Source organism: Mauremys mutica, chromosome 3 (assembly GCF_020497125.1).
Source record: "Mauremys mutica isolate MM-2020 ecotype Southern chromosome 3, ASM2049712v1, whole genome shotgun sequence".
Lineage (NCBI taxonomy): Eukaryota > Metazoa > Chordata > Testudines > Geoemydidae > Mauremys > Mauremys mutica.
The window spans coordinates 81,628,010-81,916,367 of NC_059074.1; the positions used below are offsets into that span (position 1 = coordinate 81,628,010).

Below are 288,358 nucleotides of genomic sequence, written 5' to 3' on the forward strand. Positions count from 1 at the left end.
AAGTGCTCTGACAGCAGCACAGCCGTATCGGTACATCTGTGATGCTGTAAATGGTCTTAGTAATGCCACGTGGGCCTATGACTTTTAACAGAACTTGAGTAGGGTCAGGGCTGGTCAGTGTTTGGATGGGAAACTCTGTGAACTTCAGGAAGTGATGTTCATTTGGTAAGAGCATAAGAACGGCCATACTGGGTCAGACCAAAGGTCCATCTAGCCCAGTATCCTGTCTGCCAACAGTGGCCAATGCCAGGTTCCCCAGAGGGAATGAACAGAACAGATATCATCAAGTGATCCATTCCTTGTTGCCTATTCCCAGCTTCTGGCAAACAGAGGCAAGGGACCCCATCCCTGCCCATCCTGGTTAATAACCATTGATGGACCTATCCTCCATGAACTTATCTAGTTCTTTTTTGAAACCTGTTATAGTCTTGGCCTTCACCACATCCTCTGGCAAGAAGTTCCACAGGTTGACTGTGCGTTGTGTGAAAAAATACTTCCTTTTGTGTGTTTTAAACCTTCTGCCTATTAATTTCATTTGGTGGCCCCTAGTTCTCATGTTCTGAGAAGGAGTAAATAACACTTCCTTATTTACTTTCTCCATTCCAGTCATGATTTTATAGACCTCTATGATATCCGCCCTTAGTCGACTTTTTTTCCAAGCGGAAAAGTCCCAGACTTATTAATCCTCATATGGCAGCCGTTTCATTTTTGTTGCACTTTTCTGTACCTTTTCCAATTCCAATATATCTTTTTTGAGATGGGGTGACCACATCTGCATGCAGTATTCACTGGTAGATACAGTACCTCACTGCCCACTAAATTAAAGCCCTAGGTTGGTGTTTTGGTCGCTGTGCTGTTGAAGGTTCTGTCTGTCAAATCAAGCTCCTGACCACTTGGGATCATAACTATGCAAGACCTGTGGCACTTGCTTCAGGAGTAGAGCTGTTACTCCCAGGGTTCTGGCCAAATTCCAGTGTCTGTAATTCTGCCTCCTTAAGTACCTGCCTGTAATTTTTCAATTGGATACACCATTCTTCTTCACTTCCTTTCCTAAACTGTTTTGTTTTGAGGATCAAGGTGATTATGTCCGGACTGGCCGTTTTTTACATGGAAGCTGTTGTGTTGCAACTTCACACTTGTGGTAGGAGTCTTTGCCTCTAGGACAGACGCAGGAAGACCTCAAGAAAGGAGCACAGTCTCTCTTCCCCTCATTTTTTTGTCGGACTTGGGAAGATACTTGGGATTCCAGGCCACCTAACTAGGTGTGACCAAATAACCATACCTAAGGAAGCCAAACCAGTATGACTTCCTTATTGTGCAATGAGTAGAAAAGGCATCCCACTATGGAATCTGAATCCAGGCCTCTGTGTCTTTTTCCATTAGTTGTGAATAGCCTTGCTTAGTTTCCTCATCCAAGTACTGAGTGAGATTCCTTACAGCATTCCAACCCATTAGTGGCTACAGGGCTGGGAATTAGCTGTAGCAATGGGACACGAGGTTTAGAAATAGTTAGAGCATAAAATGTAGCTAGGAAAGGTTATGCCTTTAATCTTTGCAGTATGCAGTGCATTTGCCAGATCTGATGATGTATTTAAGTATACCGAAACCTTGCTTAAATGAGCATTCAAGGGACTAACAGAAAGCAGTTTCTTAGCAGAGAGAAGGTGGTGGTTAAGGCTGTGCACCGGACTCTAGAGAGCTGGGTTCAGTTCCCAACTTTACCACAGACTTTCTGTATGACTTTAAGCAAGTCACCAAAGCATTCTGTGCCTCGATTCCCCAGCTTTAAAATAGGGAGAATACTTGTTGTCTCCTGCCCTCTGCCTGTCTTGTGGACTTAGACTATACGCTCTTTGGGACAGATTCTCTCTCTCACTCTGTGTGTTCACAGGGACTAGTATAAAGGGGCCCCAACCTCAGTCGGGGCCTTCAGGCGCCAACCATAATACAATTAATAATCATCACTAGAGATGGACCTTTAGTAAAAAGTAAGATTTCTGTTCATTGTGTTCTGGGTACATTGGGGGAAGTCACTTAACGCAGGGGGCTTCTTAATGATGGTGGTGTTTTTCTTTTTTTTTGCATTTGATGATGATAAAAAAAAAAAGTTAGACATTTTGTGGAAAGTGTAACCAGGTGTGAAAGGGGCACAGATACATGAAAAGTGAAAATTCGTCTTTTAACTAAGCTGTTAAAATTAGTTGAGTGTTCAAGAGGGAAAAAGCGCATGGGCTTCAAGTCATTTAGAGAAATCTTTTTGTTCATGGGACCCACGAGCTGCAGAATGAGACTCCTCATCTAACCTATATTGCAACAATTAGTGCACGTCTGTAGCTGTGGGTGTTATGTATTTTCTACTTTACTGGTAAGTTTCAATTTGATTCTCTTTCAGAAAGATGTGGGGGCATTTTGCACTTGTCTTATCACTTCGGAACACAAATAGCATGACTTCATAACGTACCCGGCCTACTGACACTGCAAAACAGATACAACGCTCTTTAAACATAAAAGTGACCCAAGTAACAACCAAACTGTTTCTCTTCCCTCCGCCTCCCCCACCCAGGGGATCAGAAATTATAACTTACACTTACCAATACTTAAAGAGATCTTCCCTCCGATTTCTCCGCTCAGGACCTGAAAGATCCTTCTGTCTTCATCAATGACATTTCAGTTCTACTTTACATCCCCACAGGAAGCCTCACAATGTGCTATGTGTACATCTGAGGAGAAGAGCCACCTAAACATAAAAGATAGGTCAGCATCGCTGCACTGGGAGGAAAGAGCTCCAGGAAGAGCAGAGAAAAGGAGCCATCAAGGGAAAGCAGGGCAGCAGTGACCTATGCTTTAACTCCCCACCACCATTCCCCTGGAGCCAGAATTGGTCTTTTCTCCCTTCAGATAACGGAATTAGAAATGCATTACTGCTGCTTCTCAGCGTGATTCTCCTGGGCTGGTGCTATGCATCATGAGGTGGGATCTGAGACACTGTACATTCAAACCCAAACCACAGCAAACAGTTGGAAGGCACCAGGCCAAGTGTAGACATACCCTCTGTGTTTGGCCTGCTGCCTTCCAATTGTTTGCTGTGGTTTGGATTTGAATGTGTCTCAGATCCCAACTCATGACACATAGCACAGCAGTTTGCTAAATTCAAACACAAGAGAGGAAAGAGGACACCAGCCCCACCTCCTCCTGAGCTATTTTTTCCCCAGCAGTGGGGGCTGTGGTAGTGGATCTGTGGTCTGTTGAGCATTTTAGCCCCAGCCAGTTAGGATGTGGATCCACAGAGAAATAGGATCTTTGTTTGGACTGCCACTGCTAGGTGGGGTTTGTGGGCCTCCCAAGAAATTTCCCTGCAGGCCACTCTAAGCCAACAGCAAGGGAAACCAGATACTTTCCTGTCATGAATCCCCAGACCAATTAAGGGATAAATTGTGGCTTTAAGCCATAGCTTTGCATGGGTGCAACGGGTTCTCCAGGAGACATTAGTCCTGAGGAGCTCAAGTGCCGTGCCATTTGCAAGGAGAGGAAACCCTGTAGACCAGAACAAGAGGAGGAAGGCTCATGCATCTCCTCACCCCCTTGTGAGAGAGTCGCTACACCTTGGGGTGCTAGCCTGGAGCAGTTCTGGCACTTGGGAGATTACAGGAACTGAAATGATATCTGGCCCATGTGGGGAATGTCAGGTGAGGGGGAGATGGGCTTTTGCACACACTTCCACTCCCTTCAGGGCCTGGCACAATCTGTCTCCAGGGGGTTCATTATCCCAAACGTTAACTCCCTGCTTATATATTTGTATCCAAAATAAACTACATTTTTAAAATATAGCACTAGAGGTATGCATGGTGCTTTATACTAATACTAATCTCTTCTGTGTAAACTAGTATACCACCCTCATCACAGAGTACCTTCCACCAGTGCATTATGTGGTGTGATTAGCATCTATCAAAAGCGGTTCATTCTCTCACACTCTCTCCAGGGGCAGAACTCTGTGTGTAGTGGAATGTTTTGTTATGTTAGGGTTTGGGGGGGGTTAATGTACATGCTTCTCTATGTTTAGGTTAGAGAAGGCAAGGAGGAAGACACACGTCTTGCACTTGGAGCAGAAGGTGGTGAGGTTTGGTTTAGTCCTTGGTTCCTGTGGGACTTGGTTCCAGTCACCCTTGAGAAAGCTCTGTCTCCTGCATATATATATGAGCTTGACTCTTGAAATGAAAGGTCCCTACCCTGAAGTGTTTACAGTAAAAGAGCTCGAGACTGGAAACCATTACTTCCATCTGTAGTCCCATTAACTTTCATGGGAAGTAAGTGCCATATTGAAGGAGGTCCCAGAGCACTTTTATGTAGGGATGATGGAAATCTGCAAGGAATTTCCTCCACCATCTGTAGCAGACTAAGGGGATTTAACCAAAAATCTATGGGGTTTTTCCTCCCATATTCTACCTGACTTTACTTTAGGTCTTTAATGCCAGATATTGTAATACATCAGGAGGCTCACTAATAAAATGTGTTATTTCTCAAGTAAAAATGCACACTTCATAGAAATAAAAATCAACAGCAATATTTAGATAGAGTATCTCTGTCCATATTGGTTGATGTTCCCCAAACCTGCTGCCCAAAAAAAAAAAAAAAAAAAAGAGTCAGAACTGACTATATGATTTGCTGAACAATCGCTTTTGTTGCTTGTGCTTACTGGAGAATTGTATCGAGCATTCAGATATTGTGAGAGCCCTTTCCCCCCAATGAACACAGTGGACTCTCTCAGTATACCATCTGAGCTCTTCAGATATAGAAATGAATTTACCCTCACAACACCCTTGTTAAGTAGGGGACAAATCTCCCCAACTTTGCAGAGGAGGAACTCAGGCAGAGGTTAAGGCTGGGATTTTGAGAAAAGCCCATGGAGTTTGATGCCCAAACCACATTCAGATTCACAGATACCCAGCCACTTAACACCTTTTCAGCTCCTTTGAAAATACCAGCCTAAATCACTTGCCTGAATTCACACACGAAATCTGTGGTAAAGCCTCCAGTTAAATATAGCTGTCCCAAGTCCTACTTTGATACCTTGTTAACAGGATCTACCTGCCTCCCACACACTCACACTTTGTAAAAGGTTCTAAACATTAAAAAGGGAACATCTCAAACATGTGAGAACTTTAAATCCATAAACACTAGTAGGCACAGCCCCAAGCCTCAAAGGTCATATCCAGATCTGAATTTCTCCAAAGCTTAGAGAGTTCAGATCTGGGATTTTCAGTCAGTGCTATCTCTAGTTCACATCTCCACTGAACCTAAACATTTATGCAGTAATTTACTGGTTACATTTGAGCATACCTGTAGTCCAAATATGTACAATATTGTGGACTTATAGGCTTAAATATTTTAATGGAAAATTCAATAATTAGAGGAAAGACAGGGGTCAGGAGGAAACTGTCATGATTGCTAGGTTCTATCATCAGCAACACCATTAACTTGCGGTGTGGCCTTGAACAAGTCAGTTAATCTCCCTGTGCATTATTGTTCTCCTCTGTAGCATGGGTATAAAGACTCATGCAAATTCTAGTGTGAGGCTAAACTAACCAGACTTTGAGATCCTCTGATGTAACATGCCACGTAATTGCAAATATTTTTACTATTCCTAGCAAAAATAGGGTACTGAAAAATCCATTGGCTGGGTGCAGAGCTTAAATATCAATTTTCTCTCCTCACAGTCCCAAAAAGTAATTATGTAAGAGATAACACTTCCATTTGCAAAGGATAGTCAGATCTTGCCTGATGAATTAATTGTACTGGCCTGCAGTTTTGAAACATAGGAGGGACATAAATCCAGTTCATGGAGATTAATTTAAATTTCAAACAAATACTTACAGGACTTTATTTATTTTGGTGGTGGTATTTGCCCATATCTATTTAGGACTCAGGTTGATGGTGTGGGAAGCTGAAGAGATATCTTTGCTTTTGCAGAAACTAATAAGTTGTGGAGAGCTGTTTCCTTTTCTGCAGCTCAAACAACATTTACCACTTAGGCTGCATGCAAATAACTTCTGCAGGATCTTAACTAATCTACCACTTAAATACAGATAGAAGGTTAGAAACGGCAGTTCAGTTTTTATCTTTTTATAAAAACAATGAAACCTTTTAAATACAGTCTCCTGTTAGAGGATGATAGTAACAAACATTACAAGAGATGTATAGTTTTATGGGACTGGACTGATAGTATAGTGTTCATCTTCTTTGGTCTGATCTACATGTGGGTTCCAGGCAAAAACTGACATTATATAAAGAAAAGCATTCAATATCTTTTCATATAAACTACAGCTGGTCAACAGCTAATCCCAGCTTTAAACATAATATATTATCTCTCATCTGTTGCCAGAAATATTATACACTATTGAAAGGCTGGGCCACCATAAAATGTGCTAAAACCGAGTGGTACGTCACTTCACTTAGCTCAGAAGTAAACTGACACTGGAAAAGATGTTCCTCTCTAGATATCTAGTGCAGAGAGCAAAAATTACACACACACACACACACACACACACACACTTAAAAGAACATAAGGTTGAAGAATCAAGCACTCAATAATCAGAAAATGCCAGAGTTAAGGTTGCCTGTGCATATGCATTATGATAGAGTCTTTAATTATATGAAGAAATACTATTCCCCCGCCCCTCCCCAGGGTCCTTGCTTCATTCACACAGAACAGAGGGAGATCACTTAATGAGAAGCTATTCAATTTTTTTATCCTCATTGTTCAATGTTTGGCCTTAAGGCTTATTTACAGCACACTATTTAAACCCTTTTTGAAGACAGAATTATTCATTTCCTCTTGAGCTTTTCTATGGCCCATTCATCACTATAGTATCTGAATGCAGGATGGATAAATATAGATAAAAAGAATGTTGGCTTTTAAAAAATATTTATATCACTTTTTTAAAATCTAAATTGAATTTTTAATATTTCAATTAATCACAGGTTTATTTAAAACAAATTAAATTTGAAATTATGACAACCTAAGTCCTAAATTTATTATCTATTAAAATCATTTGACTTAAATAAAAAAAATAACGTTAAGCACTACATGTTTGCTGCCAAGTTTAAAGAAAATTGAAACCACTCACCCAGTGGAAGTCACTGGCTAAGCACCTGGAACCAGAGTTGGCTGAAATGCTAAATCAGCTTTGGATAGTAATAGCTTTTTCTGAAGGTGCAGAGAGAGATTTTCTTCATTTGAGTTTATTCAACTAGTTCAGTTCAATGACTAGTTCATTCAAAGTTAAGAAGCCAATGGGAGTTGAAAAAGCAAAAAAAGCTTGTTTTTCTCTTCCAATTGCAGAATAAAAATTAGGTGTGAGAGAGCAAGATCTACTAGTTCTAAAATCTTGAAGGACATGGTAACCAGAAACAACCAGTTCAATTCACTAACTACCGATAATACTTCCTCTATTTAATAAATCTGTGAGTTTTAAATGCAATACATGTTGTAATAAACTTTCAGATAATTTTTCTCTTATGTATCCAGCATAGTTAAATAAAACCTAATAAAAACATCTTAACTATTTTAATGTGATGGTTTTGTGCATTTTTAACTAAATTTGAATTTTCATCTACAAAGACCTTGACACAAATCAGAAGAAAAAAATTTAATCTAGTAAATAAGAAATGCATAATTCATTTTCTAACAATAAAAATATAAAAAGATTAGGAATCTGAATATACGTAAATTAAGATATATAATAATTGCTAAAATAAATGAATAGATATATAGGATATCCTCCTGGCTAGCAAAAAGACTAACCAAACAATGTAAAAGTTACATTTAGTTGCAAACCAACATGTTTTAACAGTCACTGACCGATGACAATCAACCTTTCTTTAGGAAAAGAACTAAAAAATACAAACCCACAACCAGGTAAAAATCAATTATTTAAATCAATGTTTCCTTCTTGCCAATTTAAATCATGATTAAAATTGGTGATTAAAATCAATCCACCTTGCCTGAATGCTTCATAGACATGAATTAATTTATTTTCCCAACACCCCCATGGGATGAAGTGGCGGTATTATCCGCATTTTACATTTGGGGAACTGAAGTGCAGAGATTAAGAATAAATATTTATTATTATGCAGCACTTTATATGCTCAAAGCACAGTTCCCGCTGACTTCAGTTACAGGTGCTCAACTGGTGCAAATCAGACCCCCCACACACACTCCCCGCATCTTAACTCAGGCATCCAGAAAATTAGCAAACACCTATGAAAAGTTTGGTTTAAGTAACTTTCAGATCATCACATAGGAACTCTTCAACAGAAGCAGGGACAGAATCCAATCCTCCAGGACAGCTTAACCATAAGACCCAGCTTTTTACTTCCTATAATTCTCTTCCCTGACATCTGTGACTCTGTTGCCAAGACTTCTTTGTTGCTCCTAACTATTCACCTGCATCTGGCCTGCTAAGCTGCCTGCCTCCACCCACCCACCTGGAGATTGCAGCTGCATTCTACCACAAGTGCATGTGGATGCATATGCCCCATGGCTTTCCTTCCTCTTCCCCTCAGTTTGCATTGGACTGGTAGACCTCCTTCCCTTGCAGTTTGCTGCCCCTCACAGCTTTGCATGGTCCCCCTCTCCCTTACAGTTCACAACTCCTAACCCCCCATCTTGCATGGTCTGCCTCTCTTTTGCAGTTCACTGCTTCCCCCATTTCATGTGGTCCCCTCATTATCCTCATTCCTATACTTTGTTACCTGCTCCCCTTGCTGCAGCGGAGCTTCCCCCTTGTTGTTTGTTACCTGCCTCCTCTGCCCCTCCCAGGGACCCTTGCCTTTGTATTTGTTGCCTGCCTTGCCTCCTCTGCCTGCCCTCCTCATTGTTCATTGCCTGAGATTCCCCTGCCCTCCCCCTGGCTGTTTGTTGCCTGCATCTCCTGCCCAGTCAGGGCCTCCCTCCCCTTCACTGCTTGTTGTTTGCCTCCTCTGCCCTGCCTGGCCCCATTTGCCCTGTGCACCTGCGTACTGCTTGCACTTTTGATCCCGCCATTTCATCTGATCCACCATTTAGTGCACCTCCCCCCCAACACACACTTATATCCGTCCCTCAATCCCAGTGCAAGTTCCCTGCTAGATGTAATGGGGTCGAACATTTCATTCTGGAGATCATTGGCCGTCTCCCAGACATGGAGATGGTAATCAATGTGCGAGATTACCCCCAGGTCCCCAAGTGGATGAAGTCAGTCATCCCAGTATTCTCCTTCAGCAAGGTGAGAGTCTGCAGGTACCTTTGTGATAGTGGGGGACACTGTGACCTGCATTTCATCCTCTAGTTCATTGCAGTCACAAGAGTAAGAAGCGATAAATTCCTTTCCTCATGGGACACAGGAATTTTTAAGTGAGTGGGGGTTCTACCACAATGTAATTTCTTTTTCCAGTGCCCAAAGGCTCTGAGTCAAAATGACCCTTTTCTTTCAGATACAAAACCTGGAGTTGTTTGCTCTTCATATTTATAGACTTTCTCCTTCCAGCTCTCCAGTCAGGGCCGACCCCAGGGCGCCAAGCGCACGCTTGGGGCGGCATTTTGCCGGCAGGGCGGCAGCCAGCTCCGGCGGACCTTCCGCAGTCATGCCTGCGGGAGGTCCACCGGAGCCGCAGGATCAGTGGACCTCCCACAGGCATGACTGCAGAGGGTCCACTGGTACCACGGCTTCGGTGGACCTCCCGCAGGCATGACTGCGGAGGGTTCGCTGGTCCCACGGCTCGGGTGGACCTCCCGCAGACATGCCAGCGGATGCTCCACCGGAGCCGCGGGACCAGCGGAACCTCCGCAGGCATGTCTGCAAGAGGTCCCCCGGAGCCGCGGGACCGGCGACCGCCAGAGCGCGCCCCGCGGTGCGCCGCCCTGCTTGGGGCGGCGGGATTCCTAGAGCCGCCCCTGTCTCCAGTGCAAAGAATTAGAAATTTGTTGAAGGGAATGACCCCCTCACAAGCTCATGCTCCAGATAAGTGTCTCATCTGTCCAACAGTGGGGTGATGCATACTGCCGCTGGATTTAGTGCCATTCTCCCTGTGGTTCATTATCAGCTTTAGATCTTTGATAAAGTTATAGTTTGATTTTAACATCACTGTTAAGGGAGCGAGCTTGTGGCCTCACTAAAAACTCAGTTGACCATCATATACTTGCTTTGAGTTAAGTTGCATATTATAATCCTCTTGGTTGATAGTCCAGAAAAGTAACGGTAACTTTTTCTCATAGCTATGAGGTCACACCAGTGAACTGTAGCTTCAGGATTACATCACAGCTGTTAAAAATTATGGGAGTTTATTGAATTTCCTTCTTTATTTCAAGTGGAAGGAGGTGATTTCCCCCAAAACACTGCCTCCTGTGTCTCCCCACCTTTCTTTACTCGCTCCATTAATCCTCCTCAGTTTCTGTTTGTACCCTCTTCCCCCCTACACACACAGCCCAGAAGGTAAGAATAGTTAGCCTCTGTTTTTCCCCTACCCCCACCCCTTTATCATTTCTGTCCCCTACACCCAGCTCCTCTGGTGGCTGTTCCCATCACCAGCCCTCAATGGCAGACCCCCAACCCAGCCACTTGCTAAGCTTCTTCTCCAGCAGCTTTTCCCATGAGGAAAAGGGAAGGGACACTGAGGGAGAAGGCTCTCCAGCCACTGTCGTCACCCCGCCTCAGCTTTCTCCCTCATCCGTCTCCATAGCTACCAACACCTCTGCCGGCAGCTCAGCACCCCACTAGGGTGGTAGCAAAAGGCACAGGTAGGGACTCTGCTGCCAAGTCTCCTACCACTGTCAATGTACCCCCCTCAGTCAACAAAAAGGGCCAAGGCAGGAAAAAGGGCAAGAGCCCTGGCCATAAGGCTCCTTCTGCTGTCCCTGCCACAAGCTCTGCAGGGTGCCTGCATGTCAGTCCCCAGGGCATGTGGCCACAGCTCTACCTGCTTCCCCTTCACCATCTGCTGTGGCCCCTCCAGCCACTGCCTCCTCCTGAGACCTCTTCCCCACCCTGACCAGAGACATGATGTCCATTGCCTCCTGGTAGCCACCCAGGGTTGCCAATTTTCTAATCATACAAAACCAAACACCCATGCCCCTTCCTATGCCCCACCCCTTCTCTGAGGCCCCACCCATATTCCCACTCCTTTGCCAGGGCCCTGCCCCTGCTTGCTCCATCTCCCCTCCCTCCATCACTCACTCTTCCCCACTGTCACTCACTTTGACTGGGTGGGGGCGCGGGGTTGGGCAGCGGGAGGGGCTATGCACTCTGGGCCGGGCATGCTGGCTCTGGGGTGGGGCTGGCCAGCGATGAGGGGTTTGGGGTGCAGGAGGGAGCTCTGGGCTGGTGTTGAGGGGTTTTGAGTGCAATAAGGGGTGTGGGCTCTGGTGTGGTGTTGAGGATGAGGGGTTTGGGATGCATGAGGGGACTCCAGACTGGAGCAGGGGGTTGGGGTGCGGAGTCCTTGTGGCGCTTACTGCAGCTCCAAGGAAGCAGCTGCCAGGTCCCGGCAGCCAGGAGGCTCTGCGTGGTGCACGCTGCCTTCGCACCCGCAGGTGCCGCCCTCCGCAGTTCCCATTGGTCGCAGTTCCTGACCAACAGAAGCTGCGGAGCTAGCACTAGGGTGGGGGTGGAGGGCAGCACGCGGAGCCTTCCAGTCCCTGGCCACCCCAAGGGGCTGCAGGGACCTGGTGACTGCTTCTGGGAGCAGTTCAGAGCCAGGGCAAGTAGGGAGCCTACCTTAGCCCCAGGCCCCCACTGCTCTGCTGACCAGACTTTTAACAGCCTGGTCGGCAGTGCCGACCAGAGCTGCCAAGGTCTCTTTTCAACCAGGCATTGTGGCTGAAAACTGGACACATGGCAACCCTATAGCCACCTTGCCCCAATATAAAACTACACCCAGGTGTTGGTGTGGGTAGTGGTGCCCTCCAAGATGTATGGGAAATTTGTCATCCTCCTGGGTAGTGGCCTCCAATGCCAGGAAGAAGTGGAGAAGGGTATCTCAGGACGCGGGGGGGGGGGGGCTCTTTCTCCCCCTCAACTTCCTGGAGGACTTGGGCCTATGTGTGGTACTTATCTCTGTCTTACACTTCCTCCCTTACACTGCCCTGCTGCTTCCCCGGTCCAGCTTGGAGAAACTGGCCTCCACCTTCAGCCGTAAAGACCCCTTCGTCATGTCATGTCCTCTCACTCCACCAGCAAGTCACCAACCAGCTGCCACCAGCGGTGTGTGGCGGGAGGACTATCGAGGGGTATCTATCAGGGCTCCCTCTACTGAGTGCCTTACTCATCCGGAGAGGCTCAGTGCTTCCTCCGCTGGGCTTTGGGGTATGTCCAGGAGGACTGTCCCTCATCCCAGCAAGGAGGGATGTAAGGTACCCCTGAGAGACAGGAGCGTGTCAGCCCTGACATTGCCTGCAACCTTACCCACCTGCTCCCTGCCCGCCCATGCCAGCTGACAACCTCACTCATGTCCCAGGGATGGCTGCCTCCCATCATGCCCAGCCAAGTAGGTGGACCCCACTGTTGCTAATCATGTGGCAGGGTCCCCGGAGGAGGGGGTTGTGGCAACATCAGGGAGCCTAGGAGAGGGCCCATATCAGGGGGAGACCACACCTCTTTCTCTTGCCCTATTCCTGATTCCCCTTGAGCCCACCTTTGCTGGCCTGTCCTCAGACATCACTAATGAGGGTTAAGTATTGGTATCAGGGGATAAGTCACAGGCCCAGAATCTCCCTCTTGACTCAGAAGAGGAGGAAGCCTCCTGTCTGTCACCTGGGGAGACTACTGCTGGGCCTACTCCCATGCCCCCGATAAGGTCAGTGAGTAGAGCTGGTGGAAGGGGTTCTGGTAGCAGGGGGGGGGTGATGCTGACCCCTCTCCTGGAGTCCCTTCTGGTGGAGACTTTGGAGGGAGCCCTTTTTGCCCTTCCAAAATCTGTCCCCCACGACTGGCGACAAGTTGGAACTCACCTCAGTTGTCGATGGAGACTGAGGCCCTGAGACTGATCCCTGTAGCCCAGGGGAGAATGATGCTTTGCCAATCCATCACAGCTCCCCCTCTTCCTCATTCCCTTTCCCAGCATACTGCCTGGGATGCTGCTGCTGCTCTTAATTCTGGGGTGCCCATGCCCTTTCCACTTCCCCAGCTGTGGATGGTGCTGAGTTCAAAGGTGCTGAGTCCATTGAGGTGAAGGTCATCTCCGAGCATCTGGGCTCAAAGCCTTTCTGGGGTGCTCCCATCTGTAATGGAGCTGTAGATCCTGGAGCTGTTTGGGGCCCCCCGTGCCGTCAATGTTCTAGCCGATTTCAAGGCTGAGTGTGCTGAGCCCAATGTGGTGCCCAAGTCCAGCATTACTGAGAGGCCCTCTGCCCATTCGACCCATAAGATAGTGCTACACCTTAGCAGCTCAGTCACTGTGGATGCTAATACCACTCCCAACCCCTCTTTTCCCCCTTCCATGCTACCACTGGGGCTGTCACGCTCCCTTCCTGACGGGGTGACTCTCAGGAGGTGGTATTTGTTTCCCTTCCCTGCTCCACCGGGGACTGCTGTGCTCCTTCTGCCACTCACTCCTCTATTGGGGAAAAGGTGAACAACGTCGGTCGTGCTGCACCAGGGTTCTGGCACCATTGAGAGAGAGGAAACCACACCCCTGACCAAAGGCCATGGGGATGCTGATGGGAGCCAGCTGGAGGACTCCTGGGAGTCTGTGGGCTCATTCAAGTCTACAGCCCTTTAGACCCCAACTGCACTGTGGGACGAGCTGTGCCAGTTCCTGGATGACTCGCAAGGCTTTAGAAGGAAGGTGCAACTCGCTCTCCAGCATCTCATCCTCCAGGGTGGGAGGACTTTTTTGGGGAACGGAAAAGGGACCCAAGGATAGTGCTCCACAGCCTAGCAATGGGCTTGCAGCTTCCACAATTCCCTTGTTAACTTTGGGACTGACCATGGGTTGCTGGGGTGAGTGGCGCTGTCACCAGCTGTGAGGATCATCAAACTCCCCAGTGAGACCTACCACCAGCACATCTCAAAACATCAGCAGCTTTAAAGTGTCTCTCTGCAGATGCCAGGTACTCTCCTTTCTTAGGGTATGTCTACACTACAGGAGTAGTTCGATTTAACTTAGGTCGAATTTGTGGATTCGACCTGATGAATTCGAACTTGTGTATCCACACCAAGGACACTAATTCGAATTTGTGAGTCCACACTAACGGGGCAAGCGTCGACATTGGAAGCGGTGCATTCTGGGCAGCTATCCCACAGTTCCCGCAGTCCCCGCTTCCCATTGGAATGCTGGGTAGAGCCCCCAATGCCTTCTGGGGGAAAAATGTGTCGAGGGTGGTTTTGGGTAACTGTCATCATTCAACCGTCACTCCCGCCCTCTCTCCTTGAAAGCGCCGGCGGGAACTCTGTTCGCGCACTTTTCTGGTCAGTGACAGCACGGACGCCACAGCACTGCGAGCATGGAGCCCGCTGCGATCATCGCTGCACTTATGGCCGTTGTCAACTCCTCGCACCTTATCGAACACCTCTTCCAAAGTCAGCTGCTGAGAAATCGGGCGAGGAGGCTCCGGCAGCGCGGTGAGGACGTGAAGTGTCAGAGTGGCAGAGACCTCTCACAAAGCACGGTACGCCGCGCTGTGGAGATCATGGTGGCAATGGGTCACGTTCATGCTATGGGACGGCGATTCTGGGCCCGGGAAACAAGCACGGACTGGTGGGACCGCATAGTGCTGCAGGTCTGGGATGAATCACAGTGGCTGCGAAACTTCAGGATGCATAAGGGCACTTTCCTTGAACTGTGTGACTTGCTGGCCCCTGCCCTGAAGCGCCAGGACACCCGTATGCGAGCAGCCCTGAGTGTGCAGAAGCGAGTGGCCATAGCCCTCTGGAAACTTGCAACGCCAGACAGCTACCGGTCAGTAGCGAACCACTTTGGCGTGGGCAAATCTACCGTGGGGGTTGCTGTGATGCAAGTAGCCTACGCAATCATTGACCTACTGCTCTCAAAGGTGGTGACCTTGGGAAACGTCCAGGTCGTCATAGATGGCTTCGCTGCGATGGGATTCCCAAACTGCGGTGGGGCTATAGATGGCACTCACATCCCTATCCTGGGACCGGCCCACCAGGCCAGCCAGTATATTAACCGAAAGGGCTATTTTTCAATGGTGCTGCAAGCACTGGTGGACCATAAGGGACGTTTTACCAACATCTACGTCGGGTTGCCGGGCAAGGTTCATGACGCACGTGTGTTCAGGAACTCTGGTCTGTTTAGACGCCTGCAGGAAGGTAGTTTCTTCCCGGACCACAAAGTAAGTGTTGGGGATGTGGAGATGCCTACAGTGATCCTCGGGGACCCAGCCTACCCGCTAATGCCCTGGCTCATGAAGGCGCCCTGGACAGTGACAAGGAGCTCTTCAACTACCGGCTGAGCAAGTGCAGAATGGTGGTGGAGTGTGCTTTCGGACGTCTCAAGGGGAGATGGAGGAGCTTACTCACTCGCTCGGATCTCAGCGAAACCAATATCCCCATTGTTATTGCAGCTTGCTGTGTGCTCCACAATCTCTGTGAGAGCAAGGGGGAGACCTTTATGGCGGGATGGGAGGTTGAGGCAAATCGCATGGCTGCTGATTACGCTCAGCCAGACACCCGTGCGATTAGAAGAGCCCAGCGGGAAGCGCTGTGCATCCGGGAGGCTTTGAAAGCTAGGTTCCTCAGAGAGCAGGGTAACCTATGACTGTCCAGTCTCTTTACAGAGAAGCTGAACCTGCCCCTGTTTCAGTTCCTATTGTCTTTTTTCAGCGGTTACATACCCCGTTCACCAGGTTTCCCCCCTTCCAACAGACGTTTAAAAATAAAGTTATTGGAACATTTTTAATTAACAAAGTTTTCTTTACTAACGAATTCTCGTTCAAGGGTTACAACAGGGACGCAGACTGTGGTGGGTATGGTGTGCAGTGATGTACATACCGCTTCTACACTCGAGGACTGACAGGCTCCTGCTCCTACAGCGGTCTTTGGGGGGAGGACGGTTACCGGAGGGTGTGCAGGAAGGGGTGGGTTTGCAGGAAGGGGTGAGGGGTGTGTGGGAAGGGTGAGTAGGTGTGGGTGGATGATGGCTCTGGCTGGGGCTCAGGGCATCGGAGAGGTTCATGGCTAGAGTGGAAGGGCATGGTAAGGGCAGCCTGCCTTGCCATTTGTGGATGCCAGGCGCTCGGACCCTGGGGCAACATACACCTCCCAGACTGACCTGGGGCAGCAGACACCTCGCACAGTGACCCGGGTGCCTAGTGACTGCACTCTGTGTGTGACCTGCTGTTGATCCTGCCCCCATGTCTGTACCCTGTTAATGGTGGCTGTCCTATGCAATTAACAAACCCCTCCCCCACCCTTCACACAAAGTCTTCTGCAAAGAAACATGACGGAAACAGTAATGAACAGCAAACTATTTTTAATACTCAACTACACAGTTGGGGGATGAAACTGGGATTTGGGATCGGGTGAGCCAGGAAGGGAAGCAATTCTCATACTTTAGGGAATGAGAGCTGTTTGGTACATGAGCGCTCTGCTGGGGTGGAGTGACAGTTTTCACGGCCCCTAGCGCCCCTCCTTCTTGTGATTTTGGGTGAGGGGGGGACAGGACTTTGTGGCGGGGGAGGGCGGTTGCAGATACAGTTCAGGGGGGCTCTCTGCTCCTGCCTGCGGTCCTGCAGAACATCCACAAGGCGCCGGAGCGTGTCCGTTTGCTCCCTCATTAGTCCAAGCAGCATTTGAGTCGCCTGCTGGTCTTCCTGCCGCCACCTGTCCTCCCGTTCGCTGTGTGAGCGCTGCTGCTGAGAGAGGGTCTCCCTCCACTGGCTCTGCTGTGCTGCCTCGGCTCTGGAGATGGCCATCAGTTCAGAGAACATCTCGTCCCGAGTCTTTTTCTTTCGCCGCCTAATCTGCGCCAGCCTCTGTGAGGGGGATGCCGGGGCAGTTCGGGAAAGAGCCGCAGCTGTGTGATGGGAAAAAGGAAGTGATTTCCTTCCAAAGATACATGTTTGCGAACACTGAACACAGTCTACTCAGTTTCTGTGAACAAGACCATACAGGGCACCTAATCTCATGTGCTCTCAGGACAAGTTCGAATTTTCGGCATTCGCTTTCATTGCCTGGGGTCTTGCACTGGAGATCGGACAAGCGGGGCAGGACAGCAGAATCCGTGTAGCAGCCAGGCCTGGTAAGCCGGAAACTTTAGGCTGCTTAACAGTTAATGGATAGCAGGGCCCTCCTGCTGCAGGCAATCTGGAAAGCATAAAGTCTGACCCTGTTCCAGCCCCTCGCGGCTGTCCCCGGGAAAGATCCCTGTATGCTTTTCCTCTGCAGCCTACAACACGTGGCTGTTAAACGACGGTCATTGTTATGCAAAGGAAAAGTCAAGCATTCACAACAGTAACATTAAAGTAATTCCCCTAATTAGATGCAGCAATCGCCGAGCGAGATCACCCTGAGGCAGGTCTCCAGGATAAACAGAGAGCGAATGCTGCGTGAATCCCTGCACAGACCAGGGCCCTATGCTGCCATGCTGGTCAAGGCGATGCTCCCATTATACCTCCTGATGGCCTGGCGCGGAAGAGTGTGCTTCCACGGAGCACCCAACAAGGCACCTCTCCCCAGGAACCTCCTAAGGAGGCTTTTCGAGTACCTCTCAGAGAGCTTCGTTGAACTGTCCCAAGAGGATTTTTATTCGATCCCTATATGCATTGACCTTCTTTTTATATAGTTTTTATTCCTGTTTTGTTAAGAAATAAATGTTTACATGTTTATAGTACTTACCGACTGATCCTTCCCCTGATTCGGAGTCCGGGTTAACGGCCGGGGAGGGTTGGTAGGGGATCTCTGTGAGGGTGATGAAGAGATCCTGGCTGTCGGGGAAAGCAGTATTGTAACCACTGTTGCCTGCCTCGTCCTCCACAAACCCTTCCTCATCTTCCCCATCGGCGAACATCGCCGAGAAACTGCCCCTCGACACTATCCCATCCTCAGAGTCCACGGTCACTGGTGGGGCAGTGGTGGCAGACCCACCGAGAATGGCATGCAGTGCCTCGTAGAAGCGGCATGTCTGGGGCTGGGCTCCGGAGCGTCCGTTTGCCGCTTTGATTTTTTGGTAGCCTTGTCTCAGGTCCTTGATTTTCACGCGGCACTGCGTAGCATCCCGGCTGTATCCTCTGAGTGCCATGGCTTTGGAGACCTTCTCATAGGTCTTTGCATTCCGTTTTTTGGAGCGCAGCTCCGAAAGCACAGACTCATCGCCCCACACAGCGATCAGATCCAAGACTTCCCGGTCAGTCCATGCTGGGGCCCTCTTTCTACTCTGAGATTGCATGGACTCCTCTGCTGGAGAGCTCTGCATCGCTGCCAGTGCTGCTGAGCTCGCCACGACGTCCACACAGGAAATGAGATTCAAACTGGCCAGACAGGAAAAGGAATTCAAATTTTCCCGGGGCTTTTCCTGTATGGCTGATCAGAACATCCGAGCTCGGACTGCTGTCCAGAGCGTCAACACAGTGGTGCACTGTGGGATAGCTCCCGGAGCTAGTAAGTTCGATTTGCATCCATACCTAGCCTAATTCGACATAGCCATGTCAAATTTAGCGCTACTCCCCTCGTCGGGGTGGAGTACCGAATTCGAACTAAAGAGCCCTCTAAGTCGAATTAAATGGCTTCCTGGTGTGGATGGGTGCACGGTTAATTCGAATTAACGCTGCTAAATTCGAATTAAAGTCCTAGTGTGGACCAGGCCTTAGGGTGGAGGGATACTCTGTGATCTTCCTGCAGAAGACACTCTCCAATCCAAGCCACTGAAGCCAGCTGGTGGCTGGAGTGGGGGCATTGGGTGTACTTCAGCAACGTCACTGAGTTCTTGGGCAGAGTGGCGACCTTGTTCTCCCTGGACCTATGGCCCGAAGTACTGGGGGTTGCTGAGCTTGTGCCTGGTCACTGGCTGCACCGCTAGATCTGTGTGGACAGGCTGATCCTTTACCCTTTTAACATCTATGTCCCAATACCAGACCCAGAGCATACGCCTTCCTCAGCATCTTGGATCCTCGCAAGTGCCTGGTCCTGTGCAGTGACTTAAACACCATGCTGAACATGCAGGATGGCATTGAGAGAGAGAAGTGACAGGCTGCTGCAGACATCTTCAGGGAGATCACTGGACCATCACTCCCTGGTGAACATCTGGCATGCCACCCCCAACTGCCACCTTTATTTATGTCCAGGTGGAGGACACTCGGTCATGCCACTCTCAGCGTTTCTCAATTTAGCATTTTGCTGGTGCACTCCTCCAACATCAGCCCATACCCATTATCTAACCACAACCTGGTGACCACAACAGTCTCATTGATGCCAGTGGGCCAGCCCTGGCCGCTCAGACATTTTAACAACAGCCGATTGGAGGGTATGGGCTTTGTGGTGTCTTTCCAAGAGTTCTGGCTGACCTGGCACATGCAGAGAAAAAGAAGGGTGCCAAAAAGCATATCACCTGCTTCGGGGAAGCAGATGGCACCCCTCTTACGGAACCAGTGGCACTGTGTGAAAGGGCCAAGGCTTTCTACTCTAGCCTCTTCTCTCCAGGCCTGACTGATACCGAAGCAGGCAAAGTCCTGTGGGATGAACTCCGTAAGGTCAGCGTGGTTGTCTGGGCTGAGTTCTCACTCAGGCTGAGTTCTTGGTTGCCTTCCATCTGATGCCCACCAACAAATCTCTGGGGATAAACAGGCTGACCATGGAGTTCTACTGCACATTCTGGGACATCCTTCATCCAGACCTTGCCACTATATGGACCTAGTCCTTTTGGAATGGAATACTACCTCTGTTGTGCAGGTGGGCTGAGCTTGCCCTGCTGTGTTCTGAGGAATTACACCCAGTATTGCTCCTCAGCACATAGTGCTGGCCATCTCAGTCATACAGAAAGCCAACTAGCTGCAGCTGAAGTCAGTGCTGGTGGACATCATCCACACTGACCAAACCTATATCATCCCAGTCCAAAATATCTTGATAATCTCTGTTTGGTCTGGAACCTTCTCCAGCTAGCATATAGGGATGGTCTGTCACTCACTCTCCTGTTCCTCGACTAGGAGAAGATGTTCAACAAGGTGGATCATGGGTATCTCCTGGGCACTCTGCAGGCATTCGGCTTGGGTTCCCACTTTGTAGGGTTTCTTCAGATGCTGTAACCTGTGCAGAGTGTTTGATGAAAAGATCTGTGACTAGGGGGGTTTTTATTTCAAAAGGGATAACTTTAAAGAATTAAGGAAATTAGTTAGGGAAGTGGATTGGACTGAAGAACTTGGGGATCTAAAGGTGGAGGAAGCCTGGAATTACTTCAAGTCAAAGTTGCAGAAACTATTAGAAGCCTGCATCCCAAGAAAGGGGAAAAAATTCATAGGCAGGAGTTGTAGACCAAGCTGGATGAGCAAGCATCTCAGAGAGGTGATTAAGAAAAAGCAAAAAGCCTACAAGGAATGGAAGATGGGAATGATCAGCAAGGAAAGCTACCTTATTGAGGTCAGAACATGTAGGGATAAAGTTAGAAAGGCCAAAAGCCATTTAAAGTTGGACCTTGCAAAGGGAATTAAAACCAGTAGTAAAAGGTTCTATAGCCATATAAATAAGAAGAAAACAAAGAAAGAAGTGGGACCACTAAACACTGAGGATGGAGTGGAGGTTAAGGATAATCTAGGCATGGCCCAATAGCTAAACAAATACTTTGCCTCAGTCTTTAATTAGGCTAATGAGGAGCTTAGGGATAATGGAAGGATGACAAATAGGAATGAGGATATGGAGGTAGATCGGGGTTGGCAACCTTTCAGAGGTGGTGTGCCGAGTCTTCATTTATTCACTCTAATTTAAGGTTTCGCGTGCCAGTAATACATTTTAAGGTTTTTAGAAGGTCTCTTTCTATATGTCTATAATATATAATTAAACTATTGTATGTAAAGTAAATAAGGTTTTAAAAATGTTTAAGAAGCTTCATTTAAAATTAAATTAAAATGCAGAGCCCCTCGGACCGGTGGCCAGGACCTGGGCAGTGTGAGTGCCACTGAAAATCAGCTAGCGTGCTGCCTTTGGCGCCCATGCCATAGGTTGCCTACCCCTGAGGTAGATATTACCACATCCAAGGTAGATGCCAAACTCGAACAGCTTAATGGGATGAAATCAGGGGGCCCAGATAATCTTCATCCAAGAATATTAAAGGAACTGGCACATGAAATTGCAAGCCCATTAGCAAGAATTTTTAATGAATCTGTAAACTCAGGGGCTGTACGGTATGACTGGAGAATTACTAACATAGTTCCTATCTTTAAGAAAGGGGAAAAAGGTGATCTGGGCAACTAAAGGCCTGTCAGTTTGAGATCTGTAGTATGCAAGGTCTTGGAAAAAATTTTGAAGGAAAAAGTAGTCAAGGACATTGAGGCTAATGGTAATTGGGACAAAATACAACATAGTTTTACAAAAGGTAGATCGTGCCAAACCAACCTGATCTCCTTCTTTGAGAAGGCAACAGATTTTTTAGACAAAGGAAGTGCAGTGGATCTAATTTACCTCGATTTCAGTAAGGCATGGGGAATTATTAGCTACATTGGAAAAGATGGGGATCAATATGAAAATTGAAAGGTGGATAAGGAACTGGTTAAAGGGGAGACTACAATGGGCTGTACTGAAAGGTGAATTGTCAGGCCAGATGGAGGTTACTAGTGGAGTTCTTCAGGGATCGGTTTTGGGACCAATCTTATTTAATCTTTTTATTACTGACCTTGGCACAAAAAGTGGGAATGTGCTAATAAAGTTTTCAGATGACACAAATCTGGGAGGTATTGCCAATACAGAGAAGGACCTGAATGACCTTGTAAACTGGAGTAATAATAATAGGATGGAATTTAATAGTGAAAATTGCAAGGTCATGCATTTAGGGATTAATACCAAGAACTATTGTTATAAGCTGGGAAGGCATCAGTTGGAAGTAACAGAGGAGAAGAAGGACCTCGGAGTATTGGTTGGTCACAGGATGACTATGAGCCGCCAATGTGATATGGCTGTGAAAAAAGCTAATGCAGTCTTGGGATGTATCAGGCGAGGTATTTCCAGTAGAGATAAGGAGGTGTTAGTACCTTTATACAAGGCACTGGTGAGACCGCATCTGGAATACTGTGTTTAAGAAGGATGAATTCAAACTGGAACAGGTTCAGAGAAGGCCTACTAGGATGATCCGAGGAATGGAAAACCTGTCATATGAAAGGAGCTCAAAGAGCTTGGTTTGTTTACCTAACCAACAGAAGGCTGAGGGGAGATATGATTGCTCTCTATAAATATATCAGAGGAATAAATACCAGGGAGGGAGAGGAATTATTTAAGCTCAATACCAATGTGGACACAAGAACAAATGGATATAAACTAGCTATCAGGAAGTTTAGACTTGAAATTAGACAAAGGTTTCAAACCATCAGAGGAGTGAAGTTCTGGAATAGCGTTCCTAGGGGAGTAGTGGGGGCAAAAGACATATCTGGCTTCAAGACTAAGCTCGATAAGTTTATGGAGGGGATGGTATGATGGGATAGCCTAATTTTAGCAATTAATTCATCTTTGACTACTAGCGGTAAATATGTCCAGTGGCTTGTGATGGGATGTTAGATGGGGTGGGATCTGAGTTACTACAGAGAATTCTTTCCTGGGTGTTTGGCTGGTGAGTCTTGCCCTCATGCTCAGGGTTTAGCTGATCGCCATATTTGGGTTCGGGAAGGAATTTTCTTCCAGGGCAGATTGGCAGAAGCCCTGTGGGGGTTTCGCTTTCCTCTGCAGCATGGGACACGGGTCACTTGCTGAAAGATTCTCTGCACCTTGAAGTATTTAAACCATGATTTGAGGACTTCAATGGCTCAGACACAGGTTTGATACAGGAGTGGATGGATGAGATTCTGTGGCCTGCATTGTGCAGGAGGTCAGACTAGATGATCATAATGGTCCCTTATGACCTTAAAGTTATGATTCTATGAAGCTCAACTGGACCTTGACTGAATCTATCACCTTCATTTGGGGGGTACATCAGGGATGCTCACTGTACAGCCACCTATATGCCATCACCATCAAGCCCTTCCTCCATCTCCTGTAAGAGGTTGATAGGGTTGGTGCTTCAAGACCTGGATTTGTGGATGATCCCTGTCAGCATACCTGGGGTGGCCAAACTTACTGACTCTCCGAGCCACATAAAATAATCTTCAGAAGTTCAAGAGCCACAAGACACGCACAACCTGCCCTGCGGTGTGGCACCTGCTGGGGCACAGGGCTTCTGCCCCACCCTCTGCCCCCACGGGGCTAAGGCCCTTAGATTCCCCTCCCTGCAGTGCAGAAGGGCAGAAGCCCCAAGTCCCATCACAATGCCACAGGGCAGAAGCCCGAGCTCCCTGCACTGCCCGCTGAGTCTGGTAGGTGGAGAATGGGGGTTGGGTTTTGGGGGTGGGGGCAGCAAGCCACATTTTAACTGTAAAAGAGCTGCACATGGCTCACGAGCCACAGTTTGGCCACACTTGGCATATAAAATGATGTGCTCCTTGTGGCTCTGGACCCAGGAGACCTGATGTGGATGGAGACTTGCCAAGCTTTCTATACAGCAGCCTCCTCTGCCCAGGTCAACTGGGTCAAGAGATCTGGCCTGATCAGGGTGGGTGGAATGTGGGGTCCCCCTCCCACCCATGTTCAGTGCCTTCTGGTGGGGCACAGTTCCTCTGCTCTATCTTGGCATGTACCCTTTTGCTACTGATCCTTCCCCTCTGGAGAACTGGATTAAGTTGGAGGCCAGGGTGTCTGACTAGATGTGGAGGTGGATGGGGTTGCTCTGGTGACTTTGTGGGAGGGTGCTGCTGATCAACCAGCTACTCCAGTCCATGCTTTGGCACCAGTTCAACATCATGAGCCTACATCAGAGGACACTGTCCAAACTCCAGAAGAAGATCCTGGCCTTTTTCTGGTCAGGGGTGCCATGGGTCTTCTAGGGTGTCCTTAGACTCCCCCTGGGAGATGGCAGACAGCGCCTGGTCTGTAACTGCAGCCAGATCCACATGTTCCACCTACAGAGACTCCTTTATAGTGGTCTTAATCCAGCATAAAGCATGCTGATGTATGCCTTCCTCCGCCACCTCCAAGAGATCCAGTGGTCATAGTGGCAGCTCTTTTATCTTCATTAGAATGGTCTCCCCAAGACCTCTCTGAGCTATTGGTCTTCTACCAGGATCTCCTCAGGACATGGAAGCTACTTTCAGCCACCAGGTCTGCAGCAGCCACTGAGGGGGAAGATCTCCTCACAGAACCCATGATATGCAATCCACACCTTTGTGTGCAGGTGCTGGAGTCCCCACTGGTGCACCAGAAGGGTCCTGGTTGGTGCCACCAGATTTCCTCAACTATGATCAGAGGCACATGGTGGATCTAGCTTCACTCAGCCAGCGCATGGGGCTGTCCACCCTGTGTGACTCCATTGTGGACTCCAGGAAGTGAGGCCTTGCCCACTTCTTCGCTTGCTTTTCTTGAGGGAGTCCTGCAGGAAGGCATTCACCCCTCTTGGCCCTCTGCAGCTTATCTTCAGGCCCCTTCCCTGTGAGCCTCCCCAGCCATGCCATCCAGCTGGTCCATCTCTAATTCACACCCCAAGAACATCTGTACATACCTGTGCTCGTTACCATCTGCTTCCTCATCCACATATCCCATCCCCGAGTGGTGGGACCTGCTACCACCTCCAGAGGGCAGGGAGCCCTGGTGGGCCAAATTGTATTCTACTTTGGTCCCACAGCCTGCTGGGGATATTAGTTGGTGGCTCCTCCCTGGAGCCATTAGCACAGGAGCAGATCTGGCATGATTCACAGAGTTCCCTGACACCTGTCCCTTCTGCAGTGAGAGGGAGACCCTGGCACATGTCCACATAGAGGACACTAGCCTGCAGTCCCTCTTCCAGCTCCTTCAGAACCTCCTACTGAGGTTCTGGCTGCACCTTCCCCCACATCTCCTGATCCTGGTACACCCCATCCTTGGCCCCTCAGTCACGAGATCGCCTCATCAACCTCCTTCTGGTCATCCATCACACCAGCAAGAGGAATCTGTATGGTGGGGGTTGGTCTGCAACTGTAAGGCCTATTTCCAGTCCCTTGTTAAATTATGCCTCTGAGCAGAGATCCTCTTGGCCATGTCCACTGACGCCTCAGACATCTCTGAGGAGCAGGGAGTGCTGTCAGGGTTCTCTGCTCAGTGTCCCCTTCTGGTTCTCTTATCTTCAGCTTTTGACCCATTCTGTTTTTTTTTTCATTTGTTGTCCCAAGACTTGATTTGTGGCCTGGGTTCAGTGGTTCCTCCCCCTCGATTAAGATGGTGGGTCTAGGCCCACCCATCCCAGTACCTGCAGTAGGTACACACCTTCCAACTTCTGCCACAAATGAGATAGGGTCCTACAGACAAGTCTCCATCACTACACAACCATTCTGCAAAAACTTAGCCTGCAGGCTTGTCTACACTGGCACTTTACAGCACTGCAACTTTCTCACTCAGGGGTGTGAAAAAGCACCCCCCTGAGCGCTGCAAGTTTCAGCACTGTAAAGTGCCAGTGTAGACAGTGCACCAGCCCTGGGAGCTATTCCCCTCGTGGAGGTGGAATAGCTATGGAGGTGACTATACGAGCTCCCTTCAGAACTTAAAATGTGTTGATCTGTGAGCTCTCCTAATAATTTTGATTCTTCTTGTAAGGTGCTGGCTTGTCTCCAGCCACTGAAGGACTCACACACCCAGAGACTTTTCCAGGCACAGTTTTATTTTCCAAACATAGGTGCGTGCACACCAACCCACCCACACCCATAGCCACCCTCCACAGGCCATCCTGGGCTACAGCTTTCATGGGATTTTCCCTTTTGCCTCTCTCAGTCCCTCCTGCTTCAAAGCTTACTGCAAGATTCTTCCTTGTTCGTTTAGCTGAGTCCTGGCTCCAATGGCATTCTGCTCAGCAGGTTCCCCCTCCCAGAATACTCTAGCAGCCTCTTCCTGAACACACCCTGCTACCCCTTCCTTACTGACAGCTTGCTCCTCTATAGGGAACACCCATCCCCTCCTCCGCTGCAACTTTGATGAATAGGGTGGGCTGGCCTTTCAAATATTCACGCCTAATATTGTTAGCTTTTTAGGGTTAATTTTCAGGTACTTAACATTTTATTTGATCATTCCCATTTATTCACCATCCTTTTCCCCTCCATCTTTATTGTATACAAGATCTTGATTAATTTTGGCATTGATGTTATGGTACATAATAGCATGTTTACTTTGGATCTTGTTTCAGAAATTCTGATTGAAATGATTAAAACAGCCAAAGATGGGGGAGAAAACTCCACAGTTGACAAGACTTTTAGTCCTAGTACATATGCAAATTAAACCTACCCTTTTGCCTCCTCCTCAAACCACAAAAAGGTGGAATTAATATTGGGAGTGAATCTTCTGTTTAGTCCCCTTGCTGCTTTTAAATCATGGTGAGTAAATGATAAACCTGCTTTTCATCTTCTTTTGGAACCTCAGTTAAGATTCTATTTGTAATAAGTGAAATTAAACTGGTTGTTGCAGTTTAGCTTCTCTGTGCCATTTCCTCACATGAACTAATCACTCCGTAGTAATACTTAAAAGATAGATGAGAAGGAAGGGTGAGTACTCTCACCCAACCAGCCCAATAAATGTGTCATACCCCTAAAATAGAGTTGTCCCTCCAGTTCTGCCTGTTCCCTAGCACAGCTCTGACAGTTTGAACAGTGTTGGCAATATTTGAGCAATTCCAGGGGGAGGGTCAATATGTATTAACCTCAAACTCAGGGTGTGTTTTGCCTTGTACCAACAGCCACCCATGATGTGTGATTATTACACAATAACCATGAACTCTGGAATTTCTTCTTTCAATTAGAACATGACCTGTTTTGTTTTAATTTAGCAAAGGACACTGATATCATTAAATCCCATGATGAGTCTGACGTCTTCAAATGGAACCTCTCCTATCAAGACAGTAAGGAGATTACAATGAGAGAAACTTCTACAATTATCACTTTCATAAATATTAAGGGATATCTCCTGCCTTTGGCTTGCTGGTGCATAAGCAGGGAGAAGGTGGTGTCAGCCCCAAACTGTGTGCAAGCAGAAGAGCCTGAAAAACAGGTACATTTTTCATGAAAATTTTCACAAATAATTTGTCCCTTTTTTTGTTTCAAACATTTTGACCAGTTCAAGCAAGCAGTCTGGGCTGCAAATTGAGTGACCCATCATAATCTAGTCATGGTGCTCAAGACAGCAATAAACTAAGCTAAAAAAGACATCTGGTTAAAATACACGGGATTGGGATTGGGATTGACAAGGAGAGGGGCAAAGCTATCTCCAAAGCCAGAATGCACCTAAAATGATGCCCTCAGGAACAAGCTGTTTGCCAATGAGCTGTGAGCAACTGAAACCTGCTAAAAGCAACAGCTAAAGAGTGCCCTGATAAAGCAGTGAGTAAGGCTGCTGTGTGAAACACTACCCTGCAGCAGCAGGATTTCTTGGAAAGTGGATGCACTAACCAGCACGTCCGCTCCCCTGCACAGTGCAGATGTTTGGTTGCATAAATAGGATTTGGCCCTAACCCAGCAGAAATATTAAAAGAAAAAAGGGAGGGCTATACTGTAAATGGTGCTTCAAGTAGATGCATGTAGGGTTTTGTTTGGTTGATTGTTATTTTGTTTTACAAAAGGACATGCACAAAATTGGAAGGTGAGATTTAGGTTCAAGACATCCTGCTCTCTCTCAGACTTCCTGGGTCCTTGGACAAGTCACCTACAGCCAAATTAAAGTGGCCAGTCCTTAGGGGCCCAATGTGAAACACTTAGATCCACAAAGGTATTCAAAACCAATGCAAATTAGGAGCCTAATACATCTTTATGGATCTGGGCACTAGTGACTGACTTCAGAGATGCTGAATACTCTCACTGACTTCAGTTAATGTTGTGTGTACTCAGAACTTCTGAAATCAGTCTCTAGGGGTCTCATGTTGGGCACAAAGTATTGGTAGACATGTATGAAAATTTGGGCCTAACTTCTCCCCCTCAGTGAAATGGGATAAGACTTCCTCCCTCACTAGGGTGTAATGATGCTTCAGTTATTGACATTTGTTGTACATTTTGAGATCCTTTGGTGGGGAGCACTATTTAAGTGCTAGATTATTATTGCTATTAACAGAATTGCTATTGTAAAAGCAGTTCACTAGCTCCGGTGTGTACATTCAGATGTGCACTCTATAGCATAATATCAGCTCTGATCTCCAAAGTGCCTTCCTCTCTGACCCAGAAAAAGTAGACCATGAAATTAAGGCTAGTGACATGGGACTACATCCTCATATGGTGTCTCATTACACATCTACTGGGTTTCACTATATATTTTACACTATGTAATATACATTTCGCTATGCACCACAAGTATTTCAATATGTGATATTCAGAAAGTGGCAGTTTACACTTAAAGTTTCAGTATGTGGTGGGATATTTCAATACTACACACACAATTTCTCCTTTCAAATGTTATGTACTGTATAGGATAGTTAGAAATGCTTTACCATATGTGTGTGTTTTTCAGAATATGATTTAATGCTTCATTAGTCTATTTATTTTACTATACATATCAATGTGTCATACACTCTGAAGTGAGAATGTACTAAACATACACTACAAGCCTCATTTATGTTTCTTAGGTTAATTTATCTTTAACTAAAACTAATTATACTACATTTAAATTATTCTGATATTTTAATGTTTACGACAGAAAATTGTTAATATAGTGACTCCACTCAAAATAATACATGTAAATAAACCTCTTAACAATAAAGAATTTCCCAAAGCAAACCAATAACTTACACTGAAGTGCTTTTAAATGAATAAATAATCAAATAAATTATCTTGTTAAATGAGACTCTAGAAAACAGGCCTCTTAGAACATACATTCATCTATATACTAAATCAAAATAAAATTACTTAGAACTCAAAAACCTCCTAAGAATCAATTGTTAAAGCAACAATTTTGGTGCAGAGCAAGGTTATCTTCATGTAACTGCTCTTTTCAGTACATTGTTTATATCATCATCACTTAAAATACAAAAGCAGGAGAAATAGCTGAAGAAATTAAGACACAAAATAATCTTCACTTAAGCAATGGGCAGATTAGAATTGTTTTGAGTTCAGCCAGTCACACTATACATTTTCTATTACCATGTTATAACAACTCAATAGTCCTCATGTTGACAAAACCTTCACTATGTGTTAACAAAAGGGTATTTCACTGCAATGCTGCTATGGTAGCAAGCTGCAGGTGTGTTCATAAATTAAAGTTAGTGGGTCAATCCATTTTTTCACAGGAGTTTCTCCAGCTATAGATCACAGAACACATTTTAAAGATATTAATCAAAAAGCAAGTGCATGGTACCTCAAAAGTGATTAAATGACAAAGTAGGTCATGCATCCGACAAAGTGGGTATTCACCCACGAAAGCTCATGCTCTAATACGTCTGTTAGTCTATAAGGTGCCACAGGACTCTTTGCTGCTTTTACAAAGTAGGCCAAGTGAGTACAGCCCTGCAAATCTGTGGATATCCGGACGCTGATATCCACAGACCATATTTGTGGATCGCGGACTGGATGCAGATACAAATTTTGTCCCTACAAGTGAGTCCCCATTGAAAGTACCAACTCCAGTGATTTCTGTCAAAGCTGCTATGCTAACCCTTCCACACAGAAGTAGCACAGTAGCCACCACACTGCCCAATGGATATGGTGGCAATTGGGGGAAAAAGTAGTGGGATAATGAAGGTTTGACTTTTCTTCCTCTCTCTCTCTCTCTCTCTCTTTCATGCAAGCCCACATGAAGCTGAGGCTTTTTAAAGGGATGCACTTTATTCAGGGAGTGGCCTGAGAAAAGGCTGTTGGAAAATAGCACACTTCTACCCTACCACAATGTCCATTAAAAACTCCCACACAGTTAGGCACTTCTATAACACCCATCATAGAGGATTTCAAAGTGTTGTACAAGGATAGTAAGTTGAGCTTTAGTACCCATGAGGCTGGTAAAGTATTATCCCCCTTTAGCCGAAGAAGTAAGCAGAGTGAAGTCGTAGACTATGAGCAAGTCACCTAGTTATTGAGCGAGCTGGGATTAGTTACAGCCTAGGACTTCTGACCTGATTCCTTGTCCCATGCTCTGACCAGCAGATCTCACTGGCTCTTTGCCAAATAGTTTAAGCACCTATTAGCCGAGAAACAAAATAAAGAGCTTGGAATGCAGTGTGTCAGATTTAAGTGTGATTGTTTTAAGTCTTCTAACCCACACTAGTAGTTTATCTATATTCTGGGGCCCAAGACACTGACTTTCCACTGACCTAGCAGGAAGACTCAAGTTTACTAGCATAAGAATAGCTTTATTAATTGAAGTGAATAATTTAGATCTTAATATACTGAACGAGTCATCAATTTCTGATCTTCAGAACAAAAATAGGCAAGAAGTGTGACAAATTCAGACAATGCCACAGTGGTTACGCTGAGCTTGCTTTCAGTTCTCTTGTAAAAATGCAACTCGGTTTTTAAGCAAGCTCTCGTTTTTAAAAATGTTTATTTTCGATAGTGCAGCACATAACCATGAGTGTTTCCGCAGCTAAAAGGGAATTGAAGGCAGGAGGCCTTTCCCTTCTGAAGTAAGGATTTAAGATATTAAACTCAGTCATCTGGAGCCTCCATATTGTCTCCCACCCTTATATTCTGGATTACTGTTATTCCTTACTTACAGACTATAAAAGTGGTATAGAAAAGATCACCTGGTCTGGTGATACTTTAGAGAAAAGCCCATTAGCTGTCAGGTGTTGTTCACTGACATAACTGAAATGAACAGGCCAGATTAGGCCCAGTTGCTGTGTGGATGCTTAAGGAAGGTAGTGAGCATTTCCCTCCCTTGTACCCTACACAGGCACAATGGCTGTCATTAGACTCAGGGCCTCCCTCAGACCTCTGGTAGAGCTGATCAGGCATCAATGTGTGGTGAGGCTGCTCCCTCTTCAAGGTAGCAGAGCAGTCACCCTACTCTGTAGTCCCTGGGAGCATCAGAACCTCCGTAACAAGGAGCTGTAACATGACACAGTCCAACCTACCACCCAACTCTTGCATTTAAGATGTGTTTTCTAAAAACTCCATAGTCTTGCTTAGTTCCTGCTTAAATATCTTATCCCCCTTCCTCAAAAGGGTCTCAGGGATTTTTTGAAGAAAAACAGAACAAGGGAAAATAGAACTTTAATCATTGGTTTTTTTTCCCTGCTAGTAAACATTTAAGGGGGCTGCTTATTTTGTCATCAACTGAGCAGCTGACATCTTGCTTTTAGATTTGATTTGGAGAATTCTTCATGATCATCTTCCTAAATGGAGTGAGACAATTGTCCTATTGTCTGTCAGGGAGACACTACTTGCACATTCACTAAAATATGGCCATCTACTGATTTTCATTTGTAAAAAATGAAAAAAAAATTGTAAAAAAATGGTATTTGTAAAAAACTATAAAGATAACATTTTAAAAGTATATTTTGGGCTTTTAAAGGTGCTGGAAACTGAGATCCTCTCTTTCTTGACAAAAAGCAGCACAGACAACGAGTCTAAACTTTCCCAACGGTGTGTTTCAACCCAGATTTAGAGGGACTAATTCTAAGTGTAAAAAGTTAAATGTTTATGTCCATCCCCATCCTTGGTTTCACTGACGATACTGCCAATAAAGGTATGAATTATGATGATGTTTTTTGTGACCAGGTTGCTAGTCCAACTATGTATTAAAGAGATCAATTTACTGCAAATATTACCTAGATCCCCTTCCCAAACAGCTTGGTCAGAATGTAACTTTAGTCACCATTCTTATTATTATTAATCCAGCTGAACTTGTGGCCTAGTGTAGAATCATGATTCTTTAACCATCAGCTCTCCCAGTAAAAGTATATTAATTAAATTCACTGCATGATTGACTTTGGCCAAGTCTACCCAAGGATTTCCCCTTTCCCTCCCACAAAACACACTTATACTTGAGTTAAATCCTGCTCATCATAGTCCTTCTCCTGGTTTGGATTATGTTTTCTCTACCTCTGCAAGTCTGCGAGTGAAGAAGTGCTTCAGAAGCACCCTCCTAATTCCACAGGAATCTTAGAATTAATATCCAGGAATACAGAATTGTTGCATGTCAGAAAGTATTAGGAACATTTCTTATTTCTTCAAGCTCATTTTTAATAAGTCCTAAATTATAATATCCTATTTTCCTCTGATTTAGCATAGAGGTACTGCAGTATCATTCAGTATTCAAATATCCTTTCAAAATGACACTTTGCAGAGATGGAAAAGGGAAACATAGCAAAAAGAATACCTTGCCATATTTTTTAAAGTTTGTGCTCATTTCATAAGTAGGTCTGTACATTTCTTTCTATGGATTTCTTTAAAGATGACCTTAAAAAGAGAGAAAAGACGGTTACTCACCGTAGTAACTGTTGTTCTTCGAGATGTGTTGCTCCTATCCCATTCCAGTTAGGTGTGCGCACCGCGCGTGCACGGCTCTTCAGAACATTTTTACCCTAGCAACTCCGGCGGGCCGGCTGGGCGCCCCCTGGAGTGGCGCCGCCATGGCGCCAGATATATACCCCAGCCGGCCCGTCCGCTCCTCAGTTCCTTCTTGCCGGCTACTCCGACAGTGGGGAAGGAGGGCGGGTCTGGAATGGATAGGAGCAACACATCTCGAAGAACAACAGTTACTACGGTGAGTAACCATCTTTTCTTCTTCGAGTGATTGCTCCTATGCATTCCAGTTAGGTGATTCCCAAGCCTTACCCAGGCGGTGGGGTCGGAGTGAGACATGGCAGAGTGTAAGACTGCTGAGCCGAAGGCTGCATCGTCTCGAGATTGCTGCACCAACGCGTAGTGGGAAGCGAAGGTGTGGACAGAAGACCATGTGGCCACTCTACAGATGTCCTGGATGGGGACATGGGCCAGGAAGGCGGCAGATGAGGCCTGCGCTCTCGTCGAGTGAGCAGTGAGGCGGCATGCAGGCACGCGAGCAAGCTCGTAGCATGTCCGGATACATGCCGTCACCCAGGAGGAAATCCTTTGAGAGGAGACTGGCTCGCCTTTCATGCGATCGGCAACCACTACGAACAGCTGGGTCGAACGCCGGAAGGGCTTCGTCCACTCAATATAAAAAGCGAGAGCCCTGCGGACGTCCAGGGTATGAAGCTGTTGCTCCCGAGGGGAGGCGTGTGGCTTCGGGAAGAAGACCGGAAGGAAGATCTCCTGGTTGAGGTGGAAGGCCGACACCACCTTAGGGAGGAAGGCCAGGTGTGGTCGAAGCTGCACCTTGTCTGTGTGGAAGACAGTATACGGCGGACCAACCGTGAGGGCACGGAGCTCGGACACCCGTCTTGCCGATGTAATTGCGACTAGGAAGGCTGTCTTCCAGGAGAGGTAGAGCAGAGAGCACATGGCCAGAGGCTCGAAGGGCGGTCCCATAAGCCTGGCGAGCACGAGATTTAAATCCCAGGTCGGGGTAGAACGCCGCACCGGCGGGTACAAGCGGTCCAGGCCTTTAAGGAAGCGGGAAACCATCTGGTTGGAGAAGATGGTCTGACCTGCCATGGGTGGACGAAAGGCGGACACTGCTGCCAGGTGCACCTTCAAGGAGGAGACCGCAAGACCTTGCTCCTTAAGGTACCAGAGGTAGTCCAGGATGGTAGGGATAGGGACTACGAAGGGATTGAGGCCTCGTTGATCACACCAGAGCGCGAAACGCTTCCATTTCGCAAGGTAGGTGGAGCGAGTGGAAGGCTTTCTGCTCTCTAGCAGGACTTGCTCCACTGCTGCCGAACAGTCCCTCTCTGCGTGGGTCAGCCACACAGGTACCAAGCTGTAAGATGGAGGGACTGTAGGTCCGGGTGGCGGAGTCTGCCGAAGTCCTGCGTGATGAGGTCCGGCCATAAAGGAAGGGGAATGGGATCCCGAACGGAGAGCTCGAGCAGCAGGGTGTACCAGTGCTGCCTCGGCTAGGCCGGAGTGACGAGTATGACGTGGGCCCTGTCCCTCCAAAGCTTCAGTAGCACTCGGTATACGAGCAGGAACGGAGGGAAGGCGTAGAGGAGGTGATCCGTCCAGGAGCAGAGGAATGCGTCCGACAGGGAGCCTGGGGAGCAACCCTGGTATGAACAAAACAGATGGCACTTCCTGTTCTCCTTGGAGGCAAACAGGTCTATCTGGGGAAAGCCCCACCTCCGGAAAATTGTGTGCACCACATCCGGACGAAGAGACCACTCGTGGGAGAGGAACGACCTGCTGAGATGGTCGGCCAGCGTGTTCTGCACTCCTGGAAGAAATGACGCTTCCAGGTGAATGGAGTGGGTCACGCAGAAGTCCCACAGGAGCATCCGTGCAGAGGAGGGAGGAGCGGGCTCCGCCCTGCTTGTTCACGTAGAACATTGCCGTCGTGTTGTCCGTGAAGACTGCCACGCAGCGGCCTTGCAGACGGGCGCGGAAGGTGTGACACGCCAGGCGGATCGCTCGCAGCTCCCGGACGTTGATGTGGAGAGCGAGCTCTTGGGGTGACCAGAGCCCTGGGTGTGAAGGTCGCCCAGGTGAGCCCCCCATCCCAACGCCGAGGCATCCGTGGTCAGGGTGACGGATGGGCGAGGAGGGCGGAACAGGACTTCTGCACACACGACCTCTGGGTTCAGCCACCAGCTGAGCGAAGCGAGTGTCGGTTTTGTGACGGTGACTACCATGTCTATCGAGTCGCAGTGCGGGCGGTATACCGACGCCAGCCAAGATTGAAAAGGGTGAAGGCGGAGCCTCGCGTACGCGGTGACGAATGTACAGGACGCCATGTGGCCCAGGAGGCGAAGGCAGGACTGAACCGTTGTTGTGGGAAAGGCGAGAAGGTCCTGGATGATGGAGACCATTGTCTGGTGCCGAGAGCGAGGGAGGCAGGCCCTGGCCAAACTGGAGTCGAGGACCGCTCCGATGAACTCCACCCGCTGCGATGGAGCTAGAGTGGACTTCTCGGCATTGATGAGAAGGCCGAGGAACTGAAACAGGGATAGTATCTCTGACATCTGGTCCTTTACCAGCTGTCGGGATGTCCCGCGAACCAGCCAGTCATCGAGATACGGGTATACGTGTATGCGACGACGGCGGAGGGCTGCGGCAACCACTGCCATGCACTTGGTAAAGACCCTCGGCGCGGTGGACAGGCCGAATGGCAGCACTGCAAACTGGTAGTGTGCGTTGTTGACTACGAACCGCAGGTAGCATCGATGGGGAGGGTAAATCGCGATATGGAAGTACACGTCCTTCATATCGAGGGCGGCAAACCAGTCTCCCGGATCCAGGGAGGGAATGATGGTCCCCAGGGTGACCATGCGAAACTTGAGCTTGAGCAGGTACCTGTTGAGCTCCCGGAGGTCCAGTATAGGACGTAGACCTCCCTTCGCCTTGGGGATGAGAAAATATCGGGAATAGAATCCCCTGCCCCGCATGTCGTGAGGCACCTCCTCTATGGCACCCAAGCTCAACAGAGTCTCGACCTCCTGTAGGAGGAATTGCTCGTGAGAGGGGTCCCTGAAGAGGGACGGGGAAGACGGGTGGGAAGGAGGGGGCGAAACAAATTGAAGGCGGTAACCGGACTTGTACGAAGCACCCAGTTGTCCGTTGTTATTTGGGACCACGCCGGAAGGAAGTGGGAAAGGCGGTTGTAAAATAATCGGGAAGGATCCGGTACAGAGTCTGATGGGCCGTCCTCGGGCGTCCCATCAAAAGGCCTGTTTGGGCCCTTGAGGGGCCTTGGAAGACGCCTGGGTCTGGTTGCGCCTGTTGCCCGACGGTCTACGGCGATTCAGGCCGGGTCGTCGGCCATTATAGGGTCGCGACCTGGGCTGATTAAAGGGCCAGTAGGGTTGCTGCCGGAATGACCTTCGCTGGGTAGCCAGTGTGTGCATACCCAGAGTGCGAATGGCAATTCGACCGTCCTTTAGGGTCTGAATTCTGGAATCCGTCTTTTCCGAAAACAGACCCTGAGTGTCGAAGGGGAGGTCCTGTAAAATATACTGCACCTCCGGTGGCAGGGTGGAGGACTGCAGCCAGGAGATGCGCCTCATGGTCACTCCTGAGGCCAAGGTTCTGGCACCCGAGTCCGCAGAGTCCAGAGCGGCCTGGATGGAGGACCTGGAGGATTTCTTGCCCTCTTCCAGGAGGGCCGAGAATTCCTGGCGTGAGGCTGACGGTATCAGCTCCGAGAATTTCGCCAGGGACACCATGATGTCGAAGGTGTATCGGGCGAGGAGGGCCATCTGGTTGGCGATCCGGAGCTGGAGACCCCCTGCTGAGTAGACCTTTCGGCCCAACAGATCCATGCGCCTAGCTTCCTTCGATTTCGGCGCTGGAGCTGGCTGGCCATGTCTCTCCCTGTCGTTGACCGACTGGACCACGAGCGAGTCTGGTGCAGGATGGGTATACAAGTACTCGTACCCCATGGGGGGAACGGAGTACTTCCTTTCTACCCCGCGGGCGGTGGGAGGGACGGACGCCGGTGACTGCCAGATGGTAGTGGCGTTCTTTTGAATGGTGCGTATGAATGGTAAGGCCATGCGCACTGGGGCCTCAGTCCCAATTACATTAGTCACCGGGTCCTCATCCTCCACGACCTCCGCCACGGGGAGGTCGACAGCCTTTGCCACCCGGCGAAGAAGGTCTTGGTGGGCCCGCAAGTCAATAGGCGGAGGGTCCGCCGTAGATGCTCCCGCCACCGCCTCATCTGGCGAGGATGACGAGGACCGACCTTGGACCACAACCTCCGAAGGTGGTTCCTCCATGGGGTGGGCAGCTGTCTTGGAGCGCGGATGCTCCGCAGGACCAGGAGGTGACTGGGCTTCACCTGGTGGTGATGGGGGCGGCCTGCTTACTGTGGCCTCCGGCACCCTGCGTTCGGAGGCTGGGGTCCGCGGGGGGCAAGGGAGCCCGTGAGCTTCATACTGGGCCCAGGGGACCCAAAAGCCCCACTGCTGCGCACCGTGGACTTGTCCCTGCGGGGCAGTTTGAAGATGGCTATAGCTGTCTGCCCGCGAAGCGACCGAAGAGTGATGAGACGGTCACGGAGGAGCGGAGGCACTCACGGACTGCGCCGTCGATGCTGGCAATCCATCCCCGTACGGTGCCGAGGATCGGTGCCGGTCGTCGCAGTGCCGAGACGGAGAGCGGGACCATCGACTGCCGCGGTGCCGGGAGCTCGACCAGTGCTGGGAGCTCGACCGGGATCTCGACCGCCGGTGCCGGGAGCGGCTTCGGGAGTCACGGTGCCGAGAACGGTGCCGGGAATCGGACCTCCTGCGGTGCCGACGGGCTGGCGACTGGGACCGGGAGCGTCTCCAGGAGTGCGACCGGTACCGCGATGTTGAGCGGTACCGGGACTGTGACCGGCGCCGAGAGGGCCAACGGTACCGCGATGGTGAGTGGTGCCGAGACCTGGATCGGCGTGACGGTGACCGTCTTCGGGACCGGGATCGAGACCAAGACCTGGAGCGCCGTCTATCCCGTCCGTCAGGGGAAGGAGGCCGTATCATAGCCGGCTTACCCGCTGACTTAACAGCCCGCACCGGCGGTGCCGGGGGCCGGAGGCTCGGTGCCTCTGTGAGCTCGATGAGCTCTCTCGCCGTCGAGAACGTCTCGGGCGTGGACGGGAGCTGTAGCTCGACCGCGGTTGGCACCGGGGAGCATGGTGGTACCGGACTCAACGGCCCTTGCGGCGCCGGAGTCAACGGTACCGTGCACGGTTTGTGCCCCGCCACAGCCGGTACCGGAGGCGTCGGTGGTGGCTGGGTTAAAGGTCCCGGAGGATGTGGTTTCGAGGTCGTCTTCACCGGCTTACGTTTCCTCGTTGGGGAGAGGGAACGGTGCCGGGTCGCCGGTGCCGGGTCGCCGGTGCCGGTTGCAGAGGTTGAGGAGCCTCGGTACCAGGGGCGGCTCTAGGCACCAGCTAAACAAGCAGGTGCCTAGGGCGGCGAAATTTAGGGGGCGGCGAAATGACGGGCGTGTATGTGCCCGCTTACCGGAAGAGTGGCGGGAGCTCTTCCCCGGCTGCAGAGGACAGGCCGCTCCTCGGCTTGTCCCCGCGGGTGCACACCAAGAAGCGGCCCCTCCTCTGCAGCTGGGGAAGGGCCGCGCTACCGGCTCCCACCTTTCTGCGGTAAGCAAACCCCCCCAGGCGGAGCTGGTAGCGCGGCCCTGCCCGGGCTGCAGAGGAGGGGCCGCTTCTCCGAGTGCACCGGCGGGGACAAGCGGAGGAGAAGCGGCCCCTCCTCTGCAGCCCGGGCAGGGCCGCGCTACCAGCTCCGCCTGGGGGGGGTTGCTTACCGCGGAAAGGCGGGAGCCGGTAGCGCAGCCCTGCCCGGGCTGCAGAGGCGGGGCCGCTTCTCCTCCGCTTGTCCCCGCCGGTGCACTCCGAGAAGCGGCCCCTCCTCTGCAGCTGGGGAAGGGCCGCGCTACCAGCTCCCGCCGCTCTTCCGCAGTAAGGGCCCCCCCCCCAGGCGGAGTTGATAGCGCAGCCCTGCCCCAGCTGCAGAGGAGGGGCCGCTCCTCAGCTTGTTCGCGCTGCTCTCCTGCGGGCAGCGGCCACCCCCCACCCTCCAGACGAACCGGTAGCCAGCTGCGGGCCGCCTCCCTGGGGGGGGGCAAGGGCGGCGCTGCGCTGCTCGGGGGGGCGGGGGCTCGGGCTGCGGTCGGCGCCGCTCGGGGGGGGCGGCGCTCTTCTTTTCTGCCTGGGGCGGCAGAAAAGCTAGAGCCGGCCCTGCTCGGTACCGGAGCGGCTCGGGGCCGCCGGTGCGCTGCGCGCCGATGACGACTTCGGCACCGCCGGGGTCGGTGCGGGAGGTTGGAGCGTTGCCTCCATAAGGAGCTGCTTTAAACGACTGTCCCACTCCTTTCTTGTTCTAGGCTTAAAGGCCGTGCAGATAGGGCACTTATCTGGACGGTGGGTTTCCCCAAGGCAGCGCAGGCAAGAGTCGTGCGGGTCCCCGACAGGCATGTGCCGCTGGCAATTCGCACAGGGCTTAAACCCCGGTGCCTTGGGCATGAGCCCGCACCAGTTGCGGAAGAAGAGGGGTAAACCCCCCTTATTCCCTTATCTTATACTATAACTAACTAAACTTATTCAACTAAACTAACAACTAAGTAAACTAAACAACTATTTACACTCAAGAGTAGAGAAACACTAGGGCTGTGGAGGAAAGGGAGCACTCCACTGTTCCAACTGGCCGTCACGGGCGGTAAGAAGGAACTGAGGAGCGGACGGGCCGGCTGGGGTATATATCCAGCGCCACGGCGGCGCCACTCCAGGGGGCGCCCAGCCGGCCCGCCGGAGTTGCTAGGGTAAAAATGTTCCAAAGAGCCGTGCACGCACGGCGCGCACACCTAACTGGAATGCATAGGAGCAATCACTCGAAGAAGAAAAATTCTCTGCCTCTTTACTAATTTATGATATATAAAGACTGAACGTTCATTTCCACTCCAATGTTTTTTCCCTTCTTGTTTCTTATCTTATAAATATCTTACCTATTTTTGATCTTAGAATTCTTCCCCACACTCCTAAACAAGCACTACTCTCTTATATACCAAGTGAGTTCCAGCTGGAATGTCCACAGTGATTGAAAATGTGGTAGTATTGTACAGAAAGATCCAGTTTGGATTTTGAAGTTAAATGCTAGAGATCCCCAAAGTGTATGTAGGCCAATAACATATCACTGGAAGTATTCTGTTATTTTTGAAAAAGCAAAAGGTTAGGCTAGGCCCAATCTCTCCATTCACCCATGGCTGAAATAGGTTATGTTTCTACGCCAGGGAATGGCAACCTTTGGCACGTGGCTCACCAGGGTAAGCAACCTGGTGGGCCGGGCTGGTTTGTTTACCTGCCGCGTCCGTAGGTTCGGCCGATCACGGCTTACACTGGCCGCAGTTTGCCGCTCCGGGCCAATGGGGGCTGCGGGAAGTGGCGCGGGCCAAGGGATGTGCTCAGTGATGAGCTGCCAAAATCTTAACAACCGGTTCCCTATAAAAAGTTCTGATTTAAGGGGGAGCGGGGGAGGGGCCGAGGGAGAGATCCTCTTGGGGCCGGAGGCCCCTGCAGGGCCTGGACCAATTGCCCCACTTGCCCCCTCCCCTCCCCTCTGGCCAGCCCTGGAGCTTGCAGCAGCCCCCACACACACACACCTTGCTGGGCCATTCAAAAAGCGGCAGCAGGATGACTCCAGAGCTCAGTTGAGCTGCCCAGCTGGTGCCGGCGGCTGGCCCCGCTGCAGCTGGGGGGAAGCGGGGGAAAGGCTGGAGGAGCCTCAGCCTCCCCAGCTGGGAATCCTGGGAGCAACAGGATGGTCCGACCTGCGGACCAGAGTTCTTTGCCCACCCCCTGGCCCTTTAACAACCGGTTCTCCACGGAGGTCTAATTTTAGCAACCGGTTCTTGAGAACCTGTGGGAACCTGCTCCAGCTCACCACTGGGTGTGCTGGCCACCGCTTCCCGTGCCAAAGGTTGCCGATCCTTGTTCTACATGATCTTTTTAGTAGACGAAGGCACAGAAATACATATTCTTAAGGTTGCCTAAGTGTTTCTATTGAAAGGGGCCTTTTCTAGATACTCACAGTATAGCTTGCTTGCTAGAAGATCCACAGTAACGGCTGAACTCAGAACCTGTTGGATTTTTTCCTAGGTGGATATGGAAACTTCTTTTCAGTTCTGTAATCAAAGATTGTTATATTTGTAATAATGATATAGCCTCTATTTACATTCTTACATCCCCAAAGTGCTTTATAAATTTAAACCCCGATGTATAAATGACACACAACAGGCAGTTTTGTGACCAATCAGCAGTATCATAAGATAGATGGCCAAATGGCAGCAAATAATTATGGTTACTTGGCACGCATGAAAATTTTTAAAATCTGAAAGATCTGGATCTTCTACAGGAATGCCTCCTTCTTACATAATAGCATTTTACTTTCTGGGACAACATATACCTCTCTCTCTATGGCAAAAAATAGCTTTTTGTCAGTTTTTTTCTAAAGTATTTTATATTTGCTGTTTCCCTTCTTCATGAGATCATAAGACAACAATATGAGAAAGCCAAATTCCGCTTTGTGACACACATAATCAAGTAGAATTTCATCCAGAGTCTTTCCAAATACAAGGAGAAATAAAGGCAGATCTTAATGTTAAAATATGAAAATTATTTTAAAATGCCTTTTATCCAAACACACACAGACATACAGAATTACAATGTTTTATAAGTGCTTTTCAAAAAATGTTCCTGATTGTAATTCTAGCTAGGTACTATTTTGCGCCCCCATAACCATAAAATTCAAGCACCTCTATTGTATTTATGGATTTATCCTCCCAATATCCCTGTGGCGGAAAGAAGTATCCATCCTTAAAAAAAATACAGATGGGGAACTGAATACAAGGAGGTGACTTGTCAAAAGTCAGATAGGAAACCTGTAGCAGAGGTGGGAATTTAACCCAGATTTCTTGCATTGGACTGGAATTCCTTAACTACAAGTCCATCCTTCCATCTGTCTTCCTTTTTGCTGTGAGAGGGGACATGCCCTTGTCCTTCTCCAATGGAACTTTAGTTTCTCCCTATTCATTCATTCTTAAATTCTGTCCATAGTTCGGTAATTTCTAACAATTTGAAGTAGTACAGTTGAACCCTGTTATGTCGCCGGCCTAGGGGTTTGCCAAAAATAGTCTAGATAACCGATGATCGAGATAAACCCCTATCCACCCCCCCCACCCCTGAACTCCCCTGCCCTCTCTCCAACACCCCCTCCCTGCCCCCTTACCGCGGTGCCTGCACGTGGCTGGATCCGGCAAAGCGGGACGGGGAAGCGGGGACGGGCGGCCGTGGATGGGGACCCGGAGCCGGGCAGCCAAAGAAGCGGGACCCGGTAAGCGGGCCGGGTGGCAGGCGAAGCGGGACCGGGTAAGCGGGGCCGGGCGGCAGGCGAAGCGGGGACCGGGTAAGCGGGGCCGGGCGGCAGGCGAAGCGGGGACCGGGTAAGCGGGGCCGGGCGGCAGGCGAAGCGGGGACCGGGTAAGCGGGGCCGGGCCGGCGGGCGGCAGGCGAAGCGGGGACTGGCGAAGCAGGGCCGGACGGACGGGTGGGCGGCGAAACGGGGACCAGGTATGCGGGGCCGGACGGACGGACGGGCGGGCGGCGAAACGGGGACCGGCGAAGCGGGGCCGGGCGGGCGGCGAAGCGGGGACCGGGTATGCGGGGCCGAGCGGGCGGGCGGGGACGGGCAGGGACCGGGTATGCAGGGCCGGGCGGGCGGCGAAGCGGAGCCGGGCGGACGGGCGGGCGGCGAAGCGGGGACCGGCGAAGCGGAGCCCGGCCGGGGGGCGGCACGCGACGCCGCACCAGGCACGCGGGGACGGGCGGGCGGGCGGGGACGGGCAGGGACCGGGTATGCGGGGCCGGGCGGGCGGCGAAGCGGAGCCGGGCGGGCGGCGAAGCGGGGACCGGCGAAGCGGAGCCGGGCGGGCGGGCGGCAGGCGAAGCGGGGACCAGGTATGCGGGGACGGGCGGGGACGGGCAGGGACCGGGTATGCGGGGCCGGGCGGCTGGGGACACGGTGGGTCGGGGACGCGGGGAGCCGGGCGGCTGGGGACGCGGGGAGCGGGCGGCTGGGGAACCGCGCGGCTGGAGAGCCGGGGAGCGGGCAGCTGGGGACACGGTGGGTCGGGGACGCGGGGAGCCGGGCGGCTGGGGACGCGGGGAGCGGGCGGCTGGGGAACCGCGCGGCTGGAGAGCCGGGGAGCGGGCGGCTGGGGACACGGTGGGTCAGGGACGCGGGGAGCCGGGCTCGAGATATTAGGGTTCGGGGAATCGACATAAGGGATGAGAAACCCATAAGACAAAGAGGGAGTTTGGCGGTTCCACTTGTAAAACGTCGACTTAATAGGGTTGGCAAGTTAACCGAGGTCGAGATAAATGGGTTCGACTGTACATAGAGAATCCAAACCAACAAGAACAGAAATAAGAACAGTAGCATAGTACTGGCTTCCATGTTCCTATTTCCAATGCACAAAATTAATCCGAATCCCTCACTAAAATAAATTCTGCCCTTGGCATTCACATGTAATAGGACATTTCCAATGGAGAGGATGTAAATTGTATTCCCTCTAATTATACTTTACAAAGACCCATGTAAGGAGAAAAATAGGTAGTAAAATTTTTTTTTTTAGTTCAGGTAGCAATACCAGAAAGTGTATTAAAAATAACAATTTCCAGCTATCTTGTGAGCTGCAAAGCTGACATCTCTCTGCTAGGAGAAGTTATAATTCACAACTGACCAAAAGCAGCCTATTAACTTTCTTCATGACTGATCACAATATACCTGAAGCCTTCACAGTTGAATTCCATTTATAATTCTGGACTTGGCTAATAATTCATTAATGATCTCCAGACTGCTCAGTATATTAAATGGTAGGTAGACAAAGAACAGGAGGGCAGGGACCCTTGGTTTATTGCATGAGTTACAATTCATCCCATGTGAAATGAATAAAAGTTGCACCGGTCAGGAGAATGTTTCTGTAGGGAGCCAGGGTGGCCCCCTACCGAGCAGGGCCAGGACGCGCCACGGCCCCCGCCAACGGAGGCGGGGCCCCGGCACATCCGCTCCGCTCCCAACAGCGGAGCGGCCCGGGACACGCCGCGGCTTCCGCGAGAGGGGGCGGGGCCGCGGCAAACTCACTCCGTCCCCAGCTGCGGGAGGGGCGGAGTAAGCCGGGACGCACCGCACGTCCCGCAGGAGGAGGCAGGGCCAGGGGAGTTTCGCCCCGTCCCCAGCTGTGGGAGGGGCGGGGCAGGGCGTACAAAGGGCAGGGCCCTTTGCTCCAGGGCGGCGGCGCCTTGGGAGGAGGTAGAGGCTGACGCCGGACTGCTTCCCCCCGCTCCAGCTGCTGACCCCGGGGAATCGGAGGACCCCGAACCCCTTGACGAGCCGGAGCTACCCGCTGCCGTCTACCCGACCGAGTCGGAGGTTTGTGCATCCGGACCCCCGCCCGCGGCCCCCTTCCAGAAGGGGCCCGCTAGAGACTTTTGCCGGCGTTCCCCTGCCTGGGGCACGCCGTAGACCATTGCCCGCGGTCCCCTGTCACAAGGGGCCCGCTAGAGACCTTTGCCGGCGTTCCCCCTGCCTGGGGCGCGCCGCGAACCACTGCCCGCGGCCCCCTGCCACAAGGGGCCCGCTAAAGACTTTTGCCGGCGTTCCCCCTGCCTGGGGCGCGCCGCGAACCACTGCCCGCTAAAGACTTTTGCCGGCGTTCCCCCTGCCTGGGGCGCGCCGTGAACCACTGCCCGCGGTCCCCTGCCACAAGGGGCCCGCTAAAGACTTTTGCCGGCGTTCCCCCTGCCTGGGGCGCGCCGTGAACCCCTGCCTGCGGTCCCCTGCCACATAGGGGTCCGCTAGAGACTTTTGCCGGCGTTCCCCCTGCCTGGGGCGCGCCGTGAACCACTGCCCGCGGTCCCCTGCCTCAAAGGGGCCCGCTAGAGACTTTTTGCCGGCGCCCCCCCTGCCTGGGGCGCGCCGTGAGTCACTGCCCGCGGCCCCCCGCACAAGGGGCTCGCCAGAGGCTTCTCCCGGCCTCCCCGGCCTGAGGGCGCTCTGGGGACAATTGCTGGCCTGCCCGTCTTAGAAGGGCGTGGGCCGGGCTCCTCGCCCCGCCCCCTCCGCAAGCGGAGGTAGCGACGGCCGCCCCGCTTACAGTGGCACCTGACCAGGGACCTCGACCCATCCCTGCCGGAAGGGATCCGAACCAGGGTGCCGGGGCCGCCCTGGGTCGGCCATGGAGGTAGAGGCCCTGATCAAACTCCTGGCCGAGAGCCAGCAGCAGCAGCAGCAGCAGCTCGTGCAGCAGCTGGGAGCCCACCAGCAGCAGCTGCTCCAGACCTTGGGGGTCCAACATCGAGAGCAGCAGGCCCAATGCCTTCAGCAGCTCGCCACCCTGTGGCCGAGTCCCGGCGGCGCCGCACCCGGGGGGGCTGCGTCCCCCGCCGCTCCCGCCCCACCGATCCGTCTGGCCAAGATGGGGCCCGACGACGATCCCGAGGCATATCTCGTCACCTTCGAACGGGTGGCGACGGTAGCTGGGTGGGCCCCGGAGCAGTGGGCGACCCTCCTGGCCCCCTATTTGACGGGGCCGGCGCAGAAGGCGTACCGGGGACTCCCGGACGACGAGGCTCGGGTGTACGCGCGCGTGAAGGCCGCTATCCTGGACGCTCTCGATATTACCCCCGAGACCTTTCGGCGGCGGTTCCGGGGAAAGCGATATCCTCCCGGCGCCCGGCCCCGAGCCGTAGCCCAGGAACTACAGGACGCGGCCAGCAGGTGGCTCCAGCCGGAACATAGGACTGCCAAGGAAGTAATAGAACAGATCGTTATCGAACAGTTCACCCACATCCTCCCGACCCCCGGACGGGCATGGGTGCTGCGGCACCGACCCCAAACCTTGCGGGCGGCCGTAACCCTCATGGAGGACTTCCTAGAAGCGGAGGCCCCTCTAGGGCCAGCAGCCCGCGGCCACCCGGCCGGACCAGGCGCCCAGAGGCCAGAGCGGGCCCCCAGCTCCAAGCCGGGAACCCCGCCCCGGGCTCGGCGCCCGGAAGGCGGGGGAACCTCTTTCTCCCGACCCCCTGAGCCGCCACCACGTACCGGCTCCGGGCGCTGGATCCAACCCCCAGGACCGGGCCAACCCCGCGGGACCCCGAGCGCCCCCACCCGGCCCGCGCGCTCAGAGCTGGGCCCCTGCTTCCGGTGTGGCGAGAGCGGTCACCTGCAACGCGACTGCACCGCCATGGAGTGTGACTTCGGGCACGTGGAGACAGGGGAACGACGGGCTCGTCCGCCCTCAGCGGCCAAGTTGACGGCTCCCATGGAGGTCGCCGGGAACCCCGTGGTGGGTCTGATCGACTCCGGTTGCGGACAGACTCTTGTTCGACGGGCACTCCTTCCGGAGGGGCAGAAAACCACGGGGGAGATTCGGATTCAATGCATCCATGGGGACGTGAAGGCGTATCCCACCGCTCAGCTCGCGCTCACGATAGGCGGGGCAACCCAGCTGCTCAGCGTGGCCGTGGCCCCGTCCTTGGCCTATCCGGTCATTTTAGGCCGAGACTGGCCCGGGTTTGTCGACGTGCTCCGGTCCGTCGGCTCCGCCGAAGCATTCGAGGGCGCGTCCTCTGAGCCCGATACCAGCCCTCGTATCCAGGCCGACCTGGACGACGTCTCTCCCGCGGACACCGCAGACGGCACCTCGGACTTTAGTCGGGATCAGCGAGAAGACCCTACGCTCAGGTTCGCATACGAACAACTAGCCCGAGTCGAGGGAGAGGTCGCGGACCCCCGCCGAATCACCCACTGGCCTAGGTTCGAGCTCCGCCGCGACCGCCTCTACCGTCTTGAGCGAGACCCCCGAACCAAGGAGGTTCGGACCCAACTTGTGGTTCCCCGCATCCATCGGCGGGCTGTCTTAAAGCTAGCCCACGACATCCCCGCCGCGGGCCACTTGGGGCCAGAGAAGACCGCAGCCAGGGTCCTCGCCCGGTTTTTCTGGCCCGGAATTCACCGCGAGGTGAAGGACTATTGTAACTCCTGCCCGGACTGCCAACACGCTGCCCCCGCGGGGGTCCGGAAGGCCCCACTGGTCCCCTTGCCAGTCGTAGGGGTACCATTTGAGCGGGTGGCAATGGACCTCGTTGGGCCCTTCCCCAAAAGCCAGGCGGGGTATCAGTACATTCTGGTGGTGATGGATTATGCCACCCGCTTCCCGGAGGCCGTACCCTTACGCAGTATCACCGCGCGTGCTATTGCCGCCGAGCTTCTGAAAATCTTTGCCCGGGTAGGCCTCCCGCGCGAGGTTCTCACCGACCAGGGGACCAGCTTCACATCCAAGCTGTTCCGGCAAGTATGTGCCCTCCTGGGGATCCAGAAGTTACAAACCTCCGTATACCACCCCCAGACCGACGGACTCGTCGAGCGGTTCAACCGCACCCTGAAGGGGATGCTACGACGCTTCCCCACCCAGGACCTCCGCCAGTGGGACCAACTACTTCCTCCGTTGTTACTGGCAATCCGGGAAGTCCCGCAAGCCTCTACGAAATTCTCGCCCTTCGAGCTCCTCTATGGACGACGACCCCGCGGCGTGTTGGACCTCCTGAGGGAGACGTGGGAACACACCCCGTCTGCGGCGCAAGGGCTCCTGCAGTACGTCCTAAGGCTGCAAGGGCGTCTCGCCCGGGTAGGTGAGCTCGCTAGGGAAAACCTGAGCATCGCCCAGAGAGCCCAGGAGAGGCAATATAATCAGGGCGCGCAAGCCCGGGCGTTTGCGCCGGGGGACCGGGTCCTTCTCTTACTCCCCTCGGAGGAGTCAAAGCTTTTCGCCCGCTGGCAGGGCCCCTACGAGGTGCTTCGACGAGTGGGCCCGGTTACTTATGAAATTCGACAGCCCGGCCACCGGAAGGAAAAGCAGGTCTATCACATAAACTTGTTAAAACCGTGGAGGGAACCAGAAGGGCTACTGATTGCCCCCTACCCCCCTGAGCCAGACCTGGGCCCGGAGCCCCCGGAGATCCCTGAAACCAGCCGGCCCCAGCTCGCCGAGACCCTCACCCCCGAGCAGCAGGACCAAGCTAGCCGCTTGATAGACGCCTTCCCCACGACCTTCACCTCAAGGCCCGGAAGGACTACCCTGGCCCAACATGTGATCCAAACCGACCCCGGGGTGGTAGTCCGGGGGACGACGCGGCCCTTGCCTCGGCGAATGCAGGGGGCCGTGGAAGACGAAGTCCGAGCAATGTTAGAGCTCGGGGTTATTGAGCGTTCCCAGAGCGAGTGGCGGAGCCCTGTCGTCCTTGTCCCCAAGCCCGACGGGAGCCGCCGATTCTGTATCGACTTTCGGAAGGTCAACGCCATTTCCAAGTTCGATGCGTATCCCATGCCTCGCATCGACGAGCTCCTGGAGCGGCTCGGGGACGCCCGATATATTACCACCCTAGACCTTACAAAGGGATATTGGCAGATCCCCTTGGAGCCGCTATCTAAGGAGAAGACTGCCTTCGCCACTCCCTCTGGACTTTATCATTTCACTCGAATGCCGTTCGGCCTCCATGGGGCCCCCGCAACCTTTCAGCGATTGATGGATCGGGTTTTGCGACCCCATACGACCTACGCGGCGGCTTACCTTGATGATGTAGTCATCTACGGCAGCGACTGGGAGGACCACCTCAATCAGGTAGCCGCTGTCCTCCGCGACCTTCGCGCCGCCGGACTTACGGCCAACCCCAAAAAGTGCCAAATCGGTCGAGAGGAAACGACGTACCTGGGCTACACCTTGGGCCGAGGACTGGTGCGGCCCCTCATAGGGAAGGTTCAAGCTCTCCAAGCGTGTCAGCCGCCGACTACCAAACGACAGGTACGGCAGTTCCTGGGTCTCGCCGGCTATTACCGACGGTTCATACCCCATTTTGCAACCCTGACAGCCCCTTTGACCGACCTCCTGACGAAGGATAGCCCCCGTCGAGTGCGGTGGTCAGCCGACTGTGCCGCGGCCTTTCTGGCGGTCAAGGCCCGGCTGTGTAGCGAGCCGGTGCTTTTCAGTCCGGACTTTCACCGCGACTTCGTCGTGCAGACCGACGCCTCCGCCGTCGGGCTTGGCGCCGTCCTCTCGCAGGAGGTCGATGGGGAGGAACACCCGGTTGTTTACCTAAGTCGAAAGCTGTTCCCTCGGGAACGGAACTACTCCGTGCTGGAGAAAGAGGCCCTGGCGGTTAAGTGGGCAGTAGACGCCCTCCGCTATTATCTCCTGGGTGCCCCCTTTACGCTTGTTACGGACCACGCCCCTCTGAAGTGGCTCAACGATATGAAGGATACAAACCCCCGGCTGCAACGGTGGTACCTCGTTGCAGCCCTACGCCTTTACGGTGCAGCACCGGGCGGGGCGTGAGCACACTAATGCGGATTTCCTGTCCCGCCTCGGTGAGGCTGAGGACGCCAGCTCCGGTGCTCGGGAGCTGGACTTGAGGGGTGGGGTATGTAGGGAGCCAGGGTGGCCCCCTACCGAGCAGGGCCAGGACGCGCCACGGCCCCCGCCAACGGAGGCGGGGCCCCGGCACATCCGCTCCGCTCCCAACAGCGGAGCGGCCCGGGACACGCCGCGGCTTCCGCGAGAGGGGGCGGGGCCGCGGCAAACTCACGTCCCCAGCTGCGGGAGGGGCGGAGTAAGCCGGGACGCACCGCACGTCCCGCAGGAGGAGGCAGGGCCAGGGGAGTTTCGCCCCGTCCCCAGCTGTGGGAGGGGCGGGGCAGGGCGTACAAAGGGCCGGGCCCTTTGCTCCAGGGCGGCGCCTTGGGAGGAGGTAGAGGCTGACGCCGGACTGCTTCCCCCCGCTCCAGCTGCTGACCCCGGGGAATCGGAGGACCCCGAACCCCTTGACGAGCCGGAGCTACCCGCTGCCGTCTACCCGACCGAGTCGGAGGTTTGTGCATCCGGACCCCCGCCCGCGGCCCCCTTCCAGAAGGGGCCCGCTAGAGACTTTTGCCGGCGTTCCCCTGCCTGGGGCACGCCGTAGACCATTGCCCGCGGTCCCCTGTCACAAGGGGCCCGCTAGAGACCTTTGCCGGCGTTCCCCCTGCCTGGGGCGCGCCGCGAACCACTGCCCGCGGCCCCCTGCCACAAGGGGCCCGCTAAAGACTTTTGCCGGCGTTCCCCCTGCCTGGGGCGCGCCGCGAACCACTGCCCGCTAAAGACTTTTGCCGGCGTTCCCCCTGCCTGGGGCGCGCCGTGAACCACTGCCCGCGGTCCCCTGCCACAAGGGGCCCGCTAAAGACTTTTGCCGGCGTTCCCCCTGCCTGGGGCGCGCCGTGAACCCCTGCCTGCGGTCCCCTGCCACATAGGGGTCCGCTAGAGACTTTTGCCGGCGTTCCCCCTGCCTGGGGCGCGCCGTGAACCACTGCCCGCGGTCCCCTGCCTCAAAGGGGCCCGCTAGAGACTTTTTGCCGGCGCCCCCCCTGCCTGGGGCGCGCCGTGAGTCACTGCCCGCGGCCCCCCGCACAAGGGGCTCGCCAGAGGCTTCTCCCGGCCTCCCCGGCCTGAGGGCGCTCTGGGGACAATTGCTGGCCTGCCCGTCTTAGAAGGGCGTGGGCCGGGCTCCTCGCCCCGCCCCCTCCGCAAGCGGAGGTAGCGACGGCCGCCCCGCTTACAGTTTCCCTTTTGAGAAAGAACTGCGAACAGAGTTGATAACTCTGAGTCTTTCTGTGCATTCTTAATGCAAAATAAGTAAGCAATTAATGTAGAGAGGAAGGGGGGTGGGTCTCGTGGTTAAGGCATTGCAGTGGGCTTCAAGACACTTGTGTTCCATTCCAAGCTCTGCCACAGATTTCCTATATGACCTTGAATAAGTCACTTGATCTCTCTGCACCTCAATTTCCCATCTGTGATGTGGGGATGATACTTTGTCTTGTAAACTCTTCAGTGCAACGACTGTCTCTTACTATATCTACATACCAGAGGGGTAGCCGTGTTAGTCTGGATCTGTAAAAGCAGCAAAGAGTCCTGTGGCACCTTATAGACTAATAGATGTTTTGGAGCATGAGCATCCGACGAAGTGGGTATTCACCCACGAAAGCTCATGCTCCAAAACGTCTGTTAGTCTATAAGGTGCCACAGGACTCTTTGCTGCATATATCTACATACGGTGCCTAGCAAATACAAATAATAAATACATTAAGTAAAAAAACAATCTGGCTAGTTTGTTAATATATGGCCACCAGCCATAGCAGCTTATGTTGTAATTTTATCAGATCTCATAAATTAAGGAGAACTGGGCTTGTAAGAAAGACAAGAGACGTCATGGGCTCCTATCTCAGTTCCCAACAATTTCTGAATGTTTAGCCTTTGGGATAAAGCATGTATCCCCACAGGCTCTATAACACAAGTTTCGCACATGAGGGGAGCTGTCAGCAACATTTCTGCAGCCATTCACTGTTGCTGACCCCAAAGTACTTGTAAAAAAAACAACAGAGCAGGACTAGTCCAACCCCGCAACGACCAAGTCATATGAAATACTCAAAAGATGCTATCTGAAGGAACAGCCTAACTGCAGAAAGGGAAATTTCCTTCTCAGCTACAACTATGGGGTCAAATCTTATTCTCCAACTTCAATGGATTGGTCTATAGTAATGAATGTCATACTATGATCATGAACAATGATAACTCAAATCCCTAGCAACTGCCCTAGCTAGGATACCAACCAATCTAAGGGTACGTCTACACTACAAGACTATTTCGATTCATCTTAATTGAATTTCTGGAATCGACCTAATGAAGTCGAAGTTGTGTATCCACAATAAATACACTAATTCGACTGTGTGAGTCCACAGTAATGGGCGAAGCGTCGACTTTTGAAGCGGTGCACTGTGGGAAGCTATCCCACAGTTCCCGCACTCCCCGCCGCCCATTGGAATGCTGGGATTTCCCACCAATGCATGCTGGGGGGGGGGAAATTGTGTGGAGGGTGGTTTTGGGTAACTGTCATCATTGAACCGTCAATCACGCCCAGCATCCCTCCCTGAAAGCGCCAGCTGGCAATCTGTTCGTGCACTTTTCTTCTCAGTGACAGCGCGGGCGCCACAGCACTGCGAGCACGGATCCCGCTGCAGTTGTGGCCGCTGTCAGCTCCTCGCAACTTATCGTCCACCTCTTCCACAGTCAGCTGCTGAGAAATTTGGCTAATTTTCAATGGTGCTGCGAGCAGTGGTGAACCATGGGGGACGTTTTACCAACATCAACGTCGGGTGGCCAGGCAAAGTTCATGACGCGCGTGTTTTCAGGAACTCTGGTCTGCTTAGACGCCTGCAGGAAGGTAGTTTCTTCCCGGACCACAAAATAACGCTTGGGATGTGCAGATGCCCATACTGATCTTAGGGGACCCAGCCTACCCACTAATGCCCTGGCTCGTCACGCCCTATGCAGGCACCTTGCACAGCGACAAGGAAGTCTTCAAGTACCAGCGAGCAGCGAGCAGCGTGAACTGTGACTGTTCAGTTTCTTCACAGAGAAGCTGAACCTGCCCGTTTCTTTACCAAGTTACTGTTGACTAGCCTCTGCAGTTACATACCCCGTCCACCCCGCTTCCCCAACTTCTAACACACATTTAAAAATTAAAGTACGTGCTCCACTGTAGCTTTACAACGGTGTCTTTATTGATGACTTTGCGTTAAAGGGTTGAAACTGGGACGCACACTGTGCTGGGTAGGGTGTGTGGTCATGTAAAGACCGCCTCTAAAGTCGAGGTTTGACATGCTCCCGCTCCCAGACCGGTCAGCAGTGCCGGACTGGTTGTTTCAACGGATCCTGCCATCCCTCCATTTTTGGACTCTGTGTGCGGGGGCTATGTGGCCTTGTTGCGGGGGAGGACGGATACAGATTCCTCTGCTGCGTGGCTCTGCGGTCCATTACAGGGACCATTGCATGACATCTGTAACCCCCCTCCCCCGCTACAAATGCACGTACCACCCCCAACGACAGAAAACCTGCAAACCACCTCCCATACCAGCTAACCGCCTACTGACTGCACTGTGTGTGTGACATGCTGCTGATCCAGCCCCCGTCTCTGTACCCTGCTAAAGGTGACTGTCCTATGCATTACACTACCCCCTCAACCACCCAACGACCCACCCAAGACATCTAACACAGCGTTGTGTAAAAAACCATGACGGAAAAAGTAAGTAACAGAAAACTACTTTTAATAATCAAGAACACAGTAAGGGAAGGACTTTTCAAAATGTAGTGACTGATAGCTTTTGGGTAATTTAACACTGTCCTGTGGTGCAGTGACAGTTTTTACGGCCCCTGGTGACCCTTCTTCTTGTTATTTTTGATGAGGGGGGGATTGGAGTTTGAGGCGGGGGTGGGCGGTTGCAGATACAATGCAGGGCGGCTCTGTCTTCCTGCCTGCGGTTCTGCAGAACATCGACAAGGCGCCTGAGCGTGTCCGTTTGCTCCCTCATTAGTCCAAGCAGCGTTTGAGTCGCCTGCTGGTCCTCCTGACGCCACCTGTCCTCCCGTTCGCAGAGTGAGCGGTGCTGCTGAGTGAGGTTCTCCCTCCATTGGCTCTGCTGGTCCGCCTTGGCTCTGGAGCAGCCCATAAGTTCAGCAAACATCTCGTCCCTTGTCTTTTTCTTACGCCTTCTAGTTTGCGCCATCATCTGTGAGGGGCATGGTGGATCAGGTCGTGATACAGTTGCACCTGTGTGATGTCAAAAAGGTAGTGAATTTCTTACAATGATACATTTTTTAAACAAAGAAACATAGTCTACTCGGTGTCTGTGAACAAGAGTATGCACAGTACCTGTCTCATGCGCACTCACTAATGGAAAGTTCGAGTTCTCTGAATGTGCTTTCATTGCCTGGGGTATTGGGCTGCAGATCAGAGAACCTTTGCAGGAAAGAAGAATTCGTGTAGCAGCAAGGCATGGTAAGCCAAACACTTTTGGATTCATAGAAGTGAATGTACAGCTTTGTCCTCTTGATGCAGGCAATCCTGAAAGCATAAACTCGGCCCCTGTTGCACCCCCTCGTGGCTGTTCACTGGGAAAGATCCCTGTATGCTGCCACTCTGTAGACTGCAGCACGTGGCTGTTAAGTGAGGCTTCTTGTTATGCAAAGGAACAGTTAAGCGCTCCCATTAGTAATAGTACCCCAATTACTCTAATTTCATGCAGGAGTGTGCGAGAGAGATCACCCTGAGGAGAGTCTCACGGGCAGAGAGAGCGCGCATGCTTGAAGAAAGCCACCACAACCCAGGGGCCTACTCTGCCATGCTCGTGAGGGCAATGGTCCCAGAGTTCCAGCTCATAGCATGGCACGGCAAAGTGTGCTACCTCGGGGCACACGATAAGCTAGCTCTGCCAAGGAACCTCCTGCATAGACTTTCAGATTACCTCCAGGAGAGTTTCCTGGAGATCTCTTATGAAGATAAAAGTTCCATCCCCCTGTATGTAGACCTTCTGTTCTCCTAATGTCTCTCCCTGTTTAGTTACTAAAAAAATGTTAACTCGTTGGTCTTAGCTGCTTTTAATAAATAAATGTTAACTTGTTTAAAGCACTTACGGACTGATCCTTCTCCCGATTCAGGGTCTGTGGTAACGGCTGGGGAGGGTTGGTAGGGGATCTCAGTGAGGGTGAGGAAGAGATCCTGGCTGTCGGGGAAAGCACCGTCGACTGCCTCGTCCTCCTCATCTTCCCCATCCGCGAACATCTCCGAGGAACAGTCCGTCGACACTATCCCATCCTCAGAGTCCACGCACACTGGTGGGGCAGTGGTGGCAGACCCACCGAGAATGGCATGCAGTGCCTCGTAGAAGCGGCATGTCTGGGGCTGGGCTCCGGAGCGTCCGTTTGCCGCTCTGAGTTTCTGGTAGCCTTGTCTCAGCTCCTTGACTTTCACGCGGCACTGCGTTGTATCCCCGCTGTATCCTCCGTCTCTCATGGCTTTGGAGACCTTCTCGAAGGTCTTTGCATTCCATTTGCTGGAGCGCAGCTCCGAAAGCACAGACACATCGCCCCACACAGCAATCAGATCTGAGACTTCCCGGTCAGTCCATGCTGGGGACCTCTTTCTAGTCTGAGATTGCCTGGACTCCTCTGCTGGAGAGCTCTGCATCGTTGCCGGTGCTGCTGAGCTCGCCCCGATGAGCAACCAGGAAATGGGATTCAAACTGTCCAGACAGGAAAAGGAATTCAAATTTTCCCGGGGCATTTCCTGTGTGGCTGGTCAGAGCATCCAAGCTCCGACTGGCGTCCAGAGCGTCAACAGAGTGTTGCACTGTGGGATAGCTCCCGGAGCTACTAAGATCGATTAGCATCCACACCTAGCCTAATTCGACATAGCAATAGCCATAGAATTTAGCGCTACTCCCCTTGTCGAGGTGGAGTACCGAAGTCGAACTAAGGAGCACACCTTAAATGGCTTCCTGGTGTGGACGGGTGCATGCTTAATTCGATTTAACGCTGCTAAATTCGATTTAAAGAGCTAGTGTGGACCAGCCCTAAAACTGCTGGTAAACAAACACGACAAATATCTTTGATCCTACATCAATATAACCTGTGTCTGCTTCCTGACTTTCTATACCTGAATATAGACCAAAGCAGCTAATCTAATGGACTGGCAGCATCTAAATGGTCAATCACCAGGCCACAGAACTATGGGAGCCAGTCATTCAATAGTAGAGCAGGCCATATGCCATAGTGCCATTTTACCAATCACAGCGAATAACCTTTGCAAGTATAGGTGGCAGAAATATAGGCAAACAATGCTGTTTCACTGGTCATAAAAGATATGCTGACTGGTGAAAAACATACAAAGCTATTACACTTGTCACATTTATGCCACAATATTTCAGAGTACACAAAAATTCCACACTTGCTAGAATACACAAGAGAACAGATACACAGACAACAGCTCTATTTGTTAGAAATAATTAAGATGTTTTAAGATTCTCAGTTAACACAAGGTAACACTTTGCAGTGGTCTGGTCTTGTTTAAATTCTTTTGATACTATATTATAAAAGAATGTAAGTCTAGGACCTTTAAATGACAAAATGTGCAGTAACTGTATATGTCTCCATGATGAAGTCTCATGTAATCATACTTGTGAAAGCTGTTCTTCTTCTTTGATGTTGTAATCTCAGACTGTGCAATATTCATCCTCTCCTTTTATTTACTGAAAACTGCACTCTCCAGCCACAACATTTTGCCAGTACTGTGTGTGGGAGAATTAGATTTCCAATCCAATCAACATTCTGACAATTACATTTCTCCCCCACTGCGCCTCAACCTCAGCCTTGTTGGAATTGAGCCTGATAATCTGGAAATGTTGGGTTACACTGTTTCAAATGCAAATAGTCTTTTATAAGACTTTTGAAAGATCTCTTATTTATGAGATGTGAAAAAGTTGCCTCATACCTTCTAGACACAGCACTAAAGATACAATGTGAAAGAGGTATTGTTTTATTATTCGTGTGTGCATGCTTTTAGTAGACTAACTTCACTTAGCTTTCTAGTTAACTTTGAGCTGGCACAGCATTTTTTGTTTCAAACAAAGCCAGAAAAAGAACAGATAAATTTAAACTGAACCAATTTAAGAGAAAGCTGTGGGCACACTTAAAATGAATTAAAAAACTCCAATCTTTGCACTGTCGTGCCCACTTGTGCTGTATCTAAATAATCCATAAATCCAGATGCAAGCTGCAACAAAAACTTCTTTGGAGAGCGTGGGAAGCTAGAAGTCTGTGTTTCCTATTAATTAATAATTATTTTCAGCTGTTTTGGCAAGTGATTAAAACAAATTGTCTGCCTTTAATGTTATAATATAAAGTTTTTCTCTTTAACATCTTAAGAATCAAGTGGGAATTGCCTCATTTGTAGAAAGGTGTCTCTTGACTGGACAGTATTTTTCTGAACAAAATGTACAAATATGATACTTCATTTTGGATTGATAGCTAAATGATTCATTGATAATAGGAGTTGAGATAGCAACATAACACGAGCTAATTAAAACTATATTTAATGTCTTAATTGAACATGCATACTCTTCAGATTATTCTATATATTGTACATCTGTATATCATCTATAGCAATATTATGTTACTCTGTTAAATTAATCTCTGATGAAACTTTAACTATGGTCTCATGATCATTCAATCATAATTTATTATAGCATTTTTCACTCCAAGCCACTTTACAAACTAATAGTCTAACCAAAAGGTACTACTAACTCACCTACATGACACAGCAGAAGCAGATGGCCCAGCACTACAATGACTCCAATCATGCATCTCAGCAGAACTCAGAGCGGTGATGGGTAACTGCTTCTCCTTTCCCAAGGCCCTTACCTGTGAGGCTCCACAAAAAATCAGACAGTCCCTTCTTCTCTTCAGTATCTACATGAGATAACTGTGAGAGATAGACACACTCTATGGATTCAATATTTCAGGGTAACTGGCATAACGCTAGCAACTGAACCCACAGAGCATGTCTCTCTCTCACAGTTCTCTCATATAATTCTCAACTGATGCAAACATTGCCACTACTAAAATGTCAGGATGCTGCCTATGGGAAATTAGCTCTTGTATGAAGATCATCTAGCTCAAACAACCCAGGTAAGACTAAAGTGAAACTGAAGATCTGGCTAATATGTTGTCTCCACCGTCTATTGAAGGTATATAGCCTCCATTCATCAAAGCTGTGCGAAGCTTTGGGGTACTGTTTAACTCCTCTCTAAGCTTGGATGACCAGGTAGTATCAATTTCCAAAAATGCTTTCTTTCACTTCCAGCTTGCTAGCAAGCTTCATCCATCCCAGATGGGGACCACAGTAATCCAGGCATTTGTCACTTCCAAGCTGAATTACTGTAACTCACAGCATCTGAAGCTCAATATGAAGACAATGCACAGACTACAGCTGGTACAGAATGTGGCTGCTCACTTTTTTCTGTGGCTCAAGACACTATGAGATCAGACCTGTGCTCAAATCCCTCCACTGGCTCCCAGTCAATTTCCAATGCCAGTTTAAGGTCTTGATCATAATTTTCGAAGCAATTAATGGATCAATCCCTAGCTTCAAAGACCAAATTTTGATCTATGAATTCCCACGACACCTGTGCTTCTCTGCAATAATGCAGATCACAAAGCTCAGGCCAAAGAGCTTACAAGCTGTGAATAGAACATCCTGTTGAGGGGATCCAACTATGAAACAAAACTTCCAGAGGTGGTCAGATGAATCCACAGCTTATCTTTAGGAAATGATGTAAACCTTCCTATTTAAAAAAAGCCTTTCCACCATAAGTAATATTCACAATTCAAACACCCTTTTAGCCCCAAACCTCTACCCCTCCTCCCACAAAACACCTAAAAACAAACACTATTTATCCAAGAAAAGCTTTGACCTCAAAAGAGAGAGAAATGCCAGACTCCATGAAGTCCATTAGGGATTTTGCTATTGATATTGATTTTACCTGGAAGACTCTCAGATACTAGTGATGGGTAGCAGTATAAAACACTAAGAGAGAGAACACAGACATACATATATACAGACACATAACCCGTTTGTGCCCTCAAACATTAATGCAACACTATGGCTGAGAAATTTCTATTCCCTTCTGCTATCCTAAGAATCTTCATCTGGGGACAAGGCTTTGATTTTGTTTTTTTTACCTCAGGAACATGTAGGGGGTTGTTGGCAGCTTCCTCTAGCTGTTGGCTTTTGTCCTTTGTCCTAAGGGTGGATGCTCTTGAATCTCAGAAGCACTGGAAGAAATGCAACTGTAGCCTCTGAAGTTAGTGTATGCTGACCCCTGAATGTGAACAGGGGTGTGTAACATTTTGTATAGAATCTCTAAGATTAAAAAGTTGTTGGAATCATACAGAATAAATTGCTGCATAAAATGGGATTCTGTACCAAGGATATTGTGTCATAACATTGCACAACAGGAAGTCAGATATGTTAAACATAATCCAGAGGATCTCATTGGGGTGTTGGTATTGAAAAGTACGACAAAGCCAGAAATTCTAGCCAACCATGAATATTGCCATAGACAATAAATGGTCTTCAGATGGGAAATCTGTAATAAACAGAAAATAAAATGCAAAAACCATGTTGACATCAGGTACAATTCCTGAACACGCTTAGTCCAAGGCTGACACAGATCTATCTGAACAACAGGAAAGATTGTGTCTTATTAGTAAATTACACAAAATGTGTGTAAGTTGAGATACTGGACAATACAAGTATCAGTGTAATAAAATACTGCACATCACAGTTTGTTTGCCATAGATGAGTGATTAACAAAATGTCCGTCAATTCATGAATGGCTTATTTTGACCATTTAAAATATATCTGTTCAAACACACCACATCACACAGTGAAATGAGATATAAGTAAAATCAGTGGAATTTTTAAAAGCATCTTACTGACTTGGGAGCACAAGCTTCATAAAAGTCTAAAGTTCTGTACCTAAGTCACTCAAGTACTTTTGAAGCTCCTACTGAATGTAAGTAAATAAATAAGCAGTTAGGGAGAAACTTAGGTGTCAACAGTAATCTTTTCCTCCCTCCATTGATAGGTCCCTAATCCATTTTAGTGTAGCACTTCACATCTCGTAGGTCCCTATATTCAAAACAGAACACCTAAATCTCATTAGGAGTTGTACTTTCCGTAAAGGAGAGTGAATTTTGTATTGATCCAAAACATGTGGTAAATACTACATTTAAGTTTAAGAAGGGGTTTCTATTCCATGTAGACAAAACTTTATGGACACTACTTTTGGGATAGTGGGTTTAAATCAGGGGTAGGCAACCTACGGCACGTGTGCCAAAGGCAGCAAGCGAGCTGATTTTCAGTGGCACTCTCACTGCCTGGGTCCTGGCCACCTGTCTGGGGGGCTCTGCATTTTAATTTAATTTTAAATGAAGCTTCTTAAACAGTTAAAAAACTTTATTTACTTTACATACAACAATAGTTTAGTTATATATTATAGACTTATAGAAAGAGACCTTCTAAAAATGTTAAAATGTATTACTGGCACGTGATACCTTAAATTAGAGTGAATAAATGAAGACTCAGCACACCACTTCTGAAAGGTTGCTGACCTCTGGTTTAAATACTAGTGCTGTAAACTGGATGCCATTGACAAGAACTAAATTAATTTTTAAAATGGCAGTACACATTCATCATCAAAAACAGCTGAAATGATCAAACTCATGCAATTCCAGATCTAACCAAATGACATGTTGAAGAAAAGACGGTTACCTTTCGTAACTATTGTTCTTCAAGAGAGGGAGCCGGCAGTGCCCCTTATACTGGCGCATATGCACGCCACCCCAGAGGGCGCCAGAACCGGTTCCCTATGGATACCACTGAGGGAAAAACTTCTGGCACCGGTGCATATGGCGAGCACACAAACTTACAATGGAATGGACATGAGCAAGCATTCAAAGAACATTTATGCTTTTTTAAAGTAAATTACTTACCACAACCAAAAGCAGAGATGGAATGGGAGATGGGAGAGTTATGTAGTAGTATGGTTCACCTCTCCAAGCTACAAAATTTAAGCTTTCCAAAAAAAAGTAAGGGTAGTCTACACAAAAACTTTCAGTGAAATAAGAGGTGTGAACGAAACCCAGTACAGGCCTGTATGTGTACATTCATAGGGTTGCGCTGAAATAATTAAATAGGTTCTAGTTCATCCCTCTTGCAATGTCAGTGTAAGCTTGTGTGAAGACCAGCCCTAAATCTCTGTTATGTTGTGAAGAAAAGCCCAACCAAATTGAGTGTAACCAAATTCTGAGTCTGTCTGGGGTTAACTCAGATGACCAGTCATGATACACTAAATATCACCTATTTTACTGTTCAAGACATGTAATAAAGGAGAGAGACAATCATGTTATAAAGATCTGCACACTCTGTGAGACATCTACTTTCAGAGGCACAAGTGGGTGGGCTTGGGAGGATACAGACACTTATTTTTTTCCCCCAAGTCAAAAAGGATCTAAGCGGCAGTGGGGGGGGCCCTTCAGTTGCTCCGTGTCTTCAGCAGCCCTGAAGGGCCCCTGCCGCCGAAATGCTGCCGAAGACCCAGAGCGACTGAAGGGCCCCCCGCCGCTGAAGATCCGGAGTGACTGAAGGGCCCCCCGACGCCAAAATGCCTCCAAAGACCCAGACCGCCGCCAGGCCAGGGCTCGCGGGGCCCCTGTGGAGCCCAGGGCAAATTGCCCCACTTGCCCCCCCTGGGCAGCCCTGGAACCCATGAGTGTGATCAAACCCCACTTAGTGAGAGATGAAATCAAGGAGCCCAGTCCACTATCATGTTCTGAAAACACACATACACACTCTCTCTAAGGAAATAACAAGCAAGCATAGCTTGGAATAGTGCCACTGAGTTCCCCCACCTTTATTTGATCCCTGAGCAGAATTGGGAAATCACCACTTTCACTTAGACCAGTGACACATGGTTTCTTAATTAAAGGACATTTGAGAAATACAGTGGGTACAACTTTTCTTATTGCAGTTACAGCTACTCATCTAGTGCTCTACTTGAGAACAACAGTTCTGTATGTAATAAAACAATATTTTACAGATTCCATAATGTGTAAAGTCCCTACAATTGGCTGGATTAGTCAGCAAAACAAACCAATACATCAGCAGAGAGGAGGAAGCCATTGCATATTGTTTTATTCCCCCTAAAGGTGCCAAGCTGTGGAGAGCTGCAGAGCAAAGGTAGAAAACTCATATATATTAAATGTTCTCTTTTTTTAGCCCATGAAACCTGATTCAGAAGATTTGTTTAAATCTTCTTTCATTGCATTACATAGTCCTGGAAGGACCAGAAAATCTCTTTTCTAAGAGCAACACCTATCAGATTGAGGAATTGTTTCCCAAAGTAGCAGAAGCCCCATTGTTTCAATTATTTTAAAATTAGTGTTGGCAAAACACATCAGAATTTAGTGTGGTGAAGAAGATATATGAGCTGACCTAACAGTTCTCCAGTTCTAACTACTTTGACTCCACTGTACAACAGGCGCTTGGTGATCTCTCTTCAAAGTGTTTGGTTTTTAAATTTTAAAAATAACCCCAAAATATAAATTATCGTGTGGCCATCCCTTTATAACTCTTTTCTGGCCAGAAATGTATTTTTGTTAACCACTGTGAATAGTAAAGGAGTGCACAAATGAAGATCTCGGAAGCAGCATAGGAGCATACATGTCTAGTTTGTTTTCATAGTACTAGCTAGGGTAGAGCCAATAGGACAATCATCTACAAATGTTTGCTACCTGCATGTAAAAAGAGTATTGGAACTGTTATATATTACCAGGGACACCACTCATCAGCAACTCACACAGGGCTTGTCTACATGAACATTCAGTTCACGGCACGCTGGAGGTTAAATATACTCCGCACTAGCCTGCCTCGCACTGCCTGTGTGGACCCTGTTGACATGCATTAACAATTCCTTAAACTGGTGTAAATTAAAGAGCCCTAGGGACTTAGCAGGATTCACACATACACTGCAATTTAACACCCATGGCTGGCCTATGTCAGCTGACTTGGGCTGCAGGGCTGTAAATCTGCAATGTAGACATTCAGGCTCTGGGACCCCCCGACCCCTGCCCCCCAGTGTCCAGGTTCCAACCTGAACCTGAACATCTATATAACAATTTTACAGCTCCGTGAACCCAAGTCAGCTGACTCGGGCCAGCTGCAGGTGTTTGACTGCAGTGTAGACAAACCTTTAGTGCGTGGCAGACTAGTGCAGGGTAGTTACACACCCTAGTTTGCCACAAAGTAAATGTTTATGTAGAGAAAACCATACAGTTAATGAAGGTGGATAGTAGATTATTAATCATTCCTCTCAGAATAGTTTTACAAAGCACTACACCCAACTGTGGCTGCTTAACCCAGAATTCACAAATAAAAAAAGTTCCAATGGTACTGATAATGCACCTAATACTTACTCGCAATTATAACCAAAGACTAGCCCGAGAAAGAAAGTTTTTAATGTTTCTTATACGTTGTCTGAACTTTATTCTGTTATAATAATGTATGCAATGTTCATAAAATTACAATAAAATGTTCATAATAAAAGAAACCAATTGACTTCCACAACGCAGAAGGTTCCAGTATGTTAATCCATAACTTACTGTATAGTTGAGCATAAATAGGATGATTCAGCCCTTTAAAAGACACAAAATATGTAGGGAAGTAACAAAAAAAAAATGGTCCTGTAAACCACATTTAGGTTTTGCTGACAGAACCCCCCCAGGACTGGCAATTAATTAAGCCATCAGTCTGGGATCCATGGCAGAGAGGCAAAGGATACCTACTACCACAAAAAAATTTCTAAAACTGATACTATATTATAGCTACATTATACTAAAGCCTCTTTAGCAATGAGCATAATATAGCCAGGGGAAAAAAAGAGGTACTGACCCTTATAATGAAGAACATGAAAGAATAAAGAATGTAGTCAGACACCACACATAAAAGGGCAGTATCAGTCTGATGTAAAATCAGAAAAGTAAAACACTTAATGGAAGCTAGAGGACTGAGTAAACAGGAAAGCTTAGTGAGATAAAAAAGTTGACTCCGTCATTTTACTCCCCACTAGTTACTTTTCTCTCACACCCCACATTCACTGTTTGTTCTTGTTTATCTGTCTCCTCCTCCACATCTGCTTCTTTCATTGTTTTCCTATAGGGCTACTCAGTTTGTGGTAACAGCAGAAAGAAACTAACTTATGTCTCAAATGCTGAAGAAACAGCACAGAACAGAGTCATGGAGTGCTTTAGAGATCAGGATTTTAGTCACTTTCATTCTACAGTTACTGCTACTATTAAGTGCACAAAGGAAAAAAAATGAACAAAAAGCAGAGGTGGGTTTCAAACCGGTTGAGGGAATGAAGTGAGTAAAAGATGAAAAATAAATGAAAGAGTTCATGAGAGGGAGCAAGCAAAACTTGCAACATTATTTTCATTGTGTGCCTAGTAATAAACGACAAAAGAAACCCATATCACTTTCTAGAGCGTGCCAAGTGCATAATGTCTGACTTTCTTGGGTTACTCCCATTAATTGATCCTCACCCATGATTTGTCTCATACAGACTTCTTCAGAACTTGTAATTTGCCAAAGCCCTTACTATTTATTATTTTATTTAGATTTCTGAAAATGCTAAAAAGGGCACACCTATTCATATGTTCTAGACGCTCTTGATGGAATTTAAAAAAATATCCTAAGTTTTGATTTATCTTCACTAGCATTGGTAGTATGGGGCTGCTATATAAGACCTGAGTTTCAATCCTGCTTTAACAGTTGTTGAATAGTCAAAAATCAGATAGTTTGAATAAACAATTTTCCTTCTGAACCAATATTAAAGCCAGGTGAATTTCTTGTTTCTATTTGACTCCCATGCTGAAAGTGTTACAAACTGTCATTTTTATAGTATTTTGGACACTACCAGCACTAGGCCCAAGAATGCCTATTGAAATTAATAATATATTATAAGTATCTCCATATGGTGGTTTTCATCTGCTTTATATAATATTATTCAAAATGAAACAAAACAAAAAGAAAATCTAAACAAAATGAGAAAGCCTAAACAAATACTCCATTTTACTTCTGAATTTTCACCTTTTTTTTTTAATCAAAAGAGACACTCTCCTACAAAATATTTAGCATTTGATGAAACAGCATTTTCCAACAGAAAACTGTTACATCAGGTTTTTTTAAACCAGTTCTAGTTTTAAGGGTCTATATTTTTCTTTCTTAAAACATAAAAAATGTTTGGCATTTGTCAAACTTACAATAAAGAAACCTCAAAATCAGTCTAATATTTTAAAGGAGGTGCAAAACATGTAGCACAGAATGTTTTGTTTTTGTCAGCTTCACTCTTCTCACTGCTGGCAACTGATGTCATGCCAGATGAGAAAATGTTGATTAATGATTAGTTCATACATTTGTCCCCGGAACAACTTATTATTTCACTTCATTATACTCACTGACCTGCCTTACAGAGGTAATCCAAGGATGAATTAACTGTTTACAAAATACTTTGATAATGGAAACTACTATATAAAATGTTGCGTTACAGTAGAATCTAGTAGATTAAAATCAAGCTTCCCCATTCAAACTTCCTCTTCTAAGGGCTAGTCTACACTTACCAGCCGGGTCGAGGCAGTGAGTTCGACTTCTCGGAGTTCGAACTATCGCGTCTAATCTGGACGCGATAGTTCGAACTCCGGAAGCGCCGCGGTTGACTCCGGTACTCCACCACTGCAAAAGGCGGTGGCGGAGTCGACCTTGGAGCCGCGGACTTCGATTCTGCGGCGTCTGGACGGGTGAGTAGTTCGAACTAGGGTACTTCGAATTCAGCTACGCTATTCACGTAGCTGAACTTGCGTACCCTAGTTCGACCCCCGCCCTTAGTGTAGACCTGCCCTAACATATTGCCTTCCTCTTCTATTGTCTTCATCTTATCCAAATTGCCATTACCAAATATATCTGTTACCCCAAGCAATTTGGAAAATCTGGATGACACCGTATTAAACAAATTACTATTAAAATCCATAAAACTGGTGTTTGATCACTGGTTCATATAATTGTAACTCAAAAAAGTCACTATTTTACTCTCTTTAGTGATCTTTTATCGAAGTGAAACTTTAGGTTTTCAAAGCACAGTTAGAAAAACGTAAAATACTAAAATATCAGAGACAACACATAAGGGAATAATACATACACTTATCATATGATATCTTTAAAATCCTCTTGCTTTTCCGTAGATTGTAATGCGGCATTCACTCACAGCGATGGAAATCCAAAATTCACATCTGTGCATTTGACTTTTCACATCCTTGTGCATCTCCCTAAAAAAGTTTAGTCCATAATTTCAAAATATCAGTGACACTGTTTCAAAAGCAAAATTCTTCACTCATTTAAAGGGCACCTAACATACTTGTCTTCATTCAGAAATATGTACATGACAAGCACAAAGTTTTAAAATCTTTTTCATATACATTTTCTGGACTTGGATAACTTCACCATTATTTGCGAATAATATCTTTTCTACTCTAAATAACCATGAGTCAGTAACTCAATAGCTGGAAGGAGTTGAGAAGATTTTCCAAAATTTTCATTTCTAGCTTGCAAATATCATGAGACATTTCAATCCAAAATATATTTGAGAAAGTTATACTGTTAAAAATTTTTTTGCAAGAAATGTGCTATTGCATCTTGAATTGCAGCTTTGCTACTTAAAGACTATAATTTCTCCTTGATGCAAACATTTAATACCAAATTAAATTTACAAAAAGAGAGGAAGATAAAAAAAAAGTGGTGGTACACTACAGTTTTCCACTCACAACCCACATTTCAACTACTTGTAACACCAAAACAAGATGTCATTCATGGTGGATCGCACAATTGTCATAATACAATTGTCCCTCTTTCTTGCATACTTTGATCATAACTAACATAGTTAACAATACTAACATTTAACTATGAAAACCTAATTATAATAAATAACCCATTGAGATGAACAGGAGCAATTCATACTTCAGTTATTTTCCAAGCTGCACTTGTTTTCCTAGAGACAGAGTGAAATGTTGAAGCCAACAACAAAACTCTATTTGACTTTAATGGACCCAGTATTTAATCTTAAAAAAAAAAATTAAAAAATGAAAGCTTAGGTTCTGGAGCACATGGGTCAATCAGTTACTGGGGAAGAATCATTTATGAAGCTACAACAAAATGATCTCCTTTTAACAATGGGGGGAAACCCAATTTTCTCTCCCCCATACTGGAGAAATAAAATGGTAGGCACTGAAAAGTCAAAACTGATATATGAACTACTGCAGTCTCTCTCAATACTTATGAGTGGAAAATAATTGTGATCTCTTGGATACCAGTGTGTGGTAACTACTGATAAATGCAACTTTAAGTATAGTATTACAAATGGTGTAAACTTGTCTTCACTCAAACCTTATAGTGCTCAGAATCAATTAATATTAGGCTCTGATCCTGCAAATACCAAAACACATGAGTAAGTGTTTACAGGATCAGGGCCTTCATTTGTACTCAGATAGGGAGAGATAGGTATTACTGATATTAAAAAAAAACTAGACCCAATAATCAAGTCTGCTCTGTTAAGTTACGGGCAAATTTCATCCTTGTTACTGCTAATTCTGTATGTATTTCAACAGTACTAATCAAGGTTATGTGCTGTAGTCTACAGCACAATTAAAATAATGTAGACTCGTACAAATATCTTAATAGCTTCTGTAAAAGTTACTTTTATTTAAATAAGCACTCATCTTGAGGTTATTGCTAAATTTACTTTAAACTTTTAAGCCTGCATTTTAGACCAATGTTAACTGCTTTAATGTTTGTTGTGTTTAAATAATTCTTGCATATTATTTCAGAAAGTATCTGAGACAATATTCACAAAAGCATTCTTTAGTCTTTTTATTGTTAGTCCTCTTATTCAGTGTGTATATTCATGGACACACAGGCTGTTTTACACCAAATGCTATTTTTTGTGGGATAAATTTGTTTTATAACTCAGGGTTGAATTTTTAGCTTTAGTAAGTGTCTATAAATGAGAGTGTTGTCAAACAGATATACATTTGCACAACTTGAGGTTTATTTTCCTAATTATGAAAATGACAGGCCTGCAGAATGAAAATTATTCTCATTGCTTTCACACCAAAAGATATGCACAGAAGGAAGTTTAAGACTATCTTAATGGCATACAGTCTATAAAACACCACAGTGAGTAGTGATCAAGTGTATTTACCTACTGATGGCTGTTTGGCAGCTAGAGTGAAATACACTGTCTAGGTCTTAGTGGACAGGCATTCACATTACAACTGGGGCTCTGGTTGAGAGTCTCAAGCAAGTTGCTGAAGATTAAATAGCTATTGAGAATGAACTTTTTTCAACATCCGCAAAGGTTGTGGCCTCTGCAGAACAGGATTGAAGTACAATGCATGTATGAAACAGTGCCCAGTACTCTTTAATATGCTTTACCTGTTCTATGGATACATTATTGCTAAATCGGCACCATTGCAATCGATGCCGCGGTGTCAATATAGTGCAGGGGTCGGCAACCTTTCAGAAGTGCTGTGCCGAGTCTTCATTTATTCACTCTAATTTTGGTTTTGCGTGCCAGTAATACATTTTAATGTTTTTAGAAGGTCTCTTTCTATAAGTCTATAATCTATAACTAAACTATTGTTGTATGTAAAATAAATAAGGTTTTTAAAATGTTTAAGAAGCTTCATTTAAAATTAAATTAAAATGCAGAGCCCCCGCAGGCCAGTGGCCAGGACCCAGGCAGTGTGAGTGCCACTGAAAATCAGCTCGTGTGCCGCCTTCGGCACGCGTGCCATAGGTTGCCTACCCCTGATTTAGCGGGTCTGGTGAAGACACGCTACATCAATGGGAGAGTGCTCTCTCATCAACATCTGTACTCCACCTCCCCAAGAGACGGAAGCTACGTCTACAGGAAAGCATGTCCCGTTGACACAGCACGGTGTAGACACTGCTGTTCGTCGACTTCAGTTACGTAACTTATGTACCTGAACTAGGGTAACTTAGATTGACTTACAGTGTAGACCAGCGCTCAAGTTTCCAGGGGTGTCTGTGGAAATGGCACCTTCCACGAGCTCTAAGAATTCATATTGTAAATAGACTACATTCATCATGTAGAACAACAGAAATACTACTTTTGATTTTGACTAGTTTAGAGTGAGTTTGTTTTCTCAAGAGTTATATCATTTCAATCTTAAAAGTAACACTTAAATTAGACCTCAATATATTTTCTATTCATATCAGATCTGACAACATTCATACATAAATGCAGTAAAAATAAAACTATTCTGAAATGCAGAAAGAAACACCCCTGTGATTAAACTCAGATTAAGTAAGCACCTCATTTCATTCTTGTGATGTAGGTCTTTTGTTTAGATACGTAACTTCACCAGTTCTATATGTAAATTAGACAATTAAACCACATTTGCTATACTTTAAATATCTTTCCCCCTTAGTCACCACATATCACAAAACGTTTTTAGTGCCATTATGCTTATTATTTTTACTGAAAAATAAAGAGACTCAAACTTTATTTTATTTTTTAATAAACCGTAAGGTTGAAATAGTTAAAATAAAAAGAAACAATATATCAAAGCCAAGCATTACATTTTTGTCTTTGTTCCATATCAGGCTTTAGAGACTTGACTCACTACTGAGAAAGGGCCTTGAGAAGAGACCCAGATATTTAAAATGCTGGTGTCATACAAACAGAGCATGTGTAAAGACTGGCAATGGCTTAATACCATTTATTTTTAAACAGATGAAATAGTCTTCATAGCTCATTTAATGTGCTGCCTCCCTTGAAGTTTTTTATTTTGCCTCACTAATAGAAAAAAATATATTATATCAGTGCCTACAAGCCTTCCTTTTATATGAATGCTCTACAGAATATTTGTTCTCCCCTTTGAATTTCTCCAGGATATTTAGACACCTTCGCTTGAGAAAATTTGAAAGAAATCAGTCAAAATATTGTGGAGGAAACTCCAAACATAAATGGAAACTAGAATCCTTCAACAATATCGTCCAGCCGTAACTGAACTATATATCCATTCTGAATAAAACAGAGGTCAACATATTTTTCAGTTTTTTAATCCCTACAAATCCACAGATTAAGATGTAGCTATTTCACTATTCCTTTCCCCCCTTGACTTTCCTTAATTATATTTCCTCATTTACATACACTGTTAAAAAAATCCTTTTGTTTCGAATTTACTTGGTCATACTGTCTTTTCCTTTAGGGTTTTATGTTTTTTTCTGTCCTCATCTTCACTTTATGTCAATGCTGTTTCTCTCATTTCTTTGTGTATGAGGGTTTTTTTTTAATCAAATACAGGTAAGTGCTCCTAAAAAGGGGACTGGGAGGGAGTGGGGGCAGAGAGCAGTGTGAGCTATAAGGATATTTGCAAGTCAAAATTTCAGTAATAACTGCAAATGTTTTCTCTCTTTTTTTTGTGTGGAGAAAATAACATGTTCCTTTAAGAAAACATTTACATGACAATATGCTTACAACATACCCCTGTCTGCAGCAACCAAGAATAAGCAGACAGAGTAATATGGCTCATGACAAGATGAATGCAATAAAAAATAAAATAAAAGAAAAGGTAGGATCGCTGTAGCAACTGCAATGATGTAATAAAAATTTACAAAAATTGGAGCATGAGTTCCAGTAACCTATAAATATATTTGGTAAATGAAGCAAAATCTATTGCAATGAGATTATAAAATGTTGATACTTCATGTGCCGATTGCCATGGGACCACATTAGGAAACTGAACTCACAATGAGAACTAGCTCAGAAAAGGCTCAATTTTCCAATATTCAAAATTGTTCAAAAACAGTACATCTGTTTATCATATTGTCATGTGACCAATTTCTAATCTATAGGAATAAATAGAATGGTATGATAATCTGCAACATTCTTTTACATTTTTATTGATTAAAGAAAAAATTATCTCAGAAGACATTTTAAATTATCAGAAGAATGCCACAACAGCTTCTGAGCAAATTATCCTACACCATTCCACTGAAAACTAGTTTGAATGATAAACTTACACCAGAGTATATTCAGTGACAAACTGCATATAAATCAAAAACACTTGCGACTAAGTTGTGCATGTTCTTAAATGACAAAATATATGTTCAGAGGTTTTATTTAAAAATTTCTCACTGCTTGTTATCAAAGTTAAAGACAGTTTTCATACCAATTGACATACTGTAAACATATGAAATTCCTATTAAGGAAATCTGGGTTTACTGTAACTTGATCTTTTACAAAAAGTTACTAGAAGTTATTGTTAACATAATTTCTCTTGGTGTCTAATTTTCTAGAAAATTAAACCAATGTTTCCACTCTAACCAAAGCTGAAATATTGTCACATTAGGAAAAACCCTTCTTTATTTGTTAATCAGAAATACAAATCAAGTGGCACATATTTCCATTTGCTCTTCAGGCTAATAGTTTCAGCTTCATTATATTTTACAAGAAAACAGCAGACTTTCAATGGTCCTGTAAAGTCTTTCATGTCACAACTGAGGTTTAATGACGGCAGTGGAGAAAAGCAGTGGTGATGCAAACTAAGACCAGCCCAATTGTCCTTATCTAGTGATGGGATCTTTTTTCCTGTTTGGCTTGCAGCAGTGAGGTTTTTCTGGTCAGGTTGCCTCCACCAAGCCTGACATAAGTAAAAGGTTGACATGCCCTGGTAAATCCAGCCTGAGGATAATCCTTATATCTGATACAGCTGATTCTTCAATCTGTAGGTTGGGGAATAATACTAATGTGAAGAAAATTATCAGGATAGCTCATATGTTCACTTAGCCACTGTACTGGTGTCTCAAGCATCGGCTCAATTCCATGAACCATCACTTGATTCTTCTTTTCTCCATCTAATGCAAAGAAAAATAAAGACCACTTATCAATTCACAGTTCAAAACAGCTTTAAGTTTAATTTACTGTATGCTGAAAGTCATTGCAGTGATAAAGTGATTAATGGCTTGCTACTACACATTTAACTGAACGAAGAGCAGGAAACATTGACATGGAGAAAGTTGAAACTGCAGTTTGCATCATCTAAAACAGAAACTGAGTTAAAATGAATTCTGAGAAATTCTGTTACAGTGAAATAATGAAAGTGTCCATTACTTACAGTTCTCTCCGACAGTAATGATTTGTTCTTAATAAAATTATAAAGACACCTCCACCTTCCCCAGCTACAGATATCACACTTAAAAATCTGCTCAAATGACGTGTCTTGCTTTAGTTAAGAAAAATATAGCTGTCAAAACTAAAGAACATGAACCCCCAAGCTTAATAGTTAATTTTCATGCTTTTATAGGGGTTCTACTGAAACAGAAGTAACACACAAAATAAGACACTATATCTATTTCAAATAACTGGAATATTTCTGGAGTACACTTGTTTTAATAAGAATTACTAAATTTAAAGACTATGGCAGCATTATCAAGAGTTACTCAGAAAGTTAACTGAATTAGTCCAATTTCTCACTTAGTTTCATCTATTGGGATAACTATGCTAGCAAGTGATTCCTAGTTCAAGAGGGATACAAGCTAAGAATATTTCAATTCTCTTTACTTATACTTGTCCTGAAGGATGAAAAAGCTCCGATCCTTAAATTTAAAGGATGGGAACCAGCTAAAATCGTGACCTGATGGCCACATGCTGAGTCAAAACTAGCTTTAAAAAAGCTTGACAGATTGAGTCTTGAAATGAGAAGTAAGGTAATTTGAGATCTGCTTCAAAAGGTGGTTAAAGAAAAGAAACCAGTGACCTTTTAATGTTTAGATGCCAAATTCAGACATCCTTATACTATAGGAATCTACCATAGAGAAATCTGTACACAGTGCGCACAAATGTCACTGCCTTCCCTATACCATCACTTACAAACCTCCCATTTTCCCAACAGAATTGGCTACAGAAAGAATGATTGTGCCACCACAAAATTTATGTATCAGAGGGGTAGCCGTGTTAGTCTGGTTCTGTAGAAGCAGCAAAGAATCCTGTGGCACCTTATAGACTAACAGACGTTTTGCAGCATGAGCTTTCGTGGGTGAATACCCACTTCTTCAGATGCAAGTGGTGGAAATTTCCTGGGGCAGGTATATATAAGCAAGCAAGAAGCAAGCTAGAGATAACGAGGTTAGATCAATCAGGGTGGATGAGGCCCTGTTCCAGCAGCTGAGGTGTGAAAACCAAGGGAGGAGAAACTGGTTCTGTAGTTGGCAAGCCATTCACAGTCTTTGTTTAGTCCTGAGCTGATGGTGTCAAATTTGCAGATGAACTGGAGCTCAGCAGTTTCTCTTTGAAGTCTGGTCCTAAAGTTTTTTTGCTGTAGGATGGCCACCTTAAGATCTGCTATTGTGTGGCCAGGGAGGTTGAAGTGTTCTCCTACAGGTTTTTGTATATTGCCATTCCTAATGTCTGATTTGTGTCCATTTATCCTTTTCCTTAGAGATTGTCCAGTTTGGCCGATGTACATAGCAGAGGGGCATTGCTGGCATATGATGGCATATCTTACATTGGTGGAAGTGCAGGTGAATGAACCGGTGATGTTGTGGCTGATCTGGTTTGGTCCTGTGATGGTGTTGCTGGTGTAGATATGTGGGCAGAGTTGGCATCGAGGTTTGTTGCATGGATTGGTTCCTGAGCTAGAGTTACTATGGTGCGGTGTGCAGTTGCTGGTGATAATATGATTCAGGTTGGCAGGTTGTCTGTGGGCGAGAACTGGTCTGCCACCCAAGGCCTGTGAAAGTGTGGGATCATTGTCCAGGATGGGTTGTAGATCCCTGATGATGCGTTGTAGGGGTTTTAGCTGGGGACTGTATGTGATGGCCAGTGGAGTCCTGTTGGTTTCTTTCTTGGGTTTGTCTTCCAGTAGGAGGCTTCTGGGTACACGTCTGGCTCTGTTGATCTGTTTCCTTATTTCCTCGTGTGGGTACTGTAGTCTTGAGAATGCTTGGTGGAGATTTTCTAGGTGTTGGTCTCTGTCTGCAGGGTTAGAGCAGATACGGTTGTACCTCAGTGCTTGGCTGTAGACAATGGATCTTGTGGTGTGTCCGGGATGGAAGCTGGAGGCATGAAGGTAGGCATAGCGGTCGGTAGGTTTTCGGTATAGGGTGGTGTTGATGTGACCATCACTTATTTGCACCGTGGTGTCTAGGAAGTGGACCTCCCGTGTAGATTGGTCCAGGCTGAGGTTGATGGAGGGGTGGAAGCTGTTGAAATCGTGGTGGAATTTTTCCAGAGTCTCCTTCCCATGGGTCCAGATGATGAAGATGTCATCGATGTAGCGTAGGTAGAGAAGGGGCGTGAGTGGACGGGAGCTGAGGAAGCGTTGTTCCAGGTCGGCCATAAAAATATTGGCATATTGTGGGGCCATACGGGTGCCCATAGCGGTGCCACTGATCTGGAGATATATATTGTCAGCAAATTTGAAATAGTTGTGTGTGAGGATAAAGCCACAGAGCTCAGCAACCAGGTGTGCTGTGGCATCATCAGGGATACTGTTCCTGACAGCTTGTATTCCATCAGTATGTGGGATGTTTGTGTAGAGAGCCTCTACATCCATGGTGGCCAGGATGGTGTTTTCTGGAAGGTCACCAATGCATTGTAGTTTCCTCAGGAAATCAGTGGTGTCACGGAGATAGCTGGGAGTGCTGGTAGCATAGGGTCTGAGTAGAGAGTCTACATATCCAGACAGTCCTTCAGTGAGAGTTCCAATGCCCGAGATGATGGGGCGTCCAGGATTTCCGGGTTTGTGGATCTTGGGTAGTAGATAGAATAACCCTGGTCGGGGCTCTAAGGGTATGTTGATTAGTTCTGGTGTTAGTGTAGGGAGTGTCCTGAGTAGATGGTGCAGTTTCTTAGTGTATTCCTCAGTGGGATCTGAGGAAAGTAGCCTGTAAAATTTAGTATTGGAGAGTTGTCTGGCGGCCTCCTTTTGGTAGTCAGACCTGTTCATGATGACAACAGCACCTCCTTTATCAGCCTCTTTGATTATAATGTCAGGATGGTTTCTGAGGCTGTGGATGGCATTGCGTTCTGCACGACTTAGGTTGTGAGGCAAGCGATGTTGTTTTTCCACAATTTCTGCCTGTGCACGTCGGCGGAAGCATTCAATGTATAGGTCCAGACTGTCATTTCGACCCTCAGGAGGAGTCCATGTGGAGTTCATATATGCCATCATATGCCAGCAATGCCCCTCTGCTATGTACATCGGCCAAACTGGACAATCTCTAAGGAAAAGGATAAATGGACACAAATCAGACATTAGGAATGGCAATATACAAAAACCTGTAGGAGAACACTTCAACCTCCCTGGCCACACAATAGCAGATCTTAAGGTGGCCATCCTACAGCAAAAAAACTTTAGGACCAGACTTCAAAGAGAAACTGCTGAGCTCCAGTTCATCTGCAAATTTGACACCATCAGCTCAGGACTAAACAAAGACTGTGAATGGCTTGCCAACTACAGAACCAGTTTCTCCTCCCTTGGTTTTCACACCTCAGCTGCTGGAACAGGGTCTCATCCACCCTGATTGATCTAACCTCGTTATCTCTAGCTTGCTTCTTGCTTGCTTATATATACCTGCCCCAGGAAATTTCCACCACTTGCATCTGAAGAAGTGGGTATTCACCCACGAAAGCTCATGCTGCAAAACGTCTGTTAGTCTATAAGGTGCCACAGGATTCTTTGCACAAAATTTATGTAAGATAGCAGAATCTAGGAAATGAAGGCAAACTTGCTGGCTCTGTCAGGCAAAGGGCTGGTTATAACATGGTTCCTAATACATAGCATAGATAGGATCTTAACTGTGTTTTGTAACCAGGATAAAGCCTTGCCAACCCTGTCATAACATGTTCTGATAGCTGGTCTGCATGGGTATCTGTGTCCTCACTACAGTTCAAATAATGCTAGCAACAGCTATGCTTGAACCTGGTTGTTGCTAGCATGAAATTGGTTTCATAAAGCTACTAGACAGGGATTCTTGCCCAAAGTACTGCATTATAGATTACCTACAGGGTATTATATATTCCATTTTGGTTAAAATAGTTCAGTGTTTAAAAAAATAAAAACCATGTCCACATACAAAGAAACCATCCCACAAAATCCTTGATTAAACACATTACTTATTAGTTTGGTTTAACCTTAGGCCTTGGTTCTACAAATGCATGTCTGCAAGTACTCCCACTCAATTCAGTGGAACTACCTATTTGCATAAATGTTTGCAGGTGTGGACAGCGCATAAAATGGGAGTGCTGCCATTTTAAAATAAGATACGATAATTCAGACTAACAGACATTTTGCTGGGTTTGAAACATTATCTGTCAAGCTGTCATCAATATACAGGGCCAATGGTACATAAGAAATGATAGCTTGCACTAACCATGTGTTTACCATGGGAAGGTGGGATGCTTTTAATATGGTTAAAATAAACATTTCTTACCAAATATTGCAATATTTTTTACAGCTTTCAAAATGCAGCTTCATTATAATATCCTTTTGGCTCGTTACCTTTGCTATAAAATAATTTCTTCAGCAAATTATTTATTTTTAGGAAACAATTCCACCTTATTCTATATTAAGTGTTATTTATCCAAGGAGGTTTTTCTGGAGTGACTATTACTTCTGGACTTTGATGCACTGGTACAGTGTGACCAATCCACATAACTTGAGGAGCAAATGCATTTGGCTTGAGTGAAAAATGAATAATGGGAGCATGACGTTTCATTCCACAAACCAGTAACCTATATTGTTCCAAGATATTTGGTCATGGTAACATTTCACTGTCATCAAAATAAATCATATAATTTAAATATTGCAAGACTCACTGTTACAGTGTTTTTATTACAAAAATGTTCGGTTGAATATTCAAAGGAGACCTATAATATTAGTGTTATTTTAAATATACTTTATGCTTAAGGTCAATCATTGTTTATAAGATTAAGTTTTCTTTCCCCCTTTTTTCAGGCAAACATAAATAAGGGCTACCATTTCATGTTTTCCTCTATTTAATCAAATGATAACACAATTTGTAATGCTCAAATTTAAACAACATGTTTTATTGCAGAATCAAGAAGTATGATAGTGAGGAAAATGGTTTTGACAGGTTTTCAATAGTAAAAGGGAAATGCCAGAAAATATGGTCAAAGCAAACTGATTTTTCATACAAATTCTCTATGATACAGTGCAAATATCTTCAAGTACTTAATATATTGACAAAATGTCTCCACAACTAGATATCTTCAAAACAATAATTCATAACTACAACATGTATTTATATAGCTGTCAGTCCTATTATTTTTGCATGTCTATGATTCTAGTGAGGATGAAATTGTAGATTAATGTGACTGGATTGAGCCAAGAAAAATTAGGGCAGGTAAACAGACACACAGCTCTACCTCTTGGCTCACATCTGCTAAAACTCATAACATTTATAATACACATTCTCCAGTCTTCAGTGCTTTAATAAATAAAGATTAAGAAAAAAGAAACAGTTTAAGGATGTTCCACAAACTAAGAAAATATGTGCAATCAGACAGGTAAATTAGGACTGACATGGCTTATCTGAACTCACCTATTGTAAACTGCCAGTGGCTAATGACATTACAGCTGCAATTTATAAGCTAAATCACCCTTAATGAATGAACTATTTTCAATTTCTTATTGTCAGACATCACAGTCCAAAAAACCAGAGATGAATAGAAAGAGCACTTAAATCATAGCTACATCAAAAAGTCTCTTTTAAAGGAGAACTCCAGTAGTTTTAAACACTTAGATAAGCAAATATTTTTATATTATTACAGGCAACATTGTTGGGGAGGGCCTTAACTATAGGAGTTTACATTATAAGCCTCTATTTTCAATGACTTATAACTTTATCAAACTCTATTTGATCAGATAGTTTCAGATAGAAATTTTCCATGCATGGTCTCTGCCTCAGGCTGATTTTTTTTTCCAATTCTTTTTGAGACTGTGGTTAAGGAAAAATACGTAATTTTGTAAATGTTACAACATTTTTTCTAATAATTTATTTGAAGATCTTTAGTACCTCCACAGTTTTGAATAGGGACTTAAAATTGGCAGGGTGATTGTCCTTGGATCAGGGAAGTCTTTTACTGTCCCTATGAAAATCCACAAATCTAGATCTGGCTGAGACATAAACCTCTAACCATCTCTTTGCTAGAGACTTGCTGTTCAGAACATTATATTTGCATCAAACATACTACCAAGCCACATCCTGCTCTCTAAGGGTATGTCTATACTACACGTGAAGTTATGATTGTAGCATGGATAGACAAACCTGGATAGCTCTAGTTTAGATAAAACGGGTAACAGCAGTAGTGTAGACGTGGTGACATGGGCTTCAGCATGGGCTGGCAACCAAAATACAAGCCTAGTGGAAACCCTGGGTACAATCTGGTTGCTAACCTATGCTGAAGTCCATGCTGTCACATCTATACTACTATTGTTACAACTTCACTTGCAGTGTAGACATATTCTAAAGGCTTTGGAAAACAGACAAAACAGCAGCTGCAAAATACTCTTTTGGCCTAAGGGAAAGTGAGCTGGGCTAGGAGCCAGAAGACGACCATGAGTTCTAGTCTCTGCTCCTCTACTGACTACTATTCATATGTTTGTATACTTCACAGTCCTCATTATTGAGGAAAGCTTCATATTCCTATCTTACAAGGCAGGCCAGGCAGTCTCCCTCCTCCTTCCTGACCCCGTCTTACAGATGGTGTAGCATACAAATAAATTACTTCAGAGACTATTAAGTTTACACAGTCAAGCACTGTACAACAGGAAATTCCAGAATTAAAGTTTCTCATGTAACTTTAATATGTGTATGTATATAGAGTAGAATAAAGTAATCACATACTATTTATCCTACTGGACTGCTGTCCTATTTAGTGCACAGGATGAACAGTTAATTAGATCGAGGACTGAAATGGCTAGAAAGGTGAATCCATTAACCCTGTCAGAACAATAAATAGATCCCAAGAAAGGTGACAGATCTCTGATTGGGAGGTATATCTTCATAAGGCCCTTTAGGAATCCAGCTACTGTAGGTGTGTAAATATGGAATACCCCTGAACTGGAGGGTGCAAAACAGAGACGACTGCTATGTGAGCCCTCAGGGAGCTCACTGACAGTCCAGAGTTCTTTGAAGTATTAAGTATGTCTGATATCTGTGCCAGATAATTGCACCCAAAGCACAAATCTATTCCATTTAACAGCATAAATATTCCTCTCAGAGCCTTTTCTATACTGTGACTTATCATGTTTTGTACGTCAGATGCACAGATTTCCTCCATAGAAGTCAGCCAGCAAATATCCATGTCATGAGATGCAGGAAACATGGATTCAGATGGAGGATTTGATCACATCTGTGATATCACATCTGGTAGGAGAAGCAACTATATTGGAGGTTGCATGTAGAGATTCTTCAGTACTTGGACCTAAATTGTCCCAGCCACATTGGAGGTACTATGATAATTTTGGCAAAGTCCTGCCTGAACTTTCTGAAAATGCTTGGGATTAATGGAATTGGAGGGTGAAAATACATCAGGCCTGAGGACCATGTTATCATAATGGCATTGGATAGGGATTACCTGACTTTGTCCCACTCTGGAGCAAAATTTTCAACACTTCTTGTTTTCTCTGGCAGCAAAGGGGTATTTGGATGGATAACACCACTTCAGAAACACATATTGTATTCTGTTGTCATTTATCAGCTACTCATGGTCGCTTGAAAATTGTCTACTGAGGTGATCTACCAGCATATTCTGTAATCCTTGCAAGTGGTACTGCTCTCAGGGTAGTTTTCTGGTGGATACAAAAGTTCCACAGACTTGCAGCCTTCTGGCAGAGTGGATATTGCTATCCCTGGCTTTTTTATATAAACCTGGCTGTAGGGTTGTCTTTCACAATATGACTTGTCAGTCATTTTAGAAGCTGGAGAAAAGCTGAGCACCCAACAAATGGCTCTTAGCTCCAAGACATTTATATGAAGTCCTGCTCCCACAAAACTTGTGTTTTAGTGTTGTTTACATGGGCTATCCATCCTAGTGTGGTGGCATCTGTTACCACAGTCTTTGATGGTAATGGAGGGGGTAAAGACATTCCTTTGCAGACTTTCTACAAATGTAATGACAAGCCTTCTGGTGGAATGTGTACTAATATATCTAGGTAATATCTGCTTGGCTAATATATAGACTTCAGCCATACTTCCATGCATATAAGGTAAGGTCTGGCGTGCTGAGTTGTGCATATCCGGAGGCCATGCAGGAGGTTCTCACCGATGTTCTGGGGTGAGTTTCTAGGTGGATGAATACATCTAGTATAGCTTGAAGTCTTTCCTGTGGTAGATAAAGCCACTGCTGATGTGGAGTCCAGCATAGTTCTTATAAACTCTATCCTTTTGATGGAGTCAGTATTGGGCTTTTCTCCATTTACTTTCAGGCCTAGAGAGGCAAAATGATGCAGAGTCCTTTGATCAGAGTCTGTTACTCGTTGATGCAATGTTCCATGAATGAGACGCTGATCCAAATATGGGAACAACTGGCCTCTTTGTTTCCCGAGGTAATCTGCCACTACCAATAGGCATTTCCTAAATTCCCATGGTGCTGTTGATAAGCCAAATGGTAGCACCCTATACTGATAGTGGGAACTGCCCACCTGAAACCTCAAATACCTTCTCTGGGTAGGGTGAACTGCTATATGAAAGTAGCCTGGAGTTTGAGAGCTGTACACCTTGAGTTTGGATCTATGGTTGGAATTATTGAGGCAATAGTCACCATTCCGAACTTGAAGGTGTTCATTTGTCTCTGATCACTATAGGGCACCAGCAGTCTTTTTGGAAATCAAAGTAACAAGAATCAAACCCTTTCCCTGTGTTCTTGAGAGACTTTATCCACTTCTTTGAGATTTAGAAGTGATTGCACCTACTGACATAGGATGCTCTCAGGAGACAAAGTTCCAGAAACAGGATGGGGAAGGCGGGTGGGAGGGGATCTCAAACTAAATGGAAAAGCCTACCTCCTGATTTACAGGATCCAGTGGTTCACAGTGATGGTGCTCCAGAACCCACTGAAATTAAAAATGATTCCCAAATTGAGGGGATATAACTAGAAGATACAAATGAATTTGCATGCCATTCCCAATCAAGAAATCAAATCTGTTGCCGTGATGCAAACTAATAAAGCTCCCTTGTGAGGTGGAGAAGGGGATTTAGCTCTGGACTGGGAAGCAAACATTGGTCTTCTGGTGTGGTACATTCCCCACATAGCTCAAAAAGACCAAGGATATGGATAGGTGTAAGGGGAAGGTGACCAAAGGGGAGGATAACTGCCTCCTCTAGCATCAGCGGTACTAACCAAAAGAAACTCAGGGGGATTCTACTAAGTCCAAAAAAACCCCACCTCAGCTTTTGACTCCCCTTGAGCCTCAGAGGAAAAGAGTAGCACAAGGCCCAAAAAGGGTCCTTCTAGCACTAAGTAGTGCTGCAGGACCACCTTTCTCAGCATCCCTTAAATCAACTGGTACCAGCCTCTTGGCACTGAGGCCCCCAATACTGATATCTCTGGTACTATCTACTTTGGTATAAATGCCATCTACTCACCTATCCTTGGCAACAAAATATTTGTGACTAAATTCCTATATGTTGTTGAAAGACCTATTGTGTCTCTTCGGTACTGGACTCCTCATTATTAGGAGTGATCAAACTGCCTCCTCTAGCATCAGCGGTACTAACCAAAGCACAGTCTAATGGAGATTCCTGCACACCAGCTGATACAGCTCCTCCTCTGGGTGAGGACTATTCATTTACCTCCTCCGGCTCTAAGGGGAAGTAGGAAGGCTTGTTAAGAGTGCTTTAACTTTTTCTTTATTCCTGTGTGTTTAATAAAATATTTTTAGTAGTGCTTGCTACCATGGGAGTTAACCACCTATAATAATGCAAAACCCAAACCAAACTGAACTGTTTAAAGTTTTAGAAATTAAATAAGTGTTTTAGAATGCCTTATACCTGGTTGGGCTCACTACACCACCCCTACCAACACAACAGTCAGCCACACAACTTCATGCACGTATCATTTAAAAAAAAAATTTTTTTTTCACAACAATCTTTTCTTGTATTCCTTCTCTCACAAGTATGGAATTGCTCCCCTAACCGTATGCTGCCTTAGCTATTAGTCCTGGATCAATGACAGAATTAGAAGTTCAGCAGTTTGTAAAACATCAGGACCAGAAATGGAAGCTTTATACCCTAGATACTCAGGAATCTCCCCCAAACTATTGCAGTGGGAAAAAAGCACTTGTTTCTAGCCTGAATAGAACATACTTTAAACACACCTTAACTACTACATCATTCTTGCCAAAAAAAAAAAGTTTAGATTTTTTAGAGGTTTCATAAATTTATAAAAACAATTTATCTTCACCTCTGAATCCTGTACAGCTGACTTCATGGATCTAGGTCAACCTGAATACAAAGCTAGGGAGCTAAATATACCATGTATCCATTTCTTTAAACTAAAATATTTTCAAAAACAATTTTTGAATAAATGCTAGTATAGATAGAACAAATGCTGAGATTACATGGTAAGGTTTTATTAGCAATAGTTTGCAAGGACATATATAGCTTCATCATTTTCAACAATATGGGTTATCCCAAAAACTCAAAGCAATAAAACCTCCCACACCATCATGCCATCAAATATTCTTTATGAATATGTATACAAAAACACACATACCTCCCCCGCACATACATTCTCTCTCTCTCTCTCTCTCTCTCACACACACACACTTCAAGAATGCTGGCAAGGACTTTATTCTTAACCACAATTATTTTTTTGCTTAATATTTGTTAAGCTACCATGTTTAAAATCATGGATACAATCATGCTTTAATTCTAATGTGTGTATTTTTGATGTACTTTTCAGCTAATCAAGTAACGATGACCATTTGTAAGATGGAAAACTGGATGGATGGATTACTTGTATTGCCAGCTAAGTGAAAATACAGCAAATGGTAACAGGGGCTTACTTATTTTCATCAAAGCAGAATAACTGTCTAGTTTATCTTCAAGGGTTAATAAAGTCCTCAGAGTAGGACATTCAAAAGTAATTATAGTAATAGGTTAAAAACATTTGCCTGCAAGGTGATGGGAAATTTATACAGAACAAAAGCTTAATGGTTACCATGTCATGTTTATACCATTTCATATTTAACTAGAGAAAAAAAGAAGCTGATTTGCCATTTTTGCTACATTATTTTACATATAATACTGTTCTACGTTCTTTAATAAGTTCTTAAATTGACAAGCAAAGTAGAACAACAAATGGAGATGAGCTACTCAATTAACCTAAGAGAGTCTGGTGAGTTTTGTTCTGTGTCTGACAAATTCTTTAACCTTTGTAAAAATTCAGCTAATTGAATCCATAGATGTGAAAACCACAGGCTGAAGTCTGTACTGCATACATCATGCTGAAGGATTTCTGCCTCAGCCATGGCGGTAATAGTCAGTGAGGTCAGGTCAAAGAGGGTTAAACCAAGTCAGGATATAGCCAAAGGAATACATCAAACACGGATTTTAAAAGGGCAATTAATCTTAGACAGAAATGCTTCCTGGGGAATGAGATCTCAATCTTAAGAGCACACTACATGATGTAGCAGTAAAAATGTACATATACAAGCTTAGAGAGCTTTCATCCTGTGATCACAAACAGAAGGGGAGTGCTGTTTATCAGAGAAATACAAACCCTTTCTAAAATACTTACATTAACTTCTTCCGGGCCTGAACTTATTGAGAAATAAAGGCCTTAATGAATGCATAATATAGTTTGCACACACACATCAAGTATCATTTTCTGTATATGGACTGCAAGTATTTTTGCACTGCTACTGCCTGAAAATGTTTACTGAACTCTGCAATGGCAAAACTGTTCCAGTTATTCCTGAGAATTTAAGGAAGGGTGGGTGGAGAGGTATAAGGTAGTTGCATTATAGATCAGTGGTAGCTGCTCCATAGTTAAGATTCCAAATGAGTTTTCATTTATAAATCTTACTTTGGTCCTTATGCTCCTTTTAAATCTCCTAAAAAATCAGCTTCAGTTAGTAGATGCCAGACTTGAACTGAATCAGATAAATGATTAAACTTAGTTCACTGAACTCTTGTAAGCAGACATTTACGTTTGCAAAAGGTAACAGGATTTACAAAGCAAATCTAAAAGTTAATATTTTTAATTAGTAATGTTAGGACTCATTAGCTCTAGGAAGCTTAATAATATCAAATGACTGCTTGAGACCTTAGCTTTGATGTAAAGAGAAGTGTCTAGCCTTTTTTTCACAGAAATACACTTCAGAATGCCAGCCAGTCATGGGAGAGGCCTGTTAAGGAAAGGAGGAGAATTTTTCCACAAAAATGAAGTTAATCAGATAAACTATTAGTAAACTGAGACACTTAAGACGGTGGTGGTGATCAGAGTTAGAAGATTCTGCTACATCCTAGCTTTAGAACAGAGTGAGAGACAATAAAAGCTATGTTTAGTGGATTGATCTATTCCATGGTAGTGATGAGGCTGTTACCTGCTCTTCCCACCTATAGGGAGCCAGGGTGGCTTCCCTCCAAACTTGAGGGTAAAGAGCCACTCTCTCAGCCTGAGTGGGTGGGGCCAGGCCAAGCTTACTCCACCCCCCCGGAAGGGGAGGGGTGGAACAGGAAGTACAAGGGGCGGGGCCCTACCACCAGCTGTTCCCTCCAGACCTTGCTGCCACGCCAGGGGAGGCCCTGGACCAGGAGGAATGACTGGGGCTACCAGGGCTGTCCGCCACTGAGTACTCGGAGGAACTGGAGGAGCCTGACGCGGAGTGGGAGCTGGAGCTGCCAGCAGCTGAGTACCAGGATGAGCTGGAGGGACTCGCTCAAGCAACTGGGTAGGAAGTAGCCCAGGGACAGAATTGCACAGTGCAGTGAGTCTATTTCAGGGTTTCTCAAACAGGGGTCCCCACTTGTGTAGGGAAAGCCCCTGGTGGGCCGGGCCGGTGTGTTTACCTGCCCCATCTGCAGGTCCGGCCAATTGTGGCTCCCACTGGCCCAGAACAGCAATCCACAGCCAGTGGGAGCTGCGATCGGCCGGACCTGCGGACAGGGCAGGTAAACACACTGGCCCGGCCCACCAGGGGCTTTCCCTACACAAGCGGTGACCCCTGTTTGAGAAACCCTGGTCTATTTGGTCAGCGTGTTGCAGAAGGAACCCCGCCACTGTCAGGGCCTTGGGCCGGAACGCAGTGGAGTTGGGTGGGCCTGCATTCCCCTACCCCGGCCAGCCCGTCTTGGGGAGCAGAATCCCAACAACGCTACAGACCTTTGCCAGTGCTCCTCCCTCCGATAATTCCCCAGTGACAGAGGCATGACCCAGGCCGGCCAGTGAGGCAGTAGCTCCCCACCGCCCCCTAGCACTCCGGTGGGCCAACAGACACAGATCACCCCACCATTTCCCCTGAGCTCCTCTTTTTCCAGGACTCTTGCTTCTTTTGTTGATTTCTTACCATAAGGGGCTAACTTCCTACGACGTTTAGGGGGTCTGCAGGATATGTAGATGTAGAAGGAGCAGTGGGAAAAGGAGAAAGAGGAGGATTGCAAAAAGGGAGCATGAGGCTCAACATCAAGGGGTGCATTGCACTCTATAGACACATTAAGGGGGCCTATCAGATTCGCTCCCCAAAACAGTGTTGGGGCCACAATTCCCATATCATGCTCTAAGCATTGGCATCTTTTCTGGAGGCCCCACCCCCTGCAAACCTTATAGGATTGTTGCCTTCTCCCAAAAACTTCAGTAGGTTCATTGGGGAATCCCTCACAATCACCTCTCCCCAACTGTCAGTCTGTGAGGCCCAATGCAGGGTTTTCAAACTTTTCATGGTAGTGACACCTCATTCAAAGTAAAAAATTGTCAACCCCCTTTATATTTTGTATTCTCATAGCAAATATATCAGTGATAACAATGCTAAACCTACATAATTTATTAACGTGTTTTGAGAGATTGACAGAGAATATTTAGTCTTGACAGGTAAGGGTGTACAGGGAGTAGGAGAGAGAGGATTTTCTTTGCTTTACATTGCCATACGATTTTCAACACCTCACAACCACTCTGATTGACTTTCATGACCCTGTTGAAGGTCACAAACCACCAGTTGAGAAACATCTGCCTAACAGATAGGACACTAGGCTGTTAGGAGACCTGGGTTGTATTTCAGGCTTTGCCTACCCGCTGTGTAACCTCTGACAGGCCACGGCTGTGCTTCCATTTCCCCTCCTTCCTTTGTCTATCTTGTCTATTTTAACTGTAAACTATTTAGGACAGGGATTGCATGTCTGTACAATGCCTAGCACAAAACCGTCCCAATCTTGGTTGGGGCTTCCAAAAACTACTATAACAGACAAATAATAATTAGCAAGGAGTCTTGTGGCACCTTATAGACTAACAGACGTTTGGGAGCATGAGCTTTCATGGGTGAATACCCACTTCGTTGGATGCATCTGACGAAGTGGGTATTCACCCACGAAAGCTCATGCTCCCAAACATCTGTTAGTCTATAAGGTGCCACAAGACTCTTTGCTGCTTTTACAGATCCAGACTAACACAGCTACCCCTCTGATAAATAATAATTAGTGCTTGTCAGAAAAACCTCTGAAACAGGTTTGTAGGAAATTGTAAAACTCAAAATGTTCCGCCAAGACAGTCTGATTTCAATAAAGTTCCTTTGGAAACCAAGGTGTCCAGGCTCTGTAGCTCCTGGCCAGTTACCAGGCAGATTCCCCCAAAGAGAAGGCTCCATCCCCTTTTCACAGAAAATTTTAAAGTTTTTGATTTTTATTCCAGTTTGGAATTAAATTAAATTAAGAAATAGCTAAATCTTCTGTGAAATGGAATACGTATCTTCACCCAGCTCTAATAATATGAGGTTTGGCAGATCTTGCTGTGCCTGAAGAGAGTCATTGGCCCTCTGACAAGCTTAAACAGAATAAGCTTGAGACTGACAATAAGAAAACATATTGGCTGGCTGACTATACAGTTTAGCTCAGGGTTGAACACGTTTCTTAAGACCGCTCAAGGGACTGCTCTGAGGCCCCCTATCCTAAGCTTCTCATCTCTCCATTTCTCCATTGTCTTGTGCACAAGCACATACCTCTGAAATACTCCTAAATTCTATAGACCTTAGCAAAACTGCTGGATGAAAGAGGAAAGTTCAGGAAGGGGGCTGGGGTTCACAGAAAGGAAGAACTCCCCAGTAATGTTTGTCATCCTCATTAACCTTAGTCTCACTGGTAATTCACCATTCGCTATATTTTAAACAAGTTTTTGTAGTCTCATTAGAAGCCTAATATGCCTGCTTTGGCAAAATTGACTGTCTGGCCCCTGAGTCTAATTTTGTCTTAGAAGCCTATTAAGACTGTGAAGGAGCCCTCAAAGAATCTACTAAGGTTCACAGCAGGGATGGATTGAATACCTCAGAGTCCCTAAGGCTCAGAGGGAAAGCTTATGAGCCTTTTAAGCTGACAATGAGGGCTCATGAGCTTTAAGTCTCACAGTGAGTCTCTGTTATGATATGCCTCCAACTGCTTGTAGAGGATGTAGTGTGGAAAGGACCGTAACCATCCTCAGAAGGCTCATAAAGAGAGTAGGATGAAGGCCCCTTGATGATCCACCTAAGGCTTGTGGGCTGCCATTTTCCCAGAGATCACTGGAGACCCCTCCAACCTCCAAAAGGGTGTAAAAATTGGTAGGCTCCTGGCATGGCTCAGAAGGCTTGGCAGGCAGTCAATGGACTTACCCCTGTTTTACTTAAGGTCCCAATGAGATGTGCTCCCCCTGTTAAGGAGGTTGGATTAGCTAGGCAATTCAGAAAGTCGGGAAGGAAAAAGTAATGTGCCTTGTATAAAAGCCTCCTTTTTAAAGTCCTATGACAGAAACGCTAACTCAAAACAGATTTAGAAAGGTTGCAGGCACATCTCAATGGTTAGAGTATAAATCATCTTTCAGTGACAGTTTTAAAAAAGCAAATGCATATATAATGGATTATGTATATATTATAAGTGTATAAATTATAGAAACCCAGAAAATTAGTGTGAAACTTAAAAATAATGCAATCTTTTGAAAGCGTGAACATACACAATTAAAATAGCCATACTACCCTAACTTTACCCCCACAGAAATGTCAGCCTACCATCTTCTCCATCTTTAAATGTAGAATATTGGGCTCTATTATTCAGATATTTAGGCCCTATGATTCCATGAGGCAAGTAGTTATCCAAGTGTCATAGCAGTGTCTCCATATACATATCCCATATACCCAGATCATGAAATCATAACACTTACACAAAAAGTGCAAGAGTTAAAGTAGTTACAAGTTACCACATTTATTATTAGAGACATTATTATAGAAAAAGTCTAGAACTAATGATGTGGGGTGCACATTTTTAAATATGCTACATCTCTAGAAGGGAAAATAACTCTGCCCCAAAGAGATGTTAAGATAGTTTTCAAGAATGAGAGTTAAATGTTAGAAACACAAAACAGAGAGAGAAAGTTATACTTAGAAGTATTTCTATACTTCAAAATGTTTGGGTCTCTTCTAAGTTTACTCTCAACTCTGAATTTTCTGGATTTCTATAATTTGTTTTTGCTTTTTTAAATGTAATGGTACTATAGGTAATATGAAGGTAATAGAATACAACTAACATAAAGGTAATAGAAACCACTAACATAAAACTTAAAAACATTGGGTAAAATTTACAAAAGGCCAAAAGTTACTTAGGAGTCTTAAGTCCCATTTTCAAAAGTGATTGGTTAGGCACATAGGTGCCGGCTTCCTCCTTTCCTGGGGGTGCTAAAATCCCCATTCAGACTCAGGCCCAACCCCCACTCTACCCCTTCCCCCTAAAGCCCCCCCCCCACCTCTTCCCACCCAGTTCCACCCCCTTCCCGTCTCTGCTCCTTCCCCTTCCTCCGAGCACCTCCTCCATCCCTTGGAACAGCTAACCATTGCCAGCAGGAGGAGCTGGGAGGGAGCAGGAGGAGTTGATTAGCAAGGCCCCTGGCAAGCAGGAGACATTGAAGGGGAGGGGGACAGCTGGCTACTGGTGGGTGCAAAGTACCTGCTAATTTTTCCCTTGGGTGCTCTAGCCCTGGAGCACTCATGGAGTCGGCACGTATGGTTAGACACTAAGGGTACGTCCATACTACCCGCCCGGGTTGGCGGGTAGCGATCGACTTCTCGGAGTTCAATATATCGCGTCTCATCTAGATGCGATATATCGAACTCCGAACGCGCTCCCGTCGATTCCGGAACTCCACCACCGCAAACGGCGGTGGCGGAGTCGACGGGGGAGCCGCGGACTTCGATCCCGCGCCGTGAGGACGGGTAAGTAACTCGAACTAAGGTACTTCGAGTTCAGCTACGCTATTCGCGTAGCTGAACTTGCGTACCTTAGTTCGAACCCCTCCCCCCCAGTGTAGACCAGGCCTTAGGAGCCTAAGGAACTTAAGTCTCATTGAAAGTCAATGGGACTGAGACTTAACCCATACTTCAAATTTTACCCCTCATCATACAGTTTTGACTAAGAATTTCTTCTTTACAAAGGCTATTTTACCACTAAATATAACACATTCAAATATTTCCTGTAAGTTACATTTCTAAAGGATGACTGGTGTAAATGAAGGAATCAAAAAAGAGAAGATTTCCTTTAAGATGAAAAAAATCATCTTATTACCAGGACTTTTCCCTTATAACACTGGAAGTAGATTATTAGCTGTGCAAATGCCACTATTCTCTATTTCTGGAAATTGTTACAGCCCACTTGATGCATGTAATTGCATTAGAATTACTGTACCGTGAGGAAGAGTGAGTAACTTGAAGGAATCTTCTGGCCCTTTCCCGTAATCTTGCTATCTTTGTTAATATAAGGCATTTGGAAGAATCATTGCATCATTTCTTGTTAGTAGTAGCTTTTAGAAAAGACAAATGCCCTCAGATTAGAATTATGACAGTCCACATTGGCAAGATTACCTTTGTGTTATACTTGGATATTTTTCGGTAGACAGGAAGGTAGGTAGAGTGTTTTAGGCCAAACAGAAAGAAGTTACCAGGAAAGTGAAATTTGCATTTTAAATACAGTACTTAACTTTTTGCCACTCATCCATGCTTACTGACAAGACATGTAGAAAGAACATGCAGCTATCCAACTATCCACTGAAAATAATAATCTGTTCTTAATTTAAATGTAATTTCAGTCTGTTCCTCTGCCAAATATTTCACTTCTTTTATTATACCAATGAACGGATTTGTCTTTCCTGCTGCTTTCAGTTTGAAACTCTAAAATGGAAGTTCTGATAAAGCCACAAACTCAGCTCTGACGAAGTGGGTATTCACCCACGAAAGCTTATGCTCCAATACATCTGTTAGTCTATAAGGTGCCACAGGACTCTGTCGCTTATAGGCATTTATAAGAACAAAAAAAACCTATATCTTAACGGGTGTCTTTCACACTGGAGAAAACTATCATATCAGTCAAAATTGGAATCCATTTATCTTTCAAATGTTTCCCATGCCTTTTCTTAGCATGTTTATTAGTTATCATTGCTAGGTGTTTAAATCCTAGGTTTGCACTGTCAACACATTATCTCTACTTGATTCTGCAGAAATGCCATAACTTCAAGTTTATAGCTGCATTTATTTTCATTAACAAACTGATACCACAAAGACATGAGTATGATTTTACTGCACAATCAATCTCAATGAGGTGCTGGGACAGAAAAATGATGTCCTAACCAAAAATACCAATATCTTCAATAGCAATAAGGATACACACAAACATTGCTATTTCAAAGGCCCTCATTCTGCAAAACACTTACTCCTGAGTGTACTATGCCCCAACTCGACTAGCTCTACTAGTGCAGTGGGAAAATGTATAGTAATATGTGCTAGTCGTAGTGTTCACAGAATCAGGTTCCAAGTTTATCCCAGAATAAAATGCTCCCTTTAAACTGTGAGTTTTTTGTACAAAAACAGAAATCAAGATTTTTTTAAACACCTATATATAAGTTACTGTTTCAAACATTTTATTGTATTCAGACTGTATAAATAAGATTAAAAAATAGGGTTTGTAATAATGATCCTTCCATATCACACTAGTCCTGCTGCGCTAATATTGAGACTTACTGCTAAGTGTTGTTTCTTAATACAGATCTATAAGCATTAACAGAAAACTAAGGGCAAGATTCTGCCCTGACATACTCCTTATGCTAATCCATTAAAGTACATGGATTTCTACAAAGCAAAAATCAATTCAGAAAATGGTCCTATATACTTATGCTTTGCTGTAGAGGCAAATCAGGATTTTTCCACATTTAATTAAAATTGAGAATAAACTTGAATAAACAAAAATCCCAAACTTCAGAAACAACAACAAAAATACATGGCAATTTGCTCCAGGGATGACTACAGCCATTAATAGAGACCCTTGACCAAATAATAATTTTGTATGGACACACAATGGGCAACAATCTCATAAATAATAAATCATTAGAAGAAAATAATAAATTCTACTGTAAATGCAGTTTACTATACCATGGTATGCAGTTGGTACTTTTTTGTTTCAATTTAAAGATCATTAAGTCAATACATAGACAAGTCAATTTATATTTACAACAAAGAAAATGCCTACCAAATTGTTACCTCCGTAAGTGCTATCCCACTCCAAAGAGGTAACACTTCATCAAGTTACCAGAGCGTTTTGATAACAGAAAATAATAAGAGTCCTAAGTTTATCAATACTGGATAATAGTGATTCAATATCAATTTTTTTAAGTGTCTGATAAGGAGTAAACACCTTTTCTAGATATTATTTAATACTTTTATCTGATATTTTACCAAATTTAAGGTAATAACAAAGGGGTTTTGTGTGTAAGCAGACTTTGTTTGGGGCACTTTATTATTCTGGCTGATAGGGTCTGCATCCTTCATTTATCAGACCTGAGAGATGAGATTTTGTGCATGGACCTCAGTTTCAGGGGTAGTAAGCACCCACTGGATGGTCAGTGTACCTGAAAAATAAAGCCTTTTTCTAGATTCTTCTTAAAATAATGGAGCAAAGAAAAGAATTGTATCTTTCATCCTGAGGTTGAAACCAGTTGGAAAGAAATTTAAATGCTTTCATCTTTGTAAACTTTTTATTTCTTATACAAAACTACTTCCCATGACTGTGGACAACTATTTTTAAAGGAGTAAATAATTTAACAAAGACAAACGACACAAAATCTGTTTCTGAACTGGCTGTAGACTTGCCTGCAAATGTTAAAGTGGAATCCTTTTCAGGACATGAATATCACATTGGCATACTTACTACATGTTTGGGGCCTCTTTGCATTGCTGGAGTACAAATAAACTATAGAAACACTATTTTAATTGATCGTTGTAAGCAGGAACTTTGGTCTTTTTATTTTTTATTATATGCTTAAGCTGGGCTATCCAGAGGAGAATGTTTTTTCATGTATGAATATAAACAAGTAATTTCTCATGACTTTTTTGTGTGTGATGGACTTGTTTCTCTTTCTACTTTCTGATGCATGTACAGAAATCTAGACTTGTTACTAGCCTCTCCCTCCCACCATGATCTAGTACTTCATTTTATAAAATTGTTGGAAAAAATGTGAATTTGGGAGAAAACATTTAAGAGGGGATAATCTGAAGACTATTTCAATATGCATTTCTAAAAAGAGAACAAAATTCAACACTGAAACTTGTGCTGTTCAGTCTCTCTGTTGCGATCTTCAAAAGTCCCTTCTGAAATTCCACTTGCCTTACAGAGCTCATTGCAGTAGGTTCAAATACGATTTTCTTAAGGCAGTACTTGCAGTAAAGCTATTAAAAAGATTCTGTGCTGATAGTTGAGCACGCTTATAAATCTCCAATTTAATATAAACAAAAATAATTGGTCATTAGGAATAAAGTTGCTTTTAAAATGCAAATATCTTTAATGAATTTATATTTCAGGACCTGCCGGAAATAATGCAAGTACACATAATTTTCTAGTACAGAACCAGTGAGACAGCTGTGAGTAATTAGGTACCAGTGAACAGAAGACTGAAAGTGAGGCCCAGTTACAGCAGTTTTGGTCTTCAAATTTTGCCAACTTCAGGGCTCTTTCAATTACTTACAGTTTACTTTCCACTTCTTTGAAAGTTAACTATCACCACACCCAACATCTCCTCCTACATCATAAGGAAGCAAAGGACTACACCCTTTTGTTTCCTTACATTTTATTATGTTCCCTTAAAATATATAAACACTAATTATCCTTTTGTATCTGATCTGTTGTTCCTTGCTGGGGAAGTGGAGTACAATATTCCACTTTAGTTGTGCTACCATCACTTGGTAGAAAAATGAATGTAACGTGTAAATGTAGTAATCATTTTATGTAGTCTTCCCAGTGTTGCATGTGAGGGAAACAAGGGGGCAGAAACATTTCGCCTTATGCACCTTGCTCTTAAGTATAGGTTTTATTTACATACTGATTTGGTGTTATGAATAATACATCTAAAATTGCAGAAAATGAAAGTAAACAGTGCAAGCATGTTTGTTTTCATTTTCTACTGAGCGGTGGCAAAAGGAAATAGAATTATTTTTTTGCCAAAAATACTTGAGTAAATGGGACATTAACTACAGGGCAACAAAACAAATCAATGCGTTTTTAAAAAAGGGGCTCCAGAGGTGATCCCGGCAATTACAGGCCTGTAAACCTGACTTCAGTACTGGGCAAACTGGTTGAAACTATAATAAAGAACAATATTGTCAGACATATAAATGAACATAATTTGTTGAGGAAGAGTCAACATGGTTTCAGTGAAGTGAAAACATGCCTCAACAATCTACTAGAATTTTTTGAGGGGGTTGACAAGCATGTGGACCAAGGGGATCCAGTGTACTTAAATTTTCAGAAAGCCTTAGACAAGGTCCCTCATTAAAGGCTCTTACACAAAGTATGCTGCCACGGGATAAGAGGGAAGGTGCTCTCATGGATTGGTAACTGGTTAAAAGATAGGAAACAAAGGATAGGGATAAATGGTCAGTTTTCAGAATGGAGAGAGGTAAATAGTGGTGTCCCCTAGGGGTCTGTTCTGGGACCAGTCATAGAGTCATAGATTATTAGGGTTGGAAGGGACCTCAGGAGATCATCTAGTCCAACCCCCTGTTCAAAGCAGGACCAATCCCTAAATAGTCCCCTCAAGGATTGAACTCACAACCCTGGGTTTAGCAGGCCAATGCTCAAACCACTGAGCTATCACCACCCCCCATCCTATTCAACAGATTCATAAATGATCTGGAAAAAGGGGTAAAAAGTGAGGTGGCAACATTTGCAGATGATACAAAGTTACTAAAGATGGTTAAGATCCAGGCAGACTGTGAAGAGCTACAAAAGAATCTTTCAAAACTGGGTGATTGGGCAACAAAATGGCAGATGAAATTTAATGTTGATAAATGCAAAATAGTGCACATTGGAAAACATAATCCCAACTATACATATAAAATGATGGAGTCTAAATTAGCTGTTACCACTCAAGAAGGAGATCTTGGGAGTCATTGTGGATAGGGTTATGGAACGGCTTCCGTATGAGGCGAGGTTAATAAAACTGGGAATTTTCAGCTTGAGAAAGAGATGGCTAAGGGGAGATATGATTGAGGTCTATAAAATCATGACTGGTGTAGAGAAAGTAGATAAGGAAGTGTTGTTTACTACTTCTCATAACACAAGAATTAGGGGTCACCAAATGAAATTAATAGGCAGCAGACTTAAAACAAATAAAAGGAAGTATTTCTTCACACAATGAACAGTCAACCTGTGGAACTTCTTGCCAGAGGATTTTGTGAAGGCCAAGACTATAAGAGGGTTCAAAAAAGAACTAGATAAATTCATGGAGGATAGGTCCATCAATGGCTATTAGCCAAGATGGGCAGGAATGGTGTCCCTAGCCTCTGTTTGCCAGAAGCTGGGAATGAGCGACAGGGGATGGATCACTTGATGATTACCTGTTCTGTTCATTCCCTCTAGGACACCTGGCACTGGCCACTGTTGGAAGACAGGATACTGGGCTAGATAGACCTTTGGTCTGACCCAGTAGGGCCATTCTTATGTTTTTATGTACTGCTATACCCCTGTGCCAAAGGCTAAACCATTTATAGATTGTTAGAAAATGGGGAAACTGAATATTATTTGTCACCAGGTGGAACTCAACTATAGTACAAGGAAGGGTGCAATAAACTTCATCTCCCCTACCTTTCATCCCATTTTTAACCCAAATCATTTGTGTGTCATAAAATAGTTACTATTCTAATTCTATTACTGTTGCTGGTGTAATGTAATTTTGGAGAATCAGGACGGGAATAACACAGATACTTACAGAGAGCATAACGTTGGTTTCGGCCAGACAGCACAACATATAAAGAGACCATACACAGAGATTTGATTAAAGTACGAACTGCAACTTTTATTCAGTAAAAACAGGGGAGGAACAGACAGGTGGCTCCTCCCCACACAAACTATCTGGATAGGTAAGTGTAGTGCAGTTCCTAAACATCTCCACAGGCACAGCAATCCTTAAGAGGCAGCTATTAAGCCCCCTCCTGTGAAATTCACCTGGGATTCAAACCAAGGACTCCAGATCCTCCCTTACAGGTTTGGGATTTTTTTTGTTTGTCTGTTTGTTTTTGGGGAGGGGGGAAGGGAGGAATGCGAGTTTAACCAAGGAATGACTTTCTGCAACAGATAAAGAAGCTCTCCCTTCGCCATGCAATGTGCAGTAAAGGGTTAATCAAATACTATCCAGCCAAAGACTGGATCTGCTGCAGCAACTCTGGCTCCCTGCTACCTCAGTTAACCTGCACTAGACACAGACTACACAGTTATGACAAGTGACTTATCAATATTACACTAGCACCTCATGTGCTCAGAAGAAGGCAAACCCCCACACCTTTAGCTGCCAGTTAAAGGCCCTTTAAAGTGCTCTGGGTTTTGGCTAGTGCCAAGTGGGAAATCTAGCAGGGAGAAATGGAGGCAGAGGCTGTGTGTGGAGGGGAGGGGAGGTACTCAGTGAAAGGAAGTCCAAGAGACAGGCCGAGTGGGACAAAGAAAACAGACACAAATGGCATCAATGCTGGAGAAGAGCAATGTAAGTTGCCTCTCCTTCCACACTAAGGGTGCCATCAAGCCAATGAGATGTGCATGCAGGGCATGAATAAGCCAATTGGACAGTGGGACTTGGGGCCTCCAAACTTTGCCTAAGTTCTATTCATTTACAAGGCCATTGAGGGGTAATGATGGGGCAGTGCTGCTCTTTCCCAGACTGGCCAGGACCCCATGGATGTGCCCTTCTTCCACTGATCCAGTTAACCCTGCCCTGGACAAGTGGGGATGAGGAGGTGGGCAGCTACATTCACTTCCCATCTAGAATTGTTCAACAACTTATATTCCGAACGCAATACAGCACTTATCACTTGGGACAAGAGAGACTAGGAGGCAAATATCATTAAAATACAATTTTCTACCTGAATAATTTACTGTAAATGACTGCTTAGAAAACTGAGGGAGAACAACAAAACAATTAACATGTAGTCTTTAATAGAACTTATTGATAAAAGCTGAAAGTTATTTTAAAACAGTTGACCTCTAAGGAACACTAATTGTATGACATCACTCAGTACAGCATATCAAAAACCTACTAAAAAGAAAAATTCTAAGTCTTTTTTCATCCTGTTTTAATTTTTAAAAGCACTAATGACATTTCTGTAGAATGAGGTCAATTCACAGATTTTCTGAATGAACAACAATCCTGTGAAAATTGGGATTGCTGGATAGCCTAATGTTTGCTTCATCACACCCAAATGTTTACCATTTGAGTCCTCAAAGCAGTACGAGACAAAAATGAAAACAAGTTTTACAAAGACTTCAACAATACTAGTAAATTAAAAATGCACACAGAATTATTTAGTTATGGTAGCTGTGGAGGAAAAGTCTCTTTCTACATGATATTCAGTTTTTTTAAGTGGGAAAAATAAATCTCAAGACACTCCAAAGAGAGTGAGTTTTTCCTTAAAAGATAAAATTCTGTATTTTACTTCATTTTAACCACCTTCTACCGTCATCAAAATGTACTATTGAATACATTGGTGTGTCTGCTTGGATGCTTCTTACTGTAGTTAAAGCAAGAGCATGTTGTACATATATGTACTGACTAGCACTAAATAAGGATGGGACACTTTGCCAGTGGGTTTCACAGATATTTGCAGACAGCAGAGGAATGGAGACACTCAGGAATCCAGGGTTCCATTCCTCTGGAGAGGAGCGTTCCCTAGTGGGCACAGACTTCTGCCCATTCTTCCTCAAGTGTGACCTGTTCTTGCCAAATCCCCTCCAATATATCTTTGTTCCAGTCCTATCTCTTCACTACTTTGGCTCCTCATCCCAGTCCCATTCTCCTCACCTAGCCAGTCTCAGCCTCTACTCTTTAGATTTCTTATCCCAGTCTCCTTGCCCAGTAAGTCCTAATTTTGCCCCCTCCTGGCTCCTCATCTGATCTGTCTCTCTCCCTCACTCTAGCCTCCAGCTGCCACAACTTCACCCCCACTAACTCCCAGTCCCAGTCTTCCTCCCTTCTTCTCCCCTCCCAGGCTCCCTGTTCCAGTCTCTTTGCCCAGACAGTCCCAGTTCCCCCCTGCATTACATCAGATCTATCTCCCTGCATCTCTCATTGGTCCTCAATCCAAGTCTCCTTGTGCAGCCAGGCCTAGTCTCCCTGAGCTCTTCATCTGATTTCAGTCTCACCCATACCTACTGGCTCCCAGCTGCTCCCAGTAACAGTCTCCCTGCCCAGCCAGTCCCACTCTCCCCCAGGCTACTCGTACCAATTAATTTCACCAGTCTCCCACAGGTCCAGCTCTTGTCTCATCTGCATTCAAATCAGGCAGCTTCCTCTTACACCTGTCAGAGTCCAGCAGGAGGCTCACTGAGAACACAGGCGATCACCCCCCTGCTTTTAGTTCAGTTGGCTGGACCTGGGACAGACTGCAGCAGTCTAAATTTGCAATTTCAGGAAAAATCCTGCTCAGCCCCAGGCTGGAGTACATATGTCCAGTGCAGCACTGGGGACTTCAGATACTAAAATCTAAAGAGTCGCTAGTTGTGTAAACTGCATGTGTAGACTGATTTTTCAACATTTTATAACTTGACCAAATTTGGGCAGATTTTCATGGGGACACAAAAACGACCCCTTTGCCAAATTTCAAGTTCAAAGCATGGAGATGTTAGCTCATTTCAAAGAAAAGGCAATTAGAATTTTTTAACATGGGCAAAACAACGTATTTTTCCCTAGCTTGTTATCGAAAATGGCTGCACTGTTTTGGCTTTAATTGCCAAATCTGCAATGAAAGTGTTCTTAAATCAGACAACATATGCTGGGTCATCATCCGAGACTGTCATACCACAAAGTATATGGCAGAATGTGTGTAAAACTATGGAGCAAGAGACATACAATTTTCCCCCAAGGAGTGTAGTCACAAATTTAATTAACGCATTTTTTTTTTAACAAGCGTCATCAGCATGGAAGCATGTCCTCTGAAATGGTGGTTGAAGCATGAAGGCACATACGAATGTTTAGCATATATGGCATGTAAATACCTTGCAACGCTGGCGACAAAAGTGTCAAGTGAACGCCTGTTCTCACTTTCAGGTGACATTGTAAATAAGAAGCGGGTAGCATTATCTCCCGCAAACGTAAACAAACTTGTTTGTCTTAGCGATTGGCTGAACAAGAAGTAGACTGAGTGGACTTGTAGGCGCTACGTTTTACATTGTTTTGGTTTTGAGTGCAGTTATGTAACAAAAAAAACCTACATATGTAAATTTCACTTTCATGATAAAGAGATTACACCACCGTACTTGTATGAGGTGAACTGAAAAATACTATTGCTTTTGTTTATTATTTTTTTACAGTGCAAATATTTGCAATAAAAAGAATTATATAAAGTGAACACAGTACACGTTGTATTGTGTTGTAACTGAAATCAATATATTTGAAAATGTAGAAAAATATCCAAAAATATTTATAATACATTTGAATTGGTATTCTATTATTGTTTAACAGTGAAAATAAAAAAGACGGTTACTCACCGTAGTAACTGTTGTTCTTCGAGATGTGTTGCTCCTATCCATTCCAGTTAGGTGTGCGCGCCGCGCGTGCACGGCTCTCCGGAACATTTTTACCCTAGCAACTCCGGCGGGCCGGCTGGGCGCCCCCTGGAGTGGCGCCGCTATGGCGCCCGTTATATACCCCAGCCGGCCCGTCCGCTCCTCAGTTCCTTCTTGCCGGCTACTCCGACAGTGGGGAAGGAGGGCGGGTCTGGAATAGATAGGAGCAACACATCTCGAAGAACAACAGTTACTACGGTGAGTAACCGTCTTTTCTTCTTCGAGTGATTGCTCCTATGCATTCCAGTTAGGTGATTCCCAAGCCTTACCTAGGCGGTGGGGTCGGAGTGAGACGTGGCAGAGTGTAAGACTGCGAAGCCGAAGGCTGCATCGTCTCTTGATTGCTGCACCAACGCGTAATGGGAGGCGAAGGTGTGGACAGAAGACCAGGTGGCCGCTCTACAGATGTCCTGGATGGGGACATGGGCCAGGAAGGCGGCCGACGAGGCGTGCGCTCTCGTCGAGTGAGCAGTGAGGCGGCATGGTGGCACGCGAGCAAGCTCGTAGCATGTCCGAATACATGCCGTTACCCAGGAGGAAATCCGCTGGGAGGAGACCGGCTCGCCCTTCATGCGGTCGGCGACTGCTATAAACAGCTGGGTCGAACGCCAGAAGGGCTTCGTCCGCTCGATGTAAAAGGCAAGGGCCCTGCGGACGTCCAGGGTGTGAAGCTGTTGCTCCCGAAGGGAGGCGTGCGGCTTCGGGAAGAAGACCGGGAGGAAGATCTCCTGGTTGAGGTGGAAGGCCGACACCACCTTAGGGAGGAAGGCCGGGTGTGGTCGAAGCTGCACCTTGTCTCCGTGGAAGACGGTGTATGGTGGACCAACCGTTAGAGCACGGAGCTCAGAGACTCATCTCGCTGATGTAATTGCAACGAGGAAGGCTGTCTTCCAGGAGAGGTAGAGCAGAGAGCACGTGGCTAGAGGCTCGAAGGGTGGTTCCATAAGTTTGGCTAGAACAAGGTTCAAATCCCAGGTTGGGGCAGGGCGCCGCACGGGCGGGTACAAGTGGTCCAGGCCTTTAAGGAAGCGGGAAACCATCTGGTTGGAGAAGACGGACCGACCTCCCGTAGGTGGATGAAAGGCGGACACTGCTGCCAGGTGTACCCTCAAGGAGGCGACCGCCAGACCTTGCTCCTTAAGGTACCAGAGGTAGTCCAGGATGGTAGGGACAGGGACTACGAAGGGATTGAGGCCTCGTTGGTCACACCAGAGCGCGAACCGCTTCCATTTCGCAAGGTAGGTGGAGCGAGTGGAAGGCTTTCTACTCTCTAGCAGGACTTGCTGTACCGCCGCCGAACAGTCCCTCTCCGCGGGGGTCAACCACGCAGGTACCAAGCTGTAAGATGGAGGGACTGCAGGTTCGGATGGTGGAGTCTGCCAAAGTCCTGCGTGAGGAGGTCCGGCCACAACGGAAGGGGGATGGGATCCCGAACGGAGAGCTCGAGCAGCAGGGAGTACCAGTGCTGTCTCGGCCAGGCCGGAGCGACGAGGATGACGTGGGCTCTGTCCCTCCGAAGTTTCTGTAGCACTCGGTGTACGAGTGGGAACGGAGGGAAGGCGTAGAGGAGGTGATCCTTCCAGGAGTAGAGGAAGGCGTCCGACAGGGAGCCTGGCGAGTGGCCCCGGAACGAGCAAAACAGGTGGCACTTCCTGTTCTCCTTGGAGGCAAATAGGTCTATTTGGGGAAACCCCCACCTCCGGAAGATTGTGTGCACGACATCTGGACGGAGGGACCACTCGTGGGAGAGGAACGACCTGCTGAGATGGTTGGCCAGCGTGTTCTGCACTCCCGGAAGAAAGGACGCTTCCAGGTGAATTGAGTGGGTCACGCAGAAGTCCCACAGGAGCAGCGCTTCCCTGCAGAGGAGGGAGGAGCGGGCTCCGCCCTGCTTGTTCACATAGAACATCGCTGTCGTGTTGTCCGTGAACACTGTCACGCAGCGGCCCTGCAGGCGGTTGCGGAAGGTGTGACACGCCAAACGGATCGCTCGCAGATGTTGATGTGCAGAGCGAGCTCTTGGGGTGACCAAAGACCTTGGGTGTGAAGGTCGCCCAAGTGAGCCCCCCAGCCGAGTGCTGAGGCATCCGTGGTCAGAGTGGCGGATGGGCGAGGAGGGTGAAACGGGACTCCCGCACACACGACGTCTGGGTCTAGCCACCAGTTGAGGGACTCGAGGGTTGGCTTGGTGACCGTGACCACCATGTCGATCGGGTCTCGATGCGGGCGGTACACCGACGCTAGCCAGGACTGGAACGGGCAAAGGTGGAGCCGTGCATATGCGGTGACATACGTACAGGATGCCATGTGGCCCAGGAGGCGGAGGCAGGATCGCACCGTCGTGGTAGGAAAGGTGACGAGGTCTCGAATGATAGAGACCAGTGTCTGGTGCCGAGAGCGCGGTAGGCAGGCCCTGGCCAACTTGGAGTCGAGAACCGCTCCAATGAACTCCACCCGCTGCGCCGGAATTAAGGAGAACTTCTCGGCATTGATGAGAAGACCGAGCCGTTGAAATAGAGACAGGATTTCTGTCATCTGGTCCGTTACCAGCCGCCGAGACGTTCCGCGAACCAGCCAGTCGTCGAGATACGGGTAGACGTGTATCTGACGACGGCGGAGGGCTGCAGCAACCACTGCCATGCATTTGGTAAACACCCTCGGTGCGGTGGATAGGCCGAATGGCAACACTGTGAACTGGTAGTGTGCGTTGTTCACCACGAAACGTAGGTAGCGTCGATGGGGAGGGTAGATCGCGACATGGAAGTACGCGTCCTTCATGTCGAGGGCGGCAAACCAGTCTCCCGGATCCAGAGAGGGAATGATGGTCCCCAGGGTGACCATGTGAAACTTGGGCTTGAGCAGATATTTGTTCAGCTCTCGAAGGTCCAGGATAGGACGTAGCCCTCCTTTCGCTTTGGGGATGAGAAAATAACGGGAATAGAATCTCCTGCCCCGCCTGTCTTGAGGCACTGCCTCTATGGCACCCACGCTCAACTGAGTCTGGACCTCTTGTAAGAGGAGTTGCTCATGAGAGGGGTCCCTGAAGAGGGACAGGGAGGGTGGGTGGGAAGGGGGGGGGTGAAACAAACTGAAGGCGATATCCCGACTGGACTGTTTGAAGCACCCAGTTGTCCGTTATTTGGGACCACGCCGAAAAGAAATGGGAAAGGCGGTTGTAAAACAAAAGGGCAGGATCCGGTAGGGAGAGTGATGGGCCGTCCTCGGGCGTCCCATCAAAAGGCCTGTTTGGACCCTGGAGGGGCCTTGGAAGGAGCCTGGGCCTGGTTGCGTCTGTTGCCGGATGGTCGACGGCGATTTTGGCCAGGCCGCCTGCTGTTGTAGGGACGGTACCGTGGCTGAGTGAAAGGCCGGGAAGGTTGCTGCCTGAAGGACCTGCACTGTGTTGCCGGTGTATGCATCCCGAGAGTGCGGATGGCTATGCGACTGTCCTTCAGGGTCTGGATCCGGGAATCAGTTTTTTCTGAGAACAGACTCTGAGTATCAAAAGGCAGGTCCTGCAGCATGTACTGGACCTCCGGTGGTAGGGTGCAGGACTGCAGCCAGGAGATGCGCCTCATAGTCACTCCCGAGGCCAGGGTCCTTGCTCCCAAGTCCGCGGAGTCAAGTGCGGCCTGGATGGAGGACCTGGAAGATTTTTTCCCCTCGTCCAACAGCGCGGAAAACTCCTGGCGGGAGGTTGTTGGGAGTAGTTCTGTAAACTTCGCCAGGGACACCATGATGTCATAGGCGTACCTGGCGAGGAGAGCCATCTGATTGGCGATCCGAAGCTGCAGACCGCCAGCAGAGTAGACCTTGCGGCCCAACAGATCCATCCGCCTCGCCTCCTTAGACTTCGGCGCTGGGGCGGGCTGACCATGTCTCTCCCTGTCGTTGACCGACTGTACGACCAACGAGTCTGGGGCCGGGTGAGTATACAGATACTCATATCCCGTGGGGGGGACGGAGTACTTTCGCTCGACCCCGCGGGCAGTAGGAGGGACGGACGCCGGTGACTGCCAGATTGTCGTGGCATTCTTTTGGATCGTACGGATGAACGGTAAAGGCCACCCGTACTGGAGCTTCCGCTCCAATGACGTTCGTCACTGGGTCCTCGTCCTCCTGGACCTCTGCCACGGGGAGATCAATGGCCTTTGCCACGCGGCGGAGCAGGTCTTGGTGGGCCCTCAAGTCTATTGGTGGAGGATCTGTGGCAGATGCTCCGGCCACCGCCTCATCCGGTGACGACGACGAGGATAAGCCCTGGACCACAGCCTCCGTAGATGGATCTTCCAACGGTTGGTCGGCTGGCTCGGGCTGAGGATGCCTCTGGGGGTCAGGCGGTATCGAAACCGAAGCCGGTGGCGAAGGGGGCGGTCGACTTACGGTGGTCTCTGGTACCCTGCGCTCGGAGGCAGGGGCCCTTGGAGGGAAAGGCACCCCCTGAGTCTCGTATTGGGCCCAGGGGACCCAGAAGCCCCACTGCTGTGCACCTTGAGGTTGACCATGCGGAGCAGGGGGAAGGTGCCCGTTGCTGCCTGCCCCGGAAGCGACCGACGCGGGGCGAGATGGCCATGGGGGTGCTGATGGACTGCGCCGTCGAAAGCGGCAGCCTGTCCCCGGACGGTGCCGAGGATCGGTGCCGGTCATCACGGTACCGGGATGGTGACCGAGACCAACGTCCGCCGCGGTGCTGGGAGCTCGACCGGTGCCGGGAGCTCGACCGGGATCTGGACCGGCGGTGCCGGGAGCGGCTGCGAGAGTCACGGTGCCGGGATCTGTACCGGGAAGCAGACCTCCGTCGGTGCCGACGCGAAGGCGATCGGGACCTGGAGCGACGCCGGGAGTGCGACCGGTACCGCGATGTTGAACGGTACCGGGACTGCGACCGGCGTCGAGACGGCGACCGGTACCGCGATGGTGAGCGGTGCCAGGATCTTGAGCGGCGAGACGGTGACCTTCGTCGGGACCGGGGACGAGATCGGGACCGGGAGCGCCGTCTGTGCCGTCCGTCCGGAGAAGGGGGTCGAATCATCGCCGGCTTTCCCGCCGATACAACAGCCCGCACCGGCGGTGCCGGGGGCCGGAGGCTCGGTGCCTCTGTGAGCTCTATGAGCTCCCGCGCCGTTGAGAAAGTCTCAGGCGTGGATGGCAGCTGCAGCTCAACCGCGGTCGGCGCCGGGGAGCATGGCGGTGCCGGACTCGACGGCCCTTGGGGTGCCGGAGGCAACGGCACGGTGTACGTCCTGTGCACGGCCACAGCCGGTACCGTAGCTGGTGGTATTGGCTGGGCTGCTTGACCCTGAGTGTGGGTCTGTGCGGCTGCCTTCGCCGGCTTACGCTTCCTGGATGGCAATAGGGAGCGGTGCCGGGTCGCCGGTGCTGCTGGCTGAGGTCGAGGAGCCTCGGTGCCGGAGCGGCTCGGGGCCGCCGGTGCGCTACGCGCCAATGACGCCCTCGGTGCCGGAGCGGTCGGTGCCGGGGGCTGGAGCGATGCCTCCATCAGGAGCTGCTTCAGTCGAATGTCCCGCTCCTTACGCGTCCGGGGCTTAAATGCCGAACAGATAGGGCACTTATCTGTCCTGTGACTCTCTCCGAGGCAACGGAGACAGGAGTAGTGCGGGTCCCCGACCGGCATATGCCGCTGGCAAGATGCACAGGGCTTAAAGCCCGGTGCCTTGGGCATGAGCCCACACCGGTAGAGGAAAAGGGGGGAAAAACCCCCTTATCCTTATCCTAAAACTATCTAACTGAACGAACTATCTACACTACGTAATGAAAGAACTATGTACAGAAAAAGTAGCGAGAGCTAGGGTTGTGGAGGACAGAGAGCACTCCACAGTTCCAACTGGCCGTCACGGGCGGTAAGAAGGAACTGAGGAGCGGACGGGCCGGCTGGGGTATATAACGGGCGCCATAGCGGCGCCACTCCAGGGGGCGCCCAGCCGGCCCGCCGGAGTTGCTAGGGTAAAAATGTTCCGGAGAGCCGTGCATGCACGGCGCGCACACCTAACTGGAATGCACAGGAGCAATCACTTGAAGAAGAACTGCAATTAATTTTTTTTGAGTTAATCTGTTTTGAGTTAATCATTTGAGTTAACTGAGATTGACAGTCTTACTTTTTATGTTAACTAACTAGCATGATCTGATAAAAATATTTATATTAATGTGTAAAAGCAGCAAAGAGTCCTGTGGCACCTTATAGACTAACAAACGTTTTGGAGCATGAGCTTTCGTGGGTGAATATCCACTTCGTCGGATGCATGCATCCGACAAAGTGGGTATTCACCCACAAAAGCTCATGCTCCAAAACGTCTGTTAGTCTATAAGGTGCCACAGGACTCTTTGCTGCTTTTACAGATCCAGACTAACACGGCTACCCCTCTGATATATTAACGTGTGCACACACACACAGACACCCACAAACTACCCCTCATGTTTTTCTAGAAGAGATGAGGAATGAGTCACAACTGGGGATAACGAAAGACAGGAAAGGAAGTGATGACATTGTGAAAAGGAACAAGAAAAGTGTTCGCTACTGTCAGTTAGCTTTCGGTCAAAAGATTGCACTCTCCTCTGGTAAATCCTTTGCAAGCCATTCTCTGTAATAGCAAAAATATACTTCTCAAAATATCATTGTTACTTAAGGAGAGGTTAGCTGTTTAAAGATACTAGTAAGATGGTGGCAAATATAAGAGAAAAATGAAATACGGTAGAAAAAGCCAAGGCTGCAGTTTGCCAAAAAAAATCTTTATGTTCATCTCACTTAATATGTACATCCAACAACCGTTTCAATAAACTGTAATCTTTCCTGGATTAAGTTCAAAACCAGAGAATTGGAGCTGCCTGTGTAGCTACTTACCAATACAATGCAATTTGTGAAATAACAGGATACTACACCCATGGATTTACTCTGTCATACAAGTGTGCTGTTAGAAACTATATGGAATCTGTTAGATAATTTTAAATAACTAGACAGTGATTATAGGTTGACTCCTATCTGAAATTTATCTAGTAGAATTACAAGAACAGCACATCTTTTCTTTTAAGTATGTGTATTTTTAAAATTCATTAATTTTCCCCTTGCATGTAGTCTGGGCCACCACAAGTTCTGTAAGAAAATCAAAGTTTCTGAAAGAAGCTTCAACTTCAAGCCTTACAGAAGTTTGACATATAAGATAAAGTTTAGGTAATATAAAGTTACAGATTAACTAATTCCAAGATATCCAAATTAAGAGAACTCTTCTTCTGATTGCTATAAAGTAAAACTACAGAAAGCAAAAATCTACAAAGGTAAATTAGTAAAGGACAATGTTCATTGTGGAAGAAAGAATTCTGGTTTTCTGAATAATAAATACCAAAGAAAGATGTGGCAGGCACTTGATCACCCAAAAAACCTGAAAACTAAGATTCTCTCCTTAATCCTCCTTTTAACATTTGTGAAAGGATACTCAGGGATTAAATCAAATTTAGGAAAAAGCTTTCAATGTAATATACATACCATTATATACAAAAAACAGTTAAAACTAAATGTAGACTGCAAGGTCAAGCACTCAAAAGTTATGAAATACCAGATTTAGGTTGCGCATGCAAACTTAATTCTGTCTTGAGTGTCCATCCTTGGACACTGAATACAGCCATGGCCCTGTAGAAAAAAAGTGTTTTTAATTGCATGATCGTGTGCTGTCACCTACGTAAACGCACAAGAAAACAGAATTAATGTTGCACATGCAACTATAAATTTGGCATTTCCTAACTCTCAAGTACTTGATTTTGCACTGAGAATAGCATTCTTTTGACAGAGTATTTTAAATTATTTTTTTTGTTTCTTTAAGGAAGATGGTAAAAAGTAAAATTTTGAAAGTGCCCAAATAACTAAGACGACTTAGGCTCCTAAATCACTTCCAAAAATGGGGCTTAAGCTCCTAATTCATTTGGGAACTTCTAAAAATGTGAGTCCAAAACATGTTGTATTATGTACGTTAGCCCTTAAAAACACTCCTTACTCCTATGGGAATTCTGTGTCACTGAGTGCATATCCCCCGCAGATTTCTTTCCTTCCCTGCAGAAAAATGACTTCTGATGGGGAAGCAAAGGGAAGCCACAAGAGCTGCCACACGCCCCTCCCCAACAGCACAGGGGTGCCCGGAGCAGCTGGTAGAGACATAAATTGCCACACCAGGGGGCGGCGCTGGACAGTCGTGCATGTGACAGCTAGCGAGCGAGTGACTCTGTTCCTGTTGTTCGCTATTGCGGCATGCTCAGCATGAAGGGGTAGGGCTTTAGGATGTTTCTGAGCAGGTAGGCCTGTGGCAGGCTCTGTCCTCTCAGGCAGAGCAGAATGTAGCAGCCTGCCTGCTTAGTGAATTGTTCCAATTGTCTTTGTGAACTCCCTCAGGAGTATAAAACAGGTATAAAAGTTTTAAGGCTCCTTTACATTGCCAGGGTGGTGTAAAGGACTTATAAATGCTTATGATGCTTCAGTGATTAGAACTGCTGTAAATTTTTGTACTGAAAAAATTTCCTATCAAAATGTACTCCACAAACTGTTTGCTACTGACCTTTCTGGAGATTGTTAGTACTCAACATAAATTATGAGTTTGATTCCCCAGCTTTCACTTGCTCTTCAGTGGCCGATGAGGTACCACTGCATGGCTGCATATATTTGTTGCCTAATAACTAGAAATAAAGGATCAAACCTAGCTACATTACTATTATGCAAGGGGATTTGGGGATTTCTTTCAATGCTCCCCGCTTCCATTCTCCATCCATTGTATTGTAGTTTAAATAAATTACCTAAATATTTGAAACCAGCATGATTATATTGCATTATTTTGACAAATAAACATGCAGAATTTTGCAGAATTTTAAAATATTGTGGCAGAATTTTTAATTTTTTGGTGCAGAATTCCCCCAGGAGTAACTCCTCCCCACCTCTGCTGCCATAATATATCATCAGCAAGTACGAATCCTGAACCTTCAGCATCATAGCTCATACTTCTACTACACTTCAGGTACATAAATAATGCTAACTGTTTATAAAGTACCTTCAGGAGTAATTGCAGCAGGACAAACTTCTTTTAGGAGATCTCCCAGCGTATTTAGCTGCCCATTTGTAGCAACCGGACGAAATAACTTCTGTATAAAAGGTCGTTCCGTTGTTACCTGTTTTTAATACAAAAAAGTTAGTAAAACCGCAGTAATTTAAGCTCTAAAAAAGTGAATTAATCATACCACTTTGGGGGGGGGCCTAATGTTTGGCATTTTAACCCCTTACACATTTTTGCCTCTGTTTTCCATCAGATACAGAGTGCTACAACCTAGTAGGACACAGCTTTTAGCAGTTTTATATATGTTGACACACTTATCTTCCTTCATAGGGGAATGGATCATGGATATACTTTTGAAGATTCCTCCCCACCGTACCCCTGGATTATGTCGCTCAACAACCCTTCTCACAAGAAATGGAATGCCATGAAACAATGACACAAAATGAAGTTTGAAAAATCAGCTTTATATCTTAATAATGGTCAGATGTTAGGTATGGCAGTCAAAAACACTTGTGTTCTATCATGTCTAAAAAAGTGGGTTACAAAAAATAAAGGGATCCTTAATTATGTAAAGAATTTAGTACACTAACATAATTCTGTAAAAATTAAAATTGATTACTAGTATTTGCCCAATGTGTTCACTATTTCCCCCCATGTGACTGTGCTACATGAATTAATAGAAAAGATTCTATCCTCCAATATAATATTTAAGGAAGTTATGGGATACTTTTTCAGAAGTGTCTCAGTCACTTCGGAGCCTAAGCCACATTTTCAGAAGTGCTTTAGGCACTTAGAATCTAAGTTAATTTTGAAATGGATCTTAGGCATTTGAAAATTTTATACTTAGGTTTTTCAAACTGTAAAATTGACTAATACAAATCTAGCTTGTCGACAACTTTCTAACATGTTATTTAAGAAAGCACTGCAATATGCATGAGCCAGTTACCAGTATGAGACAATACTAATATTGTACAGGTTACAACATTACATTACTTAATCATAAAATGCAAAGCGGTATTGTTACTAATACAACATAAAGAAATACATTTAAGTATAACCGTAGTGTTATTTCACCTGACCAATGTGAATATGATATTAACGACATTAACTTTAGCTGTTGTTATGGATTTTATTTTTATGTGTACAGTATTTAGCACAATGGGGACCAACCTGGATGCTTTTAATATTACCACATAAATGTTAAATAAAAAAAATAAATCTCAACCTAAGCAGATCTTGACTTGGTTAGTATTCATATGGAAGAGACCTCCTATTAGAGCCCAAATGCAGAAGAAAATAGTGGCCTCTCTTTTCATAAATTAATATTGTGCCTGTGCTTCTGGACATCCTTCCACTTGTGGTCATTACTTTCTGCTTACCAAATTCTTCCTACAGTTTCTACTAGATACAGTATTTTTCCCTTCTTAATCCACCACAATATTTAGTGTTGGACTGCACTGTTCAGTAAATCAGCAGCTGGCAAAGTTAATCCTATATAGAAAATCAAAAATACCCTCAGGTGCATGAGCATGGCTCCTGAGGAAAGAAATTGGTTCACAGTTTGCAGACACTTTGCACTGAAATTGACAATAAAATAATTTTCAACTTCTGCAAATATTCAACTGTTGGTCAATATATTTTTCTAGGAATTTTAAATGATTTATTGCTATTAAATATAATAGTATTAAATAAGATCTATATAGCACCATAAATGTGCACTGCACTTCAGAGGATAAATGAAGACTGAGCCCCATTTCAAGAAGCCCATACAATGTGAGCAATGATTTAAAAAAAATATAAGGAGATAAGTAGGGACAGCATCGGGAAGGGGTAGGATGAAGCCATGGATAGTAAGACCACATGGTCATGTGGGAGCCTAGCATATGCTTTCTGAGTTGCATTCACATTGCAAAATGACAGGGTTTGGATCAGAGTCACAGTGGGACTCAGGCTGTGACCCTATCCCCAAGCAGGATCCTAGGAGCTAGGTCCTGAGTGCTTGCTGACCTAAGTTGGACTCATTTGTGTGTGGATGAAAGCAGAAGATTAGGCTCGAACCTGGGCTAAGTGTGCAGGGTAGACATACCCTTAGTGATTGCATTTTTGTATATGCATTTTATTAGAGTATAGTTTATAAGTAACTCTGAAGATTAACTGCATTTTGAACTGATAGGTTGGAGAAGAAAAATGGTCCACTGATGAACCTGGATCTCCTAGGCTAGTGTCATTAATTCCCTACCTTCCTTGCGACCTTGTATAAGTCATTTAGTCTCTCAATCCTTCCGTTCTCCATGTGTAAGATGGGGATAACAAAGATTGGCAGGTGCTCAGATATTTGGTATGGAAATGGAGGTCATAATACATAAAACAGACTAAGAAGGGAGCTGAATTGAGGGGACTGTATAATTATATATTAAGTTAGCAATGAAAAGCTCATTTAGTTTTGCACCACAATCATATAATCTAAAAAAGTCACTCCTGCTTCCCTGGTTCTTTCTGGCATCAACAGCACATCAAATACTGCATAAAATCCACAATTTGATTAGCCAGACATTTTATTCAGGATGCAGCTTAAACGAAAAAGCATAACCCACAGATTGTTGGTTTTTAATCTCAAAAACCATAGAGTAACCAGACTTTCCATCTAAATTAAAGTCTTGGGTTTCCTAACTAAATATTCTGCTGTTACCCTAATTGTACTTCAACCACTGCAAATTACCTTACATTCTGAACCCACACTAGAAACATCCTTAAAATTCCCATATGTGAACAGTTTGGCAACATGAAAATGTAAAACTTTAGTCTTTCCTGCATACTTCATTATACTTTCAGCAACATGCCAAAAATCACATTCTGCAGAACTTTTGTAATGATCATTGTACTTTAAAACAATTAAAGTGTTTCTGATAGAGCAATAATTAATCATTACTTTTAAACAAGTGTAAACTTAACCACAAAGCTTTAAAATGAGCAGTTGGAGGTCACATAATGATTTAAGTTTCCCATACATAGGACAGTACAGGAACATTTAACTACTCTCAAAAAATGAAATATATTATACTTATTTTACATAACTGTACCAAATGTTATGTTATTATCCAGTAAAAAGTATATTTTTCCATGAAATTTTCCTAAAAAAATGTCTTTGGCTTTGCATAAATGCTTTCAATTTAAAAATCCTAATACAATGAAAAAGTGTTTAAGTTACAGGTGATAGAAGATAGCTTATAACCAACAATAGTGTCTGACCAAAAGTATTACAATACTGCATTCTTACATTATATTTTTAGCAGAGGAAAGGTAAGGCATAACTCACTTTGGTGGGAAAAAAAACAGACACACTTTGGACCATAGCCTTCATCTACACCCTTCAATGTCAAGAGGAGCTGTGTACATTCTCACTGAGAAGACAATACAGTCCAAAGTTTCAAAGGTCAAGCTTCTCATCCTCACCTTCAGTTTGAGGACTCAGCTTCACCTCTCTCTCCCTATTTCACTCTCTTACTTTGTTCACTGCACCAGCATGTCCCATCTTGGAGTTCTTTTTCGCTGTTTACACTATTGAATTATTGGTAAACGAACAGATGAGCCACCAATATAAGAACCAACTTCACAGCGTGTCCACAATACCCAGTGCTATTTTGTCCAACATCCACATTTGTGCTTTACTAGGAAGTTGTAGTTATTGCCCTCTGAGTATCTCAGTTCCCAGCAGAGTTCTCTGAAGCAAGGGTTAAGAAGGCCTTTGGAGATTTCCAAGAACCAAATGAATTGTGGAAGAAGAGGTCTAACTCACATAAGTCCCTCGGTGCCAGTGCCATTTCTTAAATCTTTCCTCAAATGGAGGCCAGCCTGAATGTTCAATTTTCACTCCTTGCGCAAGAAGGAGTTTTTGAAAAGCAGTCAGGAGGGCCTCCACAGAGCCCGATACTCCAATGAACTAGAGATTGTATTATTCAACGGTGATACAAACCTCAGTGAATTATCATAGCAATTTAGGTCTGTCATAGGTCTTCTCCCCCACTTGGAGCTTTTGGGTTCCAAGATGGGGACCTGCATGGACTCCTCTAAACTAAAATCCTAGTTAGATCTGGTTTTTGCTGCCACCAGTCAGTTTTCTAAGTGTCTGACACACTGCCTGTTCCCCCAAAAACTTCCCCTGGGGAACACAGATTCAAACCCTTTGAATCTCACCAGAGAGAGAGAAACAGCCAGTTCCCCTCCCCCCCCCTTCTCTCTCTCCAGCCTGCTCCGGAGAGATTACACACCGAGTCAAATCCTTGACTCAACACAAAGAGGGACTCACCTCCCCCTCCCCTTCCCTTGAAAATGCAAACAAGAGAAGAATCAATCAAGTCCTAAAAAGAAAAGAGTTTATTAAAGGAACAAAAGAAAGTACACTATCTCTGTAATACCAGGATGGAAAAATATTACAGGGTCTGACTTATACCCTCCTCCCTCCTCCTCAGAATAATCAAAGTAACAGCAACAGAAATAAAGAATTCTTCCAGCAAACACACAAGTGCAAATATAGAAAGCAACTTAAAAGACTAATCCGCCTTCTAAACTAATACTTACTATACTGGATAGTAGGAAATACTTCAGGAGAACTTGGAGACATGTCTGGCCTCTTTTAGATCCAAAAAGAGCACACACTTAAACAAAGAACACAGACAAAGCCTTCCCTCCACAGAGATTTGAAATTATCCTGTCCCTTGATTGGTCCTTTGGTCAGGTGTTCCTCAGGTTACTGAGCTTGTTAACCCTTTACAGGTAAAAGAGACTTTAACCCTTAACTATCTGTTTATGACAGTCAGGAGGGCCTCCACAGAGCCCGATACTCCAATGAACTAGAGATTGTATTATTCAACGGTGATACAAACCTCAGTGAATTATCATAGCAATTTAGGTCACACAGAGTGGTCAGGCAAGGCACTTCTCCTTGCACTCAAGATGGAAAGGACATAATAAAGTAATGCTAGATCAGTGCAATAATAGAATGAAGGGAAGGCAAGTATGTGGTGGTCATATAACTGGACTAACAAAAGTTACTTATTACAGATTAACAGGATGATCAAAAATCTGTTTGCAGAGGGTCCCACCAAGGAAAAAAGGGCAAATTTTAAGAGAACATGGGAAAGGCTGTTAAGTTTTCAGTAGCACAATTCCTGGTTAGTGGAAGAAGAACGAAGATCTGAGTTTCAAGTCATGATAGGCAAATATACATTGCCCCAAAATGTGATTGCAAAGCTAGAAGGCTTGCTTTATTCATGTACTTTGGTCCTACGGGTTAAGATAAGAAGTGCTAAGATTAACGAGTATCTTCATGAGATTTATAGAACTTTATTTCCTATCCAATATCAGTAAAGGACAGGCAATGTAATTATTTCCTTAACGCTCATAGCCTACATTATTTGTACATTTATTTTACATATTGTCAGCAAAATATGCTAATAATTGTTTATTATACATTAAACAAGACAGCTTGAAAGCTGACTGCAGATAGGCAAAAACAGCCAGCGAAGTGTGAAGAGGGAAGCGAAGACTGGTGAGGCAGGAGGAAACGTGAACACTTTTGCTCTTAAGTGACACTTCATCTGCATGTTTACAAGCACTACTTATGAAGTTCATAAGATTCCCAACAACACTCTTCCCCTAGTTCCCAAGCCTGCAAAATCATTGTACATTGGTGCATGTTACCACAAAACACATTAGATTGTGATATCCTTGTCCTCCTCCTACCAAACATAGTTAAGCCATCATCCTCTAGATCCTGAATCCATACAGATTCTGACAAAATGTCCAGCAACCACAAGACTGTCTTTCTGGTCTACCGTCCTCAGTCCCCATGTGCCTTTCTGAGATACAACGTAGCATCTCAGTCCTATCCAAAAATGGTGCTTGCTCTGTGAAAAGGCAAGTCATGAGGATCTGGTCCAGCGGAGAATATTTTCGACCCTGGCCCAGACCTACTGTTATTCATCCAGGTCTTACTGCGAGGTTATAAAGGATCTTCAACACCCTTTCTGCTAACAGATGAAGCACAAGATGGGGTATTAGTTCTGCTACAGACCACCAAATCACACTAGGAAACAGGATGACTGTGCCTTTTATACACCTATCTACAATGTGTATGGAAAAAAACTGTCTGATCCTGGGGCACTTCATTTGAGTGACATACGCTGGAGGTCTCATGCTGCCAGTACTAAAACATCCTTGGGGTTTCTAAAATGTATAGATGACAATTTCCTAACAAAAAATGTCACAGCCAACACAGGATTTTATTTATTATTAGACCTAGTCCTAACAGATAAAGAGCTTCTAATCACAGACAGCACTGACACAGAAATTGAATACAGGATCCGCTGTGCTAGCACATATTTTAGATAACTACTCAAATGAGTCTTCAATGATAGGGATCTACAAAGAGGTACCAAGATCTTGGTTTACAAGGCAGTTGTCATCCCTACCCCTCTCTATGGGTGTGAGACCTGGGTAACCTACAGATGACAGCTCAAGTGTTTGGAGTGGTTCCAGCAGTGCTGCCTCAGGAGGATTCTCAGGATCAGCTGGGAAGACTGACGCACTAACATCAGCCTTCACTCTGCAGCCAACATCAGCAGTATAGAAAAACAAGTCATGAAATATCCATTCCCCTGATCTGGCCACTGTGTACCTATGCCTGACACTCGAAGCAAGTACTCTTCTATCAATTAAGACAGGGAAGAAGGGCTTGTGGAGGCAGCAGAAGCATTTCAAAGACATAATGAAAGTACATTTGAAAAAGGGAGGCATCAACCCAATAAACTGGGAGGACCTGGCGTGGAAAAGAACACAGTGGCGCCACACCATACACCAAGCCACAGCTCACTTTGAGGAGAACAGATGTGCTCATGAGACAGAGAAGTGACAAAGGAGGAAAGAAAGAGCACAACAGTCCAGCCAACAACTATGTCTCCTCCAAGATTACATCTGTCACTTCTGTGGGAAAATCTGCAGGGCAAGAATTGGGCTCCTCAGCCACTTAAAAACCCATCAATGAACCCCCTTGGCAGACATCATCCTCACATGGAGGGATAGCTGAAGAAGAAGCTAATTACAGAACTGAACATTAATTGCGACATAGGTACAAGTGATCAACACTTGATCTCATTTATAGTGAACAAGCAGAATGAAGTCCAGACCAGTTTTTATTTATTTATTTATATACACACACACACACACACACACACACACACACACACACGGTGCTTTAACACAGGGCCAGTTTCACAAAGCTGAAAACAATTACGAGCCAAATCAGCTGGGAGGAACGATTTAATCAGAAAAATGTGAATGACAATCAGGAATAATTTAAGAATACCTTACTAGATGCCCAAAAAGCCACAATCCCACAACTGAGGAAGAAGGCCATGCTGGTTAAAAAACCGGCCTGGTTTAGAAGGGAAGTGAAGGAAGCTATAGGAAACTAAAAAACAACATAACTGGAAGAAAGAGGGAGTTGATAGTAATGAATATTAATCAGACGTTAGGAATTGTAGAAAATTGATAAAGGAAGCAAATGGACACAAGGAGAAATCTATGGCCAGCAGAGTTAAATGGGGGGCGGGGAGAAGGGGGAAGGAAAGAAAAGAAAGGGGGAGTGGGGGAGGATTTTTAAAGTTTTTTAGGAACAAAAAGAATCCTGACAACAGTACTGGTCCATTACCAGATGGAAATGCAAGAATTATCAATAATAATACAAAAAAGGCAGATGTGTTCAATAAATATTTCTGTTCTGTATTTGGGAAACATAGATCATAGAATCATAGATTTTAAGGTCAGAAGGGACCATTATGATCATCTAGTCTGACCTCCTGCACAACGCAGGCCACAAAATCTCACCCACCCACTCCTGTATCAAACCTGTGTCTCAGCCATTGAAGTCCTCAAATCATGGTTTAAAGACTTCAAGGTGCAGAGAATCTTCCAGTAAGTGACCTGTGCCCCATGCTGCAGAAGGCGAAAAACCCCCAGGGCTTCTGCCAATCTGTCCTGGAAGAACATTCCTTCCCGAACCCAAATATGGCGATCAGCTAAACCCTGAGCATGTGGGCAAGACTCACCAGCCAGACACCCAGGAAAGAATTCTCTGTAGTAACACAGATCCCACCCCATTTAGCATCCTATCACAAGCCACTGGGCGTATTTACTGCTAGTAGTCAAAGATGAATTAACTGCCAAAATTAGGCTATCCTATTATACCATCCCCTCCATAAATTTATCAAGCTTAGTCTTGAAGCAAGATATGTCTTTTGTCCCCACTACTCCCCTTGGAAGGCTGTTCAAGAGCTTCACTCCTTTGATGGTTAGAAACCTTCACCTAATTTCAAGTCTAAACTTCCTGATGGCTAGTTTATATCCATTTGTTCTTGTGTCCAAATTGGTATTGAGCTTAAATAATTCCTCTCCCTTCCTGGTATTTATTCCTCTGATATATTTATAGAGAGCAATCATATCTCCCCTCAGCCTTCTTTTGGTTAGGCTAAACAAGCCAAGTTCTTTGAGTCTCCTTTCATATGACAGGTTTTCTATTCCTCAGATCATTCTAGTAGCCAGTTTGAATTCATCCTTCTTAAACATGGGAGACTGTTTAAGAAGTGCACACAGTATTCCAGATAAGGTCTCAACAGTGCTTTGTATAATGGTACTAACACCTCCTTATCTCTACTGGAAATACCTTGCCTGATGCATCCCCAGACCGCATTAGCTTTTTTCACAGCCATATCACATTGGTGGCTCATAGTCATCCTGTGACCAACCAATACTCCGAGGTCCTTCTCCTCCTCTGTTACTTCCAACTGATGCCTCCCCAGCTTATAACAATAGTTCTTGGTATTAATCCCTAAATGCATGACCTTGCACTTTTCACTATTAAATTCCATCCTGTTATTACTACTCCAGTTTACAAGGTCATCCAGATCTTCCTGCATGATATCCCGGTCCTTCTCTGTGTTAGCAATACCTCCTAGCTTTGTGTCATCTGAAAACTTTATTAGCACATTCCCACTTTTTGTGCCAAGGTCAGTAATAAAAAGATTAAATAAGATTGGTCCCAAAACCGATCCCTGAGGAACTCCACTAGTAACCTCCCTCCGGCCTGACAATTCACCTTTCAGTACAACCCTTTGTAGTCTCCCCTTTAACCAGTTCCTTATCCACTTTTCAAGTTTCATATTGACCCCCATCTTTTCCAATTTAACTAATAATTCCCCATGTGGAACCGTATCAAATGCCTTACTGAAATCGAGGTAAATTAGATCCACTGCATTTCCTTTCTCTAAAAAAATCTGTTACCTTCTCAAAGTCAACATGGTTTCTCTAAAGGGAAATTGTGTCTTACTAATCTATTAGAGTTCTTTGAAGGGGTCAACAAACATGTGGACAAGGGGGATTCAGTGGACATAGTGTACTTAGATTTCCAGAAAGCCTTTGACAAGGTCCCTCATCAAAGGCTGTTACGTAAATTAAGTTGTCATGGGATAAAAGGGAAGGTCCTTTCATGGATTGAGAACTAGTTAAAAGACAGGGAACAAAGGGTAGGAATTAATGGTCAATTCTCAGAATGGAGAGGGGTAACTAGTGGTGTTCCCCAAGGGTCAGTCCTAGGACCAATCCTATTCAACTTATTCATAAATGATCTGGAGAAAGGGGTAAAAAGTGAGGTGGCAAAGTTTGCAGATGATACTAAACTGCTCAAGATAGTTAAGACCAAAGCAGACTGTGAAGAACTTCAAAAAGATCTCACAAAACTAAGTGATTGGGCAACAAAATGGCAAATGAAATTTAATGTGGACAAATGTAAAGTAATGCACATTGGAAAAAATAACCCCAACTATACCTACAATATGATGCGGGCTAATTTAGCTACAACAAATCAGGAAAAAGATCTTGGAGTCATCGTGGATAGTTCTCTGAAGATGTCCATGCAGTGTGCAGAGGCGGTCAAAAAAGCAAACAGGATGTTAGGAATCATTAAAAAGGGGATAGAGAATATGATGGAGAATATATTATTGCCCTTATATAAATCCATGGTACGCCCACATCTCGAATACTGCGTACAGATGTGGTCTCCTCACCTCAAAAAAGATATACTGGCACTAGAAAAGGTTCAGAGAAGGGCAACTAAAATGATTAGGGGTTTGGAGAGGGTCCCATATGAGGAGAGATTAAAGAGGCTAGTTCTTTTCAGCTTGGAAAAGAGGAGACTAAGGGGGGGGATATGATAGAGGTATATAAAATGATGAGTGATGTGGAGAAAGTGGATAAGGAAAAGTTATTTACTTATTCCCATAATACAAGAACTAGGGGTCACCAAATGAAATTAATAGGCAGCAGGTTTAAAACAAATAAAAGGAAGAAGTTCTTCACATAGAGCAAAGTCAACTTGCGGAACTCCTTACCTGAGGAGGTTGTGAAGGCTAGGGCTATAACAGCATTTAAAAGAGAACTGGATAAATTCATGGAGGTTAAGTCCATTAATGGCTATTAGCCATTAATGGACTTAAGGAATGATGTCCCTAGACTCTGTCAGAAGGTGGAGATGGATGGCAGGAGAGAGATCACTTGATCATTAACTGTTAGGTTCACTCCCTCTGGGGCACCTGGCATTGGCCACTGTTGGTAGACAGGTACTGGGCTAGATGGACCTTAGGTCTGACCCAGTACGGCCATTCTTATGTTCTTAGTCACCATCTACCTCTTGAATCTCCATGGTGTTCAGCCAGCCAACATCCATGCTGTCAGCTGCAGTAACTTTGGATCTGGATGCAATATTTAGCCCTGATCTTGTGACACCAGGTCCAGGAAGCCTGGAATCCTGATTCATGGTTGCATGGACATCTACAGCAAGCCGAATAGGCAGAATTGCCTTGGCCAACAGGGAGCTATGAGGATGAATCTCGCCTGATCTCATCTGGCTTTAGCTATTGTCTAGGATTTAGTGGGAATGATAGAAAGGCATAAAGAAGGAAGGCACTGTAGAAGGAATAAGTCCAGTAAAGACGCTGGATTCATGCTGCCTCCTCCTCCGGCACAGAAGTTTGGTACTTGGTGCTGTCCTGGGTCATGAACAAGTCTATGACTAAGTTTCCACACTGGTGGAATATCAAGTTGGTAGTGGATTTCAACAATCATCACTCATGGCTGGTGATGGATTGCCTGCTTAGGAAGTCCATCAGGTTGACTTCATCATCTGGAAGGTGCAGGGCTATTGGGATGTAAGGAACACACTGATCACTTTCTTGAGGGGAGGAGGAGAAGGGATGGAGAGTGCCCTCTCCCTTGTTTATATCGTACATTGCACATGTATTTTACTATCTGCATTCCTGAGTGTCATAGGACCAGGAAGAATACCATGCATGCCAGTCTGATGGCTCTGAGCTCTAAAAAGTTTGTGTAGTTTCATTTCTTCAGGGCCCAAGTCCCTTGTACTTGGGATGCAACTATAACTGACTTACTCATCTCATGCTTTGCAGGGAAATAGACTGATCTGAGTCAGAGATGTAAGGGTCACAGGAAAAGTCTGATGTATGTACATGAGGATAAAAGCCAAACATAAGGCTACTACTGTTGATGGATGTTAAAATCAGTTTTCCGTAATGTCCAGAGTGAGGAATCTATCCAGAGGTAAGTGAGCCCTTGCCATGTTAGAATCTACCATGGCTCCTATGAACTTTATCTTCTGTTATGAGATAAGACAATTTCTACAATGGGATGAGAGAGAATCTCTCATAGTTCACCAGGAGGCCCAGCCTGGCAAACAGAGGGAGAGAGCACTATTACACCAGTGGTCCCCAACCTTTTCCGGGTGGAGGGCGCCAGACAACGAGCCACCGAGGACCGTGGCCAGCGGACAAGCATCCGCTGAAATGCCGCCAAGATGCAGTCTTATCCAGGCAGTGACACATCAAGACATGTCACTGCCAAAATGCCGCCGAATATCAGCGGCAGTTCAGCGGCGACACCTCTTGATGACACCGCTTCTCGGCAGCATTTCAGTGAATGCTTGTCTGCCAGCCAGTACGCGGGTGCACATAGATGCCCCGGCAGGCGCCATGGCGCCCGCGGGCACTGCATTGGGGACCACTGGATTACACCTTTCAGAGCTTCCTGATGTGACCTGCCTCTGATCAACCAGATAGACACCACTGCCCTTATTCTTAGGGTACTCTGCCATTATGGCTAAGCATTTTATAAAGACTATCAGTGTCACAGAGAGTCTGAATGGCAGCACCTTCAGGTACTTTCTGAGAATTGAACGGATAGTGATGTCCTGTTAGTCGAGGTCCACAAACTAGCTGTGAACATGTAGGAATGGAACAATGGAGGCAAATATTACCATCCCGAATCTGAGGCAGATGTATTTGTTTAGTTTCCTCAGTCTCCTCCTAGGACAGGATGAAGACTCCCCTTTCTTTTTCAAAATGCAAGTATCGGGAGTAGAAACATCTTCCCCTGTAATCGTATGGATCCTCTTCTATAGCTCCTACACAAAGTAACAAGACCACTTTTGTTTGAAAATGTTCTCATCAGAAGGATCCTTGAAGAGGGACAGAGAAGTGGAGATGGTAGGGGATAGGGAAGTGAATTGCCATAGGCAACAACGTTCAATACCCATTTGTTGGGCTGTAACGTCCATCCACGTCAGGTTGAAAGGGACAAGGTAGTTTCCAGAGGTCAGTTCCAGGGTGGTCTTGGCGTGGCTCTAAACTGTCTCATCAAATCTGCTGCCTTTGGGAAGAAGGTTGGTGTGAGATGGAGGAGGAAGATAATGGGCACCTCCACATATATGGAGTCACTTACTGAGTGGATACTCAGGATGGAGACAGAAAAAGATAGTGTTTCTCAGTCTCTGAGGTGGCTGGTACTGGAAGGGCTTGCAGTACACTCTTCTTCTCCTTCCTGTTTCCCAGCTAGCTGGGGCTGGGTCACCGGCTCAGTCTTATCCAGGCTTCCTGGGCCAATGCTCACTCCATATCCTCTCTGTCCTCCCACACAGAATCTATCCTCTGTTTTCTTGTCCGTCTTCTTGTTCTCTGCCCAAGAACTCTAATCTCAAATGCCTCCCTAACAGGATTTCCTTCATCCATCCTTCACACATGCACATACCATCACAACCTCCTCTCTTGCAGCTTCTCTCTGATACCACGGATGTTGGTCTCACTCTTGGTTACATCATTCTGCATGTGATCCAACAATGTCACTGCTCTTGCTGCCCTCAAACAACTAATTACAATGGCTTCAAGTCTTCTCAAGTGCCTCTCTTTGGTTGCCCAGGTCCCTGGTCTGTACAGAACAGCTGGTCTATCACGGTTTGATACAGTTGTCCCTTAAGTAGTCTGGGCATCGGTTTATCATAAGTCACGCCACTATCTTGCACCAGACGTCCCATGTGCTCAGCAGCTTTTCTTACAATTCTCTGTTGGTTTCTCCATTGGCCACTAACCAGCCCCAAGGTACTTAAATGCAGAAAGATGATTTAGGTGCTGGCTCTCAATGTTAATCATTTGTCTTGGGTCCACATGAGTCACCCATACAACTTCAGTCTCCTCTTTACTGATTTTGAGGCCACCGCTTGTTAATATCCTGTTCAAGAAACAACTGTCGGGACCAAATAGTACTCACTACTGGCCATTAACACAGTATTGTCTGCATAGATCAACTTCAAACCATTTGGATTTGCTTACTTATGAAATCCAACACAATTATGAACAGTAATGGGCTAAGTGCTGATTCCTAGTGGTGCCCAACCTTCCTTTCAAAACCCTCCATTACAACCAAAAACCATCCACACCTTTGTCATACAAACCCATCACCACCTGGACAAGGTCCTCCTGTACCCCACAGAATTGTAGCAGAGGCACCAGCCGAAGTACTTTCTCAAATGCCTTCTCCAAACTGAGGAAAGCCCATCCATGCTTGATGTTTCCTTCCAGCTTCTTTTCCAACAACCATCTAATGGTAAATGTACCATCTATCATCTCATTTCCTTTTCCAAGACTAAACTGCTTCTTTCCTAAAATGGGCTCCAATATTCGCCAAATGTGAATATCTATGATTCTCTCTAACAGTTTCTTGCTGTAGAACAGCAACTTAATTCCATGATATTTGGAGCAGTCTTGTATGTAACCTTTATACACTGGTACCAGTATGGACTTTCTCCATTCTTTTGGAATTTTCTTCTCTTTCCAAACTGCATGCAGAATGCACAAGCCAACATAAACCAAGCTCTCTCAAGATTCTGATAATTTCCGCTGTGACTTTACCCAAACCTGCTACTTTTCCAGGTGCCATCTTCAGCAGTACAGCCTTAATGTCTGCCTCCAAGGTCAATGACATCTGTGATTATCAGGCAGCTGACTGTACTGGAACTAGCCAGACTGTGGGTGGCCCATCCACTGCCAGTCCTTCACTGGGACTTGATACCACATGCCTTCAGGGTATTTTGGGTATCATTCTTTCCTCTTGGGCAATGGCTTCCTGCTCGAAGCAAGGGAGGAGTGGCCCGGTGACAGGGAGAAGTATCTCTCTGGAAATGGTGCTGTTGATGGGTATGAATCCAGCACTAATGTTAATGGAGTCAGTGCCAGTATCTGTGTTGATGCCAGGTCTCATGCTGGCAGGAGCTGTAAGGAGATTTAAAGGCATATCTCAGTACCAGAGTGGATGCTGGGGTTGATGTTGGTTCTGATGAACTTGTCTCCTTGTCTGATCTAGTCACTGATGTCTTTGTGCTATCCCTCATCAATACTGAGGATTTTGAGGGGATTCTTTATGTCTTGAATCCTCTTTGCAGGTTGATCATGTTGACTGTTCCAAGCTGTGTTTGTGCTTGGTGTGGGACTACATTTCTGTTTTGGAGGATAGAGCTGGTCTCTGTCCTGGAGTTGGTGTTGAAGTTGACATAGTTGGAGTTGAGGCTGTTGGCACCAGCAGTGATGGGTTTTGGTGCTTTTTTTGCCTTCTTTTCCCAGCTGAAACGAGGGTGTGGTGCCTGCTAGCTGGGGAACTCGCCAAAGACAATTTCCTTGGTTTTAGTAGGGAGAACATCTCCGCTCCTGGATCCAAAGCTATCTTCCTGGATTGCTCCAAGAGGTGCAGTTTGAGTCTTGTGATTTCCAGGTGTGGGATAAAAAGAATGGCAGATAGAACACATGTCAAGGACATGACTCTCCCCAAGGCAAAACAGGAATCTATAACAAGTATTAAGATATCGCAGGAAGGACAGAGTTTAAACCCAGTGGGTTTTGAGTACACCACAGCTAACAACTGGCATGAAGTGCCTCACCCAGCTGTATTTGGGAGGGTGGTCTCTCGCCACTCTCCTAACTGCTTTCTATTTCTTGTGTGTATGCTCAGGAGCACAGGTGAAATGCCCAACAAAAAAGTCTAAAACAAAGGAACTAATAAAAGAAGCAAAGAAGAAATAGAGTTATGAAAATCATAAGCAAATAGAGCACAGTCCACGTTATATCTCACTGCCCTGGGTCAGAAGAGGTAACTGAGGGAGGGGCATGGCCACACTACCCTTTATGCCCTCACACAGGAGCAGAAGGCAGAAGAGGGTGCATGAATAGGTTTACTGAACACTGCTATCCAAAAGACTGAGCTTGTATGAGTGAGATGAAGTGCATGTATATCTACACTGGGATCCACACTAACACATACTTGAACAAACATTTCACCGCTTTTCTACAATAAGTATTTTTGTTAGAGAAATAGTCCTGCAGTGATTCTCGGAGAGACACTAAAGACTCCAAGCAGGCTGTCTTAAACAGTTAAAGATAGCAATACTTTTCCAATACCTTTATTATTAATCTAATTTCACATTCCTTGAAACGTGAAAATTTCTATTTTAAATTTAACTGTCAAAATATTAACATAAAATATAATACTAATGCACAAAAAGCACGGCCCAGAAAAAGAATTCAACATATGTACTTGAATATATAAGGAACATTTTTAAGTGTCAGCATATTGTAAATATAACAAGAAACAAATAGCTAGATATTTAGCCAAATGAATTAAAATTTTGAAAAATGTATACTCAGCAATATATCCAACCGACATCAGCTGAACATGTGGCAAGGAATTAGCCAGCTAAGAACTTCAACTAATTCCTGCAGTTCGGTATTAGAACACTTTCAGACATTTCTTATATTTGTTAATTCAGACCATATTCCTAGACTGTGGTGTCATATTCTCTCCCCGTTTTTTGTTTTTGTTTTGTACCATGTACACAAATTTATTTTCAGACTGCCTGAAAATATCTATTGGTCTTTTCCAACAGACTTGGAACAGTGTATACCTTCGCCTACCTTGACTTTTCAGTTTGCTTCTCAAATTTAACATGAATCTTTTTTATTTCAATCTAAAAAAAGGAAATTAAGAACTCTGAAAATTAAGCAAAATATTCTGACCTATTGGGTAAATGTATAACTAGGCAGCCTTAAATATGTGAAATTAAACTAAAATTCACGGATTTACTTTGCAGAGGGAATTACCAAAGATGATTATTTTAAAGTTTTCATTATGAACTAGGCTGCCTTTTGCCATAGCACCAAAGAAGGGGTAGTGCATAAACTGCATCATCCCAGAAATAACCCCAGAAGGAATCATGCTACAGACCCACCCATCTAACACAATTCCATTCCTACTTCCCCCTTGCTCCGGCATAGTTTCTTGTTATGAACTCAAGGGATGGGTGATGTAACTACAAAGGAGTATGGTCACAACAAGAAATCAGAGTTGGTTTGAAAGTTCTATCTGGAAAAGAAAATCTGACAACTCATTACGAAATGAGAATAAAAAATGGAGCTGAATATAAATGAAACAGACAGGTCAATGTGTGTTGTCCAATCTGAATGAAATGCATATAGGAAAATAATCAGCCTATAGAATTCTTTTTAAGTGACCTAACATGACAGTATCCCTACAATGTTCTCACTTAATTTAAGTTTTAAGGCAGTTATACCCTTATTTGACTCATTACTATATTGTAATGCATCACTATATTGTAATGCTTTGAAGGAATGGTCAAAGTTAGTGTGGGAAACTTGGAATTTTCTGATTTTTAAAACTGAACAGTTAAATGCTAAGAGTTGTGTGTAGTGAATAGAGAAATTGGTTAAAATCTGAGGTTCTAAATTCAGCTCTGCTGCATACCCATTTACATATATTCAGTTTGTTGCCGGAGATATTGGCAGCAGAGAGCAGAGTTGCTATCTTTAATTTGATTTACTATTTAGGTTTAAGTTTTATATAGAAATCCACAACAAAGGGTACCAATCTTTGTTCAAAAGTAGCCTGCAAATCTGTATTTAGGAAGGACTAAGCACATAAGAAGCTAAAACATTTTCAAGTTATGAATAACCAAAGGCATTACATTTCACAAAAAATCAGATTTTTAATTCAGCTACATTATAACTCAAAACACAATTTGTTCAGTTTTCTTCTCACTTTAAAAAGAGTGCAACAATTTTCACAACGAAAGTTTAATAAAGTTAGGCACTTAGATGCCACAGGGACAGGCCCTGTAAGACACTAAATAGATTAGAGAACAGATAAGATGGCATGAAAATAGAGTTTAGAATGAAATAGTTCTTACTGGTTTAATTATGGATTATGGCTCCATAATGGAACACTTCCAATTATATTGTATATAGTCCACAGATATACAATTCAGACTAGTTAAGGTATCAAATAGTATACTACTAATAAGGTGATTTTCACATGAGAAACTATTTATTGGCCAAAACAGGATATTTCTTACTAAGACCCAAAATAGCCAGTGGTGTCTAAAACTTACTTTCCAATCCAGAGCTTCACTCCTGCACTGAGAACCTTGTGGGCACAGTGTTAAACTTGCACAGGTGTATGGCTGTGCCCAGCCATCTCTCAATGCATAATTGAGGCCCATATCACTTAAAATAGCGATGGGCAAACTGCATAATCTGAACAAAAGCCATTTTCACCAAATCATTCTAACTCAGTGTTTCTCAAACTGGGGTCGCCACTTGTTAGGGAAAGCCCCTGGCGGGCCGGACCAGTTTGTTTACCTGCCCCGTCCGCAGGTCTGGCCGATCGCGGCTCCCACTGGCTGCGGTTCGCTGCTATGGGCCAATGGGAGCTGCTGGAAGCGGCGGCCAGTACGTCCCTCGGCCCGCGCCGCTTCCAGCGGCTCCCATTGGCCTGCAGCGGCAAACCATGGCCAGTGGGAGCCACAATCGGCCGGACCTGAGGACGGGGCAGGTAAACAAATCGGCCCGGCCCGCCAGGGGCTTTCCCTACACAAGCAGCGACCCCAGTTTGAGAAACACTGTTCTAACTTTTAATATGGCTGTGCTAGTTCAAGACACATAGTTAGTTTGTGCTGATGTTTCATGGACCCTTCCTGCTCCTTCTGCAGCTTTTCTCCCTTTCTTAACTTCTCCAAAACACGTACGTTCTTCAGCAGCTTCCTTTGCTTAAGAAAACCTAATGTTCATTTTAAATAGGCATTTCATAAACCATACACATACTATAGGCACTTTGCTTGATACTGAATCTCAACTAAGCTGCTGTGTACTGCAGTATATTAAAATAGTAAAATTAAAAGGACCCTAACGTTTACCGTAATTTGTTCTTATACCAGTGCTATGAAAAGTAAATACTATTGGTACCAAACTGAACTTTAATCTATTTATATAAACAGTACTGGCTCAGCTAGTAATTTATGAATCTCCCCAACACACAAACAATTCTCTTCACCTAATTTTCAAAATGGAACAGTAGATTTTAGAGAAAAAGGTAACCCTCTAAAGCATGCTATTTTTCCACATCTCTAAAACACACACAATAAGAGGTTAAGTTCTGATGTAGAATACTCATGTTTCTAAAACAGGGGTGGTAAACTACAGCCCTCCAGACGTTTTAATCTGGCCTTCGAGATCCCACCGGGGAGTGGCGTCCGGGGCTTGCCTTGCTCCGGCATTCCAGCCAGGGAGCAGGGTCAGGGGCTTGCCCCACTCTGCATGGCTCCCAGAAACAGCGGTATTCCCCCCCTCCAACTCCTACACATAGGGGCAGCCAGGGGACTCTGAACACTGCCCTTGCCCCAAGCACTGCCCCCACAGCTCCCATTGGCCAGGAACTGTGGCCAATGGGAGCGGCAGGGCAGCACCTGTGGACAGGGCAGTGCGCAGAGCTGCCTGGACATGCCTCTGTGTAGGAGCTGGAGGGGTGACGTGCTGCTGCTTTGGGGAGCTGCTTGAGGTAAGTGCCACCCAGAGCCTGCACCCGACTCCCTCCTGTGCTCCAACCCCTGCCTCAGCCCCGATCCCCCTCCCGCCCTCCAATCCCCTCAGGTCCAGCCCAGAGCACCCTCCTGTACCCCAACCCCACCCCAGAGCCTGCATCCCCAGCCGGAGCCCTCACCCCCTGCCCCTGTACTCCAACCTCCTGCCCCAGTGCAGAGCCCTGAACTCCTCATTTCTGGGCCCATCCCAGAGCCCAGCCAGAGCCCTCAACCCTCCCGCATCCCAACCCCCAGTTTTGTGAGCATTCATGGCCTGCTATACAATTTCCATACCCAGATGTGGCCCTCGGGCCAAAAAGTTTGCCCACCCCTGTTCTAAAATGTTACTTATTCATATTCATTGGTATTGCCTATGGCTATTCAGAGTAAGTCACTGAGTGTAGTTCTGAGAGCGCTTATGACAAATTAGCACAACTGTAATAATAAAAGCCTTTCACTTTTACTTCGGACCAGAGGGTACGCCAATTTTCCTTTAGGCCACTTAAACTCCTAGCTGATTTTTTGTAAACATTCAGTTCCTTAGACAAACTAGCCATATTTTCTGTCACATCAAAATGCTACTTTTCAGAAATATTCTTTCTAAAAAGATGTGAATATATTCAAGGACTAAGTTTACTTTACATTAAAAAGCCCTTTTGTGAAATTGCATTGTAAGAAAAAAGTTACACAATGATTTATGGATAGTCATACCATAGATACCAGTGGTTCTCAAACGAGGGGGTCAGGACCCCTCAAGGGGGTCGCAAGGTTATTACATAGGGGGTCACGAGCTGTCAGCCTCCATCCCAAGCCCCGCTTTGCCTCCAGCATTTATAATGGTGTTAAATATATTAAAAAGTGTTTTTAATTTATAAGGGGGGGGTCACACTCAGAGACTTGTTATGGGGGGAGGGATAGCTCAGTGGTTTGAGCATTGGCCTGCTAAACCCAGGGTTGTGAGTTCAATCCTTGAGGGGGCCACTTAGGGATCTGGGGCAAAAACAGTACTTGGTCCTGCTAGTGAAGGCAGGGGGCTGGACTCGATGACCTTTCAAGGTCCCTTCCAGTTCTAGGAGATTGGTATATTTCCAATTATTACCTATTACCTTTATGTGAAAGGGGTCACCAGTACAAAAGTTTGAGAGCCACTGGTCTATACAATAGCAATTTGTACAGTACCACAGTAAATACAGAAACTTAGGTTGTGTTGCCCTCTTCAGGTCATTGAACATCACATTTAATATTTCTCTTCAAAGATCAGTGATAAACTAAGTGTGATTCCCCCCCAACCCCTTTTGTTATGAAGTCATGAATTAAGGCATTTAAATAATACAGTAAAAATATTTACTCTTTACTAGGACAGCGAAACAGACAACATAGTAAATTTAGCAGACGTGTAAAGTTTCAAGAAATATCTACTTTATTAGTTTTTGACTAAAATATGTCCTACTAATGCCATATACATTTGAGGTATTTGTGGTCTCCAATGCTGTGGGTCTAGACCCTCCTTGATAATATTTAAATTTGGGTGGGCTCGAAGGTATATTTGTAAATTAAAATTGTGTGTCTCCTTTACATCAACATTAATGCTATATATAAAGTCAGGTCACCAGGTACAGTAAATCAGCTGTCAGCTAGGTAATACCAAGACGAAGATTTAAACTTTCAAAGTATTCAGGATTCTTCCCCCTTCATCTTGTAGATATACTGTGTATCAAAGGATGAACAGAGGGTATCTGCTCAGATGCAGGCTTAGTTTCCCCAACCACCGACAATCTGTTGTCCATCTTGCTCCCCAGGATTGTACTACTAGGACAGGGGTAGGCAACCTATAGCACGGGTGCCGAAGGCGGCACACGAGCTGATTTTCAGTGGCACTCACACTGCCTGGGTCCTGGCCACTGGTCCAAGGGGCTCTGCATTTTAATTTAATTTTAAATGAAGCTTCTTAAACATTTTAAAAACCTTATTTACTTTACATACAACAATAGTTTAGTTCTATATTATAGACTTATAGAAAGAGACCTAAGAGTGTTAAAATGTATTACCGGCACGTGAAACCTTAAATTAGAGTGAATGAATGAAGACTCGGAACACCACTTCTGAAAGGTTGCTGACCCCTATACTAGGAAGTGGAGAAGGAACTGGTGTTATAAAGTAAGAGTGCGGAGCAAATCCTAGAATCTCTGCATAATTCTGGGTGGCTACAGTATTTGTACAGGTAAAGCAGTGTGTTCAGATACATAACAGTATTGGAGACATTAATACTCCTTCAGCTCCACATTTATTAAGGAGAAGTCAAAGGGAGAAAAAGCCTCTACTTCAGCAATATCTATTAGAAGATAATGAAATTTAGTTTTGGTGCAACTGGCAACTGAAAGAGTAGCAATTTACATTTATATAGTTCTCTAAGAAATGGTTTGGATAATTAGAAGTAGTATAATCAAACCCCCAAAGTCTTTTTGGTTCACCAACTTAAGATTGCCCATTGCGCTGATCAGTTAATTATGATTTTGCTGCTTTGACTTTATAACTTAATTCTATTTTCAGCATGCTGTGGAAAATAGGATTATAACTCAGTTCTAGTTAGTACTTTTAGAAGAGCTGCTGAAGAAAGACGTAAAATGATGTCTAAATAAACTAACCCTGTGGTTAGTTTAGTTCTGAGTTACCAAGTGTTTATTTTTGTCTTTTCTTGCTCCCACACACCATTAAATTTGGATCCCACATGAGGTCTGATTCATATTAGTCTTTAAAAATGTATTTTAATAGACATGCTTTGCAAAAGAAATAGCTTGTAAATTTTGAAAATACCAATCCTTTACTGAAAAGTGTATTTGAATATTATTTTAATTTCTGTTTCTTTAACAATTTTTCCCAGTGATACAGTTTGAGCACTGTTAGAACTGATTTTCATCTACTGTATCTTTATTATGAATCTTTATTATGATCCAGCTCATTCCCTTAGATGAAAAAACTCACTTACAGGAATCTATGAGGTTCCCTTTGCAGAGTTTCCTCCAGATTATTTGTGGTGAAGGGAAGAGGAGTCGTCGTGTCCCATCCCGTCCCCCCAGAACAGAAAGGGGACTGAAGTCCTAGAATCCCAGTGGTTCTTAAAAGGCACACCCAAGGCCACAGACATCCACACAGGCCCTGTGGCTCTCTACATCCTACCAGCTGTCTGCAACCCTCCATGACATAACTGCCAACATGTGCCCCAGAATCTGATCCCTTAAAAAGACAATTCCACAATATGTAGGTTTCAATGCCTAACTTAATACAGTAAATAATTCAGAAGATGCTCAAGCTATATTTGTAAAGAAAATAAGTTACACATAAAATGTTTGCTGAGAAGGGAGGAGTATCAAAGGGTGGGGCTCTAGGAAAGAACAAGGAAGGGGTGTGGGACTGAGGCAAGGGAAGATTGTTTATGGAAAGGGGGATAAATGGAGATGGGTGGTAGGGGGTCAGGTGGAATGAAGGGATGGGAGGAATTGTGGAAAATAGGGGAAGGGGTGTCTCTTAGCCCTACATTCTGTATACATCAGGATCTAGGGGAGGGTCTGAAGCCCTCTCCCTACCCCCTGTGTGAGTGTGGCAATCTTGGGACCCAAGTCCCTCTAGATGAGTCTGCCTTACATGGAGGGGGCAGGTAAGCCAGGATATGGGCTCCCAGCCTCTTGGAGAATGTCTGAGTCCCTCTTCCAAGTGTTTGTGAATTTGCTGGGAACTGGGGGACCCTACTCCCATAGGGGTATCTGAGCCCTCTCCCTGCCTTCTCTCATATGAGCAAGGACTGGGGACCTTGTCCTTCTGGGAGTGTCTGAGACTCTCTCCTGCCTTCCCTGTGTGTGCCAGGATCTTAGGGGCCCCTGTCCATCCATGAGTTTCTGATCCCCCCATGTATGCCAAAATCTGGGGACTGGAGTGGGGTAAAGATAACACAAATTTGAAGTCTGACATCCAAAACTGAAGGTACACATCACCCCTGTACGGGGTGGAGGGCTGGCCACAATGTGTGCAGGAGAAGGCAGCTTGGACATGGGGCGACAGTCAGACTTGGGACAAGATTGGGAAACCAGGCAGAAGCAGACACAGGGGCCCAGCTATGGGGTGTAGTAGGTATGAGGGACCCAGTCCAGTGTGCATCTTAGCCTACATAATCAAGGAACTGCGCACAAGGCTGCTGCCTGTGATAGGTGTATACAGCAGCAGGCAGAAAGTGACAGTAAAGAGCAACTTATTACATGTTAATGTCTTCTGCACTGCTAACTAATGGCTTAATGGGACAGGAAGGGGAGAATGATCTGGAAATGCTGTCAGGGGGGTTATATGTTGTGGGGAATAGTGGGGGTGGCGAAAGAGACACACTCTTCTCACGCACAAAGTAACTGTAAGCACCATGTTGGGGGGAAAAAAAAACTTTTAAGGTTTTGGGACACACGCCATGTCTGATTTCTCTCACCAGCCCTCTCAACCAATTCACTGCAAACATTTCAAAGCAGAACCATTATGCCTGCTGCACTACAACAAAATTAACAGGACGAGGCAGGAGCTTAGGAATCATATAGCAACTGTGCGGCCTTGTGGAGAGACAACTGGACCTCAGCTATTCCTGGCTCTGTCATTCACCTGCTGTAAAATAGGGATAATGATGTTAAGTTCTCTAAGATCTATTGATGAAAAACGTTACAAAAGAGCTAGGTCTTTCTGGGTACGTCTACACTGCAATAAAAAACCTGCAGCATGTCCACGGCTGGTCCAGGTCAGCGGACTCAGCGCTATAAAATTGCAGCAGAGACATTCAGGCTTGACTGGAGCTTGAGTTCTGAGACTTCACAAGGGGGAGGATCTCAGAGCCCAGGCTTCAGCCCAAATCCAAACATCTACACTTCTATTTTTAGCCCCACAGCCCGAGTCAGCTGACTGGCTCTGAGACTTGATGCTGCAGGTGTTTTATCACAATGCACACATACACTTTGTTATTACTTAGCCACAACAGCTGCAAGCCTAGGTGACAACTACAACTGCCTAAATGACCAATTATTCCTATTACAACAATTTCTTTGTTTGTTAAAAGAAACTATGAAATTTACTGAGAAAGAACTTTGTTAAGGCAGAGTTAAAGTTGTCCAAAAGTATCTCATGCCGTTCCTGATCATCAAGTTCAGCAAAACTCAAGCCACTGAAAACTAGGAAACAGCGGTGAGGTACCTGCCAATACAGCTTTCACTTTGCCCTCTTTGAGTGAGGACCCAATCATGCCCATAGTGCACATACTCATTTCTGCCTTTCCAGACAGTGCACACTCGGAGAACAGACACACATTACAACTGCAGCACAAAACTGAATACCTTCTCATAGCCAAGGCGAAACTTGTTTTCAGGTGAGCTGTACTGACAAGGAGCTACCTGAACTGTTCTATACTCAAACACTGAGCCTACTCCCCAGAAACAACTTTGTGCGTGTTAATTTTACAACTTCCTTTACTCTCATTTTACAACTCCGTCAGTCTTTATTACTAGATTCCATCTAACATTATTCACCTCTACCCCGATGTAACGTGACCCGATATAACACGAATTTGGATATAACGTGGTAAAGCAGTGCTCTGGAGGGGCAGGGCTGCGTGCTCTGGCAGATCAAAGCAAGTTTGATATAACGCCATTTCACCTATAACACGGTAAGATTTTTTGGCTCCTGAGGACAGCGTTATATCGGGGTAGAGGTGTACTTTCACTTATCAATCTTTAAAACCACAGACTGCTCTCATATCCCACCTCATTGCTGACAATCCCCTTTGTTAGATGACCCCTGTACCCTGCTACTGACAACTTCCACAACTCAGTGCTGAAATAATGTATCTTAGATCCCTCAAGGTACACCTGCTCCTCTTTCCTCTGATCACACTGATATGGGGCTCAAACACAGATCTCATATCACTATCACAGCTCTACCAACCTACTCCAATTAATCTCTCCACCATTCAGTACAACTATACCCAACAGTGCAGGCAACTAGAGTATATGTAGGTAATGCCCAATGAGTACTGCCAGCTCCAGAAGAGCAGAGTTAAGGTCATGCTGGTGTGAATTCAATGTGAGCAGTTTTAAATAGTTTGGGTTTTGAAAATCCCACCCAATATCATCTGGTTCACTCAATCCAATAAATACATATATTGCCATCATCAGCAAGTATTAATTGACAGATTGTGGCTGTGCACATTATCCCTGCAATGTGAAGCAGCATAATGCAACACACAGTATTGTGCCCCACCCTGCCGCAAGGAATCCTGTCCCAGCTAGATGATTCTTTGTGGCAGAGGACACAATGAACTGCATTTCTACGCCCGACTGTTTCAATAGACAAAGCAGGATTAGGCCTCATTGCTCATCCTTCCAGATCTAAACTACAGAATTTGTCATTCAACCTGAAACATTCTGCGAGTGTCTCTGTGAAGAGAAATGAAGGGTTGTTTGCAATGCCAATATGATGGGCTTTACATGCAAAGATATAAAATCAGTTTTATATGTGGTATGGGATCCCTACATTATTTAATCAGCACTATCTCCACTTAATGAGTCCATTTCTGTTGCTGCAAAAACATTTCTTAGCACCAAGCAGTCAACAAATTAGTCAGTGACCAAAGACGATGCTAGGAGAAAATTGCATCTATAGGTTTTGATGCACACATACAGAGCTTACCATCTGCTAAAATTTCTGATAGCGCTCACAAAATAACTGTGACTTCCGTTCTCAATCTTTAAAGTTTCACTATGACAGTAAATTTGTCTTAATTAAATCTAAACACAAAGTTACTACAAAACAATTGTATACTTCTTTAGATTTACAAATTTTAATAAAGCATTTAGATCCAGTATAAAGTAACACTGATACATTCAGCATTAACAGATCTCCTTTTTATAGTGACTGGTGTAAAACTTCAACATCATTAATGATTTACAAGATACATTTTGGATGTAATTTATGAAGACAGACCATCAAAATAGCACGATTGACTGATTCCCTTCTAACTGAATTTTGGATGAGTATACAACAGTACCTTAAAATCAACTCAAAACGTAACACCAAACTTCATGCCATAAGAAAGCAGAAGGCACATAGGAAAGAAAAATTAAAGAATTCCATGACATTTCTCCAGAATCTTAACATTCTGCTAAAAGAAAACTCCTAGGCAAAAATAAAGAGACTAACTGTATTCTTACATTAGAAATAAACAAATATTGCAGACAGGTTTGGAGTTGAGGGATGGAGATAAGGGGAATTCTCAAAGAGTCTTATGATCCCTAAATGCAGCTATAGTCTCTAAATCTAGTTTAAACATTCTGTAAACCAACATTTCTGGAATTAAAAATAAAAAGTAACTAATTTACTCAACTAGTCATTTATTAAGTTTGAAAATACCAGATTAATATCCCATAAATTCTCCAATCTGCTTTTCAATTTATTAATCATCATACAATGCAAACAGCAGAAAATGGACAAACTCATTTTACATTTTCTTTTACAAAAAGGGACGGATCACTTGATGATAGCCTGTTCTGTTCATTCCCTGTGAAGCACCTGGCATTGGCCACTGTTAGAAGAAAGGATACTGGGCTAGATGGACTATTGGTCTGACTCAGTCTAGTTGTTCTTATGTTCTCAGAATGACATAGGTAAATGTGTAATTTAACATGAAGGGGTTTATAAAATAGACTGACTAGAGTACATAGACAGTCTTTAAACAATTTTTGTATAGTTTGCAAAGGGAGGAACTTTTAATTCTGAATCAGCCACCATGATTTACAATTTTACACTTTAACAAAGAACTACTCTCTGCTACTTTTTAGTGTGCAACAATCTAAGTGCGGGTTGTTCTTGTCTTTACAAGCTGGGAGGCAGACCCAATGTCATCAGCAGGTAAGTATGCCTAGTGGTCTGTGATGGGATGTTAGATGGGATGGGATCTTAGTTACTACAGAGAATTCTTTCCTGGGTGCTGGCTGGTGAGTCTTGCCAACATGCTCAGGGTTTAACTGATCGCCATATTTGGGATCGGGAAGGAAGTTTCCTCCAGGGCAGATCGGCAGAGGCCCTGGAGGTTTTTCGCCTTCCTCTGCAGCATGGGGCACGGGTCACTTGCTGGAGGATTCTCTGCAGCTTGAGGTCTTCAAACCACAATTTGAGGACTTCAATAACTCAGACATAGGTTAGGGGTTTGTTATAGAAGTGGATGGGTGAGATTGTGTGGCCTGCATTGTGCAGGAGGTCAGACTAGATGATCATAATGGTCCCTTCTGACCTTAAAGTCTATGAGTCTATGAGTAATTGACTAGCTTAGCTTTGACTAGCATTGGCTTGGCTCGCTATATGAACTACAAAAAATTTTCTGACTTCTGCAATAGTAGCAGGGCAGTTCCATACTACCAGCTATCACAAAGATATAAAAAATGCATCACTGAAAATTTCTAATAACCTAATTCAATTCCTTTTTGAGCTTACTTAAATTTGCACCTTTTTCAATATTTCACATTAAATTCACATACTAAGTATGCTATAAGAACAGTTAAATAGTATTTTATTGTGTTAAAACTTGCCTTTTCAAAATAAAGTAGCATTATTAGAACAGATAAGAGAAACAGATGTCCCAAGTGAAATTAGCAAGGTGAGTATTTTTTCACAGACACTACCTACACCACTTGCTCTCTCATTGGGCCTATAATGACAGAATATAAGAAGCTTATGCAGAGGCTGAGGAAAATGTTCCTCCTGAAATGCTTGCCTCCAGCTCTTCAGCTGAGGATGAACTCGGCCTATTTTGTGTACAGCGGAGCCTTCAAGGGCAGATACTACAGCAAGTTCTTCAAGTAGGGATAATTTCTTATTTGTCTACAAGAGGTACAAAGTGGGTGAGGTAATATCTTTTATTAGATCAACATCTGTTGGTGAAAGAGACAAGCTTTTGAGCTACAGAGAGCTCTTATTCAGGTCTGGGAAAGGTACTCAGAGGCTCAGCCCTGGTCTAAACTACAGAGTTAGGTCGACATGAGGCAGCTTATGATGACCTAACTCCGCAAGCATCCACGCTAAAATGTAGCTCCCACTGATGTTACTTGCCCACTACTTCAACTTAACTCCATCTCTGCGAGAGGTGTAGCGCTTAAGCTAATGTAGTTAGGTGCTTACATCAACTGTTGTTGTCTTTCAGAAGCCTTCCCACAATGCCCAACACTGACAGTGAGAACATGCACCACCGACACAAGGACCATAGTGTGGACATGCAAAAGCAACTGAATTACTTAGACGGTTGTATGTCAATGTAACTTAGGTTGACTTAAATTTTGTAGTGTAAACATACCCTAAGTCTTACAAACTAACATTAGTATACAGTAGAACCTCAGAGTTATGAACACCTCGGGAATGGAGGATGTTTGTAACTCTGAAAAGTTTGTAACTCTGAACAAAACATTATGGTTGTTTTTCAAAAGTTTACAACTGAATATTGACTTAATACAGCTTTGAAACTTTACCATGCAGAAGAAAAATGATGCTTTCCTTTTTTTTTTAGTTTACATTTAAGATGGTACTATACTGTATTTGCTTTTGTTTTTGGTTTTTTTGTCATCTCTAATGCTACCTGATTACGTAATTCTGGTTCCAAATGCGGTGTGAGGTTGATTGGTCAGTTCGTAACTCTGGTGTTCTACTATAATTACATAGCTCAGGGGTGTGAAAAATCCACAATCCCGAGCACCATAATTATACCAACCTAACTCCAGGGGGAGACACCGCTATGTCAAGAGGAGAGCGACATAGCAACCGTCTCTCGTGGAGGTGGATTAACTACACCGACAGGGGAAGCTCCCTTGTCGGCATTGTTGCTTCTTCACTAAAGCGGTGCAGCTGTACCGCTGCAGTGCTCTATGTGTAGACAAGCCCTTTGTCACAGCTGAATACAAGGTGGAACTAATCGTTTAGCATAAGTAGTTAACACTTATTGTAAGAGACCATTCAAGATGAAGTGATCCAATAACTCCTCTGTAGTCATAGGACAAAAAAGGGGGGTTAATGGGTTACAGACTTTTGCATTAAGTCATAAATCCAGTCACTTTATCAAGACCATGATTTTTAGTGTCTAGCAGAGATATGAATTTAAACACCCAGGCTAGTCTTTTGTTTTATTTGTCTGTAAAGCACTTAGCATACTTTTGTGTATTGTGCACCTATTTCTGGCACAATGAGCAGCAATTACTTATTAGGATCAAGTGTGAGTAACATGCTCTATGGACTTCTATTTCCTCAGTTAATTCATGCAACTGAACAGCCCAGCAAATGTGAGCAAACAGACCACCTAATTTTACTTTGCAGCTAAAAATAAGTGGACTTATTTCATTTGGTTTACTTTTATAACATTTGACAGATCTCAGCATGACAACAGATTTGTAAAACATGAGGCTTTTCATGTGGTCTCCTACCTGATATATTCTAAATGGGATGTAGCGAAATCCACTATCTTCTGGAGGATACTCCATGAGTTTCCGATTTATGGCCCAAAATTGGTCAAATTTGTCTGTGAAAGTAAGAGTTGTATTTATTATTAGCATTAATAACGTATATGCTCTTTACTGAAAAAGATACACAAAATATGATAGGCACAATCATACACACAGGAAAATGGAGCATCTAAAACTCTTATCACAGAATTTTTGCCTGCAAGTAGGTTTTTTCCCCTATAATTCTTTTTCCCTATGTAGCCTCAAGAAGGGGAATTGCCCTCCCATACTGCTGAAAATAAACAGAGCAGGTAATCCATGTTGTCCCACCACAGTCACAATGTGATAACTTGTCAGAAACTAAAGAGAAATTGACTTCATGTCACTCTGCTTCTTCCAAGGGTAGAGAAATACTGTGTAACACAGCATTAACAATGCTGCTATTTCAGCCAGAAGCAGATATTGCTAATGCTCTCTGCTACTACTGCTCTCTGCTCCCCGTTTTTTTCATATTTAACAGCTTTTTTTAAACTTGAGAGGAAAAATCAGGTGCAAAGTACAGGGGACTTAAGAGCAGAAGCAGCAACATGGAGACAATTTATTTTTGTCTCTTGATATTTGCAGTTAGAGAAGGTCCTTTAGGATAATGTGCTCTGGTACTCTGGTAAATATGGAAGCACTTGTAAACAGCAAAATCACAGAAGAAATGTGTACCATTTTGATGGAACAACCTGAGAATAAAAGTAAAAGTTTAATATGTTCAACATACACACAGATTTTTGTACATTATACACAGTAATTTATATTAAAAGTTAACTGGTTTTAATGTTGGTAATATCAGAAAAAATTAAGTAGTTTCAGACAACATACATTTCCTCTCTGCCAAAACACACTGAGTGCTGTACAACACAATAGCATTAAAATATGTAAAACAAACGTCTTAATTAAAATAGGATAAGGAAAGCACTTTAAAAGGGTAAAGAGGATATTCAGATAAGATCAACCAAACAGAACAAATACCAAAAAAAGGAAGAGGAGGAGGGAGACGACATGTGGGGAGCTAATCGCGATCATACTGAAAAATACCTTTAAAATTGAGAAAGGTTTGTTGTTAAGAAGTAGAGAGAGATATAGAGACATCAGTGCTCTAGGGGCCACAAAGTCATGATCAACTGCCAACCTAAGACATAACAGATGGCTCTCTTAAGGCATATATGTTGTATCTTATCAAACATACCCAATGCAACAATGCTCAACTGGATCTCAAATACAGTCAAGGTCTAAATTTTTTTTTTTAAATCCAACATGTTACAGGGAACCAAAGTAAATAAAATTAGACAGGCATAATATGATCGCTGTGGTTCAATCCAGGCAAAAAAGGTTTATCTGTATCCTGAACAAGCTACCAATGATTGATACATATCATAGAATCATAGGGCTGCAAGGGACCTCAAGAAATCATCAAGACTAGCTCCTGCGCTGATGCAGGATCAAGTAAATCTAGAGCCCAGGGGTTCTCACAACACATTTTTTGGTGGCCTCAAAGTGTGGCCACCCACTCTTGCTGGTGGCTGCTCTGACAATTTTTCCTAAAATACTTAATTAACTTTAGGGGACAAAATGCACATATATATATCCAAATCACTGTATTTTATTTATGTAGGGTTTTTTTTTCAAACTCAATAATCAAAATAATGTACTGTTGTCTCTATTCTTTACTGGACCTAAACAGAATAGAAACAAAAAAAGACGGTTACTCACCGTTGTAACTGTTGTTCTTCGAGATGTGTTGCTCATATCCATTCCAGTTAGGTGTGCGCGCACTGCGTGCACGCTCGTCGGAAGATTTTTACCCTAGCAACACTCAGTGGGTCGGCTGGGCACCCCCTGGAGTGGCGCCGCTATAGCGCCAGATATATACCCCTGCCGACCCGTCCGCTCCTCAGTTCCTTCTTGCCGGCTACTCCGACAGTGGGGAAGGAGGGCGGGTTTGGAATAGATATGAGCAACACATCTCGAAGAACAGTTACAACGGTGAGTAACCGTCTTTTCTTCTTCGAGTGATTGCTCATATGCATTCCAGTTAGGTGATTCCCAAGCCTTACCTAGGCGGTGGGGTCGGAGAGAGACGTGGCAGAGTGTAATACCGCTGAGCCAAAGGCTGCATCGTCTCTGGATTGTTGTACCAATGCGTAGTGGGACGCAAAGGTGTGAACTGAAGACCAGGTAGCTGCCCGACAGATTTCCTGGATGGGGACATGGGCCAGGAAGGCGTCAGAAGAGGCGTGTGCCCTTGTAGAGTGAGCAGTAAGATGGCTAGCCTGAACATGAGCAAGCTTGTAGCATGTCTTGATACAGGATGTCACCCAGGACGAGATCCGTTGGGAAGAGACTGACATGACCTTCATGCGGTCCGCTACTGCCACAAAGAGCTGGGGCGAACACCGAAAGGGTTTCGTCCGCTCTATATAAAAGGCTAGAGCCCTACGGACGTCCAAAGTATGAAACTGCTGTTCCCGGCGCTATGAGTGTGGTTTCGGGAAAAAAACCGGGAGGAAGATGTCCTGGTTTACAAGAAAAACAGACACCACCTTGGGGAGGAAGGAGGGATGTGGTCGGAGGTGCACCTTGTCTTTGTGGAAGACCGTATAAGGGGGGTCCGCGTCAGGGCGCGAAGTTCTGAGACTCGCCTCGCCGAAGTGATAGCGACAAGGAAGGCCGTTTTCCAGGAGAGATATAAAAGGGAACATGTGGCCATAGGCTCGAAAGGGGGACCCATAAGTTTGGCTAAGACCAGGTTTAAGTCCCAGGTAGGGGCTGGGCGCCGGATCTGTGGGTACAACCGTTCTAGCCCCTTAAGGAACCGGGAAACCATGTGGTTAGAAAGAATAGAACGGCCACCCTCGCTGGGTCGGAAGGCCGAAATGGCTGCCAGGTGCACCTTTAAGGAGGAGACCGCGAGGCCCTGCTCCTTGAGGGACCAAAGGTAGTCCAATATCTTTGGAATAGACACCAGGTGGGGATCGAAGCCGTTTTGATCGCACCAGTGGGCGAAACGCTTCCACTTGGCGAGGTAAGTCGACCTAGTGGAAGGTTGTCTGCTCCCCAGAATCACCTGCTGTACTGCAGCAGAACAACTTCGCTCCGCCTGAGTCAACCACACAGGAGCCAAGCCGTGAGGTGAAGGGACTGCAGGTCCAGGTGGTGAAGCCTGCCAAAGTCTTGCGTTATGAGATCCGGCCATAGCGGCAGGGGAATTGGTTTCGCCACAGACAGGTTGAAGAGCAGGGTGTACCAGTGCTGCCTCGGCCATGCCGGAGCAATGAGAATAAGGTTGGCTCTGTCCCTCCGGAGCTTGAGCAGCACTCTGTGAATGAGGGGAAACGGTGGAAAGGCATACAGCAGGTGCCTATGGCACGGGAGGAGAAAAGCGTCTGAAAGGGAGCCCGGGGAGCGTCCTTGGTAGGAGCAGAACCGGTGGCATTTCCTGTTCTCTTTGGAGGCAAAGAGGTCTACTAGGGGAAAGCCCCACCTCTGGAAAACTGTGTGGATGACATCGGGGCAGATCGACCATTCGTGAGACAGGAATGACCTGCTGAGGCGATCTGCCAAGGTGTTCTGTACTCCCAGGAGAAAGGACGCTACTAAATGGATAGAGTGGGCTAAGCAGAAGTCCCACAGGTGGAGGGCTTCTTGGCAAAGTAGGGAGGAACGCGCCCCGTCCTGCTTGTTTATGTAGAACATTGTTGTCCTGTTGTCCGTGAAGACGGATACACAGCGGCCTTGTAGATGGACTCGGAACGTTTGGCACGCCAGGCGGACTGCCCTCAGCTCCCTGACGTTGATATGTAAGGCCAGCTCGTGGGGTGACCAAAGGCCCTGGGTGTATCAGTTGCCGAGGTGGGCACCCCACCCCAAGGACGATGCGTCTGTGGTTAGCGCTACGGAGGGTTGGGGAGGGTGGAACGGCACTCCTGTGCATACCACCGCTGGGTCTAACCACCAATTGAGGGAGTCGAGGACTGAGCCGGGAATTGTGACCACCGTGTCTATATTGTCCCTGTGCGGGCAGTATATGGACGCGAGCCATGTTTGGAAACTTCGAAGCCTGAGTTTCGCGTATAGGGTCACGAAAGTGCATGAGGCCATGTGACCTAGTAGGCTGAGGCAGGTGCGCACCGACGTTGTCGGGAAGGATTGGAAGCTTCGAATGATCGAAGCCATGGCCTGAAACCGAGGCAGAGGGAGGCAGGCTCTGGCCAGATTGGAGTCCAGAACTGCTCCGATGAATTCTATCCTCTGCACTGGAGTCAATGTAGACTTTTCGGCGTTGACCATAAGGCCTAGCCTGCCGAAGGGGTCTGTGACCATGCTCACGTGCTGAGACACCTGCTGTTGGGAAGTCCCGCGAATCAGCCAGTCGTCAAGGTACGGGTAGACGTGTATCCGATGACGGCGGAGAGCTGCAGCGACCACAGCCATGCACTTGGTGAAGACCCTTGGCGCCATAGAGAGGCCGAAGGGGAGCACCGTGAATTGGTAGTGCTGGTGGTTGACGACAAAGCGAAGGTAGCGTCGATGAGGCGGGTAAATGGCAATGTGGAAGTACGCGTCCTTCATATCGAGGGCGGCATACCAGTCTCCCAGATCCAGGGAAGGGATAATGGTCCCCAGGGTTACCATGCGGAACTTGAGCTTCACCATAAATCTGTTGAGCTCTCACAGGTCTAGGATTGGTCGTAGGCCTCCCTTTGCCTTGGGGATTAGGAAGTAGTGGGAATAAACCCCCCTGCCCCTCATGCCTTCTGGCACCTCCTCTATGGCACCCAAACTCAAGAAAGTCTCGACCTCTTGCAAGAGGAATTGCTCGTGAGAGGAGTCCCTGAAGAGGGACGGGTAGGGTGGGTGGGAGGGAGGAGGAGAAACAAATTGGAGGTGGTATCCCGCTTCCACCGTGCGGAGGACCCAGCTGTCGGATGTTATCTGGGACCAGGCAGGGAGGAAATGGGAGAGACGGTTGGAAAAAGATGGGGAAGGATCCGGTAGGGAAACTGGTGGGCCGTCCTCGGGCGTCCCATCAAAAGTTCTGCTTCGACTCCGAAGCTGGTTTCGGGGGCGGTTGGGTTTGGTTTCCCAGGTTACCCGACTGTCTCCGCCAATTCACCCTGCCACGACGCCTGGTGTCTGGTCGCGACCTGGGTTGATTGTAGGGGTGGTACGGCTGGGGCCGGAAGGACCTCCGTTGGGTCACCGGAGTGTGCATTCCCAACGAGCGCATCGTAATGCGGTTGTCCTTGAGGCTCTGCAGCCTTGGGTCAGTTTTCTCCGAAAAGAGACCCTGACCGTCGAAAGGCAGATCCTGAATCGTTTGTTGTAATTCAGGTGGGAGAGTCGAGGCTTGGAGCCATGATATGCGCCTCATTGTTATGCCAGAGGCCAGGGCTCTGGCCGCCGAGTCCGCTGAATCCAGGGAAGCCTGGAGGGCAGTTCTGGCCACTTTTTTACCCTTTTCCACAAGGGCCGTGAACTCTGGACGGGAGTCTTGTGGCAGAAGCTCGGTGAACTTGTCTACAGACACCCATGTATTAAAGCTGTAGCGGCTTAGCAGGGCTTGTTGGTTGGCCACCCTAAGTTGAAGGCCGCCAGCCGAGTAGATCTTACGGCCTAGAAGGTCCATGCGCCTCGCTTCCTTCGCCTTAGGAGCCGGCGCTTGCTGGCCATGTCGCTCACGGTCATTGATGGATTGCACGACCAGCGAGCAGGGTGAGTGCACAGATACTCATAGCCCTTTGACGGGACCATGTATTTTCTCTCCACTCCCCGAGCAGTCGGTGGGATGGAGGCCGGGGACTGCCATATGGTATCTGCATTGTTTTGAATGGTACGTATAAACAGCAGGGCCACTCGGAGGGGGGCATCCGCCGTCAATATGTCCACCACTGGATCCTCTACTTCTGCTACCTCCTCAACCGGCAGGCTCATATTTTGAGCTACCCTCCTCAACAAGTCCTGATGTGCCCGAAGGTCAATAGGAGGAGGACCCAAGGAGGATGTTCCTGCAACTGCCTCATCAGGTGAGGAGGAGGAGAGACCCGGTACCAGAGGGTCTTGTGGTGGATCAGTGAGCGGCTGAGGAGCGTCTGCAATGAGAGGCGCTTCAGGTTCCTCAGATGCCAGTGGTGCCTCTTCTGTGTCCACGGGAGGAGGCCTGCTTATCGTGGCTTCTGGAGCTCGATGGTCGGAGGTCCCCGAGCACTGAGCCGCGAATGGGGCACCTTGCGCCTCGTGGTACACCCACGGGGTCCAGAAAGCCCATTGAGGAGGCCCTTGGTCTTGGCCTTGAGGCTCGTTTTGCTGGTAAGCAGCACTGCCGGCGTGGGAGGATACGGATGGTTGTCTCGAAGGCCATGGCGGTGCCGAGAAGCCGTGAGACGGTGCCGCCGATCCAGCCGTTCGGTCCCGGGACGGTACCGGGGAACGGTACTGGTCTTGTCAGTGCCGGGAGTGAGATCGGGACCATCTACCGTGCCGGTGCCGGGAGGTCGACCGGGATCTCATGCCTCTATGGTGAGAACGGCTGCGGGACGAGCGGTACCGAGAGCCGGACCAGTGCCGATAACGTCTGTCCTGCGACCGGGATCGTGATCTTCTCCGCGAGTACGACCGGTACCGCGATGGAGAGCGGTACTGGGACTGCAAGCGGTGCCGGGATCAAGACCGCCATGAGTGGGAACGTCTCCGAGATCGAGATCTGGAGTGACGTTTCTCCTGGTGGTCAGAGGAAGGAGGCCTCATTATGGCCGGCTTGCCAACTGACTTGACAACCCGCACCGGCGGTTCCGGGGGTTGAGGCTGTGTCGGCTCCGTCAGCGCAATCAGCTCTCTTGCCGTCGAGAAAGTCTCTGGAGTTGACGGGAGAGCCAGCTCGACCGCAGTGTGTACCGGGGAGCAGTGTGGTACCGGACTCGACGGCCCTTGCGGTGCCAGAGTTGACGGTGCCGCGTTAGGAGGAGCTTGGAGTTGCGGTGCCGGCGTAGGTACCGGAGTTCGGACTACGGGCCTGGACATATGGTCCTTTTTGGAGGACGAAGTCGACGCCACCTTGCGTTTCCCCGAAGGGGAGAGGGAACGGTGCCGGGGAACCGGTGCCAGCCGTTGTCGGTGCCGGGCTTCGGTGCTGGAGTGAGCTGGTGCCGAAGGCGCACTCCTCACCAATGTGGACTGCTGGGTGGTTGGTGCCGGCGCCGCAGGGCTAAGTGCCGACTCCATTAGGAGTTGCTTTAAGCGAAAGTCCCGCTCCTTTTTTGTTCTTGGCTTGAAAGACTTGCAAATGCGGCACTTATCAGGAAGGTGAGACTCTCCTAAGCACTTCAGGCAAGATTCGTGAGGGTCTCCAACCGGCATCGGCTTCTGGCAGGCCGAGCACGGCTTAAACCCTGGTGCCTTGGGCATGAGCCCGCACCGGGTCAGGGGAAAAAGGGGGCTAGTGCCCCAATTCCCCAGTGAACTACAACTAAACTAAACTAGTAAACTAACTCTAACTATTCTAAAGTTGAACTATATACACAACAAGGTAGAAACAAGAGCGAGAAGCTAGGGTTGTGGAGGACAGCGATGCCACACTCCACTGTTCCAACGACCGTCACGGGCGGTAAGAAGGAACTGAGGAGCGGACGGGTCGGCAGGGGTATATATCTGGTGCTATAGCGGTGCCACTCCAGGGGGCGCCCAGCCGACCCACCGAATGTTGCTAGGGTAAAAATCTTCCGACGAGCGTGCATGCGGCACGCGCACACCTAACTGGAATGCATATGAGCAATCACTCGAAGAAGAATAAGGTGCTTTTCATGTTCTTGTCTTTTGTTATTTCTTTTGCTTTTTTTGGTTGCTTTTTTGTTTTAGACTTGCTAGCTAGTAAGTCTGCTGCTGTGAAAAGTGGCATGTGTGTGTTTGTTAACATTTTTTTCACAGAAGCAGACTTCCTAGCTACCTGGGAGATAGTGAAAAGTGATATTAACAAACATACAAATATCACTTTTCACAGCAAATTTACTCAGCCCCGGCAAGCTGGGGGACAAATTAAGCCCTGGATGGGGAGGTGGGTAGGGAGGCAGTAGGGGATCAGGGGGCAATGGATAGGGGGGACCAGAGGAGGCAGCAGGGACCAGGTGCAATTGGGGGAGCCAGCTTAGGGGCTGGGGGAGGCAGCGGGAGCCAGCGGTGCTGGGAAGGGTAGCAAGTCTGGGGCCAGGCTGAAGCCCTGTGGCCAGGGACCAGAGCTCGCTGCTCCATGGCCGAGCTTGCTGTTACCACCCCAGTGCTGAAGCCAGAAGCCCGAGCCCCACCAGCCCCAGGAAGGTGGGGAACTCACACCAGCTGCCTACTCCTCCAGCATTTCTGGCTCTAGAGGGGGACAGGGCCCAACCCCTGCTGGCAGCCCCAGGGGAGGAGATGCTACTTTCCTCCCTCCCCTCCGAATCACCGCCCATGAGGCTGTGTCCACAAAAAAAGTCCCTGGTGGCCGAATGTGGTCACAGTGACCGCATTTGAGAAACGCTGACTTAGACAATACCTGACAAGTGTTTGTCCTGTTTCTCATAATCTCCAACAATGGGGATTCCACAACTTTTTCACATAAGTCAGGTTTTCTAAAACTTTTATCATTTTTTTTGCTCTCATCTGGCCTTGCCCCAAATTTGTTCACATTCTTCCTAAAGTGGGTTGCCCTGAACTGGACACAGGCCTCCTGCGGAGGCCTTACCAGTGCTGAATGGAGCAGGACAATTACCTCCTGAGTCTTACATATGACACTGCTGTTAAAACACCACAGAATTATATTAGTCTTTTTCACAGCTGCATAAACACTGCAGATTCTCATTTAATTTGTGATCCATTATACCCCCAGATCTTTTTCAGTAGTACTACCACTTAGCCAGTTATTCCCCATTTTGTAGTTGTGCATTTAATTTTTTTTCCCTTCCTAAGGGTAGTATTTTGCCTTTGTCTTTATTGAATTTCATCTTGTTGAATTCAGACCAGTTCTCCAATTTGTCAAAGTTGTTTTGAATTTTACTTCTGTCCTCCAAAGTGCTTGTAACCCCTTCCAGCTTGGTGTCATCTGCTAATTTTATAAGCATACTCTCCATTCCATTATCGAAGCCATTAAAGAAAATATTGACTAGCACTGGACCAATAACTACTCTTGAGTACAGTCTTTCAACCTGTTTTTCACTCACCTTATAGTAATTTAATCTAGACCACATTTCCTCCATTTAAGAGAATGTCATGTGGGACTGTGTCAAAAGCCTTACTAAAATCAAGATATTGCTACAAGCTGTAAGAGGAATTAACTTAAATTTGTGGTCAGTGGAGCAGTGGTGCTGTTTCAATGTCAGGCGGTAAGGGCACAGCCTGTGTGAAGTGCACAACTGAAATACTTTCATGCCACGTCTAAACATATGGCTGTTCATGCAAAGGTTGTGGCTGAAAGAGACCCTAGACACTTACTCTACAATCGAAAAACAAGTTATTTCAATAAGTGAGAACATGAAGGAGGATGACCTCCTCACTATAACCGCTGTCCACCATCAATGGGAGGTTAGAGACTGGGTAAGATTGTCTTAGAAGCCCAGCAATACACAACGATTTGAGGATGGTTGACTGCATCCCTTCACTAAGTTGATAACACCTGTCCATTATGGCAACATACTACGTGAAATAACTAAGACATGTAAGGGACTGAACCACAGGGGGGTCTCAATATTATCCATTGACATCTTACCAGAAAACAAGCTAAACCAAACCAACATCAGCACATAGATCTAATTTACCTTTTTAGTGCTTAGATACAAATGATAGGCTTTACAGACACGAAGTGGGTATTCACCCACAAAAGCTTATGCTCCAATACTTCTGTTAGTCTATAAGGTGCCACAGGACTCTGTCGCTTTTTACAGATCCAGACTAACACGGCTACCTCTCTGACAGTAAAAAGATAGTAAGGAGACCGTGAAGGAGCTATGGAGGAATACATTTTTCTAGTTCTCCTATGGGAGTGGATATCCTTCCCATAGTCTTAAAAACCTTGTCCTTTTATTTTAGTCTAGTATAATGCTTTTTATTGTGGTTGCTTCAATCTTCACTAAAAAGATTGAGACCTGATGCTTACCAAAAATATTAAAAACTAGGGGGAAGGATCTCAGGCCAAAATAAGAAAAGAACAGGTTAAAGAATACGGTATATAGTTAAGTTAGATGTATTCAAGTCAGCAGTGTCTAATAAACTTTGCTCTAGAGTACTTAAGGAAACAGCAAAGCAATTCTTGAACCATTAACAATTATCTTTGAGAATTCATGGAAGATGGTTGAAGTCCCAAAGGACTGGAAATGGGCAAATATATTACCTATCTTGAAAAAGGAGGACCCAGAGAATTATATACCAGTCAGCCTAAATCAATATATCAGAAATATACTGGAACAAATAATTAAACAATTTGTTCAAACCTAGACAATGATAGGAGGATGTGTAGTAGTCAACACATTTGTCAAAAGCAAATTGTGCCAAACCAATCTAATTTTCTTCTTTGACCGGTAGAAGTGATATACTAAAGTGCCTGGAATTTAGTAAGACTTTTGACACAGTCCCACTTGACAGTCTCATAAGCAAACTAGGGAAATGTGTTCTAGATTAAATTACTATACAGTAGGTGCACAACTGATTGAAATACTGAACTCAGTAACACAGGCAGTGGGGCTCAGAGTCTAAACAGTGACCGAAGTATGTGAACTTTGGCAAGGTCATACTCCCTCAAAGTCATTGTGATGGTGTAATGAGTGAATGTATGTATGGAGTATCAGGTAGTAGAGCTGCAAACGTCCAGGATAGGTAAGTGAGCAGAGATGTTATCAAAAGCTTAGGGTCTGTGATGGTAAGGCACTGTTCTGGGACAAACAGGCCCAGAAGCAAGTTGCCAAAGGTTCAACTGGAGGCCCCATGAAAGTAGCTAACACTGTGTTAAGATCCCAAAGCAGAACTGATGCTTTTACAGGTGGAATCAGGTGAGCAATTCTCTTGAGAAACACTTTTTTCCCTTGAAAATGGGGAGTGAATGGCAGAAGTATCTGCCAGATGAACCTTTAGGGAACTTAAAGAAAGGCCAGAAGACTTCAGATTTAGTAAGTATTCCAAAATGCCCTAGATACTTGCCCTCATAGGCTGAATCCCTTAAGTAGAAGCCCAAAGTGAAAAACACTTCTACTTTGCTAAATAGGAGAATATAGGAGATATTTTACCTAATAGTCGGAAACACTCTTGGACTACTACAGAGCAGCTTCTCTCTTCCCGATCTAGCTACTGAAAAGCCAAGCCCGGTGAGTGTCTCAGCTGATTGTAAAGGCATCTACTACAACTATTCTTGTTGAAAGGGAATGTGAAAAGGGGGTCAACCACTCAAATAGTCCTGGTCCATCCACCATTCCAGAATGTATGTAAAACTCCAGAAGGAACCAGCTTGTCCAAATTATGTCTGCTTGGTTGGTAGACTGATTTGAGCCATGCTTGTAGTCTCCCATGCATGGTTGCATACATACATGGCGTCATGTAATATAGGCATACTTGGGCCTTACCAGAGGGATGAGAGCTGAGTTACACACTGAAAAGTGATCAGAAACCAGTTTTTCATATTTGATTTTGGCACAAGATCTGAACCAGTTGAAGCTTCATCCTTTTATTTGTATATGTGCTCTGTGTAAGCCTTCACTATTTTGTTTCTAAATCACAGTAATTTGAAGAAATGCAGCATTTGAAAGCAGAGCCACGAGTTATTGGATAGTGCTCAACAAACGTATATATAGAGATCTAAGTCATGGTTGTAGAAGCAGAAACAGACCTCATATAGTCTGAGGGTGCTTGGAAATTACAAGATTGGTAGCAACAAATAATGCAGTTGGCTATCCACTTGGAACGTCTTTGTTTAGAGATTGCAGACTCTTTTGATCTGTCTGCACCCAAGAAATAATTTGAGAGTCTTTCAGAAAGGTTTTGTACACGGCTCTCCTGACATCAAGTGTGGGTAACAGCGCTCTTCTTTGCCTAGGTGAGATGTAGGGTGGAAGATCGGAAGGTGAATGGGTTGGTTAATATGAAACTAAGAAGATATTTTGGGTAAAATCTTGGGGTGTGGCCATAACGTAAAAGATACTGTGAAAGTTGAGCCAATGTGATGGCTACCAGAAATGATTTTTTCATCGATAAATGGAGGAGTGAGCAGGTAGCCATTGGTTCAAACCATGATTTGTAAGGCATTTAATAACCAGATTGAGGTCCCAAACCGGAGCAGGACATCTGACAGGTGGAAAAAGATTTCCAAGCTTCATGAGGAACTTCGTTTTGGGTGGGAGAAAAACCTTTTATTGGAGAATGGAAAGCTGTGATGACTGCCATGTGGTCTCTAACGGAGCTTGGGGATAGCCCTGAGATTTGTAGTTCTAGGATGTAGTCCAGTGTATCTGACAGAGATAAGATTGTTGGTGGAATGTGTTTGAGGTCATACCAGCAGCATGTAAACTGTTTTCTGCTGCATAACAGCACTCTTTTTACTTCCTCTGAACAGGTTGTTTCTAATCCCATTAAAAAGGTTGCAGTTTCTCTCACAAAAATCACGGATTCTGTGACTTTCTGCGATCTCTGTGACTTCTGCAGCAGCTGGTGCAGCTGACTCCAGGACCAGCTGCTTGGGTGCCCCATGGCCAGCCAGACCGGCCATCGCTGGAGTGACCCAGGGCCAGCCACACAGGCCACTGCTCAGGAGGCCCCAGACGACTGGCTCCAGGACTGCCCAAGCCGTGGCTGGTCTGGCTGGTCCCGCAGACCGGGGTGGCCCAGAGAGCGCCTGAGCAGCGATCCCAGGGGCTGCCCTGGGGCCAGCTGCATTGGCCGCTGCTTGGGTGGCCCCAGGCAGTAATCACCTGAGCAGTGGCCAGTGTGGCTGGCTCCAGGGAGCTCCCAAGCAGCGATCCTAGGGACGTCCTGGGGACCGCCAGAGCAGCAACGGTCTCGGGGTGGTTCAAGCAGTGGCTCCAGGGGTGCCTGCAGGCCATCTGGAGAGCGGCCCCGGGGAGCAGCGGCTGAGGGAAGTCAACCTCCAGCACCAGAGCCAGTTTCCACCCCCCCATTTTTAAATTCACAAGGGAAGATTTTCTTTTGTTCAGTCTTGAAAGTGGTTCACCTCATACAAAGTTCCCTTCAGTGTCAAGAGTAAATTAAGGTCCCTTACAGTTTAATGTAGCAGTCTCCAAAACCAAAGGACATAAAGGAGGTGGCTTTTTTTTTTTAAATGTAAACTGCAAGTACCTCTTTCTTTCTGGCCCAGTCACTTGCAGGGTGTTTTGGCTTGTGCATATTCACACGTTTCCTCAAGGCTCACAGAGGCCATGTCTATACTTACCAGGGATCAACGCTGCTGCGATCGATGCAGTGGGATCGATTTAGCATGTCTAGTGAAGATCCGCTAAATTGATAGCGGAGCGCTCTCCGGTCAACTCCGGTACTCCACCAGAATGAGAAGATTAAGATAAGTCGATGGGAGAGCATCTCCCATCAACACAGCGCGGTGTAGACACCGCAGTAAGTTGAGCTAAGCTATATCAACTCCCTATGTTATTCACATAGCTGGAGTAGCGTAACTTAGGTCAACTTACCACAGTAGTGTAGACAAATCAGAGAGCACCTCCCTCCCCACCCAGCCTCCTGTATTCTTCAAGCAAATTCTGTTTACAAATCATAGATACCAAGGCCAGAAGAAACTGTTATCTTTTAGTCTGACCTCCTGTATAACACAAATGCAGGAAGCAATGAGACCAGATGACCCACCTCCTGCCTCTCCCTTGGCCTGCATCAGCCCCTGTCCTACCCATCACAGTTGGCCTATGTGAAATCAGGTGGTGATCGAAGCTAGTATACAATTGTCCACAGCACACAATATTTAATTGTCTTTGGCAGCCTTAGTAGAGGTGCCCAGAATCCAAAGTGCATGGAGACATGCAGTAATTTTGGGGAGTGGCTCCTCTAGAACAAGTTTGAGACATCAGTGACCTACAATTATGAATCTTATATTATTGCTGTCACAGCTCTACTAGCTGTAGAAATAAAGGACTGCACCTTCCAGGTCACTCAATTCACTCTCTTTCACATGCAACATAAATCACACCAGTGATGTGTAACCGTAAGTATTTGGTAGAACCATTACAAATCAATCTGACTGTTAAGATGCCAGCTGAATAACAGACCATGAGATGCTCCTATTGACAAATTAGCTCTGAAACTGCATAGCACCAACAATCCTATGGAATTATGCCTAGAAGACAATGTGGTAAAATGGTATCTACCCCTCCTATCAAAAATACCCACCTTTCCCATTGATCAGACCCCTAGCACAGATTGCCTCTATCTGGGAAGAGGGGAAGTAGCCTTCTTCAAAGTCAGCACCAGTCCTACCGTTGTAGCTCTAACCTTGTTGTTGGTCTCAGGGCTGGCTCCAGACCCCAGCGCGCCTGCGGATGCTCCACTGGAGCCGCGGGACCAGCACACCCTCCGCAGGCACGTCTGCAAGAGGTCCCCCGGAGCTGCGGGACCGGCGACCGGCAGCGCGCCCCCTGTGGCATGCCGACGTGCTTGGGGCGGCCAAATTCCTAGAGCCGCCCCTGGTTGGGCTAGTTACAAACACTTTATAAATCACTTTAAATTGCTCAGCCAAACAGTCATATTATGTATGTGAAGCTCTCTTTTTATCCAGAATACCTCACGCATAAAACAAACATTCTAGAAGCATCACATTTAAAACTTATCCTTTATCAACCATATTTACATTGTATTATATATAGAATTAACATTTAATTTGAAGTTGATAGTTCTTTCATGGCTTGGCTACTGAAGGATCCCTCTGTAAAACTTAAGTGTGCCAAAATCATTCAAAAACAACGAGGAGTCCGTGTGGCACCTTAGAGACTAACAAATTTATTTCACTGTTCCTGTTCTTGTATCATAAAAATGCAGAGTCAAACAACCAACTATCATGCTGCTGCTGCTGTTTTGGTAATGGAGCATAGGAAGAGTCAGAGATAAAAATTTGCTGGGCCAACCTCTGACTACAGTCTAGCTGTTACACTTTTCAGACAAACAAAGTATGTCTGAATACTGACAAGGTATTTATTATCTAGTATGGAGACGATTTTCACTTTTAGCTTTACATTGCTACAAATAGGAAAAAAAAGTGTTTTTTCCTTTTTCATAAAGGAGTCTTATAATCACTTTTTTTTATGGAAAAATCCCCATGATATGTTGACCTCTTGCCAACTGTTTTATTACTGAAGAAATCCAAATAAGTAAATAAAATTGTCCAGATGATACCTCTGAGCACTGCAATGTGAACTCACTGTTCTGAGAAGTTGGCAAGTTTGTAGGTATTTCCAGATTACTTCCAGGTATTACGTGATAATGATCTGCTATGGAGAACTAGAAGGTAATTTGTTCCATGGTAAAAGATTCAGGCTAAATAACAGCAGAGAAATAGATGCAAACGGTGTCACATAAGGATATAGATTTCATATCTCATCTTATGGAGCTGAGCTTTCACCAAACATTTATAATGGGAATAAACTGTTGCTTCTTTACATTAACACATGGCATTCATTCTTTAGGGGATGACCTCTAAAGTAAATGCCAACTAATGCCATGTGTTCTACAATCCACTATTTAATTGGTTGATCTCTTATAGGCATCACGGAAGAGGCAGGTATTAAAAAGAGATCTGAAAGTGGAGAGAGTAGTGAGCTTACAGAGCAACAAAGGAAGGCTTCCCATGCATATAGTTATTCAACTGTGAATTTGGTTTTAAACATGCAAATTCAAAACACATTGAAATTAAGTTCATTAATATTAAATAAGTCATGAAATTCACAAGCCTATAACACCTTGTTATTAAGGGTGCCATCTTATTGTTATATTACCTAATTATGCCTATTTATTGGAAAATTGTATTTTACTTTACTGCAGAGTGAAACTGTGCCTTTGGGATCAATTTGAGCAACCAAGCTGAAGAATCACAATTCTTCATGTCCAAACTGCAAACAAGACACCTAATATAAATAAGGAAAACTTTAAAGCTATGTTTAAAATTAGAGTGTGTAGTGACATGGCTTTAAAAAAAAAAAAAAAGGCAGTTTAACTTATAAATTCCCCCTCCAAGGCATTTATCCCAATGGAACGGGCACAGTTCCAGTGGACAAAGAACTCTCATATAGTTTTCTCTCTCTCTCTGGAGGCCATTTACAAATGTTTTAAGAACATAAGATGTAGAGGCCTTTGATTCATCACATCTACAAAGCACGGTAAAACTACTGATGTACCGTAGACAAGATACAAATGGCCAACAAGCAATAGCTGCTTGAAAATGTGTTACAAACACGATTATCTAAATTATTGTTACAAGGGAAAGTGACGTTGCTCCATTCCAGACAGGAGACAGAGAATGGCCTTCCTAACAGAGAATGGCTTATTGTGGAAAAAAGAGTTCATTCTTTAAATAGTTTTCCTTCTGAAAATTTTAAAACTTTAATTTGTACAATATCAAAGTTTTTGCTTTTCTTTTGTTGACAATGCAAAGGAGGAGAGAGAGGAAACAGAAATCCAGATAGGGACAGAGGGAAGGGGAAAAGAAACCTAACAAGAAGGAAGTATTTTTGTGGGAATGGGCAGAGAGATAGATAGAAGGGTTAGGGAGGCAAGGCTATATGGGAGAAAACTAGGTATGGGTTAAAGAACTTGCCCTGAGGCCTTACAAAATTTAAAAATGAGCCTTGTGGGAAATGGGAAACAACACAGATTAGGAAGAGTCATAATAAGAAATTTTCAACAACAGGTAAGGAGATGGGGAGAAGAGGCAGAAAAACCAGAAATGAACACAGAAATAGGCAAAACGGAAGATAAAGAGTATGGAAAAAATTAACAATATTACACGGAGGATTTAGAAGTTGGTGAACTTTACTGTTTATATTATTTTAGTTTTCTGACTAATGTTCCACAACTACTTTTTTGGGAGGAAGAGGTGATAACACAATGTTATTGATAAGATTCAAATCAATTTGTTGCAAGCATGTAACTATATTAATGGGTCAGTTACTTTGAAAAATTATTTGACACAGCAGCAGGTTACAGTCTCTTGATTGTCAAGCCCTGAACATATTTTTTTTTCCAGATGTAAGTAGGATACAACCTCTGTAATTATCTTCACTTAATGTACAAGCTCATGTATTGAAGTTTCATTGTAAGTGTTCTGTTTTATTGCATTAGAAACTGGCCATATATTTTTCCCCTTCTAGGTCATCAGTGTATCTAGATGAACCTCAAGAGATGATATGCAAGGCATCAGGCCAAAGTATTTTTTTTTCTTTAAGCAGAAACAGCAACTGTACTTATTCCCATTGCTCCTATGTGAAAACATACATCTTATTACTTAAATATGGAGTGTAACAAGGCTTATATTATGGCCAAACAATGACATCTTGGCAGCTGTTAAGCTAGGCCAAATAAAGGAATCTGATCATTGTTCCATAAAAACACCCCAACTGTCATGTCTTGAAATGATAAAATATTAATTTCTAAAGAAAAATGTGTTATGAGAAAAATACTTCTAACAAAGAAAAAAACACAAAATTGTGCCCATGAGGAAAGGTCACAAAAGTCCAAGAATTTTAGTAATCGATAACCAACACCATTCAAACATTTCAGCAGCAAAACACAGAGATATAATATTTTAACGACAAACCTGAAATGGCAAAAAAGGAAAGCTTTAAGATACCATTTCATTAACCTGTTCCAGCTTCTCTCAGCATGCCTCAGACAACTGACTAACTAGGAAGAAGAAGTAAGTAAGTAGTATAGTAGTTTTACAGAATATTTTTTAAAGATCCCTCAATTTGTATTTATGTCTACCAGATACTTGAAAACAGAAGTTGCAGAAGGCACAGAGGTGGATGGGAGGGACACTGAAGGAACAGAATCATAGCATAATTACTGTTTTCTATAAACCACTCACAATAATCACAGCTTTTAAAAGTGTTGTACTAAAAAACCTGTATTTTCTCTTTAACTTTCACTGGTTATATTTTTTAGCAATATTAATTAATATTTTCATTCAGCGCTACGTTTGGTTTAATCTAATGGAAGATTCCTAAAAAGAACCACTACTTGGGTTGGCCTAAAATTTAAATCATGCTCTCCATAAAAGACATGTAAAGCTAATTTTCTGATTGTTTGATAGGACTGAGACAATCATAGAATCATAGGACCGGAAGGGACCTCAAGAGGTCATCTAGTCCCCTGCACTTATGACAGGACTGAGTATAGACCATTCCTGACAGGTGTTTGTCTAACCTGCTCTTAAAAATCTCCAATGATGGCGATTCCACAACTTCCTTAAGCAATTTATTCCAGTACTTAACCACCCTGACAGGTATTTCAGGTAGTTTTTCCTAATGTCCAACCTAAACCTGCCGTACTGCAATTTAAGACCATTGCTTCTTGTCCTAGCCTCAGCAGTTAATAAGAACAATTTTTCTCTCTCCTCCTTGTAACAACCTTTTATGTACTTGAAAACTGTTATGTCCCTACTCAATCTTCTCTTTTGCAGACCAAACAAACCCAATTTTCTTAATCTTCCCTCATAGGTCTCATTTTCTAGACCTTAAATCATTTTTGTTGCTCTTCTCTGGACTTTCTCTGCTTTGTCCACATCTTTCCTGAAACGTGGTGCCCAGAACTGGACACAATACTCCAGCTGAGGCCTAATCAGCGTGGAGTAGAGCGGAAAAATTATTTCTTGTGTCTTGCTTACAACACTTCTCCTAATACATCCCAGAATTATGTTCGCTTTTTTTTTTTTGCAACAGTTACACTGTTGACTCATATTTAGCTTGTGGTCCACTATGATCCCCAGATCCCTTTCCGCAGAACTCCTTCCTAGATAGTCATTTCCCATTTTGTACGTGTGCAACTGATTGTTCCTTCCTAAGTGGAGTACTTTGCATTTGTTCTTACTGAATTTTATCCTGTTTACTTCAGACCATTTCTCCAGTTTGTCCAGATCATTTTGAATTATAATTCTATCCTCCAAAGCACTTGCAACCCCTCCCAGTTTGGCATCGGCCGCAAACTTTATAAGTGTGCTCTCTATGCCATTATCAAAATCATTGATGAAGATATGAACAGAACCGGACCCAGAACTGATCCCTATGGGACCCCAGTCATTATGCCCTTCCAGCATGACTATGAACCACTGATAACTACTCTTTGGGAATGATTTTTCAACCAGTTATGCATCCACCTTATAGTAGCTCAATCTAGGTTGCATTTCCCTACTTCGTTTATGAGAAAGTCATGCAAGACAGTATCAAAAGCTTTGCTAAAGTCAAGATATACCATGTGTACCGCTTCCCCCCATCCACAAGGTTTGTCACCCTGTCAAAGAAAGTTATCAGGTTGGTCTGACACAATTTGTTCTTGACAAATCCATGCTGACTGTTACTTATCACCTTATTATCTTCTAGATGTTTGGAAATTGCTTGCTTTATTATTTGCTACATTATCTTTCCAGGTACAGAAATTAAGCTGACTGGCCTGTAATTTCCCAGGTTGTCCTTATTTCCCTTTTTTATAAATTGGCACTACATTTGCCTTTTTCCAGTCTTCAGGGGGGGATAGCTCAGTGGTTTGAGCATTGGCCTGCTAAACCCAAGGTTGTGAGTTCAATCCTTGAGGGGGCCACTTAGGGATCTGGGGTAAAATCAGTACTTGGTCCTGCTAGTGAAGGCAGGGGGCTGGACTCGATAACCTTTCAAGGTCCCTTCCAGTTCTAGGAGATTGGTATATCTCAAATTATAAATAAATTCTGGAATCTCTCCCATCTTCCATGACTTTTCAAAGATAATTGCTAATGGCTCAAATAATTCCTCAGTCAGCTCCTTGAGTATTCTAGGATGCATTTCATCAGGCCCTAGTTACTTGAAGACATCTAATTTGTCTAAGTAATTTTTAACTTATTCGTTCCCTATTTTAGTCTCTGATTTTTTAGCCTACCTCATTTTCACTGGCATTCACTATGTTAGATGTCCAATTACCACCAACCTTCTTGATGAAAACTGAAACAAAGATGTCATTAAGCACCTCTGTGATTTCCACATGTTTTGTTATTGTTTTTTTCCCCCCTCATTGAGTAATGGGCCTACCCTGTCCGTCGTTGGTCTTCCTCTTGCTTCTAATGTATTTATAGAATGTTTTCTTGTTACCCTTTATGTCTCTAGCTAGTTTGATCTCATTTTGTGTCTTGGCCTAATTTTGTCCCTACTTACTTGAGGTTTTTTTACCCACGAAAGCTTATGCCCAAATAAATCTGTTAGTCTTTAAGGTGCCACCAGACTCGTTTTTTTTGTACATACTTGTATTATTTGTTTATATTCATCCTTTGTCATTTGACCTGGTTTCCACTTTTTGTAGGACTCTTTTTTGAGTTGTAGATCATTGAATATTTCCTAATTAAGCCAGTGGTCTCTTGCCCTACTTCCTATCTTTCCTACACAGCGGGACAGTTTGCTCTTGGGCCCTTAAAAACGTCTCTCTGAAAAACTGCCAACTGTCTTCAATTGTTTTTCCCCTTAGACTTGCTTCCCATGGGATCTTACCTACCAACTCCCTGAGTTTGCTAAAGTCTGCCTTCTTGAAATCCATTGTCTTTATTTTGCTCTTCTCCCCCCTACCATTCCTTAGAATCATCAACTCTATCCTTTCATGATCACTTTCACCCAAGCTGCCTTCCTCTTTCAAATTCTCAACCAGTTCCTCCCTATTTGTCAAAATCAAATGTAGAACAGCCTCTCCCTTTCTCCACCTACTGAAATAAAAAATTGTCTCCAATAAATTCCAAGAACTTGTTGGAAAATCTGTGACCTGCTGTATTATTTTCCCAACAGATGTTTGAGTAGTTGAAGTCCCCCATCACCAAGTCTTGTGCTTTGGATGATTTTGTTAGCGTTTAAAAAAACCTCATCTACCTCTTCTTCCTGGTTAGGTTGTCTGTAGTAGACCCCTAACATGACATCATCCTGTTTTTTACCCCTTTTATCCTTACCTAGAGACTTTCAACAAGTCTGTCTCCTATTTCCATCTCAACCTCAGTCCAAGTGTATACATTTTTAATATATAAGGCAACACCTCCTCCCTTTTTTCCTCGCCTATCCTTCCTGAGCAAGCTGTATCCTTCTATACCAATATTCTAGTCATGCTTATTATTCCACCAAGTCTCTGTGATCCCAACTATGTCAAAGTTGTGTTTATTTACTAGCATTTCAAGTTCTTCCTGCTTATTCCCCATACTTCTCGCATTACTATATAGACATCTAAGATACCGATTTGATTCCCCACCTCCCCTAGTTCTGTCTTGTCTCTTCCTTATCCCTGCTATAGCTGCCCCTGCTCCCCGCAAATTCTAAACCTTCTCCCGGGTCTCCATATTATTCACATACCTGTGGGTCACCTGCCCGCTTCAAACCTACTTTAAAAGGTCTCCTCACTAGGTTAGCCAGTCTGTTTCCAAACATGCTCTTCCCCTGCCTTGATAGGTGGAGCCCATCTCTGCTTAGCAGTCCTTCTTCCGGGAACAGCATACCATAGTCAAGGAAGCTGAAGCCCTCTTGGCAACACCATCCTCACAGACAGGCATTCACCTCGAGGATGTATCTGTCTCTGCTTGGGCCGATACCCTTGACCGGAAGGATGAAAGAGACCATCACCCGCGCTCCCAACTGCTTCACCCTTACTCCCAGTGCCCTGTAGTTACTTCTGATCTGCTGAGGGTCATACCTCACAGTATCACTAGTGTCCACATGGATGAGTAACATGGGGTCAGAGGGCTTGACGATCCCACTATAACATCTCTGATACAGGCCCCTGGCAGGCAGCATACCTTCTGGGATGCCATGTCAGGGTGACAGATGGGTGCCTCCATCCCCCTCAGAAGAGAGTCACCAACCACCACTACCCTATATTTCCTCCTGGGAGTGGTGGCTTCAGTCTTCCCAGCCTTGGGGGAACATGGCTTCTCTGCTTCCACCTTTGGGGGTGATTCCTCATTGCTCGTTGCCAGGGCAGCATAACCATTTTTCATCACCATGGTGGGTGGGTTCAGAGCAGGTGTGGAGCATTGCCTGCTGCCAGAAGTAACCATCAGCCAGTGTCCTCCCTGAGACAGAGCTATATGCTCCTCCCTGGTGGTGTGACAGCAGTCCTCTGTAGCTGGATAGCTTCTTCAGCCTTGCATGTCTCCATATGAGTATTCTCAAGGAATTCTTCATGGCCACAGATGCTCCTCAGCCTAGCCATCTCCTCCTGTAGCTCTCCCACCTGCTTTCTGAGAGATTCTACCAGCAGGCACCTTTCACACTGGATGGTCCCTCCAGCCTGGCTTTCTGAGAGTGGGAAATGCCAGCCACAGTCTCTGCAAATCCACACCAGGATCTGGGTAGAGGCATTCATGGTTAGGTTGTCTGTCTGGATAAAGGTGCAGGTGGAGGAGCTAGGAGCAGCGTTGGTACTGACAATGCAGCCCTTCCTAACCATAGCGATTATACTCCTTCCCACAAACTCCCCTTGGTTGCTTACCCTCTGGTTTTTAAGGCCTTCTCTCCTAGGTCAGCCCTACCCCCTCGTTAATCAGACAATGGGGAGGGTGATCACAAGGCTGACTGAGGTGGATCAAAGATGATCAAGGTTGATCCAGGGAACAAAGGCTCAAACAGTCCCCAGACACACTATCCTAACTGACCCTGTAACTGAAATATTCTGAAAGAGAAAGAAAAACTACAAACAGCCAAACAAACTCACTCACCCCAAGGTTAGTACTCGCACCTTGTTCATTCAGCAGGAGGATCTCCTTCTCAAATTCCCTTTTTTGCAGACCCCTGTTCGGTAGCTCCCAATGAAGATGACCAGAAAAATTTACTTAACATTTTATTGAATTTAAGTTTATGGCTTTCCTTTTCAACTGAATCAGAAAATCCTATCTTTAACAAAATGGATCTATGAGAAGCACCATTTCCCTAAAAATCTCAGAGTCAAACTCTAGAAGGACACAACACATGCTATAAGTGGTCAAATGCAGTCCATAACGTGGAACCAGCTATGCATTCATGGTAATTAGCCATAAACTAATCAACATTCAGGAACATTTTAAACAATAGACTGTAATGGTGAGGTATGTGCTTGAGTGAACACTTGGGCAGGCGGGTTCTTGAAGGTAGAAAAGGGAAAGAGCACCACATCTCACCTTGGGCCCACTAGGAGCTCTGACAAAATCTTCAGACAGGACTATCTGTAGTGTCTCTTCCTTCCCTTGAGTATTATTGCCATGTCTGGGACAGACCAACTGTTTTTAGGTGCCGGGGGGCGGGGGGAGAGACGGGGACAGAACAAGCCAAGACTGAAGGAAAGATGGTTGCAAACTCAAAATAAGATGGAGTAAGTATATGGTGTTATAAGCACCAGAGGGTGATTCTGAATTTGATTTAGAGATGAGAGAATGCTTCTGTTTTCCATCATCAATCTGGTTCCATTTCCTGATGAGAGAGAATAGTCTGAGCATAGCATTCTGAACACTCTGAAGAATAAATATTTAGGAAGATAAGGAAGGGAGAATGCAGGCACCAAGAAAAGAAGCCCTTAAGGAATGAATAAGGGCTTTAGAAGAAACAGGGTCAAAGTGAGGAGAAATTCTAATAAAGCTCCTGAGACTACAATAGGCAATATTTACAGACAAGAGAGATGTGAGAAAGAAACACCACGTTCAGCAGTGGAGGTGTAGCCAAAATTCTGAAAATATGCATTTGTTTGGTGTTTTTTGTTTTATACTGGACACAAAAATAGCAAGTTAGAAAGAGAAAATAATAAACTAAAAAACAGTTTCCTTCTGAAATGTAACTTGCTCTGACAGATGTATGTCTCCATTCCCTAAAAGCAAGGAAATAGCCTAGCCTTGTCCCAAGTTTACCCAAATTCCTACTAACAGAGAAAAATACTATTTAAATTTTGACAGCGCTCTGGGGGCTGGAGGGTGAGAAGAAAAAGATGGTTTAATGATTAAAGAACCTATTACCCTCCCAGTCACTTGTTCTCATACAGAACCCCTGACAATTTTCTGAATAAATATTATCTGCTTTACTAATTTAAAACAGTCAACTTTTGTTTACGTTACAAAACCCCATTTGACATTAGGGTGATCTGTTCCTCATTGTCAAAATGTGCTGGTCAACACAACGAAATATATTGTAGGAGCACGGCTAATAAGTGTCTCTACCAGTAGGCTAAAGTATATTAACAATCTTTTGTTGAGCCCTGTGTGTCATGTATATTCAGCACAATGCAATCCTGAAGTGCCACCTCAATGCAAGATCCTAGCTATTCCTATTTATTATTTTACAGTGCCTTAAGAATGTACCTCAAAATATTTTAGACATGACCCAGAGGGGTAAACAAAACAGTAGGATAGGGTTGAGAGTGTAAGGACATAAAAGAGTAGTATGCAGTAGTTTTTTAAATAAAAGTAATATATCTCTTAGCTGTCCAACTTCTTGTAAGCACTGCAATAGAAAGGGGTATTAAAGATGATTTATGGGGAATATTTTTAGGCAAAAAAATGTGCCTTTTATCTTCTATAATATAAAAAAAGAAGGCCATACAAGTTTTTTTTAAAAAGCTTCTGCTGCTTATTTTCTACTTCAAGTATCAGAAACAAAGTCTGGTCTTCACTGGTTTTGCTTGAGGAACCCATGAACATTTCAGAGCATGTATCTTATGAGTAAGGCTACGTGTCTGTCATGGAGGTCATGGCTTCCGTGACTTTCTGTGATCTCCATGACTTCTGCAGCAGCTGGCACAGCTGGCTCCAGGGCTGCCATGCCCCTCCCTGTCAGCAGCAACAGTAGTTTTGGTATGGGAGGGGGCTCAGGGCTGAGGCAGGAGGTTGGGGTGTGAGGCGGCGCTTACCTCGAGGGGACTCCCTGGAAGCAGCCAGCATGTCCCTACAGCTCCTAGGCAGAGGAGCCAGGGGGCTCTACTGCCCTCGCAGCTCCCATTGGCTGCAGTTCCCGGCCAATGGGAGCTGCGAAGCTGGTGCTTGTGGCTGGGGCAGCATACAGAGCCTCCCTGGCCTTCCCTTCCCTTAGGGACATACTGGCCACTCCCAGGGAGTCTGCCAGCCCGGTCAACCCTCCCCACCCCCAGCATCAGTGGGGGTCCCGGACCGCATGCCGCCCCCCACCCCGCCAGATCACCCATGGTGCCCCCAGACTACCCACAGCTCCCAGGTCCAAGTTTTAGTTAGGGGAATATATTAAAAATCATGGACAGGTCACGGGTCATGAATTTTTGTTTACAGCCCGTGACTTGTCCGTGACTTTTACTAAAAATACCCGTGACTAAAACATAGCCTTACTTATGAGCTCTCACATCAAATGAAAAGCAGGTGTGCTGAATCTTTAACCATGACTTCCTTTAACACTTACAACTTCTGTTACTAATAGTTTTTGATAAAGTTTTGAGCAGTTCAATTAAAAATAATTTCCCCTCTTAAGTTGTTCAGCTTTCACTTTCTTGACCATGTGACATCATTTCAATAGAGACAAGACCTGAATTTCTAATGTAAAAAGCAAGCCGAAAAAACTATTAAGCCAATCCCTTCCCACACCAAAAAACCCCAACAACCTGTCAGGCCTCCTTGATCCATCATAATGATGGAACAATAAAGTGACTCAGAGGCAAGGACAGCAATAAGAAATGTCCCTGTAATTAGAAATATAGATACAGCTTTGTCATCAAAACACTCTCATGGATCTCTTATTCACCTTCTCCTCTTTGCCCCCACAACGTTTCTCTCCTCTGTCCTGTTCACCTTTCCCCCTGCATCTGGGACTAGTATGACACACATACATATCCCAAGGGAGCCAATCCTCTAGGTGAGAAACACCAACTTAGAAATAGCGCTTTAATGATATTGAAAGGATAAATGAGATCACCACAGGTGCATGGACAGAGACCTGGCCTCTTCCCTGATTTGGTGGCTGATCAGTAGGCCAACCAAAGGGACTGAAGAATGATATGACACCAGGTCAGGCAACCCCAACACAAGATTTGCCATAAATCCACTGTTACTGCTCATCCCTTAAGGGACACTAGGGCTGCAGAGAGTGTTGATGGAAAGTTACCCATGCAACCAGACAAAGCAACTGCAGTTCAGTTAGAAAGACCAACCCAAACTAATTTATAATATTTGTAATATTGATTGTCCCTTCTGACATCAGAAAATTATGCAAACTTGCTATTTACAAAAAAATCACGTTTAATGCCTTAAGCCATCCACTAAGTTTGATACAGAATTGTTTATGCTAGCAATACTTTAAAAATGTAACTATCGTTGTTTTTGTTGAAGATATGAAGAAAATTACTTGAAGTTTCATAAAAAAAACAATCTGCAGATGTGTATCATAAGGTATGAAGCAGTTATCACAAATGCTACTTTCTTTTCTTTTTTGTGGTCATAAACTTTGTTTCAGAGAGAGGTTTAAAATCATTACATCTAAAACGAAAGCCTATAAAAACATACTGAAAGGTACAGCATGTCTTAAAAAGAGTTTTCTTAGTTTCACAAGCTTTTCTTATTTCTCTTTTACGGAGAGCTGAGACATTAAAATTAGCATTTGAAAGTATTCAAAAGCTTGTTAAACTTCTCATTTAGATGTCAGGTTTCCCAGGTGCTGTTTCTCACGAAATACAATGAAACCTGTATAAAACCAACCTTACTAGGCAAACTCCTATCTTAAGACCATCATTCCCAAACATACGTAGTACAATTCTGGTTCACTATAACTGATAAACACCAACTTTTGGTTTATCCATTAAAGATACATGCAGTTACAATGAAACCTAACTTATGTTACACTTATAACTGAGCTAGATGTTTCTTAATACATATTCTAACAAGTGGCTAGCAAGCTTTATTTTAGCTGAGATGACTTTTTGTAACTGATTTTTTAAACCACTATAACAATAGTAGAATCTATAACTAGAGCCATCATAAACAGTCCCAGCACTTAACTGGGCCTATTGCTAGAGAATAAATTCAATTAAGAGGGTACTAAAACAAACTTTCACTTGTATAATATGATCATTTGATTCCACTAGACCAATGTAATAGTAGAATGTGCCAAGAGAAGTTATAATAGGCTCATTCGCTCCTCAATTAATTCTTTATAGTAATCAAAAAATTATAGAAGTGTAGAACTGAAAGGGACCTGAAGAGTTCATTTAGTCCATTCCCTAGGGCTGAGGCTGGACTAGGTATTATCTAAACCAGTGCTTCTCAAGCTATCTGATGTGGAGGACCGGTAATTTTTTTCCCAATGTGCCAGGGACCAGTGCCATATTATTATCCTATTCAACGCTCTTATGAGGAAACTCGCTGCAGACCAGCAGCCGATGGCTCGTGGACTGGCACCGGTCCGTGGACCACCACTTTGAGAAGCACTGATCTAGACTGCCCTTGACAGGTGTATGTCTAACCTGCTCTTTAATCCTCCAATGATGGGGATTCCACAACTTTCCTTGGTAACCTATTCCAGTATTTAACTATCTTTATAGTTACAAATTTTTCCCAATAGCTAATCTGAATCTCCCTAGCTGCAAACTAAGCATACTACGTCTTGTCCTAACTTCAGTGCATATGGAGAACAACTGATCACCAAATTATGCCTTGTGGATTCTATAGGACCTTAATACAATCATCCTATGTCAAATGAGGGACCTTCACTCATATTATTTCCTTCTCTAATATGCCTGATATACCTTAATACTCACTTGGTAATTGTGTAAATCGTTCACTGTACTTTTTATAAAGCTAGTCATGAAATAAGAGCAAATAACTACCAACACAAGGTATTACTATGAGCATTTGATTGTTGGGAGAACCATACAAATGACAAGTTTCTATTTCCAAAAAATGTTGAGAGTCCAGAAAACATTAGCGGTCTCAAAACAAGAAACAGTATACACAGAGTGTTCTACTCCATTTCTCTTGAATACAGTTGTTTATGATACAGATGATGTTGTTCTTTTGTTTAATGGATATGGGTATAGCAAACCATTTTCTCAACATACAACTTCCGAAAATATGCACTCTTACTGATTTACAAAACAATCCGCCCTTTTAAAATACTTTACTTTTAGGAGTAATATGGTTTTCAGCTAGCTAAAATTCTGTATTTACTGTTAATATGAAAAATATGTCACTCACCCAATTAGCTGGATTTACACCAAAATGGATATTCACAACTAATCAGAATAAGTTTTTTGGTTGTTTTTTTAAACTGACCCAAACTTTAAAGCTATTTCCCACTAATTACAGGGTGCAAATCTACGGAATTTTATTAACTGCATCCCTCAGAACTCCACCAACCACATGTCCACCAACCACTATCATGACTCATTCATCTTCCCACTGTCCCTTATAGCAGGGGTCCCCAACCTTTTCAGGACCAGGGACCGGTCATGCCGGCGGAGGGAGCGCTCGTCCCGCGGCTCGGGTAGACCTCCCGCAGGCGTGCCTGCGGGAGGTCCACCGGCTCCGGTTGAGCTGCCGCAGGCATGACTGCGGACAGTTCGCTGGTCGCGCAGCTCAGCTGGACCGCCCGCAGGCATGCCTGCGGCAGCTCAACCGGAGCCGGTGGACCTCCTGCAGGCGTGCCTGCGGGCGGTCCAGCTGAGCCGCGCGACCAGCGAACCGTCCGCAGTCATGCCAGCGGGAGGTCCACCGGAGCCCCGGGAGCAGCGGACCTCCCGCAGGCATGACTGCGGAGGGAGCGCTCGTCCCGCGGCTCGGGTAGACCTCCCGCAGGCACGCCTGCGGGAGGTCCACTGGGTCGGTTCGCGGCCCGGTTTGTAAGAGGCCGCGGTCCGGTACCGGGCCGCGGACCGGGGGTTGGGGACCCCTGCCTTATAGGACCCAAAACATCATTGGGTCCCCAGGGAAGACATCGTCAGTACTAACAGCAGCAAAGAATCCTGTGGCACCTTATAGACTAACAGACATTTTGCAGCATGAGCTTTCGTGGGTGAATGCATCCGACGAAGTGGGTATTCACCCACGAAAGCTCATGCTGCAAAATGTCTATAAGGTGCCACAGGATTCTTTGCTGCTTTTACAGATCCAGACTAACACGGCTACCCCTCTGATACTCAGTACTAACAGTATTATGGGCTAACAAACTCAGAGTTTAGTTATTTTGCAAGCCAGAAGCTACTTCAAATGGCCAGAATAACTCAATCATTTTAGACTGAGACATTAACCAGGAAAAAAAAACCACCACAAATTCAGGCTGACATTTTATACATTAAATCTTAACTAATTTCCTGACTTTATTGGTTCTCAAGCTTAATATGCAGTTTTACAGTAAAAGTTTTTTTAACCAGCATGTTGGGGAAATGGGGGGTGCTGGTAAATTAAAAATGCGAGTTAACTCAGAGGGAAGGGTTTGGAGTGTAGGGGTGGGGGATGTGTGCGGGGGCTGGGACATGGGAGGGGCTGCAGGGCACAGGCTCTGGGAGGGAGTTTGGGTCCAGGAGGGGGCTTGGGGCATGGGTAGGGGCTCAGGGTGCTGGATTGGGGGAGGGCACTCACTTCCGGCAGCTCCCCGCAAGCGGCTCCCCATTCCTGCTGCTTCTGGTGGTGGAGGCACGGCCAGGTGTCTGTGCAAGCAGGCACGCTGCCTCTGTCTGCAGGCGCCTCTGTCTGCAACTCCCATTGGCCATGGTTCCCAGCCAAGGGGCTGGGAGCCACAGACGCAGTGCTCAGGGAGTGGGGACAGAGGCAGCATGCCTGCAGAGCCGCCTGACCATGCCTCTGCCAGCAACAGCAGGGACGGGGAGCTGCTTGTGGGAAACTGCCAGAAGTGAGCCCTCCCCCCCGCAATCTGGCACCCTGAGCCCCTCCCATGCCCCAACCCCCTGCCCTCTCCAGGACCCAAACTCCCCCCCAGAATACACCCCGCAGCTCCTCCCACACCCCAGACCCCCTGCCAGCCCTGCACCAACCACATTATAAACCAGTCTTTCAGTGCAGATCAGAAATGCCGGTTTATAGAGTTTGCTGGTTAGTGAAGTGCCAGATAAAAGAGCTTTCACTGTACTTGGTAAGTTTTCCTTGTCTTTCTCAATATGCATTTTGGCATGCTTTACATATTCATATGTACTGTATAATGTTTTAATACATTAAATTAATTAAACTTGCGTATTTGAAGGGTTTTACTGCTGGGGGAATTTCCTTTTTTCTCCCACGGAAATGGGCTGCAGAGCTGCTGGCCACCACTAGGGGCTGCTGGACTCAGAGGAGCCCAGCTCCCAACGAGAAGACACTGCGGGGAGGCTGGTGTGTGTTTCCAGGCTGCTACAGTTCTCAGCACACCCTGAAGGAAGGAGGCTGCGTGCAGGAAACGCCATACAAACCCAAGCCCCAGCATCAGGCTGTTTCTCCCTCTGGATCCTTGGGTTCTGGGGGTAGGGGAGTGGGTGTCTGAGCTGAGGGGTGAGGGGGCATGCCTGGTGCTGGGGAAGGAAGGGGGGTGCAAGTGTCTGGGCAGGGCGGGGGGGTCTGCAGCTGGGCTCTGGGGGGTCCCATGGCTGGGCTCTGGGGGGTAGGGGATGTGTGCGAGTGTCTGGGTTGGTGGGGTTAGGAGATGCCAGTATCTTGGCTGGAGGAGGCCCCACAGCTGGGTGCTGGGAGGGTGAGGGGGGCGGCATGACTGGGCTCTGGGGGAGTAAGGGGTGTGGATGTCTGGGCTGGGGTAGATCCTGCAGCTGGGTTCTGGTGGGAAGGGGAGTGCAAGTGACTAGGCTGGGGTGGGCCCCACAGATGGGTTTTGGGGGGGTTGGGGGTGCAGATGTCTGCCCCCGCCCCCCGCCGCTGGGCTCTGAGGGAGACAGGGCAGAGAAACAGGGGTTTCTTTAACTCTCTATTCCTCGGGGACTTTTTTTTAATGTGTCTGTATTGTTACAGACATAGTTGCTGACAAGTATTTTGAAATAATTGAAACTGGCATGATTATATAGTGTTATTTTGAAAAATAAAACATGCAGAATTTTGCAGAATTTTAAAATATTGTGTACACAGTTTTTAATTTTTTGGTGCAGAATTCCCCCAGGAGTAATGGTTTATATCTTGTATAAGATTAACCAATATTAACCAATGGCATCTTCTAGAAATCTGACAAAGATATGAAAATATATTTTGAAGCATTTACCACACAAGTAATATACACATTAATATGCAAATTAGATACAATTAACTTAGGTTTGAACAGAGACTGGGAATGGTTGGGCCATTACACTAATTGAATCTATTTCCCCATGTTAAGTATCCTAACACCTTCTATGGGTCATCTCGATTATCACTTCAAAAGTTTTTTTTTCTCCTGCTGATGATAGCTCATCTCAATTGATTGGCCTCTTACAGTTGGTATGGCTACTTCCACCTTTTCATGTTCTCTGTATGTATAAATATCTTCTTGCTGTATGTTCCAGTCTATGCAGCCGATGAAGTGGTCTGTAGCCCACGAAAGCTTATGCTCAAATAAATTTGTTAGTCTCTAAGGTGCCACAAGTACTCCTGTTCTTTTCACACAAGTACTGTAATCTGTTCTATTAATCTAGCCAGCAGTTAGTGAAATATCTACATCCTGTAAGAAATGCAGTTATAAAGGTGCTTAGCTGGCAGATCAACAACATTTCCCAATTTATATTTGGGGTGGGAGAACGGGCAAGATTATTCATATGCCAGAAATTGTAATGAAAGTTTAGCCTTGTTGCCCCACCAATGATCTCAAACCATAAACCAGAGGAACCACTTTTTTTTAGTGTTAGAGATAATTCATACTCAATACTAATTAAGACCTGGGTGTGTCTCAAGTTCAGACAAGCAGTTGCATCAAACTATATTAAATATGATGTGGTTCTGTGTGAACTGAGTCACAACCCAGTTTATTTCTCAGAAGATCTCAAGCTACTAGAGGTGAAAAACAGTTGATTCTCCACTAAATTGCTTAGCCCTTTGGTTAGACTACAGTGTGAAAAATAGCATTTTATATTACTCTGCTACAATAATTCAGATTTTGAAGAAAAACTTTTCTAACATCCTAATAAATTGAAATTTCTTTAATTTGACATGTTGTATTTACCATTCTGTAACCCCATCCAGAGCTGTTTATGATCCTTTTTCTGCATCTCATTGATGACTTGACTTTTGTGCTTTAAGGCATCTGCTTCCTTTACACAAGCCATGAAATGAGCTTCAATCACATCTTTAGAAGGACAGTGCAGTAGATCCTTTTCTGGGAAATTCTAGAAAACAATGTTCAGAAGACAGACCAAAAGAAATAAGTATATTGTGCATCTCTTAGTAATAAACAAAAATATTTATTTTTCAGCAAACACTGAGACAAAGCAAATAGATCATTAACCCTCATCCAGTTTATAGACTTCAGGTTTAGTCACAATACCTATTTGTGAATTAAGAGATTTAAGTTTTAAAAAAATGATTTATAACTGAAGCATCATTCAGATTTCATGGATTCACTCATGGAAGGAAAAACACCCCCAATATCAAATTGGAAGTTTTTCTTGCTTACATAGTATTTGATACCTTTTAAGTTTTGGTATCATATGTTGGCCATTTCTCTGCAACAGTAGACAATACTGTAAGTTATCTCCTTCCAACAGCAACTTTCCTGATGGGCCGGTTTACCAGTTTCTTTCAGTCATTCATTTTTATTTCCTCCATTTGGGTATGTTGTACCAAGTTTTCAACACACGGTGTCAGATGCTACATATACTATGACAATATAGGTAAGCAGGGCCCTATCAAATTCATGGTCGTGAAAAACGGTCTCCCCCTATGAAATCTGATCTTTTGTGTGCCTTTACCCTATATTATACAGATTTCACGGAGGAGACCAGCTTTTCTCAAATTGGGGGTCCTGACCAAAAAGGGAATTGCAAAGAGGGGGTCGCAAGGTTATTTTAGGGGCATTGTGGTATTGCCACCCTTACTTCTGCGCTGCCTTCAGAGCTGGGCAGCCAGAGAGTGGCAGCTGCTTACTGAGAGCCCAGCTCTGCAGGCAACAGCGCAGAAGTAACGGAGGCAATACCATACCCTGCCAGCCTTACTTCTGCGCTGCTGCTGGCAGCGGCTCTGCCTTCAGAGCTGGGATCCCAGCCAGCAGCTGCCACTTTCCAGCTGCCCAGGTCTGAAGGCAGTGCCAACGCCAGGAGCAGCACACAAGTAACAGTGGCACAGGGGTCCCCAACTCGGAATGCGCCCGCATCCTGGCCGGCGGTGGAGCATCCGCTGAAATGCCACCGAATTTCTGTGGCATTTCGGCGGCATTTCAGCGGATGCTCCACCGCCGCCATGGTCCTTCTTCTGGCGCTCGCCAGACGAAAAGGTTGGGGACCACTGCAGTAGCAGTACCGTAACCCCCTCCTACAATAACCTTGTGACACCCCCCAACTCCTTTTTCGGTCAGGACCCCTACAATTACAACACCGTGAAATTTCAGATTTAAATAGCTGAAATAATGAGATTTATGATTTTTAAAACCGTATAACCATGAAATTGAACAAAATGGACCATGCATTTGGTAGGGCCCTATAGATAAGGCAACACCACCTGCAAGTACTTTCCCCTGAAGACAGTGCAAATCCTTACCAGAGTTATTTTTACTTGTTAGGGCTAAGATTTATTTATTAGTTAACTGGTTCTTTAATGGTTTTATATGGCTGAACTTGGTGCACTGTACTCCCTCAAGCACTACAAATGTAAGGTTTTTCTACTTTTTAAAAGACAGCAATTTCCAGTAATTATATCTTTCCTTTTTGTTAAATTATAGTGAAACTTTGTTTTTGCAAATAATAAATGTGTTGCACTTATTTAGCAAATCCAAAGATTAACAACTCTAGAATCAATACACTTAATGTACTAGACATACTGTATAAACCTCTGGATGGTGACAAATTTCAAAATAGTTAAATTAAACTTTTTCCTTTCTCAAGACGTATAGTGCCCCTGTTAGTGGACATCTAGTCCACTGATTTAAAAAAATTGAACTGAATTAAAGTGTGATGGTGATAACCAGGCCAGTCAGGTATTTGTATTTCTAATAGAATCAAAGTTTGGTTGATCTCCTCTATGTTGGAATCAGCATAACGGTAAGCATACTTGATACACAAGCGGATCCAGAGAGACAGGACAAATCCTTCCCCTTATGAGGACCCTCAAAAAGAACCCAAAGCTTGATACTTCTGGAACTCCTGAGCACAATAAAAGTAAACTCTGATGATCTCCCCTATTGTTAATGAAAAGCAACAGAATTATTGTGATGAGGGAGGAGGATAGAAATTTGGGAGATAAATGTCCTGATTAAGGTGGAAGAATTAAACTACATTAGAAGGACAGACTGGCAGGTACAAAAGGATTATCTTTTTCTTATGAAAAATCATGAATGGAAGATTACAAAAGAATGCCACAAGCTTTCTAATTCTTAGGGTCAAAGAGATGATCACTAAGATGGCTAGCTTCCATGTCAGAATCAGAGGGACTAATAGAGGGATTCATGTGTGTTAGAGCAAAACGGATCTTAAAACCAAGTTAAGGCTACAGGGAGGAACCGGAGACTTGACTTGGACCTAAGAGGATATCTCTTGGCAAAATCTGGTCACTTAAGAATAAGCCCTCATACAGATTTCCTCCAGGTACTAATGGCAGACCCCAGAGCCCTAAAGGTATATAGAAAAGATTCTGAACAAAGCCATCCTGAATGTACACCAGAATCACTGCAGCAGCCTGGGGCTGGGGGAGAGGTGCCTCTCCTTGCCTGCATGGCGCTTGATAGACCTGCTGCACGGCCATGCAGCTTAGAGGAAAATTAGCTGCACACTCGATTTTGGAGAGTTATCTCCCATCTGTGCCCCCCACTTCTAAAAAAACAGTATTTTTGCAGAAAACAGGAGAATTTTCTTTTCTCAGCTAGCATAAAGGGGAGAGGGGTTTGTAATGTGCGGTGAGAGATGTGCAAAGGGGGGGGGAACGAATGCCCCAGGATGGATCCTCCTTGATATCATACATTTGACTAGCCCCTGTCATTCCCAACCTTAGGAGCCCAGTCAGGAGCCTATTGGGAGGACGAGGGAGGTATATCAGATCTCCCTCAGGCTGGGATTTTCAGACACCAAACTCCCCCTCCCCCCAATCTCACAAAAAAGGGGCCTGGGCCACAGCTCCCACCCCAGCCACCTCTCGGCAGCAAAAACCACCATGTCCCTGGACATCTACTGCTGGGCAAGTGGGGTTGGGGGGCAGTGCTTTAGCCCAGTCATGCCACAGCACTGGAGACACTAATGACTCGGGAAAGCATTACAAAGCCTGGCCAAGCCCTTCACCTGAGTTCTTGCAAAAGGGGCGACCTGGAGCTGCTGCCTCCTCCTGACAGGGTCAAGCATGTCCCCAAGATCAGAAGTGCTTCCACACCCCCACATCCCACAGCAACAGGGGAGAGGCCACATGTGCCCTGTCATTGGGGGAGGGAAGGATATTATATTTCAAGTTCCCAAATAGTTCCGTTGCCAGGAGAGGGGTGGGGTGGGGTGGATACAGTTACTATCGCAATACCATATCATGCCATCCTTACTTCTGTGCCGCCCAGCTCTGAAGTCAGAGCCACCGCCAGCAGCAGAGATGTAAGTGTGGCAATACCATATCTTGCCACCCCTACTTCTGCGCTACAGCAGAGTGCCCGCACTAACTTCAGAGTGGGGCTCTCAGTCAACAGCAGCTGCTCACCTGCCCAGCTCTGAAGGCAAGGAAAAAGGACAAGCAAGGAAGAATCACGGACATCTGTTTGTATTTTGAAAACCAATGGTTTAAGTAAAGGCAGTCTCACACAAAGACGCAAGTGGAACCATAGAATAATAGGAACACTAGACTGGAAAGAGGTGGTCCTGCCCATCCCACCACATGGAGGGATGAGGGAAAAGAAGAAGGTTGCTGCTAGACTTCCCTTGTTTCTGAAACAGCATGGGTTTTGTGTCTGACTTCTGAAAGGAATGATGTTGGTATATAGTCCTTTGGGGTCAACAGCTGATTAAAAATCTACACCCCGAGAAATAAGGCTCATTCTTCTATATGAGGATAGACAGGATTTGAGACAGCAAGAGGAGAGGGCAGGAAAAAAACGGTTACTCACCTTCTCATAACTGTTGTTCTTCAAGATGTGTTGTTCATGTCCATTTCAATCAGGTGTGCATGCGCTGTGTGCACGCCAGCTGGAAGATTTTTCCCTTAGCAGCATCCATAGGGTCAGCCTGGGCGTCCCCTGGAGTCGCGCCTTATGGTGCCTAATATAGAACCCACATCAGGAATGCTGCTGAGGAGGCCTGAGCCCTGGTGAAGTGCATGGGGATAGATGGAGTGGGCACCTTCACCAAGTCGTACCACTCCCGACTGTATGCCATCATCCACGACGAGATACGTTGTGATGAGACAGGGAGACCTTTCATTCTGTCTGCCACCACCACGAATAACTGGATGGACTTTCAGAACAGCTTCGTTCTCTCAATATAGAAGGCTAGAGCTCTGTGGACATCCAATGAGTGAAGCCTCTGCTCCCTGCCACTTGAATGTGGCTTAGGGTAGAAAACAGGGAGGAAGATGTCCTGGGTGATGTGAAACTGGGAGACAACCTTTGGGAGAAAAGCCGGATGAGGTTTGAGCTGAACCTTGTCCTTATGGAATACTGATGTAAGGGCCCTGAGCTCTGACACTCTCCTAGCTGAGGTTATCACCACTAGAAACACCACCATGCATGAGAGATAAAGCAGGGAGCATGTTGCCAATGGCTCAAACGGTGGTCCTGTAAATCTGGAAAGGACCAGATTGAGGTCCCAAGCTGGGATAGGCTGTCATTCTTGCGGGTATAGTCTGTTGAGACCTTTAAGGAAATGGTTGACCATTGGATTCGCGAAGACTGAGCAGCCTTCTCCACCCGGATGGAAGGCGGAGATGACGGCCAAGTGAACCCTACTGATAACATGGACAGTCCCTGTTGCTTAAGATGGAGGAGGTAGTCCAGTATAAATGGCACTGAGGCGAGTGTCGGAGACTGAAGATGCTGCTCCACCCAGATTGAGAATCTCTTCCACTTGGCAAGGTACGGCACCCTTTTGGAAGGGCAAAGAGAACTTGTCTGACTTGATCAGAGCAGGACAGCTCCACAACGTGGAGCTTCCACACTGTGAAGTGGAGCGACTCGAGGTTCAGATGTCAGAGGCGGCCGTGATTGTGCATTATTAGGTCCGGGACGAATGGTAGTGTAACTGGAGTTGCCATGGACATTTCCGGAAGTGATGTGTACCAGTGCCGGCGTGGTGAGGCTGGAGCTATTTGGGAGAGGGATAGCTCAGTGGTTTGAGTATTGGCCTGCTACACCCAGGGTTGTGAGTTCAATCCTTGAGGGAGCCATTTAGGGAACTGGGGTTAAAAAAACTGTCTGGGGATTAGTCCTGCTCTGAGGCGGCGGTTGGACTAGATGATCTCCTGAGTTCCCTGCCAACCCTGACATTCTATGATCACCAGGGCTTATTCCCTGCGCATCTTGAGGAGCTATGAAAGAGAGGAACCGGTGGGAACGTGTATAGGAGGCGGCCTCCCCACGTAGGTAGGAACGCATCCACAATGGAGCCTGGGCTGTGACTCAGGAAGGAGCAGAATAGTTGACACTTCCTGTTGCGTTGCATGGCAAACAGCTCTATTTGGGGAAAGCCCCAGTGTTGGAAGATTGAGCTCACTATGTCCCGCCGGAGGGACCACTCATGGCAGTGAAAAGACCTGCCAGCTCGTTCCGTACCAGGGAGGTATGACGCCTGCAGGTGTATCGAGAGCTCTACATGGAAGTCCCACAGCTTGAGGGCTTCCTGGCATGGAGAGGAGCCTGCACCCCCCTGTTTGTTGATATAGAACACTGCCGTGGTGTTGTCTGTGAGGACTGATTCAGAGTCCATATATCAGGGAGATGTGTAAGTCTGGCATGCCAGGCGCACCGCTCTCAGTTTTCTGACACTGATATGCAGAGCAAGGTCCAGAGGCCTTGTGTCCTGGGGTCTCCCAAATGTACCCCCCATTCCAAAGCTGAAACATCTGTCACTAATGAGAGGGATGGCTGGGGGCTGGTGAAGGGGACCCCTGCACATACTACCTGTGGGTTGAGCCACCACAGGAGGGTGTCTAGTATCGGACGAGGCAAGGTTATGATACTGTCCAAAGCATCCCGAACTGGTCGATATACTGATGCTAGCCATGACTGAAGTGGGCAAAGCCTGAGTCTGGCACTATGTACTATGTAGGTACAAGCTGCCATGTGCCCTAGAAACTTCAGGCAATTCTTTGCTGTAGCGGTGAGGAACTACCTGAGGCCCTGTATGATGTCACCCAGTGACCGAAACCAGGCCTCTGGGAAGTATGCCCTGGCTCGAGTCAAGTCTAGCACTGCCCCTATAAACTATATTCTCTGTACAGGGGACAGCATCGATTTCATCTCATTTAGAAGGAGACCTAGTTCATTGAACGTCCTTCTTATGAGGCTGACCTGTGCCTCCACTTGAGATCTGGAGCAGCCCTTGATCAGACTGTCATCAAGGTACAGGAACACCTGCACCTGCTGCTTGCACAGGAACGCCGCCACAACTGCCAAGCACTTGATGAACTCCGGAGGTGCCGCTGACAGGCCAAATGTGAGGACAATAAACTGATAGTGGCTGTTGTTCACCACAAACCTGAGGTATTTTCTGTGGGGTGGAATTATTGCTATGTGAAAGTACGAGTCCTTCAAGTCAAGGGCGGCATACCAGTCTCCTGGATCCAATGAGGGGATAAGGAAAGCCAAAGAGACTATGCGGAACTTGAGTTTTCTGATGAACTCCTTGAGTTCTCGCAGGTCCAGGATGGCCACCTTTGGCTTTCGGTATTAGGAAATACTGGGGGTAGATGCCCTTGCCCCTTTGCTCCTGAGGAACCTCTTCCACTGCCTTGACAGAGAGGAGCGAGTACATCTCCTGTATAAGGAGTTGCTCATGACAGGGGTCCCTGAAGAGGGACAGGGAGCTAGGGGGGTGGAAGGGCGGGAGGGCACAGAATTGGATGGAATATCCCCTCTCTACGGTGTGGAGCACCCAGTGGTCTGAGGTGATATGGGACCATGCACAGTAGAAAGGGGATAGCTGGGACGAGAAGGTAAGTAGGGTTGGATCCAGTTCCAGCACTGGTGTACCGTCCTCCATCACACCCTCAAAAGGCTGGTCTGGGGCTGGGCAGTGGCTTGAGCCCTGGACTGAGGAGAGGTGCTCCCTTCTTCTACCGCTCCTATTCCTCCTATGAGGAGCATCCTGGCAGTTCTGAGCTTGGTAGAACCTAGAGGGAGTCTGTGGCCAGAAAATGTCTACATTGAATGGCAGGGCTATGGAGCCCCAAAGATCTGAGGGTGGCCCTTGAATCCTCTAGAAGGACCTGGATGACTGGAAAAAGACTAATGTAGTGCCCATCTTTAAAAAAGGGAAGGAGGAGGATCCAGGGAACTACAGGCCAGTCAGCCTCACCTCAGTCCCTGGAAAAATCATGGAGCAGGTCCTCAAGGAATCAATTCTGAAGCACTTAGAGGAGAGAAAAGTGATCAGGAACAGTCAGCATTGATTCACCAAGGGCAAGTCATGCCTGACTAACCTAAATGCCTTCTATGAGGAGATAACTGGCTATGTGGATGAGGGGAAAGCAGTGGATGTGTTATTCCTTGACTTTAGCAAAGCTTTTGATACGGTCTCCCACAGTATTCTTGCCAGCAAGTTAAAGAAGTATGGGCTGGATGAATGGACTGTAAGGTGGATAGAAAGCTGGCTAGATCGTCAGGCTCAACGGGTAGTGATCAATGGCTCCATGTCTAGTTGGCAGCTGGTATCAAGCGGAGTGCCCCAAGGGTCGGTTTTGTTCAATATCTTCATTAATGATCTGGCGGATGGCATGGACTACACCCTCAGCAAATTTGCAGATGACACTAAACTGGGAGGAGTGGTAAATACGTTGGAAGGTAGGGATAGGATACAGAGGGACCTAGACAAATTAGAGGATTGGGCCAAAAGAAATCGGATGAGGTTCAACAAGGACAAGTGCAGAGTCCTGCACTTAGGACGGAAGAATCCCATGCAGTGCTACAGATTAGGGACCAAATGGCTAGGCAGCAGTTCTGCAGAAAAGGACCTAGGGGTTACAGTGGACGAGAAGCTGGATATTAGTTGACAGTGTGCCCTTGTTGCCAAGAAGGCTAACGGCATTTGGGGCTGTATAAGTAGAGGCATTGCCAGCAGATTGAGGGATGTGATCATTCCCCTCTATGCGACATTGGTGAGGCCTCATCTGGAGTACTGTGTCCAGTTTTGGGCCCCACACTACAAGAAGGATGTGGAAAAACTGGAAAGAGTCCAGCAGAGGGCAACAAAAATGATTAGGGGACTGGACCACATGACTTATGAGAAGAGGCTGAGGGAACTGGGATTGTTTAGTCTGCAGAAAAGAAGAATGAGGTGGGATTTGATAGCTGCTTTCAACTACCTGAAAGGGGGTTCCAAAGAGGATGGATCTAGACTGTTCTCAGTGGTACCAGATAACAGAACAAGGAGTAATGGTCTCAAGTTGCAATGGGGGAGGTTTAGGTTGGATATTAGGAAAAAACTTTTCCACTAGGAAGGTGGTGAAGCACCGGAATGGGTTACGTAGGGATGTGGTGGAATCTCCTTCCTTAGAGGTTTTTAAGGTCAGGCTTGACAAAGCCCTGGCTGGGATGATTTAGTTGGGGATTGGTCCTGCTTTGAGCAGGGGGTTGGACTAGATGACCTCCTGAGGTCCCTTCCAACCCTGATATTCTATGATTCTATGATTATCAGAAAAAAGGGCCAAACTCTCAGAGGGGAAGTCCTGGATTGTTTGTTGGACCTCATGGGGCAGACCAGAGACCTGCAACCAGCAACTCCTTCTCATTGCAACCCCAATGGCCACTGTACATGAGGATGCATCTGTGGCGTCTAATACTGCCTGTAGGGACGCTCCGGAGATCAGTTTTCCCTCCTCCACTAATGCTGAGAACTCTGCGCAAGAGTCCTGCAGCAGGAGCTTCGCAAACTTGGCCACCGCAGCGCAGGTGTTGTATGTGTATCTGCTCACAATGGCCCATTGATTCGAAATGCGGAGCTGTAGTCCCCCAATGGAACAGACCTTCCTGCAAAAAAAGGTCTCATTTTTTGGCATCCCTATTCTTAGAGGAGGGGCCCTGGTAGTCCTGGCACTCTCGCTGATTGGCTGCATCAGCCACCAGGTAGTCGGGGCGTGGGTGAGTGTATAAATGTTCATACCCCTTAGAAGGGACAAAATACCGCCTTTCATTCCTTTTGGCCATAGGGGTCAGAGATACAGGGGTCGGCCATAAGGTTTTCGTCATCTCTGCAATCGTCTTTATTAAGGGTAAGGCAATACGAGAGGGTCTGGAGGGTGCGAGGATATCGACAACTGGGTCGGATTTCTCCACCATCAACTCCGCCTGTATGCCCAGGTTCTGGGCAACACAACGTAAGAGTTGTTGGAGGACCCGGTTATCCTTCAGAGCTGGGGCCGTCGATGTCCCCGCCACAGCTTCATCGGGAGAGGATGAGGAGGGGCCTGGCAGCGGGCCTTGCTCACTCCCTTCAGCACCCTGTGGGTCTCGCAGCATGTGATACTGCTGAGCCCCCAGGTCCGAAGCCTGCAGTGCTGGGACAACTGGGAGCGGAAACATCGGTGCTGAGGCAGGTGATGCCGAAGTTGTTGATTCCGGCAGCGCTGATATCGTCAATGCTGTTGGCACCAAGGATGCAGCTATCAGTGGTGCTGTTGTTGGGGGGACGGGGTGGGTCGGTGCTGGGGTTGCAGGAGACAACAGTAGTGTCAGCAGTGCCGCTGCTGGCAGTGCCTGCAGGGGGACAAAGGACGCTGAGGACCTAGACCTTGAGCCTTTTATCTGTCCCTGGCTCTGGTGATACTCCCAGGTTGTCCAAAAGGGCCACTGGGTTGAGGGTTGCCACTATGAAGGCCACGGTGCCAGATAGGGCTAGTGGTTGTGGCAGGATCTGAACCTCCTGGTCTTATTGGACCAATAGGATTCCGCCTGTGACTGCGAGGTCTCTGAGTAGGACGACCACGGAGGAATGGTACTCTGGGCTGCCGGAGAGCAGTGCCGAGAGGTCGGGGACTGGTGCACTCCTCTGCGTGGGTGGCTGTGCCAGGGAGAGGTGCACTGGAGATAGGGATCAGTGTGCCATCATCGCTGGTTTGCTGCTTGATTGGAACTGGGGCCGTGCAGCCACCGGCGACTTGTCTCTCCTCTGCAGGCAGGACGGCGCTGTGAGGCGAATGAGGTCCTTGGCTGCCTCAAATGCCTACAGTGTGAAGGGGAGCTGGAGGTGACCACCATGGCAATTCTGGGACCATTGAGGGTTTGGACTCAACTGTACCCCAGACTGGGCAGGAGTCAACGATACCCTGGAAGGCAGAAGAGTCGAGGTGGTCTGGCTTGAAATGTGTTTCTATGCCACAAGTCCCTTGGTCTTTGGAGGGGGAGAGCAATCCCTATCCGGCCTTTTCTTCTTCTGTGGCACCAGGCACTGAGAACGGTGCCAGACAGAAGAAGGTTGCTTATGGGTGGAGCCATGGTGGTGACGGGGGTCCTTCCTCAGCACCGGCTCGCGCACCATCAGTGCCAGAGCACTGCGGACCAACGAGCAAGTGCTCGGCGTGGGTTCTGCCACCCCAGGTCGGATTGCAGTCAGAGTGCCACTTCCATTAGCAGGAATTTCAGCCTTTGATCCTGGTCTTTAAGGGTCCTAGGGCGAAATCTCTTGCAGACCCTGCACTTGTCCTTCTGGTGGCTCTCCCCAAAGCTAGGAAGAGTGCAGGTCACTCTTCGACATAAACTTGCCACAGTCCTCGCAGAGTTGGAACCCTGGGGAGTGGGGCATACCCCAGAAGCGGGGAAAACATTGTGGGGGGGAGAACCCCCAAGAAATCCTAACAACTATAACCACTAACTATAACTAACAAATTAACGATTTTAAACTATGAAAACTGAAGTGGACTCTGCCGAAAGCACTTGCAATGCAAGAGCAACAGTTGTTCCAGCTAGCCGTCACCGGCGGTAAGAAGGAACTAAGGGGTGAACTTAGGTGTCATGAAGGTACGACTATAGGGGTTGCCCAGGCCGACCCTACAGATGAGGCTAAGGGAAAAAATCTTCCAGCGGGCGTGCACACACCTGATTGGAATGGACACGAACAAGCACTCGAAGAACAAAATTTTCTTTTTGGAAACCTACTCCAGAGCAGAGTCTAGAATACTGTATCTGCAAAGCTTATGGACTGGAGAAAAAATCCTCCTGAATGCCTCTCCTCTCCCTCCTCCCCACCAACATATCTAAACTCTGGTCTACACTTAAAATTTAGATTGACCTAGCTATGTCACTCCAGGGGGTGAAACATTCACACTCCTAAGCACTGTAGTTAAACTGATCCAAACCACGGTATAGACACAGCTAGGTCAACAGAAGAATTCTGTCCTAGAAAAGAGGACAGAGACATTAGGGGAGATACATACCTCTCCAGCATCTTAACAAAATGTTGCACTGACATTGTCTTTTTTGGATTTACGTACCTTCACAAAAAACAGGAATCTCCAACTTGGCCCTCACCCAGTAAGATTTAAGGGTCTGAACAAGATGGGACAAGTAATTTCACTCTTTGGGGATACCCATTTAGACCTTCTATAGACATGTGGAAGGAAAGAGTCCAGTTTACCCTGAATTTCATCTGGGAGGAAGTCTAAGAGGACAAAATCACATTTGACTGTCAGTCTTAGAAAAAGGTCCCAGGAGACCACCAAAGAGGGCAAGGAGCCTTGTAGTGCTCAGGGCACAACTTTTGTCAGTAACTTCCTAGGAGTGAATCTATAAGGACTCCTGGGAAAGAAGGGGAAGGAAGATGCCTAAACCCTGTTAAATCAGGCAATGGTCCCAGTCTTCAAGGTTTTTCCTGCAGCTAGAAAAAGAGGCCTTGGGGACAGCAACAATCTGTGTAGATAACTACCTCAATATCCCCCTCTGCCCACAGCATGGCTAGCAGGGGTGCACAGCAGGTACATTGGTCCTGCAACAGAGGACTGGAAAGCATTCCCACATTCTAGGAACGTCCTCTACTTTCTTCTTTGGAGGAAGAGGAGGAGAAGAAGAGAGGGTAGTTGGATGATTCTGAGTTAATTGGCTCATCCACAGAGTATCCTGAGCATAGGCTGGAAATTACAAATAAAAATGCTGAAAAACAAAAAAAGACTGTAAAAATAATGGTGCCTTTGATAAAGATGCTTACAGCTTCTGCAAGAGGCAGTGGAGACTGGTGATACCTCAGGAAAAGGCACTATCCCCCAAACTCTAGTCTCAATGTCATTTGGCATCACCTGCTCAAATGACATTGAGGAACACCATATGCTAGGGTCCACACAGGTTAAAATCATGTCTTAGAAAAAAAAATTTTTTTAAATATTTTGCATGTCTTCACTGTCCTGGCTATTCAGGATGTACTTAGATTTGTTTTTAATCATTGTTAAGAACCTTTTGTAAGTAAGTTATGTTTTTTGCATTTGTTTTTATAAAAATAACTGGGGCAACTGTAACCAAATTGTCAGTCAGCCTCTGATGATACAATTCTGAAAGCTGCTGGAGCAGTAAGTAATAGTTCCAAGAAACATTTTAATTCAGAATACAAGGTTTTCTGTTTAGTTGTTTGGGTTCTCTTGAAATTCAGTATCTTTACTGTAACAGACATCACCAAGTTTTATTTACACCAATGGAATTACCATATATAATTTACAATACTTAGCCAAAAAACAGTATTGTGTCTTCCTTACAACCAGCAACACTGAGTTACTATTTCTATGAAGTCGTTCCAGAAACATATCAGCTAACAAGTTTCACCCAGTCTGGTTTCATACTCTGTTCCACCTAAATATATCTGTCAATTCTATTTTACATAACACCTGTTAACATGTGAACAGTCCCCCCACAGAGACTGAAAAATTACTTACTACAAAATCACACTGATAACATGGTCTAAGGGAAAAAAAACAGTCCATCCACTAAGTCATCCATAACACAACTAGAGTGAAATGAATAGCAGACTGCAAGACCATTCCCTATAAAATTATTGCTTCTGCGAAATTTTATTGAACCCATATTTCTAATACATAGAATCTTTAAACTTACCAACAAAGCTAAACATTTATTTTAACCTGGTAGTAGAGTTCTCTCAAGATAATACAATCCACATACACACACACATATCTCTTATAGGAAGCTATTTTGCTCTACTGCTTCAATTACAGCCTAGGGCTGTTGAGGGAGTCAACAAGCATGTGGACAAGGGTGATCCAGTGGATAAAGTGTACTTAGATTTTCAGAAAGCCTTTGACAAGGTCCCTCACCAAAGGCTCTTAAACAAAGTAAGTGGTGATGGGATAAGAGGGAAGGTCCTCTCATGGATCAGTACCTGATTAAAAGATAGGAAATGAAGGATAAGAATAAATGGTCAGTTTTCAGAATGAAGAGAAGTAAATAGTGGTGTCCCCCAGGAGTATGTACTGGGACCAGTATGGTTCAACATATTCATAAATAATCTGGAAAAAGGGATAACCAGTGAGGTGGCAAAATTTGCAGATGAGACAAAACTATTCAAGATAGGTCAAGTCCAAAGCAGACTGTGAAGAGTTACAAAGGGATCTCACAAAACTGGGTGACTGGGCAACAAAACGGCAGATGAAATTCAGTGTTGATAAATGTAAAGTAATGCACATTGGAAAACATAATCTCAACTATACATATAAAATGATGGGGTCTAAATTAACCGTTACCACTCAAGAAAGAGATCTTGGAGTAACTGCGGATATAGTAACTCCTCACTTAATGTTGTCCCAGTTAACCTTGTGATGTTGCTGATCAATTAGAGAACATGCTCATTTAAAGGTGTGCAATGCTCCCTTACGACGTTGTTTGGCAGCTGCCTGCTTTGTCCACTGCTTGCAGAAAGAGCAGCCCGTTGGAGCTACCTGGTGGGGGATTGGAATCAGGGTGAACTGGCAGCCCCCCATCAACTTCCCTAAGTTCCCTGTGCGGCAGCCGCCCAGCAGGCTAATCAATTGCTGGGCAGTTCAGCGGTCCCTTCCCCCACTGCTGTGTGCTGCTCTTGCCCTCTGCCTTGGAGCTGCTCCCGGGAGCCTCCTGCTTGCTGTGCAAAGGGGGGAGAAAGAAGGGTGCTAATGTTAGGGTGCCCCCCTCCCTCTGTACCCCATCTCCACACAGCAGGAGATACACACAACAGGACTCTGAATGGAGGGAGCTTGCTGGTAGCAGCTGCTGTCTCAACTTGGGGATTTACTTAAAAAGGCAGTGTACTTAGATTGGGGCAGCAAACTTAAAGGGGCAATGCGAGTGTCTCACACACACGCAGTGTCTCTCTCTCTCTCTCACACACACACACGCACACACGATGTGTATCTCTGTCTCTTTCTGCCATGCTGTGCCTCCTCCATCCATTTGTGCTGCCTTGTAGAGTGTGAGGGTATATTAACAACGTGTTAACCCTTGAGGGCTCAGCCTAGTGCTAGTTCATCATTTAGCAGTAAGGCATTCCCTGGGAAATATCCCTCCCTCTTCCACCCTGACGCCACCACCTCAACCAAACTTCACAATCATCATTGCTGTGTACAGCATTAAATTGTTTAAAACTTATACTGTGGAGAGAGAGAGAGAGACTTTTGTCTGGTGAAAACTATTTTCCTGGAACCCAATTCCCTCCCCCCCCTCCCTTTACATTAATTCTTATGGGGAAATTGGATTCACTTAACATTGTTTTACTTAAAGTAGCATTTTTCAGGAATATAACTACAATGTTAAGCAAGGAGTTACTGTAGTTCTCTGAAAACATCCACACAATGTACAGTGGCAGTCAAAAAAGCTAACAGAATGTTGGGAATTATCAGGAAAGGGATAGATAATGAGACAGGAAATATAATATCACCTCTATATAAATCTATGTACTCCCACATCTTGAATACTGCATGCAGGTCTCGTAACCCCATCTCAAAAAAATATATATTGGAATTGGAAAAGGTACAGAAAAGGGCAATAAAAATTATTAGGAGAATGGAATAGCTTCCATATGAGTAGAGATTAGTAGGACTGTTACTTTTCATCTTGGAAAAGTGACAATTAATGGGGGATATGATAAAGGTCTATAAAATCATGACTGGTGTGGAGAAAGTAAATAAGGAAGTGTTATTTACTCCTTCTCAAAACACAAGAACTAGGAGGTCACCAAATGAAATTAATAGGCAGCAGGTTTAAAACAAACAAAAGGAAGTATTTCTTCACACAACACACAGTCAATCTGTGGAACTCTTTGCTTGAGGATGTTGTGAAGACCAAGACTATAACAGGGTTCAAAAAAGAACTAGATAAGTTCATGGAAGATAGGTTCATCAATTACTATTACCCAGGAAGGGCAGGGACAGTGTCCCTTGCCTCTGTTTGCCAGAAGCTGGGAATGGGCGATAGAGGATGGATTACTCGATGATTTCCTGTTCTGTTCATTCCCTCTGAATCATCTCGCATTGGCCACTGTCGGAAGACCGGATACTGGACTAGATGGACCACTGGTCTAACTCAGTATGGCCATTCTTATGTAGGGCTCTGATACTGCAAACATTTAAGCAGAGGCTTTAAACATGTACATAATTTTTTGTAGGTACAGGGCCTAGGTATGAAATTTGCATTTACACAAAAGAGGAGCTTTTGAGTACGAGCCACTAGAAGCACACAGTTTTGAGATCTGCATAGACAGTAATGCTTATACATAGAATTAAAACTGTTCTACCTCTTAAATTAAGTAACTGACCATTATGTGTATTCATTTAAATGCATCTTAGTAACTGATCAAAATTACTTTCTTTCATTTACCTTCCAAGACCCAAGTTCAGGGTTCTGCACTTTCCCTGCAACAGCAGAAGGAAACATGGAGAGCAATTCTGAATTCCCATCTTGGCAAGTGAAGGAGGAACTGCGGTTAAAGTTGCAGCTAAATATATTTATAGCTTTTTAAAAAAACAAAAACAAACAAACAAACCTTAATGCTGTAACAAAGCTCTGCACTCCTGCAGCACCTTCCAAAGATCTCAAAATTTTTTCCAGGTAGTGTACATAGTCCTCAATAAGGAATGTCATTTTCATTACATTTGAAAAGTGTGTGTTTTAAACAAACATTTAAAATAAGGTATGCTCCCTAAGTAGGAAGTTATTTTTCCATCCTGCATAAATAAGTGCATATTTTCTAGACAAATGTACATGGTGAGCAAAGTAATCAGATGATCAAAACCCAAAATAATAGACTCATAGAAATGTAGGGCTGGAAGAGACTTCAAGAGGTCATCAAGTCCAGCCCCCGAGCTGACGCAGGACCAACTGAACCTAAACCATCCCAATGCGTGTTTGTCCAACTTGTTCTTAAAAAACCTCCCATGATGGAGATTCCAAAACCACCCTTGGAAGCCAATTTCAGGGCTTAACTACCCTTATAGTTAGAAAGCCCCGCCAATATTTAATCAAGATCTCCCTTGTTGCAGAATAAGCCCATTTCTTCTTGTCCTACCTGCAATGAACATGGAGAACAACTGATTACCCTCCTCTTTATAATAGCTCTTAATACATCTACAGACTTCTCAGATCCTCACTCAGTCTCTTCTTTTCTCAAGACTAAACATGCCCTTTTTTTAAACCTTTCTTCACATGACAGGTTTTCTAAGGCTTTTATCATTTTTATTGCTCATCTCTGGACTCTCCAGTTTGTCTGCTCTTTCCTAAAGTATGTGTCCAGAATTAGACATAATGCTACTCCAGCTGAGGCCCTGCCAATGCTGAGTAGAGCGGAACAACTACCTCCTATGTCTTACATATGACACTCCTGTTAATATACCCCAAAATGATATTAGCCTTTTTTGCAACTTCAGCACATTATTGGCTCATATTCAATTTGTGAGCTACTATAACCCTCTGATCCTTTTCAGCAGGAATCCTACCTGGCTAACTATTTCCATTTTGTAGTTGTGCATTTGATTTTTTTCTTCCTAAGTCTAGTACTGTGTATTTGTCTTCAGTGAATGCCATCTTGTTGATTTCAGGCCCATTCTCCAATTCTAATTTCAGACCAATTCTCCAAGGTTATTTGAATTCTAATCCTGTTCTCCACAGTACTTGAAACCTCTCCCAGCTCCATGTCATCCACATACCCTCCACTCCATTATCCAAGTCATTAACGAAAATATCAATTAGTACCAGACCCAGGAATAACCCTAACTGAACCCCATTAGACATGCCCTGCCAGCTGGACAGTGAACCACTGATAATTACTCTGAGCACAGTCTTTCAACTAGTTGTGAATCCACCTTATTTCATCTAGACCACATTTCCTTAGTTTGCATATGGGTCGGTGTCAAAAGCCTTACTAAAAATGAAGCTATATCATGTCTAGTTTCCCCCTCTAGGTGAGTAGCCCTGCCAAAGAAGGAAATTAGGTTGGTTTGTTCTTGATAAATTCATGTTGGCTACACCCTATAACCCCATTACCCTCTAGGTGATCACAAAATGTCCATTCAATAATTTCTTCCAGTATCTTTCTAGGTATTAAAATTAGGCTGACAGATCTATAATTCTCTGTCTCCCCTTTTTAAAGACAAGAACTATGTTTTCTCTTTTCCAGTCCTCTGGGACCTCAACCATCCTCCATGAGTTCTCAAAGCTAACTGCTAACAATTCCAAGATTGTTCAGCTAATTCCTTGAGTACTGTAGGATGAATTTCATCAGGCCTTACCAACATGAATATATATAACTTATCTGAATATTCTTTAACCTGTTCTTTCTCTATTGGGGCTTGCATTCCTTCCTCCTTATTATACTAATTGTGTTGACTACCTGGTCACCATTAAGCTTTTTAGTGAACAGTGAAGCAAAACAGGCATTATACACCTTAGTCTCAAGCAATTAGCTCTTGTTCCTCACTAAGGGAGGACCTACACTTTCCTTCATCTTTCTCTTTCACCTAATGTATTTATAGAAACTCTTACTGGCTTTTATGCCTTTGCTAGGTGTAATTAATTTTGTGTGTTAGTCTTTCTGCTTTTGTCCCTAGATGCTTGTGCTATTCTTCCATACTCCTTAGCAATTCATCCACATTACCATTATTTGTAGGATTCCTTTTTGATTTTTTGGTCACTAAAAAGTCCTAATGGAGCCATATTGGCCTCTTACGATTATTTCTAACTTTCCTTTGCACAGGGATAGTTTACAGTTGTGTTTTTAATATAGTCTCCTTGAGAAACTGTCAGATCTTCTAAACTCCTGTATCACTTTAGATTTTCTTCTCATGGGACCTTACCTACCAGTTCTCTGACTTGGTTAGTCTGCTTTTTTGAAGTCCATTGTCCTTATTCTGCTGCTCTCACTCCCTCCTTTCTCAGAAATCATGAAATCTATCATTTCATGATCACTTTCATCTTCAAATTTGTAACCTATTCTTCCCTGTTGGTCAGAATCAAGTCTAAAATGGTCATCCATCTGGTTACTTCGGCACTTTCAGAAACAAGAAGTTGTCACCAATACATTTTAAGAACTTATTGGAAATGCTGTATTTTGCCATATTACTTTTCCAACAGATGTCTGTGTAGTTAAAGCCCCCCATTTCTATCTGGTCTTGTGTTTTGGATACTTCTGTTGTTTCTTCAAGAAATGCCTAATCCACCTCCTCTTCCTGATTTGGTGGTTTATAGTAGACCCTTACCATGTCGTCACCCTGATTTTTTTCTCTTTTTATCTTTACCCAGAGACTTTCAGCTGGTCTGCCTCTCATCTCCTTCTGGACCTCAGAACAAATGTGTACATTCTTGATATATAGTGCAACATTTCTTCCCATTTTCCCCTCCCGACTGTCTTTCCTGAACAAGCTACACCCCTCTATACCAGTATTCCAGTCATGAGACTTACCCCGCCAAGTCTTTGTGATGACAATTAAGTCATAATTTATTTTATATACTAATAATTCCAGTTCATTCCCCATACTCCCTGCATTTGTGTACGGACATCTAAGATGTTGAGCAGATTCCACCATTGATTTCCCTTTAGTTGTTCCTATGACCCTCCCCCTCAACCTTCCCTTTCACCTACATTATCTCTCCCAGTCATGTTATCTGTTATCCCACTCTCTCAGTGAAGAATTATTTAAATAACACATTCAAATCAAATTATGTAGGTTCTAAGGCTGCATGCCCCATAATGTACTGCATGTGTAAGAGCTCACAAAATTGGTAGCCGATTGCTTGTGTTAGGCATGAATGAAAACAGCAAAAGCTGGCAAGTTCCTCTCTCTTATTCTATATGTGATAGTGGGTTATGATGCCAAGAGGCCAAAAATGTACCTGAAGACACCATTTAGATTCTTAGAATGTTTGTACTCATGATGTGGTTAATACAGGAAATGGGCCAGTAAAAGCTACTTTTCTTAGAATGTGCAATGATTATATCGCACAATCTAAGAAATTGAACAGGGTCTACAGTATCATTTGGACATTTTCAAGAAGGCTTTGTCAATGCCACCTATCTTTCAGGTATTTCCAAAAGGAGCTCAAGAGTTCTGGTGGCTTTTCTGCAACATGCCTATCCTCAAAAACTCATTTTAAAAATGTTGATGCTTACAGGTGCACACTGTAAGGAACTCAATTAGAGGGCACACTTTCTAAAAGAATCAGAATAGGCATTCCTGGACACTTCCATATTTTTTTAAAAGTAAATTTCTGTAGAAAGAAGTGCATAGCATGAATCTTATTTTATCTTATTCAAATATCTGATTGTCTTGTTTCCTTACCTATTCCTCTAGGAATCATAACCTATATTGCCTCAACTCGTCTACATTCTTTTATCTTGTATAACTTACACCTTTTCTTAAATACTTGTATTTTCAATTATTATTTTCCAACAAGTTATGTTTAATAAAAATTTATAACTAAAAGGAAATATAATCTGAAACAACTGTTAGTGTAACGTTAAGGCAGAGGATTCTACCTTAGTACAAATCATAAATGAATCAAACTGTACCATAGAATCTCTATGGATAGAAAGGAGGAGTGCAGAGATAAAGTTTCTTGACACCTTAAATGACTGCTTCTTGGAGCAGCTGGTCCTGGAACCCACAAGAGGAGAGGCAATTCTTGATTTAGTTCTAAGTGGAGCACAGAATCTGGTCCAAGAGGTGAATATAACTGGACCACTTGGTAATAGTGACCATAATATAATTAAATTTAATATCACTGTGGCAGGAAAAACACCTCAGCAGCACAACACTGTAGCATTTAATTTCAGAAAGGAGAACTACACAAAAATGAGGCGGTTAGTTAACCAGAAATTAAACGGTACAGTGACAAATGTGAAATCTCTGTAAGCTGCGTGGAAACTTTTTAGACACCATAATAGAGAGTCAACTTAAATGTATATCCCAAATTAAAAAACATAGCAAGAGAACCCAAAAAGAGCCACCCGTGCTAAACAACAAAGTAAAAGAAGCAGTGAGAGGCAAAAAGGTACCTTTTTAAAAGTGAAAGTTAAATCCTAGTGAGGAAAATAGAAAGGAGCATAAACACTGGCAAATGAAATGTAAATATACAATTAGGAAGGCCAAAGAATTTGAGGAACAGTTAGCCAGAGACTCGAAAAGTAATAGCAAATTTTATTTATTTATTTATTATTTTAAAAGTACATCATAAGCACGAAGCCTTTTAAACAACAAGTGGGGCCACTGGACGATGGAAGTGCTAAAGGTAGGGTAACCATATGTCCCATTTTTAAAGGGACAGTTCCATTTGTTGGGACTTTTTCTTATATAGGCGCCTATTACCCCCCACCCCTGGTCCCGTTTTTTCACAATTGCTATCTGGCCACCCCACTAAAGGAGCACTCAAGGATGAATGGCCATTGCAGAGAAACTAAATGAATTCTTTGCATCGGTCTTCACGGCTGAGGATGTGAAGGAGATTCCCAAACCTGAGCCATTCTTTTTAGGAGACAGATCTGAGGAACTGTCCCAGATTGAGGTATCATTAGAGGTGGTTTTGGAACAAACTGATAAATTAAACAGTAATAAGTCACCAGGACCACATGGTATTCACCCAAGAGTTCTGAAGGAACTCAAATGTGAAACTGCAGAACTACTAACTGTTATCTGTAACCTATCATTTAAAACAGCTTCTGTACCAGAGGACTGGAAGATAGCTAACGTGGCACCAATTTTTAAAAAGGGCTCTGGAGGTGATCCCAGCAATTACAGGCCTGTAAGCCTGACTTCAGTACCAGACAAACTGTTGAAACTATAATAAAGAACAATATTGTCAGACATATAAATGAACATAATTTGTTGAGGAAGAGTCAACATGGTTTTAGTAGGGGGAAAATCATGTCTCACCAATGTACCAGAATTTTTTTGAGGGGGGTCGACAAGCATGTGTACCAAGGGGATCCAGTGGATATAGTGTACTTAGATTTTCAGAAAGTCTTTGACAAGGTCCCTCACCAAAGGCTCTTATGTAAAGTAAGCTGCCACGGGCTAAGAAGGAAGGTGCTCTCATGGATTGGTAACTGGTTAAAAGATAGGAAAAAAAGGATAGGTATATATGTCCAGTTTTCAGAATGGAGAGAGGTAAATAGTAGTGTCCCCCAAAGGTCTGTTCTGGGACCAGTCCTATTCAACATATTCATAAATGATCTGGAAAAAGGGGTAAACAGTGAGGTGGCAATATTTGCCGATGATACAAAATTACTAAAGATAGTTAAGACCCAGGCAGACTGCGAAGAGCTACAAAAGAATCTCTCAAAACTAGATGACTGGCCAACAAAATGGCAGATGAAATTTAATGTTGATAAATGCAAAATAATGCACATTGGAAAACATAATCCCAACTATATACATAAAATGATGGGGTCTAAATTAGCTGTTACCATTCAAGAAAGAGATCTTGGAGTCATTGTGGATAGTTCTCTGAAAACATCCACTCAATGTGCAGTGGCAGTCAAAAAAGCCAACAGAATGCTTGGAATAATTAAGAAAGGGATAGATAATAGGACAGAAAATATGTTGCCGCTATATAAATCTGTGATACGCCTTGAATACTGTGTGCAGATGTGGTCACCCCATCTCAAAAAAGATATACTGGAATTGGAAAAGGTTCAGAAAAGGGCAACAAAAATGATTAGGGGTATGGAATGGCTTCCATATGAGGAGAGATTAATAAGACTTTTTGGCTAAGGGGAGATATGATTGAGGTCTATAAAAGCATGACTGGTGTAGAGAAAGTAAATAAGGAAGTGTTGTTTACTGCTTCTCATAACACAAGAACTAGGGGTCACCAAATGAAATTAACAGGCAGCAGGTTTAAAACAAATAAAAGGAAGTATTTCTTCACACAACGCATAGTCAACCTGTGGAAGTCCTTGCCAGAGGATGTTGTGAAGGCGAAGACCATAACAAGATTTTAAAAAGGACTAGATAAATTCATAGAGGATAGGGCCATCAATGACTATTAGCCAGGATGGGCAGGAATAGTGTTCCTAGCCTCTGTTTGCCAGAAGTTGGGAATGAGCAACAGGGGATGGATCACTTGATGATGACCTGTTCTGTTCATTCCCTCTGGGGCACCTGGCACTGGCCACTGTCGGAAGACAGGAGTACTTGTGGCACCGAAGAAGTGAGCTGTAGCTCACGAAAGCTCATGCTAAAATAAATTTGTTAGTCTTTAAGGTGCCACAAGTACTCCTGTTCTTTTTACGGATACAGACTAACACGGCTGCTACTCTGAAACCTGTCGGAAGACAGGATACTAGGCTAGATGAACCTTTGGTCTGACCCAGTAGGGCCATTCTTATGTTCCTATTATTCAGACAAAATAGGCGCACACGATTCCAGAAATGATATTTAAAATCTTCCCAGCAGACTTACACACAGCTACAGTTCTCCAAAATGCATGTCACAGCTACCAATGATTCATCTGGAGTGTTCCTGTTAGCAAGACTTCCTAAACTTTTTTTAAACTATGTTGTTCGAATGTCTCTCAGCTCAATTAGTGAGGGCATTCAGAACAACCTAAGTAAATACTTCCTAATTTTGCTTTCCATTTCACAAACACAAAACACACAAGATCAGTCAACAAGCCAGTTTTTCCTAGCAACAAAATATTTTGTTCACCATGTTAACTCTTTTGCATCTCTACAATAGAAAAAAAATAGTTTTGTTTTTATTTTAAAATTATGAAAATTGCTAATATGGCATGAAAGATTCTTTTGTGATTTTGACTTCAATTCATATTTCAAAGTACTGTGTGTAACATAATTCAGGTTCAATGCTAATTCAGTGCAACTACTCTCCTAAGCAAAGATCAGTAACACTACTAAATTATATTTGACAGTTTTATGATGTGTAATTAGTGCACTGTTTTGCCCCAGTGACTAAACTGTTGCAAGGCTACCAAACTCATTTCACTTAGTCCTTGAAGGGGACCCAGACCAAGTGTGCTTTCAATATACCAAACAGTAATCTGATTTTTCAAAGATTTGTATAAGTCTATGTCCCTCCAAATATTTCCAAAGGAACAAACACTCTAACTCTGACTTTCCTTCTCAGGTTACAGTGAATCAAAAGAAAATTGTAGAGTTTTTGCCTTCTCCTCTACCCAACTGCACCAGCATACATTTGAACAATTTATTCTGAAGAAAACAGTTCATTTTTTAGATTAAAACAAAGATTCATTTTCCAAGACAGGTCATTTAAACACATATGCATACTTCTTGGACAGAAAAAGGCAGCTCTGGATTTCCTGAAAGTTCTGAAAAGTTGTACTGGAGCACAAACTTTCCCCTTCCAAAAAAAAAACAACAAAAAAAACATATGCTTGAGAAATAGGTGTAAGTATAATTATGAAACCTTCTTCTGGTTTCAAAGTTTCATGCAGTTCTTAAAAGCTGATTTATTTTTAACCAGAGAAAGAATGTATTTGGATTGTACCTTGAAATGTACTGTGATGTTCCAAGGAAGGGCTGTATTTGATGCATGAAGGTCAAATAGCAATCCAATCGGAAAATGCCTAAAAAAGAATAATAAAAAAAGAGTATATTAAATGCACACGATTTTTACATTTAGCATTACATACAACAGTAAACATACTTCCAGTTCCCAACTTCAAAAATTGCCAGTTATTCCCCCACCTTTTTAGTCAGTGTTAAGCACACTCAAAGCCCTGTACAAGGAGAGATGACTGACTTGGTTTAGTCACTGGCAGAGTCAGGACTAGAACTCAACAGTTTCTAACTCCAAGTTTTATACTCAATCTTACAGAATATCATATTAACTCTGGACATGACTCCCTACCCCACCTCCTGGCTTACAGCCTAAGGGAATGGTTGTAAACAGGCAACAGAACTAAAGGCATGTTGGCAGGTGAGTTGAGTGAGGCAAAGGCAGGCAGGATTTGTTTCATTTTTTAACCCCATTACTATAAAACTAGTCAGAATAAAATAGAAGGAAAAAGTATAGGGAAACTGGGATTTAAGGTTTACTAGCAATACCATTAAAACTAATAAGTTACAAGAACACAAACTGCACCCTTTAAGTGTTCACTTTCTACCTTGAAGTAAAAATGTAGATAAAATTTACTATCATTAAAGCTGGCCTTTTTCAATAAACTACAGGCCTGGTCAAGAAAAATATTGTATTTTAAACCTTTCCCAAATATTTACTTCATAAAATTTTTCTACAAATCTTTTTGTACAGAAACCTAAAAATGACCATCTTGTTAAATGTGTCTCTTGATGAAATATGACAAGTGCTTTAGTACTCAGTAGAGCTTTCTCTTGGATTTGGCATAACATATTCAATTTTCTTATGCCTTCAAATACCTTAGAAATTAGTATTTTTGGAAACATGACAAAGTAAAACTGTTCTCTTAGGCCCTGATCCTGCAAATATTTATGCATGTGCTTAACTTGAGACATGAGTAGTCCCTCTGAATTCAATGGGATTGTTCATAGTGCATACAGTCAAACGTGTGTTTAAGACTTTCCAGGACGCAGGCCTTAAAGAGGAAGGATTGAAGGAGAAGACAACATCATTTCTAGATATACCAGAACATTTTCATAGCAGCTGAAAATATATATAAACAGCCTAGTGCTTCAGCACCATCTGCTGGCTAGTTAGCCCAAAAGCTAAGACAAGTTTAGAGATACAAGATGTGTAAGATAAGCCATTAAACACATTGAATCTATTTCCCCCATGTTAAGTATCCTCACAGCTTCTTGTCAAACTGTCTTAAATGGACTATCCTGATTATCACTACAAACATTTTTTTTTCTCCTGCTGACAACAGTTCATCTTAATTAATTAGCCTCTTAGAGTTGGTTGGGCAACTCCCACCTTTTCATGTTCTCTGTATGTATATATATCTCCTCACTATATGTTCCATTCTGTGCATCCGATGAAGTGGGCTGTAGCCCATGAAAGCTTATGCTCAAATAAATTTGTTAGTCTCTAAGGTGCCACAAGTACTCCTATCTTTTATTGGTTCAACTTCTGTTACAAAGAGAAACTTTTGAGCTTACGCAGAACTCTTCTTCAAGTCTGGGACCAACACAGCTTTAACAACACTGCATTCAAGACAAGTCTAGTAGGTTAAAAATTCAGATAGAAGTGTGATTTTTTTTAAGTTGATATTCTTTTGAGTTTAGCTATTTAAAATTTCCTAACATTAGTGAGAAACAACAAGAGAGCAGCTCCATGACTCCTTTTTGCTGGTAGAAAATGAGAACAAAGGATGGATACAGAGCAGGACTTTTAGAAAATATGGATCCATTATTAATGCACATGTTTTTTTACTGCTAAGGGTTCTTAACTAGTAGAAGTTCTGTGGTGTACAGTCATGGCACATGACTCCAACAACAGAGATCTGCAAAGGCAATTCATGGAAGAATACTCTTGACTGGTAGGCTAAATAAAATAAGTGTAGATTTCCTTTAAGAACTACACTACTACACAGGGAACATATTGCATGACACCTGGCCCTTAAAGAGTCATTTTTAATTTACTGTACAAATACAGATGCCAACTAATACATAAAATAAACTTCTTGGCATACCTCTGCTACCTTTTTCCTTTGGCCTCCTTACTTCAGAGAGTATGAAATAAGTTCACATGCTTAAGAGAAATAAGTGTTCTGCAACAACTGTTTCCAGCGCATGTCCTTTGCTGGATCCTTTTATGAGGAAGTATTCATGTCACTTTGTTCCCACCACAATACTTCTGAGGCTAGTTCTGCAGACAGAAGCCCCACCAGAGAAATCACTTGCTAAACAGAAACATGAATCCCCATTAAAATTAAAATGCTATGACTAGAGTATTACAATCTTCAGAGCTACAAACAAGATTGCTTCTTCCTCTGAAATTCTGAAGCAGCACTAGTGTGCATGCATTAGCATTTAACCCAAGCCATCACAGACTTGAAATAATGTGACAAGACTGCATTCCAGTCATTTTCAGGACTTCTAACCTGAAGTATATTTTAGGAACCAGGAACACCTATGGTATTGAGCACCACCTGCACAGAGACCTTTTATAGTTCTTCCAAATAAAAGATGTTTCTAAGCCAAGGTAGATAGAGTGGGCAGGGACACACCAACAGACAGGGAGGGGGAAAGAGGATTTGTTTGCCAGCAGAGTATGGGGACAGTCACATTCTCCATCCCATTCACACAGAACTAAACTTCTAGGGAAGTGCTGACACACAGGAGCACTGTTTCTAAAGCATGCTACAAACAAAAAAGCATGTTAGGGGCCTGCAAGCACCAACAGAGCTCAGGGGAGAAATGGAAAAAAAAAAAAAAAAAGAACAGAAATAAAAAAATTCAAAATTTTTCAAAGTAAGCAAGTACCAAAGAAATGGGCAGAAAGTCAGACAACATGACTGTGCAAACTACTTAAGGGAGGTTTCCTGTTCAAAATATAAAGTCTGATTGCCAGAGTCAGACTGAACTAGATTTTGAGCCCAGGGCAGACAGGTCTTGGGGAAAAATAAAAAAGGAAAGGAAAAGATTCCAAGAGGCCACAGTTCTCTTCAGAAGCTGAAGCAATTCTTAGTTTTGGCAAGGCTTTAATCCAGGGATCAGCAACCTTTGGCACGTGGCAGCCAGCATATCCTTCCCACAGCCCCCATTGGCCTGGAGTGGCGAACTGCGGCCAATGGGAGACGCGATTGGCTAAACCTGTGGATGCAGCAGGTAAACAAACCAGCCCGGACCGCCAGAGTCCTTACCCTGGCGGGCTGCATGTCAAAGGTTGCTGATCCCTGCTTTAATCTATAAATGCATAGCAGTAACTTGACTTCCAGCCCTGGCCATTAGTTGTTGCTGTAGTATTACAAAGCAGGTGCTTGTAAGGTGTAAGTGTGCAGCTGCAGAACTCTATTTAAGTTCATTAATATTTTCAGAAAGACATAAGGCAACTACGGGAAATTAACTGCCATCAACTTTACAAATTTTTTTGTGTGGAAGCTTTGAAAAAGCATTGGGGAAGATGAAATGGGTCAGCCAGAACAAGTAGGAGCACTGTTACTTTCATGCTAGAACCACCTTTCTGTGGTGATAAAATAAGACATGTGTAGCATATAAGCAACTGTCACATCAAGGACAGAAACGAATTCCCATGACACAGAATTTGTGGTGAAGGTGAAAGTTGAGAAAATGCAAGGTATTTGAAGTCTACTAATTGCTATATTTTCTCCTCCACCAGTGGAAGTTTTGGGTGTACCAGAAATGAAGGATCAGGTCCTACAGCATTAAAATGTAGTAAAAGAAATTAGCTGTGGCCATCAGTTTAGGACTAAGACAGATGTGGAAACAACTCAAAGTATGCAAGATGGATACAGAGATAGAGGGTAGAAAGCAGACATCTCTATTTTTGTTATGTTTCCATTTCTCATTGTATGTTAATAAAATAGAATATGAAAATCTTGCTTTAATCAATAATACTTTACAGATCACACCACTTTACAAGATTCTGGGGTTCACATTTATTAGCAATATATTTACATTCCACCCAAGGTGCAGAATATTGTACTAAAACCCTTGCAATGGCTTTTAAAGTAGCAGTTTCACTGTAGTTTCGTTTATATTTACTTTTAACTCATCAACATGCCATTATAAAGAGACAATCAGCTTTAAAAAAAAAATTGTAAAAATTTTTAGTCAATTAACAGTTAAGATTTCTATAAATGCCTGCTCCCTCAGTTTGTTTTCTTTTCACTTCAATATGCCAGATTTCAGGTAGACTGTGAACATTTAATTAAAATACATCTTTTTTGAGGACTTTTAACACTGCTTGGTCAGTGAACTAATGTATTAAGTCCTCTCAAAGCAAGAGAGGAGAAGAAATAAATTTTAAAACAATTACCAAACGTACCAAATCCCTCCTCATGATTTTAATTGATACCCATTCTATTTGCATAATGTCCTAATGTTGCCAGACTATATCAACCTGCATTTGTTAAATACTGTTTAGCATTAACATTATATACTCTGATGGCAGCTCCTGATTGTGCAAAAAAGGCTTACTATTTTTAATTTGTACAACACAGCTCACAATACTTTGCCCATTTGAGTTCCCCCAACTCCATTATACTGCCACTGTTCCCTTAGCCTGCCACCTTCAAAAAGCTAATGCCAGTGTAACCAGCTCCATCTCAACATTGTTTCTCCGCCATAAGGGCTTTCTCCTGCATGATACCAGAAGAATCTATATTGATTCTTTTCTGTTCATGCCGTCTATGAAGCTGTTGAAAGGGTTAATGAACAAATGAGGTCCATATACCAAAACTCAGATTTGTTAACTTTTTGGGCACGCTACAGAGTCCATTTTTCACCCCCCTCAGGCTTCTGAAAAGGGCAGAAGGTTAGAGGGGATTAGTTTTAGGACCAAAAGGGGGGGTTAGTGGGTTACAGATTGTTGTAATAAGCCATAAATCCAATGGCTATAGTCAGTCGATAATTTGTAGTATCTAGCAGAAAAATGAATTTAAATTTAAATGCTTATAACAATCCGTAATCCATTAATCCCCATTTTTTGTCCTATGTGTTAACAGGCCACTCTACCATGAACCATCCTTTAAACGAGGGATCGGCAACCTTTGGCACACAGGCCGCCAGGGTAAGCACCCTGGCGGGCCAGGCCAGTTTGCTTACCTGCCGCGTCCGCAGGTTCAGCCGATCGCGGCTCCCACTGGCCGCGGTTCGCCGTTCCAGACCAATGGGGGCTGCGGGAAGTGGCACGGGCCAAGAGATGTGCTGGCCGCCGCTTCCTGGCAGGCCATGTGCCAAAGGTTGCCAATCCCTGCCTTAAAGTATGAGCTAACTACTTATGCTAAACAATCTGTTCCACTTTGCATTTTTCTGTGACGCTGGGAATACCTTTCCCAGATCTTTCTGTGGCTTCAAAGCTTCTCTCTCTCACACCAACAGAAGTTGGTCCAATAACTCACCCACCCTGTCTCTCTGAAAATTACCCAACATCTTAAATAATCTGGTGAGAATGCCTCATAATTTTAAATTCCCTGGTCTTCCAGTAAGCACAAGGGGTACCCATAGGCCATTCTGTAGTACTGTTGCAAAGGAAGGCCACAAACTTCTCCATGTAATAGCTCTCATGTTTGCCATTCTCTATCTCCCATGGGAAGCCAGAGTTCCATAATGCTTGGGAGCAGCTCCCTATAGGTCTCCCCCCAAAAAATGGGTAAAGACCCTATGCCTCTTAGATTAAACAAGAATAGAGTGTGTCATTTTACATCATAAAAAAAAGTTAGTTAAATCAACTCATTGGGGCAGGGCCTATATATTCTCTGTTCTGTACAGTACTCACCACACTGCTGGTGCTCATCATATGTTAAAAAGGTCCCTCAGATGGCCCAACACTTTACTTACATAGGAAAGCTTACAACAATGAAAATAAGGACCAAGTCCTGCAAACACCTGGGCACATGCTTAACTTTATTACTGCGAGCAGCCCCACTGATTTCAATGGGACTACTCCCGGTACTAAAGGTAAGTACATGCTTAAATGTTTGCAGAAACATACCATTAACAGCCTTGATCATTATTAAGCAACCCCATTTTTACTTGGCTGCTCTCTTTACCCTTCTAAAGGTATTTCTCCTGAGTGCCTCCTGCTTTTTCACGAGTGCCTTGTGCTCCTAGAAATCAGTCTAATTCTAATTCAAATGTCCTTGGAGCTGTTCTCTACTCCATACCTGTCTCCGTCTGTCCAAACCAAAATAAGCCCAGCTCTCGGACATCTCCTCCTGGATGTCTAGCTGCCAGCTCAACCTAAACATAGCCAAAACAGAGCTCCTAAACTCCTTTTTTATAACTGTGTACAACATCACTATCCTGCCTGTCACTCAGGCCCATAACCTGGGCATTATCTTCAACTTGGACCTTTCTGAAGGACCTCACATAGAGGCTATATTTAAAAATAATAATAATAATTGGAGATATACCTATCTCCTAGAACTGGAAGGGACCTCAAAAGGTCATTGAATCCAGCCCCCTGCCTTCACTAGCAGGACCAAGTACTGATTTTTGCCCCAGATCCCTAAGTGGCCCCCTCAAGGATTGAACTCACAACCCTGGGTTTAGCAGGCCAATGTTCAAACCACTGAGCTATCCCTCCCCCACAACTTGCAGATTCTTGCTACGTAACATCTCTAAGATTATACCTTTCCTATCTAACCACACAGCTAAAACTTTCATCCAGGCTTTCATCATCTCGTGTCTTGATTACTGCTACATCCTTCTATTTGGTCTTGACAAATGCAATCTTGCCCATCTCATATCCGTTCAGAATGCTGCAAAAAGACAGTTCTCCTAGCCTATCATAGACACTCTCAACCCTCACTTTGAATGCATCCACTGGCTTCCCCTTCTGTACTGCATCAAACATAAGCTGCTTATTTCCATTTTCAAGGTCCTTCACTGTGAGACCCCATCCCAACTTTTTCTTGCTAATGAGATATCGATACTTGCCTCCAATTAGCCAAAGACGTTGGCCTCCACTGCCCACTTGTTAAATTTTCAAACACTTTTGTGATTTCTCCCAGACTGCCCCACAGGCTTGGGAAGAGCTCCTGGTAAATGTCCACAAAGCAAATTCATCATTCACTTTCATCTCTCTCCTCAAAACTCTCCTTTGCTGTGATGCCTATAAAAACTTGACAACTGTTAGGCTGCTGGTATACAGAGAACACTACCTACCATGCTAACCAATACTGTCTCTCTGTTTCCTTGTATTCTCTCCCACCAGTCTGTATCCATTGTTTCATCTTATACTTATACTGTAAGATTCTTGGGGCAGGAATCGTCTTTTTGTTATGTGTTTGTACAGTGGGGTCCTGGTATGTGATTAGGGCTCCTAGGTACTATGATGATACAAATAATAAGAAAAAAGAAGGGGATAGTCTAACAGAGGAGTATCAAAATACAAATTAGTTTTTAGTTAAAGCCATTCTTTTTTTAAACCAGCATTGAGGTGCACCGCCTAGTGCCCCTGGTGCCTAGTGCCCAACATGGGAGAGGAGCCGCGGCTCTCCGCCTGCCGGGGACAGAGAACTCCGGGGCTGCGGCACCGGTGCTCTCTGTCCCCCCGCAGGCGCGGGGCCGCGGCTTCTCTCCCCTGCCATGGTGTTGGGGACCATTGGTACAGTACCTACCTGTATTATACTGTACCTTAAAGGGGAGCCAACCTGTGATCGCGTTATATCCGATTTCGCACTATGGCTGGGCGTGTTATGGCGGGGTTTGACTGTATTCCAGTTTCCTTCTTTTTGTATTGCTAACAATTAGGGCCGTCAAGCGATTAAAAAAATTAATTGCAATTAATTGCGCCGTTAATAATAGAACAACATTTATTTAAATATTTTTGGGCATTTTATACATTTTCAAATATATTGATTTCTGTTACAACACAGAATACAAAGTGTACAGTGCTCACTTTATATTTATTTTTCATTAAAAGATTTGCACTGTAAAAAAACAAAATAGTATTTTTCAATTCACCTAATACAAGAACTGTAGTGCAATCTCTTTGTCGTGAAAGGTGAATTTATAAATGTAGAATTATGTACAAAAAAATAACTGCACTCAGAACCAAAACAATGTAAAACTGTAAAGCCTATAAGTCCACTCGGTCCTACTTCTTGTTCAGCTGATCACTCAGACAAACAAGTTTGTTTTCATTTGCAGGAGATAATGCTGCCCGCTTCTTGTTTACAGTGTCACTTGAAAGTGAGAACAGGCATTCACATGGCACTGTTGTAGCTGGTATTGCAAGATATTTACATGCCAGATGCGCTAAAGGTTCATATGTCCCTTCATGTTTCAACCACCATTGCAGAGGACATGCATCAATGCTGATGAAGGGTTCTGCTTGATAACGATCCAAAACAGAATCTGTCGTTCCGCACTATCAGCAGAAGGTTGATTTTCTTTTTTGATGGTTAGGTTTCTGCATCGAAGTGTTGCTTTTTTGAAACTTCTGAAATCATGTTACATACCTTGTCCCTCTCAGATTTTGGAAGGCTCTTCAGATTCTTAAATCTTGGGTCGAGTGCCGTAGCTATCTTCAGAAATCTTACATTGATACCTTCTTTGTGTTTGTCAAATCTGCAGTGAAAGTGTTCTTAAAACGAACAACATGTACTGGGTCATCATGCGAGACTACTATAACATGAAATATATGGCAGAATCTGGGTAAAACACAGAGCTGGAGAAATAATATTCTCCCCTAAGGAGTTCAGTCACAAATGTAATTAACACATTTTTTTAACGAGCATCATCAGCATGGAAGCATGTCCTCTGGAATGATGGCCAAAGCATGAAGGGGCTTATGCATGTTTAGCATATCTGACACAAATACCTTGCAACACCAGCTAAAAAAGTGCCATGCAAACACCTGTTCTCACTTTCACGTGACATTGTAAATAAGAAGCGTGCAGCATTATTTCCCCTAAATGTAAACAAACTTGATGGTCTTAGTGATTGGCTGAATAAGAAGTAGGACTGAGTGGACTTGTAGGCTCTAAAAGTTCTACATTGTTTTGGTTTTGAGTGCAGTTACGTAACAAATAAAATAACATTTGTAAATTGAACTTTCACAATAAAGAGATTGCACTACAGTACTTGTATGAGGTGAGTTGAAAAATACTATTTATTTTATTTTTACAGTGCAAATATTTGTAATAAAAATAATAATATCAAGTGAGCACTGCACACTTTGTATTGTGTTGTAATTGAAATCAATATATGTGAAAACGTAGAAAAACATCCAAAAATATTTAATACATTTCAATTGGTAATCTACTATTTAACAGGATGATTAAAAGCAATTCATTTTTTTAATTGCAATTAATTTTTGAGTTAATCGCATGAGTTAACTGTGATTAATCGACAGCCCTACTAACAATTTCAAGCAACACCTTTCATAGGATTTCATTAGCGTGAGAGTCACAAGACAACACCTGCAAGTCAGCAGTACAAAGCAAAGCAGAGTCCACTAGATGACATTTAGTTTTCACAGAAACCCAAGTGGCTAATATCAATATTTTTCTTCCCATCTACAACATATAGAAATGCATCTAGAAACATGTTAAAATAAGTTTGCTTTGTACAATTCATGACCAAAGAACAAATTTTATTTGTATTGAGGTAGCACATACCATAGCTTTCAAATCACCTGCTTTAAAAACAGTTCTCCAGAAATAAGTAAGTATTATTCCATGAAAGATTATTGATTAGCAATGTTACTTTTTACAGTTCACAGTCTACAGCAGAAAGTAGAAAAGAAACAACTAAGTTCATGAAACAGTTGCCAAACAACCCAAAGTTTTTAGCTCCCCCATTTAGCCAGGAATACAATTACTAGCCAGTTTATAAAGATGCATATAACACTTATAAAGTTGACACAATAGTCTGAATATTCCATGTATCCATAGCATGTCATATCTCAATATAACACTCCCTGAATATTCCATGCTTCCAAAGCATCAGATCTGTCACAGTAAGTGTTTAATTAAGTGCTCTACAGAGAGACAGAGTTTAAATATCACTCATCTCAAAACTAATTCAAAATTTTTGTAAATGGTAATATTGTGATGGGTCTCTCCGAGAAGATGCCATTGTACTGAAACTCCAGTCTTTAAAATAAGATGTGATTAGTTTATGATGCAAATACTGACAGCGTGCTTAACTCGATTAATCTTTTTTATACAGTAGTTTTTAGTATTATACATGCAAAGTTTAACGATCCAAAGTTAAATCAACTCACCATTTCAGGGGTGTGCCTTCATATTCAAACCATATCTCAGTAACATCCTCTTGTCTCATAACCTTCTGAAAGTGTTTTTTCACTTTGTCCGTTACTAGCATCAAGTAGCTTATTCTAGGTAAAAGCAACTGAAAGGAAAGTTTGTACAAGCAGGTGTCATTTATTTTTTGAAGTTTTAGAAATCTAATATAAAGCCACATATAGGTACTGTTTTTCAAAAACAAAGACAAAATATGCAGTTGGTGGGGTTTTGTTGTTGTTGTGTTTTTTTTTAAACATGCCATTCTTTTAGACAGTAATAGTAATTTGCTTCTTAAACGCCAATAAATTAATGCTATCAAATGATACTTATTTTAAAACTGTTTCCAGCACTGAAAATACCGTAACACAAAAAATAGTCTGTAAATTGTTTTTTTCTTGCCTCACTCAATGCACCTGGAGGGAGACAGAAGCAATTTACAAAAAGGCAGAAATTACTCAATGGTCAGGTCCAGTTACATTTCTCACAACTGGACCCTTTTCTTTCGAACAGGTATAAAAATAGAGTATGCTGTATCATCTAACAGGATAGATACATTTCTATAAAAAACTGTTTGAAAATAAAGATTCACTTGCGCTAAAAATTTTGATCAGATAAACATTTGATTCTTTAAAAAATTGTAATACAGTAACTCCTCGCTTAACATTGTAGTTATGTTCCTGAAAAAATGCGACTTTAATTGAAACAATGTTAAGCGAATCCAATTTCTCCATAAGAATTAATGTAAATGGCGGGGAGGAGGGTAGGTTCCAGGGAAATTTTTTTCACCAGACAAAAGACATTATATATATATATATATATACACACACATACACACACACACTCTATAAATTTTAAACAAACAATTTAATACTGGTACACAGCGATGATGATTGTGAAGCTTGGTTGAGGTGGTGGAGTCAGAGGGTGGGATATTTCCCAGGGAATGCCTTATAACGAAATGATGAACTAGCAATTGGCTGGGCCCTCAAGGGTTAACTTATTGTTGTTAATGTATCCTCACACTCTACAGGGCAGCACAAATGGAGGGAGGGGAGACAGCATGGCAGGCAGAGACAGAGACACACACCATGTCCGTGAGAGAGATGCACATTGTTTCTTTAAGTACGCTGACCCCACTCTAAGTACACTGCTTTTTTAAGTAGATCAGCAAGCTGAGCCAGCAGCTGCTGCCAGAAATCTCCCTCCATCCTGAGCCCTGTTGCGTGTCCCCCCTGCTCTATGGAAGATGTGGTAAGCGGGTTGCAGGAGTAGGGGGGGGAGGGGGACACCCTGACATTAGCCCCATTCTTTCCCCCTCACCCCCTGCACAACAGGTAGGAGGCTCTGGGGAGAAGCTCCAAGGCAGAGGGCAGGAGCAGCACATGGCAGTTGGGGGAGGGACAGCTGAACTGCCGGCAATTGATAGCCTGCTGGGTGGCTGCCACACAGGGAATTTAAGGGAACAGGGAGCTGATGGGGGGGGCTGCTGGTCCACCCTGGTTCCAAGCCCCCACCAGCTAGCTGCAACGCTGCTCTTCCTGCAAGCACTGGACAAAGCAGACGGCTGCTAAACAATGTTATAAGGGAGCATTGCGCAACTTTAAATGAGCATGTTTTCTAATTGATCAGCAAAGTAACAATGTTAACTGGGACGATGTTAAGTAAGGAATTACTGTATGACCTTTTCAAATTATTGTTTAATTCTTATGAACAATGTCACAGTGCACTGTGCATTCTCTGCATCTCGCAAGTTCCATCCTCTTCATATTTTGTATCACATGTGATACCCATCAGGATTGCTGCAATTTTCCCCAGTCCTTAAAAACCCACTGACTGCCTCCTCAAAAATAGAAGGAAAAACTATTAATATTTTATAAAATGAAACAAATTCACCTTTTAAGTATATTTATTTCTCAAACAGAAGAGGCACACATTGTCCAAAACAGAAAGTTTGCAACTCTAAGTAAAAGACAAGAAAAATAACTGAATCCTCTATCAGCTAATTAGTTACGCCTAACACTCTTACCTGCCCATACTTGTTATCTGAAACTTTTATACCCATTATTAAAAATTGTAACTATAGTAAAGTAGCAAAAGAATATTTTTAACTAGTGTGCACATTTGACTGCACTTATACAGAGTCAGTAAGAGAGGAACTAACTGAAATGGTCCTTAGACACATAAGATGAGCAGAAAAGCCCTTATATCAAAATTAGGTTTTTTTAAGACTTCAAAATATGCTGTTTAAATGGTTGAATCAAAAGATTGGTTTAATTTTTTTTAAAGTTAGCCAATCAGAACAAGTTGACATTAATACTTCAATTTTAGGTATTTCTAAAATAATTATCTCATGCATATAAACATAATATTACATATGCAACAGCATGGAAGCCTTTCGTAAAAGAAATATTACTTAGCATTTACAAGATATATTACAAGATTTAAGGGTTTAATACTGCACTTCTAGAGCCTGTATTTGCATGAATCTCTTCCCATTTGGTTTGGGGATTTAACATTGGGAGAGACAAGTCAAAATAACTTCAAAATGTTTAAATGTCATCACAATAAGTTTGGACAAGAAAATGTTGTGCCTGAACTGGTAAGTTATGACAATTTTGCAAGGTTACTTAGTGTATTTTATTCAAAGGCCTCAAACTGCTTTACAGACTAATTCTAGTCAGTTCCTATGCTTGAGACCGGGGTCCAGATATTTGTGGTTTAAAATATCAATTTTTATTTATCATGCATCTTGCTGTTTCTGTATCACATGACCCTTGTCAGTTTCCTTTTGCAGCTAGAGCCATGTGTGATATGTTTCTACATTACAGTTATACTTTCATTGTTGCTACAGACCAATTTTCTTCTGAGTAGGGTGGTGCAACAAGGTGGCCAATAATGTTTGGCAAATCCTTCACAGAAGCCCTTTTTTGCAGGGTTCCTGAAGGAGGGTATCAAACATTGCTTTAATCAAAATGTTGCTTAGCAATTCGACTTTAGCCCAAATTGTAATATCAATTAAGTATGGAATATTATAAAGTGGGAATATGATTTTTGTTTCTGTTTTTTAAGTAACCAGACAGTATGATCACAAGTTAATTGCCATTTAATTGATGTTAGTAATTTTAGCCAAAATTTTCAAATGCAGGTGCCTAAAGTTAGGCACCTAAATCCATAGTTAGTCATTTAAGTAAAAATGGCCAAATTTTCAGAGATGTCAAGCACCTACAGTTCACGATAGATCAGTGGAAGCTGTAGATACTTAGCATCTATGAAAATCAGGCTACTTACCTAAATCCACAGTGAATCACCTAAATGTAAGTAACTTTAAAAGAGAAAAATGAAAATTTCAACCTTAGATGTTTCGTTTCTCTCAGTTGAATTAATTCATTTACCTGTTCTTAGGATTTCAGAACTTTAGCCAATCCTATAAATATTTTTCACAAATGCCTAGATCACCCTATATGTTAAACCTTCTGAAAAGTAACTTACTTGTTTCTTCCCTTCCAATACCATCCACATCTACTTTCAGATCATCACTTTTCCCCACTTAGCAAGAGACTAGAGAACCTAATTTTACCATTTTCCTACCCTAGACTTAAAATTATTCATTCCAGTGAATACAAAGTATATTAAATCAGCTTTATAAGGTGCATAAAGATATCTCTAGTTCATTTTATCATGTTTCTCATCCATCCTACAGCTGTCCACATTTAATCTAAAAATTTAAATATTTTATCAGGTCATGTACATGCAGATAATCCAAAGAACAGTACAAAAAAAAAGTTTTAGCCCAATATTTTCCTTTCTTCAAATACTGCCACTACAATACTACTGACAGCAGTATTTACAGAGAATGGCTGTGATGAAAAACATACAAACATTTAAAAGACACATTTAACTACTTTCTAGCCTTAGTCCGTCAGTCTAGACAGTATTTATTACTCTCTTCCATCTGAAGGAAGTCAGAAGAATTGTTACATAAGGCCTCCTATAAGGGCTGTTGAGGTTGAGCAAAACTGCTACAGAAATTTCTGGAATATAAAAATATATATGCTTGCCTTGGACAACAAAAGTAACTAAACAAAACTGAAATAGAAAAAAAGCACATTAAGTGACAACAGCAGCTTCTCTCATTAAATTAAGTGAAAAAGATAAACGTCTAAAAAAACTACCAGATATAGTGAGCTCTGACAGCTGGAGGGGGATACTTTCCCTTAAGTACACAGGCCCTAAATCCATAACTATTTAGTACTCAGAATATGACAGAATGCATTCTCAAGTCCACAACTGCAATAACTAAACTCTTCACGTTTCTTTTTCTTCTCTCCATCCCACTGTTCAAATCCCAGGTCTACTTCCTGAGCATCTTTTTACAGAAATTCAGTAAAATTAGAACAAAACTATTACTGTTTACATACTAAGGGCTTGTCTACACTATCACGTAAGTCAATACAACTTACATCACTTAAGGGTGTGAAAAAAAAAAGTCACACACCCCTGAGCTACACCAACCTAAGTGCTGTCCACACCAGTGCTAAGTTGGAGGGAAACATTCTCCTGCTGATATAGTTTCTACCTCTTGTTGAGGTGAAGTAATTATGCAGACAGAAGAGCGCTGTCCTGTTGCCATAGTGCGTCTTCACCAGACATGCCACAGTGGCTCAGTTGCACCCATGTAGTGCAGTAGTTTAGACTAGCCCTTAGTCTAAAGAAATATTATAAATATGTTCTGTCTGCTCCTAATAGGGTAACACTTCTTAGGACACATCCATTATTTTCCAGTGAAACCAGCAACCTTATTCACATACATTTAAAGGCATTCATTGCACACACTGGACGTCACCATACCCATGTATGCAACACAATTAATTTGAGGTTCAAGTGAAAAGCCCTGCCTACACCTTTTAAAGCACTCTCATTATTACAGTTTCATGAATGGTAATAATGGTGAGAGCTTTAGCACAGGCCAGACACCCCTTTCTTTTTTAAACTCACTGTGTCATCTAACTCTCCTTGGATCAAGTCTAGGTGGAATACTGATAAGAACACCAGCAGCCACTTAGTCAACATCTATACTAGAATATCCACTCTTGCTTGCATTAAAACACACACACACACACACACTTTCCCACCAGAAGCATCAAAACCAAAGAGCCTGAAAACCCCCCAGATGTGATTGGGCTATCCCTGCCTATCTTCATTGTACTTACATAATAAGGTTCAGCTTCCCTTTCAGTTATCTCATCCTGATACAGCGTGAAGCAGGTTGGTATTCGTCCAAACCACACATCTCGAAGCACATCTTTGTCATCTGTCATTCTTCCAATGGGTACTGAAGCACATGTAGACTAAATTATTTCTTCAGCCAGAACTATGCCACACCCCCAAAAGACAAAAAGCAAGATCAGCTTTTTCAAATAAAAGATACAAAATTTTACAATACTCCCTTTATATGTTCCAATGACACAAAGTATTAAGATCAGAGTTCTATTTATCCAGTTACCGAATTTATTAATTGCTACAAAGAAACAGTTGGCTGAAAGGGTTTACAGATAATATGAATTAAATAGCAGAACATTGAAGAACAAATATACAAAAGTTAACAAGTTGCTTAGCTGTCAGACATGTAGGAGGCAGTGATGATCTGGAAGGGGCCTCAAGAGGTCATCTAATCCAGTCCCCTGCACACATGGCAGGACTAAGTATTATCTAGACCAGGGGTAGGCAACCTATGGCATGCGTGCCAAAGGCGGCACGTGAGCTCATTTTCAGTGGCACTCACACTGCCCGGGTCCTGGCCACCAGTCTGGGGGGCTCTGAATTTTAATTTAATTTTAAATGAAGCTTCTTAAACATTTAAAAAACCTTATTTACTTTACATACAACAATAGTTTAGTTATATATTATAGACTTATAGAAAGAGGTCTTCTAAAAATGTTAAAATGTATTACTAGCATGTGAAACCTTAAATTAGAGTGAATAAATTAAGACTCGGCACAGCACTTCTGAAAGGTTGCTGACCCCGATCTAGACCATCCTTGACAGTTGTTTGTCTAACCTGCTCTTAAAAATCTCCAGTGATGGAGATTCCACCACCTCCCTATGCAATTTATTCCAGTGCTTAACCACAATGAGAGTTAGGAATTTTTTCCTAATGTCCAACCTAAACCGCTCTTGCAGCAATTTAAGCCGATTGCTTCTTGTCCTATACTTAGCAGTTAAGGAGAATAATCTCCCCCTTCCCCCCATCCCATAACAACCTTTTACATACTTGAAAACTGTTATATTTCCTCTCAGTCTTCTCTTCTCCAAACTAAACAAACCATGTTTTCTAGACCTTAAATCATTTTTGTTGCTCTTCTCTGGATTTTCTCCAATTTGTCCACATCTTTCCTGAAATGTGGCACCCTGATGGACACAATACTCCAGCTGAGACCTAATCAGCCCAGAGTAGAGCAGAAGAATTACTTCTCATGCCATGCTTACAACACTCCAGAATGATGTTCCCTTTTTTTGCAACATTGTTACACTGTTGACTCATATTTAGCTTGTGATCCACTACAACCCCGAGATCCCTTTCCACAGTGCTCCTTCATAGTTAGTCATTTCCTATTTTGTATGCATGCAATTGATTGTTCCTTCTTAAGTGGAGTATTTTGCATTTGTCCTTATTGAATTTCATCCTATTGACTTCACACCATTTCTCCAGTTTGTCCAGATCATTTTGAATTTTAATCCTATCCTCCAAAGCACTTGAAACCCCTCCAAGCTTGGTATTGTCCACAAACTTACTGAGGGTACGTTTACACTTATCGGGACTGTCGACGCGGCGAGTTCGACTGCTCGGAGTTCGAACTATCGCGTCTGATCTAGACGCGATAGTTCGAACCCCGGAAGCGCTAGTTCGAACTCCGGTACTCCACCGCGGCAGGAGGAGTTGCCGGAGTCGACCCTGGAGCCGCGGAGTTCGCTTCCGCGGCGTCTGGACGGTAAGTAAGTCGAACTAGGGTAGTTCGAATTCAGCTACGTTATTCACGTAGCTGAATTCGCGTACCCTAGTTCGACCCCCGAGCTTAGTGTAGACCAGGGCTCAGTGTATTCTCTATGCCATTGTCTAAATCACTGATGAAGATATTGAACAGAAGTGGACCCAGAACTGATCCTGCAGGACCCCACTCAATATGACCTTCCAGCTTGACTGTGAATCACTTGATAACTACTCTCTGCAACACTTTTCCAACCAGTTATGCACCCACCTTATAGTAGCGCCATCTAGGTTGTATTTCCCTAGTTTGTTTAAGAGAAGATCATGCAAGACAGTTTGAAAGTCTTACTAAAGTCAAGATATACCACATCCACTGCTTCACCCCATCCACAAGGCTTGTTACCGTGTCAAAGAAAGCTACTAGGTTGGTTTGACACAATTTGTTCTTGATAAATCCATGCTGTTATTTATCACCTTATTATCTTCTAGCTGTTTGCAAATTGATGATGGGCAGGCATGCACCTTCTAAATTACCTTGGTTCACACACAGAGGTGGGAGCGTGAAGCAGGGAGCACTTGTATTCTCAAAGGGTCTGTCTACACTGCAAGGGTCTGTCTACTGCATTTAGCCTCTGCCAGCTGACTCGGGCTCATGGGACTCAGACTACGGGTCTGTTTAACTGCAGTGCAGGCTTCCAGGCTTGGGGTAGAGCATGGACTCTAGGACCCTGTGAGGTGAGAGGGCCCAGAGCCCAGAAATCTACACTGCAATTAAACAGCCCCACAGCCTTAGCCCGAGTCAGCTGACATGGGCCAGCCGCAGGTTTTTAATTGCAGCATAGTCATATTCAAAGAGGGCCTAAATCATTCTGCAGCACTCTGCCTAGTAGCAAGGCTTAGGCCTGGTTGACACTAAAAAATTAGGTTGACCCAACTATGTTGCTCCTTGGTGTAGACAGCGCTAGGTTGACAGAGGAATTCTTCCACTGTCCTAGCTACTGCCTCTGGGAGGTGGATTACCTATGCCGATGGGAGAACTCCTCCTGTCACCATATGCAGTGTCTACACCAGGGATAGGCAAACTTTTTGGCCTGAGAAGCACATCTTGGTATGGAAATTGTATGACAGGCCATGAATGCTCATGAAATTGGGGACTGGAGTGTGGGAGGGGGCTCTGAGCTGAGGCAGTGGGTTGTGGTGCAGGAGGGAGTGAGGGCTCCGGCTAGGGGTGCGGGCTCTGGGGTGGGGCCAGAAATTAGGAGTTCAGGGTGCAAGAGGGGGCTCCAGGCTGGGGCGGAGCATGTGGGGGGAGGTGAGGGCTCCAGCTGGGGGTGCAGGCTCTGGAGTTCCTAGCCAATGGGAGCTGCGAGGGTGGCACTTGGGGCGGGAGCAGTGTGCAGAGCCCCGTGGTTGCCCCTATGCATAGGAGCTGGAGTGGGACATGCCGCTGCTTCCAGGAGCCATGGCACATGCAGAGCAGGGCAAACCCCCAATCCCACTCCCCAGCAGGAGCTTGAGGGTCGGATTAAAACATCTGAAAGGCCAGATGTGGCCCCCAGGCCGTAGTTTGCCCACCCCTGGTCTATACTGAAGCACTGCAGCTGCGCCACTGTAGTGTTTCAAGTGCAGACCAGTCCTCTATGCCCTATATTTTTAAAAATGCATTATTCATAAGTTAGAGTTAGAACTGCAATACTTGTAAGAATAGGTGTGTTTTAAAAGCCAAAGTAACTGATTTTAATAAGTCTATGTTTGTTTTAAAATGAAGTCAATTAATCTTTAACAATGACTCTGACTAAAGGCTGGCTGATTACAGAATAGCATCTGAAGAATTACCAGTAACGGCATGACAAAACAAAACAGCAGGGCAAGAATGGAAAATGGGGAGGGCTGGGGAATGCAGACAGACCTAATAAACTACCTGATCCCCACCCAAGCGCATGAATAGATGTATCTACATTAAATAACTTTTCCAAAAACATGCCACCATTCATCTCTACCAGCGTCAGCAACATGCAAAGCCCTAGTGTGGGCAGGCTACTTGCATTTTAAGCAGCATTTAATCCGACCCTGCTCAAACCAGACATAACATGGTGCTTAAAACAGCAGCACTCATGACCTAGCTACATTAGGTCTCCTAAGATTGCTTACTGGTTGAGCTGAACCAGTACTACTAATGCTGAAAAACATTTTCACAGTCTTCCTGTGAAGGCTTGTCTGCACTGAAGTCCCAGGTGAATCAGCAGGACACAGTGAGCATGTCTACCCTGCATCACAGGCTGTGACTGTAGCTCCTGTAGAAACAGGTGATCTAGCTTTAACCTACCTAGCTTGGGTACTGGAAGTGAAGTCACAGCAGGTTGGGCTTCAGTGCAGGCTGGACAAGCTGATCCAGAACTCTGGGTAACTACTCGGGTAGCTATCCCATGCTGAAGCCTGAGCTGCTGCAGCTTCACTGCTCCAGTACCTGAGTTAGATAGGTTAAAGTTAGCTCAGATATGCAATGTATTCATACCCAGTGATGGGCCCATAACTATGATCAGAACAAAAAACTAGCCAAAGAAAACCAGATAATAGCAAATAAGTCAGTATATTATAATGCTGCCTACTTACTCCATCTATTCTCCATGCATATTTGGAGATACTCATGCTTATTTGGCTGACAAAAAGAAGGTTTATTACAATTACTATATTAGTCATGTCCAGTCAACACAACATGATGGGCTGGATTGCTCTCCGGCCCACCAAGGCCTCCTGAATGACTGCAGAATCTCTGGCATTCTTGACTAACCACAAAAAAACCCAGGGTCCTTCCAGACCCCAGGAAAAAACTCAGGGAGCTGGCAGGGAGAAAAAAAATATCTATTCACCTATCAACAGAGCTAATTTGCTCAGGAATCATTAAGCGACAGATGGTGCCATTAGGCAGAAACGTAGCATGAAGGCTCACGCCCCCAGCCTCCCCCACTGTCCCCGCCCCCCCCCCGCCGACTCACTCCCCTCGCCTCACCCCCGTCCCAACCAGCTCACTGCCTCCCTGCCCAAGTCACCTCCACTCCCATCTCCGTCCCGCCCTCACCCCACGCATCGGCTCCACGTGCCCCAGGCCCAGTCACTCACACCCACGAGGGGCCGCGCCTCCCAGGGGAGGAAAGGGGGAAAGGAAGCTATTACCTGAACCTCTTCCGCGCGCGCACCCCCGCCGCGCGCATGTGTGACACCGGCTGAGGCGCCCTCCGCCAATCCGCGCGCAGTCCGCCTGTCACGTGAGCGACGCTTTCCGCCCTGTCAGCGACTCCGGAACTAGCAGCAAAGGCGACTGGCGGCGGCGGCCGCGCGGATGAATGACGTCACGAAAACGCTCGCGGGATTGCCGCTTGTCTCTGTGTGGGTGGGGCAGAGACGGCGCCCGAGCTGGGAGCGAGGCTCGTGTGTCGCGGAGGCGCCGCTCTGCCAGGCCGGGCGCAGCTAAGCCGAGGCAGGTGCGCGCGCAGTGGCGAGTCCGGCCTGTCCCCCCGGCCGTGCGGGGCGCCGATGGGCGACAACTGCCCAGCAGCCCCCGAGCCCCAGCGATCTGAGGTGTCGGGTTATTGGTGGCGCCCTCATGGGCCGCCCAGCTGATGGGAGAGGCGGGAGGCAGCAAAACGTGGGAGGGCGGCCCGAAAGAACCACCCCTAACGCCTGTGGGCAGCTGCTACCCGTTTTAGGCGTTACACCGGCTGCGGTGGCAGCATAGCCAAGCTACAGCTCGAGGCCCCTCGCAGGGAGCCGGTGTCCAGCAGGTACTGAGTGCCCTAGGCTGGACCTCCAGGCTCTGTAGGGGTCTTGCTGTGTGCGTGTTCCTGCAGCCCCCCGACTCACTGGTCACTTGAAAAATTGGGGGGGTTCTGGTTTATTGTCCCATGTGACGCTGTCTTTGTGATCTTGCCGCTCTGCGGGCAGGGGCGGCTCTAGTAATTTCGCCGCCCCAAGCAGGGCGGCACGCCGCGGGGAGCGCTCTGGCGGTTGCCGGTCCCGTGGCTCTGGTGGACCTCCTGCAGACGTACCTGCGGAAGGTTCGCTGGTCCCGCGCCTCCGGTGGAGCATCCGCAGGCACGCCTGCGGGAGGTCCACCGGAGCTGTGGGACCAACGGACCCTCCGCAGGCACACCTGCGGGATGTCCACCGGAGCCGCGGACCAGCAGACCCTCCGCAGGCATGCCTGCGGAAGGTCCACCAGAGTTGCCTGCCGCCCTCCCAGCGACAGGCAAAGCGCCCCCCGCGGCATGCCGCCCCAAGCGCGCGCTTGGCGCACTGTGGTCTGGAGCCGGCCCTGTCTGCGGGAATGAGCACCACAGCGTTGGTAGTTGGAGCTTCTGAGGGCTAAGCCTAGGCTACCTTCCACTTTCTCAAAAAGAACAAGAGTACTTGGTGGCACCTTAGAGACTAATAAATTTATTTGAGCATAAGCTTTCATGGGCTACAGCCCACTTCATCAGATGCATAGAATGGAACATATAGTAAGAAGCCATGAAAGCTTATGCTCAATAAAGATGTTAGTCTTTAAGGTGCCACAAGTACTCCTGTTCTTTTTGCGGATACAGACTAACATGGCTGCTACTCTGAAACCTCCACTTTCTGTGTGGCTTGGAAAAGGGGCATAAAATCGATGTCTGCAAAATGGGAGTAATAACCTGACTCATCTGACTGTGGCAAGAATTGGATGGGAGAGAGGCAAGGTGGGTGAGGTAATATCATTTATAGGATCAACTTCTCTGGTGAAAGTGCAAAGCCTTCCAGCTTATACAGAGCTCCTCTGTGTAGCTCAAAAGCTTGTCTCTCTCACCAATAGAAGTTGGTCCAATAAAAGATATTATCTCACCCACCTTGTGTGTCTAGTATTCTGGACCAACACAGCTACAACAACACTGCAAGCAAGACTTGGTTATCTTTCTTCTGTGGTTTGAAGCTCTAAAAGAGGTAAGAGCTACATGTGCTGTTTAGAGGAGATGAACTTTTCCAAAAATGCTAAAAAGCTGGATGCTGTACTAGAGGTTCAACTGAGGCTTGGTCTACGTTGACAACTTATGTCAGTATAACTGTTGCTCAGGGGTGTGGAAGATTCTCTGAGTGACATAGCTATACTGACCTAACCCCTGGTGTAGACATCTTTGTGTAGATAGGAGGACTTCTCCCATTAATATAGCTACTTCCTTAAAGGAGATGAAGTACCTACACTGATGGGGAAAGCTCTCCCATCTGCGTAGGTAGCATCTTCAGTAAGCACTACAGCAGCGCAGGTGCACCACTCTAAGTATATGCAAGCACTGGGGGCGTGGGTCTACACTAGCAAAGTTACAGCACTGGCAGTTACAGCACCGCTCAGAGAGCACAGAAGGGAAACCATTGTTGTGTGTTCACACTGACAGCTGCCTGCACAATAGCATGTTCACACTTGCAGCAGTATTTGGAGCGGTGCATTCTGGGCAGTTATCCCACAGAGCACTTCTTTCTCTTTTGCTGCTAAGACTTGTGGGAAGGGGAGGAGGGTCATGGGGTATCCTGGGTCCTGTCCCAATGCCCAATGATGCATTGCTTTGCATCGCAGCAATCACTGTGCTTCTGTCTGCATTTGGCGCCATCTTTCAACGGTTTGTATACTGTGTGCCCTTCATCTTCGGGCTGCAGGAATGAATCCTGAACTGCTGACCAGTATGCTGCTTGCTCTGACCAATACATCACAAGTGGCAGTGGAGTTATTCCTTAAACTACAAAGGCAAGAGGAGTGCAACATTGATCTTGCCACACGTACTAGCTACGACATGAGATTGCTTGTGGCATTCACAGAGGTGCTGACTACAGTGGAACGCCACTTTTGGGCTTGGGAAACAAGCACTGAGTGGTGGGATCACATTGTGATGCACATCTGGGTTGATAAGCAGTGGCTGCAGAACTTTTGCATGAGGAAAACCACATTCATGGGACTGTGTGATGAGCTCGCCCTAGCCCTCCAGCGCAGGGACATGAGAATGAGAGCTGCCCTGTCGCTGGAAAAGCATGTGGTGATTGCACTGTGGAAGCTGGCTACTCCAGACTGCTATCGATCAGTCGCTAACCAGTTTGGAGTGGGAAAGTCGACCTTTGGAATCATGTTGATGGAAGTGTGCAAGGCCATTAATCTCATCCTACACCGAAAGACACTGACTCTGGGCAATGTGCGTGACATTGTGGCTGGCTTTGCACAAATGGGCTTCCCTAACTGCGGAGGGGGTATAGATGGCACGCACATTCCAATTGACACCAGACCACCTAGCCACCAAGTACATTAATTGCAAGGGATATTTCTCAATGGTTCTCCAGGTGCTTGTGGATCACCGTGGGTGTTTCACAGACATTAACACAGGCTGGTCCAGAAAGGTGTGTGATGCATGCATCTTTCGGAACACTGGCCTATTCAGGAAGTTGCAAGTAGAGACTTTCTTCCTGGCCCAGAAGATCACCATATGGGAAGTCAAAATGCCCGTTGTGATCCTCGGAGACCCCACCTACCTCTTAATGCTGTCGCTTATGAAGCCATACACAGGGCAACTTGACAGCAGCAAGGAGCAGTTCAACAGCAGGCTGAGCAAGTGCAGAAGGACTGTTGAGGGTGCATTTGGCCGTTTAAAAGCCCACTGGCGATGCCTATATGGGAAGCTAGACCTTGCCAATGACAATATTCCAATGCTTATGGCCACGTGCTGTACACTCCATAATATTTGTGAAGGGAAGGATGAAAGCTTCACTCAGGGCTGGACCGCAGAGGCTCAGCACCTGGAGGCTGAGATTGAACAGCCAGAGACCAGGCCTATTAGAGGGGCACAGCATGGGGCCATAAGGATCAGGGATGCCTTGAGATAGCAATTTGAAGCTGAAAGCCAGTAATATTCGTTGCTATGCTTGGGATTGCAGTGTTTGTAATGCTAGGAGGTGATTGGTGCACATGATGCAAGAAGGGGCCTTAACATAATTGTATGTTGCTTTGCAGTGCTCTTTTTGCTTTCACTTAATAGAATAAAGATTGCTTTCAAACCAACACAATTCTTTTATTAAAAGACAACAGCTGGAAGAGAGAGAGTCAAATGAAAAAAATTCATCATCAGGGAGAGGGATGAGAGAAGGGAAGGTCTCAAGAGGAGGAGGGGTCTTGGGACAGCTACAGATTTGTGTATGTCCAGGGATCATACCCAACCTTCTCCTTTGGAGTAAAGTGCAGCAGGTGCTGTACTTCAGCAGGGCCAAACTGCAGAGAGATGGATGTTGAGTGCAGTGGGTTGAGTGCTGGACTGTGAGGAGGGAGGAGTTGAATGCTGCGGGTAGAGAGTGGAGCCAGGAGGTTGATAACTGTATGTTGGCAAGTGTGTGTGTGTTGGGGGGGGGGCGCTCATGAGAAAGAGTTATGCGCAGTGATGAGCTGCCAAAATATTAACAGGTTCCCTCCTCCTCACCTCACAAGGGGGTCATGCCCGCCCCGGGGACTCCTGCCCCATCCAACCCCCCATGTTCTTTGATGCCCTCCCAGGATCCCTGCCCCATCCACCCCCCTTCCCTGACCCCTGACTACCCCCTGCCACCCCATCCAACCCCTCCTCTCATTCCTAATTGCCCCACCAGGACCCCTGCCCCAACCAACCACCCCTTCTCCCTGACCCTTGACTGCCCCTGGAATCCCTGCCCCTGACTGCCCCACATCTCCCATCCAACCCCTGCTCCTTCCTGACTGCCCCCCCAGGACCTTTGCCCCCATTCAATCCCTCTGTTCCCTGCCCTCTGACTGCCCCACCCCATCCACCCCCCCCCATAATCCCCCAAACTCCCCTGCCCCCTTCCAACACCCCCTCCCTGCCCCCTTACCGCGCTGCCTGGAGCCACTCAGCCGGGACCAGCACCGGCGCCATGGGGCCCAAGCCGGAGCTGCGGGCCGGAACCAGCACCGGCGCCACGGGGGCCGGACCAGGGCCGGGCCGGAGCCGCGGCGCCGGGATCAGCACCAGACTGGGGCTGAGGGGAGCTGCTCTCGGGGACCAGGAGCTGGGCTGGAGGGAGCCGCTGAGCCAGCCGCACCTTTCCCCCCCCCCCCGCGCCCCAGCTTACCTGCCTGCCCCCTGCTTGTTCAGGCTTCCTGCGAACATCTGATTCACTGGAAGCAGGGGAGGGGGAGGAGAAGGGGGCGGAGCATTCAGGAGAGGAGGGGGAAGTGAGCTTGGGCCGGAGCTTTTGTTAAATAAAGGAAGCCCTTATAGAACCGGTTGTCCTGGAACAACCGGTTCTAAAAGGCCTGCTAAATTTAACAACCAGTTCCTGCGAACCAGCTCAAGCTCACCACTGGTTATGCGACAGCGGCTGTAGGGGAGGGCGGGCGAGGAGCTGCTCAGTTTGAAGAGCTAGTATTGCCTGGAGCGTGTCCACTTGGCGCTCCGTAATATTTAAGAGCAGCTCCGTGGTTTCTTTTTGGTGTGCCACGTTCTCCTTTCAGTTCCTCTTATCGCTGTCCCGACACTCCTTCAATTCCTGTTTCTCGGCGATAGAGTGCACCATAACCTCACAGAGAAAGTCCTCCTTAGTTCTTCTTGGCCGCTTTCTAATTCTGCACAGCCGTTCTGCCGCTGATAACAAAGAGGGAGGCTGGGCTCCCAAGGTCATCTCTGTGAAGTTTAAATGCAACATTTTACAGAAGCAGTATTGTTTGCAACACAGACAACACTGATACAGTGCTTTAAAACACAGCCAGTACTCACACACCTGTCACTAACCAGCACTGTAGGGGGGGCCTGATAATCATTCCTCACCCCACACTTTCCACAGGATGTGATCATTATGGAAGATATCTCGCTGCTGAGGGTGAGCAGGGAATCAAGGGACGGTCTTCTCCAAGCCTGTGGCTTCCGCCCTGGCCACTATGCGGCTCATCTGTGTGCAACAATGCTCTCCCTCCTCCCCGCCCATGATGGCAAAGTGGCTTGGGAAAGTTACCGTTAATGGGGCAAGAAACAAAGCAGCTCTGCCGAGGAACCTGCAGCAGCGGATTGCCCAGTATCTCCACAAGAATTTCCTGGAGATTTCTGAGGGAGGTTCCCGTGAAGAGTCTATCAACAGCCTGTTCAGTCGCTCAGACTAGGCATGCAGTGGGAGACAAGCCTGCTTTATGCAACCCTCCTACCCCCAACAACTCACTTCAGCAATTCCCAGAATCAGATCCACTTACCAGGGGCCTCGTCTCCTGTTTGCGCATCGCCAAGATCCGATGCTGTGACTGGCTAGGCTCCTCCATGGTAGAAAAGAGCTCCTGACTGCATGCATCTCTGGCCTTTGAGTCATCCTCTGCCTCTGGGTCCCCCACCCCCTCTTCATCCAAGATTTCCTCCTCCTGGCTCGGTCCACTCTTGACTGGCACGCAAGCCAATGAAGTATCCATGGGGGCCTTCGCAGTGGAGGTGGGATCGCCGAGTATCGCGTCCAGCTCTTTGTAGATCCAGCAGCTTGTGGGCGCAGCACCGGAGCGGCAGTTTGCCTCCCGTGCCTTGTCGTAGGCATTCCACAGCGCCTTCACTTTTACCCTACACTGCAATGTGTCCCAGTCATGACCCCTTCTATCATGCATTGTGAAATCTCTCCATAGGTATCATAATTCTTACGTCTGGAGCTCAGCTTTCCCCAATTGCTGATGAGGTCCAGCAGCTCAGCATTGCTCCAAGCGGGGGATCACCTGGTGCATGGAGCAAGCATGGCCACCTTGAAAGATGTGCTGAGACCACTGTACACATCACCAAGCAAACAGGAAGGGGACTTTCAAATGAATGTGTGGGGTGGGGATGACAGTTGGTCACCTGACAGCAGGGCAGTAGAGTTCAAACCAGTGACCTGAGAGGTGAGAACAGGCATTGTGGGACACCTCCCAGAGGCCAATCACAGCGTTGTAATAGCCACGGTGTCTACACTAGCACCACAGTGCTGTAGCCCCAGTGCAGAAAGCTGTATGCCTCTCAGGGTAGTTTTTTTAGAGCACTACAACTGCCCAGTTTCTGCGCACTAAGTGGCTTGGCAGTAGTGTGTACACCTTGGGAGTTACAGCGCAGAAAGCTGCTTTACTATGCAGAAACTTGCCAGTGTAAACAAGGCCTGAGTTAGCTGTTTCTGGGCTGCCCCAAAAGCAACGGAGAGACTCACTAGATCAGGGGTTCTCAAACTGGGGGTCGTGACCCCTCAGGGGGTTCTGAGGTTATTATATCGGGGGGTGCGAGCTGTCAACCTCCACCCCAAACCCCACTTTGCCTCCAGCATTTATAATGGTGTTAAATATATAAAAAGTGTTTTTAATTTATAAGGGGGGGTCACACTCAGAGGCTTGCTATGTGAAAGGGTTCACCAGTACAAAAGTTTGAGAACCACTGCACTAGACCCTTCAGTTTCAAAGCAGAGTGTAGTTTTAGCTGCATGTGATTCCTATTCCAGTACATTTGCATTGCTTTGGACATGCCGAGCTATTTATGCACACATGCAGCCAATAGGTCGGGCCTTGTGAAAGTGATAGGCTTGAATGGAACTGAATAAGTGTTGGGTACTGGTTAAACTGGTTTCAAATGCAGCAAGTGAGGCAGCTGCTGCAGAGAGAATGAGCTCTGAGCAATCCACTTAGAAAATGAGAATGTAAGGGAGTGAGTTAGGGTTTTGACCATCAAGAGTTTGTTCAGTAGTGTTATAACCCCATTGCAATGAGATGACATTTCAAGGTCCCCAACGGTGTTTAATGAGTCTATTACTCTCTTTAGGTAGCTTGCAGGAGTGCTTATCAAAACTGGGATAATCCCAGAAATAAGTTGCATGAAGTCTGTCAAATTGTTTGAAACTGTTATGTCCACATGCAAGAGTACTGGAGCAACAGAAAAATTAAACTTTGACTGCAGTTCTTTTAATGTACAGTAACTCCTCGTTTAACGTTGTAGTTATATTCCTGAAAAATGCAACTTTAAGCAAAACAATGTTAAGCGAATCCAATTTCCCCATACAAATTAATGTAAATAAGGGGGTTAGGTTCCAGGTAATTTTTTTTCACCAAATATATATATATATTATATATATATACACACAGTATATATTTTAAACAAACAATTTAAAACTGTTCATAGATATGATGATTGTGAAGCTTGGTTGAGGTGGTGAAGTTAGAGGGTAAAAGAGGGAGGGATATTTCCCAGGGAATGCCTTACTGCTAAATGGGGAACTAGCACTTGACTAAGCCCTCACGGGTTAACACATTGTTAATGTAACCTCTCACACAGGGGAGGGATAGCTCAGTGGTTTGAGCATTGGCCTGCTAAACCCAGCATTATGAGTTCAATCCTTGAGGGGGCCACTTAGGGATCTGGGGCAAAAACTGGTCCTGCTAGTGAAGGCAGGGGGCTGGACTTAATGACCTTTCATCCTGCTGAGTCAGTTGTTACAGTTTTACAGATAGGCAAATTGAGGCACAAAATGGTTAAATGACTTATGCAAGGTCATAGGGATTCAATGACAGAGCCAAAAATAGAACCCAGGAGTCCTGACTCCCTGGTCCATCTACTAGATACTATCTCTCCTTTTTCTGCCTCACGCTCCCTTCCTCATTTAGACATTTTTATCTACCTTTGTGGGGTGATTAAAATTTTAACTTCCATGAGCCAAGAGTACCATGATTCAGTGGATCTTGGCCCAGAGAGTCCAGGTTTGTGCCATGATTCTCCCATATTCAGACTTCCCAGGACCTCCTTTGCAGGGCTTCACAGGGTTTGCATATCATAGTGGGATAAAAGGCTTCTGTCAACAGTATCATCCCCTGCAACGCTAATGGTCTTTTGTAGATCGGTTATTGTATGAGGCAAAAGTTGGTTCCCTACTCCTAGTTCATTATTTGTGGTAATAATTCCTTATTCAAAGAACAATTAAAAAAACAATGTATGGTTAATTTTTAAAGAAATTTCACCATAATAAATTATCAAATGTTATACACATTTTTAATAAATTGTTTACTTAATTATTCACAAAAGGAACAGGGGTTAGATTGGCTGTGACAAAATACTTCTCAGGTCACCCCAGTGACATGCCTAAACTACTGTAATTCCCAGATTCAAAGCTTTCTTCTTAAGCAATATGCTGACATATGTCATGCTCCCTCCTCCCCACCATCCATTTTGTAAATAAAATTTGAAGAATGAACTGGGTTTTGACTAACTGCACATTGAAAAAATGCTGCTCTGGTCACCCAAGTGACATCACTGCACAACCATTAGGTTGTTCTGAAATAGCAAATAATAACTCCCTGATCTGAAGCTTTTTCCTCTGTGAAAAGTGGCAGCCCATGTCCTTGGTGCTTCAGAAGGGCTAATTTTCCAACCTGGTTCAGTAGTGAAGTGAAAGTAATCATTAGAAATAAAAACGCAATGTATAACATAGGGGGGAAAAGGGAAGTAAAGCTGTCCTTACCCATATGGAAAGTACGAAGCTGCATAGGGCACCTGCGTGCTGCTCCAGCCACTGCTTGAGTTCTTCCCACCCTGCCCCTTCCAAGCCCCACCTCTTCCTGCCCCTGCTCTGCCCCCACCCCACCCCACCCCACCCCACCCCCACTCCCCTGAGGACTGCAGCAGGGCTGGGCCTGCACTGACCGCCGCGCTTTCCCCACCACATCCTGGAGCATGAGGAGTTCTGTGCCCCTTGCTGGGCCCCAGGGCCGGAAGGGTTATCTCCTGCCGATTACTGGGGGGAGGGGGAGGCTATGCCCCTGTTTGCACCCACTTGCACATGCCCCCGTCTGGAAGATGTACTATAGTCAGATACTAGTTACTGGACTCAATACAGGAGTAACTGGATGCAATTCTGTGGCCTATCATGACATACAGACTAGATGATCCAGTGATCCCTTCTGGTCTTAAATCTATGAAAACCTTTTACTGTCGGTCTGCATGCACATCTATACCATAGTTTCCATCTGCATGTGGATATTTGGTATAGTAGTTGGCTGTCGGGATTACAGGATAAAAGACAGCATCAAATCATGCGGGAACTCCCTTCTGAGCTGAACAGGGCCTTAGAACACAAATTATTAGGAATGCTTAAAATGTAGGATGTCACCAGTGATCAGCAGCAACAATTGCTTAATTATTTTTTTCATAAGAAACAGCAACTTTATTTTACAATTTCATTGTGAACAAGATGCAGTGGTATATATCAATTGAGTAATAGGTATTTCATTATTCATTACACTTGCAATTAAGTCTGATACAGAAAATGTCAGAATTTGTCCCTCAGCTATTTCTAGAATATTTTTCTGTGCATGATAACAAGTATATTGAAAACAAGATGCATTTTTGGTTGTTACAGCAAAGCACTGAATTGCATTTTTTTTCAAATGTCGATCACTGACTTCCAACAATGAAATGTCACTTATCTCAGAAAAACCCTTCATCTGCTTTCTCTGAAGCTCTCCTCTACATAACTTGAATATAGCATTAATATTTACCAGGGTGAATTGATTTAATTCACTGACTCTAATTATAATATAAATCTGCAAGCAGGAAACCTTACATAACTGATTTTAGTCTTGTTTTGCATTTGTGCTATTTAATTATTTTCCTAAAGAAAGGTTGATTCGCATTGGTTGATTAAACATTAAAGTATGTTCATTGTACAGGTTATATTTAATTGCAAATCAAGTTAGTACTTTTTGCTAATCAGGGGATACACTCTGCACATTTATTTAAGCAATTATAAAGCTTAGTGTACACTTATTCAGACTCTTAATTTTTACTCTTTTGTTAGAAAATGGTGAATGTTGCATTTAGATGATTGTTGGAGTTTTTACTTGCAATTTATGTCAAATTCTACTTGGATGGAAACTGGAATTCCATTAGCAATGTCCAAAAACCATCATTTAATTTTTTATTGAATAAAATTACCTTAAATGCGCTGAATATGTAAAGGAGGGGGAATTTACAGTTTTTGGTCACCATGTCCTTCAAGACTTTAGAACAAGTAGATCTCATCCTCTCACAAGTAGTTTGCTCGTGTTTTTTTTTTTTGTTTGTTTGTTTTATTCATGGATTGGAAGATGAAGCTTTTCTGATTTCTCAACTCCAAACTGGTGTCTTAACTTTGAATGAACAACTCAGTGAACTGAACTAGTTAAATAAACTAATTCGCTGCACCTCCAGAAGAGACCAAGGCTCTCAAAAGCTGGTTTAGGAATTCAACAGACTATCACAGGTGCTTAGTGACTTCCAGCAGTTCAGTGGTTTGAAGTTTTGAAGAAAATCAGGAGCAAATATGTTCAGCTTAATATTTTTTCATTTAATTTAAATTATTTTGATAGATTATAGTAAGTCTATGCCTTAACATAGGTTATCAATTTTAAATAGGCTTTGTTTTGTAAAAGAAATATCCATTTAATTTAAATGTTAAGACACTTAAAATCAATTTTTATTCCCTGGTATTTAAAATGTGTCAATTTGAATAATTTAATAGGTTATCAACTTTATTTTCATAAATGTAAGTGTTTATTAAAAGGTACAAAGTTGTTGGATAACATACAACTCTGGGAATCATTTTATATATTTCCACAAACTTGGTCAAACTAATGGTTGGCATTTCTGTGATGGAATTCTGCAACTAATAAGGAAGTAAAGGTATTCCAGCTACATATGACGAGTTCTCCAAATTCCTTGAAAAGGATAGTACACCAAGCCACATTGCTACTGTACAAATGTCATAAAAGTAAAGACTGGTTCAACTAATTGTAGTCTGTTGGAATAAGGTAGTAATCCTAAATAGTTTGAGAGCCCTCCAGCAGCGATCAGTGTTTTAGAAGCTGTCAGAGCAGCAATATACATTAAGCTAGGTCTTAGAATATGTTTTTATGTAGTTAATAAACATGATATTTGGTAACTGTGCCCCTGTTCTCATGTTTTTGTGCTGTAATGAGCAAAGGAGACAACATTAATCCTACTATATATCTTTATATTTGTAACAAATTTTGATAAATGTAGCCATTTTTCCTGGTCTTAATTTGTCCAAGAACAAACCAGGGTTGCTATAGACCAGTGATACTCAGACTGAGACTCACAAGCCACAAGTGGCTCTCTAATGTGTCTCCTGTGACTCTTTGCAGCACGTGATACTAAAACACACTGATTTTAATTATTAGCCAATCAGAATGTTTTAGCTATGTTATCACTTGTAGTTGATAGAAATAATAATATTTGGTCAATCATTTTGCTGTGAGAATTTTTATATATTCCTGTCATACTGTTTAAATATGAATATATATTACTATAATAAATGAAACTGTGAATTCACACTACTGTGACTCTTTTGTATGTTGATTGCTAATTTGGTTCCTGAACCACTGAGGTCTGAGTATCACTGCTTCTTAATTTCTAAGTGTCCATATAATCTCCATGGTATAATTGTAGCTGGATTTGTAACAAATTGATTAAATTGTTTTTAGTTGATTTTTGCATGTATATTGTAAGTTTACTAACAAAGAAAATGCAAAATAGAAAAGGGGTTTCAATATTTTGCAGGATTGCCCAGAAAAGAATTTTGGGCTCTGGAAGTGGCATATTCTTGTCTCTTCATAATGGTTTCAGGGTTGTGTCACTTGGGATTACCTATGTGAGAAGCATTTTGTCATGTACAGCCCATCAATATCTAGTTCCTTACTCAAGTGCCATTTACAAAATGGAAAATGGGTGTGTGAGCTATGTCAGCATGTGGCACAAGAATAAAGCATTCAGTCAGGGAGTGTGGTGTCCCAACTATTTTCAGAACAGTTTAACAGTCACAGGAACATGGCAGTTTGGGCTGCTTCTAGAGCTGGTTGAAATCAAAACTTTTTATAGAAACAAATTAGTTTTAACAGGAAGGTTTCTCAGGTCCAAAATAGAGTTTAAAGAGAGACCCCAGAATAACCAGTTTGTCCCACATCCTAGGTTCATGTCCTAACTATCTGCTACAGAGACTGTGTCTGCTTCTGGACAATGAACAGGTAACTATTTTTCCAAAGTGTAACAGTTCCAACAGGAGAGAGTGATCCAATAGCCTGATGGTTATGGCACTCACATGCGATGTGGGAAACACGTTTCAACATTTTTCACCAAATGACTTGAACATCTGTTTCATTGCAATGCAGAATTAAACCAAATGCTGAAACTTCGATTTCCACCCCCACTCCCCCATTAAATGCAATGCTGTTTTCCAGCCAGCCCTACCCAAGAAGCATTTTGTCACTTACAGTTAGTTAAATCCAATTCATTATTCAAAGAGCTTTTGCAAAATGGAAGTAGGGTTGGGATGTGGCATGTCAGTGTATTGCTCTGGAATAAAGCCTCAGGTTGGAGAGTAACCTATATTCCAACTACTTCTGATCAGTCTAGTGGTCACAGGGATGACTTAAGAAGCATTTTGTCAAATACAGCCAGTCAAAGCCCAGTTCCTTATTATTTTGATGAAATGTCTAAAGTTAACCTTACATTGGTTTTGTTTTTTTAAAAAAGGCTTTTGAATAAGGATCTGGAAATGACAAATAAGGAACCCACTTCATCCTTGGATTATTGTTGACTCAGTCATCATTAACTTACTCTAAGCCACCCCCCACACTCTCTTCATTTTGGAAACTCTGTCCTGAAGAAACTGTATTGATGGGCCCATCCTTCCATAAGTTGCTGGAGAGCTGCTTGGATCTCAGAGGATCTGGTGACCTAATTAGTAAAACTCTTGGGTGTTTACCCATGGAAGTAGAGTCAGGCCTCCACTCCTAACAAACAAAGAATTCCAGGGAAACTATGAATCAAACTTGCAGCTTCCCTGTCCATATGCATCATAGGGGAACAATCTAGTTAATAGTTAAGGCTAAGTTTTTGTCATGGATATTTTTATTTTTAGTAAAAGTCAGGGACAGGTCACAGGAAATAAACTGAAATTCATGGCAGCCTATGACCTGTCCAGGGCCGCCCAGAGGATTCCGGGGGCCCGGGGTCTTCGGCGGCGGGGGGCCCTTCCGTTCCGGGACCCGCCGCCAAAGTGCCCCGAAGACCCGCGGCGGGAGCCCCCCGCCACCGAATTACCGCCAAAGCGGGACCCGCCGCCGAAGCGCAGCCCGGTCTTTGGCGGTAATTCGGTGGCGGGGGGGGTGTCCCCGCCGCGGGCCTTCGGGGCACTTCGGCGGCGGGTCCCGGAACAGAAGGGGCCCCCCGCCGCCGAAGACCGGGATGCGCTTCGACAGCGGCGGGTCCCGCTTCTCCCCCCCCCGCCTGGCCCCAGCCGCCGCTTCTCCCCCCCCCCCCCGCCGGGCCCCGGCCGCCCCCCCCCGCCGCTTCTCTCTCCCCCCCCCCGCCTGGCCCCGGCCGCCGCTTCTCTCCCCCTGCCTGGCCCCGGCCCCGGCCCCGGCCTCGGCCTCTTACCGAGCGCGTCGCCGGCAGAGCCTGAGCTCCGCCCCGCTCAGAGCCGCGTGGTGAGGGGGCGGGGCTGTGAGCTCCACGCCGAGCGGAGGCAGCTGCCCCGCCCCCTCCCCACGGCGCTCTGAGCGGGACGGGGCTCAGGCCCCGTTGGAGCTCCCAGCCCCGCCCCCTCACCACGCGGCTCTGAGCGGGGCGGGGCTCAGGGGCTCGGCCGGAGTCTCGGCGCTTGATGCGCCGAGGCTCCAAGAGAGGGGCGGAGGCGGGAGCCTCCGCTCTTCTCTTGGGGTCCCTGCGGAGCCCGGGGCCCGGGGCAAATTGCCCCCTTTGCCCCCCCCCCTCTGGGCGGCCCTGGACCTGTCCCTGACTTCCACTAAAAATATCCCTGACAAAAGGAGTAGGTGGATTCAGCACCCACTACTGCTGGGGCTCTCAGGTCCCCCACTGATGCAGTGCGTGGGAGCTCTGGGGTTCCTGCCCGGGACTGGGCTGCTGCAGGGTCCCCAGCAGGGGCGGCTCCAGACCCCAGCACGCCAAGCGCGTGCTTGGGGCGGCATGCCGTGGAGGGCGCTCTGCCGGTCGCCGGTCCTGCGGCTCCGGTGGACCTCCCGCAGGTGTGCCAGCGGAGGGACCGCTGGTCCCGCGGCTTCGGCGGAGCCGTGGGACCAGCGGACCCTCCGCAGGCACGCCTGCGGGAGGTCCACCGGAGCCGCAGGACTGGCGACCGGCAGAGCGCCTCCCATGGCGTGCCACCCTGCTTGGGGCGGTGAAATGGCTAGAGTCGCCCCTGGTCCCCAGACAGCTGGTAGCTGCAGAGTCCCCCAGCCACGGCTGCCACTGGGCAGCTGTGGGATCCCCCGACCAGGTTTGGGGCTGGGAGCTACGAGGATGGGTCTGGCTGGGAACTCCAGCCCCAGGGCAGAAAATGTCACAGAGGTCAATTGAAGTCACGGATTCCATGACCTCCGTGATATAATCATAGCCTTATTAATAGTTAGTAGAATATGATGTCCTTGCAATTATGTCTCGTAGCCACCAGGTGTCCATCATGCTGCTGTAACTAAAGATTTCCTAATGGTCAGACTGTAAGGGAGTTGCAGAGTTTAAACAAACAAAATTACAATTGGTTTTTGTGTTTTTAGCTGGACAGTGGGTATCTAAAAATCTTTTAAAAAGCTATTTTTTCCCCCAACTCAACATTTTGTACTTTTTTCCCCCAAAAAATCTTAATTTGATGTATTCAGCTGTTGCATTTTATGTAAAGGAGTACAACTCAGTATTCTTAATCTATTTCTCCTGAGCTGGAATATACTAAATATGGGCCAATATAGACAAAGAGGGCAGGAATGAGGTTTTGGTTAGCACACAGGAATAGAACACCCAAGAATGATTCCTGGCTCTGGAATAGACTTTTTGCAAGACACTGGCCATGTCCAGTCATGCATGTGCGCACACCCCACACCCCCATAGGAAAAGTAGATACCCTGAGTCTCAGGAGTACATAGAGACTAAATTAGTGGTTTTGAAGCATATTGAAATCCTTAAAGGTCTAAAATAATTGTACTACCCTCATCCCCCCGTCTCTGCACTGGACACAGGTGCCAGTAGACCTCGTAACGGTGGTGGCAGCATTTACCAAGCCAAGGTTAGAGAAAAGCTGTAACCTTGGGAGTTTAATACAAGCCTGGAGTAGCAAGTATTAATTTTTAGAATCATTGCAGGCCCCCCACGTTCTGCACTCAGGGTGACAGAGTGGAGATTCAGCTTTGACAATGTGGATCTCAAAGTCTCAGACAAAAAAACCCAGTTGCATACAGAGGAGTTCAGAGGCCATTCATGTAAGAATATTAGGCAAGAGAAGGGGTACAGACCAATTGTCTGAAAGGGATGAGGGACTTAAGGGAATTCAACAGCAAAACTGTTAAATAAAAACAAAATTCCTTCCCCCCCACCTTCAGAGGTGCCCAAAACCTTTACCCTTTCCCTGCTATCACCACCCAAGGCTTCTAATCCCACTAGTGGTGCACATAAAGAGGAGATGTACTAGCCTGGTGGGGTGTGCAGATCAGTGGCTGCTCAGCCTGGACTCCCAGCCTGGTGGAGTATGCTGCTTCTCAGCCTTCACCTTCCCTCGGGCCTCAATACTCCCATACTCAAGCCTAAATCTAAAGAGTTCACTACCAGTCTCAGTCTAGCAATGTCCATTAAAGTCCTTTTTCCCTGGACTCTCACACCATCAGGGTAACACAGTTTTCTTTCTTTCCACCAAAGCTCACACCCACACACACCCCTGCCAAGATGGTGCCCATCTCAACTGTCTGGAATCCTTTGGTTTCCTGTTGCTCTAGGCCAGACTCGGATGCTGTCCAGGGGTCAGGCCAGCCAGCGACTCAGGGTGGGTGGCCAGTGCTCATGGTGGCTTGGCCAGGGCTCCTTTGGCCACGGTGGGAGGCTTGGGGGCTCAGGGCTCCAGAAGGAGCAGGGTCTCAGGCAGAAGGGTTGGGGCCAGGGGTTAGTCTCTGCAAAGGTGGAGCATTCACATATCACCCATCTTGGGCAGGGAACTGTGGGTTAGGCAGTCTACAGCTCTTCCCTTCCAGAGCTCTTAAGAAGTATGCTGATACTCAGTGAGTTCCTGTAGCAGTGCAGTGACTCACCAGCACAGCACCTCCTGCTGGTTGTCCAAGGAATTAGCTTTTCCAGCCTTGAGCACCCTCTGCTAGCCAGTGTCCCACCATTGCTGGCCCCTGTGTCCCTCCTGGACCCCAGTCTCCTTTACCTTGAGTGCTGCCCCCTGGCAGTACCCCCACAGATCTGGGTCTCCCCTCCCCAGGGAATCCCCAACCCTCTATCCCCACCTCAATCTATGGCTACTGCCAGTCTCCATCTAGCCCCCACTCACTGGGGCAGACTGCAGTGTACAAGCCATTCATAATTGGCAAGGGGGTGTGTGGGATTGGAGCTGCTGCCTTTGCCTAACCCCTGGACTGTAGCCTCCGCAACCTCAGTACCTGGTTTGGCCTTGTACAAGGCCTATAGCATGGGGAGTTGCCAGGCAGGAGCTCCCCAGCTCCTCTTGCCTTTCCCCAGTCCTGCTCTGCTGTCTGCACCCTCAGCTCCTAGGCAGCTAGGTCCTTCTCCCCTTGAAGCTGGAGGAAATCTCTTATATAGGGCCAGCTGCAGCTGCTTCCCCCTGCAACAGCCCTCTCCCAGGGATGTCTTTATACCCCTCAGGGCAGGAGCAGGTGACCACCCCGCTACCGTTCCCCAATTTCCAAATGTTTGAGTCAGGTTCTCAAATCATCCAGGGAAGAATTCCGAAAACTCCACAGCCAGACATTATAGTTCCCTGACTGATTGTTCTGGAAGTGAGCCACAATGAGGAATGGGGATAGAGGAGCATTCTCTTTATTACTGTTCTGTTGTAGGCATATTTCCACTAAACTGGAATGTCCAGTGGGGCTTCCTCCCATCCAATTTCTGATTTCCTTGAGTAGGCGGAAACTGTATTTGAAGGGAGAAAAGAGTCCCCACTGAACACTCCCATTTTGTGGGATTATGCCCAACAGAACAGAACAGAACCATCACAACACCCTTGGGTTATCATCTCTTTTTTACATAATGGGAAACTGAAGCTGAGAGGTGAAGTGACTTACCTAAGGTTACACAGGTTCTTTGCAGAGCCAGATTTAGAATTCAAGAATTCCTGACTCAGCCCTGTGAGACCAAGGAGTGAATGGACATGGAGACTCTCACCCCTAGTACCTCCAAGTCCAGGTTGAAGCAAAATGGTAGGATTTACACCCCTGCTGGCTAGACTGGGCCTGTTCTGTGGATTAATAGAGGATTGCAGTGTCTAGAACAATCAGTCTGGCACCTTTTCAGATAGTTAATTTGCTAAAAAAAATATACAATATGTGAAGAGTGAAATATGGACAGGGCAATTTGAGAAAAAATAATAGTACTTGGACAAAAGGAAAACTATATGTACCAAGAATTTTAAATTGTTTTACCAATATTAATGCATTAAACTTCACAACATCCCTCTGAGGTAAATAAGTTAATGATGATCTTATCTAATTAAGACCAATTACAGGATGTTGGAGATAGCCATAATAACTTAGCTGGCACAGTTGGGATTCAGTTGTGAAGCCTATAAGCCTGAGAGTTCTGAACAGAACACTACTTGGTGCAAAGCTCCTGATAGTTTTTCATTGAGTCAGCTCATATAATAAAACCACACACAAAAAGAGGCTGCAATAGCACAAAGGATTGCTACGGGGATATTTGAATTAACATTTTTATTACATTTTGACTGAAAGTCACAGTGCATCTGTAGCCTAATTAGGGAAGACTCCTAATTACCATCTTTTATTTTAGCCTTATAACATCTGTCCAATTTGACCCAGCCATAAAAGGCTTTCACTGTGAGAATAAAACAGTTAAAGCTATGTTTATATTCTAATAGCCTCATTTTTTCTGTCAGACTGAGAAGCAAGTTTAAGGCTTTGGCTACATGAAGCGCTAAGTGTAGTCAAAGTGCCAGCGCTGGGAGAGAGCTCTCCCAGCGCTGTCCGTACTCCACCTCCCTGTGGGGAATAACGTGTGGGGCTTTGACCACACTGGCGCTTTGCAGCGCCGCAATTTGCAGCGCTGGAGAGGGTGTGTTTTCACACCCTGCTGCAGCGCTGCAAATTTGCAAGTGTAGCCAAGGCCTAAGTATGATCTTTTCTCTCCTGTGAACCTTTTAATATCAGGATGTTCTATGGAATGGAGCAAGTCTGTAGTTCATCCCCTAAATACATGTTATTTTCTGCTGTTACGGGATGACTGGTCCTTTTAAAAGGGAATGGGATCTAGTACACCTGGACTGATTACTGTCTGCCCACTAGGGCTTAAAGGAAGACACCCAGGCCTTATAAAGGGAGAGACAGCTGTAACTAGTTGCTGGCAGATATTTGCAGAGAGTAAGAAGGCTTCCACTGAGTCTTGAGTCAGCAGAGGGCAGGCCAATGGAGTAGGCTAAACTCTAGGTAAGAGGTACTGGGAGAGCAGGGAGAAAGATTCTCAGGGAGGTGGGGTTGTGTGCAGCTTGGGTCTAGGACAAAGTAAAAAAACCAACAAACTTGTTGGGGCAGGGCAGGGCTGGGCCTAGGCCAGCTGAAACTGGGATGGAAATTCTGTAAATTTGAAAACTTTCTGCAGGGCTTAAACTGCACTCTAGACGGAGGAATGTTTTGAATATCTGTCCTGTGTGGACTTCTTAAGGGGCTCTGAGTGAAAGGGAAACTGTGCTCTCCGCAGAGCCACATTTACCCAGACAGGAGTGCTAAAGGGCAGATATGCCCTTTGACATTTGCCCATTTTTAAAAGCATGTTCAGGAATGGTATTCACAGAGAATTAACTGCTTTAGTATGCACTTTTTACTTGACCTCAATAACATTTATTTTTTTGTTTAATACTATGAAAATGCACCTCCAAATAGCTCTAGGACCTCAATCTAGAGAAGCACTTAAACACATGTTTAACTTTACTCACATACTTGAAGATAAGCATGTGCTGAAATGCTTTGCTAAATTGTGACAAGTGCAAAACTGGGCCCTTAATGTACACACCATGGGTTCAATGCTGCTGTGTCTGTGCTTGTGGGCTCAAGGGGATTATGAGTAAAGTTACATATGTAAATGTTGGATAGATGCAACATACTAATTGCCTCATCTTTTTTCTGATGCAATTTTATTAAAATGTATCTCCCCATTACTTTTAAAAGATATCAGATTGGCTCAGATAAGCATCAAAAAGGATTTTTAAATAAACATATGGGTGGCATGAGCTTCCCTAATATGTAAGTAAGCATTTTGAGCCAGTGAATTCATTGACTGAGGAAAGGATTTGATGGGGGAACAAATAACTTCATTCTATAAACTGTAGGATTAAATGAATTTTATAATCTCTCTATCCGGGCTAAAAAGATATCCAGGCCTTTATCTCACATTGAAGGCATATGAAAAGCTGGCCAACTCATTAAGATTCAGTCATGCTTGCATTGAACTCAAGGGGGTTTTGCCAATTTACTTCATTGAGAACAGGATCAAGCCTTCACTCCTTATAACTTTGTGCATTCAGTGGCTTCTTTATGGTACATTCTACTTATTAAGAGGAAAATTTTGGCAGGGTAAAGCTTTCAATTACCTCAGTGATAGAGCTACACATGGACCTTCTATGATGGCAGCTGGATTCTTGTGAGCTTAGAGGCTCTCTTCTATCTTTTGCTATTGATTCAGCAATGTAAAATTCAGAAAATAGAAGAAGTCAAAGAATTAAATCAACAAAATGGCAGGAAACAACTCCAGGGAAAATAAAGTGATTTTTACACCCTGTTTCCAGCAAAAATTGATCAGACAATTTGAGCTTCCTATTATGGAGTCCACCAAAATAACACCTTCCCTCAGTACTAAAACAAAATGAAAATACCAAAGCAGCACCTGTGGCACAAATAAAAGCTATAAATATGGAATATGATAATTCTAAAATGGAAAAAATGCATACTCAAAGAAATGACGCTGAAGTTGGAGACAATGGTTTTACATGAGGAGCAAAAATAAAATGCAATGAGTTTGCTTGCTTGTAAGAAAAATTTACCAGTGTTAAAAGTAGTATCTTATTCTTTCTTAGTAATCCTGAAGTGAAGGAGATTTGACTTTCTAAGTGCATTATAACAGGTTGGGTATAGTTAATGTTAAAATTTATACAAAAGTTAAGGGTTCAATGCTGCTTCCATTAATCATTGGGAAAATTGCTATTTTAATGGGAGCAGGACTGAGTCCATAGCATCAATAAGTGTTTGATGTAATTGAAAACAGGATATTGTTCAATTTTTCTAGGCTGAAATTCCTCCTTGCCATATTAGGCAATGTAAAGGAATGTATGACAGAAGAAGTATTGACTCCTATATGATTAGGAACAAGAAGAGTAAGATGGTTCTGCACCACCTGTCAGCCAAAACCTCATACATCAGGTATGCGGTTTTAATACAGTTAAATGTAAGTGTATACATCTCAGAACAAAGAATGTAGGCCATACTTACAGGATGAAGGACTATCCTGGGAAAGCGGTAACTCTGAAAAAGATTTGAGGGTTGTGGTGGATAATCAGCTGAACATGAGCTTGCAGTGTGATACTGGGACCAAAAGAGCTGATGCATAAACAAGAGAATCATGAGTAGGAATAGATAGAGAGAAAATAACTTATTTGGCACTGGTGTGACCACAGCTGGAATACTGTGTCCAGTTCTGGTGCCCCCAACTCAAGAAGGATGGTGATAAATCGGAGAGGGTTCAGAGAAGAACCCCCAAAATTATTGAGATTAGAAAACATGGTTTATAGGGTATGCATAAGCTAAAATAGTGGTTCTCAAACTTTTTTTTATGGACCACCTTAAAATTGCTGAAGGTCTTGGTGGACCACTTAATCTTTCCAAATGTAAAGTGCTATATTTAAAAAAAATACTTTTTTTTGTTCTACAAATTAAAGGACACAACTGTTTGGAGAGGCACAGCCTCCCCTTGCCTATGATACCCACCACCCATGGAATAGCCCAGTGGAATTGCTGGAAAACAAGAGGCTTTCCTGAATTTTCTGGAGTAAAACTTCTTCCCAAGAGAAGCCAATAAAGGACCTCTCAGGGTACGTCTACAGTATGAAATTAATTTGAACTTATTCTATTAAAATTTTCAGAAGTGATTTTTATACATTCGGTGTTGTCTGTCCCCACTAAAGCACGTGAATTCAGCGGAGTGCGTCCACAGTACTGAGGCTAGCATCGAATGTTGGAGTGGTGCACTGTGGGAAGCTATCCCACCATTCTCACAGTCCTCACCGCCCATTGGAATTGTGGGTTAAGCTCCCGGTGCATGATGGGGCAAAAACATTCTCGCGGGTGTTTCTGGGTGTGTGCCATCACTCGCTCCTCATAAAAATATAACATAAGAACGGCCGTACTGGGTCAGACCAAAGGTCCATCTAGCCCAGTATCCTGTCTACCGACAGCGGCCAATGCCAGGTGCCCCAGAAGGAATGAACCTAACAGGCAATGATCAAGTGATCTCTCTCTCCTGCCATCCATCTCCATCCTCTGATAAACAGAGGCTAGGGATACCATTCCTTCCTCCATGAAAGCTACGGCAGATGCCATACTACCAGCAGACGGTGCAGTACAGTGCACCACCTGTCTCTTGGTACTATGAATCCACCTTGCGTGTCCTCTCGTCTTTCTATCTACTCTTTTTTTATCTAACCATTTTCCGCCTTTTTTCAGCTACTGTGAACCAAGCAGCACAGCTTCTGCCGCAAACTCTGCTCTCCTGCTCTTGCATTGCTAGCTAATTTTTCCATGTCTGCCCTGGGCTCCCGTGGAAGCTACAGACAACAATTCCCATCCATTTAGGGGCCATTGTGAACTTCGGCCGCAAACTCTGCTCTCCCATTCTTGCAGCTCTAACGAGCTTCCTGACTCTGTGAAAGCTACAGAAGACAACCATTTACCACTTTTTATCGGCCATCTTGAACTGAACAGCTTTCCTACATTTCGCGCCCTTTTTCCAGGATTATCTGTGCAGGCGCCAATGCGCGGCAAGCATAGAGCCCACTCAGATCTCCGCTACAGTTTTGACCATTGTAAATACCTCGCGTATTATCTAGCAGACCTGCAAAACCGGGCGAGGAAGTGACAACAGTGCGATTGCTATCCTGATGAGGACATGGACACAGACATTCCTAGAAGCATGGCATGTGGCAATTGGGAGATCATGGTGGTATTGGGCCAGGTTCATGCCGTGGAACACTGATTCTGGGCCTGGGAAACAAGCACAGACAGGTGGGACCGCGTAGTGTTGCAGGTCTGGGATGATTCCCAGTGGCTGCGAAACTTTCGTATGCGTAGGGCCACTTCCATGGGACTTTGACTTGCTGTCCCCTGCCCTGAAGTGCAAAGACACCAAAACAAGAGCAGCCCTCACAGTTGAGAAGCGTGTGGCCATAGCACTGTGGAAGCTTGCAACGCCCAACAGCTACCAGTCAGTCGGGAATCAGTTTAGAGTGGGCAAATCTACTATTGGAGTTGCTGTCATACAAGTAGCCAACACAATCGTTGACCAGCTGCTATCAAGGGTAGTGACTCTGGAAAATGTGCAGCCCATTGTGGATGGCTTTAATGCGCTGGGATTCCCTAACTGCGGCGGGTCGATAGATAGCACGCATATCCCTATCTTGGCCCCAGCACACCGGGGCGGCCAGTACATAAACTGCAAGGGGTACTTTTCCATGGTGCTGCAAGCAATGGTGGATCACAAGGGACATTTCACCGACATCAATGTGGGATGGCCGGGAAAGGTGCATGATGCTTGCATCTTCAGGAACTTTGGTCTGTCTGAACAGCTGGAGGAATGGACTTACTTCCCAGACCAGAAAATTACTGTTGGGGATGTTGAAATGCTTGTAGTTATCCTCGGGGACTCAGCCTACCTCTTAATGCCATGGCTCGTGAAGCTGTACACAGGCACCCTGGACAGTAGTAAGGAGCAGTTCAACTATAGGCTGAGCAAGTGCAGAATGGTGGTAGAATGTGCTTTTGGACGTTTGAAAGCGCGCTGGTGCAGTTTTACTGACTCGGTTAGATCTCAGCACAACCAATATTCCAATTGTAATTGCTGATTGTTGTGTGCTCCACAATATCTGTGAGAGTAAGGGGGACACATTTATGGTGGGGTGGGAGGTTGAGGCAACTCACCTGGCTGCCAATTTCACCAGGTGAACAGACAACAGGGCGATTAGAAGAGTGCAGCAGGGCGCACTGCGCATCAGAGAAGCTTTGAAAGCCATTTTCATGACTGGCCAGGGTACAGTGTGACAGTTGTGTGTTCTCTTGAAGTTACCTGCCATATATATAGTGTGTGTGTCAAAATTGTTTAAAAACTGTTCTTTATTTGTTACACAACACATTGAGAGAAATCAGAAGGTAGACCACGAGGGGGGCATATTGGGTTAGGGGGGTGGTGGAGGAGGGAAGGACAAGTCCAGAAACCAAATCAAAAGTTCGCATATGCCAACTTGCTGCTGCTTGGGTGATCCTTTGGGGTTGAGTGTGAGGGTTCCTGTAGCCTCCCCCCCTTGTGTTCTTGGGCGTCTGGGTGAGGAGGCTATGGAACTTGGGGAGGAGGTAGGGTGGTTATACAGGGGCTGCAGCGGAAGTCTGTGGTCTTGCTGCCTTTCTCGCATTAGATCCACCATACAGCAGAGCATGTCAGTTTGCTCCATCATGATCTTGACCATAGCGTCCTGCCTGCTCTCATCACGCCTATCCCTCCTCTCCATGTTCCTGTAATGCTTTATGGGACTCTGCAATTGTTTGTCTCCACACATTCAGCTGGGCCCTATCAGTGCAGGAGGACTGCATGAGCTTGGTGAACATGTTGTCCTGAGTTCAATTTTTTTTTTCTGTCTTCTAATCTGGACCAGCCTCTGGGATGGAGTAGATAGGGGCTGTGTTGAAACATTTGCACCTGCAGAAGGAGGAAAAAGGAAGGGTAGTATTTTAAAAGATAAATTTCAGGGAACAAAGGGGACACTTTGGTGAGAGTAAGCCATCACACACGGCCGGGCAACAGAATTCAGGTTGCAGGCAGCCTAGGGGCATGCGGGGTTCTGCTCCTTCTATATTCATTTTGATGCTTTCAAACTGCTGGGCCCTCTTTCCCCTAGCAAGCAATGCCTGGTGGGTTTGCCATATAAAAGGAGGGCCTGTGGGCTCTCTGGGATGAGAGACACACTCACACTCACACTCTCTCTCTCTCTCTCTCTCTCTCTCTCTCTCTTCCCCCCTCCACCCACCGCAGGGATGAGCCCTTTAACCTAAATGTGAACAGCCCACCGTGGCTGGGTTCCCCCCCCCCCCCCGTCCCTCACCATGTGGCTCTGATCAGGCTCTCACTCACCAGAAGTACCTTCTCCAGAGTCATGGTCTGGGAGCCCACCTTCGGAGTTAGGGGAGGCTATTGGCTCCAGCATTAAGAATAGTTCCTGGCTAGGGGTGGGAAATGGATTCCCCACTTGCTGTCTGTGCACTGTCATCGTCCTCCTCCTTCGTCCTCCAATGACTCTTGCTCCGTGCAACTGCCCCCTTGCAGGTGTCCACGGACAGTGGTGGGGTAATGGTGGTGTCAACCTCCCCCCCCATAATTGCATGGAGCTCACGGTAAAAGCCGAATGTATGGGGCTGTGACCCAGAGCGCCCATTTGCCTCCCTGGCTATTTGGTATGCTTGCCTGAGTTCCTTGATTTTTGTACGACACTGCTCTGTCTCCCTGGAGTAGCTTCTTTCTGTCATGGCCCTGGAGACTTTAGTGTACGTATTGGCATTCCTTTTTTTTTTTTTAACCTAGTTCTGCCATAACAGACTCGTCTCCCCAACATGCAATGAGAGACAGTACCACTCGTTTGGACCATGCTGGAGCTCGTCTGCGAATCCGGGACTGCATGATCTCTTGTGATAGTGGACTCTGCATGGTCACCTGTGCTGATGGTGACCAAATAGGAAATGAAATTCAGGGCTTTTCCCACCCACCTGGCTAGTGCATCAGAGTTGAGTGTTGTCCAGAGCAGTCACAAGGGAGCATTCTGGGATAGCTCTCAGAGGCCAATAACGTTGAATTGCATCCACAATACCTTTAACCTGGGATTGCGATCTTGATTTACTCCACTTGCCGAGATCGAGTACAGAAATCAGATTAAAGAGCCCTTTAAATTGAAAAAAATGGTGTGGTTCGGTGGAAGGAATTTTTTTTTCCAAATTAACTCAGCTAATTCCAAAATAACAGACTAGTGTAGACTAGATCTCAGGATCTATCTAGACGTTGGTTTCTATCTATTCACTGAAGTAACTGTTCTGGATAGTGAGCATAATTAACTGTTGGTACAGTTTACCAAGGGCTGTGGTAAATTCTCCATCACTGACAATTTTAAAATCAAGATCGGATGTTTTTTCTTAAAAAAAAAAAAAAAAAAAAAAAAAAAAAAAGCACTAGGAATTATTTTATGGCCTGTTACTGGTGTGAAATGTGCCCAAAATACCGTAGTTACTTGAAGGGTTTCTGTTCAACAATACCACTTCTGCTGTCCATTGCCTATTTCCTTTTGTATCCAACTCCCCAAGGGTGCATAGTTTTTTCTTTTACTTTCCATCCCTTCTTGAGCTATCTTCTACTGAAGAAAGGACTTTACAGCTGCACACAAAACCACAGATGAACATTTCCAGTATCACTGGTGTGCAGAGCAGATTGGAGCAGTTTCATGCTAAATATATAGGACAGTTATTTACTGGAATTAAACTTTTTTTTCATTTTTCCTTGATATTTAATTAACAGAAAATATTAGCTAAGAGATATAGCTCTACAGGTGTTATACAGGTGATGTATGGATCACAATTCAACAGCCTAATGAATCATTTCATATAGTATCTATCGAGTTGCATATTTCATTTCTTAAGCCTCTGGCAAGTGGGTTGCTAATCATCCCATGTGCTATTGCCCAGTTACTTTGGGATATTCTCTTTGGAGATTGCCTAGTAAGGAAGGGTCTCTTGTACAGGTTTTGTTGTAGTAGTAGGTAGCTGGAGGCGGAAAAGAAGAAAAATCCATTAAGTAGGGGAAATCCTGAAGACCTAACAGTGGGGAAATTACTGGTGTGATTTGGCAACAGTTACAGAATTTGAGCTTAGTCTAACAGATGCAAATGGAAGATACGGTATTAATTAGTTGTATTTCCTTGCTACTATTGAAGATTACTTATGTTTTTCAGCTAAATTGTTCAGGCACACCTGAGCCCCCTCCTAAAATATCAACACTGCTTCTTTCATTTACCTCCTTCACATACAAAGATATATTTAGCAAGGCCAACAAATATATTCTGGTGAAATAATGTAGTGTGATGAAAAGAGACTATAGCAACAGATAAATTATACATGGTCATCAATAAGTATAGGGGAAAAGAGCTTGTAAAATTCAGTTATAGTAAGGAGTAGAATGCTACTTAGTCTGGTGATGAAAGAACACTAGATACAGTAAATCTCCACTGTATGTTGTTTATCTTCAGGACTGGGCTCAAGAAGACTTAGTCTTCAGGATAAATCATGCTTTTCTATGTAAAAAAGCTGAAGGATGGTTCAAGTTGGACCAAAAAAATTGCTGAGTTTCTGTTGAATGATGCGGATGGAAGTGCTGGGTTTGACTACCTATATAATGGCATGGACTTCCAGGCCTGTAGATATTGAAGTATCTACAGAGGCCACAGCCACTCTGCTTTGTGGCAGCCACTCTCTTCACAGACTCTCCAGTCGTGTCTGGACCAAGCTTCCAATGCCCCACAGAGGATTTGACAGTACAGAGTAGGCTGTCTGACCAAGGCAGATGGCAAAATAGAAACCCCATCCATATGACCTCTACATGTTTGAGGCACTTTGCTTTTGAAGGACCTGTCAGTATGATCCAGCCACTCCCCTTCTGTAGTGTTTCCTGGGGTCACAGGTATTTGTGCTGGGGTAACAGAGACATTGGACTTCTGCACCAATACTCAGCCCTTCCCGCATGCTGTGAGATTACTAGACATTCCCTCTGGATCTTGGGGCATCTTTGGGTTTGGAAGTCAGTATTCCCCACTCACTAAGTGGGAAAGCAAATCTCATCTCCAACAGGGGTTAAAGCAGAAATTCAGTGGCTTTCTGCCTAACTTTTGCCCTCCAGTGGCATTTTCTCAGTAAGGTATGATTTAACCTTCTTTTGTATGGCAAGAGAGATGATTAGCAATGTTTTCTTAACAATTTCACATTAATAATCATACTAGGAGACAGAGAAATGGATGTCTGGTAGCTTTTTGACAACATTTATTGTGTTAATCACTGACCCATAACAGGAGCACTCCCTGGAGTTGTTGTCTGACCCCACTTTAAACGATAAGCTAGAGCTATATCAGTGTTTCTCAAAATGGGGGTTCAAAAGGGGGCTCCAAGGTTATTGTGAGGGGGAGGAGGGAAAGATCACCTTTTTCCTTGCCTTCAGAGCAAGGAAAAGTATGCAGTTTCCTTTAATCTTTCTGTTTTTGAAATTCTCATTGATAACAACCACTGCCATAAAGAATTCAAAACTTTGAAAAGAATATCATAGGATGGATTTGGCAGAATAGGTACAACAAAAAGGAATTGGCTCCCTGGTGTGTATTACTTCTTTTTCAAGTGGCTATTTTGTCCCACGTTCCTTGTTTTCTCAGCAGGATACATTTATAGCCAGTCTAGAATGGGAGGGAGGGAACTCCTAGAACAAAACAAAAATATTTGTAATGCCAAAGAACCTCAGGCAGTACACCACTCCCCAGTTTGGAACCATATTATCAGATAGCATAACAATGAGTCATTTTTTGGCAGCCAAATCCAACTACCTGACAGTGGCTGCATATGGAATTGGAAGAAGCTTTAAACAATAAGCTCAGAATTACTTTTAGATGAAGTCTAACAGAAATAAACCAACAGCCCTATTCTCTGTCCTTTTTTACATGGTCGGGTCAGAGTAGGCCCTTGTGTGAAGTCAATGCAGATGAATGATTGTAAATGAGGCCAAAATTGTGTCCCTGGAGGCTTACCGAATACATATTCTGTTGTGGGAAGAAGCTAGTTGCTGTGTTTTTGTTTTTGTTTTTGTTTTTTCTTTGGGTCAATGGAAATATTAACAGGAAAACATTTTTGCATTTAATGTAACTTTGATAAATATAACATTAGCTTTTAAAAGTACAAAGTAGTGATCAGATCATTGGTGTGTATGGAAAACCTATGAAAGGAGAATAGGTTACTTTTATAATGACCTAGTTCCCCTCAATTAGGGTGAAATTCTGTCTCTGTTGAAGTCAATGGCAAAATTCACATTGAAATCCTAGTCCAAAAATCACTCTTTCCCCAGATTGCTTTATTGGGAGCTGTGTCCTTTTCCACAGAAAGTGTGAAAGGATTTGACTGCCAGACACCCAATCTATAGACACCCTGAGATCCATATTAATCCTTACAAATTATTTCCCCAAGTGTTCTCTGGACAATGCCAGACCATATTCTGGTCTTGTTTCTTGTGAGAGATACAAAAGTGGATAACCTTAATATCCATCCCTTAATATGCTTGTTGGGTTTTGGGAAGATGCAGCAGTGGATAATAATCAAATAAAAGCCATAGTTCTTCTATTATATGCAGCTAAATACACCATTGTGATCAGGACATGTAGGTGAATGGGGACAAACCCAGGGATAGATTTAAGAGGTAAGCTGCAACTTTATTAACTTAATACAGGTGTAGGGTCCTAGTTGTCCTATCCACACACAGTGGGAGTGGGACAGAAGGAGTAGAAAGAGCCCTGCAACTCAGGTCGGCTCCACTCTATTACAGTATATTTGTATAATTATTTGTGTGCAAGATTTCATTGGAATATTGTCTACCAGCACACTTCACCTTTTATATTAAGATTAATAAATGCAATCCAGCACAAAACTCTTGGAAGGTTAATCTCTGGCTGGTGGCAGATTTACTAGAGCGCAGACACCTGAAAAACCCTTTGTCCTGCCAAGATTGGGACAGTGCCTTATCTAGCCTACCAGAAAATGGAATTGAAAACCACTGATATAAGTAACTGAAGTCATAGCATCCCTATGTGTATTACTACGGTTATGTGCCAAAATTAACATGGTTTTGTTCATTTTAACTTTCATTCATCTTTACAATTGATATATCACATTTAAAAACTATAGCTGAAATAATCAAGGTAACTTCACAATAAAGTATTTGGCCTCAGATCTGGGTGGTGGTAAAGCAGTAAAGAGAAGGAATGGAGTATGCAAACAGGGGACCCCAAAATTATAAACTGCCCCAAGTCCCCATCAAACATAATCCAGCCCTGATAGTACCAACAGGCTGCTATTAAATTTAGACCAATTTTTTTTCCAATGTTCCTTATGCTATTTTACTCTGAGAAGTAGCTCCTTTTATCTCAGTGGAGCTACTTGCAGAATAAGATACTACTCAGTGTGAGTAAGAGTGGCAGAGTCTGGCTCTTTTATATAGGCAAAATTATTCTTTAATAATCTAGCTATTCTACCAGAGGCACTAATCTCAGATTAAAAAACAGAACAAAAATAATCTAGAATTCATTATTTATAAACAAATTACATCAATTAGGCTCAACTATTATGAAGACTACAAAACTTTCGGGAAGTAGACCATCTCCTACAGCAGAACAAGATCTAGGGTCAAGTTAAGAGTAGCCTCCACTAGCTAATCCTCAATTCTGTTTGTTCACAAACCAATAGGGACACCTATAAAAATTAACCATGCTGAAAATCCAGGTTGTGGTGTATAATTGTTACATACAAGGGTACAGAGCAAACTTGCAAAGATGTGCTTTTAAAATGTTCATCTATATACTTCTTGTGGGCACCCTAAAACAGCCACACAGGAAATTGTTATTCAGCAATGGAAGAACTTCTCTCACATGTAGATCATTAGATTAATTCCATTCTTGTGATTTATAATTTAAGACACTGTACATCATCCAAAATAATAGGATGGACTCCTTCCTAACTATCCGGAACCCTGTGAACAATTTTCTTAATTAGAATGAATAAGCAAGAGCTTAATTTAAGCGTATTATCCAGTGATGAGCTGCCAAATTTTTAACAACGGGTTCCCTCCTCCCTCCAAAATTTTAACAACGGGTTCCCTCCTTCCCCCCCCTCCGTGGGGGGTGGTCGTGCCCCATCCAACCCCTCATGTTCCTTAACACACACACTCCGAGACCCCTGACCCATCCCCCCCTTCCCTGTCCCCTGACTGCCCCTTGCCGCCCCACCCAACCCCTCCTCTCATTCTCAATGGCCCCCCAGAATCCCTACCCCATACAACTACCGCTTCTCTCTGTCCCTGAGTGTATTATCCAATACCACTAACATATTGTATGAGGGAGCTGAGATTTGCTGGAAGTGAAGTTCCCCAAAGTTCTAGTGTGTTGAAGCAGATAATAAATGCAGACTTTAAATATTAGGTGGAAGTTTTAATAAACTAGAGAGCGCACTTTAGGGCTTCCAAGAGCCCATTGTTAAATTTTACCACCAAACTGAAGGGAAGGTGGGGCTGATTTAATTGTCTCTGATAGAGTTCATCCCCTCTCGGGAAACTAGCCAGTCATCCCTGCCAGAGGAGACTTTTCCCTAATTGTATAAGTATAAAAATACTTTTAAATACCTTGTTTGTTTGTTTTTTGGTTTAGAACTGGGCCAGGTTGCATCAGATGGCCATTATTTTCAGGAAATTTCACTATGGTCAAAAATCATGGCCTCATCCTTCTTTTGAAATTACATGTTGGATACTGTAGTATACTATGAATGTACTACACTGCGGTGTGTTCTGGAACCAAGTATAAATATTTCCAGCAGCTGCACTTATTGTTTTAAATGCAGTTATTTTAATAATCTTAATATGTTTCTTTACCAAGCACCAATCTCTGATCTCTCCTGTTGGCAAGCCAACATACCCTTGGCACTACACACATGGGTTTATCAAATGATAAAGGTGACATTTTTGTGGCAGCTTCTTTTAAAATATTGGCAACACATCACTGAGATAAAAATAAAATCACTAGTTTAATATAACATTATTTGGGAATAATATAATAATAAATATTAAAATACTTTCCAATAGACACTAGACAAAAGTTTAAGATCAGCAGTTCTCAAACTGTAGTAAATGTATGTAGAATGCAAGCTGTGAACTTGTGGTATGTGGTTTTTCTTTAAAAATAAAAAATTGCATGCTCTCAAATAAAAATCCATTATAGCTGTACTGATTACAATTACAAAGTTGGTATTCTAAATACTTTTGTACAGTAGATCTTAATGTTTCAGAACTAATAGTGCTAATTTAGATAGTGCAGCAAAAAGCAGCTGAATGAATTCTCTGTCTTGAAACAAACTGAAAGAGATATTATGCGGCCATCAAGGCCCCACTCCTACAACAAGCTCCATGCAGATGCAAGGGTCTGACTGAATGTAGTAATTTGCAGGATTTAGATTGATACCGTATGGTTTTGAGTCCTGATTTAAGTGGACCAGTTGCCCAGATATATCAGAATTTTCCTGGCAGTTCCTATGTCCTGGCCTTATTTATTGAAACTAGGATTTTGACCTGGTTTATATAAATCCTTGCATGTCTTATCATTCCAGGAACATCTTGCTTTTAGTCTCCATTCTCTGTATGAATATGCCTAGAATGTGTGAAAAATGATTTTATGAATTTAAAAGAAAATAAATACAATAAAATATTTATGTTGATATTTAATACTTAGTATTGATATAGCACTGTAAAGCATTATAGATATTAATTGTGGGTGTGTAAGTATTATCCTTATTTTATAGATGAAAAAAACTAAAGAAGTCATGAAAAATAGTCTTTCTTTTCACATTGTTAAATCACTCCTGGAAAAAAATACATTAATTTAATAACATACAGACATAATGTACCCACAGGGCACTGGCAGGTATATTAGGGGGCAAATATTTATTTTTATATTTAATAAGATGAATCCACCATTATGATACTCCAGATTTACTGTGGTTGCCGTGTTAGTCTGTATCAGCAAAAAGAACGAGGAGTACTTGTGGCACCTTAGAGACGAACAAATTTATTTGAGCATAAGCTTTCGTGGGCTAAAACCCACTTCATCGGATACATGCAGTGGAAAATACAGTAGGAAGATGTATATACACAGAGGACATGGAAAAATGGATGTTGCCATACTAACTAAAACGAGAGTGATCAGTTAAGGTGGGCTATTATCAGCAGGACAAAAAAACGTTTGTAGTGATAATCAGGATGGCCCATTTCCAACGGTTGACAAGAAGGTGTGAGTAAGAGTAGGGGGGGAAATAGGTTTTACTTTGTGTAATGACCCATCCACTCGCAGTCTTTATTTAAGCCTAATTTAATGGTGTCCAGTTTGCAAATTAATTCCAATTCTGCAGTTTCTCGCTGAAGTCTGTTTTTTAATTTTTGTTCTTGTAATATTGCGACTTTGAGGTCTGTAATCGAGTGACCAGGGAGGTTTAAGTGTTCTCAGACTGGCTTTTGAATGTTATAATTCTTGACATCTGATTTGTGTCCATTTAGTCTTTGCGTAGAGACTGTCCGGTTTGGCCAATGTACATGGCAGAGGGGCATTGCTGGCACATGATGGTATATATCACATTGGTAGATGTGCAGGTGAACAAACCTCTGATAAGTATCAGAGGGGTAGCCGTGTTAGTCTGGTTCTGTAAAAGCACCAAAGAATCCTGTGGCACCTTATAGACTAAGACGTTTTGCAGCATGAGCTTTCGTGGGTGAATACCCACTTCTTCGGATGCAACACTTGCATCCGAAGAAGTGGGTGTTCACCCACGAAAGCTCATGCTGCAAAACCTCTGATAGTGTGGCTGATGTGATTAGGTCCTATGATGGTGTCCCCTGAATAGATATGTGGACAGAGTTGGCAACGGGCTTTGTTGCAAGGATAGGTTCCTGGGTTAGTGTTTTTGTTGTGTGGTTGCTGGTGAGTATTTGCTTCAGGTTGGGGGTCTGTCTGTAAGCGAGGACTGGCCTGTCTCCCAAGATCTGTGAGAGTGAGTGATTGTCCTTCAGGATAGGTTGTAGATCCTTGATGAAGCGCTGGAGAGGTTTTAGTTGGGGGCTGAAGGTGACAGCTAGTGGCGTTCTGTTACTTTCTTTGTTGGGCCTGTCTTGTAGTAGGTGACTTCTGGGTACTCTTCTGGCTGTGTCAATGTTTCTTCACTTCAGCAGGTGGGTATTGTAGTTGTAAGAATGCTTGATAGAGATCTTGTAGGTGTTTGTCTCTGTCTGAGAGTTTGGAGTGAATGCTCTAAGATACAACCGCAAAAATAGTCACCAAAAATAGTCTTAAAAAATAGTCATCTCACAATTGTTAAATCACTGAAAAAAACATTAGTATAATAACAGACATAATGTACACACAGATAATTCAGTTTATATCATTTATATGAAGAGCATACGCATCTGGTTTTAAGATTATCACATTAATATATCTCAAAATAATAATACTTAACTACTTCTTGCTTATGTTCCTTCAGAATCTGTATGACTTGCTTAATTTAGCAGTTTGTTTCAGCACCTCATCTTTTGACACTTCTTGGGCAGTACAAGAATTTTTATTTTGATTAATATGAGGGGAGCACGTATTGGGACAAGGAGCTGGTTGTTTTGCAGGGTTCTTAATGTGGGCGATTGGGCTGGTTAATACACAGTGGGACTGCTTAATACAGATATAAGGAGTTAGACAGCTTTAACCCTCAAGCAATTCCTACATATCACCAGAAACATGTAGGAACAGCTCTGCATTTAATTTATTCCTGAGGGCATCCTGTGCCAAAAAATTAAGAATTCTGTGCCAAAAAATTAAAAGTTCTATGCACAATATTTTAAAATTCTGCAAAATTCTGCAAGCTTTATTAATAAATAAATGCAGAGGCTCCAGAATGGCAGTGGGGAGCACAGGCCACTGGGTGTATGAAGGTGGGAGATCACCCTGCAGCCTCCCCACCCTCCACACCTGGGACACAGACTCAGTGGTGACATTGCACCCGACCCTGACACAACACAAGGCCTGTGCCTGCCCCAGAAACACCCTGGGGCCTTGCCCGTGTGCGCCAGGTGCACCAAGTGTGGGGCAGGCAGGCTCAACCAGGCAGGATCCAAATGTGGAGGGGCTCAGTGTGGGGGGATCAAGGTGTGGGGTGAGAGGATTCTGGGTGCAGGTAGTTTAGTGGGGGGGGATCTGGATGCAGAGAGGCTCATGGGGGGGAGTTCCAGGTGCAGGGGGGATGGGACTCTGCAGGGGCTTCCAAGTGAAAGAGGTTGGGGCTCAGCAGAGGGGTCTGGGTGTGGGGGTCTCAGCAGGGAGGTCTGGGTGCTGGAGAAGTGGGGCTTGGTGGGGATCTGGGTGCAGCTAGTTGGAGGTCAGTGGTGTTGGGGTCTGGATGTGGGGGCTCAGGGTGATGCGGGGTGAAGCTTGTCAGGGTGGAGGTTTGAATGCAAGGAGCTCAGTGGGGGTGGTCTGGGTGCAGGGGTGGGGGCCCGGAGGCAGGGGGTCTGGGTGCAGGGGGGCTCCAGGTGCAGGGGTTGAGGTTCAGTGGGGTGGGATTCAGGTATGAAGGAGGGGAGGGGGGGTTCTGGGTGTACAGGATGAGGTTTGGCAGGAGTGTCTGGGTATGGGAGGTCCAGATGCATGGGGGCTGGGGAGCTGAGGAGCGATGGGGGCAGGAAGCAGGGGAGGATGCTGAGCTTTCTGCAGCTGGGGGAGGTTTCTGGGGGTGGATCTGACACAGCCCCAGCCAAACCTTGCAGGGGAAGAGGAAGTCCCATCCTCTCCAACCCAGCCAGGACTAGCAGCTGATCCCAGCTCAGGGTAGGAGCCACTGTCTGTGGTGTCCCCAGCCCCACAGTGATTTACCTCTCCGCCAGCTGCTCCGGGTGCCTGAAACAATATACCTGCACAGCTAGGGAGTAGTGTGTAACTGCTCTTGCATTTTCCCTTTGCTTTCCTGTCAGAAAGTCATTTTTCTGTGGGGAAGTAAAGAAATCTGGAGGGGACATGAATTCTGTGCATGTGCAGTGGCGCACAATTCCCCCAGGACTATTACTTGCAGACCCATGTACTTAAAGAGTCAGTGCAGATTTACTGATACCTAAGTAGTTTACTTAAGATTGGACAGCATTGAAATTAGTCAATATAGATTCATATCCTTTACGTATTTAATCAGTCATATTGGCATATAAGTATTTAGATAACTATTACTATTTTTCTATTTAGATTGTAAATTCTTGAAGGCAGGGACTGTTCTTCTTGCATGTGCTTCTAGCACAACTATGGCTGTCCATAAATAATAATAATAAAAACAATTGTAAATTAATGATTCATATTTTGTTGCTAAAACCACTAATAATAAAACAAATATTTGTAAGAATCTTCTCTGTGTATGCATAAATTAGTTCAGTTAAAAATTTTCAGAGTAGCTTCTGCATAAGTTACTAAGAACTAAAAGTACAAAAATTTCAAGTTCTAAAACAAGCCATTTGGGGTAATTAATATCCATAACTAAAAGGTGAAAACTTGTTAACTGTAGTTTATCCTATGATTCAAAAACAGTATCATTGATTTAGTTCAGTCTTAAACAAAAATCCTCCTCTGGCTTAAAATGAATCATGGAAATTTTCAGGCCCAAAAGATTATTTTTTAAAACATTAGATGAGAATCCAGAGAATGACAGTGGAACACTAGTTACAACCTAAACTATGAGACAATAACCATGCTATGATAAAACCATAAGAACAATATATACATTAATTAAAAGGAAATAATTTGAAAAATGGGAATGAAAAGAAGAAACAAAGAAAAATATTTAAAATAACTAAAAATGAATCTGTCTTTACCATACATAATATAAGGTGATTTGTAAGAAACAAATGAGTTTATTGAAAACATAGATTAGGCTCTGATTCAGCAAAGCATTGAAGCAAGTGTTTAATTTTAAGATGTGCTTAACCACTTTCCTGAATTATGGCCTTACTCTATAAATATTAGATATTCATATGCTATGAACCATTAGTTGAAAATACTGTGTGCAATTTTTGATGTTTCTGTCAATGTATTATTAAACTGCAAGAACACAGCAGTACTTTGAGATGAAATCAGAATGGCAATATTAGAATGCATGAATATTTCTTATGTCCAACACTCTCTACTAAAGACCTCAATCCGTGAAAGTAATCTGCCTGCACAGACCATTAAGCACCTGCAGAGTTCCACTGACTTTAGCATTATCACTTCATGTTGTTCATGTTATATTTCAGTTTGTCATTTAACTATATAAATTTATGTTTTCAGTCTAGTTATATGATTTGTTTGTCCAACAACAATGTGAAAGCAATTAGACTCAAGTTAAAATTTCACATATGGGCATTAAAGAATTAATAAACAAAATGCTTACACTTTGTTGATTTCATTTTCGGCTCCAGGAAGGACAGATTGCTTATTGGTAAGCTCCAGATGCTAAAAAACACCATTGCTAATTGATGCTCTCATTAAGTGGGCTTGCCTTGATACACAGCAACTATATGGCACTTTACAAACATTAATATTCAGTCCAGGATCAGACACAGTCTCTGTAGATAGTAAATATTTAACAGTTTATATAAATCAATATTAACTATGGATAGGGTTGCCAACTGTCTAATTGCACAAAACCGAACACCCTTGCCTGCTGCTTCTCTGAAGCTCCTCCCCCTACTATCTCCATTCCCCCCTCCCTCTGTCACTCACTCTCCCCCACCCTCACTCTCTCACTCATTTCACAGGGCTGGAGCAGGGGGTTGGGGTGCAGGAGGGGGTGGGCTCCAGGAGGGGGGTTGGGCGTGGAAGGGGGGTCCGAGATGAGGCAAGGGGTTGGGGTGTGCAAGGGGGTACAGGCTCTGGGCTGGGAGTGCCAGTTCCATGATGGGCCCAGAAATGAAGGGTTCAGGGTACAGGAGGGGGCTCCGGGCTGGGGCAGCAGGTTGGGGGGCTGGGGGTGTGGGTTCTAGGAGGGAGTTTGGGTATGGGAGGAGGGTCCAGGCTGGGGCAGGCAGTTGGGGTGCAGGCTCCAGGTGGCACTTACTTCAGGGGGCTCCCCAGCAGCGGTGACATGTCCTCAGCTCCAAGGCAGAGGTGCGGCCAAGCAGCTTTGTGCAATGCGTGCTGCATCACCCGCAGGCCCTGCTCCCACAGCTCCCATTGGCTGTGGTTTCTGGTCAATGTGGGCTGCAGAGTTGGCACTCAGGGGCAGCGCGTGAAGCCCCCCGGCCGCCCCTATGACTTGGAGACAGAGGAACATGTTGCCGCTTCTGGGAGCCCCGCAGAGCCAGGAAGGGAGTCTGCCAGCCCCACCAACTGGACTTTTAATGGCCCGGTCAGCTGTGTTGACCAGAGCCGCCAGGATCCCTTTTCAACTGGACGTTCTGGTCGAAAACCAGTCACCTGGCAACCCTAACTATGTAGTTAAATCAAGGAAGCATAAGATTCAAAAGTTGTTGGAGGAATTGTGAGTTTTAAAATGCACAATTTATCCTTATGCAGAGGGCCAGCATAAGGGTTATGCACCACTTAAGTCCTTAAAATAGGGCTGAAGCAGGACTTGAGTATTGCATAAGTCTTGTGCTAGCCCTCTGCACTGGGGTGAATTTCACCCAAACAGGAAAAGATTGACGACTGCTAATGACAAAGTGGAAAAAAAACTGAATATGCAACACAGGAGGAGGCTGCACAGGCTTTGTCTTGGTGGGACTCTCTTGCTATGAACTAATTGGATGAAGAGAGAAGAAGTAAAATCAGGTTTGTGTGCTTTGAAAACTGGCAAAAATAAAATAGTATACAGACTAATGTAGTATCCTGGAACTCACAAATCTTGCCTGACTGAAATCTGTTTTTACACCCTGCCAGGCCTCTGAGGGCTGCACAAAATTTGCATAAAGTTGAGCAAATTACTCCCACTGCAAGGATCAAGATGGAGCATGGCAACTTGGTAACTGTAGTCTGTGTGGGTTGCACCTCTATTAAAAAGAAGGGTGGTTGTGAGCTACACTGTAGAACTCCTTGGTATATATATGGCCTGCAAGCCACATTTTGGCCTCCCCAAAAGGAGGGAGCTGCTTTTTGTAAGCACTATAGTTTTGCTGCTCCAACTCAAAGCACATTTTCTCGTCAGGTGGTGGGATACCAGTGCAAGAACCTCCTGTAGATACCAAAAAGATTTTTTTTCTTTGGGGCATGGTTTGTATCAGATTTGAGGGGCTCCAGCCTATGTGGCTATTTGTGGAGCAAAAGGGCTCCTATAAATACTTTACAATTATTTCACAGCACCTAAATGAACCTAAATAAACCATTTTTATAAGCTCAATTTTGTTTTACAAATTCTATTTAGTCCTCTCCACAATTAGCCACATCATTTAAAGGACTAGTGCTAGGTAAATTCCCTACTCAGACAAAATTCCCACTGGCTGCTTCAGTGGGGATTTTGCCTAGCTAATGATTGCAGGATCAGGCCCTACATCAAAAATTTTCACAAGAGTTATTAGTATATAAATGGATGAAATCCTGGCCCCATTGAATTCAATGTGAGTTTTGTTGCTGATTTCAGTGGCGTTAGCTTTCACACAATGATTTTTAAGGTTTTCTTGGTGGACTCTGAATGTGCATAACTAGAATTTTAAAAGTAAATGGTAGTCTTCATATGCAGATTCTTGGAGAAGGTTTTTCATATCACCATAATGTTGGAAGAAAAGCTAAAACAGGAAACTCGGTAATTTATTATGATTATTAATAATTATTTATACAGTGTCATAGATGTATACAGTATATTACAGACAAATAAACCAATGTTTTTTCCATAAAGGGTTTATAATCTATTTTTTTTAGTGGAATTTCACAAGTTATTACATAAAATCAGTTTCTGGAAGACAGAACAGTGTTGATTATCTGGAATAATAGTATGGGAGGTGCAATAATTAATCAGTAATTCATGCTTTCTCACATCTAAATTATTTAATTCCTGCCACAGTTCTGGAGCATTTTAATGTTTGTCTGATGATGCCCACTTTAATCTCAAAATATTTATTTGTGTAAATCTTGTATGTTTTAGTGTAGACAAGCTAACATGCTTTCCAGCCATTCAGAATTACTGAGTAGATGATATTATTAGTGCCAGTTCTAGTCTGAAAACTTGGGGAGGAAAGAGGAATATCTACACCTCTACTTCGATATAACGTGGTCCTTGGGAACCAAAAAATCTTACCGAGTTTTTGGTAAGACTTACTCACCTAAACTTACTGAGTTTAGGTGAAACCTCATTATATCAAACTTGATTTGATCTGCTGGAGCACGCAGCCCCCCCCCCCCGGAGCGCTGCTTTACTGTGTTATATCCATTCATGTTATATCAGATGGCGTTATATCGGGGTAGAGGTGTCTTTGGTCTTTTTCGCCATGCTGAATGAGACTAAAGTGAAAGGTGATAGAAAACTGTTAGCCAAGGATTCCTGATCTACTGATCCAGTTCTCAAACTGTGAGTCCAGACTCCAAAGTGGGTAAATGGGGTCACCAGGGCTGAGATTAAATTTGCTGGGGCCTGAGCACCATCACCCAGGGTTAAGGCCCAAAAGATTCAGCCCTGGGTGGCAGGGCTCAGGTTACAGGCCACCCACCCAGGGCTGAAGCCCTTGGGTTTTGGTTTCCTCTTCACCCTGCCCACTCGAGGTAGTGGGGCTTCGGCTTTGGCCCCAACCCGGGGCAGCGGGGCTCGGGTGGGCTCAGGCTTTGGTCCCCCCCTTGGGGCCATGTAGTCATTTTTGTTCTCAGAAGAGGATTGTGGTGCAATGAATTTTGAGAACGGGATCTATTTGTTGGATGCTCTTTCTTTTAAATTAATTAAATAAATGTAACTATTCCAAAACTAAATTGGTTTAGATAAAATCTAGACTGACTTTGTTCATGAATATAAATGTCAAGACTGTCAATGTGCGACCTGACATAATTTTAATGTTAATAAATAACTAATATCTGTGGCTTTCGCTAGTCAGCATGGTATCTAATGGTATTCATAACATTCTTTCTAAAAGAAAATGACCAACATTTTCTAACTAAACTTAGGGCCCTAACTCCATATTTAGGCACCAGAATATAAGTAGCTTCATTTTCAGACATGCTGAGTACCCACAAATCTGAATGAATTCTGGCCATTTTGCATTTGAAAATCAGGCCACTTAACATTTAGGCACAGACAGTTACATTTAGGCCTGGTGACTTAAAAAATGTTGGCCAATGTTAAAAAATAGCTATGTCTGTTGGACAGTTATAGTTCTCATCAGCCTGAAGCATTGTCTAATGTATTAGATAAATTAATCTCAAAGGTGACAAATGATGTGGCAGTCTTATCTGCTATCTTCAATGATTCCCTCCAACCGTCGAGCCAAATCTCTTTCTCTTGGGTGGAAGAAACGTACCTTGTGTCTGCAACAGAGAAGCAAGTTGGCTAGTCAAGCGTTGCATAAGGGAGTGACACAGGGCCCTGGGCACCCGGGCTCAGCAGAAAACAACATGAGAATGTATAATTTGCACCCTGGACATGGGTAATGCAAACCTCTCCCTTCCTGTGCAATAGACGGTGGCCCTGCTACTGTGCTGCTTTCTCAGCGGGGAGGGATTGAGGGTGACGGTTTGAGATGAGGGAGGAGGGAACAATCAGGAAAGCGTTGGAGCTCGCTCCGCGCCGCGGGAAAGTTGGGAACCCCAGCGACTGGGCGAAGAGGGAGGGATTTGCAGCATCGGCTGCTGCTAGGTGAAGGTAGGCGGTGCTGGGGCAGCCCACAGCTAGTCCCCAGGGGGTGCTGCGCCTCCCGCTGTCTGCGCTAAGCACCGGGCTCTGGCTCCAGCCCCCTCATTCGCTGGCGAGTTCCCTGCCCGCCCGCCCTCCGCTCCGGCTCCGGCTCCAGCTCCAGCTCCGGCTCCGGCTCCAGCAGCGCTCGGCATGGAGAAGCGGGGGCGCAAGCGGTTCGGGAAGCTCTTCCACTGGAGCGAGTCTGAGGACTCGGAGCCGGAGGTGGGCGCGGAGACGGCGTCCCCCCGGCGGCAGGTCGGGAGCAGCAGCCTCCCGGAGCGGGAGCCCAAGAAGCGCTCGGCGTTCAGCCACTGGCGCCTGAAGAAGCAGCAGCAGCAGCCGGGAGAAGGGGGCGGCGGCTGCATGTCCTCGTCTCCCGGGACCTCCGCAACCAGGTAACAACCCCCGCTCACTTCGCGTCCTGCTCTGCCTCCTGTTCCCCGCTGCGGCTCCCCGCTCTCCGAAACCTGCTGGGCTCCTACCGGGCAGCCGCCCCCTTCCCCGGAGCGCAGCGCAGCCCGCCCCGCTTCAGGGTCTTTGCCTGTCCCCTGCGGACCAGCGCCCCCAAATCAGGCTGGCGCGGGGAGAGAGGCTGGCGCTGGAGCCCCCCCGTATGTCCCACGGATGGAAGTGATTTGCCACATACAGGCTTCATATCCTTGAACCTTGGAGGGAATTAGAGATGAGCCAAAACAGGACCCATCTACCATCCTCAGCCAGGACCAGGTCTGAACCACCGCTAGTCTGGTCAAGCGAAACTCTACAGTTGGGAAAGTTAAGTACAGCTTTGGTCCCCCTCTGAATACTGAACTGCCTGGTCTGCGTGGGGGTGCGTGTGTACGTGTGTGTACACGTACCTGAAACACATATGCCTGAGATGTGCAGGTGCTTACTTTGGGATTACCTGGGAATCGATATATTTCCCACAGTAAATGGACTAAACACATTTCAGCCAAATCATTGGGGAATTACTTAAGTGGGTGTTGTAGTCTCAAAAGACTGTTTACAGGTGAGGGGTAGAGCATTTGTTTGCACAATATTCACATTTACAAATACAGCTGGCTTTCCTTGGATCTGAGTCATGTTGCTGAAACCCAGAACACAATTCACCAAGTCATGTACAATTTTAAGCTTTTTGTTTCTAAAAGAGAATGTGTAGCTGAAAGATAGTTGCTTACTTTCAATAATCCTTTGCATAGAAGCAAGGACTGATAATGTCAACATGTTTTGTGTGTAAATCAATAAATGTATTAATGGGCATAAGTAACAGTAACCCTGTGCCTGAGGCAGAAAGAAACTTCCTGGGTAAAAAGAAGTTCATAAAATGCACATGATGTGTTTTCAGTAGCTGCTATAATAGTCATTGACTTGGTCCATGTTCTTTCTCCACTCCTGGGCTCAGCACAGAAATGTGGAAGGAAGGAAAAGGGTCTTTAAAACTTTTGTCTGTGGCATTTTCCCCTTATTTTCATCCCCCAGTGTAAGTTGGAGCAAGCCTCAGGGCTCCAACAGCCCTTAGAGGGCTGCCCTTCTGGCATTGTAGAATAGCCAGAGTGTGGTATATTCCAGCCATAATTATGATGGATATCTTCTTTGGCGTCAGTTGCAGACCCTTTATGCTGATGGAGCTGTAGGGTAATTGAAAATCAGGCCCTTTATATATTTAATGAATTCATGGGTGATTACAGCAAATTTGGGTGAGTGCTCCAGACAATACATTTCAGACCTGGAGCTCATCTGAACAGCAAAGTCTAGGCAGTAGAGAATCAGTAGTGTTAGTGTTATGTGGATTCAAAAGTGCCCAAAGTAAAATATACATTTCTCAATGATAGATCATTCAAAATTTGAGAAATGTTTATATGTGGGAGGAATGTGTCTTTGGGTGTATATAATATTTTTACAAAATTAATGGTAGTCAAGTGTACCCATTAAAAATATTGACTACAGCTGTTTGCATTTGAATGTGTATATGGAACAACTTTAAATATTTTTCATATTTTTGTACAAATATTAAAAAGTCCCTTGCAGAATGATTGAAATAGAAACTGATGTGTTTTATAATCCTGTTTGACAGCCAAATGCAACTCGATGTTCCTTGATGGGACACTTAAAACAACACATACTCTACTTCTTCCCCCCCAAAAGGCAGAATCCCAAATACAGCTCTTTATAACCAGGGTAAGAAGAGTCAAAGACTCAGTGAAATATTGAAGGTCCCCTGCTATGGGAGGTGTTCAGGTACAGTAATAGATTTGTGAGTACCAATACAAAGCCCAAAGAAAATAAATAGATGAGATTAAAAAGTAGAAACATTGTAACAGTTAGGTCCCAATTTCATACACCTGACAATGTCAGTGGGAGTTTTGCCTGCATAATGAGTATGGGACTCAGCAATGACAAAGTATGAACAAAACCCACTAATTACTAGACTTTGAAAATGACAGATTTATAAATATCACACAAAAGTGCAGCTTTTTGTTTTCTGTTCCCAAGGGCTAGTCATTTTTCTATTGACTGCATTGTGGGACAGATTATGCCCCTAGTTATAGCAGAGCTACTAGGAAGGATATTTGTAAACATTTTTAATAGAAATATGCATTTTTATGTCCACATCACTTCCTGAATGAAACTGGCCTTCTTAGAAGAATTTAAATACTTGTCCCATTAACCTGTAATTTCGTATCAGTACAACCACAAAAAAAAAAGGTGCATGTGTGTGAAATGGAGCAAGGAAATTGTTGTACATTTTAGGCTACGCCACTCAAAATTATGTATTCTCAAAGGAGTATTGTGTTGTACAATCTGTCTCAGTTATAACATTGCTTTTCAATATATTTTGTGCAAGCACCTGATTCTTATTAAATTAATTGGTTAGCCATGAAAGGTGTATGGGAATACCGTAGCTGAAGTCGACGTATCTTATTCCGACTTTCCTCCCGTCCTCACGGTGTGGGATCGATGGCCACGGCTCCCCCGTCGACTCTGCTACTGCCACTCGCTCTGGTGGAGTTCCGGAGTCGACAGGGAGTGCGTTCGGGGATCGATCAGGCGGGTAGTCTGGACGTACCCATAGAGCTCATTTTCAAAATTTGAAGAGCTTAACAAACATTGTCACATTTTGTTATGGGACAGATGTTCATCCAAGTAATTACAAATCTGAAGGCTTGATGTTCAAAGGTACCTATTCAAAATGAGCATGGGAAGTTTGCATTTAAATCTAGTTTTAAAAAATAAGTAGTTGAGTGGCAGTTGCAGGGCATGTTATAGTTGTGCACAGTCAGGATACGGAAAAATGGTTTTGTTTTTTGATGATTTTTGGTTAGCTATCATCTCTTCTTACTAAGAGATTGTCTATCTTGTGTAGCAGCTTCCAAATTGGACTAAAAGATTTAAAAAAAATCTGGATTTCTTTAAACTTGAGGCTGCTACTGCAGAATATTGTGCCTCAACATTGTCTTGGCCTTCTACTTCCTTTACTATTGGACTCCTAAGATTAAATCAGAAAAACCTGATCTAATCTTCCCTGGACTATCTTCACAACAATGACTCTTGTTATCTCTGGTAAGGAGACGACAGCTACAGAAGTGGATGTGTGACACAGCTGGGTCAGATAGTACCAGTTCAGAAGAAGCTGTAATGGAAAAAATGCTAGAGAACAATAATTCTTATTGTGTATGAAGAAGAATGGAAATGTTAGCAAACCAGGCTATACTAAGAAGTCTACATTTAGTTGGGATTACTGCAAGTGTGGAGGGTACATACTCAAGGATGATAGGGTTGCTAACTCTTGGATATTGGATGGCAAAAATGACCATATTTTAGAGAGGTGATTATAGAATTCAATCTCTGAAATTGTTTGGAGCAGAGGGTAACAGAAATATCTATACTGTGACAGAGAGTTATATCTAGAAATAGTGACAAAAATGAATTTTCCTTAATCTATATTAACTATCATTGGAAAATGCAACTAATCAATTTAAACTGATAATACAGGCTAGTATAATAATTGGTCTGATGATTCACTATTCATGGTTCATAAGCCAGATGCTAATTAGAAAATACCTGCTCAATATACATTACTTTTATCATGCTTCATGCTTCTGCAATTTAAAAGAAACTTTATTTGGAATAATTAACATTTATGTATTTTGTGTTTATCCTTCCTGAATGATGATATGGGGAGATAGATACAATTGTCTGCAAAAGTTTGCATTTGCATACCTGAAGTATATGATCACAAAAAAAGTTTTGCTTGGGTATTTGCAAGGTATCCATCTTTTTAGCATCAAGTGCTGAAATATAGAAATTCATAGTAGCATAACACTGAATCCCCGAGGTACCCTCCTTTTTTCTCTTTGGCTGCCTGAACCTCTTTTTCTCTTCTCTGATGTTCTTTAGTTTCTGTTATTGAAGAGGTGTCAGTGCAAAAAGGTGAGTTTTGCAATCAAATCTAAAGATGGTTGGGTGTGGGCTCAATCAGCTCTCACTGAGTCGGGTGTTCCATAGAGAGGTCCCCTTTACTGAAAACATCTGCTCTCCATCTCCCCAAAAATGTGTATTTCCCACTCTGTTTAGCAGTCTCTCTGGGTCTCAATTGAAGGAGTGGTTTCCAGGAAAGACTGATCCCAAGATGCTGAAGACTTTAAAAATCAGGAGCAGGACCTTCATATGGACTCAAAAGTAGACAGGGAGTCAATGGAAATCATGTTGCCTTGGTGTTGTGACTGTTTGACAACATTGATAAATGGGCCAACAGACACTGCACTCTCTGAAGTTTTTGTCTGGCCCTGATTGTCAGCAATAGATATGAACATAAGAATGGCCCTACTGGGTCAGACCAAAGGTCCATCTATCCCAATATACTGTCTTCTGACAGTGGCCAGTGCCAGGTGCCCCAGAGGGAATGAACAGAACAGGTAATCATCAAGTGATCCATCCCCTGTCGCTCATTCCCAGCTTCTGGAGTTGTTGAGCTGTTACTACTGTTACATCCGTAGTTTCAAGGAACGGTGATAAATTATTATAATAATAATCAGAGACTTAACAGTGTCTTGACAGTTTCGGGGCAGATGGAGGGCAGATACCTGAACAGCTCCTCTGATGGTTTGCCCTTCTGGTCAACTACTTTCATTTTTATCTAAATTAAGCTTGATCCAGATGGTCTTCATCTAGATCAGGGGTCGGCAACCTGCGGCTCCCGGCTCGCCAGGGTAAGCACCCTGGCGGGCCAGCCCGGTTTGTTTATCCGCCGCGTCGGCAACTTCGGCCGATCGCGGCTCCCACTGGCCGCGGTTCGCGGTCCCAGGCCAATGCAGGAGGCAGGAAGCGGCGCGAGCCGAGGGATGTTCTGGCCGCGGCTTCCTGCCTCCTGTATTGGCCTGGGACCGCGAACCGCGGCCAGTGGGAGCCGCGATCGGCCAAAGTTGCCGACGCGGCGGATAAACAAACCGGGCCGGCCCGCCAGGGTGCTTCCCCGGGCGAGCCGGGAGCCGCAGGTTGCTGACCCCTGATCTAGATGGTGAATTCTTGCATGCAGAGTGGCATCTGTCCATAGCTATGAAGAGTTCATCCCACAGTGGCTTGACAGGGAGAAAAGCAGTTAATTAAGGTGTAGTAATGGCATGAAATTTAGTAAAGGAAAATTTAGGCCAAATATCAGGAAACGTTTAGATTATGGAATATACTTCACCCCAGACAGGAACAACAACTCAGCAGTAGATTATATGGAGAAATTCTGTACTGGCTGGGGAGACAAAATGATATAACAGTTCTTCTTCATATCTAATTTCTTTGACTTCTTTTTTTTACTATTCTTTGCTTTAACTTCTGTATGAGGAGAAGTGTTTGAACCATGGTTCAGAGTATGTATATTATACAGCATTTTGTTGATAGATTAATTGAGGCTTGTTACTAGCTGACTACCCTTATCTTAAACAAGAATTTTTAATAATATGAGACTTTTGCAATTTTACTAAGAACAATTTTATTAAACTGTAATGCTCTTAATTGCATTAACTAACTATAAAAAAATATGGCCCCTATTCTGCAAACACTTAACTGTGTGTGCAACTTTACTTTGTGAGTCGTCCAGTTGCAGTCAATGGAACTACTCACATGCACAAAGTTAAATATCTAAAGGTGTTACTAGTTACATTCACTTTGCAAAATTATATTTGAGAATTAAAAAGAATTAAATTAGAGAGTTAAAAAGGGGTAGCTACATAATAAACTATTGTGAATCATGCCATAAATAAGCAAGGTGCTTTAGGAATAAAAATACACTACTAATATTGCTTTATAAAGGAAAGAAAGATGAGTTCTGATAATGTCAAGTTAATACCTCAAGAATCAAATACTGTACTTAAGTTTTTTTTCCTCAAATACAGTGTGACACTGTCACTTTGTGAAGCATGAATGCTTTTTAAATGTATGTCTCTGTAGAAAGATACTAAGATAAGAGGCAAGTTGGAACAAATACTCAGTGCCATCCATAGAGTAATAATTGCACTGAATTCATAAAGGATGAAATGTATCCTATTGTGAAAGACTTATGTAAGGATGTCTGTGCCCTGAAAGCCTGCAGTAACCTTTCACAGGTTGAGGGTGACATGGGCAGAGTTGCCTTGTATAGAGGCTTCTATGCCTCATTTGACTAGGGTTAGGATATGCAGTGGCTCCGACTAGGTCAGTGTGAAATAGAGCATGATACTTTTCACTTATATTATTTAATTAAAATTGGCATTTATGTTTGGTATTTATTTTTGAACTTTAAAAAATAGTACTGCTAATAATTAACTGATTTGCTGCCTTTAAAATTGATGGAGGTTTTGCCTTTTGTCTTAGTAGAATGGGAATAGGATCTCACTCCTAAATTCTGTCTCTTCAGAATTCTTTAGTTCAAAAATATCAAATTGCGGTATACACTGTTTTTTTCTAAAATACATGTAAAAACGTGCTCTTGATGGCAGAAAATGAAACACAGTGAATGGACTTTGCCATTCACGTACGTAGGAATCATCCATATCTCTTTGAATATGACTTTTGTAGTTCTAAGTTTAATTGTAACTTATTTAGAAAGAATCTGTAGTTTTTTCAGTATGGGAGCATAATGTACACAAGAAGATAGTGACCCAGGGATCCTAGGAAGAGTCTTGGATGTCCTAATTCTGTCTTATTTATAGCAGTCATTATATCGTACCCTGTCATTTGCAGTAAGTCATTTTACCTTAGTCTTGTAGCCATATTTGTTTTTGTTTTGTGTATTGTGTGCTGCTAACCTGTTAGTCAATACTGCAAACACATTTTTATGCTTACTTGACCCTTTCAGCAAGTTGGTGAGATGTCAGATCTAGAATAAAATCCTGGTCCCATTGAAGTTAATGGGAGTTTTGCCATTGACTTCACTGAGGCCAGGATTTCACCTATTGTGCTGATGGGGCAATTTTTGTGTTGCTTTGAAATACTATTAACATCCCCTAAAACAATCATCATTTTCGCTTGCTACAGTATTGGGAGTGAGTTTGTCTCATTCTTTCTTTATGAGAAGATGCAACATTTGGACAACTATCTGTGGAACTATAATTGCAATGTAGTTGCACAAGGAAGTCCAGATTCCTCCTTTTTTGACTTAACCATTTCATTATATGCCTTTTGGAAATGATGTAATTCAAATACTACACTTCTCTATTTAAAAAAAAAAAAAGAAAAATGTTGATTTAATCTCAGAAGGTGAGGAGCTTTATCAGTATGGGACTAAACTGATTTTTCTAACCAAGGTTGCTCTCTCTCTCCCACAAATGTTTTGTTTGAAGACTGTATTGATAATACTGTACAATTTCATCCATTATGTGTATTTTTAAAACAAACAAACAAAAAACACCCTATGTTAAAAGAATGTTAAGTTTGCAAAGTCCAGCACTTAAAAGTTAGGAAGTGCCCGAATTAAGATTGCCTGTGCAACCTTAATTTGGTCCCCTTGTGCATATGCATTATGATACAGCCTTGAATTTCATGATCCCATACTATTTTTCCACTGGATCCATGCTTCATTCAGTGCAGAGGATGGGACTGTGTTCCAGGAATGAATGAATCATGGTTGTATATTGAATGAGGCTGTTGTCTATAAGATCTCTGCTTCATTTGTTGCAGAAGCTGGAAGATGTGTGGTGAATGAGGCAAGGAACTGCAGGCAGAGAAATGGTCTTGTAATTGAATGCAATACTGGAGAATTGGATTCTACCCTGGTCTCTGCCACAGAGTTCTTGTATGATGCTGGACAAATCATATAAACCATAGTTTTACTGGTGGCCCCTGTGTGTTCCTCATTTTCTTGGCACCCAAACTGAGACACATGTGGTCTGATTTGCCAAAGTTCTAAGCACTCGCAAATATAACTCAGGTTAATGGAAGCTCTGTTCCCAGCATATAAAGTGCTATAAAATACTGAGTACTCTGTGAAATCTGGTCCTAGGATTCTCAGATTGGGCACCCAAAATTAGTGGACACTTAACAATTTTGGCTTTAAACTCTGTGCCTTGGTTCCCCATTTATAAAATGGGGATAGTAATATCACAGGGTGTGGTGAAGATTGATTCATCAATGTTTGTAAAGAACTAAGATACTATGATGAAAGCACCATAAAAAAAAAGCCCCCAAAGAAATTAATAAGTCTGTATTCAGTGCAGGGTGTGGATAGTTTGTTTTAGAGCCAGACATTGAATGCTAAAGATAAAAATAAATATTGAATATCTACCCATTCCATGAGGACTGTCCAGCCAATCCCTCTCTTCCATTCTGCTCCTATCTGTCTCATCTTCCTCTCCCCGTCTCTGCTCCTATCTCCCTCCCCTCTCTGCTGCTCCCATCCTCGGGCTCTTACACCCTCTTTCCCTCTGCACTCCCTGGTGCAAGCAGGGAGAGCATTGAAAACACCAGAGAGAACCTCCCTGATCTTAGTCCCTGTGCCTAGTGCCACAGCAGCACCTGGCAGCCAGGAAGAGCAATTGTAGAGAAAGTCCTGCTCAGTCCCTGTAACCCTGGCTAGAGCAAGCTCAGTGCAGATGGAATCTTCAGGGAATTTAGCTGCCACACTCTGATAAGTCTCTTTACTGAGCATGTACCAGCTGTGGGTTTTTATCAGTGGCTCATCAGGTGTGTAGACAACTTTTTTTTTTAATATGTGGAGGGCTGAAGTAAATAAAATAATAGCTGTTGAATATCACTTCATTGAGTAGTTTTGTACCATGACTAAATTTGTCTACTTTTAATAAAGTGAGATGAACACACTTCTGTTCCAAACTCATTATTTCCATTATTTATTAATGAAATCCCTAATTTTTTGGGGCCTAGAGCCCTCCCAAAGCCCTCAGTTGTCTATACTCATGCTCATAATTGAAGTAAATTTGAACAAATATTCACAAGGATGGTAAAATCACATCCCTTTCACCCCTACCATCACCCCATTCCAATTGCAAGTCCCTGTTTGCAAAGCCTGGGGGCTCTAAACATTGTTAAAGAAACAGCTGCAATAATTTTTTTAACACGGGCAAACCAGCATATTTTCCCCTAGCATTCTTGAAAATGTTTATACCATTACTCTTAAATATCAACCTGATGCAGACATCTGGCATGGAAATTTTCAGACTAAATGGTTAAATTTTGGCAAAAATATAAGAAACTTAAGAGGATCAGTCTAATAATGGAAAGAGTCCTGCAACTTTAAATGGGCTGTGTTACCAGCTCTATCTATTGCAGGGGTGGGCAGACTTTTTGGCCCGAGGGCCACATCAGGGTTGCACAACTGTATGGAGGGCCAGGTAGGGAAGGCTGTGCCTCCCCAAATAGCCTGGCCTCTTCCCCCTATCTGCCCCCTCCTACTTCCCGCCCCCTGACTGCCCCTCTCAGAACCCCCAACCCATCCAACCCCTCGCTCCCTGTCGCCTGCCGGCCCCAATCCCTATCCATACCCTCGCTCCCTGATAGCCCCCCTCCAGGACTCTCACCCCCTATCCAACCTCCCTCTGCTCCTCGTCCCCTGACCACCCCCTCCCAGGACCCTCCACCCCTAATTGCCCCCCAGGGTCCCACCCCCTTATCCAACCCTCCCTGCTCCCTGTCCCGTGACTGCCCTCTCAACCCCTATCCACATCCCCGCCCTCTGACATGCCCCCCGGGACTCCCACTCCCAACCCTCCCTGTTCCCCATCCCCTGACCGCCCCCCCGCCAGAACCTCAGCCCCATCCAACTGCCCCCTCCTCCCTGACTGCCTCCCAGGACCCCTTGCTCCCTTACCCAGCCCCCTCACTCCCCACCCGCTTACCAGCAGCAGGAGCTTGCAGCCGTGACACCCGGCCAGAGCCAGCTGCGCTCCCCACACTGCCCAGCGGGAGCGGCAGGCCAGAGCGCAGCCCGTATGGTGGTGTGTCTGCAGGGGAGGGAGGACTGCGGGGAAGGGGCTGGGGACTAGGCTCCCTGGCCGGGAGCTCAGGGGCTGGGCAGGATGGTCCCATGGGCCGGATGTGGCCCACGGGCTGTAGTTTGTCCATGTCTGATCTATTGTTACTGACTGTTCAAAACTTTAGCTGTAATGAGGCTGAAGCATATATTACATGTTTTACATTTGAGATAAGTTGTCTTTTACAAGGAAAAAAACAAGAGGAAAACAGTTTGTCAGTAGGCATAACATCAGAACCCAAAAACATTTTATGGTTATTCTGTTCTTACCGAGCAACAGTTAACATTCTCTTTTAATCCAAATGTTCTTTAGCCAAGATAGACTGCTACCTGAATAAGCAAGCTCTTTTTTTTCTTTTTTCATGTTTGAGAACTATGGCTCTGTACAAAAATATATTGAATGTTCTTACAGTTTTTTTTGATATATATATATATATATTGTTTTGGCAAACATATGTGTGAGTATGTGTGTGAACTTTCTGATTATAAAGTAATAATTTGTTGCTTCTTTTTTATGCACTGTTCCAAAGAGCCCATTTGGTAAATAGGATGAAAATACTTTACTCTGAATTGGTGACTTGGATTAGAGTCCAACTCCCTTCATCTGCACATATTACCTGATAAAGGAGAAAACACACAAGTTATACTAATGTTACACAGAGAAAACTACATTAAAAGAACATTATTAATGTTGCAAAGTCAAGCACTCAGAAGGTAGGAAATACCAGATTTAAGGTTGCCTGTGCAACCTTAATTTGGCCCCCTGGTGCATTGTAATTAAAGACTGTATTGTAGTATTTAATTACAATTCACACAACCAAGTGCCACCCTCACACACACAGCCTTTAGTCACTCCCACACTCACGTTTCCTTCCTTCCTGCCAGACTCCAGAACCAGTCTCCCTCTACTCTCCTCCAAGGCTGGATTTAGGGGCAGGCGATCCAGACGACTGCTTGGGGTACTGGGCTTGGAGAGCGCTGGGCTCAGGGTGCCGTTTTTATTGTTAGTGACAAAAGGGAAAATAGAATGTTTGTTTTAGGTATTCTGTATGTGGATTCATTTTTAATAACCTCCTAGAGTGTTCTGGACTTCTGTAGAATCCCGTGGAACCTTCCAGACTCTCTGAGAACTAAATTTTCCTTGAACCTCCTAGAATGTTTTTGTCAGTCATGCGCTCGTGGGTAAATAAGGGGCGGGATATCACCAGTCAGTCAGTGAGATATAAAAACGAAGTGAAGGGAGAGCCCAGCTGTGATATTGTGAACCTTGTTTTGTTGTGTAATTATGAAAGTGGACTTGTGTTTTAAGACTTGAAGATTGTAAGTAATGAATAATAAAGGACATATATAATGAGATGCCAGAGATATTTATCAAACCCCTGTCTATACAACAACATAAAAGAAATACTTTTACTTCTTTTGCCATGTTTAACACACGTTTGATGACTTTCTCAGACTGCAGAACATAGTATTACAGAGAGCAGAAATCTGTTTTCCCCAATAGAAAATAAAAGATATCCCTGAAGGAGCTCAGTATAGGAAGCGAAAACCTCCATTGCAATCTAGTTTGCAGCCAGGCACACATTTGATGGAAAAATATCTGTAACAGAACAGAACAAGTTTTAGGCAGCCGTGATCATCCCAGTGCACAAGAAATTGAAGAATGAAGTGGAAATGGTGGAAGTCCTATTACTAAGGAATTAGCAGATTTACCTGAAGATAAGGAATGGAAATGTGACAAAAGTGATCGAGGATCATCCAGTTTTTCTGGTGGCATAAAAGAGTGATGATAAACTGGCATAACTTAGCTGATGCTCTGAAGCAACATGAAAAGTCACCTGGCCATATTACAGCCTACTCCAAATGGACAGAGGTAGAGTCCAGACTCCAACTGACTAAATGCACAGACTCAGAAAAAAACAACATTAATGTAGAAACCCAGCATTGGAGGAATGTGCGTTAGCATCTGTTCTCAATTACCCTTTTCCTTGCAAAGAATAATTGGGCTTTCTGGGGCTCACTGGATAATTTGTTCCCTGAACATAACGATAATTTCCTCAGTTTGGTGGAGCTCCTTGGGAAATATGATGATGTAATGTGTGAGCAACTACATCGAGTGGTTTGTAAAGACCATCACTGCAACAAAACAATTCAAAACAAATTGATTGACCCTATGGCAAAGAATGTGCTTGATAACCAGGGCTGGCGCAACCCATTAGGCGACCTGGGTGGTCACCTAGGGCGCTAACATTTGGGAGCAGTGACCGCGGCAGCGGGACCTTCCGCCACCTCTGTTGGGGGCAGCATTTCAGGGGCGGGACCTTCCGCCGCCTAGCGCGGCAAAAAAGCTGGCAGCACTCCTGTTGATAACACATTGATGTGGCTTGGCAAAGTGAAGTACTACGTTGTAATAATGAACTGCACTTCTGACATTAGTCACAGTGAAAAGATGTTGTCATTTACAGTAAGATTTGTTGACAACGAGGATGGCTGTATCTAAGTAAAGGAACAGTTTATCCGTTTCCAGTCTGTGGACGACTCTACTGGAAAAGGTTTGACAGAACTGTTTATGAACATTTTGAATGAGAATAAAATAAAGCTTCAGGACTGCTGCAGCCAAGGCTATGACAGTGGCATGAACATGCATGGAAGAAACAGTGATGTCCAGGCAAGGATTCTTGCATTGAATCCAAGAGCTTTCTTCTTGCATTGTGGCTGCCATTCCCTCAACCTTGTTGTGTCAGATGCAGCATCATCTTGTTTAGATTCAGTATCTCTCCTTAGAGTACTGCAGAGAATATACGTGTTGTTTTCAGCATCAGCTATGAGGTGGAAAACCTACCATGGCCGGGGAACAGGCACCCCTCCCCCAGCCCTGCCCAGACCTGCTACAGCTGGGGGACAGGCACCCCTCCCTTGGCTCTCCCCAGCCCCAAACCTGCCACGGCGGGGGGACAGGCACCCCTCCCCCGGCCCTAGCCCAACCCTGCTGCGGCCCGGGGAGAGGCACGTCTCCCCCACAGCCCAGGTGCTGCTGTGGGGAGAGAGAACTGTGAGGGGAGTCCTCTTTCCCCACCGAGCTCTACTTCACCCCAAAACCCTCATCCACAGCCCCACCCCAGAGCCCACACTCCCAGCCAGAGCCCTCACCAGCCCCCCGCACTCCAACCCTCTGCTCCAGCCCTGAGCCCCTCATCCCTGGCTCCACCCCAGGCCAGACCCTCACCCCCCTGCACCCAAACCCTCTGCCCCAGCCCTGAGCCCCCTACAACACACTGAATCTATTGGCCCTGGGGGTTCAGTCACACATCACCTCCATATTGGTGCACATAACAAAATTCATTCCGCACATCGGTGGGAAAAATTAGAGTGAACACTGGTGGACTCATCATCACTTGGAGTCTTTGAGACAAAATTAGATATCTTTCTAAAAGGTATGCTTTAATTCAGTTTCTGGAAAAAACTCTATGGCCTTTGTATACAAGAGGTTAGACATGATCTTAGTGGTTTCTTCTAGCCTTGGGGTCTATGAATCTGTAGTCAAAATCAAGAAGGACAATATGGTTCTGTAATGCTTGTCTTCAAGAGCCATTTTTGCCTATCATCTGAAGCGGCTAGAGTCTGTACTAAGGATGATCTAACTTTCTCTATTCTAACTTCCCTGCAGGGTGTATTTTCTTCTGGAGCAGCTTTTGGTGACATAATGTTGGTTTTTCATTGTTTTAATGTTCTTGCTGCTACTATATGGGATTTCATAGTGGGCATCCCACTGACGCTAAAGAGAAATACAGTAATCACCAGTGCTGAGGGGTTATTTTACACCTGGCTGGGAATCCTCCATTCACTGAGTCATTGAATGAATAACCTGTAATATACGCAACAGATCGTATGCATGGAATGTTGGAACAGTATAGTATGTATTTCATGAGGCCAAAACAGAATGATCTTTAGTACACAGGAAGTGTAATTAAAAATATTATCAGTGTATATGTTATATGGCCACCTCTATCTTAGAAGTGGAGGCCTTGTTTTGATGGTCCACCCTAAATCACTGGCTGTGTTCCAGCAAATTGTTAAGGATTTTTTTTTTCGGTGACATAATTATTTGTTTTAGGCTGCCCTTGACAAAATGGCTACTATGTATCTTGTTTGTGACCCTTCCATAGTTAAGTGTAGACGCTCAAACAAAAAAACTGGAAGGCAAATGGAAATTGACCTGCTTGAAAGTCAATATCCACTCAAAGAATATTTGTGTGCTTTGCTGGAGACCAAGAACTTGTTTATATTTATTACATAGCAGAAGTGAGAATTAAGCAGTGAAGCTGTTAAAACTAGTCAGCTGTATTGTCACTTTCCTTGGAAATTCAACATGCCCAGCTATCAAGTTACTGTCATGGGATCCCCAGGGTTTGGGCGTGGATCCAGTAGCTTATTCCATAGAAAACAATTTTCTCTGTCCTCTGTTAACTGGGGGTAATAATACTTCCTTCCTGCCACCTTTTGTCTGTCTGCTCTATTTAAATTGTAAGCTCCCCAGGCAGGGGACTGTCTCTTACTCTGTGTCTGTAGAATGTGTACCACAGTGAAGCCCCAGTTTTGACTGAGGCCGCTACATACTCTTGTAATACAAATAGTATTTAATAACAATGATTTTGGTCTTCAGGGCTGTTAATCTGGCATCTTTCACAACCCAAGCTCTAAGTAAGCACAACATTTTATTTAAAATGGTGACTGATAAAAAAGCAAAAAAAGTATCAGGTTTTGTCATCTTTGTATAATTTAAAAATATATGTATGACACACGGTGGGGGGGAGGGGGGGAGGCAAGAGATTCAGAGCTATATTGAACTCCCAAAAGCAGAAATACTTTTGTAAACAATGCAGTTGATAAGCCAGTTACTTACTGATGACAAGTCTGTTCATGTGAAATAAGCCATGTAGTTCCTGCTTATTGACCCAATATTCTAACATGGTGAATGTTACGATTCCTGTTTCATTCACTGAGGGTTGGAAATGCTCAGCACCTTCCATGAGCCACTCAACGTATCCCATATTTGGGCCCGTATCTAGTAAAGTTTTAAGAAAATCAAAGCTACCACCAAAAATCTGATTAAAAACAAACCAACAAAATCCCTATAGATTATCAGGAAGAATTAATTATTATTTATACTGTGGATCAGAGGTATATAGAAAATAATCCTATTGTATGCTTATGTTTTGGTTTTTATGGATTTTTACTTTCCTAGGAGAAATAATAGTGGCATTGTAATATTCAAATGTGTCAGTCTGATTGTTTGGCCTGTCTTATGCTTTATGTTTATGACTTTGAGAAAAGTGGAATGCAAATTGACCTGCTTGAAAGTCAATATTGCACTCTGTCCACTTGAGGAATATGTGTATGCTTTGCTGGAGACCAGGATAGAAGGTTAATGTGTATATATAATTTTGCAGCTGGGGTGAGAATTGTGCAGAGGAATTGTTAAAATTGGTCAGCCTTATTGTTATTTTCAATGGAAGTTCAATGTACTGACCAGCAATTAAGTTAACAAGCTATAAATAAGAACGGTATGGTATCTTCCTTTTGGGACAACCTGAAAGCAGCACTATGGATCCTGGGCAGGAGTGTTTTTCTTCAATGAGAGTGAGAGAAGGGCAGCTTTTTATGCAGGCTCTTGTGGATTTTAAATTAGCTAAACTTCTATTGGTCCAAACTCTGTGGGACAGAGGTGCTGTTTTTACTACCGTTCGTTAGGAATGGAATAGATGAAAGGGGGTAGGGAGATTCCTAGCTGCCTCTCCACAATTAATGTAATTTAAAATAGAAATTTAATTTGGAACCTAGATTTCAGTTTTCCGTTTAGTCATTTGACTGCTCCCCGTTAAACCTTGTTACCTTAAATAAGTATTTGTTAGTGTCAGAGACTCCAGTTTGTTCATTATTTAGTATAAGAAGTGTTTAGTATGAGTCAGAACAAATAAGAATTCTCACCCTGAACAACATGTACGTGTGTGTGGGCTAAGGTTGCATGACAAATGTTTAGCACTTAAGAATTATTCCATTCTTAGTAAGAAGAAACTTCATCTTCCATGAAAAATAGGAAGGGTGCTGTATTTACTTTACAATACAGCTACCCTTGTTGGGTTAAAGTCTATTCAGATACCATTTCTTTATCATGTAAAAATAGATCATTCCTTCTATATATCCCTGGAATAGTAAACATAGTGACATAACTAGGCTTTAGCTTTATAAACAAAATAATAAAGTAACTCCCACTGTAGTATACTGCCTTTTATCAATGTAAAATGAAATTAGTAATACAGTATGACAAGGGCACAACATCAGCCCTGAATATCATAAGTGAATTTTGTCATAATTACATTTTTAAAGTGAATTTATATTTTTGAGTACGCTTTTGTGCTCAGATACTATGTTACACTATATAAGAACCTAGATGGATGATTGTGGTTTCAAAGTTGTCTGTGCTAGAGAAATATACCATTAGTAATTGAACCAATGGGATTATACTGGTGATAACAGCAATGGCACAGTGCTCAAACTAGTATTTTACTGATGACTAAAGCAGGTTTTGTGATTATGTATTTAAAGGAAACATAGTGCTGCTGCTGATACCTGACTCTGTGTGTGAGAGTCTGAATGAACAGGAAGCATCCTACAGGATGTGTGACAACTTTAAATTCCCTGACAATGCTTAACCCTTTGTGGCACACCTCCCTTTAATCCCCCCCCCCACCTAAATTCTAGTAAGTTCTAGCAAATACAGTGATTGAACATAGCAGCATTTTTATAACATAAGCTATAAGTAAGTATCTTTTATAATCTCAATAGGGTTTTTTTGTTTGTTTTTTTGTTTTTACTATTTCAGGATTTATCTATTATAAGGTCTTTAATAGTTTGTTTAGTCTCTTCCATGTAGTCTGAAACAAGATCAATACATCAATTCCTCCCTTCACCTCCACCCCCACCCTCGGTGCATCAGTTCTAAAATCAGTCTTCTTGGCTTGCTACTCATTTTCTTCCTCAGCTGTGTTCTCAGGTACCTCTACCAGATGTTTGTTTCTTAGTTTGGTGTTCACGAAATATGAATGAGATGACATTTCTTCAATCATTGTAGTTTTTATGGCCAGTGACTATTTTGTGAAAGTCTAACATTCTTTGTTTTTTTAACTGCGGTAAATGTCGTCTCTCTCTTGACTTGTCTAACTTGTCTTCTGTGGGCGGCGCGTTTGCCCCCCCTTTGGGGAGGCTAACCATGTGGCCCCACCCCTTGCATTCAAGGCCCCGTCCCTGTCCGCTGGAGCTCTGAACACCTGCCCCCCCATCCTCAGTAGTCCCAAGTGCCCACCTCCCCGTCCATAGCAAGAAGAGCCCCAGGCAATCCGCCCCAGGCCCCCAACTGGCACCAGCACTGCACTGTCAGGCCACCTCCAGTGCCGGGGGCACAGCACCAGGCTCCCGCCAGTGCCAGGTTGCTGTCTGGCCTCAGCATCAGCCCCAGCGCCGGGCCACCAGCCTTTCGCAGAACTGAGTTCCCACCAGCTTGGGCACCAACATGGGGGAGAGGTTGCAGTATGGATCGGGCCAGGGCTTGGCTTAGGGGAGGCTTATTTTCACCTGGCCTATTATACCTGCTGCTCATCAGAGTTATTTGTCAACCTTTGTTATATCTCATAGTTGGAAGTTATATCTCATAGTTATATCTCATAGTTATATCTCATAGTTATATCTCATGGTTGGCTACAACAAGGGTATATTTACAATTAAATTTTTATAATATAATCATGGCATGTCATCTGCCATCCAGTTTTTGTACAAGCCAGATTGGGGAGTTGCAGGGGCTTTGACACTTTACTACTACCCCTTGTGCTTTTAGATCCTGCAACAAGGTTTTTGTGGTTTTCTTTTGTTTTGTTTTGTTTGTTTGTTTGCTGCTGCTGCTGGATAGGAATATTGAGGAGCTGGCTTTACAAATGTTTTTTTTCCCACCATCTTTAGCACTGCCTTTTTTTCTAGCCCAAACCATGAGAAATTTCCCTTACCCACTTATTGTCTGGCAGTGCCACAGCTGCCATAGCTTTTACAGGTTCACTTTCTTAATCCTTCTTTAACAACCTGGTTATTTACAGTCTCTTTCTTCACAACTAGTCTTTCTGCCAAATTAATCATTCACTTTTTCTATTGTACCATATCTACTTTTAATATAGCTTTTTCAGTTATGCTGTTACAAACCACTGTATTTATTTAAAATTTAGTTTGATCCACTACCCATGGCAGGTGTTTTAATACTTAATGTTGCCTTTGCTCATGTATTAATTAATGCCAGAACCATTATATGTTTCCTTCTGTCCCCTTTTCCATGTAAGATATACCAGTTTTATGTAGGGCTGTAATTTGGCTACTAACATTTTGGGGATGGGTTGCTAAAGGTGAGGCATTTTTACTGAACTGTGGAGCCACCCTGACAGGGACCTGCCAATTTCATCTGAGTCAATTCCGGGGATAACAAGCCATAAGAACTCACTGGCAAATCTTCTGTACATGTTCCCATGGCCTCAATAGCCTTAACTCCTGGTTGCAGTGTTGACTGTGATCTAGTCCTTGCCATCAAATCACTTAAAGCAGTTAGCAAAGTCTTCAGAGGTTACCTATCCAAACGGGCCATAAATGCCTCTCTTTCTTGAAGTTGAGCCCATACCTGTGCTCACAATGATCCCCCCACTAAACACTCCACGTCTCCTACCATACCATCCTCAGCCTTGTCCTATTTCATTGCAACTACCATGTCCCATATCAGTGTGGTTGGAGTCATTATAGCCTGCTTGATTGCTGTAGGGAGCTTCACTAAGCACTTTCTGAAAAGAACTACCTGCTCCACTTACTATACTTCCTGCCTCCCGAGCTGCTTTCATCAACTTAACCTGATCTAAATCCATCTAGGATCCTATGAACACGTTAATAGGTTTCCTTAAACCATCATAGATCAAATCTGGTAGCTGTTTCTCCTTGATTTCAGCCAGAGAGCATACCAGCAACAACCTAGTGCAATAAGCCATAACACATTCTCCTTCCTTCTGATGTATCAACAGAGCTATCCTCCTCAATTCAGAGGGGGTCAGAAAGTATCGGGCTACCTTCTGGATGACACCATCTCTGTCACCTTTGTTTAATTCTGCCTCAATTTCTGCCAACAAAGCCATTCCTTCTGTAGGGCCAGCACAAGTTATTATCAGTTCTCTTAAATCTTCAAGATCTAAATGTTTTCTAATCATGTATTCCAACAGCCAAGACAAACATGTTCTCTTAAGCCTGGGCTACACTAGCGGGTGGGGGGGTTCAAACTAAGATATGCAACTTCAGCTATGCTATTCGCTATTTGCGTAGCTGAAGTCGAAGTATCTTAGTTCGACTTACCTGGCTGTCCTCACAGCGGAGAGTCGACCGCCGTGGCTCTCTTGTCGACTCCACTTACTCCTCCTGCCAAGGTGGAGTACAGGTGTCGATTCGGGGATCGATTTATCGCATCTAGATGAGACGCGATAAATTGATCCCGATACATTGAACACTACCTGCCGATCCGGTGGGTAGTATAGATGAAAGGGTCCATTTGTTTAGCCAGTGCCTGTTTTTTAGTTTCAGTCAGAGGATGATTTACTTCCTCTCATATTTTGCTGTGAAGGCTGAGGCATTTTTGCTATCACTACTGGCTTGGCTGCCAGAGATCCTGGAAAGGGTTCCTCTTCATCTTCCTCTTGTATATTTATTCTTTTCAGACATGTTTGGGTTAAAGCTGTTATCTGCTGAGCCTTGGTTACATTTTGTGCTACAGCAGTTTGCATGTCACTTTTCAGGCTTTCATTCTGCAATTTTAATTTGTCCAATTCCCGTTCCAAACTTTCTTGCACAACATCTCGCTCCTTTACAAGCTTATCTACAGCACAAAACATAGCACATATGACATGTGCTTCTGTTTGGGCTTTCTTGGGAGTGTAACCCTTTCGGTACCTCAACAGCAAAACTTCCTCATGAAGTGAGGGGACTGCATCAGCCAGACATGGATCAGACCCCAAGCTTTTAAAAACCTGTCTTAACAAACACTCATCAACCACACCAAGAGGATTGGGGGTGCCCTCCTTGTCCTCGGGTTCGACAACGCTTCTCTGTCTGCATTTGCAAAATATCAACTCTAGGAATGACCAATACAACCCCACTCACCGGTATATTTCCCTCTCTGCATACTGTAACTAAATCTTGTCCCTGAGCTAAAATTAATGTAAGTCAGAACAATATTTCAATTAGTTGGTTAACACCATTGATTCAGAATACCAACCTCCTCAAAGGCCACTAGTTCAGAAAACAGTTTGATTCAGTTTAAAGACCTTTTTTCTTGGATATGACAGTAACCATCCTCTGCTACCAAATAATGGCACCTGGGGGCTACTACCCCTGAATGGATCTTTAAGGGTTCCCAGTGGAGCAGATTACTGTCGTATCAATGAAAAAGGTTGACAGTAATTAGCTTGTATACACTGCAGTTTATTTGAGAAGGAATTACACAAGCAGTAAAGGGTTACACTAAGCACATACCGGTAACTCCTATGTTAGATATTAAAGAACTATACATTTATCTTAGTGAGCCTCTTTCACAAACATACACAAACAGGCCCTGTGCTAGCCTCACACAGTTCCTGCTTGGCAAACAGAGAAGGTGGCTACCAATTCTATGGACGACTTCTTCTCTACAGGTCTGGTCTCCTCAGCCCTCTGGTTTGTCTCAGATTCCTGTGAGGCAAGGCCTTGGCTGCCTGGAAAACCCTCTGGTCACAGTCCTACTTGAGACCACAGAGCAGGGTTTTGGCTACTCCATCTAGCAGCGTCTTCAAGCGTCAATTAAGGAATTCCCAACGGTAAATTAATCTGATTGATTTTTATACTTTTTTACCTCAAAGTAGTCACATATCTTAAAAGCATGCCCAGTGGGCATGTGGCTACTAATTTACCTAATTAATACTTTAGGAGGAGACTGCAGAGTGGTGCCAACTGAACATTACCCCACATTCACTCCCTTGTCAATCATTCACTTCAGCCCCCGTGTGATGTCCTTCAACAGGGTTGAGATGCCCAGTCAGCCCATGCTCCACTCAGGATGTTCTACACGTGTTGTTCGCTGACCCAAAGATCAGTATTGATCATACATGCAGCATGGAGCCTATCAGTTTCACCTCTGCCATCTGCCTGATGCTAAGAGAAGGATTTTGCTCCCAGAATCCTCTTTTGCAGTTCAGTCATGTCAAGCCATGTTCTCACCATTCATTCAGTATGGCCACAGCAATTCAGCACCATCCCAACAGTGAATACAGCTGTCTTTCAGACTGGAGAAAAAATAATGCTGGGTTCCCGCTAAGGCCCGGTATTGTGACCAGTGCTCTATATTTTATTAACGATTTTGCAAGAGGAAGTGGATTCTAAATTCATTGTATGCTGGTGAGAATAAGTTGTTTCACTATGTGAAACCATGTAGGATTGTGGTAAAGTCTAGATGGATTAAAATACAGGGAAAGAATGTGGGGCAGCATGATGGCACAATAAATTAAATGTGAAGAAATGCAGTTAATGTACCTTAGTTGAAAAAGTCTATACTTCTTTAATATGCGATAGGCCTCTGAACTTAAGGAACTGTCCATGAACAAAATACTTGTGGTGAAATCTTGGCCCCACTGAAGTCAATGACAAAGCTCCCAGTGACTTGAATGCTATCCTGATTTGTCTTTGGAATCTTAGTAGACAGTCCATGAGCTAGCATCATCTGGAGTGCTATACTCAGTTTTGGTTGTCTCACTTAAGGTGTAGATAAAATTGAAAGGCCTGAAGATGAACCCTGGTGGGTAGAGTCTGATGATAGTTTCATGAGAGGTGGAAAAAAACAAGACAATTAACTCAGAAAGGAGAAAAGTGTTAGATCCCATGAAATATTCAGAATTATCACCATGGACCCTGATAGAGGTCAGCTGGTCTCTATAAAGAGGTAGAGGGGAACAGGAAATGGAGTAGGAAGCTGTAGTGAAGACTGCAGAAGAGTCATAGTGAGCTGGAGACCCTTGAGTGGGAGAACAGTTTAGGCCTGAGAGTATGCTCCAGCTGCAGGTTGGAAGTGCTAGGCAGAACAGTAGCCTTGGAGGAGCTGCCAAGAGCAGATTTCAAGGGAGAAGAAAAGACTACTCCAGTTAGGAAAGGCTGGGAGTGGCCGGCTAAAAGCAGGGAATTGAATTGAATTGTGTAGATTTTATTTTGAGACTTTCGCTTTTGAACTGTAGTGTTAATAAACCAAGTGCTTTCCTCTCTGAAAGTGCATTTTTGTGTCTTAAAGTGATTTCAGAAAGTCTCTAGCTGCTCCTGGAAAGTTCTGTATGGTGCTATTATTTTGAGTCATGTCTGAACATAGAGAAGCCTGTGTGAGAAGTTTGAGGAGCCCTGATGAAGGGAAACTGAGACAGTGCACTCCAGAGCTATGGGGGGCACTTGGGAGGCAACTGACACTGTTACAGGTATGATGGAAGTTGATCAGACCTTCCTCTTTAACCTTGTCAAATAATATTGTTTTGAATATATTTACAATCTAAACAGAATCCTTAATGTGAAATCCAGGTCACTCAATTAAACTGAAGGCCAATGAATTTAGAACAAAAAAAGATACATCACACTGTATGTAGACAGCTTGTGGAATTCACTGCCATAGGTGCCCATGAAGTCAGATACACCATCTGGGTTTAGAAAAATGTTACTAATTACAGCATTTGTAGCAAGCAAGCAAGAAAAATCAAATCCTGTATTTCAGGGCATAAGAGGATTGTCTGGAGAAATTCAGGAAACAATTTTTTCTTGCAAGTGGAATATTGCACAACTGTCTAAATGCACTGTTGTGTATTGTTTACCTTTCTCAACAAAAGGAATTGAATATGTTTTGAAACATATTTTAGAAAATAACCTGGATATTGATGGCTTTTTGTTGATCAAAATTTAATTTTGCTCTCTCTCTCATGTTATTTTTGTTTTGTTCTTTGGCATCTGCAAACTTCTCTTTCTCCCTTCTTAGAAGATGAGATCATCATTCATTTTGTTAATCCATGCAAATTGGTTCAAGTAAGGAATTGCATATGCATTCAATTCTTTTGTGGTATTCTCTTTAACGCTTGATCAGTTACTTTGAGCTCCAGGGTTGCTCGTGCATTTTCCAAGGCTGCCAGTGGCCACTACTAGTAATGGAATGAGATCACCAGTACATTTAATGTACCATAGGCTACTAGAGATGGCAATGTGTTTTTGACCATTATTGATCTAGACCAGTTTGGATCCTCTGAATTTGATGTGAAAGATTATGACAATGCATTTCCTATTACAGTTCCCTGAAGCTACCAGCCTGCTCATCTACTACAACTTGGCTTTGATGTTCATTCATACCATGATGAAACGTCTCACTAGAAATCTCTCTTATTTCCATATGCTGCCTCCCTGTGCTGGCAAGGCCTTTGCTCTAGTTAGGCAACTGGTTTGCTGAGACTGCTGCTTGTTTTACTATCATCTTGTCTATTTTTTTTTTCCTGCCCATTCTCCCTTCATTGGATTTATCCACTTCTGGAACAGGGATTGTCTTTGTTTTTAAGATATGTCTACACTACAGCTTATGTCGGCAGAATTCATGTCGCTCAGGGGTGTGAATAAACCACCTCCTTGAGTGACATAAGTTATACCAGCAAAGAGTCCTGTGGCACCTAACAGACGTATTGGAGCATGAGCTTTCGTGGGTAAATACCCACTTCGTTGTATTCACCCATGAAAGCTCATGCACCAATATGTCTGTTAGTCTATAAGGTGCCACAGGACTCTTTGCTGCTTTTACAGATCCAGACTAACACGGCTACCCCTCTGATACATAAGTTATACCGACACAAGTGCTAGCATGGACAGCGCTATGTCAGCGGAAGAGCTTCTTCTGCCAACGAAGCTTCTGCCGCCTGCGGAGGTGGTTTTATTATGCCAGCAGGAGAGCTCTCGCCTGTCAGCACAGAGCATCTTCATCAGATATGCCCTTAAAGAGTTTTGTACAGCACTTAGCACAATGTGGCCCTGATCGCTTACTGGAGTTTCTAAGTGCTACTGAAATGCAAATATTAAAAAATAAATATTAATACTTTTCCAATCATTACTTCCTCTTACCATCTTTATTCATCACCACTTACCTGCCTGCTACATTCTAATTGCCTGCTCCATTCTAATTGGAGACTCACTTTTCATACTAAATCCTTATGTCTGCTTAATCATATAGGGATAGAAATGCAAAAGCACAGACCTCAAAAGACAATCTTGACCCACAGTGTTTACACAAGTTCACTGTTTCCAAAGTTACTTTCCCCTTCCTCCAAAAGTAACAAATGTGCTCTCTTTTGCAAAACCACTTTAATTTAAAATTTTAAAAAACTTTGGTATCTATTGTTAGGGCAAACTACAGAGTGCCTCTTCTTTCCTGTTTTTTTTTTTTTGAGAACACCCTGCTGATCGGCTACGCCTCAGAAACATCAGTCTTCTCTCACTATCATCTCTGTAACTCTTTCAAGCTGCTCCCCAATGCCTGGAATAGTTTCCCTTCTCCAACATGCCAAGCAACCATGCTGTTCTCCAAAGTCCTTCATAAAAACCTGCTTCTTTCAACTAGCTGCTAATTGTCCAGCCTTTCTCTCATGCCTCCCCATGTCCTTTGACTCAGATCAAATTAGAATTTAATATTTATAGGGAAAAATCCTCCCACCTTTGGAAGTAACAAGATGCATGTCAAAAAAAATTCATGTCAATCACATTACATCTTTCCCTACTGTTGGCTATAGTTTTGTCTGTTTAGAAAGCAGGCATTCAAGATGGGATTTTGCACTGTACATAGATGTAAGAAGATAATCTATAGCAATGGCATTGTATAATAATCAATCTTTTATGTCTGAGATCTGAAAACTATGGTGGACTGGAGCCCTGCTTTAATTAAACATTAACATTCTTTTACTGGGAACTGGCAAAGTCTTTGTAACAAAGGTAGTTTCCTGAATGTCTGGTAAGACTTCTGTGGAAAATCTATTTTTAAAGCCAACTCTTGATTGTTTGCTTAGTATAACTGTAAAAAGAATGACTGAACAAATAGAATTAGGTTAAAAAACAGAAGCGTTAAACATAAAGGATTTATTTTCATCTTTCTTCATCTTTAGTACTGCAACGCTGTAAGAAACCATTTACTGATCTGTGTATTAACATAATATTCATGTGGCTATGTTGCTTTTATACTTTTTATTTTAAGAAAAGTCTCATATTTCATTTTAACAGACATAGGATTTTGCTTTTCATCGTTTTATTTTCAAATAAATATTATACTTATGAAAATGTAAAGGACTTGGGATAATATAATGGAAAAATTAAGTTTTCTCTGGAGCGCTCCATTTAGGACATTTTGAAAGGGCAGGTTTGATGTGAAATGAAAGTTGCTAATTCCAGATTTCTGTGTTAAAAGCACCTTTGCCTGATTCATGGGGGCTTTTATTACATAAATCAAGGATTAACTCAGTTTTCATTAGCCCTGGTAGCTCACCTTTAATGGAGGAGGAAGGAAGGTCTGTTCACATAAATAAGGGCTGTAGGACACACTCTTTCATTCTTGGGAGGATATGATCCCGTCTGTGATCATAGATTCTGTTACTTTTTCCTCCTGAAAGAGATTTGTAATAGCTCAGGGTGACATTCCAGATTGGAATGTTATCTTGAGATGGAACTTTGTTCTGATAAACGGTTTCAGTGGAGTCTTTTCCTTGTGATTATTCTGCAGAACAGTGTTTTAACTTTCAGATCTGCATTTTATTAATCTAGAACATCAACATTATTAAAAGAAGTTTTAATTCCTGAAAGATAACCATTGTACGCTTAATACTTAGCCCTGGTCTACACTGTGGGAGGCGGGGGGGGATCGATCTAAGATACACAGCTTCAGCTATGAGAATAGCGTAGCTGAAGTCGACGTATCTTAGATCGACTTACCTCGTGTCCTCATGGCACGGGGTCGACTGCCGCTGCTCCCCCGTCGACTCCGCTTCCGCTTCTCGGCAGCTGTGGAGTTCCAGAGTCGATGGCAGAGTGATCGGGGATCGATTTTATCGTGTCTACACTAGACACGATAAATCGATCCCCAATAGCTTGATCACTACCTACCAGTCAGGAGGGTAGGGAAGACCTGCCCTTTAACTATTTTGTTTGCTCTGCTTCTGGTTTTGTGCCTCCTGTGTAGTGAGTGCTGTTCCAAAAAAGGATAGGTGGACATTGACAAAATACAATTCTGTGTTGCATATAATCAAATCTCTCTCTCAACAGAGATTTCAGAGGCTGTTTTGTAGCTGACATCTCCAAAGGTAGTTCTGTGTGGAGAAGTTTGCAGCCTTAAAGGGAAGTTGTAAGGTTAAATGTATTTCAAAATCTATACTATGTTACTCATAACAGCTTTGAGTCATAGATTTAAGGCCAGAAGGGACTGTTACGTCATCTTGTCTGATTAATACTGAAAAATTTTTAATTCTGATTTACATTTTACAATTTTTGTTTGTTTTCTGCAATTTTCTCAGTTTGGACAATGAAAATAGATTTTCTGCCTAATCTAATCTATTGATAGAATGCCAATCAATTTAGTACTTTGGTTCTGGTTAGTAAAGACTTAACCAATAATGTCCTTTGCTGTCATCTCGCTCGAGATTGATCAGTTGTACTTTTTTATTTTTTAAAGTAATCATGGCTCCTGTTGTGATTGTGCTTTGAAAGGTGGTCAGAGTAAAGTGCATTCTGACCTCATACTGTTTGATAATCTAGGACCCAGCTCTACTTATCTCCTAGAACTGGAAGGGACCTTGAAAGGTCATTGAGTCCAGGCCCCTGCCTTCACTAGCAGGACCAAGTACTGATTTTTGCCCCAGATCCCTAAGTGGTCCCTCAAGGATTGAACTCACAACCTTGGGTTTAGCAGGCCAATGCTCAAACCACTGAGCTATCCGTCCCCTAGACCAGTGCTCTAACCCCAGAGCTATGGAGCCAGGCTGAAAATGTCTTGCCTCTGGATCCTGAGTGGCTACCACTGGGTTTCTCCAACTATGCTGTTGCATGCAATTGTCTCAGAGAGGTTATAAATAACAAGGTGATATCTATGATAATCTGGTTCTAGTCCATTGCCCTCAAAAATGTTTTCAATAGGTTAAAGTAGAATGTAAAATGGAATAAGGCATGCAGTGGGTAACTACAGAGTTGCTGGCAGGTGACTCCATAACAAGCCATTCTAAGGAAGACATTTCAGAAGACTGTAAGGGTGGTCAATCTTGAAACTGGCTCCATCATTACCCCTATAGTTTTTATTCTATTGACATTTCAATGATAAAACTCATGCTTCATAATTCATCAGTTTGAAACTGTATCAGGCTAAAGGTTGGTATGTGAACTTTTAAAAAATTGAAACATGATTAAATTTTTAGTGATCATACTTTGGTGTTTTTGAGATGTTTACTTTATTACTCATCTTATTTAAATGCTAACAGCATGCACATCACTGTGCAATAGATATAGGGTGACCAGATAGCAAGGGTGAAAAATCGGGACAGTGGTGAGGGTAATTGGCACCTATATAAGACAAAGCCCCAAATACTGGGACTGTCACTATAAAATACTGGGACTGTCACTGATCAGGACATCTGGTCACCCTAAATAGATAGAAATCACAGTCCCTGATCCAAATTTGAGCTAGACAATCCAGTGAGATTGTAGACCAATTGAAAGTTCAGTGAAAAAGTATATAGCTTCCTTTCTCAAACTCCGGAAGAAACACACCCTTTTGGTCACTTCTTTCCTATTCTAAAACTTTCAGAGACATTTACATGACACATTCATTTATAAACATACCTAAATTTGGGAACATGAAAATCCACAACTAGCCTAATATATCTGTCCCTTTTGGATTTCTCATAATTTCACCTTGCTTTTTTTCACCATATTCCTTAATCCCTTCTTTCAGAAATCAGTTTAGTTTTCTCTTCAACTTTACTTCAATAACCCTTATTGGTAACTTAGTCCACATTGTTTACATACAATTGTTTACATCATACATAGTCTGATGTAGATCTGCCTGATTTTTCAATTTACTCCTTGTTTCCAAAATTATAGACTAGTGTTCAAAAGGAGTAGCCTTTAACTTTGCATGTGCGTTTTTTATTTTTTAATACTGAGGTAATTAAATAGAAGTTTTAAAAAGTGTGAAAGCTAGTGATAGAATTCAAGGGCTCCGCTTTCAGAGACAAAAAATTATATTTCATCATAATGTATCCCAAAGAATGTTACAGGCAGATATATGTCAAGGGAAGATACAGAACATGTCAACCATACTGCCTCAGTTTCCCTACAAAGTAGTTCCTGGAGAGGAAGTGAAGCATGACTTATCCATTTAAAACTACAGGAGGAATTTCTTTCTGCGTAAAAGGACTGAAATTACTCACACTGGTATTTGGCCAAGATACCAGGATTAAAACCATATTTTGAGAAATAATGTCATGGGATCTGTCATAAACATACAGCTAAGGGTAGCATAAAATCCCTCTTTACCCTGTAAAAGGTTAATTCCTCTTTTACCTGTAAAGGGTTAAGAAGCTCAGATAACCTGGTTGGCACCTGACCAAAAAGACCAATAAGGGGAGAAGATACTTTCTAATCTGTGGGGAAGGTTTTTGTTTGTGTCTTTGTTTTGTTCTCTTTGAGCCAGCAAGAAACCAGGGCAGGAAAAATACATCTCCTTAAGTAGATCTGGACTAAGCATCTAGTGTTGCAGAAATGGTAAGTAATAGCAAAGAAATGCTTTGGATTACCTTTTGTTTTAGCCTGTGAATTTTCCCTGTGCAAAGAGGGAGGTTTATCCCTGTTTTTGTAACTTTAAAGTTTTGCCTAGAGGGAAAATCCTCTGTGTTTGGAATATTTTTGTTACCCTGTAAAGTTATCTTCCATCCTGATTTTACAGAGGTAATTCTTTTATCTTTTTAAAAAATAAACTTCTTTTAAGAATCTGATTGTTTTTCAGTAAGAAAACAGGGGGTTTAATCTGTGCTCACTTTGTAACCAATTGGTTAGAATATTATTCTTATGCCTCCCCAGGCAAGGGGGTGTAGGGGCTTGGGGAGATATTTTTGGGGAGGTAGGGCTCCAAGTGGTCCTCCCTGAATGTTTGTTTAAATCACATGGTGGGGGCAGCAATACTAAGGGCAAGGAAAGAATTTGTGCCTTGTGGAAGTTTTTAACCTAAGCTGGTAGAAATAAGCTTAGGGGGTCTTTCATGCAGGTCCCCACATCTGTACCCTAGAGTTTAGAGTGGGGAGGGAACCCTGACAGAATCTTTTAATGACCACAAGTGTTGAGGATCTTAGTTTTACATACTGTCTGAATGATGATATCTTCAGCAGTACAATGCCATCTAGCACCATGCCTGAGTATTGATTCATGGGTGACACAGAACTGAAGTGTGTCACCTCATGAGTCACCAACACCACTTCCTTCACCAGTTGGGTTTTCCTTCAAGGTTTTCTTGCTAAGTGCTGAGCGGGTCAAACAGTGTTTATTAGAATAGACATACTTATAGCCCAAGGTGATATAGCTGCAAGCCAGTGAGAACAGGTTAACTCTCTAAGATATTCTTCATAATTTAAATACTTTGTATCATTTTCATAGCCCTCTTCTTCACCCTCTCCTAAACAGCAATATCCTTCCTATAGCATTGTGACAGGTATAACCAGTATGTTCAGTTCATCTCTGTATGTATTTGATTCCTAATTTTGTAATTTATTAAATCAGAATTGTGGATCTCTCTGTCTAAAGCCAAAAAATATACGTACACTACACAAAAGACGATGCTTTGCATAGGAGCTCACAAAGTGTATGGTTCATTTAGGAAAGATGTTACTTAGCCCTCTAGCAACAGAAAAGATTAATTAATTCTGGAGTATTCATTTGTTTGCCCAAGTGAACAAGGACAATGGAAGAACCCTCTGAAAATAGACAGAGATGGATGTAGTTTGAGAAATTAATTATTAAAGAAGGAAAGACATTACTTATTATAATATTCCATAATTTCACATGGGAAGCAGTCCTGATATAAAACAAACAAAACAAAGCATGCACTCTGACACATTGTAGAGAATTTATTATTTTATAACTGATACCTTTACATCAATGGCAAGAAGGGCTATATCTGAATTTGGTCTCCATAGATAGAGGGCTTTCCTTCTTACGAGTAGATCAGTTTCAGAGGTAATTCTGATAGGCTCAGATTGAAAGAATGGGTGAGTCTGAAGGAACCAGCTTAACTCTTATAGAGGGCACAGGTCATTTTGTTGCTTCTGGCTTTGTCTTCACCACAAAAAGAGGTGTGTTTTTTACATCAAGATAACTATCTCACTGTAAAATCCTAGTAGAGATGAGACATCGGTAGTTTTTACTTCAGTGTAACTAGTTGTGATAAACCAGAGGTGGGGTTATAAGATTGAACTTGACTAGCTATATTGAGAGAGTTTATATCTGTGCCTTGTATCCACTAGTACTTTACACCAAGATAGTCATCTTGCTATAAAGCACACTTTTTTTTTTGCCATGAAGGCAAAGCCTCTGTTTACTTTCCTGTGTAACTGAAGTTTAGAGCCATTTGACACAGTCTCCATCCCATATACTTAATGTAATTAACTAGATGGTATTTCATGTTCAGAAGCTAATTACTGTGTCCTAGCATGAATAAAGTCTGAGGATGAAGGATGAGATGTTTATAACAAATGGTCCCTGAGATTGAATGCTTCTGAATACTTTAGAGTTTATTCATCCAGGATATTGCTATTTACTTAACAGGAAGCATCCTTAAATTGTACTGATTTTATTAATGAAACATTCAGATTTTTAAATTACAAAAAATTGGGCTGTGACCCTGCTGAAAAACAAAGTCCTTTTTCATTTCCTCTTCCCCAGCCATCATCTCTCTTTCTCACCCTCATTTTTCCCCTTTACTCTTTTATCTTTTCCAAACCATCCCCTACTTTCAGCCTTATAGATCAGTAAGGTTTTTCTTCCCAAAGTAACTGCAGTATATTTTTCTTTACATCTTTCAAAACTGAATTGGGGGGGGCACTAGTGCTTGTCTGGGATTCTCACAGTATGCATGCAATAAACAATATGAACACACAAATTATGCATTTAGGCAACAGAAGCCCTGCTGACCTATGGGGAAGCAAAGTGGTAGGAGTTGGCAGAAGAGAAATCCAAGTAAAATGAGTTTTAATCCTTTTTACAAAATGCTCAGCAGTCTGATAGACCCATTTTCTTATATACACTTCTGAGAATTTTCTACTTTGTTATATGGGCATGAGAGGCCCAAGCAGCCATCTTCTGACTCCTCTTAGCTTAAGCATTTATAAGCAGGGGTCCAACTGAGCCAATTTGCAGCAACCTAGTACTTTTTCCTGGTGACTGCCAACTTTGCTCCATAATCTAAGCTTTCAATTGTATATACAATGTAAGAGCCTGAAACAATAGCTCTTAGAAGTGT

The 288,358-nt window shown here is 44.4% G+C and overlaps 1 protein-coding gene across 8 annotated transcripts; it reads right to left on the bottom strand.

Moving 5' to 3' along the window:
• Positions 1–68,846: 68,846 nt before the first annotated feature.
• On the bottom strand, positions 68,847–214,562 carry ATG5 (autophagy related 5). Of its 8 annotated transcripts, none has more exons than XM_045011594.1 (8): positions 214,433–214,562; positions 209,484–209,644; positions 204,252–204,379; positions 193,902–193,980; positions 169,822–169,984; positions 137,483–137,577; positions 107,684–107,801; positions 68,847–71,204 (listed from the first exon to the last, which is right to left on the bottom strand). In XM_045011594.1, exons 2-8 carry the CDS (start codon positions 209,589–209,591, stop codon positions 71,068–71,070), a joined length of 828 nt encoding a protein of 275 aa, XP_044867529.1. In that variant the 5' UTR covers positions 209,592–209,644; positions 214,433–214,562; the 3' UTR covers positions 68,847–71,067. The 8 variants fall into 8 exon arrangements, with proteins under 8 accessions (XP_044867529.1, XP_044867533.1, XP_044867532.1 ...); XM_045011598.1 differs by having other exon boundaries at positions 209,484–209,605; positions 214,433–214,451; XM_045011597.1 differs by lacking the exon at positions 214,433–214,562 and adding an exon at positions 214,309–214,425.
• Positions 214,563–288,358: the final 73,796 nt, after the last annotated feature.

Coding starts and splice junctions, on each gene's coding strand:
- ATG5 (XM_045011594.1), bottom strand. CDS start 209,591: ATGACAGATGACAAAGATGTGCTTCGAGATGTGTGGTTTGGACGAATA. Junction 169,985..193,901: donor ACATCACAGTACATTTCAAG/GTACAATCCAAA, acceptor ATTGTTTTCTAG/AATTTCCCAGAAAAGGATCT. Junction 107,802..137,482: donor TCCCATTTAGAATATATCAG/GTAGGAGACCAC, acceptor TATTAAAAACAG/GTAACAACGGAACGACCTTT.